Source organism: Lepisosteus platostomus, chromosome 1 (assembly GCF_059453375.1).
Source record: "Lepisosteus platostomus isolate fLepPlt1 chromosome 1, fLepPlt1.hap1, whole genome shotgun sequence".
Classification (NCBI taxonomy): Eukaryota; Metazoa; Chordata; class Actinopteri; order Semionotiformes; family Lepisosteidae; genus Lepisosteus; species Lepisosteus platostomus.
This window is the reverse complement of record NC_142611.1, coordinates 80374728-80618875: the sequence shown is the minus strand read 5'-3', so window position 1 is coordinate 80618875 and position 244148 is coordinate 80374728. Positions and strand designations below refer to the sequence as shown.

Here is a 244148-nt window from a genome sequence, read left to right as displayed (position 1 = left end):
GAAAGCCTTTTGAAAAATTGGGAACCCTCATTTCATTGAATCTATTCTTTTACTTGCATGTTTTTCTAAAGTTGGTACCTGCACTATTACTGAGCCACCGATCTGTCAAAGCGCTTCTGTTGTTTCAGCTCCTGACTGGTGCCTCCTCCTGTCTCTGGGCTGTCAGGTCTTTGCCCTGCGCCGTGGTGCTCAGCTGTATTTCCCCCTTCGCTCTGCCGGAAACGCTGATTCGCACCGACTCGCTCAGTGTGGCTCTCGCCCTCCTGCCCAATCAGGCAGACGCAGCCCCCTGAGCTACAACTCATTAGCTACATTCCAGGATCTGGCTGTGTCCCATCTCATCCGCTCAGCTGGAAAACATTCTAACGGAGGAAAAATTGTCTGCGCTTTCAGAGCAGCACTCCTGTACCCTGACTCGCTGGAGGTGCCAGTTAATAACAGGGCCCAGGGGCACCCTGCCCACCTCGTCTGCCACGGCCCCCTGTTCAGTGCCATGTGCAGAGGATGAAGCAGGCATCCCAGGAGCCTGCCCGCTGCCGGGAGAACTTTTCAAATGCCCCACTTTGATCGGAATAATTGCTCTCTGTGGGGTTCTGAGCGTCACCCCCCCTCCCGCCTTGCCTGTGGGGCGGTGGGGGTCCCTCTTGAGGGGTGTCGCCACAGTTGCTTTGGCATTTTCAAGACCCAGGAAGGTCAGCACTCTGGCCTCCCACCTGGAAGGTTGTGGGCTTGAATCCCAGGTGAGACACTGCTGTCGTGCCCTTGAACGAGGGGCTTCGTCCAAGCTGTTCCAGTGCAGCTGTACAAATGGGTGCAAATGTCCGTCAAACGTCAGACAAATAAACACATTAGTAAGGAAGGTGAAAGGCTCATGGTTTCTGAGGCAACCAGCTTCTGAGGATGAGCAAACACCCCGAGCAGAGCTAGAGAGTGAAGTGATGGGGGGCGACAGAGAGCACACACGAACAGCAGCTCTTCATCGCTGAAGACACAACACGCCCCAAACACACGACTGTCTCCTCCTCCACAAAGGGGACGAAGGGCTCGTCCCTGCAGAAGAGGGGGTTGGAAGGCATGGTGGGACCATGTGTCAAGTCAACTGTTTCTGAGGACACCCTTGTCTGGAGGTCACAAGGCTGGAAAATTAAGAAAGAAGAATTATGGGAAAAAATCTGATCTGACCTACTTCCCATTGCGGAACAAGTAAACAAGCACAGGAACTTGAGAACATAACAGACGCACATGAGGTGAGACTGTTCAGTGCCTCTACATTGGATTGGTCGGTAGTTTACTTGCTAGTTGAATCTAAAATTTTGTCCAGCCATTTCTTAACACTCAAGTTTGGGTCGCAACCACATTGCAGGGAGCCCCATTTCAGACACTCACTACTGTTTGTGTAAAAAAAGTGTCTTAAAAGATTTGTAGTTTCTTATTGTGAGCCATGTCCTTGTTTTACTAGTAAATGAGCAGGGTGAACTTATAGAAATAAAGATGATTTATATTTCTAAAAGGATTAAAGAGAGTTGCTCCTTGCAACCCACTGGACCTCAGCAGGTGTGAGCCTGGTCAGTACCTGGATGGGAGAACTCCTGGGAAAACTAAGGTTGCTGCTGGAAGAGGTGTTAGTGGGGCCAGCAGGGGGTGCTCACCCTGTGGCCCATGTGGGTCCTAATGCTCCAGTATAGTGACGGGGACACTATACTGTAAACAGACGCCGTCCTTCAGATGAGACGTAAAACCGAGGTCCTGACTCTCTGTGGTCATTAAAAATCCCAGGGTGTTTCTTGAAAAGAGTAGGGGGTGTAACCCCGGTGTCCTGGCCAAATTTCCCATTGGTCTTAACCAATAATGGCCTCCTAATAATCCCCGTCTCTGAACTGGCTTCATCACTCTGCTCTCCTCCCTACTGAGAGCTGGTGTGTGGGGAGAGGACTGGAGCATCATCCAGGTGGGGCTGGAGGGGATCCCCATTACCTGTAAAGCACCTTGAATGGAGTGTCCAGAAAAGCGCCATATAAGTGTAAGGATTATTATAATTAAAGCCAATGGTTTCACAACACCTTTTATAAACACAAGGAATGTTATAATCTTTCAGCCCATGTGGCCTCTGATAGCAGTACATTGATCTGAGCACTCCTCCCGCCATTTCAGGACACCACCTTCGACAGCATGGCTTGGTAACATGTTCCACACTCCCACGGCTCTTTATCTAACAAACTTCCTTTCGTACGATATCAATAATAACTCAACGTATTGGATGCGAATTCTTCGTATTTACTACATCCCAGAACACAGCCCAGACTAAAATGGTACGATTCACCCCACACTGAATATATCCACCTACAGAGCAACAGCAAGAAACGTGGACTGTCATTTACAGATGGAGCATTGAAACGATGGATGAATAACTCCCACTCAATGTTCTTCTGTCCTTACGTCAGACCAGGAATCATCATCAGGTCTTAAAAAGCTCTTTTTTTCAGTTCCATCTCTGCGTCAGGATGAGCAATGAAAGCAGAGATGTGTGAGGAGCCCTGCTCTGAGATGAGAATCCTGTACTTTATTACTGTTACAGTGAGCTGTCAAGCTGCCTGAGCACCACCCTGTTGAGGAGCAGCTCTTTCAGAGCAGGATATGTACAGCCTGCAATGATCTAATTGTCAGAGGTGCTGTTAAGGAAGCTCAGTCATGCAACATTAAAGAGCCTGAAATATTCAAGCAAAGGAAGAGAAGAAAATGCATTTACTCCATACACACACGCACACCCAGTGAAGCCTTTGTGAACGAACTCAGTGATTCCACAGAGAGATGCAGCAGCTTCACTAACTTCATATAGGAGGCAGTGTTCGTTTTTTCTTTTAGCATGATCTAATCATGGACTGTCATCTCTCTGGGACTCTGAAGGAATGAATAAAAGATAAATCTCAGACTTCCAGGAGCCTTCCATGAGCTTTTAATACTTCACGTTAGATCGAGATCAGGAGAGGCAATCTAAAACTGGGAATAGATGCAGAACAGGGGAAAGCGAGAGGGAAAGATGGAGAAAGATGGAGAGTGCGACACTAACGAGCCTAACGAGGTGCTGCAAGTGTGGCGTGCAAAGCTCCTTTCCCAACCTGAGCTCGAACAGCTCAGACCCCAGTCCAGACCACACAGCATCCCTCAGACAGCAGAGCACCAGAGCTCAGACCCCAGTCCAGACCAATCAGCGTCCCTCAGACAGCAGAGCACCAGAGCTCAGACCCCAGTCCAGATCACACAGCTGTCCCTCAGACAGCAGAGCACCAGAGCTCAGACCCCAGTCCAGACCAATCAGCGTCCCTCAGACAGCAGAGCACCAGAGCTCAGACCCCAGTCCAGACCACACAGCATCCCTCAGACAGCAGAGCACCAGAGCTCAGACCCCAGTCCAGACCACACAGCATCCCTCAGACAGCAGAGCACCAGAGCTCAGACCCCAGTCCAGACCACACAGCATCCCTCAGACAGCAGAGCACCAGAGCTCAGACCCCAGTCCAGATCACACAGCTGCCCCTCAGACAGCAGAGCACCAGAGCTCAGACCCCAGTCCAGATCACACAGCATCCCTCAGACAGCAGAACACCAGAGCTCAGACCCCAGTCCAGACCAATCAGCGTCCCTCAGACAGCAGAGCACCAGAGCTCAGACCCCAGTCCAGATCACACAGCATCCCTCAGACAGCAGAGCACCAGAGCTCAGACCCCAGTCCAGACCAATCAGCGTCCCTCAGACAGCAGAGCATCAGAGCTCAGACCCCAGTCCAGATCACACAGCTGCCCCTCAGACAGCAGAGCACCAGAGCTCAGACCCCAGTCCAGATCACACAGCTGCCCCTCAGACAGCAGAGCACCAGAGCTCAGACCCCAGTCCAGATCACACAGCGTCCCTCAGACAGCAGAGCACCAGAACTCAGACCCCAGTCCAGACCACACAGCTGCCCCTCAGACAGCAGAGCAGCAGAGCTCAGACCCCAGTCCAGATCACACAGCATCCCTCAGACAGCAGAGCACCAGAGCTCAGACCCCAGTCCAGACCACACAGCGTCCCTTAGACAGCAGAGCACCAGAGCTCAGACCCCAGTCCAGACCAATCAGCGTCCCTCAGACAGCAGAGCACCAGAGCTCAGACCCCAGTCTAGACCACCACAGCATCCCTCAGACAGCAGAGCACCAGAGCTCAGACCCCAGTCCAGACCAATCAGCGTCCCGCAGACAGCAGAGCACCGGAGCAGCTCTCCTGCCATGGGAGAAATGGAGGCTGACAAGTTTTCAAAGGGATTACTTTACTGTAACCAGGTCAAGGCCCAAGTGAGCCCTGTTACACGAGGAAAAGCTACATTATGTTAAAGATAAACTGATTTTACACAATGTCAAGTAGCGCTTTAGTCTTGGTAAGGCTCTGAGAGACCGAACGAAAGAGAAAGAGACCGAACCATTAATAGTGAAAAGAAAAAATACTATGATGGTTTAGAGGAAGGAAAAAGTGGACTCTCTTCATCCGAACCAAGATCTCGCAGTGCTGACAGAACACTCTGACTGGTCAGCTGCAGTTTGAGCCCTGTCATTACTGGCACTTTACAATTAGCAATCAATTAAGACCAAAATGAAGAGTAATTTGGCTACTATCTAGAAGAGCAGAGTTTACTGTCATAGGCACAAGTGCAGTGAAACGCTTATTTGCATGTATGCTCCTATACAATGACATCAAGGAAACATCAAAAACACAGAACAGCGGCAGCAACAACAAGTTAAAGAACACACATCTTAGAGAAAAAAAACCATCAGTGTGAGGGGTGAATACTGTATATATACTTGTATATATACCACAGAATATACAAGCATTTCTCACTCTTCTTTTTATTCGTGCGCAAAATTCTCATCTCAGAAGAAGTGGCAGCATCAGTTTGAAGTTCTATTCCTCACTCTCAGTCCACCTCCTCAAACGCTTGGCAGAGGGGTCTGTGCGAGCCCCCACAGCTGACGCCTGCAGAGCCAAAGCAGAGGAGCAGTTAAAAGACAGGTTAGTCAAGGGGCCACAATGAGGCCTCAGAGCGAGGTCAGTCCGCAGGGCCCTGCAGACTCCCTGCAGCAGGAGGGTGAGGCTGTGTGCGCTGTGTAGGGCTGTGACTGAGACCGCAGGCTCCACATGATTAATCTCATCCTCTGTCCTTTCAAGCCAGTCTTACCAGTCAGGCTGGTGTGCACACAGCAGTCACTACCGTTTCCGTCTGTGTCCTGTGATTGACGTGCAGCCTTAAACAGAGCACACAAGCTGCTTTAGAAAAATGCAGATTTCAGCAGATACACTCCGATTGTAGTGACATTAAGAGGAGGCTACTGTCCCGTATTGCGATTCAGTGCTTGTGACAAATTATGCACACATATTGTACACACATGACTGTCCGTTCAGCAATGCCTGAAGCTCCAGCTCAGCCCTCATCAGATCTGAGAGAACCTGATGCTGTGGGATCCTTCAGGCAATGGCTAGCTCAGTTAGCTTTCAGCAATCACATTGACTTGATGAGCTGACCATCCTCTGCACTGATTATCCCACAGTACAGCACACCTGTGCTCTACTTGCTGGGTGATCAGCCCCTGTGCATCCGAGTTGTAACATAAAAGATATCTACTGAAGCACAGCGGAGCTGTACTGTCTGTCGGTTTTGAGAGCCCAGCTCTCTATCAGTCCAGAGTAGCAACCTGAAACATTCCTGGGCTTTATAGTAGTGTCCCACACTGACAGGCTGAAGGAGCTGAGCCTTTCAGGCTTGAACAGAGAAGACTCCGAGGGAATCTGATCCAAGTACACAGAGTCTTCAAAGACTCTGACAAAGTCGCCCGAGCGACTTCCTCAGAATGAACAGTGAAACAGGAACCAGAGGCCAGAAGTAAAAGCTGTGTGGAAGTGCAACTAAAACAGAGAGCAGGGCTCATTTCTTCCCCCACAGCATTGTGGGAGTATCCAGCAAGCCACCCAGGCCATACAGTCGAAGTTAAAACCCTGTCCTCTATATAGAACCAACTGGGTGAGATCCTCAGATCAATTAGACGCTATTAACCCAACTGCCCAAAGCCTGAACTAGGTCCTGTGTGATAAACCAGTTCTAACTGGATCAGCTAGATATTTGTAAAGATCACCTCAAGTATAATCCACTGCTAAGCATCTTAAAACCAACACATTAAAAGACGGCGCTTCATCCTGAAGGAAACCTGAAAGCAAATTACATGATGCGGGCACCCTGTGGATTCGCAGAGCACAGACTGAGAATCCATTTCCCCTGCCTTCCAGTGCACAACAGCCTTTGGGAGAGGAGTGTCCTGGCAGAGGACATAACCATCAGCCTCATGTTTCTTGTACTGTGACTCAGAGAGACAGAACTAACATTTCTCTGGCTACAAAACCTTCAATGCATAGTTCATGCACGGTTTCCGAACGTTTATCGCGACAGCTGGTCATAGTGTTAATGAAACATAGAAATGTACAAGTAAACGTCGCAACAAACATTAAAAGAGTACAATCGCACGGGAGCACAGACAAAAACAAACTTTGCTACATACTGTACACTGGGCCAGCGAAACATCAACAACTGACATCCTGAAGTCAGATAAACAGCCCGTACCTCGCCCCCGCTAAGGGATTTGCTCCACGCGTACAGAGTGTGAAAGAGGCTCCACTCCGGCTCGCCGTGGAGCCCAAGCACGGCCAGTGAAGCTATCAGTGAGCTGCCGGTAATGCGCAAAACACAGAGAACACAGGCAAACTTCGCAGATGCGGACTCGGACCCAGGACACAGGAGCTGTGCGGCAGCAGCGCCACGTCGTGAGTGCACGCACACCTGCTTCGCTTTCCCTCCTGCTGGGTTTCAGTTCGCGTTCAGTTCGCCTCTTGCTACAGGATTTCTAAACAGAAGCCATTCGAAACACTGGCGCTCTGCAGCTGGAAGTTAGTTTGTCGAGTTAAGAACTGACATGCAGTAACTTTTTCAAGAACATAACTACAGACCCTGCTCAGCATTAAACATCATGTTTCAATTGACAGCAATACTGAAATACGGAAAATAGTTTAACAATTTAGACGCTCCGTTAATTTCAAGCTGCACACACACACAAACACAGTTATTATATTATTTATCATGCACCGGAGCTCTGAAAACCAGGAGGATTAAGAGGGTGTTTCGTCAGGTACTCACTCTCCAAATGACCTGAAACCAGTTCAGTTGCTGCGTGTTATAGTTATCGTTTTTGATTACCACCAATTTAACGTAATCAGAAGTGTGTTCGCGTTACGATAGGAGTTCAGTCCTGAAGTGTTTTGCTTTTACGGTGTATTCTTTGACACAAACGGATAAAAAATATCATTTGTTTTGTTTCTCTAAAAAGTTAAAAAGCTTACCTTCTTTTTTTAAAGGTTTTGAAGGTCATGCGGTCTCCTTCAAACCCGTTTAAAACTCAGAGGTCTTCTCAAGCTGCGGGAGCAAAGCACTTTGGAGAAAGCGGGCTCTGTCCCACTGAGTGTCAGCTCTTCCCCGCCCATCCCGGCCTGAAAGCCGAATAAAAACATCGTGGCTGTCAATCCTCACCCGGGTTGTTGGCGATTACAAGCGTGTATTTAGTTTGCCACTGTCTGACCTTTGCGGGGGATAACGACTTTTGTACGCTTGTTTTCTAGTTTAAAAGCTTCTTCTTTGGCGCGCATTAAGCCCACCTCGCCAGTCGCGATTAAGCTGTCATCAGCAGAGCAGACTCGGAGTGGGCGACCGGCCCCCTGGGGCGTTAATATCCACGAACAGAGCCGCCAGGTTTCTCCCAACAAAGCCCAGTCTGACAGCGACTGACAACAATTTAATGTCGCCTGTAAAACACATCTCTGCCTTTCTGATTAGATGAGCAGACGAGAGTAGGTTTTAACTCTCGTTCATAAAAAGCACGAGGAGGAGTAACCAGGTTTCATAATTAGCCTCTTACAGCACAATTACTTCTTGCATGTCTGTCTCTCAACGACAGAATGTCCCATTTCAAGCATCAGTTGTTTTTTTCTTGTCCCCGTTTTATTTACTCAGTATTAGGGGATGATTTGAATTGGTGAGAAGCACTTCAGATTTGATGATCACTTTAAGATCCACCCATCCATTTTCTAACTGCTTCTTCCAACTCAGGGTCCCAGGTGAGCCGGAGCCTGTCCCTGCTGGTACAGGCGCCAGGCAGGACAGACCCTCGATGGGACGCCAGTCACACACACTCACACTCTCACACCAGGGCCAGTTCTCCCCGAAACCAATTAACCCATCAGTATGAGCTTGGACTGTGGGAGGAAACTGGAGCACATGGCAAAAACCCATGCAGACTCCACACAGACAGTACCCCAGGAACCTGAACCCAGGGCTCCAGTGCTGTGAGGCAGGAATGCTAATCTCTGTCCCACCGTTCCTCCCCACTTCAAGATCTGTTTGCACAATTCAAGGCGCCTCAAGGAGCATGGCAGGCAGGCAGGCAGTAAATGAAGTCATTAGAAAGGCACCTGCAGGAAATACCTATTCATCTGATCAAATAGGGCAGTTATCCAATGAATTCCAGAAAACCTTTTTTAGGAACAGTTAAGAGACACCAGCTTCACTGTCCTGAGCCACATGAACACCAGCCAGCCTTAGGACAGCACTGCTAAAACACCACAAAAAAAGAGTCATCCAAATCACAGCACAAACCAAACAACACTACCTCACCCACAACACACAGGAATTTTACCAGGTAAAAAGACAATACACACTGGTCCAGTATCTGACCATGGAGAGAAACGGACCCTGACAAAACACAGGCACAGTGACCACGGCCTGGCCAAAGAAACTGGACACAGGTAGACAGGACAGGATGTGCTCCCACTGCCAGACAGAAGACATAGAGACAGAGATGCACCTTCTGCTGCACAGGGAGAAATACTCAAGGATTAGAGAAAAAAGTTACCTCAAAGTAACACCATCAAATCCCAGATTTCCCACACCTTCCAGAATGAAAAGAGCTCCCAGTCCTACTGGGGAGGGAAACTCAAGAGCGCTGAAGTCTAGTTGGAGATTTCCTGCCACAGCTCGAGAGTGAATATCCCCAATAGGATTTACAATCAGTGCTTAGATTAATGCAAAGTCTAATGCAAAGATTAGACTTTGTAATTTAAATTTGACAAATTCATTGAGCTTCTCTATAAATCTTAGATTGGATTTAATCAGGACTTCTACTGGCCTCCCTGGAATATTCACTGTCCTTGTTAGAATGCTTCACTTTCTCTTTGGCCATGTGATTCAGCTCATTGCTCTGTGGAAATGTACATTTTTAACCCAGTTGTCGATTCTAAATATTTTGTATTTCGAACACAAAAGTTCAGTTTTTGTCCCTACTGATTATAAAACTGCCTGCCACAGCTCGTATGAGATTTAAGAGAAATCTGTTTCAGGTCAGACTTTTTTCTTGTCACTCACTCAGCTTGGTGGAAGGACCAGATATTGTTAGTGCTAGAACAGTATCTCCCATCTCAGACATAGACCTCTGCAAATCTGTCAGAGCCACTGTTAGATTTGTGGTGGTGTGGCAAACCAGTTTCCTGCTTGGTCTGCTGGTCCATTTGGAAGGGTGGCCTGATACGGTCTTTGAATGAATAATTCTATGTCAGAACGATGGACTTTAATGTACCCTAACAGATAAGTAACCTTGGTCCTCATGGAAATTTGTTATTTTACTGCATGCCTTATGGATAGAAATTCAATATCTGTCTTCTGCACCCGAACGTACTGAACTCTGAACTCAGGTTAAACCTCTGTGATTGCGCACACACACACACAGGCCATTACACTAATTCTGTGTAACGGTCTTAGGATTGCTGGCGCAAACAGGTTGAACACTTATGCATTTAAGAATTTGTAAGGAGAGTAAGGAGTGCCAGCCCAAACAGCTACAAAACAATAACACTCTGCCAGGGAGTGCACACTTTTGCAAGACACTGTCCACTCCTAATGGGGAAGACGGCCCATGTAGTGTATTTCACCAGGACTCCACCTGGTTAATTCTAGGAGTGAGTGGAGGACATAAGCTCTTTCCTCTGGTTGCCAGAATGGTTTATTCACACAGTATCTTGACCTTTAAGCATTTCCAATGGATCCGGTGCTGATCCAGCGCCTGGACAGTCCGTGTTCATAACCTGGGAGACCGCGAGAGGCCACCCCACTCCCGCCGGCTCCGTGCAGCACACCGGGGGGAGGCTCCGAGAGCGGGGGGCTGTGACCTTTAATATTCCTCGCCTGACGATCGTGCTTCTCCGTGGCGGTGAGCTGTTTATCCACCCGGCTTAATGTCACCCCCCCCCCCCCTTCACCGCGCCCACTGCTGATCCGTCCCTGCTGCACCCGGCCACTCCGAGACCTGGGGCTCCTGAGTGCTTCCGCCAAAATGCGGATCCTGGGATTCTCCGTGTGCAGTCTGGCAGCTTCAGGACGGTGACCTTTCAAAAGCCTGTCCCTCGGGGGAACGCCAAAGAGCAGAAAGCACGGAGAGCCCTTGTTGTCTGTTCTGCTGGGATAATGAACACTGATCTTGAATTCCGGACATGGAGCGGAGATTTTTAAGTGTGGGAATGAAACACACATATTTGCTTCTCACCACCTAATTACTTTCTTGTCCCAGGTGAGAAATTTGCCTTGCGGGCAGGTAAAAGACGCAAGACGAAACACAATGCATTTAACACAACATGAGAGAGTGTCTTTAGGGCGGTGTTTTACAACGGCTGACAATATAAAGAAAAACACAACCAAACAACACACGTAAACATGAGCAGGTTATGGCCACGGGTATAAAGGAGAACTTGAAACTGTATTTAAATTGGGACATCTGAATCAGTGTTCAGAGGGAATTATAATTGAACCCATTAGCCATTAACCAATTATAATTGAACTCATACAGTATGTGTAATATGAGAAAGAAAAAATAAAAACAGAAATAAAGTAAAATACACAATCCAATTCATAAATTAAGAAGATTAATAGCTGTCAGAATAAAAGAAAACTTACTTCTATTGCATTTGAAACTAGGCAGTCTAAATCGATGCCCAGATGGAAGGAGTTCAAATTCTAATAGAGCGCTGTTCTCTCTATAAGGAATACCTGCTCTTTCTTCTGCTGGTGAAAGAGTGAATGAACAGCCCATCTCTCTTAACCCCGGGATGCTGGAGGAAGGTGGACTCTGCAGCATGGCGAGCTGTGCCAGCCCACAGCACTGCTGGAAGCCACACAGACAATGTGTGGCCACTCAGTGGTGCCCATACTGCATAGTAGCTGAGCTGCTGTTGGGTTCCATTAACAACGAAGCACTTTGAATGTGTCTGAATCACTCATCACAGATGCATCTAGTTTCTAACCACTTTATCCAGTACAGGGCTGAGGGGGAGCCAGAGCCTATCCCAGCAAGCAACAGGAGAAAGACAGGACACATCCTGGACAGACGGCCAGTCCATCGCTGGACACACACAGACACAGACACACACAGGGCCAGCTTTCCCAGAAGCCTATTAGCCTACCAGCATGTCTCTGGACTGTGTGAGAAACTGGAGCTCCCGGATGAAACCCACACAAACATGGATAGAACATACAAACTCCACACAGACAGCACCCCGGAGATTAATCTCACACTGAACCAAAAAAAAAAACCAGCTTTATGTGTGGAGCTTTCTTCAGGCTTCAGTTTAAGATGCAGCACTGAGTTTTGTTCTTTTGACTTTGTTAGTGTTTAATTAACCTGTGCTTCTTGCTGCAGACAAGAGGAAGCCATTTGTCCACCTGGGTCGTTTGATAGCTGGTAGCTAATTGGCACCAGGAAAGAAAATCAAATGCCTGAGCAAGCAGGTAGACCAATAAAGGCATCAGTGGGCATCAGTGATCACCTGCTCAGGGGATGAAAGCAGCCCATGCCCAGGGTCAGAGCTCCACTGGTCTCACTGGAGTAGTAAAAGAGCAGTGCAATTCTAGCTGAGAGGAAAGACAGCCTTGTTATCAGTATACTAACTGATCCTAGCTCTCTCCTGCAGCCAGGCAAGCTCTCCAAACCCAGATGGCTCATGTATTCACACCCTGCTCAAGGCCAACCCAGCAACAGGAGTCAAAGGTCAACAACTACAGCACTCGCATAGTGAGAAAAAAAAGAATTTCAACAGAAACACAAAACATCAGTCCCAGAGGGCAATACAGTATCCAGAGACCACGGAAAAAGGTCCATTAACCATGAGAGCTGTCATAATAGACACAAATTATTGGCCAGCATTTCTCCATTAATAAGACATAATAGCTGTACCCCTGAGCAAATCACTTCGCTCAGATTGCTTTGTAAAGTGCCCAGCTGTTTAAATGAGTACAAATGTAAGTAAAAATAAGAGTAGCAGTAGCAATAAAAAGGATGAAATGGGAAAAGACTATTATCTCTGCAACTGCACTGCATGTAAGGGACAGTTAGAGAATTTGGACAACATGATTTTCTAATAACAGGAATTAAAGATCTGCATATAGGATCTAAATTCTGCTCACACCTATAGGCAATAGAACCGAACATATGGAGGAAGGCAGAGCTTGCTTTTCAAAGAGAGAAAAAAAGAGTAAGAAAACACAATGGCTTGAGCCGACACGTCGTGGTTTTCAGGCTCACTGAGCGAAAGCGTTCCAGCGTGAGCTGCGGGCCTGCTTTCATCAGAGATGACAAAACATCTCCTGCCACGTTCGTTCCTTCCTCTTTCTTTTCCCAAATCTATCTGCATTCTTCTGTTTCTTCCTTATCTGTTTTCTGTCACTGATCTGTGTACTGCTGTTTTATCTGTTGCCTGGCTGTGGATGATGTACTGGACTGTACGATTGAGAGGGCTCGAGTGCCATTCTGGGAGGGATAGAGCCTGAGACCGGGGGGTTTGCTACTTGTTGCATCATGGTGTGATGTTCTTTATTGAATTCTGTATTGTGGGTATTGTATCATGCAATAAAATACTGTTACAAATGGGGGTTATGAAACTGGTGAAAATCAGGAATTGACCAAGCGCTTTAGTCAATAAGTGAAATAATTATCCATAACCCCCGACTAGAAAGTCATTTCTAACCATATACTGAAGCGGCTGGTCTAACTAGAGGCTGGTGAATTCTTTATTCTCTGGCACAGCTTTGTTGAGAGGAGCAATAATCCAGGCACACTTGGTTTTTTATCACCAATATTTATTACAATAAACTACAATACACACATAGTTACATTATATACAGTATTTAAAGACAAGATGTTTCAGAGTCACCCAGAAAACCCCAGACTGCTACTAAGCACTAAAGTCTTAATATGCCTACAGAGGCCACACAAGAGATGAGCTGCTTTCTAACAATACAATACAACCTGCAGTTAAATCTCTCTCTCTGCACCCCGGATGCCACAAAATACATTGGAGACTATATCCCTATCCATAGAATGCACCCTAATCAGCAAAGATGTTTCTAAGTGAGGTGTCTTTTACTCAGGAAACCCAAGTTCCCTAAAGCACAGAAAAGCATACTCTTTGGAATAAGAATCAAATTCTTCATTCCAGTCACGTTTGATTTGGATGCTCATGAAGTAGGAGCTCTCGCCTGGTGCAAGCTTCAAGTCCCCACTCCTCCGGACTCCTCTATCTTCTCCCTACTCTCCTAGTTCCTTCCTTCTCTTCCTGCTTCTTTTCCTTCCTCCTGCCTCTCCTCCTCTCCTGTGCTCTTAAGGTGAACTTATACTGTGTCTTTCTGCCCTACTCCTTTGCAATCATTAATCCACAACCTGCCTAGGTGTACCAAGATAAACTTTCCTCTTGTTCGTGTTCAAGGGACCCCCCAGACCTCAGCAAACATCCTCTCTTCTTTGAAGTTAGAGGTACGTCTAACTTCAAACTTTCTGAAATTTCTAATTTCAGACTTTATCTTAAATCTAACAGACACTTCTAGGTCGCATAAAGCTGTAACAATATGTTCACAAAAAATTGGTTCCATGTCAGAAAAAAACATTTCAGCATCACAGAAAAGGTAACCACAGTCACGCACCCTTTAGCTTTCTTTGTTAAATTGGGAAAACTTCTTCCATTTGTTCAAAATCCCTTCTAAGCAATTCCACTGTCATCCCATTAGCTTATCCCAACCATTCATAATTCACAGCCGGCATCACATGCTGGAAAACCATGTAGGGGATAATGCCTGCCGAGCAAAAACAGGCCTTCTGAACTGACCTTTCAGAGCTGCGTTCTGGGCTAAGGGCTGTTTTCTGGTAAAAGCTGCCCTGAACACTCAGTTGTGATGCCTGATCAGGATAACAAGATAGGAAAAGACAGTAGACGATATAACATGGATCAGAGAACAAGGACCCGCGACGCTGAGGACCGTTCAAACGGCAGCGGCAGCCTGGACACATTACAGGAGCTGTTCAGCAAAGGGCTGGCAGGAGCTGGCAGCAGAACGGATCCCAGGAGACGAGGCGTGTCTGGAGCGAGCAGCAGAAGGTGTCAAAACCAGATCGAAGCCTAATGACAGCATCAGCAGTCTTCTCACCCTCCAGCCCCATCTCGTCTGTCTCTTCCTGGTCGGTACTGGGATGGGAGAGCTCTCAGGAAAAGCGAGGTGCTGTTGTAAGTGGAGTGGGTGTACCAGTAGGTGGTGCTCTTCTCTCTGTAGCAGAATAATCTGGCCGATTCCCCATCGCGGCGTGGGGACACTGCACTGCAGGGAGTGCTGTTTAGCGGATCAGACATTTGACTGAGGTCCTGACTACTTGCAAGAGCCCTCCTAGGTCCAAGGGCACTGTTTGACAGAGGTGTGCCGGCTACAGTCCAGTCTGGTCTAGTGCTACATGACCCGACAACCCACAGTTCCCCCTAATTTCTCATTCTGTCTCCTGATCTGCTGTGTAGTGGGCTGCTGGCACCTCACAGCTGCATCACCTCACTCACGTCTGACTGCAGTTGGAATCTGGCATCTTGAAGCCGGTGTCCTGACTCCCCTCAAGAAACAGCTCAAGGAGATCCTCAGACCCATTAATTACTAACTACCAAACAGGCTGGAAGGACCAAACCACCTCCACATTTGTACGGCCTATTTGAATGGTCTTATTTATGGGGATTTCCAAAGGTATCAATGAGAGCATTAAAACTTTGCTGATAAAAAATCCAATTAGTGACAAAACTTACTGCCACTGACATGTAGATCAATGTACAGGCAAGAAATGATGTTTATTGTGCTGATTAGTATACTCTAAGCTCTGTTAGGTGTGTTCCAAGCTGCACTGCGAGCATCTGTACAACAACCTCAAGCTGTCTTGTGGTGTACAAACCTTTTGTATAAAGGCCAGAGGAAGCCTTGGGGCATTTCATCTGAAGCCTGCCTGTGCTGGAAACCTTAGTGGAACAGAAAGCCTACACCATGTAGTCCTAAAATATCTGCCTAGCTCAAAGTACCATGAAAACAAACGGTAAACTTTTCAGAAATGGTGTATTTCAGAAAAGGAAACCCACATATAAATCAGAGGTGAAATGCACCTATACAAAGCGAGAGCAGTCAGAACTATTCTCGCGACGGTCTTCTTTAATCGACATCAGTTCTTACAACCGGTTCACTACAGGAGCATTAGAAGCCAACAAGACCACCGCTGTAAAAACCCGTGCGCAGTTCCAGCATGTATACACGGGTCCTTTCGTTCACGTAGTGCTTTACTGCCCTCTTGTGGACAAGATATAAGAAACAACCGCATGAACCAAACCAAAACATTCATCCATCCACTTCCTCACCGTTTCTTCCAACTCTGGGTCGCAGATGAGACACAGCCTGTCCCAGCACGCCGCAGGCGCAGGGCAGGATACACCCTGGACGGGACGCCAGATTGTTTCATCTCCTGTCTTTGAGCGTCTAACACGTCTTAAGTCTGATAATTGCACTAGCACGGTGACAGGTCCGTGGGCGAGAATCGGGATGTAGTAGTTTAACTCTGATCACACACCACACTTACTACCGAGGGCAAGGAGGAACCAAGCACAAGAAGCTCTACTCAGAAACTGAGGCCAGCAGCTAACTGGAAACCTGACCTCTTCCGGAGAGCCTCAGTCTTCTCAGAGGTGGCCGCGGCGAGTTCCGATTCATCTCTCAGTTCAGTTAACCTTGACTCATGACATTGTTACCTGAACAAGGCTCCACACCCGAAACGTTATGTTTCTTTACTTGTCCTTTCAGCGTGGAATAAACCTTTACTCGTTCCTTGACTCATTACGACTGATTAAGACCGGGAATGTCTCAATTGTTTAATTAAGATCTTAGATGCAATTAAAAACTTCAATGCCCAGCTGCTCACATTCTTTTTATAAGCATCAGTCATAGCAATATAAATAGGATGTACAGAGACCCCGACGACAAAAATTGTAGAACTTGGCAAAATCCTGTTTTTGGTGTCCCAGTACTTTCATGAAGCACCAGCTCTATGAGAAACTGACGTAAAACGTGAGTTTTACACAAGGAAAGTACGGTGCTTTCGGGACAGGCCGTTTTATGGGCACCCATGTGGCTTTGTTTCTCGTCCAGGTGTTCTGTCGGAATGACAAACCGAGCGGGGCGGCGAACTAGACAACTCCACGACAATCGCAATCAACACACAATCCCTCTCTCTACTCATCGACACTCTCCTCTTCCCAACAAGCCCGTCCGAATCGAAAATCAGAAGAGAAACCCCGGACGTCTGAAGAGGGTTAAAACATTCCTCCCGGATAGAGATTTAAGGACCAAAACCGGTTAAACGCGTTTGTCAGGGCGTTCGCGACGCGTTGAATGTATTGCGTAATGGGTTGTCTTTTACCCTTTAAAAGCACGACGTGTCCGGGGGGAAACGGCCGTATTCTACACAGACTAAGTAACATGCAGCAGCGCGGACAGAGAGGTTTGGGAGAGAAATCTGCAGAATTTTTGGAGACCTTTAAGATTCCAGTTACGCCCAAAAAAATAGGCAATAGTATTGGATGCTAGGGGAGTTTCTCCTTAGGGTAACAACAGAACATGTACAGTACAGAAATTAGTCAACGAATCAATTAACATCTAGAATCTTATTGGGTGATGTGAAGATTTTAGAAAAATGTTACAATAATTCTATTAGAAACCTACGTTTACCAACATACCTTCCAACTGCAAACACTTATTGGAACTTAAATTTTAATAATATAATATTGTAACGCAACGGGGGCTCAGGCGGGCGCCCTTGCCGCATCTGGTCGGCCCCTGCACCGTCCGGGGCTCGAACCCGGGACTTCCGCGTCTCTCTGCAGCGACCTAGCCCCGTGGGCCAAAGAGAGATCTCTCCACAGCCCAGTAGCTGTGGTCCTGCTATCACAGGGAAGGGCGGTGACGTCACCCGCTCTGGTACGCCGGCTCTTACACACAGTGCTTGTCGGCCGTAAGCGTTACAATATATTATATATTGGCAGAGAATATGGAAAAAACAGAAAATGTTTATTGTCTTACAAATAAAATTAAAGAAGTCTCACATAAAGTTATAAAATGTGTCCTGTTTAACAAACATTATCCAGAATCAAACTCGAATTAGATGACCAATGTGTATTTTGTAACATGAATAAAGAAGACATACTTTATTTGTTCTACCAAAATGTTTTGTAGCGACTCAGAACATTTCCTACTAAGATGTTTAAATATGAAGATTTCTTTTAATTGATATGACACCTTACTTTTACACGCTGGAATATGAACCATAAGCTTATATTTATAATAATCCTATTGCTAATCGGGAGATATCGTATCCATAAAAAATGGTCAAAGTCTTCTTCCAAATATAAATCTGTATTAAAATAAAAATTGGATTTTATTTCAAAAACTATTCAAGAAAGCAGGACTATTCTTATGATGTATGTATACATTATTTTGTTCGACGTTAACTTATTGTTGTATGTGTTCTGTTTATGGTCATAAGTAAAGCATTGAAAAATAAAAAAAAAAGCTCAAAATCAAACCGGAAATTACGTTTTCAACTTGCGACGTCGTTGTATTTCACCGTCATTGCTGTCCGGGGTTCAGGAAGAGTGAGTGTTTCCGACCTGAGGACCAGCTGTTAGGGATACTCGCTCTAGATCATTCAACATGTGTGCCGGTTTTCCGAGGAGAAACCGAACCCGTCCCTCCTGCACCTTTTAAAAAAACGTGGATTTGCACGCGTAGCCATGATTACTGTCATAACAAGCGCCTGACGTGTGTAACACGGTGCTTAACACCGCCTGCGGCAGCTGACAGCTCAGCCGAGCCGAGGAGGAGTGGAGCCGAGCCCTGAGAGAAAGCTGGTTGTTACCAGGGCCGTGTCTCTCGCAAGCCTTACTAAAACTGCGGCTTGCGAAAGCTTTCAACACGCTTGACTCGGATGTGGGAAGCGCTAGAAACGACACAGCCTCCGCTTGACCTGACCACAAAAGCCGTGTTTTGTCCCCTCCCGCCTGGGTTTATTTCGGCAACAGGTGTAAATAGGTATGACGTGATGCAGGGGACTCGGCGAAAGAAGTATGAAAAAAAAAATTGAATGGCTTTTTCTGAACTCGGCCTAAAGAAGGCCTCCTCGCAACTCTGAACTGCCTATCCGTACGGGTGAATCATGCGGAACAGGAAAGGGAATTCTAAATAGCGCGGAAATTTTATTTTTTTAAAATGCCGCGGTTGGAGGAAATTGCAAACGTCGCCTTGAGAGTTCCCAGCATTATGGTCTTAGACCTCTTGTACAAATGTGACGTTGAGAGTTTCACCGAGCAGCTGAAGGCGAGGAACGAAGACATGCTGTTCAAGTACAAATATGTCATCTGGAATGTGTATTATCTGGGTAAGTACAGCGGCTTGCAAGAGGGCTGACGTTAGCAGGCGCACCACGGCCCGGGAGCGTGTTCTACACGGGCTCTGGTTAGCGGCACAGGCACGAATGACGGAGTCACAGAAAAGGCTATTTGCCAGTTGGCCTTCTCTTGCCCCGACGCACCAACCAGCAGACATAATTCTCAAAAACCTTCGCACTAATGTCAGGACCCCATGAGCACCATTTAGTTCTGCTAGGACCAGCAAAGGGCGCTGGTTTAGAGTCTGGTTTGCATGATAGTCCCTCAGAAATATGCGAGATGAAAAACAGTGCAACCTCCCCAACCCCACCATGTCTCTATACACAGGATATCATCACCTCACCCAAGTATTTCTCCTACATTACAATCACTAAGGCCATTGATGTGCATATATACTGACATTTATTGTAAAGGACATTCAAATGACAGATTAATTTCATAATACTGCTTTTTGCAACAGTTTATCACTAATGATAATAAGACGTTTATGTAATCTTGTCTATTTCTCATTCATCCTAGCAGGTGGTGAACAAGATTTTTACTAAGATGCTGCATGTCATGAAATATTTCTGCAGTTAAGGTGTTTCCATAATCCTATCTATAGTTAATTCATTTGGAAGCATGGGCTACCACTTATTACCACACAATCAGGCTAAACCAGAAAGATACAGTATACTGTCAGATTCATAATAACAGTATGTGTTATCCTTGATGCAGTATACAGGAACACTTGAAGTGAAGGGTGCTCTTACCTATGTGATTATATCATGGACAAAATCAGCAATTTTAACCTGCAAATGCAAGATCAGGGGATAACAGAATCATAGCAATGATGATTGCTGTTGTTACTGGATGTGAAGTACTCTTCTTTTTTTTTGTTAAAAAAAAGTAAAGGACTCGCTAGGGGAGATCAGTAACACTTGTTTTAACTACTGTTACTGTTTCGATAGAAAAAAAAGTCCAGTAAGCTAAAGTGAGGCAGTATTGTGGAGAAGTGGTTATTGTTCTGCACTCCCAAGTAAAAAGTTGCAGGTTCAAATCCCAGGTAAGACTTTTCTGTTGTACCCATAAGCAAGCTGCAGTCCCTATATTGGTCCAGTTAATTGCCCTAGTTCTAAGTGTCAGCTGTTACAGCTCGGCGGGTGATTGGTCAGAACCCAAGTGGAAGAGACCAGAGAGGGGGGCTGGGGGGAACCTGAAGGGACCCGACTGGCTGGGGCTCGAGCGCTCTGGGACGGAGGGAAAGGGGAGTGAAAGGGGAGTGGGAACAGAATAATAGATTACTGGCCGGCAGAGGCTTAATAGCCCATAGCTGTCCTGTCGGTAATGAAAGGGAAAAGAGCAAGATGAGACCGTCTGAAGAAAAACAGCAGCTGAATAATTGCAAACATAATTGCTTAGTAGGACGAATCAACAGAAGGGGATCCAGTTAGAACAACAAGCTGTGGAAAACCGTGATCCCTTGTGAGGGACAGTTTTCCAGGGCAACCAGGCCGCCAAGCCATGTTGTTGAAACCGGTACCCTGGCTTCTTTCAGGACCTGCTGGATGAGGTTCTTGGATCAATTAGCTGCCAACTAATTTGATCGCTCACTTAAGACACGACTATTGCTACAGTTTCATGTGTAGGTTCCGTGCCAGTTGCTTTGGATTATCACATCTGTGGTGTGTTGGGTATGGCAGCCCTCTGGAAGTCATGTCCTTGATCTGTTCTTTCCAAGGTCACTTGGTCAGTGTGGTTGTGCTTGTCTTGCCTCTGAGACACATCGTCAAGCTGTACCTCTATATCCTCACTGCCTTGCTTCTCTACGTTGGACATCAAATTTCCAGGTAAACCTTGAAATGCTGTACCAGCTAGCTTTAGTTGGACAGCGTTGTTGTCAATGTCTGTGTGGCTGCAGGCTGGGTTTTCTGATGTTTCTAGCAAGGCAGGCCAACGCAATGACAAAGTGTTTAGCATTGCTTCCTCGCAGCACTGGGGCCCCGGGTTAAATGTTTTACCTGTGCCTCTGTTTGTGTGGAGTATGTGTGTTCTCCTGAGTTTCCTCGTGGTGCTGCTGTTTCCTCCCGCAGTCCAAAAACATACTGATGGATGAATTGGCTACCTGGTGTGAGTCTGTGTGTCTTTGTTTGTCTGTCTGCCCTGTGATGGACTGCTGTCCCGTCTCTGGGACGTGTCCTGGCTTGTGCTCGATGCTTGGTGGGTTAAGCTCCCCTTGACCCTGACTTGGAAAAAGAGCTTAGAAGATGAATGTACCGAGATAAAAAAAATCATTGCATTAAAAAAAAACTACATTGTTTTTCAGTGTCACGTATGCAGCTTCCTTTGTCTCAGTCAGAGTAGGGTTATGCTGAACAAATCTGCACTCCAATGTTATATTACTTGATATATATGACTACTCATCTATATGTTTCCTCACAAATTGATATAAACTGATAAGAGCTAGCACATCTATAGGATGAGTTACTGTGAGAACTGATGACTCCTATAGTGATAGAAGATATTTTCACCACCTAAACATCACAAATTTGTTGTATGTTGAGTAACATTTTAATGTGTTTTAACAAGCATTTAGTTGTTACTGTATCCATTGCGAGGCAGATATTGAAATTAATAGCACTGATAAATGGGTACATAATTGGTTCATGTGTTGAGATGAGCGATCCTGTATTGGCATTCTCCCACAGTATGCAATTTAAAAAGGAAAGAAAAGGAAATGTTTCCAGCATTAAGCATTATGTGTGCATAAGGGAGGGTGACTATATTGTAAGTATTCAAGTTTCCATTCACTGTGGTGTTTCCAACTTAAAATGAGGAAAAAGCATTAAATAACAGCCTGGCCTGTCATTAGTTCCTCTGAGTAATGTGAAACCCCTGGAGGGTATCTCCTGCGCACTGTCACCCGCTGAGGTGAAACTGGCTGGGAGAATATGTTGGGTGTGTTTCCATCTTGTTCAGTGAGCTTCACCGGAAAGTCGCCCGAGTTTGTAAGCGTACGTTCTGTCTTGTCTGCCTGGCAGGGACTACGTGCGTGGAGAGATCCAGCATGGGTATGAAGGAGCTGTCTACCTGGACGCGTTCGCTTTCCATCGTTTCGTCACGGCGCTGACAAGTAAGTAGGTGTCAGAAAGTAAAGGTCAGCCTGTGCCTGACGAAGAAACACTTTTAACTTCTCATTGTCTCTCTTACCTGGTAACCAGGAAAATACATCAGCTTTTCATTTTTTCCCTCTCTCTTGTCTTGTATTGCGTCTTGTCTCCTTCCTCTCTCTTGCTGTGCACTGAGAATTATAGATGGCCCCTACAGTTTCGAGAAGACACTTATTATCTAACATTGTTGGAGGTAAACTGTGGTCTATTATAATAATAATAATTTTTCTGACACTAGTAAAGTACTCAAAGTGCTTTACAGGTAACGGGGACTCTCCTCCACCACCACCAGTGTGCAGCCCCATCTAGATGATGCACCAGTACACTCCCCACACAGCTCTCAGTGGGGAGGAGAGCAGAGTGATGAAGTCAGTTCAGAGATGGGGATTATTAGGAGGCCATGATTGGTAAAGGCCAGGGGGAAATTTGGCCAGGATATCGGGGTAACACCCCTACTTTCTTTGTGAAATGCCCTGGGATTTTATTAACTACAGACAGGACCTTGGCTTTATGTCTCAGCGGAAGTACGGTGCCTTTTTACAGTATTGTGTCCCTGTCGCTATACTGGGGCACTAGAACCCACACAGACCACATATTGAGCGCCCCCAGCTGCAGCCTTAGCTTTCCCAGGTGGTCTCCCATCCAGGTACTGACCAGGCTCACACCTGCTGAGCTTCAGTGGGTGGTGAGTTGTGAGTTGCAGGCCGATGTAGTTTTTGGTGGGCACCGGTCAGTACCTGCCGACTGAAAGCCAGTGAAGTTTGGTAGCTGTTACAGTCCGCTTGTGCATATGGACATCTCTGTGTCTGCAGGTCAGATCATTCTCGGCACGCTCTGTGCCTTCCTGATGAAGACCAGGCAGGTGTGGCTGTTCTCTGCCCACCTGCTGCCCTTGGCAGCTCGCCTGTGCTCTGCACACAATGCCACGCTGATCACGGTCAGTTCCTTCGCCATGGTGCTCACTGGCGTGGAGGTGATAATCATCCTGCTCTCCAACCTCTTTGTGCCTTACCAGCTGGCTCGGTCCGCCTGCCGGGAGATCCTGCAGCTCGAGGTAAAGACGCTCTGCTACCGTGCGTTGCCACTGTGTACTTCGAAATCTCTTAGTTTACACCAGCTGGCAAGGGCACAAACAGGGCAGTTCCGTGTGTGCAGTGCCTGTAGGAAATCTACACACCCTGTCCAGAGTAACACATTGTGCAATAACAGTCTGAAGTCAAGACGCTTTAAATCAGAATTATTTTACCTTTTACGTTTATTTACACATTGTAACGCACAGCCCACAAGTGAAAAACAAATGTTTCAACATGTTGATAAGAAATTACAAATTAAAAATGGGTTTGATAACTGTACACTGAGTATTTGGTGGAAGCACTTTTTTCCTTGAAATACAGATGTAATTCTGTTTGGATAGGTCTGTACCAATGTAGCACACCCTCCTGACAGAACTGTTCAAGCTCAGTCAGATTGCAAGGGGACTGTAGATGGACTGCAGCCTTCAAGTCCTCCCACAGACTGGCATTGGATTGAGGTCGGGGCTCTGAGCACGTTACCCTTCTTGTTCTTCAGCAGCTCCCCTGCTGCTTTCACTGTGTGGTACGGGTCATTATCATTGAAAGATAAACGTCCTTCCCGAATTCAGCTTCCTTGAAGAAGGCAGCACAGTTTCCTCAACACTTTGTCTGTAATATGCTCCATCCAGATTCCCTTCAGTGCTGACCCTTGCCCCAGTCCCTGCTGCAGGGAAAAACCCCCATGACTGACCGCTGCCTCCACCATTCCAGCAGGAAGATCTGAGACCAGCTGGAAACCACCACCCTCCATCTAGCTATCGAACAGCTAGATTACTGTATTAGCTTGCAAACTATCTAGCCGTCTTTTTATTATAACTAAATAGTATTATTCTGAGTGCCATTTGACTACAGTAACTCATTTGAGTATATAGGGTTCATCAAAGGTGTAGTACCCGTGATGTTCCCTGAGGAAGAGCTTTGTGCTTGAAATGTGTTATTTGCTATTTTCTCTCTGCATCAACCTATTTTGTTCTTTTTGCTGTTGAGGCACTGTGTATCGTTTGCACTGGTTGAATCAGTAAATCTTTTTTCACTTTGAAATTGAGATTACATGCTATTTGTATAGATGGTTTATTTTATTCACATACAGAAAACACAATGGTTAATTAATAGAATTGTGAGTCTAAATTTTATGTTCATTGCTTCATTTTGTAAACAACTTAGACTTGATGCAAATACGTGTGAGATTGTTTTACACCAAGGCCTGCCGCTGTGAGATCTGTGGATCTTGTGGAGGGCTTGGGGTGTTGTTGTGACATGGACTCACTGACCAGTCTTTAACAGGAAGGCCCACAGTGACTCTTTACCTTGAGGTGCACTGCCCAACACAGGAGACAGGAACAGCCGATTTTATTCTGAATCATTAGAATCACTGTAGTTGAACATACAGTAGGTGATGTCTTAGTAGCTTATTGTGTGATTTGGAAGGCAGTTGGTTACACAATTGCTCTTACTATGGGGTGTATACAGCTATCCAACCACTTTTTTAGGCTTTCACTTATAATTACTTTTCAGGATGTTCAAGCATTTGTTTTTCACTTGGAGGTTGTATGTTACAGTGTGCAGATGAAGGAAATGTAAATTCTGATTTAATGTGTCTCCATTTCAGGCTATGAGCAACAAAGTGTCTTACCTTTGAAAGGCTGTGTACACCTTCTATATATAACCTTTCCATATTTAAATGTGGTTTGTCTTTGTGAATGCAGCTTTGACAAATCAAAGCTCAAAACAGAGCAAACGCAAACACCTGGATTGGGTATTTTGATCTTGTGAAATATGCAGGTGTGGATGCCAATGGAGGGTTTATGAATCCTGTAGAAAATTGTTTTTTTTTATGGTTTTTGAGGTTTATTAATATTGATCTGGTTAAACCCTGTTGTATACTACTTACTGTGCTTAAATTCATTCCGGCCCTGCGCCAAGGAGTTAGTCTAGTTCACACAGGGAGGTGCGATTGGGGATCTTTGCTCCTGGAGAAGAGGACAAGAGGAGATCAGTTAGACTCCGTTCACCCTTCCCTGTTGCCCAACCCCTATAGTAAAGTGGATTCTCTTGGGCAGTGTGGCCTACAGAGATGTGCACTTTAAGGTTTTCTCTAGGGAAGTTCGGCATGGATTGGAAATACAACAGTGTGACTACATAATAAAATAATAACACTGCTGTTCTTTTTTTAAAATACTAAAGGGAGACCATTGCCTGCAGTATTTACTGACCTCTACAAAAGGAATAAATCATGTTATTTTTTTATAAAGATAAGTCTAGCACAGCGCATAAATGTTTCTTCACATAAAGTTAACATCAAAGAACTTCATACCTAAGGAGCAAAGCATGTAAAATAAGAAAAATAATTTTTTAAAAAAATCTGTCTATAACCAGTTTTCCTACCCTCTCCTCCCCTTATCTGCCTGTTTGCAGTTAGAGCCATACAGACTGCTCGCAGTGGTCATTTCCTTGTGGAATCAGTTTGCTGTCCCAGTTCTCTTCAGTGTCTTCTGGTTCGTCCTGTTCCTGGTGCAGATCTACTCTTACATTACAGCCAGCAATAACGGCATAGCCCTGCAGGGGGTGCTGTTTGTCTTCCTGACCAGGTATATGTTCTTCCAATATATAGTTCAGTTTTCTGAGTGTACTTTATAGAGCTTGGGGCCTCATTTAATCCCAGGTGCACAGGGACAGAGGACAGCAATTGTTATGATTACAACTACTTTATGTAGTATTAAATTGATCATTATTTTGTGAAAAGCTGTGCAGTTTGTTATGAACAAAATGGAGATTGTTTTTAACATCAAAGACCTTTTAGTTATGAATACAAATGTTACCATTAGGAAAGTCTCTGAGAATACTTTTACCCTCTAAAAGGATAGCCGGTAGGACTGATCTGCTTTCCTTAATGTAGAAATGGAAGGTTTCATTGCCACCTTATGGATGGGTGTTTGCCTGTTCTGGCTTCCGGCATATAGGGGCGGCAACAGCCGGCATATAGTGGGACAGGGTATAGTCACCTTATAACGCCCTATAATCAATGTCTTTGAGCACCGACTCCTAGAAGAGAAAACAGCAGTCAAATTCAATTCAAATTCTGGGAATTTCACCTCTGTGCGGCCTTGCAGTGTGTCCGAGTGCTGCTCCAGCCCGTACTCCCTGCTGGGTCTGACCTTCGTGGTGTCCTACCTGGCACTGGGGCTTCTCAACCTCTGCAAGTTCTACCTGGGGGGCTACGCTGCAGTCCAGAATGAGAACGTTATGCACAGGTAAGGCCTGTGCGCCCCCACAGCTGGGTGAGCCAACGTGTGGCTGTGCATCCTTACGCACTGCATTGTTTCTGTCCTTGGCTTCTGCTCCTCGGTCTTCACCTGACCCGTCTGGTAGCTAATTGATCCAAGGATTTCATCCCGCTGCTTCTCGAAACGCACCGCCTCAACCCTTTCTGTAAAAAAGTGTCTTCAGTTCTCAGATTTAAATGCACTCCCGTATAGCTCCCACGTGTGAGCTCTGGTTTGTGTTTCACTGTTCACTCTGAAGAAGCAAATTGTGGTGGCATTGTAAACACCTTTTATGATTTTGGATGTCTGGATCGTGTCTGCTCATAGTCTTCTCCGTTCCAGGCAATAAAGGTTCAGTTCCTTTTGACTGTCTGTGTAGGACCTTGCTTTAAGCCCCCTAGTTGCCTTTGTCTGTTCTGATTCAGAGCAGCAATATCTTTCTTGTGGCATGGTGAACAACACCGTACATGTAAATGTGGTCTTACAATTTTGACTCAACATCCCTTGATTTAAATTCTACACTTTATTTGTGTCCTAACATTTTGTCTTTTTTATTGATTCCCCACTTTGTCTAGAACATTAAAGCAATGTCAACAGAAACACTTAAGTATTTTTCATAAGTAGAAACTCAGTGTTTCAGCGTGGTGAAAGCTTACATGCATTCCCTGACTGTACTGACAGCTGAGTGTCTTTATTAATGATGCCACTAAAATCTAATTAAATGACACCTGAAAACTAAAAGAATAAATTGAGGGGTTTTAGTATTTAATCCACCTAACCTAGCAAAAAGAGATACCTTTTACCTCTTTATGGAGTAATAGTTACAGTATGTATAAAAGCAGGCTTTGATTTGGTTACAGACTGTGCAGTGGTCTGCTTGGTTCAAGTGTTTCAAGTAGGTACAGTGTCAGCATGTGCAGGCTGCAAAGGAACAAGTAAATGTTTATTCCATGCTCACACCTGAAGAAGGCTCCACAGCCGAAACGTTGTTTCTTTTCTATTCAGCATGGAATAAACCTTTACTTGTTCTTTTGGTTCAAGTATTACCTTTCACTAAGGAAAAACTGCAGAAACTGTATAAAAGTGTTTGACAAATTTGTCTGCCTAATCATTCTCTTACCTGCATGCAACAAGCATTTAAAATACATTTGTATTTCTTGGGCATGTGGACAAAGAAGAGTTTAGAATTATGTTTGTGGCTCAACCATACATGTAAAATGCGTTCTGCACACAGCTTGCGTGTGACTTGACCGTGCTGTTGTGTCTGTGTTTGTGGGCGCAGGGGGGTGACGGAGGGCGTGACGTTGCTCCTGCTGGCTCTGCAGACGGGGCTCCTGGACATGCAGGTGCTGCAGCGCACCTTCCTGCTCAGCATCATCCTCTTCATCGTGGTCACTTCCACACTGCAGTCCATGATCGAGATCACCGACCCCATCATCCTGGCACTGGGTGCCTCCCGAAACAGGTCAGAACTATACTTCTGTGCACAGTGTGGTTACAAAGTGGGGATTGTTTATTTTCCAGTACCAGGGACCTGGAATTTAGACTGTCTTAACGGGGTCCTGTACTTATCTTTTGACAGGAGCCTGTGGAAGCACTTCAGGGGGCTCGGTATGTGCCTGTTCCTGCTCGTGTTTCCTGTCTTCATGGCCTGGAAGATATCGCAGTTCTTCCAAATGGATTTCTGGCTCCTGATCCTGGTCTCCAGCTGCATGCTGACTTCACTGCAGGTACGTAAGAAACCAGCAGAATTATATGCACCAGCTGCTGTTGGGAATGCTTTAAATTCAGAAAAACAAAAAAAATCAGTTTTGTGTCTTAAAATTCCTAAAGAAAGTGATTTCTAGGAGAATTGAAAACCTCTGAGGTTTCAATGAACAAAATTAAAATCGCATAAGAATTTCCCTAAAAAAGTGAACGCCGAAATAAAAAAAAAAAAAAAAGCTTGACAGTGAAGAATTAGCTCTTTTACTCAACATATTTTCTTCTTATGCCTTGTGTTGACTTTTGGGAATTCAATTTCACCTTTTCTCTTTATATATGTGCAGTATGTATTTCTTTTGGCATTTTCAAGAAGCTTAGGCTTCATGCTGAATTTTGTTTTCCTGGGGTTGAAGTGCTCTAAAGACGCCCAGGAGCGAGCAGCGGCTCTAACGGCCGCTGGTGTGCGTTGTCGTGGCGCAGGTGACGGGGACCCTGCTGATCTACTCCTTGTTCATGGTGGAGCTGGCGCGGCGGGACCCCATCGAGAGTCTGGACGAGATCATCTACTACGTCAACGCCGTGAGCCGCGTGCTGGAGTTCCTGGTGGCGCTTTGTGTGGTGGGGTACGGCACCTGGGAGTCGCTCTTCGGGGAGTGGAGCTGGATGGGCGCCTCGGTCATCATCATCCACTCCTACTTCAACGTCTGGCTGCGCGCCCAGTCCGGCTGGAGGAGCTTCCTGCTCAGACAGGAAGCTGCCAAGAAGATCAACTCCCTGCCCCGCGCCACAGAGGACCAGCTGAAGCTGCACAATGACGTCTGTGCCATCTGCTTCCAGGTCAGTAGGGTCAGTAGGGGTGTGCAGTTCTGTTGTGGAAGGCTCTGTGGGTCACTACCAGGGTCACTAGTTTCTAAGGACTTTGACCAATTTCATTGTGATCAGTTAAATGGGTAATTACATAAATGGTGTAATTTAGAGTATAGTCTTCAGCCTCCAAGGAGTAGCACTGTTTGAAATGAACAGGTTTTTTTAGACATCAGTGATATACGATTATTGCCAGGGTTGAAAAACTCTGCCTGGAGTATTCCTGTCACAGTGAAATCTGATATTCACTCTGCACTAAGGTCAGTCACATTATAGTAAGATAACCTGATTCAGACTGGTCTTTGCCTGAACTCCAGCAAGTGTTGGTGTTTAATACTGACAAGAAAAATATGACAAATTTAAAAATGCTGACTTGCTTTCCAGCTATAATTTCTTTTTGCACGGTTAATAAAATGATGATTTATAATGTGAACTGGATTTCACTTTTGCCTTCAATGTTAAGGAATTTAATTCAGTGATGAGATTTTGTTTCTTTTGTGTATTTTAGGATTAAATTAAAAAGTTAAAATGATGCTCAGTTTGATGCAAATGATGTTTCATGATGCACTGTAAGTGATTGGGCACATTTCCTGTCCTTTCTGAAATGATGTTTTATCTCTTTGAGATTTGAAATAGTTTTGCACAAACATCGAAGGTGTGTGATTCTATTGAAAATTGCTCATTTTTCTTTATTGTTCTGTACTGTTTTGAATCTAGCAGTGAATGAACATTTGATGCATTACAGCCTTCCCTGTATCAACCAGTATTTTAAACAAACTTGTACTTAATTAACGCCTTCCCAGATCGGAAAAGGAGTTCAGTTATTTAAAATGCACAGAGAAGTCAGGCAGCTCAGGTTGCAAGAAAATGTGCTGTCATTTGCTTTGAGTGTTATTTATAAAAGGTGTACTAATCTTGTCCAGAAACAAGTGTGTGTTTTAACAGGTTCCCTTATGTTTAACGATACCCATTTTCCACAGTCTTCGAACATCTGCCTGGCATTGTCATGGGAGTAACAACGTGGTTATCTGCCCCCTTCGGTTTTAGCTGTGTGGGCTTGTAAACGCTGTTAACGCCATAAACGTTCTCACCTCTGTCTCTGCCCTTTAGGAGATGAGTTCGGCGGTAGTGACGTACTGTGGCCATTTCTTCCACGCCAGCTGCCTGCGCAAGTGGCTGTATGTCCAGGAGACCTGCCCCATGTGCCACCAGCCCGTGAAGCCCAGGGCGTCCCCTCTGAACGAGGACCAGCCCCCTGCAGCCCGAAGCCCCGAGGGCGGCGGGGCCGGGAGGGAGGGGGCGGGAGGCGAGGCTCCAGGCCTCCGGGCCGAGTGGGGGGCAGACCGGGAGCGGGGACAGGAGGCCCCGGCGGACCCCCGGGGGGGAGCCGGGGCGGCGGCCCGGGGCTCTCGCTGCGGCGCGGCTGTGGACTTTGAGGGGCTCGCCAGCCCCGTTTCGCCCAGCATCCCGACGGCGCTCTCGTCTCCGCCTGCTCTCCGCGGGTGCGGTGCCAGATCGCTTTCAGGGACTGCAGGGGAGCACCTGGAAAACAGCAGGGGCCGCGTCGCACCTCAAGAGCAGCCTGCACCCCGCGTGGAGCCAGCAGACGGGGCACCGCCCGGGGAAGACGAGACGGCGGGGTCCCCTCCTCTCTGCGGGGACGTGCGAAGAGGAGCAGCAGGATCATCACTTTGGCCTGGCAGGGATTCAGGGGAAGTAACAGGCAGGCCGAATATTCACTGGAAGATGGACTTTGAGCCTTTGTTGAAGACTCATACACCTGTGCCAGTGAGAGGAGGCAGAGAACCTCATGTAGAATTACTGAACAATGGCAGGAAAATTGGTAAAGTGGAAGTGAGTAGGAAAGGCTTCGTCCAAGGTGAAACTGACCTGACGGGGAGTTCCAGAGCAGGACAGTGGTTGAATTCAAAAGTAGAGACCCAACTCCCAACACAGAGCGAGGGCCTCTTATCGGACCGACCAGGCCTGTTTCTGCAAACACAGAGCGATGGAGATGTGGAACAAGCTGGAGAAAGGGACTGTGATGGTTTGGGTGACAGCTGCAGTGACAGCTAATCTCGGCAGTGTCTGGAGTCTGGCAGCAGCGCAGAGCTTCAGACACACCGGGGCGCAGGAGACCCTGGAGAGGAGAACTGAGCTGGAACAGAGCCGGCTTCACAGCTGTGGGTCCCCACAGCCCCGAAAGAGGAGAACTTGTATGCCTCATGTCAACAAAAAAACTTAAATGTGTTGCCCAAAATAAAACACAGTTAACTTAAAATAACTTAATTTTTTTTTCAGAATTTTAACCAAAATATGTTCTTTGACTTCTGATCCTTCATTAACCCAGTTATCGTCCAACACCTCTTAAAATTAGTCAAATGGAGTGTTAAAGGGCGTTAATTGTGCACTTTGTGCAAGTAGCAGAGATTTGTAACAAAATTTCATTTAAAGAAAACGATTTTATGCTTATTTACCCAAATGGTTGTAATCAGTTCTGCGATTTTGGAAAAAATAAAGTTTCTGCAAAGTTTGTGCAGATTTTTGTGTATGATGGTAACTAGTTGGCATAACTTATTTTTTTTTTAGAAAGCTGTATAGCTTAGCACCATCTGTACGTCAGGAGTATTTGTTTTGAAGTACAGTGCTGTTCTGTTTTTTTTTCATAACCAAACGTTAATTTTTTAAAAGAACCAAAAGAAACAACCTTCTCAAGAGATTCTAAAGCTGAATATTCCCGATCAGTCTTATTAGTTCTGTTCTAAATGCAGACCTGCTATGTGCTTAGGGAAAACGCTTTCAGTTTAATTTTTCACATTTCTTTTTCTCTGACAAAATTTCAACTTGAAATCCATCTGCCTGCTTCTAATTTTCAAACATCGCACTTCACCAGATTTCATGGGGTTCTGAGCTCTACAGTCTGGGACCAGAGGTCTGTGATGTATGTAACAACAAAGATGAGACACAAACATTAATACACAAGGCTGTTATGAAATCCATTGATTTGTGATAACTGTGACTTTAGAGCATTGAACAGTTTCTCTCTTGTAAATATGAAATCAGGGTGGTCTCATGCTGTAGATCATTTTAGCAACTCTAATGCAAATCAGATTCATGTACAGGTTTAATTCAAGATTGTTAGGAATGTCATGAACAGAAAATAATGGTAGTAAATGGTCTCTCATCATATTTGTTGACTGAGTGAGATGCAGTTCTGAGAAAAAGTGTTTTTCCACCCAAAATGTTTCATCACGGAAAAAGGAAAACAAAAGCTTGGGAGCTCTTGCCAAAGAGGAGTGTGTCATCCCGGTTCTGAAATTGCCACTGAACTGCATAGGAGTCTGGTGATGTGAACGTTACTTCTGTTCTGAAAGCAGATAGTGGAGAGGGCTCTCTTCTGTTAGCTCCTAACAGTGTAATAGGACTTGTGAGCTCGGGCCTAGAGGGGCTCTAACAGATTTCAGTATGCTACACTCTTCTTTTGTGTTCTCTTCAAGCGCCTGACAATATTTCCCTGAGGGTGCTGGCTATTTGTCATTTTTATTATAGACTCTTCTTGTGAAATGTGTAGATGCTTTGGGTTTGGCAGCCAGCATCTAATATAGCTGAAAAGTAGAACTGGAGAGGCTTCAGTAATTTCTGTTCTGAGCTTTGGATATTTTTGAGTCGCAGGGAAGGAGGAGGCGTGGCTCTGTGGCTCAGGATCTGCACTTGTGGCTGGAAGGTTGTGGGTTCGTATCCCGCGGAATCCTACTACGCTGGGGTCCTGAGCAAGGCCCTTCACCCCAACTGCTCCAGGGGCGCCATATAAATGGCTGACCCTGCGCTCTGACCCCAAGCTCCTCTCCCTGTCTGTGTGTCTCATGGAGAGCAAGCTGGGGTCTGTGAAGAGACGAATTCCTAATGCAAAAAATTGTACATGGCCGATAAAGTGATCTTATGAAATCAGAAATTAAATGTTTAGACAGTTGTTGAGCATTGATGTCTGTGATGGCACACCTCTTTCGGCTCTGAAACTAGTGTGAATCCCTGATCTAATACCCCTATCTTCTATTCATTGGAAACTGCTGTGAACTGGACCCACAAGCTGTGGAAATGTCTAAAAGGACCTGAGATGAAATATGGAAATATGAGTGTATGTTTTCCATTGCAATGATCAGTTACGCTCATTAGACCAGACTAATTGTTCACCAAGGTATACAAAAAATGTTTTTAAAAATAAATCTCCAGCAGAAACCTCTTCAGCAATTTCATTCTGAGTCAAACCTATTCGCACAAATGAGATGTGTTCAGTAAAACACTTTATACAGAGTGGAGGTAAAAAGTTGTAGCCTGTATTTCACGCCAGCGCTTTTGGGACCAGTTCACTTTGAGGATTAATATGGTTCTATTAATGTGATTTGAAAACTGTTTTGTCACCTCTGAGACCTCAGAGTTGTGATGTACATAACTGTTTAACATCAGAAAGTAACAGGAACAGAACATTTGCTCTCATTCGAGGTATAATCTTTAGTCCATGGTCTCAAGCTCATGACGTAAAGGGCCTGGTGACTTTGTTCCCTCCATGTTACACAGTTGGTCTAATTAATTTGTTGCAGAACATTAATATTTCTAACCAGGCACAGACATGATTTATAGGTAACTGTACCTTTAATTCAGTGAATGTCTTGTACAGCTGTAGAAGACCTTACGAAAAGTCCTGTATATGTCTAATCTAGGAAATACTGCGAGCCCTTAATGATGCTGAAAATGCAGAAGAGAACCATTCACTGAGCTTTAAGTTGTAAGCATAGTGGACTCCTTAAGGCCATACTCCTCAGATACGCCTAGAGAGCATATCAAACATTTCCTCTTTCTGTACTAATCTTACTTGTCTGTTTCACAGGCGGCCTATCACTTTCTGGGTTTCTGTCTTGCAGTTTCCTCCTTGCCGAGCAGCAGGGAGAACTAGCTCGGACATGGCTGCCAGTTGCTTCACTGCCTGCTGCAGAGACCAGCTACCTGGACACGGGGTCCGCCCACACCCGTTCAGGGCGTTTTCCAAGATAGACCCCGCTGGCCTTAATGACATTAGCTCCTGGTTTTGGCCTGGCTAGGGACTGTCTATGGTGTTTCCTGATCATGACCCTCGCCTGCTTGACCTCAGACTTCCCTGCCTGTGTGCGTGGCTCTCCTGCGCCTCCGAGTCCCTACCTTGCCACAGCACCCAAGGGCCTGTGTGCTTGGCTCACTTGGCTCCGCCCTGCTCCCGTAACCGTGCAGCCTGCAGGTTCCCCAGCTCGGCTGCTTCTTGCCCAGCACTTGGGCTCTCTGTACTCCTGCAGATAGCACTGCTAGTCCCAGCTCGGGAGCGTGACATTACTGGAGATCCGCTCCCCCCAGAATGCACCCTTTCCCCTTTGCCCCCCCGCCGTGTAAGGACTGAGACCCCTGCTCCCCCTCTTTCCATCTGGGATTTCTTCAGGAGCTGCACCTCCCTCTTCTCTCCCCCTGTCCTCTCTGCCTCCATGACTAGCAGGCCCCACTGTAATAGTCCAGGCAATAAGCCTTCCCCAGGAGCGGGGACAACCGCCTGCTCAGCTGCTCACTTCCACCGCCTGCCTCAGCATCACCAACAGGCACTGTATAAAGGGCGACAGAGACCAGGTAAAGTCAGGAAGACAGTGTTGTTTGACAATGATGTTTACTAGACAGTGTCCGAGCGGGAGGGGAGGTTGGGACGAGGGTCAACCAGCCGGTTCCAGGCATGTGTCCACATCGTGACGAGTGCGCTGTTTAATGTGAAAGTGAATCCGCACCGTGAGCAGAAGAGACCTAGTGTGTAGCGCATGGCTAAGGCACTGTAAATCGAAGCTGGGTCATGTGAAGTTCTGTCCCCTATGGCTCAGCGAGTCCAAGATCTCACTCGGAGCACAAGACGTCTCTGATTCAAGCCAGGGTTATGTCGCTATCTGAGGCCTGGATTCCCCAGGCAGTGGTGCAGTGCAGAGTGCTGCCTGTGTAATGTGGGCATTAACTGGGCAGGGATCATTTTTAGGCATTAGCATGCTTTTAGTGACATCAGTGAATGATCTGCCACTCCACCAGTTGGAACCTGGGCTTCTGGCTAAGAACTGTGAATCTTCAGCAGCTAGCCGAGTCTTAAATAGCTATCAGTTTTGGATTGCGTAGGTAAATGATTTTAGCACTCAAGCAACACCGGAGGACTAACTGGAGAACAGCTAGTTAACTGCAGTGCTGGATTGAACCGGCTCCAACTGCAGCGAACTGAAGAGCTGGTGGTTCCCCGAAAACGCAAAAGTGTCTTTTCCAGGTATTATCGCAGAAATGAATAGCAATACAACTGATGAGATGAACCTCCTCCGTGTTAAGGAATGAGCCAGGGAGCTGCTCCAAGGGTAAAGATGGGGTGGAGGCAGCAGTGCTAAAAGCAATGTGTGCAGAGCTGTGGGTGAGGGGGTTTGTATACACAAGAAAGCAGACTAAACAGGCGCCGTCCTTCGGATGAGACGTAAAACCGAGGTCCTGACTCTCTGTGGTCATTAAAAATCCCAGGGTGTTTCTCGAAAAGAGTAGGGGTGTAACCCCGGCATCCTGGCCAAATTTCCCCATCGGCTGTTATCAATCATGGCCTCCTAATAATCCCCATCTATGAATTGGCTTCATTACTCTGCTCTCCTCCCCACTGAGAGCTGGTGTGTGGGGAGCGTACTGTCTCACTGTGGCTGCCGTCACATCATCCAGGTGGGGCTGCACACTGGTGGTGGTGGAGGGGATCCCCATTACCTGTAAAGCGCTTTGAGTGGAGTGTCCAGAAAAAGCACTATATAAGTGTAAGCAATTATTATTATTATTATTATTATTATTACAATCTGACCTCCTGAACCCCTGTAGGTGTTTAATAACACCTTTAAGGTCCCCTTCTGGAAAAAGGCATTTGATGTGCTAGTTCTTGGGCCTGCCTTAACCCCAGCCTCGCTTGCTTGATGGGCACTTGTGAATAGTTACTGCTGCTTTTCAAGATCTTCGCAAGGCTGACGACTTTGGCCTCACTCAGCTTCACAACATATTTAGCCACCTTCTCATCGCGGTTCATGACAGTGCCTCTGCATGCTGTGCTCTTTGGCCGCAGCCCCATGTTTCCTTTCCTCTGTTAAGTAATTACGTGGCCCTGATTGCTCAAGAACATCCTTTGTGCTGCCATATCCACAAGATTGAGGGTGGTGATTGAATCGCTGAAGTTGCTCCACAATTTGGAGGTGTTTAAAGAAGAGTGTTTACAGTCTCACAGAGTTAGGTTTTTTCCCCTCCTCTTTCTGTGCCAAGGCAAGGTTGTGTGTGGCTAGACTTGCAGTCTCTTCACACAGCGATTGGGCAGAGGCTAGAAACCTCTGGGGATATTAAGATCACTTTATTAGCCACATACAATTTCTTGCATTAGGAATTTGGCTTTTCACATAGCCCAGCGTACTCTCCATGAGACATACAGAGAGAAAGCTGGGGGTCAGAGCACAGGGTCAGTCTTTTATACAGCGCCCCTGGAGCAGTTGAGGTTAAGGGCCTTGCTCAGGGGCCCAACGGAGTAGGATTCCTCTGCCGGCCGCGGGATTTGAACCGGCAACCTTCCAGCCACAGGTGCAGATCGTGAGCCACAGAGCCACCGCTCCGCTGTTGTGTATCAGGGTGAACACTGAAGGCACTGTGCCTCAGCGGGGGGCTAAACGGACTCCCACAAGGCACAGATTGAAGCCTGTTGAAAGCTGTGGTGATTTAATAAGGTCTGCTGACAGGCCAGTGTCACATTAGTTATTGCTATAGATATGAAAAAATAAGTAAGCAAAGTAACTAGTAAATTGCTTTCAGCTTAACTTTAAGTATAAAATAATGTTGATGTAAGTGAACCTGTTCTGGACATACTGTAGCTCGGTTAAAACAGGTTATAAGCCTACTTGTTTTGAATATCAAGCTTGAGGACTAGCTGGATATTGAGGCTGGCATCGGCCTGCTATCAGGTTTCACAGGTACCCAGGAGAAGATACAGGGTTCTGCAGCTCCATCGAGTTGGGATCACTTAGTTCAGCTGATGCAACTGACAGCAAAAATAAGTGTTACATTTTTTCCAGCATTAATGCTGCTTTTCCTGAGAGACAGAGAGCACAGAGCTGGTCTGAGGTACCTTGAGAAAACTTGGAAGTCCGTGTGTTTTGTGGTGTTGGTCATGAAAAACGCATCTTGAACTTCTATCGGCCTCCAGTGTATTTATCCCATATCCCATATCGGGATCATCTGGAGCAACTGTGACTATTTTAATTGCAATTGAGAATTTAAAAGAGGAGGGCTCTTACAATTGTGACTAACCAGTATATTAATTATTCTTCTCCCGAGGGACTAAGAGATCGTCTACATCATTAAACAAACTTCTATATTGTAAGCACTTAGTGCTCGATATCAAGTCATTTTTAACAAACCGTGATTCTGCTGTTGCCTCAATAATTTGCTTATTGGCCACTAGAGGGAAGCATCGCCCTTTGCATGATAATATTAAGTCAGCTAAGTTTCATTAAGAGAAAAAAAGGCAGGCCGTCAATGAGGAAAGGCTGAAAATAAAATAAAATATCTCAAATGTATTTATAGTCTCCAAATTATTAGTTATTTTCAGCCTATTTTCTTTTATAAACTGCCCTTTGAAATTTTTCGAACTGCTTTATCTAATTCTGATTTCCGTCAGACCTCGACCTGTCTGTGGCTGTGTGCGATCTGAAAGCCGAGCACGTGCGTGTGGCTGCGCTACGATGGACCAGCATCCTCAGTTGTGTAATTTAATTTTTATTTTAATTGATTCAAATGCTAATTGATTCAAAGTTTTGCCACAGTCAGCTTTCTAATTATCTTAGAAATTGACCAGGATCCATATCAGGGGTAGATGAAGGTGGTGGTTATACTAAAGTACTGGGTTGAAGTGGATTTGAGTTGTGCATGCCAGCGGGCTCCACGCAGGTCTGAAGGATGAGCCATCATTATGCTTCACCACCTGCGTTATGCTCCCCCTGGTGTCCACGCTGAGAAACAGATCCATCGATATTGCAGCAGAAATCCCGCAGGTACTGTAGCTGTGCGGTGTTGAAGTTCCTCTTCCCAGATACTTCTGCTCCAGGTGATGTGCTCCTGTCTTGTTTGCACCTGAACCAAATTGATTTTCCAACCCTGGATATGAAGAAATAGGAGAGAAGAATTAATTATTTTTGGTTCCTTGTTTGTTTATTTTAAAAGACTAATGGGATTTGTGGGTAGTTCAGATGATACACCAGAGTGAGTCAAGACGTTGGTTCTGTACATAAACATTTCTTGGCTTGTTTTGTAGCAAGTGGAGAAACTGCAATGACTCTCAAACACATCTGTCCGTTTTCTCACAGCTTTATCCAATACAGGGTTGCAGGGGAGCCAGAGCCTATCCTGGCAAGCAATGGGCACAAGGCAGGGTACACCCTGGACAGGACGCCAGTCTGTTGCAGGGCACACACAGAGCCAGGCACACACTCACACCAGGGCCAATTCTCCCAGAAGACGATAAAGTTAGCAGTATCACTTTGGACTGTGGGAGGAAACCCACACACATGTGAAGAGAGCATATACTGTAAGTTTCATGCAGCCAGCACCCCAAGAATTAAGCCCAGGACCCCAGCGCCACATGGCAGTAATGGCATCCACTGTGCCATTCCTCAAACCCATCAAGCAATAACAAAAATCCCAATACATTAATCTGTTACCTCTACACCTGTGCAATGTACACCAATACTGGTACAATACCTACAGTGTCTTCATCTACTTGAAGATCTGTAGATGGTCACAGGGTGTATCATGACTTCTGCAACATGGAGTGGGCTGCCAGGAGCATGGGCGTTGTCCTGGAAACGCATTGCTCGGCTACCTGAGGGGGCGTGGTCCAAAAAACCCAATGCTCTGCAAGGAGGGGGTGTGGTCCTGGAAATACACTGCTCCGCCCCTGATGGGCATCGCCCTCGAAGTGCAACCTTTCACCCCTGGAAGGGGCGTGGCTCACCCCAGTAATACTGGGGTACCTTGTGTACTAGAGCAATCAGGATGAAGTGCCAAGTTCTGGCACAAACAGCTATGTCTGCTCTCTGTCTGGAAGCCATTGCCTCTTTAATAATGGCTCTAGAGCCCAGGGCACTACTCCGGGGAATTACTGTGTTCATGCGATCACAGTTACAGAGTGGTGAGGAAGGATAGATCAGCACACTTCCGCTGGCCTACATGCTGTATGTACCTGTAAGTCTTGTACCCAGGTCTTCCCTTTGTGTATCTCTCTCACACTCCCCACTGTCTATATACACTGTATATACCCCATTCCCTCAGCCAGGCCATCACCACCAGGTACTCTCTACATATTTCATCCGTCTATCGCTTTCGCTGAGATCTAACCGCAGTCCAGAGAATAGCAACAGCTACATTCCATGGTTTAAAGGAAAACCCATCATTCTCAGGTCAAAATAATATTTTTCTTGAACCAAGCAGAATACGAGGGACTTCAGAAGCAGCAGCGAAAAACGAACCGAAAGATTCTCGCAAGTTGAAACTAGGAGGAAGTGTGTTTAAGTCTAAAAGCAGTCTAAAAGGTGTTGCTTTCCGCAAAGGGACAGGGGTGTTTGGAACAAGATGGTTTTGGAGATGAAACCCTGGCTTTCCCCAGAAGATGACGAGATGAAATTCTCAAGCTATGGAACCAAACAAGTTAGATGGTCTGAACAGTCTCTTCTCATTTTTAACCTTTATTATTTTCATCACTTTTTCAGGAGGGTCTCTAAAGCTAGAATACAAGAAAGGTTCCAAACGAGAGGAAGACAGGACGTCCTGGCAGGCTTGAGTTAGTCGCTAATTCATCTCAGTATCTCATCCAGATGATACTACAAATAAACCAAGGTATCAGCTTTCACAACATGGCTACGTACAGTAGCTTGTCCCACACTCCTATAACCCTCTGTGTAAAGAAATCCCTCATGTTCATGATTTTAAATATACCTCCATGTAGTTCCCACCTGTACTTTCTAGATTGTGGTTCACTGTTCAACACGACATCTCAGCCAGGATATAGATCAAAATATTTCTGAGTTGCCTTTCTGAACAATTATTCAGAAATTATTATTATATAATTATATATTCTAATTATATAATGATAGAATAATGATTATTCTGATTACCTGTGACTGTCAGCTCCCCAAAGGGTTCCTTGAAGCTGGATGCTTTGCAGTTTTCTCAATCATATATTTTAAACCTATTAAATTTGTTATTGCTAACATGACAATTTTGCAAGTGGGTATTATTAAGAAACGTATAAAAAGTTGATCAGGCATATAGTCGAGGGTGTGTCCTGCATTGTGTCTATTGCTTGCTGGGATAGGCTCTGGCTGGAGAAAGAGGTTAGAAAATGGATGGATAGGTAAAAAGTTGAATATTGCTCCTTAATGTGTAAAAAAAGACTCAAGAAGGTACAAATGCTATTCAGAATGGTGGATGGACTTCTAAGTGTGGGTTACATTCATTCTACACACATGTAAGAGACATTTTTAGAGTGACTTTAGCAGACTTTCCCTTTTTGAGCAAGTGAATTTCAAAGTCTCTTGACTAGATTTGAAAGAAAGGACTACGGTCCAAGACAAAAAGGGTAAAATATTATTTTTAACTACAGACTACATGGAAATTAATACTGCACAGAAAATGTTGAAGTAATATCATTTAGCAGCTCGTTGCCTACAGAAGGGAACATTACTCCTTCTCACTGTGGAGCGATGTAGAGTGATGCTGGTCTTGTCTTACCTGAGGCACAGGTGGGCTTATAAACCCAGCCCACCAGTCCCACCCTGACAGCACCAGGGCCACGATGTGCAGTACTGGGCATGTGTGCTTTTCATCTCGGTCAGTGATGTCCACACAGTGGTGTAGGTGCTGGCCGCTCAGAGTATGGGACTGGAGCATGAGAGAAAATCACTGGACATAGACAAAACAATCTAACACTCTCATGAATACAGTTCAATACATAGGAAAAACAATCCGCAACCGACAGAGAAGAAAATAAATAAGGCATAGAAAAGCCATACAAATATATTGTAAGAAAACAAGAATGGTGTAGGAATACGTATATACAGTATATATGTTGGGTAAGAAAAAAAAAGGGAAAATATGAGAGATAAAATAATTTTGGCTTTATAAGTAAATTATGATTATTAGTAATAAATTAAACCTGTTAATCAATTTAAAGCACACTTTGATATGTTCAGAAGATGACAGATGTAATGTACCTGTGACTTGTTGGCACCATCACTTCTTATTCTTTAAGAACAAATCAGCTGTCCTTAATGTTGGTCTTTTTTAACGTTCCAGGCTGTAACTTTGTGCGTGCAGATAATTTTCATGTATCCATGTACGCACATCCTGTTAAATCTAAATTACTTGAACTTACCAATAACACATTTAAATTACTCATATATATGGTGTAGGCATTCCAAGGAAAATATAAAATAAAGTACATGATCACATTACATAAAAAAGTGATCGAATGTCCTATTAGTTACTCTGATACATGGGCGACTTTCAGCTTTTCTTTAAGACGTTTGATGATGAGATTGCATGTCCTCAGTGGTTTCAGGTATTTTATAAACTATCTTCTCTATTTATGCAAGTCACAATTGTGTTGTGTGACAAAGAGTTTACAGAAGATAACTAAATCTGTATGTCGAATGGCACACTGTTGTTGAAGTGACTTATTCCATGTGCTACATGATGCGTTTGTGCTGTAGTAGAAAGAACCTGCAGTCTAGGAGCCTAGTCTGTTGCAGTACACCAGAGTAAAAATCACAGAGACGCTGCAGTGAAGAAATAAAGTTCACTGCCCGAATTCTCCAAAAAGCATAAATATCAGGTGGATTAGACCCTCAAGCCACAGAATGCTGATGAAAGCAGAATAATCAGGCTCATGTTTTATTCTGTTTGATGCTTCTGCGCCTGTTTGGAGCTCATATGTACTCTGGAAACAGGTATTCTCTGTGAAAAGCAAAGTTTAGGTCTCCATGAGACTTGGCTTGTCGAAACAGTGAGTGATGTTGAAGGCCCTAGTTTGACTTTTCTGGATTGTCCAGAGTAATGAGCACGGATACAGAGGAATCCTAACCCTAATTATGGTGTCTTTCTGGAGCTGCTTGTAGATGTGGCTAGCGTGCAGATTCGCCTGAGGTCTCACAGCCCATTCAATAATAAATCCTCTTGGATAAAAGTTTAAAATATCAGCTTTACACTGAACAACTTAAGAGTGCTGCTGTCGGAGCTCAGTAAACAAGCAAACTTTCATTTTCCAAGAGCCGATACCTGACAAGAACTTGAAGCAGTTGTCCACAGCTAAAGCAAACTTTTATCAGAAGACGAGCCTAAAATATCCACAGCCAGATACTAGAGTTTGTGTCAGAGCTGGGCTTGCTTGATCATGTAATGGAAAACAGGTGGTACAGTATAGTGAAAAAGGCAGTAGCTACAAATTTACAGTCACATGCCGAAAGTGACTAACACAAGACTCAAACTGTGAGCTGACATTCCAATAGATAACTGAATTTCTCTGCCTATCATCCAGATACATGGATATGGTAATTGGGCGACTTTGTTTATCTGTTAACATGTTTCAAAGTTTAAGTTGCAAAACATAACATTTTCTCTCTTTTGTCCTTGGTTGTCATCACTAAGCTTGTGAAAGTTGAAGTACTCATTTGTTTGCTAGTGTTTATGACTGGGAATCCGTTGTGTGCTCCAGGCAAGAAGCTCGCACAGCAGCAGCAGCAAACGTCTGAAAGGATAATATGCAAGGCTGTACTATAAATCAGCGGGTAGCTTTGAATATCTTGGATTATTGAGTCCTGATTATTGGTTTCACTTTCCTTTCCAGAAGGTGTACCCCAAGATTCCATATTGGGGCCCAAACCCTTCCCCATCCACACTATCAATGTAGCCAAGACAGCTCTTTCATTCATATCTATTGCAGATGGCACAACTTTATAATCTCTAGAATATACAAAATCTAATGACTGTGCTTTTAAAAAGTTAATTAATAGCTCGTATTGATAAGCTTGGGTTTTTATGTCAAAAAGATCATGCTTCATGCAATGTATAAAATATATTGTGGGCCAGCAATCTGTACTTCTATGTTAGATTACAGAGATTTATGGAATCTGTACCTTGGAAGCATAAGGCGCAAGATGTGACCCAACTTGGCCAGTCCATCACAGGACATACACACACCCTGGACAGGACGCCAGTCCATCACAGGACATACACACACCCTGGACAGGACACCAGCCCATCACAGGACACACACACCCTGGACAGGACGCCAGCCCATCGCAGGACACACACACACCCTGTACAGGACGCCAGCCCATCGCAGGACACACACACACACCCTGGACAGAATGCCAGTCCATCACAGGACACTCACACACCCTGGACAGGATGTCAGTCCATCACAGGACACACACACACCCTGGACAGGACGCCAGCCCATCGCAGGACACACACACACCCTGGACAAGACGCCAGTCCATCGCAGGACACTCACACACCCTGGACAGGATGCCAGTCCATCACAGGACACACACACACCCTGGACAGGACGCCAGCTAATCACAGGACATTCACACACCCTGGAAAAATATTGCTAATGCATTTATATGGGATAACAAATACTATATCTAAACTGCTATGTACTATATCTAACCTATCATCTAAACTGCTTTGGAAGATAATTTTGTTTTAGCTTTTTTGGAGATAAATCATTACATTTTCTTTAGTGAATTATTTTAGTGAATCAATATTTCAGATTGCTGCTTTGCGCTTTTTTAAGCCTTCCGCAAACAGACGTTGTAATATTCCTTAAGAACACCAGATGGCGACAGAGCCTTAATTACACTGTCTACTTTTTAACTTCTCATGCACACGTACTGTAGTAACATAATTCAGAGCACTTGTTTACTTTCTGTTCTGTTGTTAACGCTATATCTTATGCTGTGGAGTTTAAAAATAACACAGAAAAAGTATATATCATTAATATTATTTATATTTTGTCCTTTAATATTTTTAGGTCGTGTAGCTTCATAAAAACATATCAATGATTACCTAAATCTGAAAGAAATGAATAACTAACATTTCTTAAAAGTAAGAATTTTTCAAATGAAATGAGGCCATTGAGGTCATTTGACTTTTGTCAGATAATTGATTTGAGACTGTTACTTAACCACTTCTGGAAACAAAAAACAGGGTATCACCTTCAACAAAACAGTGGGGGTCTTGTTCCACACTCCCACAACGTTTTGTGTAAAGAAGGGGCTCCTGTTCTCAGTTTTCATTTCACTTCCATGCAGTTTCCTCTTGAAACCTCTGCTTCGCGGGTCACTGTTAATTCTGCTGGAATCCACCGGGCTGACTTTGTCAGTGTCTTTGAGGATTTTGAATGCTTAACTCAGGTTCCTCGGCAAGCTTCAACGTTCAGGTCTAAAGAGATTCAGTTCACTCGGCCTGCAGGTGAAGAAGATCGTTGTGCGCTGCAGAATGGATCTAGTCTCTCCTCCGTGGACTGACTGCAGAGCAGCGATGTCTTTCCTATAGTGCAATGACACCCTATTCTGGGTACCACTGATATCTTCCTCGCTAGTCTCACCAGTGCATTGTAAAATTTGAACATGCCTGGATTTAAACACTACACTTTTAACTGCACACACTGACAGTTTGCTTCCACAGTTCCTGAAAGAGGAAACAATGAGTGACAACTCAGTCATCAGGCTGAATTTTTGCGTTGACTGGTTCCAGTAGCACAGCACAGCTGTGTTCGACAGCTCCAGCCTGGCTCTGTGTCCCTCGTGTTGGATCCTAAAGGAACCTCTGCTCGGGATAAAGTCCTGGGGTACCGGTCCTGCTGCCCTGCATCCTCCCCAGTCTCGGCCGGTCCAGTGGGGGTCACTGCAGGTGACAGGCTCTTGCACAACCAGCCCCTGCATCGACCTCGGACCCCCAGGCCAGCCCGAGCCGAGTCCAGCAGGGCCAGCAGGCGGTACCCCACGAGCAGCTCCGCGTCCGCACGGCTGGGCAGGGCTGAGGAGGGGCAGGTCTGGAGGTGGACAAGAGCCTGCCGGGGACACAGAGCAAGGGCAGGGGCTGCCCCATCCCGCGAGACGCTGGCGACATGGGCGATGGCCCTAGGGCCTCGGGGGCCCAGAACCAGCCCACCTCCAGCACAGGGCAGACAGGATACTGGGCCAGAGGGGGGCAGTGTGCGGAATCAGCCACATCCCTTCTCCCTGTGCCTGCCCGGGCTGTAGCTGTGCTTGGTCACAGTCATAGGAGCTCTCGGGAGGGCTGGAGTGGAGACCCGGCTCTGGGGAGTCCCCGTGTCCTGCTGTGGACAGAGCCGCAGCCGGCTGCCGGCCAGGCGTGTCGCGGCCGCCTCCCACGGGGCCCGTGCGGCTCGCGCGCACCCGGCCGCGCGTGGGGGCTAAGCCCCGAGCACAAACAGCACCGTTCGGGAAATAACGCGTCGCTTCCGCTGTGCTTCCACGCACGCCGCGCACGGACAGGACGAGTGCGGCTGGAGCTGCCTTTCCGCGGCGCCCAGTGCTGAGACCTGTGTGCAGACTGACTGCCGAAGGGGCATTGTGCAGCCATCCTCTAGGACTGACAAATGTATATTTAAACAATCACATATTCATATATTTCATTTACCATATGTTGACCTTTTTTGGTAACCTTCCGCAAACAGTAAAGATTTATTTTTAAAATATTTTCAAGTGCCGTCGTTATTTAGCTTCTGTGTGCACAAACGACATCGAGGAGCTGCTACGAAAACTGTACTTTGGGAGTTTAAGGCACTTCGTTTCGTTCATTCGCACATGCGAATGATATGAAAATAAAATCTTAGTTTTTAAAGTAAAAACAGAAAGCAAGCAAAATATGACGTGTTTTTGAAAGGACATAAATACGCGATTTATTGTCAGTAGAAGAAAAGGCCCATTAAATCATAAAGTTTCTAAAGAAGAGGAAAGATTCGCACGTTTAAATTGTTTATTATAATCGAATAAGGGCAAAACTCGCAGCGCACTCAGCGAAACACTCAGGTGTCCGTTTTATAGCACGGTAAAGTAATTATTACTGTGAAAAAATAATTGATTGGGTTAACTTTGCAATTTACAGAATTTACAGAACACGACGTTTCTGTTTCCATCAAGGAGTGAAATAATACGCGGGCCATCGTGGGGAGTTAAAAATAAAAGCAGGTGGAAAACAACTCCATTGCTTTCTGAACCCGAGGCTCGGTGTACATGGAACACGAAGCCTACAGCATATATAAAGATGATCCAGATTGTTTTTGAATTATATCAACGCAATTAGTAGCATCGTATTTAGTAAGATGCGCGAAAACGGATCAGATTAAAAATGTCAATTACAGATTCATATATATATATACAAACTGCTGTTGAGCAATTTTCAGGTTAGAGTATAAAAACACATTAGCATTTTTAATTAAGTTAACTTACAAACTACCACCTAAAGAAAAGCTCATTGCTCTTAAGTAGAGAATTCACACAGTTTTGTCACCGACAATGCATATCATAAACACAGATTAAAATGATAAATAAAAAAGAATTGTTTATCCTTCTTTTAAGTAGACTTTAATTCTCGATTTAAAAAACGCAGTTTCAAAGGAAACGGCTACTGAAATCTGAAAGTTAGAACAGATTTGTGTTTTTCTGTGTTTAATCTACGTTATTTATATATATGCGTTTTAAATCGTTTCTCAGTAAAGGCTTTTCTGTATTCCCAAAGGAGCGTTTTTGGAGATTGAAGCAGTCATCTAATCCTGCTTTTATTTTACATAAATGTTTAATTCGTATGCACTCTAGTTTATCTAAATAATGATATAACTCTTAATTAATGAAAGGTCTGAATTGAAACTTATTTCGGATATTAATTTTTAATTAAAAATGCACAACGAAGTTTTTAAACTTCAAGTAGTTGACATTATATGTCAGACAACGATCCCTCAATTTGTTAGTAATAATAAAAGTAATTTACAATCAGATGTCCTGTACTTGATGTTAAAATTGCAATCTTGCGTCTTTGCAACCTGACTAAAGTGTTACAGATCCAGCTGTTTGATCTTGTTAATCTTATTTAACATATTTTTTTCAGTTTACGTGTTTCGTTTGACAGTCCTCAAGAATGGCTGTTAGTTGTTAATAAATAACTTTATTTTAAATTCTGTAAACTCTATAACTTTATAAAAGCCAGTTTAAAATGCGGAATAATGCTCTGTGTATATATTCGAATTTCCACAAAAAATCCCCTCTTGAATGAGCAAATTACAAAATCAAAACGTGTATTTTCAATCCCTTTATAAAAATTAAGTGGTTCTAGATGTTTGCGATAATGATTTATGCAGCAAAGTATTAAGCAATGTTTAATCATCTTTTTAAATAAAATAGTGTTTCTAAATGTTTTCAATAAATTGGTAGATAGCGAGATAAAAATAATTTTAAACCATAACTGGACTGGTTGACATACAGCGCTGCAACACTGCATTAAATTCAAAGACACAAACGCGTATCTAGTTATCGCTCTCTGCATAGGTTTGTCAATGACTTGAGCAGAACTATGGATCTATGTTAATAGACAATATCCCAGCCAGCTGCTGTCCCGCCTTACACGCAGCCTGTGTTCATGGCGTGAGGGAAGTATACTACAGCATTTTACTAGCGCTTTACTATACTCTTAAACTAGCGCACACACTACAGCGTGTGCGCTAGTATAATAGTTGGAGGTATATAGCGTCTTTACTTTGTCAAGACCACACCTTAACGCTGACGCAGATAGTATTGCAAATCATTTAATTCCGTGTCTTGCAAAAACTATCCGCAGCGTTTTTTTGACACATTCCCGGAGAACGAGCTGCTGCTTTCCCGAAGCACAGACAATGTCAGATATTTGCTAAGAAGACAGGGGCGAGATGAATTGGGGGGTGCCCTGCGCTGTGACGCGCCGCCACTGTGTCCCCGGCCCCGACACGCGCGCTCTCTCACCGAGGGGGTCCCTCAGACAGCTGCGGCGCGTGTTTCGGGGAGCCCGTGCCGTGGGACGAAGCGCTGCCCGTGTCCGCGAACACGCCAGCGCGCTCGCTTCCCCTGCCAGCGCTTCGCTCCCCAGTCCCGGCCTGCGAATTTAGTGCGGCGAATTTAAAAAATGACGCAGGCCGTGACTCTCTCCAATGGCCGGCGAGCGGCGCGGCTCGCATTCAAACGAGTTTCCCTTTTTTGGGCGAATCCCCGCCCTTGCCTCGTCCACGCGGTTCCCCCTGAGAGCCCCGAGCCTCCGAGCCCGAGAGAAGGTGCGCTCCGTCGGGACAGAGGAGGCATAAAGAGACGGGGAGGGAGGGAATGAGATTTCTCGCTACCCAATCGCCCTTTTCCCGTGGGAGAACAAGCCTTCCCTGCTCCATCCCTGCCTCTTGTTCGGTAATCATTTCATTTTACTCCTTTTTGAAGCAGACGCCTGTTTTATCCCACTTTTCATTTCGCAATTCCGTGCGCGTGTGTTCGTCTTCGTCTCCTTCTGAGCAAGTTCAATTTCTCGCTTCTTTTTTCTTGCGCCTGAAAGGTCTTCAAGATCCCGGCTGATCCCTCTCCTCTGAGATGCTCTGAGGCTGTTGCACTTACTTTCTCTCCCCCCTCCTATAACTTGAGACCGGTTGTTCTTGAGCGCGCTGATCTTGGGCTTGGGATCTTAAAAAAAGGGAACACCCGCAGGGATACAGAGCTCGTCTTTGGATAAGGACCGCTGTTTCCTTTTTCCTCTTGCTCTTTTGGGGAAGAGTCCTTGTGTCCTCTCCTCTGTTGTTGGTGTTAATCCGGTGGCCTTGCTCTGCGCGGACGGAGGATTATTTAGTTTGAGCCGGTGTTAAGGAAAGGACCCCGCCAGGTTTTTTTGATGTTCTCCATTCAGGACAGTCTCCCCAGGGGAGCCTTAACCATGAAGGAGGAACCCCTAACCAGCGGGATGACACCGGTCCGGTCCTGGATGCAGAGCGCGGGGATCCTAGACGCCAATACGGCAGCGCAAAGGTAAATCCTAACCGCACAGAAACTCCGATCTATAACTTGCTTTCCACAAAGCGGAAAGCTAGAATGTATTAAACTAAAACAGAGAAAGAGCAGTCTGTCACCGCTACTTCTACCACTACTGCAAATAATAAATCCGATCAGCAGTCTCCTTCTCCGGCGCTGTCTGCACAGTCATCCGTGTGTCAGAAACATCCAGCTCCTACACGATTTCGTGGCCGAAACGGATATTTTCCATTACGCTCCAGTGCTGTGCTCTGTTGCGATTTTTTAAATCTTGTGTAACTCAAATACTGTCCTGTGCCATTTCATGCAGATGGGTTTTAGTTGACCGTTTACTGAGATTTACAGCTTTCAGATGCTGAAAGAGCCCGAATACTTTCACTTCCGAGTTGAATTGCTCTCCCTAGGACTCCCCAAGTTGTGTCTGTGAGTAGTGAGGATATTAATCGTGCGGGCAAGCCCTGAAAACACCCGGGGGCTCGCGGAGGTGCCCGGGCCACTCGGCACATTTCTTTCATTTTTGACAGATGTCAAAAGGATCGTTTAACCCACTTTCCGTGGGAGCTCTTTGAATGGGCAGGAGCTGATGTGTTCGGAGATCGTGTTGCAGTTTGTCTGGCGGCCGAGCGGAGTGCCGTGTCTGTGCTCGCAACGTGGTGCGGATTTACTATACAAATATTGACACAGATTTCGCGAGACGTCGCATCCTTGACATCCGCCGGTGCAGCCAGCGTTAGCTGTACACGCGTGTAGAAAGCACGCCGTGCTTATCACTGGCCGTCACATTAGCTGGCGATACACTTGACAGTCGCGACTGTGTCTCATTCCAACACAATTGGGGAGACACATCAAAAAAGTAAAGGCGAGGATAAACATTCAAAAAAGACAAAAATCAACTGCAACTGCGAGGCTACCGCGTTGTGATCTCTAGATGTGTTTTCACCGCGTGAGCCGTACCCCCTTCAGCCGATTTCGAACTTGTCGATAAGTTATTTTAATAAATCTTTTATTGATCACTTGTATTGTCCGGCTTTCAAACAGGTGAATATGTTTTGCATCACCGCTGCATGTTTTCAATTTAACCGAAGTACCTATTGATCAAACCGCACGTCTTTGATCGTTTAACTATTTTGCAAGGACAATTTTTTTAAAATTTGGTGCTCACTTGTTTTTTATTTGAGTGAAAAATAAATATTCGGATATGTCGTCATCGTTATTTGTAACCCCGGTTATACTGTATTAATCGTCATATTGGAATCATCACGGAACATCTCATAAGAAACAAAACTCGAAGAAGTCTTTGCAGTATTTACTTAAATTACTAAAATTTTACTTAAAGATACTGAAATTCTTAACTTACTCCAGTTACAACAATAACTTTTCGTTAATGATACGCGTGCACGGTGTCCGTTTATTTCTGAAATCGGTATAATAATAATAATAATAATAATACAAAAATAATAATATAATAATATTTTATGTTCGTTTACTTATGACTTAACACAACACATTATCAGACGCACAAAAAGAAAAACTAATGAAATGTATTGAAATAATTAAATTAAAAAATATTATAATGAAGTAAACGTGAGCTCGAAGTTCTAATTTAACAATAAAAATGTAATTTGATGTTTAAACGGTCGCCATCGGTGTGTTTGCACCAGGCTGAGGAAGAGATGTACTTCCGTATTCTGTAATCTGCACTAAAAATATGTTATTTTTTATTATTTCAATATTCATATTTTATAATTCTGGAAGAATTATTTTCTGTATAAAAATAACTTTAATTGATTTTATTTAATTTAATTTTATTGTGGATTTTGTTTAAAAAAATGCCTTTTCTATGAATTTGTGTGAATTTTGATCAAATGAATTTTGATTTATCAGCAAAACGGCCCTTGTCTTTTTGGACAAAATGCCTATAAGATACATCTTGTTTTTGCTGGGAAGAACACATATTGGCAGAGCCATATATAAGCCCCTACATTTTATAGTCTTTGTGCAACTGAAGTGACACTTTGCAAATATTTTAAGAATTTAATAAAATCTATAAAAAGTAGGGGTCAGGTCATTGAAGACTTTAAAGTGTGTTTTTTAGTGGATAAGCTGTGATTGGGGACATGCAGTATCGTGTCGGTCTTTTGGTAGGGCTCCGAGGAAAACAGTCAGCAATGTTGGTGTGAAAGCTGCAGTGTTCTGTGCAGCTCACTGACAGGGCTAGGGTGCAAGTGTTTGTCAGTAAAGTGGATCTTTACCCTAATTTCAGCTCTGTTATGGTTTACAAATGACCCAAGACATTTGTTTTTTAAATAAACGTACTTCTTTCTCTGAGCCTGCACAGCTCAGCAGTGCAGTGTGAGGTTCTGTGGACTGTGTTCTCTGGAAAAGGAGCAGTGCACGCTGTTAACATTTACACAAGAGCAGGGAGATCTCTCTGGCCCGCATTCTTGCTTTGTAAACCATCAGCTGTGTCTCCTGTTTTCTGCAGAGGATTTATTGAAAGACGGGCCGGTTGTTGTTCCCATAAATCCAGTGTTCACTGGAGGCACAGCACGACCTTTAGATCTCCCTGTTCTGTAAAATAAAAAACTTTAAGTCCAAAATAAATCTTCTCCCACAGATAATGAAAATGGTTTTGGTGTTTACCGCAATCAGTTGAAAATTGTGCAGGCACAAAATGTATTACAGCAATAAGTATTAGCATGTTAGCTGTGGAAATATGCACTTGACACATACAATAGCTCTTGTGATGAACTTGGGTGTATCATCAGTGATTCTGGGGTCTTTCAACATCAGACACCTTCGCCCAGACAGCCTGACCAAGGCTGAACACCTGGCCTGTGTCTGTGTAGCACTACCCTGAGTCCATTGAACCCATTGGTTTCTAACCTGTGGTATCAGGAGTATCTTGAGCCTTGCGTGATGTTTCCGTAGTTTCGTTTTTCATCTTTGTAAGACACAGTTACCTTCTTGGTGTCTGGACTACACAATGACAGCCAGAAAACTGAAAATGAAATATCCCTTCACCTAGTGTGTTGCTTGTAATAAAAAAGGGGGGCAGAAGAACATTTACTGCTCAGAATTGTATTTCTTACAAAGGAGCTTGAGCTAAAGTAGCCTATTTAAATAGTTCACATGCCATAAAGGGATTTGCTTAGTCCGTGCAATTGAACCCATTGAATGAGCCTACCTGTTTGCCTGTCTGTGTAATCTGACAGTTCTCATGCTGACAGATCTTTCAATATGTTATGTTTTTGCTAGCCTCACTGTGTTACTGACATGCAGTGGTAATAGTCTTCCTACATTCTACTGTAATATTATCACAACTGCTAAAGCGGTATTGATCACTGGATATTCAGCTGATTGTGTCGAGCCCTTGTAGCAGAAGTCTGCTGGCCTTGTTGTCATATTTAAGCCTAGTTTTACACTAAAGGATGGAAAATGAAACAAGCTGTACAGTAAGACCTGTAGCAGGTGATGAGCCAAACATGGATTTTTGTAATAAGATTTAAATTGATTTTTATTTTGTTTAAAAAAGATCTTAGTAAAAAAAAAGATCTTAGTTACCTTATCATGTGTATGTATAATTTAACACTCGGATGCATACAAAAATACTGACACAGCTTGCACAATAGCAAAAGCAAAGAATAATAGATGCAACCTTTTTGAAGTTTTGATTAACAAAATCTATCTCACCTCAAATTTTCAGGAAATACTTTGTAAAGGAATGTGCTTAAAAGTCCATTTTATATTTGAAAAGAATTGTGATAATTTAGTTTTTGTTTATGGTTTTTAAGAATTGTACACTATTTCCCCTTACAGTAGCAATAAAGAAAGTTCCTAAGAGCAGTAGAATTTATATGAATATGATTAGACATTTTTATTCATTCTTTACATATACTGATAGTAATGATTTCTTAGAGAATACATTTTTGTGCTATAAATATGTATCTAGTAAGTGACAGTTATCTCAGTGTGAATTTTTTATAGAAGAGAGACAGATGTCTGCACAACCTTTTGTAATTTATAAGGAAACGCTTTATTTATATCATATTCGTACAAGGTATCTAGTGAAACACTGTAATAAAGCAACAATCTACACCTCTAAAAATTAAAAAAAATGCAGGGTTTGTGTTATTAAAGTAAAATCATTCATCTTGACTAATCGAATTTGGAATCGTTATTTAAACTAAGCAGTGTCCTACTACTTAAATTGATTACCATTGACGTTCCGTAAAAACACACGAAAGTCCATCTGCAGATTGTCTCTTGCATGTTCTGGAATTGCTTATAATATAGTGTGCATATTATGCTCATCGGCTTCACTTCTGAATTTGTTTGGGATGCTGAGGATCATAACACTGATAGAATTGGCCTGTGTGAGGAGAGAAATGAGCTGAAACTCTTCTACGCCAGCGTGAACAGTTTCCTCCCCGAGGTCAGACACAGTGCAAACAGCAGTGTTAGAAGAAGCAACTTAGAGAAACTTTTGCCTCATTTTATCTGGAGGATTGGATTTGGATATCAACACCAAAGTGTAACATGTTGACATGCAAGACTTGCCTCCTCTTCAAGAACAAAAACATGAATGAGTGTAAACTGATATTGAGCTCTGCAATTAACATGCACCACGGTCGACAAAACGAGTGGTGATGGTTTGAATTTTTTAACCTGATTTGGAGCAGGCTTTGTTGTCTAATTTCCGACTGTAGGTTCTGCATTTGCATTATCTGTGCTTCTTCAGTTAAATGCAAGTTAAACGAATCCAGAAATCTCAAATCTAGAAGGGTGTGCACAGTGCCTTCTGTCAAAGTCAAAAGCAGCAATGGTCAGGAATGTTTTAATGCCAGTTTAATGCCTGATGTCTGTAGTCTGCATGTAGTCTGAAACAGCATTTTATTATCGGATGCAATGATTCCAGGCCTGTTCAAAGTGTTATGAGATACTGCAGAATGGAACGTTCCGTTATCATATACCTCTGTTGTATAAACATACATGAGTATAGTGCATATATGTACCGGAATCTATCCATTTCCAATCCACTTGATCTCACGAGGGTCACTGCTCAGTGTAAACATTTGTCATACAATGTTTCATGCATTGCATTGCGTTTTTCCTGTATGGGTGTAAGCATTCGTGTAGTGCTTGTATAAATACTGTAGGTGATTGTGTCTCACAAACAATTCCCCCGTTTATGCCAAAGTCAAGGTATTTAGTTCGACAATAACTAGATATATCATGCGCTGTGTTTTGTATTCATTTCAGATAATTTTAATACCAAGCCTGAATGCATTGTATTTACCCCTCAAATACACTCCACCTGAATGTGCTGGGTCATTATCGGGAGGTAGCCAGTATTCCTCAAATGCTTTTCTTTGTAAGAGTAAAGTCAAAGAAAACAGGGCTGCCACACTTTTCTCATTCTGGCTATTTAAACAAACTCAGGAGGGCTGTTCTTGTTTCCTAACATTTAATGGAGAACAGAACGATATGAGTAAGTGAGTAATTTTACTACATATTTCCCTAGCAGAAGGTTAATTGCTGCGATATACACTGATTCAGTTAGGTGCTGTGAAAGGGAAAGTACATATTGAAACAAGTGTTTTATTAAAGCAGGAAAAAATGTGCAAACAATTAGTCAGTGACTGCACAAGAGCTATATCATTTATAACCCCATTAGAAGAATACAGGTGACCAGCTAATGACTTCAGCTGCAGGCTACTAATTATATCTATAAATGTTTGCATGCTTGTAGCGCATGGTGGCTGTATGATTTGCAGTGTCATAAAACGCAGGTGTGGCCACACTAACCGGCCCAGCGAACAAGCAAAGGAAATCTTTGGCTTGACTTTGCCGAAGAGTGTACCCGAATAAAACAGCCCAGACACTCAGGGAAAACTGCAGGCGTGTTTAGACTCTGAACTCATTGGCTTTATTTTTTGTTCTAATTTTCTAGTTAGGGCAGCTAACACTTACTTATTCCTTAGATAAAAAACAATAAAGGCTAGCTAATGTGAAGTTTGTTTTGTCAGTATCAATACATTTTCCCAGGAATAAATACAATATTTTTTTATTTTAGAGAATGTCTCTACATACTGCTAGTACTACTACTAATAATCATTCTGGTGCTATGTTATTACGATCAGCACGTAGAATGTCTTTACTAGCCCTTGACTGCAGTTTCTACCAGTTCCTGGATTTTTAATTTCTGTGTCTTAATGGTTAGTAACATTTATCTGTAATTTGCTCAGCAAGCTACATAAAATAATATCAAGTTGCTAAAAATGTTTTTCTTATCTAGCTGCAATTACTAACAAATTAGATATTAGCTGGAAGCCTTTAGCTACAGTAAGTAATAATGTTTATGATTAAAGAAGCAGTGCATTGCAATTCTAATGTGCTATAGAGCTTGAAAGTGCTAGAGCTGTTTGTAGGGCACTTACGCATTGAATACAGTCCGCTTGAAAGAGTTGGTATTTTTTTCTGTGTTTAATAAAGGTTTAGAAAATTAAATCAAGGAATCACAGAATGCTGTAAACAATGAAAATTATATTTGAGTCTGTACTCAATTACAGAACAATACATGTGGCTGACTAAAATAAGCAAAAATAAGTACTTCAAAAATTAAAAATTGTTTCCAGTGAAGTTGCATGTGTTGAAATCATTTCTGAAAGCTAGCAGAATAAAACTCGAATACTATTCTTACCTTACGCGTGCTACATTTTAATGCCATACAGTGAGAAGAAGGCTTCCAAAAGGCTTTTACAATGTGCCTATTGATTGTCGTGGATTTTCTCAAGTGGCTTGGCTTGAACAGAGTTAAAATGTACATTCTGCGGACTGAACATATTCAGCGCCTTGTCGGTGTTTCTGTAAACAGAAGGAGGCAAAGGATCATCAGGCTTATCAAGGTTAGTGCAGCAACTGGCTGGAATGTTACAGAAGCACAACTAAGTATCTTGTATTAATGTCACCAGTGTGAAGCATGAGTCTAAAGATTTGCTTTTCGCTTGTTAATGAAATGCGGGAGAAAGTTCAGGATGTCAGGTCCTCCTGCTAATCTAAGTCTGGTCGTCAAAGTACTGGACTTGCTGAGAGACCTGCCTTTTCCCCATCCCTCTGCTTACCAATAAGTATTGATTGTTCAAAAACCAATTGCTTAATGTCTCTCTCCCCTGCCTCATTAGACTGCTAAAATAAGCCACAAACAGCTGTAGTATTTTCTCCCCGAAATGACAACCTGTCCAGGTTCAGTGTCCTGTTTTTAAATCTTGAGTGATTTATGCAGAGTTCTTCCACTGAGAAAAGACCTGACACTTTGAACTCTGCGCGAGGTAAAATATGGAAATGCAGCCGTCATTAGCTCAGATTCCCTGCGGCTTACTTAAGGAGCGTGTTTTGTCAATCCACATCGAGAGGAGAAAATTCGCTAAAACTCTGTCAGGCAAGTCTACCTGTTGTGCTGTTGCACCCGTGGAATCGAGCTCGTCCATATGGGACCCTGCTACTACTGTACATAGCGGCGCGAGGCGAGGGGCAGGGGGGCACACCAATGCTTACCAAAAAAAACCCAACATCCTGTGATGTATTAAACTGAGATTTATAGGAAATTCATTTTGACCTTAACTAGATTCTGCCTTAAGTGCTCCAATTTCATGTCAATTTCTTGAAATAATTGGGAAGTAACGCCAATAGGAATTAAAGAAAACATTTAGTTTTAAAAGGTGTAAAAGGATTTAGATCAATGATTTAATTAAGTCAAAACCAGCATTACAGGATAACTTTATTTTCAGTTATTTCACTTCTTGCGAATGTTACCTGAGCACATGCACAGTGCATGGTATTGGAATAGTAGTGACATGGTACTACTGTATATACAGAACCTTATACAGTATATATAGACGGACACTAAATCTGATTTGTTTGGGGAGACATACCAAATCTGATCAGTGTTAATATTTTGCACGTCTCCCCTGTGTCTTAGAAAAGGATGCACTGTGTGTCTGCTTTGTACTGGCAAGGTCAGTGATCCCAGTGACTGGTCACTGCGCAGAAGAGCTCAGATTGCCTGTCCAGAGAGCCCAGAGGGCACTATTTCATCACACAGGAACTGCTGTCCTTACATGGGACCAAAACGCCCCGGTGGGCTGGACCCCCTCATAAAGAATCATGACGGTGTGCAGGAAGTTTAGTTCCTTCGCAGATCCAGATTTGAAATGACATCACGACGGGGAGACTGATGGAGTTTGCTGCGGCTTGCAGCTATTTCAATGTGCAGTCCTGTCCTGTCCAGTCTGCAGTGTCCAGTGCCACCACTGTGTGGAGACCCCCACCCAACTCTCAGAGGGGTGAATGCGTGAGTGACCCTGAATCCGCTCTGTGGAGAAAACACCCAAAGGCTCGGGGGACACCAGTCCCAGTGAAGTGTTGGGGCGCACTTCCTGCAGTCCTCTTCTTTTGCATTAGGGGTCAATCACTTCAGGAAAAAAAAGCAGCAAAAAACTGTTGGAGCCCAATTCTGTGAGATAATTCTGCCTTTAATCCAAGTTTCTTAGTCATGCAGGTTTGTTGAAGTTTAGCCTTAAGAACCCATGGAAATATTAATGAATAGTATTATTTTTATTTGTTATTAATTCATCTGTTTGGCACCGTGATATGAGCAAGCGTCTGTATTTTAATTCTAAACAGGAGGCACAGATGATTAAGCCCTGATAAAGGCAGATGTCAAAACATGTGCCAACTTCGTGTGCACTACCTCACCGGCTCCCTGATTTGCATTTAGCTCTGGAAGACATCGTTCAAAAAGAAAGCAGTGTTACGCAAAAGTCTCATTGATGTCAGTGTTATAATGCTATATTGCACACGTGCAATTGCTTCAATATGTTGAATTTGCCACGTAAATATAAGACTATTTTTTTGTCTGCTTTATCGTAACCTATTCTGATTAAAAAGCCAATATTGGCAATGCACCCAAATAAAATTTAACGGGCAGAGAGCGCCGTATTCAATTAGTTTGCATGCGTTAAATTAAATCAAGCTTTTCATAGGCTCTCGATGCAGTGGGTAGCTGTCTTGGAGGATGTTTCAAAAACTACACTGCGCTGTGAGCTGGAGAGCTGCTCTAGCCGAATAAAATTATGGCACTAAAGTCTCTTTAAAAAGAGAATCTGATGAACGTTTAAAGCCATCTTTTTATATTTTATTATTTATCACTGGCTTTTATAGTCTTAAGTGTCTAAAATGCAGGCGTCAGTGAGAAAAGGAGAAATGCTTAATTGTAAATTGTGTCTGTTTGACTGAAAGAGGACCACATCCTCTCTAATGATATTACCCCATGCTGAGTGTCTGAAAGGTCTTTTCAGTGTCAGGATTTCGACAGAGGCTTTTCTTTTTCGGTGCTTCTCTCAAAGGGGAGAGCATGACATCCTTGTTCATTTTTTAAAGCCAGGTGTAGATTCTATACTGTATTTCCCAGATTTTAAGTCATTAGCTAGTGTTACAATTCTAATAAGGGGTAGATGAATGTGTGGAGGGAAGGTGATTTTTACAGTAGATGTGAAAAAATATGCAGCTGTAATTGCATCTCTATGAATAAATTACAGACTCTACTGAACATATATAATATGTACATATTATACTCTCAAAGACAGTTCCTCTGTGATTGCTGTATTCAATGTAGAATACATCATTTAGAACATAGAAACATGAGAAAGGTTACAAATGAGAAGAGGCCATGTGGCCATTCTTTTTTGTTTAATTGCTAGTAGTTTAATGGTTTAAAAATGTGATTGTTCTCATTTCACTTCATATATGACAATTACAATTTCTGTATATGCAGGTATTATGTAGCGTATTATGAGCAAGGACTGACTATGCGTACAACAACACATACACATGCTTGAGTTTCCTAATGTATCCACCGTGACACAGTGCAGGTTCCTCTGTGTTATCTTAAGGAATGCAACCTGAAGCCACTGGCTGAAAGCTCAGCAGTAGCTAGCGGGAGAATTGTGGGAGGATTGATCGTTGCTGATTTGATTAACATCGTGGCAACGGGCCAGAACTGGATTATTTTTAAGTGTCAGATCTGTACAAACAAGGTGGCTGTGTTTGGTTCGTTAACTGCAATAGCCCATTCATTCTTTAAATAAGCACCAGAGCTCGTTAAAGACTTCCTCGTCATACCTCATCACTCTTGTTATTAATATGCTAACGCTCTGTGTTTTATATCTCCGCTCCTGACATTGGGATCAAGGGCTTGGCTCTAAGTGAGCTGGCATTTCTGAGCCACTGCATGAGCCCGTCATTTTCCTCCCACAATACAGGTGACCCACTTAGACATTAATATTCCCGTATGACTTATTCATTGTGAGAGAAGTGAATTGCTGTCTTGCAAGAAGTTTACACCTGGAAGGCAGGTTCTCAATCTAGTGATTGAATGTTGAAGAGTCCTAGACTATCCCAGGACGACTTCACACAGTCCAGTATCATTTTAGAAACCCCGGCCAGCGGTGACTGATGACCAGTCCAATGAGTCGTTCATTACAGCAGCGCCTGAAGTGCAAATCGACATGGACCTATAGAATAATGTGAAGAGGGCTGTTTCGTTATCTGTAAGACAGAGACACAGTTATCCGGGTCGCTTCTTGGACCGATGCAGACAGTGTTGCTGCAGTAGCTCTGTGAGCTTGCGCGCGATTCTGATCAGTATAAACTGCGGTCCGTTGTAGTTTCTGGTCCCACGGGCGGCCGAGCGACAGTAGAGATGAGAGCGTGGACACCGCGGGGCGGAGACCACACACGACAGCCAGCCCTGTGGAGACACAGAGCGGGAGACGTTGAGAGCAACACTGCAGGAAGGGACCAAGGGTGATTTAACAGAGCAGTGTTTAACATATGGCAGAGACACTTCACCTTCATGCATTCTTTGGGGAAAATAAAAAAAGTCAATTGAGGTGTTTATTTAACTTATTTTTATTCCAAGAGGTAGGTCAACTGAGAACAAATTAGTTTTACAGTGTCTGCCTCAAGACCCTTTGATACAGCAGATTTCACGCTGAGGGAAGTTCCTGGCTCTTGGGCAGGACAGCACTTCCTGTCCCAGACTGGACCCCCAGTCCTGCTGATGCAGCCCAGAGCTCGGTCCGCCCCTGTATTCCGTCAGGAGACCTTGCCGTAGCTGCAGGGCGGCACTGAGAGCTACTTACTCCTGGGTCCCAGATTTGGGGATAATTAGGAAGTTTGTTTTAAATCGTGTCTGTCTTTACTGCCACATCTTCCGCTCTCTGTCTTTGGGTTCGGTGTAAGACAGAGCACTGCAGTGCGCGTCGTCAATGAGCAGGCCTCATACGGAAGAGGATGTGTACTGGGTAGGACACGCGTCATGGCCGCATCAGAATAAGAGAGCTGTACAGTATGTACAATCTACTGTATGGGTTATCCACATACATACTCGGAACGTTTGTTTTACCAGCTAGTTTCTTTTATTTATTTTTTTGTACATTAGCTGAGATTTTTCCCTTTTAAAATTGCTTCACAGACTCTCGGCTTAATCTCCATTTCCCCAACGTTTTAAGGCCCTCAAGCTGGAATAGTTCTAGCCTGAGGTCAGTTTTTTCATTTATCATAATTACTATTTGCTACAGTGAATGAAAACGAACGAGCCATAAACTGGATACAGGGAGCCTGGCCTTCTGTGAAAACTACGCGTCTAGGCAACTGCAGCCTTGCTGCATTTATCATTATTATTTTGTGCAATTTCTACTCCTAATGAGAAAAGTCCCTAGTTATTAACTACCACACTTTCTAGCATTCTCGTCTTTTTAATAAAGCCCGTCATTGCCAATTTCATCTTTATTTAAAACAGAACTTCTCTGTTGTGCTGGAAGCGGGTGGGTGAAAATCCGTGTGTGGCGCCTTCTTTCTCGCAAGCCGCGACTCAGCCATTTGGCGAGAAAACCTGTCGAAGCAGAGAGCGGATCACACCTGTGTAGCTGGGATGCGTAGAGGTGGCTGTTTGATTTCCTTCTCCACCGTGCGAGTTTCAAATTGATGGACGGATTTAATTTCGACGCACAACGGAGACGCGTGGATGCATGTTAACAAACTTTTCGGCGTAACGTACAGAGAATTCCGTCCTTCGAGTCCGATGTTAGCCCGTTGAAAAAGATAAATAAGCCCGTGTCAGTGTAATAGCTGCGATTTCTGCACTTACGGTCAATTCTTATTTTTTCATCTGTTCGACTAGCTCCTTTGTGTTCGTACCTGATTTTTTGTTTTATTTATTTAATATGTTTCCCCTTATTGTATCTGCGACTTTGTTCCTTATAGATACATTCACTGTAAATGTTAGATCTTGTAAGTCACCCTGGAAAAGGCTATCTGCAGTACAATAACATCAGCACAAACATCACTGTATTAATTTGTTTCGTCACCGATTGATCGCATTCCAAACTTTCTATTTTTCTTTATATTCACGAAAAGGTTAGAGGGATATATTTCTGAGCGTGCTGCGCGTCGCATTTTTTCCCTTGTCGGGGCGTTTCTAATTCATAAGACCTTTCAGTTTTATTGAGTCAAATGATTATTTTATACTTTCAGCAGAAAATGTCTGTATCGAGTTAGTTTAATTTAAAAAATAATAATAATAATAATAATAATAATAATAATAATAATAACAAAACTTGGCGGACAGTCACAACTGAAATCACAGTTCGTCCCGCACCTGCCTGTGTTGGTACTGTAGCATGTGGGACAGTTTCGCGTTGCTCTGCTGGCAGTCGTGCGCGGCAGAAAGGATTAATTCTGAAGAGCCTGTAGCCAGCCTAGTCGAGTGCTGTTCGCACTGCGTTAGAAACAGCCGCCTATTACCACAGTTTAGGATGCAGTTGACAAATTAATCCCGAGGATATAACACGATTTTCCAAAAAGATAAAGTGTACAATAACTCACTGTTGCACGTTCATTGCTATGAACTATAGAAAGTGATTATTGTACTAAACTATCATTTAAGCCCTTAACATTTCCTAAACTACCTGAACACATCTGGACTCTTGATAGATTTTTAGCTTTCTACTGTAGGTATACAGTAGCTATGTATGCTGATAGGAACACTCGTGTAAAAACTGAATTTCTCCATCTCCAAAGAATGTATTTTTTTTTTCATCAGTGCAATTAAACTCTGCCAGTGTGTTGCGACAGAATATCGTCTTGAATCCAGTTCGCCTTGTGAGCAGCAGGAGTGCCTTTAGATAAGCTGTTGTTTCAGGAGATCGCTTTTAACAATCTGGTTGTTTCTGCCAATTAGCGATTGAGTACTGCTACAGAGGCTTGACGAGGGCAGCAGCAGCCGTAATCATGTGAATTGCGAAAACATGAATAACAAAGACACAAATCTGTCTTTTTTCTGAGGGAACAATTCTGCTTTTTGCTATGAAATTAAAGCATAAGCACAGGCAGCAAAGTTAAAATCAAAATAGTACATTTCAGTTCCTTCAAGGAGAGGAAGCATTTCTTTTTGAACACAAGAGTTAACCACAAATAGAAAGGAGAGAATTTGTTTGATTTTGTATGTGCACATACTGTAGACATATGAAGTCATGGATGTAGAAGTAAATTTTCTGTTTTATAAGGTACCCATGAGAAGGGTATCTGTCAAGCCAATTTAAAATGTATGTATTGAATATTTAGGAAAAGGACTACCGGAGCAGCAATATTCCAGACAAAGACAGAAATGCTAGTAACACAATCCCACATCAGTGCGATCAGAGTTCCTCAGTAAAAAAAATCAGTGACATTATCTTTCAACATGATAGTCTGTAATTACTCTTCTTATGATCCAAAATTATAATAAATAGCTAGAGGTTCCTATCACATGTTTTTGCAACTGTTTTATTTGTCTGTCAGTGTTTCAGTCAGGTTTTGCTTATCCATTGTAGCCACAGATTAATTGTTTCCTATAGTAGCAGGGTTTCTAAAATGGGAGACAGCTGTCCATTTTAAATTGCTTCCCTTATTGTTTAAATAGCTAAACATCGGTTTCTTCGTTCATTACTAGATATCGTCACCCAGATATATCAAGGAAAATCTTTTGCTTCTTTTGTAAAGCACAGTGAGGGGCAAACAGAGACTGAAGACCTTCATGACTGTGACTTTCAAGTATTTTTTAGGATTCTATAGCAATCACATTTCTGATTCAGCTGTCGATATACAGTAGCTGCTTCGCAAAAATTCTTTCTCACTCCTAAAAGAGAGGATGCAAAAATATGGAAGCTTTAGGATGGGTAGAATGATTTCGTCCGTCCAAATTTTTGAAGTAAAAAATCCAAAGAGCCTTAATGGTTAAGCCAGGCTTCCTACAATAAAGGAAGAAACGGAATTGGTTGCATCCCACAGTCTCTGTCCCAGGCAGGCGGCAGGAGGCTAGTGGGTGACACGGCCTCTCCGCCGGTGTCGGGCTGGAGCCTCCCGTTGGCGCTCCGGGAGAGCTGGGTGCAGGTGTCCTGCAGGCCCAGGGGAGGCGAGCGCGGCGAAGGGCCGTGGGCTGGCAGGCTGTGGAGCTGCTCGCCGGTTGCCAGCAGCACCTGACAGCAGCAGCAGCAGACGGTGTATTTTGGGGGCTTTCCAATCCAAATGCCTACATTGTTGCAGTGGAAACAAGAAGCCAAACAAAAGTGAATCCGAGCAACACACACAGAAACAAGGGCCGTGGATGTGATGGGGGGGGGGAATCGGCACCCTGCCGGCAAGGATGAGGCTGATTGAATCCCCTTCATTTTCATCAGGAATGAGCCAGGGAGCTGCTACAGGGGTGGAGATGGGGTGGTGGGAGGGGTGAGAGAGAAGCACGATAATGGAAGCCTAGAAGATGAGATATATATACATGGGAGCAGACGTGGGCAAGATTAGGACTTGATCTTCCTCCTGAACTTCTGTACCACTCCGTTTCTCGTACAAAGGTAACATTTCATTTCTTTGCTTGGTCTCCTCTCTCGGCTCTAGTGGCGTGGGGCTGGCACGGGCTCATTACGAGAAGCAGCCTCCCTCCAACCTGCGCAAGTCCAACTTCTTCCACTTCGTCCTGGCGCTGTACGACCGGCAGGGCCAGCCCGTGGAGATCGAGAGGACCTCCTACGTGGACTTTGTAGAGAAAGACAAAGTAAGTGAGCTCCCATGCTGCTACAGAGCTCTGTTCAGGCTGAGGTTTTGACTCTCATCCCTGCTCCAGGGTTGTGTATCATCTGGGCTTCTCAGATCTCGTTACGGCAATGAGAAAGCTTGTTCATGAATAGAGTCTTGAAGGACTGTCGCTGCACAAACTCCACCTCAATATGTTTGCTGTGCAAGGCACGGCCTTTTGTTTGAAGAAAATGAGGTTGTTCAACATAAATATATTGGGAGTAATGTATATCACCTCTTCAAAAGAACTGGATTCAAAGAGAAAGGAGATGGGGAAAGTTTCAGAATGACCTACCTTTCTCCTCATCTTTTCTTTCATTGGGATTCCTCACTATCGGACTTTCCTTTCCATTCCAGTGCAGTCTTTTCTAAAATCAGCCCCTTAATAGTGCAATTGGATGCAGCCAATAAAATATTTAAGGAGGAGAGTATGCCAAAATCCTACCGTGTAATGGATAGGTATCACTTCTTCAAGAGATCATGGATCCAATACAGTGGACTGTGTCCCCATTTGTCCTGAAAGAAAGAAAATGTCAAACATTCTCATATGTGCAATTTCTGTTTACATATGCCATGAAAATTAAGCATTTATACTCCTGTTGGTGAGGTTTCTTCATTTTGTCTCTTTCACAAATGATAATGCAAGCATGCCTTAATGCTAGCAGACTGGTTGTGTCAGAAGCCCTTTCCTTCTCAAAGAAATAAATTAAGTGCTAAAATGGTGCGAAAAGTCTTTTAACAGTGAAAAAGGGTGGATGTGCACAACTTGTCTATAGAGTAAAAATGGCAAATCCATTAATGTCAACAGAAATTATACAGTGAAATTCTTTAATCTATACATCTCTATTATACATATATAAATATATAATAAGAAAGCGCTTGCATGAATATAAGAGCTTTGGTTTCTCTTGCTGGAGAGCCAGGAACTGCATTAAAGATAATGCAGACTCAGTGATCGTATTGTAGCTTCTTCTAGCGAGGACATGAAGAGTAGAGTAGAAAATGGGAAAATTAACTTATTTTTGAAAAAGGTCTAGAAGAGTGGAACTGAGAGAGTGAATTGTCATGACTTCTGAAGCCACTGTATGCAGTGTCAGTGCAATGGCTAAACTACATGTTTTTTGTAGTATGACATATGTGAGGTTTTGTGGATTTTTTGTTGGGTTGTGTAAAACTGTGACATTATTTGCTGATATTGCCCAGATGTGTGTGATTCTCTTTGGCTATAAGATACTGCGCTGTGTGCAGGGCGTCTTCGTCTATGGGGCTGATTTTCTGTGTAAATATTATAGAAGGTGCTGGAAGAAACCCTTTTTTCTGAAACAGAAGCTTCGATTTCCAAAGTGCATGACATGAGTGACCTCACCGGTGCTCTGTGACAAGGAGTGCACAGCAGAGAGGCTGTTCCTAGGACAGACCCTCAGGGGGCGATATGCGCCCCCGAGGCAGCAGCTCTCAGAAAGCACAAAGAGTCTAGTACACCACGATACAAGCTGCAGAGCAATCTGAGGCATTCATCTCTACAAGGCAGGATGAGGATATTGTTTCCAGAGGTCTGTTAAATTGTTTTTCCAGCCGGCATGATGATGTGCATTGCCAGAGTTTGGAAAGAGGTTTTTCATTTTATGGTGAAAGGTGTGGGTCGGAGCTCTACAGTGTTTAGCCATATTCTTTAACAGACCTGCTCATACACGTACAATGACCCATTTCTTCAGCACTTAAAATAATAGTAGTAAAGTTTTTTATGAATCTGTCTGAGTTTGAATTACAAACAACTTTAACAAAATAAAACGCCAGGGCTCTCCCTGAACACTAGTCTACATTGAACAACGTGTGTGAAAATATTAAGATGTCCAGTGTGCTCATTAAAGAAGTTTTTGTACCAGTTTAAACTGGTATGTTGACCCTGTCTGCAAAGCCCGGTAAGCAGATTCAAAAGAAGTACATTTATCAAATGTACAAAGGCTCTTGTAGTTGTTTTGAAAATGTTAAAAATCAGAGACTTCATAATCTATATGAATTAAATAATCAGTGATAATCATTTAAAGTACAATGACACATTATTTTAAATAACTTCCACTGATTACAGAAGAGAAATTTACAGGATGTAGGTATTTACTTTTGTGAATCTTAAAAGTCCCTTTGAAGGTTTTAACAAAATGAGCCAATTGGTGTATTTCAGTGGTTATTTATTAACCCTGAGTTTTTCTTGGGTCATATTTTGTATCTTAACAGGTCTCAGTAATGAGGGTTCTAATTTAAACCAGCATATTAATGGTACTTTCCATACAAATGTGCTTTTCTTTCTCTGTCTGTTGGATAATACTGTTGTCTTTCTGTATTGTCCAGCCAAGAGTCCAGATCCCTGCAGAATATCGAGGGAGGTGGAGACTGAACAGATTGTGGAAAAAAATAATAATCTTGAGCTTTTTTCTGAAGTAATAGTGCTGCAACCATGCAGAAAGGCACAGTAACAGGACTGAGATATAATTGCTGTCAAATGCTGCCCTAATGCCTGTTAAAGACGTGAAGCTCCTTCATTTTTTGCCTCTTTCTGGATGTTATGGGTAATGCAGTATAGTGTTTATTAGCCAAAACATATACATTCTTTCAGCTTGAGGAGTCTGTTGTAAGAGCATTATAACCAGCATCATTTGAGTCTCAGATGAGCAGGATACCGTCTCTCTATCCTGCAGTACTTCAGTAAATGTGGTCAGCATGTCTGTATTTGACCCAGAAAGACATATAATGTACAACTCTGGGCTAAAAACATCATACACTCGGCAGCCTTATTTACTGTAGTGGACAGACAGGGTAGATTCTGGTTGGACCTTTCTGGATCTGAGGATGACAGCAGTAACACGTTCTGCACAACAAAACGAGCCAAATAAATTATTCACATGGAATTCCTTGTGCATCCTCCTGAGTTCAACAGTATGCGCACAGACCTGTTTATTTCCCAGCTCGCTGGATTGGCATCAGTGTGGCGTCAATGCTGGGAATAGGTGAGGGAGACCGGCCCCCCCCTCGCTCCAGGCCCGGGCCCTGGCCAGCGCACAGTGGCCGAGCGGGGCGGGGGGGAGCCCCCTGGTGGCCAGGCCGCCACACACCCCTCCACTCATTCCAAACTCATCGGTCTCTTTGCCTGGGCTCTCCCCTGGCAGCAGAGAACATTGAATACAAAAGGTTCAGGTTCTGTTGTCGGCGCATCCGTCTTTGTCGGAGTGCGCGTTGTGCGAGTTGCGGTGTGGATGTTGTGCGTTTGTGTGTCTGTGGCGCTCCCTGCTGTCAACAATGTGTGGCGGTGTGACAGAACAGCTGCTCTGCGGAGTTCTAGTCAGACAGTTTTGCATAGTACGTCGCAGAGGAGCTGTTGTGGGATTTTGTGTGCAGTGTTTCAATTTACTGAGCCGGACATGGCTCAGTAGTGTAACACACATACACACTTTCAGAGTTCATGGAAAGACATTTACTAAAAAGAAAATGGGCTTGCTTGGATTGAACTCTACCACCTCGTGTTATCGTACCAAAATCCAAATGAAACGATGCTTTCGCTGTCTGGTGGTGTGCTGGTTGTTTGTGTGGTGGAGATTGTGAGCCAGTCCTGTATGGTCTGTATTGCTTTCGAAAGCCTAGTGTACAACAATTCCCTTTGTACAGTACAAACAACTCACTGTTGGATAATATTTGTTTTAGAGTTAATTTGAGAAACAGGGTTTAGTTAATTGCGTGGAAATCCAACCATATATGAGCTAATGTGCTTCGTCACCATCTGTATGTATATATGGATTCCATATCATTTTGGATAGAACTGGAAAACCTATAACAGTTCTATAGGGTTTATCTCCAGCAGGCTGAAGGCAGTGCCCGCAGGCATATAACAATTTTTAAGGGTGATGTTCACTAGCATCACCTATAACTGTTTACCTGTCCGTGCCTCCTCAGTGGAGGATTAGTGCATTATGTTTGGAGTGCTTATTCCACCCAGGAAACACTCAGTTCTGCTTCATTATTGTTTATCACCTTGCTAAATGAACATATCTCTATTCGGCCAGCTCACCTACAGCTTTTGAATTTTGTCCTGTTTAAGTCTGCTCCAGACTCAGACTGGGCTTTCCTTGTTTTTGTTGCTGGGTTAGCATGCTGTTTTGAAGCGTTTCTTGATGCGATCTTGTCACTTGCTTTCCTCACTAGCTTTTCTCAGTTTTACTTTTTTTTTTGCTTCCTTTTAATTTTCTAACACTAGTTGGTGGATGTAATGGTGATCGCTGCGCCACGTTTAACTCGGATTACTGCTGACAGTTTTGGCCTCCCATTTCCTTTAAGAGCCGTGAATAAATCTCAGACACTGTACTCTGTAAGGCCTTAACACTGATTCTTCACATATTAACGTTGACTTATTCATAGCTGCCTTCTAATGCAAAGTGATTCTGAGCACTGTCTTATTATTAGTTTGGATATTCCCAGGGCACTGGATGTAGTCTTAAGACTTGGAATGCAACATCTGCCAGGATTGTGGCTGGATATTTGAATGTCCGTGATAGGAAGGATTTAGGGATCAGCTCGGATAAAGAGATGGTTTTTTCCAGTCAGAGTGGTGTGATCTCATTAGGCCCTAGTTAATGATGACTTCATCTGAGGTGAGCTCTCGTGGCAGGGGAACACACACGGGGAGGGCCCTGATTGATTTCTGTCTCTCTCTTCCAGGAGTACAATGGGGAGAAGACCAATAACGGGATTCACTACAGGCTACAGCTTCTATACAGCAATGGTAAGACAGAATGAACCTGCGAGTCTTATGCACGATCCAGAGAAGATTGTTTAGCCTGTCTGTCAGCTGGTACCTTAGCAAAAGTGAAGAGAAGAATAGGAAGTAAGGACAATTATATAGATGTAAATAAGAAATGAATACTTTTCATATCTGCACCCTGAAGTTAATGTACCTAATCCTGCACTTGATGATTTTCTAGAAGAAACAGTTTTTTGGGGGGGTGCTATTACAGCACATCACATGCATGTCAAATACACTCATTGTGCATGAATCCACAGACCCCTCTGTGGTGAGGCCTGGGTCGTGCTGTCAGTCAGCGCTGTGCATGATAAGGGCCAGGCCTCCCAGAATACGGACCCTTCTTAAGTATATGGTGTGTGTGCCTTTTTTCCGAGACACGAGTTGATTCATTTCAAACCAAGGCAGAGTATATGAAAAATCAATTCTCATTTCCGTGAATAAGATCTTACATTTTTTTTAAGAAATGTACTTTTCCAAAAGAAGTTGATCAAATGACTTATTCAAGGCGGTATGTTTTTTATGTTATGGTTTAATTGGCTGTAACATATCCCAGTAGTTTGCTTTAGCAGAATTGTAAATTAATTTTAAAAGGTAGCAGAACCTTACCCTCAATAAAATCCAGTTCTTTTCCTTGCAACATTCCTGCAGCGAAGAGACCAGAGTGCACTGGGATCACAGCTCGTGTCAGAGTCTTCTGCACACTTTCGAAGTTCCTCGATAGCTTTCTGAGAGATGTTTTTTTCTCAGCCTTTAAATTGCCTTTGTATACCAATAACGCCACACTATACAGCTCATGGAATAAGGTTCTGGTTTACTTCATTCATCAGGACATTTGATTCCTTCTTAAAGGAAAAGGCACACGGGACTTGAAAGTAGGGAAAACGCCACAGTAAAAGCTTAGAATAAAAAAATATTGACGTGCATAAGTGCTTTGAAGTACAAAAAATATTTTTGTTTGTTTTGATTGCCAGCCTAGTTTGTATTATGAGTGTCAAGAAATTCTAAAGCCACTGTGCACCAGGTAAATTAAGAGTACATTTCCAAAAAAGAAAACCCTAGACTATTTTAATTTTGAAAAGTGTACATAGTAGAAATTGTGTATTTCATCCTAAAGACCAATCATGTGTATTGAACTGGTACAACAGTTCAGGGACTTATCAACTTTGTGTCTTCACAAGGATTGATCCACGACCAAGGGGTGCTTATTTCATTCTGGCAGGTCTTTTTTTCTCTTTTGGACTGAATTTAAATTGTTCACTATTATCCAACCAGGGGAAATAGATATTCACTTTTACAGCCTTGTGTTTTACAGTACATCCCATTCCCTGTTTGGTAAGGGAAAAAATACCAGCTGGATCTTGAGAGTGTTTTGTGCACCTTAATGTGTTTTGTGTAAAGACACTGTCAGAGTCCTCCACTCTGTTCTTTATAGGATTCTGTTATCAGCTGCCTCCGCCCTTCGTATTGATTTGTCTTGTTTTTCTTCCAGGCATCAGGACAGAACAGGACTTGTACGTACGGTTGATAGACTCAATGACAAAACAGGTAAGACTGTCGTCTGAGGGTGCCCCAGAGAGAGACAGCTACCGGGGTCATGTCAGGCCTGCAGTGACACTGATGGTGCTGTACGCTCCTGACTCTGGCTTCTTGTGAGAGAATGCAAGTCTAGAACAAGGCCTCCCAAGCCCAGTCCTGCAGGGTATTATCCGAGTGCAGCTCTGAACCAAGCGATGGAGCTCATTATTGGCTTAATTGACAAAGCTGGATAGATTTTTCCAGCTCTTCAGGAGCTCCTGATTAAAAGGCCCCTCTAAAAAATTGCCCCTCTAGGACTAGAGCTGGGACCTTTGAAAGATAAGGAGTAATGACTCTGGATACAATCAGGCAGTCATTACATCTGACCTCAGCAGCTCTGAAATCTCAGGCCGTGCCTGTATCGTCCATGGTGTTCAATTCTTCTCCACTTAGCGCAGGTGTCACAGCGCCTTAAATTATCCAATGAAATCTTGCTCTGTTGTGCTGATACCTCGAACCAGTGCCTTGGCACATTCAGAGAAGAGTCTGTTTTGCTTGTGACACTAGACAGATTCACTAGAGGCCAGTGCAGAGTAGAGCCGAGGTGTAATTCAATACCGCACCTATAACATCACAACACGGGTTCGACTGAAGGGAGGCGTGTCGGCGTGCGATCGAGCAGAGGTTAATTCATGCTGAGAAGTAGAAAGAAAAAGCTCGTTCCCACACAGCAGAAGTGATCATTACCATAATGATGTTACTAGAACTGTTCTTCTAACAATACCGCAAACAAACCAGCCAAAAAGCAACAATGCCGAATGTTTTATCCTATTCAGTACTGTATTTATTTTTTTTAAACGAAATTCAGAAACATATTTTTTTGTTTTCTCAGAGAAGCGCAGTGCTAACACTTTTTGACAGCTGTGGTCAAGGACGAATGAGCACAGGAGTGTTACTATTGTGGTGCTTAAGCAGACCCTAGTCTTCCTCGCAGACAAAACCGAGCTTCATGCACAGCGACAGAGTCATCGTTCTTTTTTAACTGACATAAAAAACTTCAAGCTTCCTGGAGCTGGTAGCCTAACCTCTACCGATTGTTGCAAATGCAGAAAAATTCCCAATTCCCATACAAATTCCCAAACCTGGTGCCGCTGTTCCCTGCTCCCCCTGCCTGCAGCGATCCTGGGGTCCTTGTCGCTCTGTCCCCAGTGGGGCTGGAGGGGTGCGCCCCCTCTGGCCATGTTCCTGAGCGCTGCCCCAGCTCTGAATCTGTCTCCATAAGGCACGCTTGGGAGGGGAACCAAAAGGTCATATTTCTTTATAAGAGCTTATGTCAGGGGCTTTGTGAAACCCTAATAGTTTTCAATTTACTCCTAACTGCTCCCATTCATTCTTTTATTGTTTTCCATCTGTTCCAATCCCCAAACCGAAGCTGTTGACGGACGAATGGAGAGATACCAGTATATTGTATTATAAAGCACTCAGCCCTCCCAGCCCAACGTAATCGATAGGCACCCGTCTGCTGTGCCTGGGAGGGGATCAATCACTGGCCCGCTGTGTCCCCGACTACCTGACAGGGCGCTGATCGTGTCGGCAGCGCCCCGCGGGTATTTAGAGCCAGAGGGGTTAATAGGTTGGCAAGTCGCATTGCTGAGATCGCAGCCTCCCGCTTGTGGGTTTGTGGGAACCTGCTGTGCCGTGCAGCGGGTGGGGCGCACATCCTGCCGTAGAAAATTGCCCCCCCCCACCCTCTTGAGTAAAACATGTGTTGTGCTCGAGTGACAGAGGAGCAACCTTGCTCAAGTGGGCTGATGCACGGTACCTCTGTAAGTAAGATGGGCGCCGTCGAATCCCAGTTTTCATAGCTGTCACCTTGGTTAGCTAGAGCTCGTTAACACTTCCGCTGCCGAGCGCTATGCATTTCGCACTTGCAGTAGAAAATGAAACAGCGAATGGGCAGTAGAATCACAGGTGCGGATAAACTGTTGTGTTAAGAAGTGCTTTTTTTATTTTGTTTCCATATCTACGTTCCCAGAACATTTGAAGATCAGAGTGATTCAGCATGAAAGGGCTGTTTGGTAGTTAGTAGTGAACTGATCTGATGGTCTCATCCAGCCGTGACAAAAGTCAGGGTATCGCCTTCAGCTACCTGGCTGGACACCTTGTTCCAAACTCCTACAACCTTTTGTGTAGAGAAGTGCCTACTGTTTTCATTTTAAGTGCACTTTCCCTTCTGTTCCCTGCTATGTGTTTCACTGTTTATTCTGAAGAAGCCCACTGGGTTGATTTGATCAGTGCTTTTGATAGTTAGGAATACAAGAATTGGGTACCCTCGTGGTCTTCTCCATTTAAGACTAAAGACATTCAATTATTTTTATATCTCAGAGCATAACATTTCTGCTTACTTCATTTCTAGCCCCAAATGTATCTGGTCACTCTTTTCTGACCTAATTCAAGAGTAGCATTTTTTTGTATCATAGCAACTGGAATTGTACATACAGTAATAGTGAGGTCTTCCTAGTGCTTCGTACAATTTTAACACACCATGCTTAGATTAAAAAACTCCACACTTTTAACTATATATCCCTTATTGCTTACCCACATTGCTTAGAAGATGTAATTGGTGTGTCAACATGAACACCCGAGTCTTTGTCATAAGAAAGCTTGATGTTTCTGTTTTGTATTGTGGTTTGTGCCTTTTCTACCTGAATGTAACACACTGTGCTTGTCTACAGCAAATATCATCTAATAGGTGTTGGCCCAGTCTTGCCTTTTGACTGAATCCTTTTGAATTTTCTTTTCTTCTTCAACAGTGTTGGCTAATTTTCCTATTTTGGTATAATCTTAAGCGTGGCTAGTTTACTGTACCTATTATACCTGTCTATGAAGAGCATTGGCCCTCATGCAGACCAGTGGGGTATGCTACTAATTACATCACCCTCATTTAAACATTCACTACTTATTTACTGCCCTCTCTTCCTTTCCATTAACCAGATCTCAATCCAGATACATGCATTATCTTGATTGCAAGCCTTTTACAATTTGAAAATTAATCTTTTATGAGAACTTCAGTACAAACCCTCTCAAATTCAAACTTCACCATATCATATCATAGGCTCTTGCATTAATTGCTGCACCTATTTGTTCAGGATTTCTTCTTTGTGCAAGACCTGTTTATTCTAAATGCATGCTGACTGTCCCCTAGGAATCTACAGTATTGCCATACAGATGATATACTGTATCCTGTAGTTTAGTTCTGATTGTCATTTTTTACATAACCTTACCAGACATTAACCATAATTAGTAGAAATAATTCTTTTGTAATCCTTTTAATAGATGGGAGATATGTTAGCAACTTTCCAGTGAATGGACACTACCCTTGTCTTGAGGGACTGTTGGGAGAGTTGTGTTCACAGCCTCTGAATAGCTTCTTTTGTTTCCTGAGGTACAATTGACAGAATACTATCAGCCCTTTGAGATTTCCAGATCTTAAGTCAAATCTAGCGCCACTTGTGCTTCTACCATTTCTGTGCTAATACTATTTAATACAGAGCTTCGTTTTTCTCTAACCTGAGGCCTGGTGCCATTGTCTTGTGTGTCATTTGAATTGCTTTTGAGGGCATTGTGGCTGAGAAAATGATGGGTCTCATCCGGGAAGAGTTTTGAATGGTTTGGGTGCAAATCAGGTAATAGTGAGAATTGAACCTCTTCTCCTGTTACTGACAGCATCGCGACATGCTCACTAAACTGAATTCACTCAAGAGCTGATTGACATATACTCCGCAGTGCAAGGGTCTTAGACATTTTGCACTGTTCTGTGCTTTTCACTCAGTGTTTCTTTCTTTATGCAAAATAATTCTATAGTGATCCTCAAATGTCCTTAAAAAAAGTCTTATTTCATTTTATTGTAGGTTCTGATAGATCTGTATTTTGTAGTACAGCATGCACCATTTCAGTCTTTTTCTTCCTATAGAGTTCCTGTAAAGAGGAATAATGTTAATTAAAAGGAACTCGTGACACTGAGTCAATTCAATTTAACGGGCATCTGTGATGGATCTGCCAGTATGAGGCTTTACACTGGCTGCTCATGTACGGTAGACCTGTGAGCTGTTGAGATCAGGTTTTTGAAGATTCTGATCAATGGGATTTAAAGATGCCTAAAATGCACAGTCTGGTTTCTTCTTATCCACACTAAGCTATTAATGACACTCAAAGTTGTTACAACCAAAAAATTGTTGTGGAGGCTTTGAGTAAAATGCTGATCTACGAATTCCTGAATGCGTTTAATACTCTTGCACAGCAGTGTAGATAAATAAACTATTTTTATAGTCATGCATACTACCCAAATATGTTAAGCTTTTTTCGATAAGCTTTTTGTCATATTATCATATTAAAATAATTATTATTTAAAATAACACCAAGAAGCAAAATGGGCCAAATGGAATCTGAAATAAGAACAGCCAGATCTTTAAATAAAGAGCAAGTTTTGTGCCTTTTGAACGACATTGTAACAGGTAGAAGCCAAAGCAGCTCTTCGTATTGATCAGAATTCCATTGGAATGGATTCATTCACATTTGTAGAAAACTAAAAAAGAAACCAATTGAATGCAGCAGGTCTTGTCTTGTGCAGTTTGAAGCTGAAGAAGCAGGAGAGTGACACTGGCCAGCTGCAACACAGCAGCTCTTTTTTCACTTTGTGGGGTTTATGGGTTAGATGATTAAAATCACAGGTGACTGATGCCTTTGCAGCTCTTGTCCTGTTATGATTCCCTTCCCCTCATCAGCCAGGTATCAAACACTCGTGGTCACCATGCCCAGTGCCAGCAGGGCCCTGCAAGTTGCACATCTGTACCCATGTCCTCCTGTCAGCAATCAGCAGGGCAGCCTGCTGTTCCACAGAGTCTCAGCCCGAGAGATTCATCAATATTCTTAATGAAACTGCAGCTACCTGCTGGAAATAATGACCCCAATAACACCAAGGGGTAACATTGTCATCATCTGCGGTGCCAGTGCACGGCACTTCCCAGAATACTGCCCCCTACCGCAGGACCTGCAGGTCTGAGTCGCAGTTTTGTGTTTGGCCAAATACTTGAATCAGGTCCCATCACTGTATCTTCTGATCAAGACCACAGCTTGTCAGGTTTTTTAGCTTGTCCAGTGTAGGACATTCCTTTCTATTGTATTTCTCTGAACGGCTTCCATAGGTTTTTTTGTTACGGAGATAAAGCACCTTCATTTTTCGGGGAGTAACGTGATGCTTGTTGCTGTTTCAGGGGGCTGAGTGACGTCAAACCCCAAAAACGAAGGTGCTACAGTATATCACAGAAACGAAAGCAACACGAAGTCTGCTCTCAACAGCACAATCCAGCACAGGCAGAGCACTAACGAATGCAGAGGGGTTCACTGTTGGTGCTGCTTGCCAACTTCTCAGAGCTGCTATAATGTGCTCTCTGACAAATGTTTTATTAACACAACATAAAGGATTATGAATGTGGTTGTAGCATCATATGTAACCTCTCTGATAGCGTTATGAAAGCTGCATAAGGAAGCACTCAAAGACAGCAATAACTGTAAAGGTGATTGATGCGTGCAGATACTAGCTTCGCTGAAAACTCTGAACCCTTGCAGCAATCTCAATGCAAAACAAAAAAGACAGTTTGTGATTAATTCAACAGACAATTTTACACGTGTCACTATTATGGTCACATACAGTAAATACAATTTCCTGATCCATGATGCCGCAGTGAAAACCTGCAGTATGTACAGTATTGTGTGGTTATTGGACATGCGGTTTGAATGCAGGTGGGGAGACTCCCATTGTTGTGGGTGGAAAGCAGTGCATGTGTAGCAATGACCAATCACAGGCCTGTATTGACAGCGGCTCTGGTTATTCAATGAGCTGTGTATCTGAAAGAAGCTGCACACCCCCGTATGAATCTCCTGATGAAACCGAGAGGCATAATTGTCAGCCACTGAGCTCGTTTGGCAGCGTGCCTGAGTAGAGTAGTAGCAGTTGCTTGAATGTATGCTGATTATCCTGCTTGGAGAGAAGCTAAGGAAATCAAAACCTCTCGGCAGGGATTGTGGGTGATGGGAGAACAGTCTTTCCTTCTCCAGTTCTCAGGTGATGTCTTCACCTGCAGGAGGGGAGTACAGTGTGATTTCTCTTGTCACTGTGGCTGTGAATGGCTGACCAGATAAGAAATAATTGTAACGATTGTGTGGTGTTTTGGGGTGGCATGGCGGCACAGTGGATATCTTAGCTGCCTTGCAGTGCTGGGGCCCTGGATTCAGTCCCAGACTGGGGGTGCTGTCTGCTTGGAGTTTGTTTGTTCTCCCCGTTTTCACTGGGTTCTCTGGTTTCCTCCCATAGTTCAGTGCAGGTTAATTGGCTTCTGGGAAACGTGGCCCTGGCGTGAGTGTGTGTCTGTGTCTGCCTGCCCTGATGGACTGGAGTGCTGTCCAGGGTGTACCCCGTCTTGTTTTTTTATTTCATAGTAAAACACAAGATATTTTGATATTGCACAAGGCACAGAAAATGTAACTTAATTTGATAATTTTTAAAGCACCCGTCAAATTGAAGTGTCACAAAGTGCTTTCCACGTGATATGATATAGATAAAATACATTGAAAGCATAAACATTTGCCACGATTAATGTGTCATTTGAAATTTTAAGTGCTATTTTGAAATGGTGAATTTTAAATTTTCAATGAAGTGAAAATTGTATCTATTAATCTTTTCTTACTCTCAATATGCTAAAGCCAGCATTCAGAATCAGTTGACTAATTAGGACGGTACTAACTATTATCACTGCATCTGTGACAATAGCTGTAAGACACTGCGTATCTAAATGAATTAGTCTTAGTTCCTTGTGAAAATGGAGATTTTTTAATATGCCATGCTCCAACTGATCCTTTTTTATTAATGCTGTGATTATTTGGCATCCTAGCTTTCTCAGCAAGAGGTGCTTCTGAAATTAAACATTTCAGCTGAACATAGTAGAGTGCAGGGAGGTATTTCGTGTTGAACAGATATGCCCACACCTGTGCTTCCTCTATAGCTGTGTCTCAGATTGCTTCCTTAATATCAGGTCTCTGCTTTTGGCATATTAGAGAGCAACACAAGTGCTCGGTATTTAACCTATGAGGTGTTGTTTTACTCTGAATAGTTAAAGCAATTAGCTCTCTGTGAATCTGAGTGAACTTTGCTGTGTCTTATGTGACTGGAACAATACTCAGTGTTATGCCTCAGTATCCCCCAACCACATACAACGTTTACAGAATGAAGGAGCTTTGAAAGTGTCAGGTGTCAGCTACAGCACCGATCCATAGCCTTGTCAGAAGCTACCATTATACATCGAATCCCAGGCGAAATTGGAAGTTGTTAATAAAGAAGAAAGGGCTTAGTCATTCAGAGATCAATAACGCAAAAGTGGTCGTTATCCTCAAAGAATCTCACTCTGGGGAGCAAGCCGGCACTGTATGGCCAAGCGACCACCTGCGTGTTGTATGCCGGGTTGACCCCCCCTGCTTTCATGGGGAGGCAAAAGGAGAAAAAATATGGTATTTCTCCAGTTAATATGCAGTACTCATCCTTCATCAGAACCGAGAATGACACAGTTTATTGATGAATGTCTGGTGGTAGCCTCTTTCATCTCTTGATTGATGAGAGGTTGGAGTGTTTGAAGTCACAGATGAGCAAAAGCCTTTCTTTTCCAGGAAAGGGTCTTAAACGCATCCTTTGTTTAACCTCAAACTGTGTGCATCGCACTGCACAACTGGAATCTAAAGAATATATGACTGCTAGTTTGAGCTCTGCAATACCTTTAATTATAGAATTGAAAAGGTGAAACAAAAATTCATGGTAGTTCTGTCCTTCAGCCTTCTCTTTCTCTCTGATGTAAAATGGTTTTTCACTCCTTCTCCATTTACTTTCCTTGTTCATCTGTCAAAGCCGTATATTAGGTGTTTCAGAGGGTGTTATAACAAAGTATACTGTATGTTCAGAGAAGATCAGGGGCATTTAACCTTAAGGACTGCAGGCCCAAAAACTCACAACAGGTCAGTTCTGGTGGCAGCAGGAAAGCTTGTAGCTCAGTACTAGAAGTATAGGGAATAAAATCCAGCAAATCAAGGGTAACATATTAGCATGGGACTATGATATTATGGGAATAGTGTCTGAAAATGGCCAGGGGATGAATCCAAAGTTAAGGGTTCCATGTGTCTTTGGAAAGATGGACAGGACGTAGAAGTGTTGGGTGAGATTTGTCTGTATATATACAGGTCCTTACAGAACTATTCACACCCTTCCCATGATGTCCCATTTGGTGAAATTATAAAATGCCGCAGACATGTTTTTAAACGTAATATTTTCTTTATAACCTGAACCATTAATCTGAAAGCTTCCTAGGGTAAGATATGGTAAGTTACTAGGGAAGCACATTGCTGACATTAAGAAAAAAAAATCATGTGTGTCTTGTAATTACGTGAAAATTATGCCATTATTTTGAGATCATAAATGGTCTCATTATTACAAGATAGTACATTATCACATAGTATATGTGATAATCACATGATAGCACAATTGTCATACAATACCTACTGTGCATTATCATTAGAGGACTTTCAAGTAATGGATTCAGTTGCGCAGTTCGGTCTTTATTGTTTAAGGCTTATAATGATTCTATTCACATAACCTAAAAATTGTAACACTTCTTTATGACTAAACCCTCTGGAAAGTAATTGTGTGCACATTCTTCAGCACTAGATCCTGTCACGAACACTGAATCCACAGTCCCAGCTGAGCTTTTGGTAGTTTTAAGGCCCTGTCTTTGTACAGTGTAATAGGCTGTTCATGAAATCAAATAATCACTTGGACCTTGCAATACCGAGATAATGTACTATCTCGTAATAAGTCAATCATTTTTACATAATTACAATTTAATGTTCTTGTAATGACGAGATACACATTTTCTTGATGGCACTAATGTGCTTCTGTAAGATACAGTAAAACGTCAGCGAAAACGAAAGAGAAAAAACTGATATCTGTTGATTGCCCGTGAGTCCAAAATTTGGTGGAAGCACCTCGATTACTGCTGCAAGTCTTGCTGCGTAAATCTCTACCAGTTTAGCACGCTGGCTTGTTGTGCTGTTTGCCCTTTGTTCTTGGCTGATTTGCTCAAGATCTATCTTGGGGATCATCTGTGGATTATTCCTCTACCCTTCTCGTGATTGGTGCCTTACAAAGAATTTCGTCTCTAATTTGCGTTGAAAACTTCTTAGTCTTCATGGTTCTGTCTTTGCCGGAAATTCACTACCTGACCAAGGAACCTCACAGAGACAGGTGTTAGTTCTCTGAAATCCCAAGAAGCACTGTTAGTGCACAAAGAGACCACTCAACTATTTTTGTGGCTCATTAAGGTAATGTTGTATACCTAAATTAAGTTGGATTAGCCACAGCAAAGGGTTTGAATACTTGCGCAATCTTGGCTTTTCAGTTTTTATTTTTTATTTTTCACAACTGGAAACTAAAAGGAAATTTATTTAGGATGGAAGGGAAGAATCTCTTCATTCCATAGAAATTTCCATAGAAATTCAGCCTAGGTGTCAAGCTCCAAACCCTGGACTTTTGTTTTGAGAAAGTGACATTTTTTAGTTTAGCAGATAAATTACCAAAAGAGTGTCAGATGGCCCCTCCTTTGCAACCTTTTTAACTTGCTCATATTTCTTTGCTGTGACAAACCTCTGTGACACTGGTGTGTAATGTCAGCGCTGTTCATTTTTTCAATGAAGAAAGTTCTGATTTCCCTCCACCTCCTTCTCATTTCAGCCAATCATATACGAGGGCCAGGACAAGAACCCAGAGATGTGCCGTGTTCTCCTCACCCACGAGATTATGTGCAGGTAAGATCCCTCCCCGCCTGCAGTCATCTCTCTGCAAGGCTCTGCATCTCCATGTTTGATGCAAATGAAAATGAACACTTTAGACTTGGGTGGTATTTACGGTAATTAACCCTGTGGTGTTCCGTTCTACAAGAGCGATTTCTGAATTATGCAGTGCAGCTGGATTCAGGCAAGACCTGTCTAGAAAGGACAAAAACAAGGAATCTTTCCTCGTTAGGAATGAATTTCAGTGGGAAGACCAGTGAATGAAACTTCCTAGCCAGCTCCTTTTTAGTCTTAGGGGAAGACGAGGCTAGAAGCGCAATCGAACCACTCACTGTGTTTGGATACAAGAAGAGCTACAGTGGAGGAGAGCAGATGTGTCTCCGCTTTGGATGTGTGCTAGACATGTCTTTGCGAGGAGAAGAAATGCTGAGAGATTTACAATGTTTCCATGCAAAGGTTTTTGTTATGTGAGTAAATATTACAAATCCACGCGTGGATGTATTCCATCTGGAGTTTAATCTGAGGTGCAATGCAGTACGTATTTCTTGAGAGAATTCTTTCTGGCACTCACAATACACATCTTGGTTGGATTATTATGAAGAGGTCAGGCAACATATAGTCGCTCTGGAATGTATCTGCAATGAACAACTAGTGGTTAATTCAACACTGACCTTGGTTATTAAAATCTAGGCAAAACAAGTGAGCATTTGTTTTATAAGAACATAGGAATGGTTTAAACAAGAGGATTCTGTTCATCCCCTCCGTTCGTTTGGTAGTTGGAAATAAGTTGATCCCATGATCTAGTCCTACCGGTTCTTGAAAGAAGCCACTTGCAGTTTCAGCAACACGGCTGTGCAGTTGGTTCCAGACCCCTATGATCTTTCATCACTTTGTCAGAAATCTTTTTCCCTATGTCAGGTCTCCACCCCTGTAGCTGCCTTTGCAAAGCCCTGTTCAGTGATGGGACGTGTGCTATCTGTGTAAAGCGGAGAGGCATTGTTAGTGCACCTGCAGCTCTGTGGAAATCTCGCTGGGTTTGGGAATTAGCAGGTCAGGATGCACCTTAGACATCTCATTGATTCTTCTTAGAAATAGATGCATAAACAGCTATACATATTTTTAACATATGCAGCACAATGTTACATTTTCAGCCTCCTATCAGTCATACAGGAGTCACAAGTGAGGTTTCTTCGGGTTCCTCTGAGCACCAGGAGGCCCCAGAGTGACAGTGTGGCCTCTGTGCTGTCCTCACAGGGACCAGAGGGGACAGGCGGCTTGCCTTTTCTGCTGCTGTTAAGTAGCACAAACGTCCACCTAGATCCCCTTTGACTCTTCCCCTGCTCTCGCTGCCCATTTCCGTGGCCTTGGAGGCAGCTCTAACAGAAGAGAGCCTGGTCAGCCCAATCCTTCATTACAACGTGACACAACCTGCGTTAAGAGACGTTCCTCTCTCCTCTGCCTTATGTCGGAAAGGACTCTGTGTGTTTTCTAGCCTGCTGGGCTGGCTAGTTAGAAGGCTCAGAGCAGGGGAAGTTTTCATGAGGTCCTCTGCATTACTGAGTATAGTGCAGGTTTTCCAGAACATATGCAAAGTTAGCTTTTTTTTATTTGAGTATGAATGTTCAAGCTGAATAAAGCTGATTTTTTATCGTGATATTTATTATAGCCATCATTCGATGACTGAGAACAATTATTACCTGTTAGATGCTAATTTATGACTGGTTTCCATTTGCAAAAGGGATTGATCTTAACCATTTACTTTTACAATGACCATTTGAGCACATTCTCCTTGTTATCACCCCCACATAGTGCCTGCCTCAGGTCTGTCTTCTGTCCTAAAAGTGCTCTCTTATATTACTGCAAAGGTGGGGTAGAATCAGGGCAAAACCTCTTTCTCGTGATATTTGACATCACCATCACTGCTTGCCTGACTGCAACTTGAGAGCTGTTTCCCTTGGTTTGAAATCAAACCCTCATTATCTCTGTCAAAACTGTAAAGCAGTTTATACAGTTCTCAGGCTTGAAGAAATTAACAGGAACAATTTTGTACAATATGCAGCTCTCTCTGGGCAGCAGTTGGAAATAAGGCTCTCTTTTTCTATAAGTGAGATACAAATCTTTTAAGTGATTTTAGTGTATGATGTATTTTGGCAAGACCTTCTGGCATCAAACACATGCACATTCATACCATACATCCTCGGTTTTGAAGTGTTGTTCCAAGAAATCAATTATGTTTCGCCGTTTTTTAACAGTTTTGTGCTACAGCAGCCGGTTGGCATTATCCACCAGAAAGAGAATGGAAGGAGCTCCTGTGGGCGAGTGTTTGCCTCCGTGTGTTTCGAGGAGACAGCCTGCCAATCTGGACGAGGGGGAGTGTGACAGGGTGCCTTCTCCTGCTGTTCAGAACCGAGCAGATTGCTGCATATCATTAGTTCTGGCTGCGGACACCAGTTCGTGTTTGGTAATTACTGCACGTGTCCTGCGAAAACAAGCCATGAACTGGGACCGATTTTATTTCTCCTGTTGTCAAGGAGGAAACTGAGGGAGGACGCTAAATAAAATTCCTTGATGATGTTAGCTTCACACGCTTCAACTTGGGCAGTGCACGCCATTGTTTCATAACCTATTTACACAGGACAAATATTTTTGTCACTGCAGACATTTCTAGTTTCAAATGCAAGCCAGCTATTCGGTATCATGAAGTGTGGATGGGGACCAGTGTTGGGGAGAATTACTATTAAAATGTAATCTATTACATTTACAATGATTTTTTCAATCAATAGGATGTTGGTGGAAACTGCTTTTAAGAGGTAGTAGTAGAGTATTGCTTTACATAGTAACTGGCAACAGACTACATACAGCACCTTTTGGAAAGTTCTAGGGCAATCAATGAAGTTTAAATTGGGATTTTAATTGTGCATGACTGCTAAGTGAATATTTTATTTTTCAATAAACTCAGTTCCATTGTTTTGGGTAAATATAATAAACCAGTAATGTTGAAACTCTATTTTGAAGGAGCAAAAGTATTGGGACAACCTGTCTGTCAGGTGTCTCCTGTTGGTCAGTGTAACGATACGTAGTTCTGGACCCTATGCAGACGGTATAATCCGGGAGGGAGTGGAGTAGGACAACGGGGAGGAGACGATGAGGATCAGGGCAGGTTGACGAATAGGGGGGCGTGACGACAGTGAACTCGTGAATAGGGGGGCGTGGCCATGGCAAACAAGTCCAGGGGGAAATCCGAGGCGAAAGTCCAAGGTCCAAATCCGGTTGATCCATCGGTAATGAAGAAAAGACAAAGTTAAAAACTGGAACAGGATCCTGTACAGGGACAGGGAAATAAAAACAGGATCACAAATCCAGGCGCTCTGAGCCGCGGGCGTAGGGCGACTTGATGGTAGGCGGGCCTCCGGGCGTCCGTCTTCCAATGCAGAGCCTGGAGTAATGAGAGCACCAGGATTAAAAGGAGGGGCAGGAGTGAGGGCAGGTGCACGGAATCAGCAAGATGTTAAAGAGCCGGAGCGCCCTTAAGAGGAGGGATTACGATCGTGACAGTCAGGAGCTTGATGTTGGGTCATTAGGCTCACAAAAGAGTTGCAAACAGCCCATAAATGAGATTCAGTGTTTCAAAATGAAAATCAAAGATCAAGTAAAACCCTCAAACAAGTTTCAGTGAAATCACCAAGAACCTATAGAGAGCACAGGTGAGGGTATCTCATACCATGGGTCACAGTCACACATTCCATCACAAAGACATCAACCTCTTCAGCACCAAGAGCAGGATTCTGGATTCGAATGTGCATGGCAGTACAAGATGGCTTGAGAGAGTTGAGACCAAGAAACACTTTTACCAATGTGAGAAGATTAAGGTGTGGAGAAGGAAAGGAAGTGAAGGAAAAGTGCAGAAAACAAAGCATCTGGCAGGATCCCACAAAGAGTGTTCAGCTCCATGGCTCATAGATTTCATGCAGATATTCCTCAGGGGAACATGAAATCATGCAAGCATGGCTTTTACACGTCAAATGAATGTGTCCCAGTAGTTATGATCATACGGAAATCTTTGGGTTGATCACAAAGTATTTTTTTTCCAATATGATAAAACATATGCACGGACTTACCCCCAAAATAAAGCATATATTGTGTTATCATTCATACTGATTTCATTAACACTAATAGGCATTGTAAAATGAAAAATAATTTATCACTTTGCTTTCCCAGTAGATTGAGGACATTGTAAACTATTGTAACCAATGACTTTTACTTTTTTTTTCACAAACATCTTGTGAATTTTACAAAATCCCTTTACATAAGTAACGGTCCAGTAAATTACAGTAGCTAAAGTAACTTTCCTCAGTGCTGTTGTTGACACAAGTTGGCAATGCACAGCAAAAATCATTTCATTGAGGAAACTCCCTGGTGTTACACTGATAGGATTCCCCATCACATTTCCTCTCATTAACCTTTTCAGGAGCCATTATTTTATTTGCAGGCAAGAGTCTAGACAGAATCGATAGCTGAGCATCACACACATCCCATTCAGTAGGACATGCATCAAGCTAAAAATTAAATAACAGTTTTCTGCCAGTGCTCATAAGATTCTTTTAAAACAGGCACAGACTGCTGTTACCTCATCCTTTGCTGATAATGTAATGCTTAAGTGGTTGTCCTTTTCAAAAGTAAAAATAAAATACTGATTAATATGACTCAAAGGCTGCATTAAAATGTTAAACATTCTTAAAATAGATAGTTTCATTATTCTCACACTGTATGAAAAAAGTATTCCCCCAATGAAAGATTTATTTTCTTCCACTTGCAAAGGATCTTTGAGACAAACCTGCAGTGAGTATTGACTGAGCTCAATATGGTTTCTCTCAGCTTTCCTAAAGCACCAACAGTCACACGTTTCCTTTGTGTGGTTCAGTGGTTGAGGTTGTGGACTTGTAACTGAAAGGATTGTGGGTTTATTTCTGCTGAAAAACACGTGAAAAACAGTCAGAAATTGCTGTTGTGCCCTTGAACAAGGCGCTTCACCTGGACATTTCCAGTAAAATAACCAGCTGTAGTCATGGGTGAAAATAAAAGCTGCTTTGGACGAAAGTGCCAGCCGTATACATCAGTAATTAGTAGTCTGTTTGGCTGAGTCACACCCGCATGTGTTGTGGAGTGTTGGACTGCTGTATTAAAAGCTCGGCCGGCTCTCCTCCTTCAGAAGCAGCAGTGCTTGTGAGTTTGTGCCATAGCAAATGCTTGTTGTTGTTGGAGCCCGACTTCAAACTCCGTTTCAGGACTGTTTTCCCACTCATTAACTCAGCAGGGTGTTAACTTGGGAGCGCTCAGGGGATTGTCATTAAGGCGGCATTAGAACACTCTGCCAAGGTTTGTTTTCATGTCTGAGGGGCCTGGTCCCCAAGGCCGCGGAGAGCTCCTTGGGTCCTGTTTGTTTATAACACCTCTCTCGCAGTTTGAGGAGACTGTCACCACAGCAGCACCATTGGGCTTCCAATGCTAATTGGTCTCCTGGAACCTTTGCTCACAGTCCGCGCTGCTGGGGGAATAAATTAGTGTGACGTGAGCTCAGGCAACAGTCACAAAAATACTTCGTGTACCATCTTTCTGCTTGGAAACTAAACAGTCTTAAATGATCTGTAAGATTTGTTAATTTCGCCTGTCAAGTTCTTATTTTAGAACAGTAGCCCAGATAATATCTAAATACAGAGGAGTGGGTTGTTTGTTTGTTTTTATCTCTAATTAACCCTCATCTTCACAAGGGTCAATGCAGCTGAATTTGTAAGAGGAAGGGTCCATAAAAGTAGTGCTTAAGGACTACAGCATTCCCCATTCACAACTGCAGCTTGTATTACTTTGTTTGGCATGCCAATATGATTTTAAAACTAGAGGCTTCTAAGAAGACCCTTCATATTTAATGTGTGCCATAATGTTACAGCACAAGACAGATCAAAATATAATATTGTACTGAATATTTCAATATCAACCTTTATTAGTGTAGAAGCCTTCTAAGTGTAGTGTGTATTAGTGTCTGCATGTATTGTGACATGCAGTCACAATAAAATTAAACATATATCAAGTTTTACATACTTTAGCCAGCATCTTCATACTTTAAATAATGAATATCAATGTACTTTTACAATTGTTTGAGAGTTCTTACTTTGTTGTTACCTAATGCCAAAATTCACACAGTTTGTTCAGTGTTATTTTTCACTTTCCATAAAATAGGAGTAATAAAAAAATAAAAATATTCGTTATTAATGACTTTTGTAAAGACAACAACAATAATAATAATAAGACGAAGAATTCCTCACACTTATATAGTGCTTTTCTGGGCACTCCCCTCCACCACCACCAGTGTGCAGCCCCACCTGTCTGCTCCCCACACACCAGCTCTCAGTAGGGAGGAGAGCAGAGTGATGGAGCCAGTCCAGAGAGGGGGGTTATCAGGAGGCCATGACTGGTGAAGACAGGGGTAAATTTGGCGGCTTTTTTAGTACAGTTGGTGGGTGTATAAAGTTGCCCCTGTGAGAATGAGAGTTAAAAAATACAATAAAATCCAACTTGTGTTTTTGTACAATATCAGAACAGACCTGCGTTCTAGGATACATTTGATTTTTAGCTCATTTATTTGGGATTAGAGTCATCTTTCTAATATATGCAGGGAGAAAGACCCTAATTTTGGAACTGGACATCCCAGTGATTTTCCTCTTCCCTGCTGGAGAAATTGGAACAGGTCTTTGCACAGAGCCTCAGGGAACTGCACAGACCGATTCAGTGTTTTATTGTGACCGGACTAAGGTTTTGCTGCTGGAGGTGAGCATTTTGCTGATGCCTTTACAGTACGAAATGAAACAAGGTCATTTTTTTATTTTTCCAAAAGACCTTTATGAACGTAACAGTAGAAATAGTAGTTACGCATTTTGTTTGTAGGAGTTTTTCGCTCGAAAGAAAACAAACACCAGGGGTGTAACCTACTGCACTGAATTTCCTTGACATCAGAAAAGCTGGTGCCAGGCTGGATGTGGCCACTGCGTGCCATCGGATCAGGACGCTCAGGACAAGAAGACTGGAAGAGGACTTGGAGACAGGGAGCCTGTGGTTGGTGCCCAGCCTGCTGCTGCCTCATTGCGTGACCTTGGCCGAATCACAGCAGCGGCTCAGGCCAGCTGTATGGCTGGATGGGTGTACGTGGGGGAGGCAAGATGGCCTCAGTCCAGCTGGGCTGTGCAGGCAGATTCGCTCCAGCTCCAAACTGGGTTTGGAACCCGATGTTAGCTCTGTTTGGAAAACCACTTTTTTTTTTACCACGGGGAATATTGTCTTCCTAAGAGCTCTGCTGTCTGACTCTAAAATGCTGGTTCATTGGTCTGCAAGCCTGTGAGCTGGCCTCCCTGATTTTCAATCGCATGGGACTTGTGCTGATGCTAGGTCACACCGAGGCGCCACAGTCCTCCAGTTCTGAAGAAACTCGACTGGTTTTCCATGCATTCAGGTCTGGCTGAAAGGCCCTTCCAATCGTCTGGCCTTATTCTGTCAAATAACGATTGAATTTGTGGGTTTTTAGATCAAGCTTTAGATCACAGAATGCAGCTTGTTTTGTCCCTTCCTTTCTGTGCACTCTTTGACGTAAGGGGCTACAGTCCGTGGGGTTACGGCTCTTTAGCTGTGTAGTCTGTGGAATAGCGTTCTAAATCTCCTCAGAAGTCCAGGTGCAGTTCTGAATGCCCTGGCTCCCCCAGAGCTGCAGTGCCTAATGCGTACCTACTGTGCATGGTGAAGGACTTGGGAAGAGAGTCGTGTAAGATCAAAAGAGGTTTGAATGGCCAGCTGCACCCTGCTCTGGCTGCAAAGGAGCAAGTAGAGGTTAGTTGCACGCTGGGGACACGCTTCCACACACACCTCAGGAGCAGAAGCCTCCATTGCTAAAAGGTGGATTTTCTTCGATTTCTCTACAGTTCTACAGCTGAAAACCGGTTCTCCTCTCAATAAAACATTCTTGACACTTATGAACAACTATTTCAAGAAAGGGTTGTAACATAATGTTTCCCTGTAAAGTGCCCCAACTTCTCACAAAGTAGATGTGTGCCTGTTGTTCTTGACTCAAACAGGCAAGAGGCTTGTTTCAATGGTCTATCTGGTGGAATGGGAAATATCACATAGTACCATTTATACTTCCAGGTGCACATCTCTCTGTTCATGTTGGCTTGAAGTAAAGTTTTGCACTGCAGAGTCTTTTGAACTTTCTGATCTTGAAAGGATGTGTTTTATTTTCCAAAATGCACACTGCCAATGTTCTGTATAACTATGATTTGAACAGGAACTCAGTATCTCAATGAGTCAATGTCGAATTACGAATTCAGAAATGGTTGCAAACAAAGCAAATTACAGTGGGTACTCATGTCAACAACGAGGGTTAAATACCACCATAGAAAAACACTTCCAAAACACAAACCGTTCTGACTCGCTTCTCTTCTGAGATGTGTAGACTGCAAAGAAATGAGTAAAAGCAGAGCCAAAGAAGTTGTCAGTTCATACTCCCGGGCTGGTTGGCTAAACTGCAGATCTGTTCTTTCTGCTTCTTTCAGTCGGTGTTGCGACAAAAAGAGCTGTGGGAACCGCAATGAGACTCCGTCAGACCCCGTCATCATCGACAGGTAGGACCCTGGCTCTTCTCCCTCCCTGCTCAGCTCAGCACCTGGACAGGACCAGCCTTACTGTGTGAAAACCTAAGCTTTGCTAAAGGCAGTCAGCAGGCTATTAAGCAATCTGGACTTTTTGCTTAGGTGCTGGTGCAAAATTTTTTTTGTTTGTTGTTTGTTTGTTTACCCTCTTGCTTTTTAAAGCCAATTTTGTCTGTGGCTGATAACTTCCACCAGCTCTATGCAAAAAATCCATCCTGGTGCACTCGAGTAGCACGTTAGCCACTGTTTGCTAATGACAGACATTGCGATGTGCCTGTGTGAAGGCAGATGCATTCTGTCTCCTGTTTCTCTCCAAGTTCGCTTTTCTCTCAGTAGTGTTTTCTGAGCAGCGTCTCTGTTTCCTAAGTGTGTGATTGAACTTGCCTCTAGAGTTAACAGCCAACAAGCCTCAGAGAAATAACAGTCCGTGGAGTCTGAGAGCTGGAACAGAAGGGCATTCAGCTGACAACTTGAGAGCCGATGTCTTGATACGTCATTGTGCTTTAGTGCTTAGATATTAAATTTCTATTTTAGTAGGTCCTTTTGTGGGAAATGCCACAAGCTCGCAAATGTGTTTTATTTTACTTTATACAGTTTTGCTATTCCCACACCCTCGCTTTCACTATAAAAGGAAAAATTCCATATTTACTTACACAGAAGTGCTGCGTAAATACTCTTGGTCCTCGTGTGTTAAGATTTGTCAAGAGTTTTAAAGATCCTCTGTAGCCTACTTGTCATTAATGTGGAAATGTAAGCTGTGCCGTGATTTATAATGAGGCATCTTTTACTACAGTGATAAAATAATGTTTCAAATGAGAAAGAAGAAAATTCTTATTCATCAGCATTTTCCTTGTGCTCCTCCTCCTCTTCCTCCTAATTATCCTCATCCTCCTTTATAGAGGTGGCCTTTTGCCTTTGCCAAGTCCACTCTGCCTATGGGTTTGTAACCAGCTACATACTTCTTAGATTTCTCTTTCTGCATTGTTCATTTCCTTTTTGTCATGTTAACCCTGTGTTAATAGCAAAGGACTGCTTTAGTTCTGAGTGAATACGTGTTTGCAGGAGTACCTCTGAGTCTGCTGGAAGAAGGTCTCATTCTGTCCTGTTCCGTGTTGGTACCAGTTTTCTTATGCCCTGATCAAGCCATCAACCAATAAGCCAACCAACAAACCCACTGACCAATCAATCAATCAGTTTAGTCAAAGTTTCATTATTTTTAAATTAAAAATAATGTAATATTTTTTATTAAAATAATGTTTAAATTAAAACCTGGTATTTCTGAAGTTTCCTGAGTTTCATTTTGTAAAACGGGAATGTCCTATAACTGCCATAAATGTATTGTTGTATCTTGAGTCTTTATAATTAGAATTAGAGTACTTTGTTTTACAGTAACCATATTTCAGTGTAACTTGTAAAACCTCCAATTTACATCACAAAGCAGACAAAATCTCCAGGTCTGCGCAGCGCCATGTTCTGTGATTCAGAATGAGGCAGCAAAACCTTGTGACGTGTTGCAGCCATATTACACTGTAAACAAGCAGGCTTGCGAATACATCTCTTTTAATCCCATAGACATATTGCTCTCGACTTCAAGACGGTTTTGTCGACAAATATTACTTACTTGTTAACCCTGCATGCAGATGACGTTGGAACATTTTGGTGGTGCAATGTCTCCCGCACAACCTGAATTTATACACTTGTACGTCACATTGTTTTATTCATCACAGTGACTAGTGAGAAGGAAGGGCCGCATCACATCGCACTTTGTGGGAACTCGAATGTGAGTTTGGGACAACATGGCGACTTACAGTACTTTCACAAAGTTCACAATTTTGTGCTTAATTGGGCATTTATTAAATGTTTCTATAACATCAATGAATTTATTTTGTTACCAAGATTTAATAACAGGTCTGAGAAATTGGGACTGCAGCTCCCCTTTAAAACTAACTCAACAGCGTTACGTGCTACAGTACATGTCTTATTTTGTCACTGGACTCATTAACCTTTAGAATTCCAGTTTGTAATTATTACTTTAAAAAGCTAGGCACTGTGTTTTCAAGTAACATGAAAAGTTTGCTTTATTTGCAACTAAAAGTTATGTAATGCTAAGTTTTATGAGTTCACACACACAAAAGAGATGGTAGAAGAATTTAGATTTTACCACCCACTTCAAATGTGGTCAATATTTCCTTTGGACGAATGCCAGGTACTGTAGCTCTGTTTTAAGAAAATAGAGGCCTTTGGCTTCAGATAGGAGAGATTAATGTAACAGTGTACATTCATAATTTCCTCTGGAACTTCAGAATAGTTTAATTCCCAGTTTACACCAAGTTAATATCGTGCATCTGAGCCAGTATCAGCAGACACTAGAAGTGGCCAAGCTTGTGAAGTGCTATAGATCTATGAAACCAGGGATGATTTTATAAGCAACTGAGGGTTGCAATGGGTTTTGCTTTAAATGATTTGATCTTGTGAGGATGACATTGCCTTTCTGGGTACATATATTTCACGCTTCTAGCAAAAGGCTCTGTTTGCAGACTGCCTTTCTTTGACCATCGGACAACAGCCTTCACAGAGAACTCTTTGATCAGAGCCTCCTAAATGTACTTCCTCAAACAGTCACATACTTTAAGTTCATTGTGCCTCAGCCTCAGTTTTTCTTACTGCCATATTAAATTTTAATTGTGGCTGTGAAAATGTGCTTTAAATGTGCTCATAGCTGTGCATCCTTTTAAAACGCTGGGTCCTCTTTTCTGAATGCATGGCCTCAGAGCTCATTGTGTACTTGCAGTATTCTGCGGGTCTTTCACTTCATTTCATTTGTTATTATTCCTTTCAGCTTTCATAAGGTAGATGAAGTCCATATTAATCCAGTAGTAATTCCGTATTTCATAAAACGACTTAGCCAAATGCCAAATGCTTGTGAAGCTCTGTCAAACGGCTTGAATCCTGCAGCAAAGTCAACAGAGGGTGTGCTGTGTACGTCCTTCTAAAGGCAGACTGATGCCCCGAGACTTTGATTGGCGGAGAGAGCAGTTGGCGTTGCCCTTCTTGTTGTTTGCTGGGGTGGCTTACTGTGATCAGGTTACAGGCAGCCATGTCTCTACAGGGCAGCAGAGCTTCCTGTGAGAGTCTTGGCTCAGGCAGTAGCGCTAATGACTCAGGCTCCTCTTCGAAACAAATGCTGCTGGATCAGCTTCGGGTTTTTGTGTGTGTCGTGTGTGTTTTCGTTTCCAAAGGACAGAGTCTCCTAAGGAGCAGGGTCATTACCAGATCCATGTTGGCTCGTTAGCTATGGGCTGGAGAAGGTCCAGGGTCTCTGAAAGAGGAGCTGTAGTACTGACCCCTCGCCCCACATGGGACGCCCCCCCCCAGGCCTGCGACACCTCGCGCTGCCATGGCGAGAGCCTGATTGCTGTGGGGACAACAAACCGGAGAGAAAAGGTCACCTTTGCTCTGTGAACAATAGCATCTCGCCAAACACATGGCCATGCACCTGTTTTTATAGCACAAAATAACCCGTGTGTGACTGACGGAGCTCACTCTTGTCACTGATTCCAGCCAAATATCCTTCACTTTCTGATCTCTGGCCGCTTTGACTTCATGTTCCAGGGTTATAAATATTAAGCGCTGCTTGGTATGCTTTTCATTTCTGACGTTTTGGTGATGCTTAACAGGTGCATAGTAGTAGGATTTTATAAATATTAGCAGGCACTTTAGCAAATAGCTTTAGCTAAACTTACATAGACAAAAATGCTTTTTTCTTTTGGCTGTGGTCTTATTGTTGCAGATCAAACTTTTTACGTTTTTTTAACAAGAGAAGGTTGCAGTAAAAGAATTAATACTGTGAAAGGACTCTGTCTGCACTTATGGTACTGTATATCTTAGATACAATGCATAACATGATGAACTTTTCTTAAAACACCATGTGAGCTACACTGGAAGATGTGCACTGTTTCCATGCGTTTCTGCGCTGTTTCAAATAACACGTTTCCACCAAGCTGTGGAGCAGATGGTCCACACCCTTGTCTCAAGCCAGCTGTTGTGTGCTGTTCAGGAGAGGGTATTGTTTCAACCAAAAGGTCCAAATACAATCCTGACTTTGTTTTTCTAATGCACGGTGGAGTGTGGCCCCTAAACCCTCTACTTCGGGGGTGTAAGGTGCGATTCTCTGTAGCACCTAGTGCATCACTCCCAAGTGGGGATCAGCGGGGAGAAATTTATTCTTTAATGTCGACACAGCAGACGGGTCTTGAAAGTCTGTCTCCTGGGTGTGTCTATGACTGTTGCCCTTCAGTAACCTGCAGGGCTTGAAGAAGCTGAGCCGGTCAAGACAGTGAAGACCCGTGGAAGTCCCTTCTTGAGAGGGGCGGCTGAGTGTGTCCCCAGCCCTCTGCTTCAGCCGGAGGGGAGGGATGAGCCCGTGCCCCCCTCTCCAACTCGTAGCCGACCCATTAGCAGCCTCTCCACAATAAACACAGCACCAGCACTTTCCTCGCATTGATGTGGATCTAAATAACAAGCGCGGCGCGTCTACGGGTTTGCCCACTGGGGAAAACAAAAAAGAAAAATGTTGTCGGCATAATTGGCTCTGATTGTGGGGAAGACATCCCAACCTGGCCACTCATTAGTTGAAAATAATTCTAATATGTTTACGGGTGACAACAGAGGAGCTGATTTAAGGCCAACCAATCCATACAACTGCATTTTAGTTTCCTATTAAGAAATGTAAAATTTATGAGTGCACAACCCCCGGCTCCTTAAACCAACAAATAAATCACAGCAACGAGAGAGGCTTCAGCGGCCCAATGCAAATTATGACCGTCACTTGTCTCCGTAAAGCGGCTAATGACCGAAATTCATCGCCTCCTTCCCCGGCATTGTTTCAAATTAAGCGGCGCTTTGTAAATCACCATGCCGTTATCCGATGCCTGCGCCGTGTCCTTTCCCTGCATCATAAATTTCCCTCGTTCACTGCCACGTCTTTCTGCTTCCCTGTTCTTTATTTTAATCTTTTCCCCCTTTTCTTATCCTGCTCCTGGTCATCATGAATGAGGGTGTCAAACTTTCCCGGCTGTCTGTCTGTCTCTGTCTAGCGATCTGCCTGTCTCTTTATCTATTGATCTCTCTTTCTGTCTGTCAGTTTACTGATGTGTCAGTCTCTCAGTCTTTCTGTCTGTCTGTATCTGTGTAGCGATCTGTCTGTTAGTCTGTCATTATCTGTTGATCTACAGTATCTGCCTTTGTCTATACTGTATATCGATGTGTCTGTCTGTTAGTCTATCTGTCTTTATCAATTGATCAGCCAGTCTCTGTCTATATATCAATCTGTCTGTTTATCTATCGACCTATATCTGTCAGTCTGTCTGTGAATTTCTCTGTCGATCTATCTGTCTCTATATATAGATCTCTATATAGATCTATCCACCTGTTTTCTATCCATAGCTTTCTCTTTCCTATCTGTTCTGCTTTCTGTTGCTGTTACAGTCCTGCATGGGGTCACTGAAGGTAGCTTTCTGAGTGCTGAGCTAAGAATAAGTTTGGTGTAATGTGCAGCATTAAGTACTTGAGCACTTCAAAGGGTGGTAAAAAAAGCAAAGATGAAGATAGCATTGATCATACAACCGGGTATGAGTCTAAAATAAAATATTTTTAGTCTTGGTGCCGTAAATTGCGTGAGTCTGAGCTATAAAGCTCAGAAAGAAACGTTCTTGTTGTAAATAAAAAAAAAAGACTCACGATTTCCAGTAAGTCAACATAAGAGTCTTGGTTTTGAACCTCAGTGTGTGTGGAGACTAGATGTTCTCTGTGTCTTTGTGTGGGTTTCTCAGTGTACCCTGAGCTCTGCCCACTTTTCAAGGCTGTGCTCTGCAGGTTAATTCCTGCTGCTAATTTGCCCCCTGTCTGCATGTGTGCATGCGTGCATGTGTATGTGTCCTGCAGTGCACTGCTGCATGTGTACTGTATGTGTCCTGCAGTGCACTGCTGCATGTGTACTGTATGTGTCCTGCAGTGCACTGCTGCATGTGTACTGTATGTGTCCTGCAGTGCACTGCTGCATGTGTACTGTATGTGTCCTGCAGTGCACTGCTGCATGTGTACTGTATGTGTCCTGCAGTGCACTGCTGTCTTATTTAGGGTGCCATGCAGCCCTGTGCCTGCTAGGTCACTGCAACCTTCAAAGTGGTTATTGAAAGCAGATAGATGTGATCCAGGAGTATGGCTGTTCTTTATACAATAATAATCAATGTGTACTATTAGTCCATGTTACGACCCCAAGTGTCTAGGGGAAAAGGGGTGTAACATTTAGGATAATTCTTTTGGAAGCAGATGGGTTTTGGTGAGGGACTAGGAAACGTGATAAGGGTAAGGAACTAGAGTGGTGCCAAAGGAAAGAAAATAACAAACAAAATGGAGCTGGCTAGGACAGTGAGGGAAAGCTAATCTGACTACAAAAGAAAACCCGAAACACACGGTCTTCGGCGTCTTCAACACCCTAGCTAACCTGCACTGACTACCCAAAACCATACAAGACAAACGGCACTCACCCGTACTAAACTAGTGTACCAATACAAAATCAACTAAGTGTGTAAGTGTACCCAACAACCTAAACTAACCTTATATACAAAAGTTCACACAAAAACACAAGTGAACCAGGAAGACAAATAAGGGAAAACAAGAGTAATAAATAGGAGCAGGGTACAAAAAGAACACAAAAGTTGAACATGTAATACTGGGGCAAGGTAATGACAAAACAAGGATGAACACACAAACAAACGAAAGTACAAAGAAACTAACGTAAATTCAACAAAACAACAAAGCCGAAGCTATACGAAAATACACAAACACAAAGCAAAACAAACCAACAAACGAAGCCGAAGCAATAACAAGAAGCGAAGCGAAGCGAAGCGATAACCAAAACCGAACGGGACCGAAGTCAAACGAAAGGCCTCTCCTTACTGAAAACCTCCAGGTTATATACTGAATAAGATGTGTTCTGATTGGCTGAGAGCTAATTGATGATGACGTCATACTGAAAGTGTGGTGTAATGGTGGGCCAATGGGGAAGGGAGAACAATCAAGGGTCAACAGTGTGGACATAACAGAAAAAACACACACAGAACACACACTGGGACGTAACAGTCCACATTAGCACACGTATAAGCTCACGGCGCTGCCTGCCTGTTGCAGATGCTCATAGCTGTACAAAATCTGAGTTTGCTCAACAAGCACTTCTGCAGTCCGCTGCTCTCTCACCTGGTGCAAGCCATGGCTTGCCATCACCTTCCAAGAAGCAGTGACCTGTGATGCTTTCAGCTTGCCAGGCTTGGCAAGAGCTGCACACCTGTCTCTGCAATGGCATGCACATGTCCCAGTCACGCACATCCCTTTACTGTTCCACAATTATTCCATTTTCCATTCGATCCCTCAAAATACCGGCGCTTAAGGAAGTGTCATTTACTTTGAGCAATTAAATAATACATAACGAGAATCAATGTAACGTTTGAGTGGATCCCAAGTACAGCCAGTGCAGATATTTCACGTTTCTGTCAGTGTTTCACACTGCTGAGGTCTGTACCTGTTCTCCTCACTATCACGGGTCAGCACTGTGCTCTGTGTGTGTCTGCTTCACGGACAGTAGGATCCTGGGACAAGGGCAGCTAAGTCTGTTTTCCTCTGGTGTCAACTTGCATGGAAAAACTAAGGGAGAGAGAAGAAGGATAGTGGAAAGTCAGCTCCAGGCAGCTACAGTATGTCCCACCTACGTCACTTACTGATTTGTTCGTTCCAGATTTCCTCATTTAGGGCGAAGTACTGCAGAGGCAAGCGAAAACGACATTAGGCTCCATGAAATATTAGTAGCCGACGTTTAAAACAGGTGTTATTACAAGCTAATATTGCAATTAGATCGCCCAGCCGGCTCCCTGGTGGGACCATAAATTCAGCCAGGCTGTCAAGGCTAACAGGAGCCCTTGCCTAATTGCCGAGCACAGGCCCTCACGTTAATGTGGTCAGGACAGGATTGTTTCAAGTCCATTTCAGCCGGAGTCATTACAGTGAGCAGGGCTGGGGGGGCTCGTTCTCTTCTTCCCCTTGTTTCCAGACCATCATGTCTAATGGCGCTGGTCCCTGAAGCTACGTTGGCTCATTCAGGGCAGCCTTTCGGCCATTCATCACGGAGAGTGTACCACAGAGGGCCATCACTTTGCACACAGTCCACTCGACGAGCAAGGTGTTCTTCAACGTACTGTCAAGGGGTCGTTTGACTTCTTTTATAAGCCTGCGTCCATAGGTCTATTCTCCGAACAGATCCTCAAAGAGCCTCGTTTAAAAAAGCAAACAAATTTGTGCCCTAAACCTCAAATGTTCTTGGCTTATGTTTGCTTTAAAGTCTAGCCTCACAATTACAGGTATGAAATCTATTTCTCTACAGCCCCTTTTCTCCCTCCTGTTTTCTGTCTTAAAATACTGTTTTATAATAACAGTTTTAATAATGTTTTCTCTTTAAATGTTTTTTCTTGTTCTCATTCCTGGAAAGTTCTGTCCCAGCTCTTTGGAAAAAATCATTTTTTGCACATTTCTGGAGAATTACATCATTACACTCAAAGGGATACAACCACCTGCCTTGTGATAGGCCACTGAGGTCCACGTTGTACAATGAACACCAGTCTCTGTAGATCAGTGATATTGTGCAAGTGTTTAACAGTGAGCTAATTTCTCTGAGTGACAAGATGTTTTCTTAATGAGGTCTAGAAAGGTGATTATAAGAACATACGAAGGCTTACAAACATTCAGCCCATCTAGCCTGTTGGGTAGCTAGTAGCTAATTAATCCAAGAGTCTCATCCAGCTGTTTCTTGAAAGAAACCAGGGTATCGGGTATTGGCTTCACCAAAATGGCTTGGTAGCTTGTTCCAGACTCCCACAACCTTGTGGATAAACAAGTGGCTCCTATTCTTATTTTTAAATGTGCTTCTATGCAGTTTTCCACTTGTGTCCTATGGTTTAAGGAAGTTCACTGAGTGGAATGTGTCAAAATATTTGAAGACTTTGAATGTTTGTTTCAGGTCACCCTAAAAGTGTTCTGTGTTCAAGACTAAAGAGATTCAGTTCCTTTAGGCTGTCAGTGTAGGACATGTCCTCAAGATCAGAATGTAGATCAGAATCTTTTCTGGACTGATTCCATTTTTTATAATGTGGTAACCAAAACTGTACACATCGTTCTAAAATGTAAATTGTATTTTTATTTTTACACTTTATCTGAAATCAGTAGACCTTTTCATCCATCCTGTTGTGCTATGATTTTGGATGGAGAGTGAAATCCAATTAAAAACATGGAATGGACTTGGGACGATTTTGCTCATTGTTTACAATGTGGACCTTAGAGCTCCAACACCTGCAGATGACATTTAATGTGGACGTTAAATGCTTGATGCAGGGCTCTGCATGAGAATATTAAAAACATAAAACTGGAAATACACAATGGGAAACACTGAGCTTGAAGAGACTACTAATGAAAAAGACTTAGGTAGGGGGACGCACTAAAGTATATACATACTATATATGTCAGAATTAATCAATTAACTATTAATTAACAACTATCTACCAAACTGACTAGATGTGCAAAACGGCCTCCTCTCGTTTGTAAGTGTTCTTGTGTTCTTATGAGTAGGTGGTTCATATTGTTGTAATTATTAGAATAAGAGCAACATTATATCTTATTTTTATTCTAACCTCTTTTTGTCTTGCATTCTAGTTTTTAACATTGTTCCTGCCTCTTCTGCTCCATCTCTTTCTGTCTCTCACTATTGTTTTTCTTTATGGTCACGGGTTTTTCTTCCTGGAGAACCAGTTTATTTTTGTGGATAGTTCTTCCGAATGGCTTATTTTAGAGTGCCCATCTGACAAGAGTGTCTATAAGGTGACGTTAGAGTGTGTTCACAAATGGAACAATCGTGCTGCCTTTTATGTAGATCTATACTACTATATTGAAGGTTTCCTTTTAGTTTCTTGCATTGTGTTCTTCATTTTTATCGCTTGCTGACATTTGATACATGGGGCTTACAGTGACCCAGCACTTACCTGCTTTTATAGCTGGCAGTGGTAGGCATTTATGGGCAAATACAGTATGGGAAATCTGAGATACCCAGAAAGCAAGAAATTAACTAATGTCAGGGAATATAGTGTGTAGTTAGACCATCTTTTAGTTTTTTTTTTTTCTCTTGGAGGTCCAACTTTACAGTTCCCTTAAAATAAAAGAGTAAACACTCACAATGAGATGGTTATAGATCACAGTTCTGTGCATGATGATTGCTTTGCTGTATTAGGGATTGTTTTCCTTCCCTTGCCCCAGCCTTTACAGCCTGTTCTATGTGCCTACAGCAGCAAATGGCATCGACCACCCTCAGCCTGCTCTGCCTCCGAGAGCAACACATTGAAGTGTTGGCTTCCGGGGCCCAGAGCTGGCGTGGGGGCTGGTGGGCTCTGTGGAGGAGCAGACAGCGGTAGGGGACTTTGGGTGCGAGCGGAGAGGAGGAGGGGCTCTTCTGGAAGTCTCTCTGGGCTCTTCCCAGCATCCCCGCAATCACGGCGTATTGATCATCAGCCCAGCAGATCGGAGCCTGCTAGATTAAGAGTATAGATTTGCAATAAAAAGGGGACATTACTTGGCTGGCGGAATAAAATTGAAAAAAATGATGAGGTCCCGCAAGTGGAATTAGTCAAGTAGGAGGGGAAAGGTTGCTCTGGAGTCAGAGGTCAAGGGTATTCTGCTACCAGGGAAACTGGAATTCAAGGATGGATTTTTTGTCTTTGAATTTATAACCAGAAAGCTTTTGAGCTTCTGTCTGGTGCTAGTGAGCAGAATTCATCAGTGGCAAGTTCTTTCTTGATGTTGTTTTTTGAATCTGGTTCAATGATAATGGTAGGGCAATTCTTTCTGACTTTCAGGAGAAAAAAACACTAAAGTTTCTTGGGAGTCATTCAGTTTTATTTTAAAACGTGCTGCACGGGCATTGTACTCTTGTACTCTTGGCAGCAGTGCCAAAAATAGAGGTGGAGATTGAGAAATGGGGACAGTGACAGCACCTGGAGCCAACTCTGCCACCTCAGTATCGCTTCAGATCTCATTTCTCCACTGTGCTGAAACCATTTAACACACCGAAGTAAGAGTATTTTTTTCTCATTCTCATTTTTTTCTCCACAAACTCTAACAGAATAACAACAACTCAGTCTGGAATAAACAGTGAAATGCTTGTTTATTGCCTGTACCAGAGTGCTACTCACCAGAATGGAATGAATTTAAATGCTCAAGAACTGCAATTACCTAAATTAAAGTATCTGGAATAAATTTAAATGTCCAAGTAATTACCTAAATTCAAGTATCAACTCGTGCCTTTAAATCTATATTTTTTGTCTAGTTACTGTCCTACCACCTACATCTGCAGTGGAGAGTGGCTGTATGGTCTCAGAAAGGCACAGTACAGCAATAAAGCTCTCAATATCTCCTCAGGTAGGGCAGAGATTAAGGTTATTATCAAAGCAGCTGTCATAAACTGTTATAGCAAGTAGAACAGGAGTTGCGTAAAAATCCTTGCAACCTTATTTCTTGCATGAAAGTATCCAGGCAGATGTTAATAGTCAGAAGTGGTGCTGTATATACTGTCATATAGTGTTTTTATCTTTTGGGGGCTGCTTTTCCTCCAGCTTCTTGTAAAGACAGAAAACGCTCAGCTGGTGATTGAAAGACGTATGCACATTTAGCTGTTACATCAGCAGAAAGCAACGACAGCACAATTTTGTAAAAGAATAGCTCCTAGTTAATTGCGAAACAGATGAGATGTGGTTTGCTGAACTGCTTTCCATTATGGAGGAGGAAAGAAGGGAGATTCCATATCATGTGTGCCATGAAACCCTACCTCTTCAGCATTGTCTCTTTTAAAATATTATTATTAAGATCCTCTGCTCTGTATCCTTCAAGCGGCACAGGTCCTAATTACCGACAAGAGCAGCAGAGCATGATGGGACGGCCCATGCTCTCTGAGCTCTCCCTGGTCCTCACGTTCAGCAGTGTTTCATGTGGTTACAGCTGGAATGACCTTCAAGGCCCTCTCACATCACACTGGGGGCCTGGGGGACTTCGCGACAGGCAGGGCTGTGTGTCCTGTGGTTTCTCCCCTCCACTGTTGTCAAGAATATCCCCTTGGAGCTGCCAAAAAGAAAGGGAAATTCTCTCCGTCGTATATCAATCCCCCTCACAAACCGCATGCCACCCTCACTGCGATGTATCAGATGGCTACCATGGTGCTCTCAGGCGAATGTCCCAGCACCTTGTGTCCCGAGGTCGGTGTGCTCACAGCTGGGTTTCAGCTCGTTCTCTCAGCACCCCCTTTTGACCTCTACACTATATGTTCACCCCAACCCCAGCCCAGTTTCACATGTGGGGGATTGATATTCGATGGAGTGAACTGGCCTTTCTTTTTGGAAGCTGGAACGGGATGTTCTTGAGGACAGTGGAGAGGTGAAGTCACAGGACACACAGCCCTGCCTGCCTGTTTAATAGGTGAGGTCCAACACGAGTATTTCACTCAGGAGCTCCCTGAGGAAGACATCGACAACAGGCCTCAGGCAACCGAAGGACAATGTTCTATCTTGGACAGTATTGGTATAGGAGAGGAAGATGTGTTTCTGGTACTAGGATAGATAGATAGAGAAGTTTATTTGCCATATGTACATGTGCAATGGAATTCCTGCAGTCAAGATGAATAAAAACCCAGGGCCTAGTGGTATCTGTTGGACTCAAGGCAGTGAGACTTGCTTCCAACAGTCCCCTCAGACTGGGGTCATACTCTGGGACTGAAGAATATCTAATGTAGTGCCCATCCGTAAATAGGGTGAGAAATGCAAAAGACCAGTCTACATCATCCGTATCACCTACAAGACTGTACTAGTAGCACCTCCACTCATATTGAAATGCCGATGTTACAAACAGTACCAACCTAGAAATGACTGCAATGCCTTTTCAAACCGGGGGTTTCTCTCTTTGCTGAGAAGTGGGGTGCCGGTGTCTCCGGCTGACCCCGAGAGTCTCAGGATTCTCTCTGGACGGGACCAGCTGAGGCTGCTGCGCGAAGTGAGTGTGGAGGATGCTCCAGGCGGCGGGAGAGCCGCAGCACCCAGAGGTGTGTTACAGCTCCACGGAGAGTTACCACAGCACTCCTCATAGCCTCGTGTGAGAAGCAAGAAACCGAGGGCTGCTGTTGTTTTACAGAGATTAGCTGTCAGTAGCTTGACTAAAATTGAATAGATCACAGGAAAGAAAACTTTTAAGCCACTGGTTTTGGTCTACCTGTTACCTTCAAATTGGAGTACACATTGCTGAGGGTGATGCGGAGGTGCAGCGGATGTTTTGTCTGCCTCCTGGGTTTGTGGCTCGATTCGAACCTTCTGTGTGGTGCTCGTGTGTACTTCCTCCAGGCCTGTGGGTTCCTCTGGGTGCTCTGGAGGCCCCCTGGGGTCCAGTGATTTGCTGGCTGGGTCGGTTTCTGTCTCTAAGTTGTGAAGAGAACTATTGCAGCTGCTCCTCAGGCTCCTTTCGGTCACCAACTTTCTTCAGCACTAACAAGAGTTGCAGCTTGGGGAGGTGGGAGTTATCCTGACCCAAAGGCTTCAGACATTTTCCCCTTTTAAGATGAGCGGTACCCGTTTTAAAAGAAATGCTTAGATCAATAACATGTTAACATATTAATAGCATCCCCGCCAGTAGAGGTTACGTCTTAGTTTTGCAAAAGCTGTATTTTGCGAGTGTATTTCGCAGGCATACGCCAGACATTAAAATTGTACACCACCAAAATATCCTCCAAAATATGTATCATATTTGTTTCTTAAAATGTTGTGCAAATCTGGTTGTCGGCTGTCATTAAAATCAGAATTTTTTATTTTATTCTTATTGTGTGGAAAAAGAAGAAACATCGATCCTGTGGGTTGTGGAGCCGTAGTGGAGATTGTGCTGTTTCCTCTGGCGTTCAAGGCTCTGGCGAGGGAGGGACAGACGTGGCGCGCTGCTGTGCTTGTAAACCGCGTGCTGGTCTCACAGCAGGCAATGGCATTGACTGGACTCGAGGGGTTTCCAAGGCAGTCTGAACACCCTTTCCTTCCTCTTCCTGTGATCTCACGAGAAGACCGAGCTGTCTTTGAGGGCTGTCCGGTGGCCGTCGGGAGCGAGAGAGATCAGATTGACACGAAGCAGTGTCATCTGCGCTGGCTGTGTGCATTTTCCTCTAGAAGTCACAGTCATGCGGGTCCTGATATGTGATTCTGCGTTGCTGATTACAGCACCGTCCTCTCCCCTTAATCATCATAGTGCCTGAATTAAAATTCAAAGATAATTTTCCTGTTCTAATCAAGTGTGAATGTGGTGAAGCTAATTAACGAGAGAGATAAGACGCCTGATCCTTTCTGATAGACACATAAGGTGAAAAGTAGATTTCCCAACGATAAGATGTATTCATATATTAGCATCATTTGGGAGAGAAATCACCGACATTTTTAATGTCATTTGTTATTTGGTTCTAATTTTTTCTCTCCTGTAAGCAGAAGTAAAAGCAGTATAAAGTAAGTAAATTAGAAATCGCATAAATTAACCCCTTTATTTAACTTTAGCCTGTGGTCTTTTTAAAGGATGATCATTGCTATTGAGAAATAGTCACTTCTTTATGTTTCCTGTTCTCACTTTTGTCCTGAAGTGCATCAGTTGTTTCTTCGACCTTGACATGAATCTGAGATTTTAAGCCCAGTCCTGCGACCTCAATGAAGCTAATGGGTGTCACTTCTTGAATCAGCAATTATTTTCCTCCTGGAGTCCTTGTTTTCCCCCAGGTCTGCCCTTTTTGCAGTACAGAGACAATGAGTGGAGTGGACATTGCAGTTCCAAACTGCTCACTTTTCAGAGCCGTTTGCCATTTTATACCCTATAGCCACATGACAGGTGACGTGCATCAGCAAGAGCAGTGATGCAGGATACCCATACTGACTCAAGACTCATTGAACCCCAGTGCCACTCAGCTAATTCATAGACCAGACTCAAACTGGCTGTAAATTGACTGCAGGGATGAACGTACTGTGTGAGTCACTGGGGTTATCTTTACCTGGGCTTATGACTTGCTGTGTTCAGGATTCCCTTTACTGCTTTACTGCTCAATGCTTTGGTAATTTATAAAAATATAATTGTAAAAGTTCCAGGACAGAACAACTAGGTGATTTCTGCAAGCCACTGTAGTACGGAGTGACATTCAACAGCTTGGAGCTGTGTAGAACAGTGTCAGCATGCAAGCTGAAAGGGAACAAGTGGAGGTTAGTTTCACGCTGAATTCAAAAGCAAAAAGAACGACTACAGTATAGAACTTTGTGAGGCAGCTGAAAAGCAGTTACAAGTGTTTGTCAGTCTCGGGCCCCAAGACTGTTCATTTCCATACCGAACAGGAATTCTAGCAGATATTTCCAGGATGGCGTGGCCCAGGTGGAAGGACAGCATGTTGGGAAAGAGCGGTGTCCAGTCGGCTGTCACAGGGGTGTGGCAACCTCACCCCTGGCTCTGCCCCTTTCCCCCGGCTTCCAGTCTCCCGCTGTGCTCCGCGGACGGGAGCTGCCTGGGCTCGACAGCGTCCTTGCAGAGCACGGGCGAGCTGGAGCTGAGGAGATAAGAGGAGGGGATGGGGAGAGCAGATTAAGAGGGTATTGATTTTTATATAAAGATCCAGCAATACGATATGAGGGATGTCATAGGAGAGCGGACAGCGAGGAGGGACAGCGGCTCAATTACATCATCTAAATCAATTAGGGAAATTTACACTTATCACTGCCTGGACAAGACAAACTGATTATTTGATTCGAGCTTTTGACACATATTCAGCAGAGGTGCAATAAAAGAAAAGGCTAAGGCATTCTTTCCATTTGTTTTTCCTCTCCTGTCATTTCAAAGCACAATCCCGAATCTATTTCAGCCCCTGTCACTTGTGAAGGATAACCCTTTAGCTGCTGCCAGTATGTGAGTGGTAGATAACGTCATCTGGAGCGGTGCTATGAAACAAGGCTTTGGCAGAACTGTTTGCTGTTTGTAACTATTATCTTAGTCTTTTCTTAAAGGGCCAGTGTTACATGGTTGCACTAGTTCCTAGCCCGAGCAAAGCCAATCAAGGGTGGCAGTCAAATTTCTAATAGAAACACACGGTCTATATACCCTGAAAACCTCTCTTTCAATCTCTGCTAGTGTTTTAAAATAAAAATAAGTTTAATCTTTAGAAAACAGCAGAACTCGTGTTCAGGATGTATTCAGATCTTCGATCGACTCCCAAAGAGAGTCAAATCCGTTTATACAAGGAAAGAAGAGGGGAGCTGATAAATTAGACACAGGGGAGGAGACCGGACAGCTCTCGGTCTCCATGTCCACTTCCTGGCTCAGAAAAAGCTCATTTTCTACAGGGCCGAAGAGGCATGCTGCTCTGTTCAGCGGTGTGTTTGTCTCTGGCGCTGTGTGTTTGGGAATGTCGGCATGTCACTGAGGCATCGGAATCATCTATATTTGATGCTCTCCTGTAGCCAGAGCAGGAGCAGAGCCACAGCTTCTCTCTCTCTCCCCAGCTCCTACACATTCACTCACTCAGAGCTGGATTCCTCCTCCCTCCACACACACATACAAATCAATACCAATTTATAATTCAGGATCGCTGGAGTTTGGGTTTTAGGGCAGGCAGCCTTCCAGCCTTCATAAATATTACAGTGTTATTGACTGGATCCGAATGAATTGGAGATTTTTTTTCTTTTTCTTGTTTCTGGGTGCTGAGCAGTAAAGTAGCCCTTTATTTATTCCCTTTGAGTTTGAGATGAGAAGTCTAACTGGATACAAATTTGATCCCTGGAATGAAATAAACTAGATAATGGCTGATAGGGTAGGGGCTCCAACAAGTCTATATACACCCAGCACTGTGTAGAGAAGTATTGGTTAAGTGTATCAATCTGTCTGCATTGCCGTCTCTGTGTCTGCTTCTGTAATCAGTCACTTCCACTTCAAATGCAAAATACTTTCATTTAGAACGCCAAATAACTGGAAGTCCCAAATAATTCAAATGTAAGAAAGAGTGATGATGCCAGTGAAATACAACTGATATATAAAATAGGTGGCTTTATTCTAGCAATTAAATCCATCTAGAGACCTAAAGAAAATCATGCAAAATACAAACAAGTATTTCAAGATGATCAGTGTGTCTGTATGTGTCAATGTTTGGTTTTTCAAGCACATATGTCCATTTTAGTATTATTTTTCGGCTAACTCAGCCACTCAGTGCTCTTAAAAATGGCAGCTTGTCTCTTAGGCTGTTACTGTTGTAAGAGAATTAAATATTTAGTGTGAGAGTAGGGTGTTTCTTCTTTAAGTGGCGACATGATGGGTGATATTTCTCTCTAGTGTCTTTCTGGCTGATGTGTCAGGTGGCTGTTGACCATGAAAGATGTTTCCTAAATTGCTTTGTACTTGTTTTTTTTCTCTCCTCACTCTCCTCGACTCCACGTTTCAAGCCCTCTTTCCTGCCTCGTGTCTCTGCGCCGGCCTCCTTTCTCCTGCTGGTGTTTGGGCACCACAGGAGGAGAGACAGGGGGCAGAGGGACTGAAGGAGAGAGATGGGGAAGAAATGGGGAAAGAGGGAGGGGGTGAAGGAGGGGGCACTGAGGTCACTCAGCAATGCCGTCACACACACATATGCCCTCCCCTGACCTTCCACCCCCAGCATCCCCTGGGAGCCCACCCGCTGAAAGAAAATCAATCATGTCATAAACCAGCCTGTCAAAAAATTGTTCAGTACCTCGTAATGCTGAGGCAGGGACTAAGGTATCTCTTAAAGGCAAACGAGTGCCTTTGGTCCTGCCAGCAGTGTGTTATTGGATGGAGCTGATGGAGATGACTGGGCACGTTTATCTCTATAGTTCTATAATGGTGTAAATATGGAACGAGCCACCCAGTCATGGTGTTGGAACTGACACTGGCTTCTTTAGAGAAGTGACTGGATGAGATACTTGGATCAATTAGCTCCTAACTTCCAAATGGACTAGAAGGGCTGAATGGCCTCCTCTCGTTCCTAAGCTTTCTTATGTTTCTCATGTTTTATTTGTAACGGGAGCTAGAAACCTCCCACCTGGCCAATATATACTAGCGTGTGCACAGCAAGCACACACGAGTCATGTTCAGCCCCGGAGTTCACCAAACTGGAGGGCCTGGGCATTAAACATGACAGTTACCAGCGAAACTGGTGAACTCCCCGTACTTTTCCGTTCCTTAAAGGGCCTGTAGGAATGTAAAATTTTAAGAAGGTTTGCAAACAAGAGGACTTTCTGCCCAGCCAGCCCATTTAGTAGATAATTGATCTGAAGATCTCGTCCGGTCCGTTCGTGAGTCAAACCAAGGGATCCAGTGCCTCCTCGTTATGGCTCCACCTGAGTCCTCTGGCGCCTGCCTCTCGCTCTTGTAGGCGTCCTCCGGGCTGTGTTTTCGAGGATCCTGAATACTTATAAATCAGAACTTGATACAAGTATTTGAAAATAAATTCCATAAAATAAACCTGGAATTTACAGTTCTGAGCCGTTCCCTTGTTTGGTTTCACGTTCTTCACTGCTTCCATACAGTTTAGGCCTGGGGGTCTTCAGGTCAGCTTTGCCTGTCTGAATTTGGGCACTTGTGGGGGGTCACCATGTCCTGATGGGGGGGGGGAATCTCTGGTGTGATGCTTCCTGGAGATGTGTACAGTTTAGCTCAACCGAAAACAGAGGGGCTATTCGGAATGAATCTCATCTACAGCGCATGCTGGAGGACTTTCCACGCCATTTAACGCTCTCTGGTCTGTCCTGTCGTTGGTGTCCTCTGCGTTTCAAGTGAAGCTGACAATACCATCTGCGACTGCCAGACTGGGGCAGTAAAGCATCTCAACCCAAGGCTTGGGGGCACGTTGACATGCCCACATGTGGACGGGCCCACACCCTGCCCTGATGGCCGATGGCCTCTCTCGTCGAGCACTCCGAGCAGTGCGGCAAGCAGGAGTGTGCGCTGGGCCGATCGGGAGACTGACTGGGGAGCTCCCGGGTGATGGATTGCTCCTGGCAGCCGGCACCGGTTTCCTCCGCAGACGCAGTCTTGATCCCTCCGTGAGGGTGCTTGCTGTTTAGCTAATTGGGATGCTGCTCCGAGATTGGAAAGCCTGCTTCGCCTCTCTTTACACTCTTCAACTGGCAGACGAGCCTGAGCCGTCACAGGCGTCGCTCTGTGGTGACACAAATTTGATTCGACCGTGTTTCTATTTTCTTTTTCTTCCATTATTCAACCACCAGATTTAAAGTGAGAAGTTGGTGGGGAGGAAGGCTGGGGGGGGGTCTTCAGATTTATTAATACGCAGTGTCAGTCTGTGCCAGTTTCCTTGTATTGGATTTATCCATTTTTTTTCTTTCCCAGAAGGGAAGAAAAATATAAACATGCATCCCGTGTAAAACCTTGAGAGAAAGAGTTGATTAAAATTAAGCATTCTGACATACTAATTGGCACTAATTGGCACTTAGGATGAGATTTAAATCTGTACATGCACTATAAAGGAGAAAATGTGCATTTATCCCCTCTCACAAATGGAAGAGTTACTGGGATTTCTCAACATGTCGACATTCAGACGAAGAAGTGCGGACTTTAAACAAATCTCCTTCAATGAAGTCAGAGAAAAAGAAAAAAGAAAGAGGTTGAAAAATGCCCCTACTTAGTTAGTGGAGACTCCTGAACACACCCTGCTGCACTGTTTCTGCACAGAGCCAGGATTATTGGCATTTTTATCCAATTTGAGGTGTCTGTTGCCTCAGGGCCATGTGGAGGGGTTCCTTTTCAGATTGCATGTCAGATAATCGGAGTTAAGAAAAATTCCACTGCTTCAGATCTAATGAGGGAAAAACAAGGCTTCTTTTATCTTTTTCTCACCAAAAATATAACTGAATACTTTGTCAAGTATGTGTTGTGCTTTTAGAAAAACAGTGGACTTTATTTTCTTTCCTGTAAAAAGAAAACTCACTCTCATGTAATGATTTCCTTTGGCCAGTCACCTCTTTTGAAACAAATCCTTTTTATGCTTTTTTTGGATAGAGAATGATCTTGACTGAAACCCTCAATGACACAAATAATCCTTGGCAAGAGTGAGATTTCACTGTTGGGTCACAGTCCCTTGCTTGATCTCTGTATTAAACACACCTGCCTAGCAGATAGGTGTATCAGGAGATGCACACAGAGAGAAGTAGAAATTGAGTCAATACTTAAATTAGCTTTGAAGTTTCATTTACTGTGTAAGGCAGGATAACACTGACATACACACAAATAATGTTTTAAAGTAATTGAAATTGAAATTATTTGTATTTGTTGTAGATCAATTAAAATTTAATACAGTACATAACATTCATTTCCGAACCTTTTTAGCTAAGTGGCACACAGCAATACATTTGACAGACAGTTCTCATGGTGTGTCTCTGCATGTCATCTTGTAACAACATTTTCTGTTTTTATTTATGGATTTTAACGTGAGAAGCACAGTAATTAATGCATTTCCAACTTAATGTGTGGGATAATTTCATAAAACCTTTGTAACCCAAAGCCTCTTTTTTATAAAAACGAATACAGTACATCATTTCTGGTGTCTAGTTATGTTTGGTGCAGATGCAAAGAACAATTTTTTATGCAGTTTAACTGTTTCTTCCTTAATGTTAACAAGGGAAGATAAGGAAAATATTTAGGATGTTTTTTTACACACTGGTTTAGAACCTTTCTATGTATGGCATTAGGAGTGTACTATGAAACTAAAGTTGTGGAAAAAAAAAGAATTAGACATGTGGGACTTTTTTGTGTGCACAGCTTGGTGACCAACAGTTATAGGAAAGTTTGATTCCATCTGCTTTGATTTCTCTGTGAATTCTAAAATTGTTCGCTTTTGGTGTCTGAGGGATGAATTGATTCAGTTTCTCCTGAATAACGGATTTCATATGATGGTGCTGGGACACTGCGCTAAACTTTATGCAGAAAGCTTTTGTCATTAAGGGCTCTTTTCATCAGAGTTCCTGGCTTCTATAGTGCAGAGAAATAGCATATTTACCTCTGAATTTGATCCATATTCAAATGTATTTTTTAATTAAAACTTAATTAGGTTTCAATAAAAATCTCATCAGCTTAATAGTTAGATAAATGTGCAACATAAATAAATATTTGTATTATTTCATTAACAAAATGTTCCTACAGTTCACATCCTTGTGTGAATAAGTCTGTGGCTCTTAGATTCAGTCATGGTGGCACCTCCTGGAGCTGCAATGACTTCAGATACTGTAGATGTTTCCTGTAAGTGTTGATCAGAGTTACGAAGTGTTTTCCAGGACCCTATGCAGACAATAGAATCCGTAAGGGAGTGTTAGGGGAGGAGACGGCGAGGAACTGGGCAGGTTGACGAACAGGGGGGCGTGACGACGGTGCTTGGGGGGCGTGGTCCAGGCGAACAAGTCCGAGGGAGTCCAGGGGGAGAACCGGGGCGAAGTCCAATAGTCCAAAAACCGGGAAATCCAGACGAGACGACGACATGACAAAGTTAAAAAACGAAACGGGATCCGGTGCAGGGAGAGGGAATAAAAATGGAGATAATGGGACCGGGCTCTCTGAGCCCTGGACTCAGCTGGTCAGGACGCTGATAGGAGGCCTGTGTCCTCGAGCCGCAGGCGTAGTGCGACTTGGTGGTAGGCGGGCCTCCAGGCGTCCATCTTCCAGTGCAGAGCCCGGAATAGAGTACGCTTCTGGCTTATAAGGAGGGGCTGGATTGGAGGCAGGTGCACATGATCAACTACAATGTGAGAAAGCCGGAGCCCCCTTAAGAGGAGGGATTACAATCGTGACAGTCAGCCTGTCGAATTCTGGCCCATTCTTCCTTACAGAACTCCTTCTTTGTTAAGTGTCTTGGGGCAACCTTGTTGTGAAAGGTGCTACATAAAATAAATTGAATTGAATTGAATTGAACTCCTTCAAGTTGCTGACATTTGAGGGTTTCCTTGCATGTGCAACTCGCTTCAGGTCCTGCTATAACATTTCAGTGGGGTGTATGTCTGGTTTTTGACTTGGCCAATCCAATATATGAAGTTCCTGCTTGTACCCATCCTTTTCCTAACTATCTAATTCATGCCCATGGGACAACCCCTCACACACCAGTAGCCATCAACGTGAGTGGTTCCTGGAGTATATTGTTCCAGAAATTAAAAAAGAAATATTGTGAAGAACAAAATATAACGTTAAAAATCCTTACTCTCGAAGACAATGCTGTTACACTTGATTTTTGATTCTGAATCGTCGTGCCCCGATATCAGAGCTGAGTCCCACAATACGTCGCTGATCCGGCCAATGGATCACGATGTGATCGCTCACTTGAGCACGCACAGTGCGGAGGAAAAAGAAAACTGCCCCGAAGCAGCGTGTACTGCACCTTTGATGGTTTTGATAAAATCACAATTTGAAGAGTATGTTGGGAACATATCTCAAGCCAATTACTTTATTCCTTACGGATATCAGTTCTCCATTTCACTAGTTGCATTATTTAGGAACGTAACCTGGACTGTGGACTTTATTAGTTTCACTTCAAGTCAAACACAGATTTGTCTATTCACATAATGCTTATGGAATAATCCTCCTGGTGCAAGGCACATGGGCTAAGTTTACACTCTAGAGCTCCAAACCCTTCAAGCCCTTTCTGGTCCCTGACCCTGATGTGTCTTGGGGACCACCTGTATGTGCGTAGAAGTAGAGAGGAATGCAAATAAAGATGAGAATTCATTATCTTCTCTTACCAAAGCACTGTTGTAGAGATTGAGTTGTGAACTTTATAAGAACAGAAGAAAGGTTACAAGCAAGAGGAGACCATTAGGAGCTTCTAGCCCATTTGGTAGATACCAGCTAGTTTGAATATTTCATCCAGATGTTTCTTGAAAGAAGCATTTATTTATTTGAATGACTGAAGACTGCATTGATGGAATAGCTGTGGCAGTAAGAATGTGAAAATCTATTTGTATTCTCTCACAATAAAGACTGTGAAGCAGATTTGGTTTTCTTTCTGTGGAAGACTGCCCATGGAATGCAGTAGCGATTGGAAGGGCATTTTTCCTGTAGCTGGAAATCAAGAAAAGAAAAGAAGTCCTGTATAGCTAGTCATTTCCTAATGGCAATAAAACCCCCTTAACTGGCACTGCCATCTGGCAGGATCCTTGTGGGTATGTTAACGTGCCCAAAGCTTTGGGTTGAGATGCTTTACTGCCCAAGTCTGGCATTAGCAGATGGTATTGTCAGCTTCACTTGAAACGCGAAGGACACAAACTAAAAAACAGACCAAAGAGCATTAAATGGTGTGGAAAGTCCTCCTGCATGCGCTGTAGATGAGATTTACCGCTGAGAGCCCCCGTTTACAGTTGAGCAAGGGTGCTTCAGCCTGCTCCGACGCTGGCCACCAGGGCTGGGACAGTTTGTTGGGAAAGTTAGCAGTGATGCCCTAAGCTACGTGGTGCCATTAAGCAAAACGTTTAGGAATTGCAAACTCTGCAGCTGGAGGAACTGCAGGATGTGAAACATTTCCTCCCATGGTGGTTTTCCAAAGAGAATATGCTGTATGGCATTAGATGGCCGACATTGTCTTCCTCCTCTTGCAGCACAGTCTACCTCTCGCAGTTGCCTATTATAGGAATGCACCCCTGCAGTCGAACACCATTTTATACACATTTTAGGCAGTTTTCACAGAAATATACAATTTTCCATGTGTGTCATCCTTGCATCAGGGCATGAAGTCATTAGTTAATAATAAGGGATATTTTATCAAGTTGTGGCACAGTAACCTTTCCCTCTTGTCAGCACAATCCCTCACAGAAAAGCTGCTAACATACTTAAGCAAGACAATTTGCACGTATTAGGATCATACAGGTCTTTCCAAGCAAAGTGCCAACAAATTAGCCTTTTCAAACTAATAACAAGCTACTAACAAGGCAGGCAGTGGAACTGGGACCTGCCGACAAGAGTAAATCTGTGTTCCATTCCACTAAATCAGGAGTGACCAATCCTACTTGCTTTTTCTAAATGACTTCCTTTTGATCACTTCAGCAGGGGGATTGTAGTGGCCACTCGAACTGAAAATCCCAGCAGCTTGTCCCTTCCAAAGTTATGGATGTCCATTACCAATCTAATTGAACTAATTAATTTATAAATTTTCAGAATATCTTCAAAGTCTCCATGAACTGAAGAGTTAAGGGTAACCTGTAAGACCTGTTGGACTGTGACTATGTGCTGTGGCTCCTACTCGATATTGTACCTGTAACTCTTATTGTAAATAATCCCTGCCCACTGGAGCAAAGAGCTCAGAAAAATACAGTTCAGTCTGGGGTATTAGAGCAGCAGTCTGTCAGGAAAATCTATATAGACCACCCTTCTGGGCTGAACAGCATCTGAACCACCATAAACAGACCACAAGGAGGCAGAGCAGAATTTACGGAAGGTTATGTGTTTTCATTACTTACACATATAGGATGTTATGTATAATATAAATAGCAAACTATACATAACATAACAACAATACTTTTCTTTGTAAATCTTTGGTTTATAGTTTAATAAATGTCCTTGTGTTACAACATGTCCTACTACTAATCTACTGTGGATCTAATCTCTACACACATCTTGCTACAGCAAAGCACAATAAACCAAGAACATACTGCACTAAAATGCCATACTTGCATCTCTTTTTTCACCTAACTGTGGTTGCTTTTTTCTATTATTTAAAAAAAATTACATTGTAAAACAATAAAGTGCTAGATAATATGAAGGAAGAAAGGTAAACCTAAATGATGATAGAAACTGGTTATCAGCTTTTCAAACATAGCTGTTATTCTTGCCTGCCGATGAACTTGCATCAGAGAGAGCAGATGCCAAATGAAAGGCTTTCTAGGATAGAAGTTATTGTCTATTTGGCAAACAAATGAAACAAAATCCATGATGAAACCTTAGAATTCAAGTGATGAGAGCAATCCCCTTTTCGTCCTAAAAGACAAAACCTACAGTAGATGGACACAGAGCAGTTTGAGGATATGTCTTCACACTACCCCAAACAACTGGTCAAACTCAAGCAAAATCAAGCGAAATCAAATTTGAACGGGTTCTGGTGAGTGAAGGACAGTAGCTGTTTCCAAAGTTTCCTACAATGCAGCTGTGTTTCAAGACAGCTTTTTTATTTGCGTTTCGAGTTCACTCGAAGCTGGATGACCTCCAATGAGGTAGCTTTAGTGCTGCGTTTTAGGGGGAAGAGTATTTAAAAAAGTGGCAGCCCTTAAAGTCAAGAGCAGCTTGAGGATTGGCAAGCAAAGAACGGTTTAGTTTGATAAAGGAGTTTAATAAGCGCACTATTGTAGTTGAAAGCTGGAAAATAAATGACTGATGAAAGAGAGAGAAAAGATACTAGGGAGAGAAGCTTTTTATGATGTAGTGTAGCCCCCCTTGTTTCATCCTCTCCTCCGCAAACACGCTTATTCTCCCTCGGCACTGTAGAGCCTCAAGCTAAAGATGAGATTGAAAATTAATTTTGGGGGTTTCATTAAATTCGCTTTTTGGCCCATTTCCCTGAATACTCCCTCAGCACCCTGGCTTGGCATCATTTGCTCGATCGCCTACCTCGGTTCCTGATGGGATCAACTGGGAATATTGGATATTGGATGGAGAAGAGAACAGAAAGCATAAAAAAGCAGGTAGCAAAACTAGACAAAGTGAGGAGAAGAAAGCGACACCAGAGAGCACCGTGCCCAGGTTTGTGGCGGTGCAGCGAACCTCTACAAGAGACAGCAGCCGCTGTAGAAAGAGCGACAGCAGCATAGTTACGAAGCACCAGCTCCAGCGTTGATCTGGATCTTGCAATTCTCTTGGTTGAAAGGAAGAATCTGAAGTGAGACATTGCTTCTGCATTATGTGCGACACAATACACAGCATTCGAGCGGAACTGTGCAATAGTCTCTGAATGGGAAATGTTTAAAACCTACTTCTCAATGAGTCAGATTGTGTCCAGGGCATTTTACCACGCCAGAATACAATTCCTTGAAAACTAGATTTTGAACAGGATGGCTGAAAACAGAGGTGATGAAATGCTCTGGAGGGGGTATATCAGAGCAGCACAAGCCATCTTGATCAGTCGATCTTTGTGGGGTGCAGACTCGCTTCCCCATTTCCAGACAAATTTCAGTCAGTTTGACTTTTTTGTAGTGAGTCACTCTGGACACGTTCGACAGATTGCTTTATAAATACAAACTGTAATAAGCCGTGTAATACACATGAATATAACAGAGTTTGGAAGTGAGTGTAGATCATTCTGCTTATCCAACTTTTTTGTTTTTTAGTAGCTAAGAGATTAAACTCTTTGTGTATAGATGTACGTCCTGTTCCTGGCTTCGAATGCCCTGCCCTGTAGTTTCCCTGTTTTCCCTGGTTCATGTTTCACTGCTGCTCCTAAAGAACTCAACAGGGTCAACACCACTCCTGCTCTGTGCTTCAGATAGCAGGATCTATGTCTATTTTCCATAAAATTGATACTGATGTATTTTTTGTATTGTGCCAAACCAATGCCTCAAATCATACTGTACCTGTATAGCAAGGTGCACTGGCTGATAGAAGCCACTGTTCTGTGCAAAACATACGCATCTTTGCCTTCATCTGCAGCCACAGAGCATCTGCACACAAAGGTGATAGCAGAACCACACTGGCAGCTCCACTGCACCTGACATCTCAATGGCAGCTGTAACAAAGCCTTAAGGCATTCTTTTCTTGAAACGACAGGATGTCAAAGCATAATTGTGAGAGGCTGGACAGGGAGGACAGTAAGATGACTTAGGTGTTATTGGAGTCATAACTTCTCCGAGTCTTCCAAATCTCCTTCTTTTTAGCATTTGCTTATAGGAATAATGTGTGTTGAAATGGACAGCTCATTTTTTGTATACAACAGATTTGTATGTAATCTATAATGTCTACGATGTGCATTTACAAGACTTTCACACTGCTATACAGTGTGATCTTCTCTTCTGTATTTAAGAATTGTAATGAGGCATCTTGAAGCTGGTTAGCGAAAAATGGGCAAAACGGCCAAAAAGTCCATTTGCAATTATTGCGTGGTGTATTTTGAGAGAGCTGCTAAGATTTATCACAACGTATCATCTAATTAGTTAATCAATCAATAAATAAGTGCTATAGGTTGGTGAGTTTTTACTGGTCATTTTCTGAATCTGGTTTTGCTCTGATGTTCCCCAACACACAATACTGTTCTTCCACTTGGTTGCACCATTTTCTTGTCTCTTTCTTTCGTTCTGGCTGTTGTTTTTCTGATGCTTTCTTTTTTTTCCATTTTTAATAATTTCCTGGATTTCACTTAGACAGAGTCCCAGGTAAATTGAGTTTTCAAGGTGAACATCACATTACAGGAGAAGGTTGACAAATTAATTTGGTGGGCGCCTTGTTGCAATGTGGGTAGCGATAGGGACCAGGCTGTCAATTTGAGAAATGAGGTCTGGCTCTGGGAGCCAGATGGGAGAGAAATTGAACAGCACATTAGCTAATTACTTATGCAAATCACCCTGGTCCCGCACCTTAACTTAAGAGCTGGGGATAATTCTTGGAGTATAGAAGAGTTTTGGATACAAATAAACCCCCTTTCCCCACCCCCACTTTGGACAGAAACAAAGACAAAAAGAACCCTGAATATCTAGAGGAAGGCAAGAGTAGCTCTCAAACAATAAACTAAAGTGCAGCATTATTCGTAAATTCACATTGGTATTTTCATCAGTAGTTAAAGTAATAGTCATGGTTGTACTGTTGTGTTTTCCTTGATCTTCTTCTCTTTTAGAGGTAATATACGAACAGAAGGGAGGTTCCAAACGAGAGGAGGCCATTCGGCCCATCTGGCCAGTGTGCCACAGTTCATTGGTTCCAGGCGTTTCCTGAGTGAATCACGCCTTTTCGTTCAGACCTGGAGCTTTAGTGGTTTTCGTTTCCATCAGTGAATTTCTGAATTTCAGCAATGGCTTCTTTCAAAACCGAAGCGCTTCTCTTGAAATGCAATGGACGGCCTTAAGTGAATCGGATTCCTTCTGTGAGCTTTGATTCTTCATTTCATGGCTCTTGTCAGTCCTGCTGGCCGTGGCCGTGTTCAGACTGACAACCTTGACTCGATCTCTGGCCTGGTCAGATTGGCATCTCTTCTGGTGGGCTAAGATCTCACTCCACGACCCAGAGATTCCATCCTTACTTTTGGAAGCAAGGTCATAAAGATTCCCCCTGAGGTTTAAATAGAGGTGTACACGGCAATATTTGCACTGGAGAAAATGTGTTGGTTGAGTTACCTATACTTCAGATTTACTTCTGTAATGACAGTTTTCTCTTCTGATTTTTAAAGGCTGTTTGAGGCCTTATTCCTGCAGTGTACCCAACAATAGACTACTCTAGACAAGCATCTCTAGGTGTCTTGCAGTAGTCGTGTTGTCTTTTACATCTTTTGAACCATGGAATACATTAAGCAGATTTTTTAGAATGACTAAATCCAGGAAGGTGGGGCTCAGTGTCAGCTGAGCTCTGTAATACTGGGCCAGAATAGGCCATTTCACAACAGCAGACACATTCCCCAGCCCACAGACGAGTCGTTGTGAGTGGATCCTTTCATGCCCAATGAAACTGGCTGTTCCTTGGAGTGAAACAGGCCACCCTGAGAAAAAAACCTAGAAAAGACGTGGCCAATAAGATGGTCTCACACAGCATCTAAACCCATTAGGAAAATACCTTCCAATCACTCTCTCTGATCTTTTATTTCTGCATTTCAGGCCTTTTCAAGCACTGCCATATTTTCTGTTCAGGGTAAAGGATAATGTCTCAGTAAATTAGAGCACTGAAGTCGTTGTTCTGCTGGAGATGAAAGTGAAGGTTTTTGTCTTGCTCTAATCAGTGCTTTGGGAATGCATAATGCACTTCTCCTCATGATTAAGGCCTGTGGCACAATGCTGGTATGCTGCTTACACTATGCATAAGAAATATATAACAATTACAGGAAGAGAATTTATTAGAATTGAGACCTAGTGTCCCGTAATTTTGCAGTGAGATTGAAAAAGGTAAATAAACATCAGTGTTGGAAACAGAGACATCCTTGTGCTCATCCCAGTTTCCCAGGCTTCATGAGCAGGTGGGGTTTTAACAGTTTCTCGTATAATTGGGAGGGATTCTGCCAGGAGCTGGAGCAAACTAGGCCTGCACTTGTATCGAAAGGGTTGCACAGTCTTCTGAAAGACCAGCACGGTGCATGTCACACCAAGGCTTCCAATCAACAACGCTCTGTCTCTAGATAGTGGAAAGAGCTTTTGCCCACGGAAGTTGTCTTGTTTTCACTGGCTCTTCGTGAACCACCATCAGAAAGCCTGCAGTCTGAGAGGACGAACTTTCTCTGGGGAAAGTATACAAGCTACAGCTGATGTCCCGTGCTGTCCTGAGCACAGAGGACTTCTGCATGTGGTGTTCAAAATAAACTGAAGCATATTTTAGGATGAAGCCTCACTGGACTGTGGGATTCTGCACTTTTTACCCTTTGCTTTGTGGTTCTTGTTAAATTGCAAGCTTTGAAGTGGTGGCTCACTAGCAATAACTTTAGTTGGAAATATAAAGTCACGCAAGGCCTTCCTCTCCCTGCAGCACTTGAGCCTGGGGAGACCGGCGCTCTTTATGTGTGCACTGGCTCAAGTGACGAGACCGTTCCATTTCTGGCAGATGTGTGGGCGCCTCGGTGGGGTCCCCTGGGGTGGGAGAATTTCTCTAAGGAGGCCCTTCACTGCTCTGCCTTGCCCACCTCTTTTAAAAGCCTCTTTTCGTTGGTCAGTTCTTTGGAAAACGTGTCTGCAGCTATTATTTTCAATGGACGACTTCAAATGGACCAAGGTGTCTCTTGTAGAGTGGCACTGCAATGTTTCTGCAAGAAGCGTTTGCCAGGAGGGAGACTGTTACACTCACATGTATTCATTTGGCAGACTCTTTTATCCAAAGCAACTTGTAGGATAACAGAGTAGTGGCGTAAAACAGCAGTAAAGCCTTAGAAAAGTGTGTGCAGTGTTAATGAAGTGCTGGGACGCTGCTCTGTGCTGAGGAGTGCTGCTGACAGACAGGAGGTAATAACAAGGGCATAATCAGTAGGTGAGGGATAGTCATGGGCCTCTGACTACTCTGACTGTAGCAGGTTCTACCACTGGGGGTGGCAGCACAGAGGACAGCTGGGCCTGAGACAGGCAGCCCCTCAGTGATGGCAGTGCCCCAGCAGGAACAGAGAGCCTGACTCTTGCCTGGGGGCATGCCGGAGCAGTCCACAGTGAAGCCCAGAAGAGTGCATCCTGGGACGTACTGTATATTATAGCCCTGCATTTGTCAGTCGTCACTTTCAATATTTTTCACACCGCTCCTCTCGATCCCCCACTCTTTCTGTCCCTTATATTCCAGCCGTCTTCCTCACACCTGAAGAAGACCCAACAGGCCAAAACATTGCACTTCTTCTTCCCAGCACAGAAGTAGCCTTTGCTTGTTCCTACATGTTTAAATTGGTGTGTCTGATATTTTCATCAGAAGCCACTCACATTTTCAGCTGCCTTTTTTACTGGAGCAACTAGGGTGAAGTACTTTGCTCAAGGGTCAAAGGCTCAGGGGGCCCAACACCGGAGTTGCACTATGGAACAATAATCAAAGGTGCTTTGGGCTGTCAGTTGCCTGGGTCTTTCCTGTGCTCAATATGTGAGATAGCAAACAACACCAACCTGCCTGAACAAAACAATGAAGCTTGGAGGTGGTACAGTTCCGGAGGCGAATATCCTCCTGGAAAAACACCAGTTAGTCATGGGGTGCACACGCATGGAGGGCAATATATCTGGCCTTCAGGCTGTGGGGTGAAGCTGGGACAAACGTAGAAAACCCACACTGACACTGGAGGATTGTGCAAACTCCCACACAGAAGGTGATAAGGGTCAGAATCAAACCTAGGACCCAAAAGGTGCAAGGCAGCAGCACTAATCAACATCCAACCACGCTTCCTGTAAGTATTATTAATTAAATAACTCATGAATTACTTAATTTAATGGCTATGAATCCTTTGAGTAAAGTTCCTAGTGGTTAGCGTTGCCGGACTGAAGTGATCAGCTGCGCGGGCTGGTGCTTGATCTGGGTGGATAATGGAAATGGGTTAGTAAAAGTGCACCCTGGGATTGTCAGAGTAGCCAGCCAGTACGCATATCCAAGAGCTAGCTTTGTCCTTTAGTCTGACAGCCGGAAGGAAGGACCTAACTATTCTCAGCAGATAGAAAGGCTTGTTAAGTCCCTGAGTAAGACTTTGTGATTTTACCTGTTTCTGTACTGAGCCTTGTAGATACTACAGAAAGTTAACATGGGTAGGTATGTAAAGTGTTAAGTACCCTTGCCCACCATCTTGGCTCAAGCCAGACCCGATGGGTTGGCCTTGAGCCAGGATGGTTACCAAGTAATTGAAAAAGACCTGCAGCATCAGACCCTCTGAGCTGAATGAGTGAGTGAGTGAGTGAGTGAGTGTTAGCACTTGGAGTAGATGGGATACCACAGGAGGGGAAGGAGAGGTTAGGATAGGCTCATCATGGAATTAGCCATGTCTTGGAAGCCAAACAAGAGAATTATAAGAGAGGATTCTGAAGGGAGACTACCGCAGGAAAGGAACATGAAACCAGCAGCTGCTGTATCAGGGATACTAGTGCTTGTTACAGAGAATTTCAGCTAGAAAAGGGGTTCTTTACTGAGCCAGGTAAGTCTGACTATCAGGTCTGTGAGGCCCAGTGAGCTATGAGGTAGGTTGTGGAGATCTGAAGAATGCTGTAAAATTCACCAGTGATCTGGACTTATGGGTTGTATGGTAGCTTAATTGCCCAGTGGCAAAGACTGGTGTACTGTCTAGCAATACTGACATCATGCTCCTCTGTGTTCTCGTGGGCTCTGAGGAAAGGCACCTCTCCTGCGAGAACAGGCGCAGAGAAGAGTACTGCCCCTCACTCTTGCTAATACTCTACTGGGGTCCCTGGATTGGCCAGGACAGTGATTTCAGAGTGAGGAGTGAGGAGGAAGCCCTGAGCAGCCTCTTCCTCAAAGCAGCTCTAGTGCAATGCAGTCTGGCCCCAGGGGCTCAGAGTCCACAGCTACCCTGCGTGACGGCACACACACAAGGACAAACGACGACTTACACGACAGTTAACTCCAGCTCTTCTGACTGTCCTCAGAGCTGCTCAGAGACGATTTTATTTATGACCATTTCCTAGGAAATGCAAGACTTTCTGCAGTAGCACTCAACTCACCATAGAAGGAGAAAGGCAGAAAGAGAATCAGAATATTAATTTATACAATTTAGGAATATCTAGGTAACAATACATTAATAAATAGTCTTTATATTTCATTGCTTAATGCCTAGAAATATTCTGGCTTAAACAACACAATTTGGTTATCTAAATGAATGACAGTACATGTGACTGTAACTCATTGTCTAGCTCAAAACAGATATTAACCACTGCTAGAGCCGTGTAGAAATCATGGGCATCAGGACCCTTACAGCTTGGAATGCTTGATGAAATTAAAAAGGGTATGAGATAAGGGCCATACCCTGCCATTATGTATAAACTTTATAGTGTACTGTACAGTAGATACTGTCCTGGATATACTACTGTGTACAGGACTGGAGTCATGCTCGTCAGTGTTCGGACACAAACGATAATGAGGAAATCCTTCTTGTATCATTTAATTGTTTTTTAGGGTCTAAGCTTTGGAGCCCTTGCACAGATCTGCTCATGCTTATTGGCCTCTTTCCTTTTGCAAAGCTGCAGCCTTGCAAATAGTCATAAGTGAATTGAAAACTCAAGGGTTTTTTGCAATGCTTGTGGCATTTGGGATTCAACCACAGCTGTACGAAATGAGGCCCTTAGTTCTTGTTTTTGGCTGAACAGAACGAAATCCTGTTCTCCATACCTTCTACACATCACTTGGCTCTGTTAATGCCCAAAATATTCAGATTTGTAGATATATTTGTACACAAAGAAGTCCGGTTCTGCTTAGTATTCAGTGTCTTATAATGGGCACAGGGGCTTAAAGTGTAAGAAAAAGTCGATGCTTATAGTCCAGGTAAAGAGTCATTGAGATGTATTCTTTCTGCAGCTTTGAGACATGTTCTTTACCATCTCTGTGCTGTAGCTGTCAATGAATATATTTAGAAATACTCCTCGACAACCTCCTGAAAATTTCTTCTCTCTCTTTCACGGCTCATTCGGAAGTTGAAAATATGTTGGGAGGCATAAAGCAGATGCAGGGAGCTTTGCGTTCTCTGTTTTGTTTAAAAAGACATATGTTGAAAGTCAACTCTTCCATAAAGAATTTAAAAGTGTGAGGTTAAATTAGCAAGAAGAGGAGGGGGTGGAGGATCAGAAAGGTGGTGCTGCTGGTATGTTTCTGAACCTAATTTGCTGATTTTTTAGTGCCTTCTGGGGTGTCAAGATTTAGCTTTTTAGCTATTTGTCTAAATAATTGGTACCAAAGACATGAGTGTTGTCGAGTATAACTGCTGTGGCAGTGGCATCTGTCTCTCAGCTAAACAAAAATCCAGATCAAACTGGGGCTTCTTAAACATCACGACGTTGAAGCGCCATTCAAGCATTTCTTAATGCCGCGGAGGTATTTCAGTGTCAGGGGTCTGGTTTACCAGGGAAATAAAATCAACTTCCAAACATTTTGCAGAGGGTGATGTAAAATAAGTGAAGGTGTACAAGTGATTTGCACATTACAGATTTTTCTCTGGAAGAGAAGAAGCAGAAAAAAACTGTGAAGTTTCGTGCAAGTTGACTGTAATTCCAAGTGAACTGCTATAATAATCCCTCAGAAAACAGATGTGCTTCTTATAAAATGTGGATATTGTCGGTTCTGAAATCTGACATATTTACAACAATCAATTAAAAAAAAAAAGAAAATTAACTGCCAAAAAATAAATATATCCAGGCATTCTTTCATCCTTTCAGTTTCTTTAATCAGCATTTCCACAGTAATTTGAAACTAGTGTGTTTAAATTCAAATTAATGAAATTCGAGAGAGAGGTATTTTTGATATTTTAGCTATTTGAAGATATTTCCTGTCTGTTTGTCTGTGTGTCTCATGGAGAGCAAGCTGGGGTATGCGAAAAGACACATTCCTAATACAAGAAATTGGATATGGCCAATAAAGTGAACTTATATCTCTTATCTTACTGTATATTTGTCTTACTCTGGAGACATCATGACTTGGCCTAGAGTCCAAACACATGGACTGTATATGAAGCTTATTCAGTCTTTTACTTGTGTGTTTGTACCTTCCATACCTACAAGAAATTACAAGGATTTCTTGACAGCTTACACTTAAAGGTACTGGCACATTTAAAAATGAAACAAAAACATTGCAACAAATACTTCTTATAAAATAACTAGTTTTGTTGTGAGGGGATACTGAAATGTGAGTAAATCTACTGTATTGCAATCAAAATCAAAATAAATAATTGCCTTGCTTGGGCAACACTGTGCTGTAAACAACTGAAAACGAAGAGCCTGGCAAGAAGGAAATAAAGTTTTTCAAGTTTTTTTGTGCTGCTGGGGAAAGCTTGTTTTTTGTGGCTTGTGTCTGATGGATGCAAAGACAGGAAAATTAACTCTTCAGGCTGAGCTTTTTCTTTCTCTTTGATCAACAGGGTACTTCCATTGCTCAGATTTTGGAGCATTGGGGCATTACTACACAACTACCATAGATACACTGGAACACATGGCTATACAGACAGACAGATAGCCATCTGGAGCAATGCCCTTGCTTAATACATAATGCCTTGCTTAAATACATAAAAAAACATGTATTTCTTTTTATTTGTTTTGACATTTTAGAAATGCAGCTATTGACCTATGTGAGTAAGAGTATAAAGCTATAGAGAATCCCTTCCTTTCCAAGACAAATGCAGATTCACTGGACAGCGACTGCCAATGAATTGTACCAGGACTGCTTTTCTAATACCTGACAGAATCCATCTGAAACCTCCTAAATCCGGCAATTGCTAGTAGAAATAACGATAATCAAAGACTTACTAAAAAATAATCAACGCATGAGTTACACAGCTCAAGTAAGAGGACTATGTATATCTCCTGTTAGATCTCAGGATTGCAGTGTGCTCTCCAACAGCGGGAATGAATCTTGAGACATCACTTACCCTCCACTCTGCTGCGTGCTTCAGTATTAGGTTATGATTTTCTAATTACTTCTCCAAAGCTGTACCAGCTTGTGCTGTGTAAAGGTAGGGTGCGCTCAGGCTGAGCATTGTTCACTGGTGGCTTCTAGGAGCAGAGAAGGAGCCTGTCACATGCTGGCACAGATGGAGCCGTGAGCCACCTCCGCTACAGGAGGTTGCCACAACGACAGAAGTTAAATGAGCTTTGTGTTTTCGTCTGCGAGGCCCACGTCTGCTGCAATGTCTTTTTGTTAGGCAACGGAGTTTAAGTAGCTCGCTCACACGCTCTTCCGCTGTGCTCACAGCCACAGTGCCAGCAGCGGCGCAGGACAATAGTAGGTGTTTCTCACGAAACCCGTGCTGTTTCTGTCCTGACAGGAGCAGGGGACTTGAGTTATATGGGTTGTTTCGGGAAAGCATGATTAACCGATCTGGGTCTGCAAACCTTGAATTAGAAGATGAACTGACAAACAGACTCATTAGTGGGGTTGCTTCATAATAGCTCTTTTTATTCAGAACCAATTCTCTGCATTAGGTCCCAAATCCCGATGCCTGGTGGATTTTAGGAGGGCTAAAATTCTGGATACAAGAATTCTGGAAAGTGCCTGGGGATTCTTTTTGAATGACTCATTGAATGCATTATTATTTTAATTCTTCAGGCTAATCCTATGCAATCCCTGAAGGAAAAAGGGATCACCCTGACAAAAAAAAACATGATTACAGTATGTAAAAACATGATTATACATGATTAAAAAAACATGATTATAGTATGTGAAATGTGTAAATGTGGTGCATGCACCAGAAGAATACAGCACAATGAAACTGGATGTTTAATAGCCAGTTTCTCGGACAGTAGTGTGGAGCAGTGATCACAGTTCTGGAATTGTACAGAGGAGGTTATGGGTTCAAATACTATGTGCACTGGTGCTGTTGTGACCTTGAGCAAGGTTCCCTTCTTGGATTTCTTCAGTAAAATGGCCTGCCTTATTGATAGGTGCAGATGTTGGCTGTTTGGAATAAAAGCATCAGCCAAATAATAATTAACAGTGAAGTTTTTTAACAAAGGTTCCTGTAGCTGTAGCCCATTCTTTGTTTCAGTCTGCAACCAATTCTGAAAAAAAATTGATTTGGTAACATGCAGCAGAGGACTGAACATCTGTATTAGTCTTTAAAGCTACAACAGGGGACTTTTATTTGGTTGTGTTCTGTTTTCTTCTGTTTCCTAGATGTGCTGTATCAATGGAAAAGCCTAATAGAATAGAAAACACACACAGCACCGCGTTAGTGAAGGAGACTTTCTAATAGGAATTGATTTTCTTTTTTAGATGGACAGATTGAAACCAGGCAAATTTTGCGCACGAGCGCCGTGACTTTAGGGGATGTCTTGAGAGCTCGGAACGGGGATAATACAAGCACGCGAGGCGCGGAACGCACTGGGATATTGAGAGGGAAGAATGACAGGCTTAATGAATAATTTCCTCCAGGCTGGGATGTCAGAGCTGGCTCCTTCTCAGAACGGCGGCTGGAGCCTCGCGCTCCCTGCCAGCTGTTGCCCTCCAGCCTTCTGCCTTGTTCGCGCCCCACACTCTGTTTCCCTCACATCCCCGATATTTACTATAAACACCCGTTAGCGCTGGCGGAGGGGGCGATGACATCCCCCTGGCAGAGCGCGCGCCACTGACACCCTGACTGGCGCTGCCAGGCCTGGAGCTCTGAGGGCGCTCTCCTGCCAGCCTCAGCAGCGTGACAGACAGGCCGGGAAATGTCAGGCCCCCTCGTCTCCGGCTCTCACGCCAGCCCCAGCACGGGCCGCAGATGGAGCGTGGGGAAGAGGGGATCGTGGAGAGGATCAGGGGTGGGTCCACGTGCCTGTTTTATGACCCTGCAGCATCTATGCCGTGTGCTTCCTGCCATCGTGGGTCGTTTCTGGGGGGGCCTGATGTGCTAAGCGGCGATTGTAGAAAACAGAAACAAACTCGGCCTCTCCCAGAGCCCTCTCAGTGCTAAATGAAAGAGGTCAGCGACGCTTTGGCTGGAATCCATAATTAAATCCGTCACAAAGTGTTGCACAATCCAGACTCGCATCTCTTGTACACATCTGGCAGTAAGCTTGGAGAATTACAGTACATCTTACATTTCTAAAGCCCGGAATAAATGTTTACTCATTCTCTGCACTTTGTGTACTCGGTCCTTTTTTATTCTGAAAAGTGAAAACATTGAAGTTTTCTTTGAGATTTCTTCCTCACAGATCGGGAGGAGCTGCTAGTGGACACGCTTTATTATTCAGAGATATTTTCAATGATTGCACGGCTGTGGATCACAGAGAAAAAGAAACCAACAAATAACTGTATAAAGAACTGCTGCAAATTAAATGCTTTTTGGCATGAAACTCAAAATCCAGGCACATAAACCAATATAATGTGCAATAATACACCCAATAATCTAATGCTGATTATAATCCAATAAGGAGCTCGTTACAAAGGTCTGTGGCAGGACATGTGTAGTCCATAGAACTTGTGTCATACCAAAACTTAAAAACTGCTAATGGTGAAATAGATCAGCAGATATACAAAACATTAGTGGGCGAGAAACTAAAAACTTCGTTTCGGTTCTAGATCTGTGTGTAGTTTCAAGATTCATTAGAAACCACTTCTTTACACAAAGGGAGGTGTGAATCTAGAATAAGACACCCGGCTTGCTGTCATGGCAGCTCTGGCTTCCCTCAAGAAGCAGCTGGATGAGATCTTTGCATCAGTTAACTACTAACTAGCAAAACCATTGGAGTCAGTAACATCACGGCTGGGAAAGTTAAGAGCTTATGGGAAAAACAGGGCTTGGAAAACTGAAGTCGCTAAACTCCCTCAAACATTTCTTCTCCAGAAGCAAAATAATAACCCTCACATTTAGATAGCTCTTTTCTGGACACTCCACTCAAAGCTCTTTACAGGTAATGGGGATCCCCTCCACCACCACCAGTGTGCAGCCCCACCTGGACGATGCTCCAGTACTCTCCCCACACACCAGCTCTCAGTGGGGAGGAGAGCAGAGTGGTGAAGCCAGTTCAGAGATGGGGATTGTTAGGAGGCCATGATTGGTAAGGGCCAGGGGGAAATTTGGCCGGGACGCTGGGGTTACACCCCCTATATAAAGTAAAGCAATAACATCTCAGTAAAGCAAAACACAATATACTTGAGAATAACTTTGTATAGGTAGTTTTAACATCAGTGTCTGACGTACTTCTTACATTTATTACTGTGATGACGCCCATCTAGATGATGTTCATGACAGCCATAACTGCTCTGGACTTTTCACACTTTTTCACTCGCCATTTTAATTCATTAATGTATCATTCTACTAACGACTGTTTCTTTTATTTAGGAAATCGCTGTTGCTAACACTTTTTTTTTTTGCACAATCAAATATCAATAACCGTCAAAGCGCAGTGCGGTGATCTCCACTCGTGCGCAGAGAACACGTGAAGAATGCCCGCGCGTTCTCTCCTCTCGTGAAAATAACTCTCGCGCCCGCATGCGCTGCAGCTCGCGGATGCTTTTCGACCTCGCGCGTACTCAGAATCTGGCGGTCAGAAAAATTTGCGTGGATTCTCAAATATGCATACTGTTAATTTACGTGCAGCGTACATTTTAATATATGTTTTTTTATGTTAACACTTTAGAATAATGGTGGAACAATTAACAGTGAATTCTCAACTGAATATCACAGGAATAACACCTGAATATCTCAGGCACTTGTGATTTCTGCCAACATTCTGGTAACAAACAATCCTGATCAGAATAGGATTATTAACAGACCCAAATGCCTAGTGAATACAGACTGAATTGCCCATTATTTTAAAATGTTACAATTTTTATATATAAACAGTTCCTAATTATACCACAGTGTGCAGTGTGTGTGTATATATATAGCATATATGTACACAGATACTGCATATTTTGGTATAATTAGGCCCCTTAATGCAGTCTTGAATTATACATGCCTGCCAGTGTTATTTTAAAGCAGGAGAAAAAATACTGCAAAACCTCTTACTTGCTCTACTTGTTTGTTAGACATTTAGCTGCACAGAGAAAAGTCACAAAATTTGATAACAAGGTTTATTTCAATTTCAGTAACAAAGGGATCTTCTCCATAGCTGCGAAGCAGTGAAGTGAGTGAGATCTCAGCACATTAGGTGAAATAATGAACTTAATTAAAATAGTTGCATCTGATAGATAGCCTGTCATCAACTTTCATTTTAAAACTAATTCTTTTTTTCAGTGAAGTAATTATTAGTCTTTTTGTCCATTAGTCTTTCTGTATTTGCGTTGTATGGTCTTAGCTTTCAACAACACTATTAGCTCAGAAACCCAGCATACTGTATCTGCTTTGTAAAAGACTGGAGTGCAGTTTGTAGTTTGTAGAAGAAACAGGTGTGAACCTCGCTTGGATGTGAACAGAGGTATTTGTGATCATGACTGTTGCAGTAGAAGTGAGGGGCTATAATGTGTCTTCCTTTCAGAACCACAAAGTAATTTTTTTGAGAAAAATTATCACCATTAAAACTAATTTTGGAACAAAAATCTTATTGTTCTGTGATTGCCTTTAAAAACAATTTTAACTATGGCGCATTGAATGGCTAGGCTAAGATAAACTTACACCAGAAGTAAATTATTTTATGACAAAAAATTTCATAAATTGCATTCAACCTCAAAAGACTGAATGAAAAAACCCTAATGAGCTATCAAAAGTTTCTTTCTACTTCAAAAATAATTTCACCCATTTTTTTTCTTATTTAAAAAATATCAAAGTTCTCCCTTTTATTTGGATCCCACTGGAAGTACATTTAATTGAACAGTTTTATCATATTTACAACTCGATCAGCAGTACGAAAACTATAGTATGATATAATATACTGCAGGCGTGTGACTTACTGTTTATATGAATCATTAAATAAAAGTTGTATTTATAATATAAAAAAAGGATTTAATCTGTGGAGAAGGCATTGTGTAAAGTCACCGGAGTGCACTAATCCTGAAGTCATGTTCCGAATTTCTTTGGGACACACAGGCATGAACAGGCACTCCCACAGTTAAACTGCGCACGCCTGGCCAGGCACAGGCTCTTATGAAAGCTAAATAATTAATTTCATGGGTTTATATTCACAGCGGTCTTATTTTAAAAAAAACAATGCCATTTGCCGTTGAAGAAGTTCCTCGATGGAGAATGGCATCGGAAGACTTATTTTTAGTGACCTCAGCTCATTACTTATCATCATTCTGTTTTGATCGACCGGTGAAATGTTCTCTTTTCTGGGGGGCGGTGGATCCCTTTGACTTTGTGTGAGAAATGGAGGATGTGAGAGTGCAGCCAATGTTTAAACCTTTCTTTTTAGAGTGTGGTATTTAAGATTTGGAGCACGTCTAATGTTTAAAAAGCTTAGTGTTTGTCTTCCTCTTTTTCCCAAATAATTACTAATTTGGGCCTGGGAATAGTAGGTGTTGCTACACGCAGTAGACACCGCCACTGCAGCAATGCAACATTTCTGTAAAATTAGTTTCAGTATTCCTGTGGGGTTGCTGTATTTCGTGAAAGTGCAGTGAATCCACAGAGCAAGACTTTCTCAGCACACAGAGATCCGGTGTCCAGTGCTGGTCTTGACATTGCCATGCAAGTTGAAGTTTTCATTGTGACCTTAATCAGGGGCTCCCCTGAGTGGGTCTTCACTGCCTTCTCTGGACGCAGGTTTGGTGAAGCCGACCATGTAGAAAAGTGGGTGTCTGAACTGCATAGCATACGCATACTGTGTATGAGGGCGTGCCGGTCACCACATCTCAGATTTTGAACTAAAGATAGTTATGTGAAAGAACGTGTCAAAGGAAGGATGCTGATCTAAATGTTTTGTTCAGGAATCAGGTCGTCACCTCCTGCGTGTAACTCTGACTCACCATGAGAGGAGAAGCGCAGCTTTGGAAAGCTGTTCCATTCCCAAACCAGAGGTTGCAGAATAATAAACTCTATAAGCGCCTCCTAAACACAGTCCTTCTGTATCTCTGGCCTTGGCTGACAACATTATTGCTTGTGTGAGACGCTCCACAACAGCGTGGCTCCTCTTGCCTGGTGTCACCTGAAGACTCGGCGCTGTGCTGCTCGCTCAGAGGTGCGGTTGTTGGACGTGGAAGCTGGGAGTCTTGAGGTCCCCTTGCCTGCTGCCCTCGACGGGAGGACAGACAGGCTGCTTGGTGCCTGGTGTGGGCAAGGCTCATGGCTGTGATGGAGATCCAGGAAACGGACCAGGGAAGAAATCTTGTAACTGTATGAGCCCCACGCTGGGACATTTGGCTGTGATTCCACGTATGGACCAATGCGCCACGTCCATTGTCATGGTCTTGTCTGCTTGGCCTCAGCCCAACCAACCCAGTATCTTGTTCATTGTGCTTGGGGATGTTAAATAGTAAAATGAGCCATGCTAAGGGAGTGTTGTGAACGGTGAAGCCGTGGGCTGTTCTCATGGTGTTGCTCTTCCACAGCCTGCCTGTAGGGTAAATACTGGGCAGAGATCACAACTGCACCGAAGAGTTAGCGCTCCACTGGTATGATTGTGGCATGCTTTGGGTCTGTCAGAGATGACTAGAAAGTGCTTTCTTTTTTATTGTAGTTTCATTCTAATAAACGATAAAGACTGTCCAAACAAATCAAGACAAGATTGCCAGCAGCCATATCACTCTGCAGCTCACAGCTGGCAGCCCACTGAAGCTCAGCCTGGTCAGTACCTGGAGGGGAGACTCCTGGGAAAAATTAAGGTTGCTGCTGGAAGAGGTGTTAGTGGGGCCAGCAGGGGGCGCTCACCCTGTGGTCCGTGTGGGTCCTAATGCTCCAGTATAGTGACAGGGACACTATACTGTAAATAGGCGCCGTCCTTAAGATGAGACATAAAACCTGACTCTCTGTGGTCATTAAAAATCCCAGGGCGTTTCTCGGAAAGAATAGGGGTGTAACCCCGGTGTCCTGGCCAACTTTCCCATTGGCCCTTACCAATCATGGCCTCCTAATAATCCCCATCTATGACTATGACATCTATGACTGTTCTCCTCCCCACTGATAGCTGGTGTGTGGGGAGTGTTCTGGCGCACTATGGCTGCTGTCACATCATCCAGGTGGGGCTGCACACTGGTGGTGGTGGAGGGGGTCCCCAATACCTGTAAAGCGCTTTGAGTGGAGTGTCCAGAAAAGCGCTAAATAAGAGCAAGGGATTATTATTATTATTATTATTAATATAAGATGCAGCAAAACCTGGAATGTCTGCAAAGACAGTCTTAAAGTGCTCAGTGGATGATGCTGCCCAGAGATTTTATGACTTGAAACGCTCTGCTGTCAGTTCTTGATTTTAGCACTGTGGGGTGACTGCTGTCTGAATTTCCCAGTCTGCAGTTCTAAAGTTGCAGCTTCATCGAATGTCCGTAAATTCCCACACCAGGTGCTCAGTAACAGAGTGGCCACTAGCTGATCCCACTGTCGCCGAAGTGTTCAGATGTGCGCAAGAGTGAGGGAGAGTAAAAGCCATGAATTGTCATGAATTGCAACGAACTGCCAAAAGGTTCATTCTGAATGAAATTTCTACAGACCTGGCATATCAATACCTGCAAGCAAGGACAGCTTTAGATTGAAGTGATTGTCGTTAGCTGCGATCAGCAGTTACAGTAAAGGCAGTGTACAGAGCTGAGAACCCGCGGTTTATCACTGGAATGCTGGAAATGGGAAATAAGGTTGATACTGTAAATTCAGATTAACTTCAGAGCTGCGCTTCTGCCTGAGGTGAGAGAAATTCTGTCTTAATTTAGCAGAGAAGAATAAATAAATCAGCAGAACCCCTGCCTTTCCGTTGGCATCCCCAGTTTGTTTTTTGAATGATGGCATTGCAGGTGGTAATCAAACACGAGTCCAAAAAAGAGAAGGCCTCCAAAAAAAAAAAAACCAAAAACAAAAACAAAGATTGACATCGACCATACCGCACTTGACAAGCTGCCTCGTCGCGTTTGTTCAGCAAAATTAAACACTTCGGACTTTTTTCACCTGCTCAGGCGGCAGCCGCGCATATGGCCCGAGAGTTAAAAATAAAGACAATGCGCATACATTACCATACATAATGCACCACGACCCCCATTTAATATGCAAATTCCTTGAAATATTACTGAACACCTTCTGTTCAGAGCGAATACATTTGAATTTGCAATTAGAATTATCCTGTATAATTAATGAAAAGCGTCAATTTTTGGCTGCTTAGTAATTTGATTAACATGTTGATGGGGCACTTAGCGGGCGCTCGGCGCGGCCGCGCTGGGGAGCGAGGTGCGGGGCTGCGCGGTCCCCCGCCCGGCTCCCAGCTGACCGCCCGGGCCGGCTCACGCACGCCGGAGGACCGGGACCCCAATTAGCCAGGCCGTGCGTGACCCAGCCGTGTGTCAGAGACGGCGCAGAACAAATTGCCTCAATCGCGGAGTGGCTTTCCCTACAAATCATCCCCGCGTGTTTACACTGGTGTCTGTCGCCGCCGCGCTCCTTCTCCATTTTAACATGTGTGCGTCTCGCGCGCCGCCGGGGGCGGGCGAGGGGGGGACTCGAGGAGGCGCGGGTGACGTCACCCTGAGCTCCCGGACCGCGTCGCCGTTCCGCTTGCACCGGGAGCGTTTTCGTTTTTAAATATGTCGCCTGCCCGCCCCCCTCACCCTTCAAAACTCGTCACCTTCCCGGCCGTTCACGGTGTGTGTTGCTCGTTGACGTGCAGTACGAGGACGGCAGGAAAGATGATTCGGGCGAGGGACGGGCAGGAGGCTTTAGTCCTCGAATGAGTCCACTCCAGCATTTGTCTGCCCTGATCAATTTATAATCCCCGCACTGTCAAGCGGCAGGGAAAATTCACGCGTGAGTGAAATCCGATAAGGAGCGGTACTGCCCTTTATTGAGAAATGTCTTTAACCCCTGAAGAGTGCATCCTTACACCCAAGTGTTTCACCGAGACAACGATTGGGAACACACTGATTAATAAAGATCTTTTTTTTTTTGCCACCGAGTTAACAAAATTATGGCTCGGTTTTCCGCCTTTATCTTTTTACTTTTTAAATCAGAAAGATGTTTTTCGGGGGGGTGGGAGCGAGGTTTTATTATGACACTTTACAAATTCAGGTGTTTGTTCACATGAAAAATAAACCTGAATGAATTCATTATAATGAATTATTTTCTGAGAAACGTTCCAGTACTTGTGATTTATCTGTTTATACTTGTTGCAAAACAGCAAGCGCTTCTTCATTGAACTAGTTTTTTTTCTGTTGAATTCTTTGAATTTATTTTAATTCTGCAGCATCCGATTTTCCTTGACAGTTAAGTGCTGGAGGGAGCCAGTGGATAGAATATTTTATATCACAATTAAGATTTTTTAATATTAGTTTTCTCATTACAGATTTGGCAACCGACAAATGAAACATAAAGTACTGCCATAGTGCTTTTTATTTTTATTTTTTTCTTCTTTTCCTAATCCCAGGAGGACAGTGTTAATCCAGAACTGAGCATCAGGATTTTCATAAAACCAAGAGAATTGTATGTCTTTGCTGTAATTATGTTCCTTTCGAACCTGGTATTTGTTCTGCCTTTGCATTGTTTTATAGATTGATCTGCCACTCGGCCTTCACTATGTTCTTTACAATCTCCTCTTCTGTGGCAGTTCCACACAGGCAAGAAGTGCCTGCGACCATCGTTCCTCATCCTAGTTCATTAACTTCTGGGCCCAACTGTTTTTTTTTTTACAGAAACCTGAAATCTTTTGAACCCAGATAATGTGCCTCGTTCAAAATAAACTTTCAAGACAGGGTTTCAGCTTTCCTAGCTCAAACTGAAGCCTTCTGTGGCTTTTCTGATTTTGAACTGCTCAGCCTCACTGTGTGACCTCATGACGGTGTGTTATCTGATTGCAAAGGAAGGGATTATTGAATTAGTGATAGAGAGTTCCAGTTTCTCTGCAGAATGAAGCCTTTGCCTTTGTGTGGTCGTTGGGTTCACTGTGAGGCAGCGAAGCAGTACAGTACCTTTACCAAACTGTGTGTCTTGGGAACAAGATGTTGTCCAAAGAGACCACAACCAAGCTGTGACAGTGGTGGCAAGAGATTGTTATCTGCTACTTGCTAAAGCCCAAAGCGCTTATCTTTATTATTTCTGGCATTGGTAACTCAGAAGACAAATGTAAAATGATCATGGAACCGAATTACTCAGTAAGCGTAAGACGTTTGCAGTTTTGCCTTGAGCGCAGGCAGCTCAGTTTGGTAATCTGCAATGGTGTTGTCCTTCTTTAAAATGTGATTCGGTCCTGGCGCAGAACGGCCGCCAAGTGTCCCGTATCCGAATCCCGTGTCCGGTGCGGGGACGGCATCTTGGGGGTGGATGACATGAAGGTCAAGCCCCATTTGTGAAGCGCTTTTGGGTTCCCTCAGCGTGAAAGGCGCTATATGAGTGCAAGGAATGAAAGCCTCCACAACGGCGCTTGGCGAGAGGAGAACCTCCCCAAAATCAAGTTTCTCCAGGACGGGGCAGGGCCTGGTGCGCAGGGAGAGGACGGAAGGAGCCAGCTGGGCGGCCGGGGAGCTGCAGTCAGGCTTCTGCTGGAGCGGAGTTTGGCAGGGGCGCTGGCGGAGCGCGCCTGCCGGGAGCAGGGAGGGGCCTCGCACCTGCGCGGCTCTCCGAGGACCGCTCTCTCGTGGCAGCGCGCCACGGCACAGGATCAGCTGCTATTGTAACAGGCTGGTATCAATTACAGCTCACCTCGCACCCACTTATGAATATTTATAATATTCATAATAAAGTACCTCTTGAAAATGGGCTTTAGTGGAGTATATTACCTTGTAGCCATCCATCTATCAGCTTTTCTGTCCTACTTATCTATCCGTCCATCGGTTTATATCATAACTGGTACAGTATCTTTCACAACTGATATCCAGTATAGAGGTATATTACAACTGGTGTATATGTATGCAGTAGACGTGTGTCACTGCTGGAATACAGGAAATAACTAGTAGACATACTGTAAATACAGTAGGCATTTATTATAACTGTAAAGGAACAAGTTAAGGGTTATTCTTTGCTGCAAAGAGAAGAAAAGAAAAACAACGGCTTTGGAGCCTTCTTCGGGTGTCGCTTATTACAGCTGGACTACTGTATGTCACAATTTGTATATGCTGTATAGGCATGATAACACAACTGTATATATAGACATAGAACACAACTAACATCTCAACATCATCTTGGAAATATAGGCGTATATCAGAACTGGCAAACAGAGATATGTCATAACAGGTGTATACTGCCCGATGGGTATACTGTAGGAATTTGCCAGTTGTAATATTGTTGTAGAATTTTAGCATATTTGCACGTCGTGAATTTAGATTCGTGCTGTCCTGTATCTGCGTAGTGGAAAGCTGCTGGGTTTGGGATTTTGCAGTTTGGTTGGTGGGTTGGAGTTTGGATTTAATTATTTTATTAATTTAGTTCATTCTGGACAGCCGTAAACTAATACTTGCGTAATTCTATTGTTTTACCTTTTACCAGTTTTCAGGAGGTATGACTCTTATTCTTCTCCTAATTTGTTTTTAAGCCCTTTTTAAAGTAACATGGACCCCAGACGTTGTTGCACATGCACACATAATATATATATAGCGAGATTGCAATGAGATACTTTATTCCAAAACTATGAACTATCGTGATCCAGTGACCTGCAGGATTTTAAATTAATCAAATATTTATACATTTGCATTGTCAGTTTTTATATTGTATAATGACTCCATAAATAGAAATAAACGTAATGTAATAAATAAAAATCAATATGGATCTGTGGTAATTACAGGATGAACTACATCACAGATAATAATAATAATAATAATAATAATAATAATAATAATAAGTATTATTATTGTTGTTATATTGGATTATTATATTATATTGGACGTTATTATTATTATTATTATTATTATTATTATTATTATTATTATTATTATTATTATTATATTGCACAAACACTGCTTTTATAAAATGTATTATCTCTGTTATAGGATGGGGTCATTAACATATGTTGTATAAATAAAACAGAAAAGTTAAAAATGATAAATTTCCTCAATCTTTTTTCATCTGAAGGTTTATCTTTGGCACATTCCGTTGCATACCCTTTTCAGTTGTAGCCACAAAGACACCATGAAGTATAATTGTCAGAACTACCTCAGAAATTTCGTTCTTTTTTTTCTTTTTACATTTTTATAGAATGCAAAAGTGAGTCTAGAGAGAAAAAAAACTAAATACATTTTTAACCCATTAATCAATATATTCTAATTTGATGTTTTGTCTCTTGTTACAAAAGGTCGATATTTTCTCATAAAGGAAGAACAGTCATGTCTGTAGTGATGGCAGTCACATTACTGTCAGTAAGAACCTGTGAGATAAGTACACAACATTATGGTACCGTTCTTTTGAATTAAACTGTGTCGGGATATGCTAAAGAGCCCATCTGTAATTGTTTTAATGACACAAGGGCACATTTTAGGATTTTGTTTCAGCCTCCCGTGAAGCCCATTGTCATGAGAACATTAGACAGAGCAAACCGTGCCTTTTCCGCTGCTCATTAATTGAACTTTTGTTTGCCTGAGTATTTGCATTACTTCCCCCACTACTAGAAGTTATTGGCAGCAATGTAACCATGAACAATCCAGTTAAACCTGGGATAATTAAGTTGAATCTGCTGAGGCTGATACTATTGTCATGCCAGATATGGTAATTGTAAAACAATTGAAATAATTCAATTAAGCCCTCCTTGTCACACAGTTATCGAAGTGTTGTGAGAACATGGCATAAATTCAAAGCTTAGGAAGTCTGATCGGCGCTTTAGTGGGAGTCTATAACCCTGCTGTGATTGCTGCGTATTGTCAGCAGGTTTTGGTTCAATAGCCTTAAAGGTTTCGCTGTGAAAACTTTCATTGGATGCTTCCATTCTGGGAATGCACTGTCTCAGCTTGCCTTTTCCTTATTTCTCCAGACTGACTTCCAGTTTCCAAGGGGCTTATGCGTCTTCGCAATAATCTTTTTTTTTTTCCACTCGCTCAAAATAAACCGCAACTTTTCTGCCAGTCCGTTAGAGTAGCCGGAGATCTCATTCCCAGGAAGAGGCTACTGAAACGGTCTTGTACGTGTTTTTGGAAATACAATATTCCTTTTTCTTTGTGTTGTTTTCAATCGGTTAAAAACGGCTCAAACTTTGACGACGGGAGAACAAACACAGCTGTGAGAGGGAACTGGGCTTCCGCCTACCGACGCAGAACCAGGACGGATATCCACCTGGGCAGAAACACACAGCGGTTGGGGTGTACTTAGGGAGCTCGTTTCAAACCGGTCTATTATAAACACTGCTATTCATCACTTTATTGGCTATATTTTTCAACTGATGATGTAACCGCAACCTTGGGCTAACAAAAGGCCTATATATAATACAATTTAGCCAGGCTATTACATCAATTTATGACATGAACACATTTTAAAATTGCTCTCCTGTGGGAGGCAAGTACAAACCAGGGGGAATGATTTGAAAAACACGAAAGGGGCGGAAAAAAATCCAGCGAGTGTGTGGAAAGACTTGAGCTGAGACGCGAAGTAACCCCTAGATTTCTGCCGCAAAGAGATCCCCGATTTCAGAGGCCACTTTGGGGTGCGTTGAGCGTCTCCTTGCTGGAGACCGTTCTACACACATTGGGGAAGGAGCCCCAGTGTGAAGCCCGAGTTATTCATGACGTGGGATCATTTAGAGAGTGTATCCTTCGAGCCAGGGGGAATTTGAAAAGAGGGAAAAGGAGGGTGGTGACAACTCAACACAATAATATCAACAGTGATTTTTTTTTCACCGCCTCAGGGAGCAGTGCAGATTTTAACTTTCTGCCCTCTGACTTGATAACAACTCATTAGAGAAATACTTCGTGCAACGGCAAAAAAAAAATCCTAACTCTCATTAAAAAGTGAAGACAGAATACAGCCGCGTGTCAGGAAATTTCCAAATGCTCTCCCCCACCCCCAAAAAAAGTCAAACATCATTTTAACTCATATACTTTTATTCAAATAAACTTGTCTAAGAATAGCCTGACTGGAGCTCTCAGGTGCAGCAAGTTTGCTCTGTCTGGTTTGTTGATGCATCTCCTCCCTGTGCTGTTACTGGGCTTCATAGCCTGCGCAGTGGGAGGTATGATCCAAGGCCTAACCAAGTGATAGAGCATCTGTCTCTCCTGCCCTAATGGAGGCCGCTGCTCTTCAAGTCCTGGATGATGGAAACGTCTGAGTGGCCTTTGAAATTTTGGACTCAATGGAACATCTGCAGCTGGCCTAGAATTAAGAAACACAGGGGCTCAGAGTTTATCATGAAGTGGGGCAAAGATACCCACTAAATATACACATATGAAGATGTTTTGGACACATTGTGTTATCCAGTCACGTACACTGTCAACCTCTAAAATCACCACAGACACCAGGCTGTTTTTTAGATGGAAATGTTTCAAAATTCTATTTCGTTTGTGAGGCAACACCAGTGAGTTCTGTCAGAGATCCAATTTGTGTATTAGACAATATGAAGAAATCTGTTTGGCAGGATGTCGTAGGTGGTTGAAATAGAATCCAGAAAGTGGTATTAGAGACAACACTGTCCAAAAATGTCCCAAGAAACATAGGGCCATATGTTAAATTTTCACCTTGTCCTTTATTGTCCTTCAGATCTTCATTAAACTTAAAATGGGGAGAGGCCAAACAACAACAGCAAACAGCAACAACTTTTCAGAGTTAAGCATAATTATAGGACATACGTTTCTGAATCATTTACTTACACATTGTAAAACATTAAGGCTGGCACACATAAGATGGTAATTAGATCTAGCATTTTTTAAAATGGCTCTAAACCTGTGTTTATTTACACATTACGTTTGATACGCCACAACATTTATTTCTTATTTCATATTTATTTTGGTGTAGTGGTTTCAGCTCAAAATACAAACAAGCACAATTACATCCAGGAGATGAGTGCATGTGCTGGGTATCTCACAGCATCAGGGAGATTCCAGAGCTCCTGTGCACTCCTCCTCTCTTCCACTTCATATCTTATTTATTTCAGACTCACAAACAGACTGGATAACCGGTATTTGAAAAGGTTAAAGTAGCATGCACAATATTAAAATGAAATAGCAGTGCAGCACCCCAAGGCATTATTCAAATCATGGAAAGTTATTTTTAATTTTAGTTCAATAAAGCAAAACGCTTACCCATCTCTGCTCAGATACTTAATTAAATACTTCACACATTATATTAGTTTTCTGACGCTATCACGTTTTGGAATTCTAATAGCCATAAAGAGAAACATTTGTCTGACAGATAAAGTGAGGTATAAATCATAATTCCCCTGCAGTACAATTTAAAAATAATAAAATACTCCAGCTCTCTTCGATGAGAGTAATGATATTATTTTGTTTTAAAGAAGCAGTGCCCCCGATAACTGTCTGACCAATCACCCCGATTTCATTAACATGGCTTTAGGGTTTGGGGCAGAAAAGTGCTTAGTTTTGTTTTTGCTGCAGCTGATTTTCCAGGCACCTTGTTTTATTTTACACCTGTTAACCTGCCTTCACGGGCTGCTGTTGGTGGAGGGATTGTTGAGGAATAATCATTGGATTTACTGCAACCTCATTTGGAGGGCAAGCCGGGAAGCACAGTACAGACCCAGTAACTGCGCAGGGATGTTCACAGGGTCTGGCCAGAGAGAGGAAATGGTACTGCGACTTGCCTCAGGCAAATGATTCAGACAGTAGAAACGGGGTCTATCTAATCAGAATTCGCGTTTTCCTTCACCTGCATGGCCCTTACAGTGATGCTCTTTCTTCTACACGCCTGTTAACATTGTGTCCGGCCTCTTGGGCTCTGTCAGGCTCTCCCTGCTGCTCAGCTGACGCCTGGTGTCCTGCTGTGTGCTGTGTCTCTGTGGGCGGTGCTGATTCAAAGCCCCCGCGAACGGGTGTGGAGCCCCTCCTGCGCAGCTCGTGTCGGAGTGACGCTCTGGCGCGCAGTCTCGCACCCGCGCTGTGCGGCAGCCTCCCGCAGCCAGAGCAGAAACTTCGGTTGTTTCTCTGGCACTTTTAAAATCGAAATTGGACCTTGTTTGTCTGAGCCGCTGGGGCCCCCCAGATATTGACAATGCACATTTCTTGGACACACCCACCAACCTGATTGCAAAGGAACGTTTAAATGTCATTTATTTCCATTCCTCCCTTCTATAATATGTGCATTTCAGTTGAGAAAACTGCGGAGTGCAGTGGGATTAGCTCCATGTTGCTGTGTTGTCAGTGACATACCTGTTGACAGTCTGTTACTGCTCTGTACCTACTGTTTGGGCTCCTGCTTAGAAATTGGGTTTGGGGCTATAAGTCAATGTGGACAATGATAAAAGTTTGCAAAAATGTCTAAAACTAAAAAAACAAAAGGAAACAACCTTAATTAATAATAATTAATGGAACAAATAAATGTCAAGCAATCAGCATATTTAGCCAGAAGCTCAAACACTTGCTTCCTATACACCCTCTCTAGCCCTGTTAGTTCAATAGACATGAGATTCCAAGTTTCAGACAATTTTGACTTTTTATTTTGAACAATTGGCCAATTACTCCGGCCCTGGCACTTCACACATTTCGAGAGTGGAGGTTTGAATGAGCCTGAGAGCGTAAATGGGGTTAAGTGCTTTTGACTGCGTATTGACTGTAAAGCACACCATTGCTAGATGTATGGTGAGTGTATACGTCAGCAGCTTCACTCTCTTCTCAATCTAACTGTACCGATATCAGGTGACATCCATCCAATTCTCGTTAACCTTTGCTGTGCCTCGCCATTCATTTTTAATAGAAAAGAGAGCATTGGACTTTATGTAGAACTTGAGTCTTTGTTTAAAGAATACAATATATTTTTTAAAAGAGAAGCCTGTCGTTGGAACATTGGTGTGATCAGGTAGGAGAGGAGGCCATTCAGTAGTAAAGTGATCTGAGGATCCCGTCTGGATGTTTCTCAGAAGAAGCCAGGGATCAACAGTACTAGTGCTCCTGGGTCTGGGATTCTGGGTCTTGGTTAGGATGCATTATTTGCAAGTATAGTATGTTATATTCCTTCCCTTGCCTGTTCATACACTAACTTTTCACAGCTCTTATCCCCGATTTCTCTCCCTGTTTAATTATATTCATCACCTCCGTTCCTCTCCATTATTTGTGCAGGCAGATTTTGTTGATAAAGTCAACGTACAGAGCTTTAAAACGACCGTGCAAAGTTGATCAGATCAATCGCAGTTAAGCACAAACAAATGTGTTTTTGACATCTTGGTCCTCAGTAAGTTTGCTTCGCCGTATTTGTTAGCTGTTGTTATTAGGACGGTGCGCTATGACAATAACATCTAGCACCGACGCGCCTGAACCAATGGACAGGCGTTTTATGCTTAGAACACAGCAGGAATCCAAGTGAAAAATGGTCCCGTTTCCTCTTGTTTGTAAGCCCTGTCAAGAAGCAACACCTCTGGCCTGCTGGTTAACAAATTGAATGTTTAATCTGGTGACATTCCTATCTGGGCCAAGGGCTAATGCATGTGTCTAAGAATAACCATTTGCTAGGTGTGATAGATGGTAAGCTATTATAGGCGTATTTAAATCTGAGAGGACAATACCTCAGTCTTAGGAGCAGATGACAGCTTTATTTCAATATGGACCTCAATGGAGCTGTCACTTTGTATCGGAGCGGTTTAGTTCTCCTGACAAGGTATTAGCCCTCTTCCTGTCAGGCCTTCCAGGCTGAATTGAAAGATGGCTGAGAGACATCTTAAACTCCTCCAGCTGCTGGTGTAATTTCTTCAGATCCTAATCTGAAGTCGTGTCACCTCAGTTCTCCGAACGTACACCCAGGAAGAGCTGGCTTAGTGCAGGCAGGGAGGGTTCAGTAAGAAGGCAGGTGATTTGATAGTGTAGTAATAAACCCAGAAATTCTGCCTAAGTAGGTTGCCCAAGCTCAGGCTTAGGTGCGCAGGTTTTTTTATGCCTGAGATGTGGTTTTATGTCTGTTCCGTGTGTGATCATTTGAGACTGTTATGAATATTTTTCCAAAATATTTACTTTTATACTCCAATTTATACTGTGCAATACACAATATTGAAAATGTACAGGACTGACTATTCCTGGTGCCGCTTTTGAACGTGGGTCCTCTGCACAGCACAAAGCTCACTTTGTAATTTGCCTGGTAGCTCCTGCCACTTCTTCATTTTCTCAACAAATGCTGCTGCACTTATTGATGTCTCATGAAATATGAAAAGAGAGAGATTACAAAATTACCAGAACAACTGACTTTTAAAAACAATGTATTTATTTTTCTATGTACAGTAGAATTGAAGAAGAAACACTAATTAAGCCGGATGAACACTGTTAAAACACAGATGCCTTTGATGATATGAAAAACCACATGGGCGCGTTGTGGTTAGAGTAGTGTAATATGGTGAATGAAATGTTTTGGGAGTTTTAATTTGTGATGAGAACAGCCATTTCTGGAGAGCACTCTCAAAAGGCACACAAGGTCTTCACACACTGGGTCCATCTCCCGCAGTGTCTCAGGTTATAACAGTGTTACAGCGAGATTATAGAGTCCAGCTATGGTCACCCTGTGTAATTATCACGAAGCGGAGCGGTGGCTCTGTGGCTCAGGATCTGCGCCTGTGACTGGAAGGTTGCCGGTTCAAATCCCGCGGCTGGCAGAGGGCCCCTGAGCAAGGCCCTTCACCCCAACTGCGCCGTACAATGGCTGACCCTGTGCTCTGACCCCAAAAACTTCTCTCCCTGTCTGTGTGTCTGTGTCTCCTTGGAGAAAAGCTGGGGTATGGGAAAAGAAGAATTCCTAATGCAAGAAATTGTATAGGGCTAATAAAGAAACATTATTATTATGAATGGGTGTTAATGAGCGACCATTACTAATCGTATTGGAACAATAGAAAATATTTCTACTCGTGGTCCAGTGGCTTTTCCTGATAATGTAATTCCCACCTTTCACTTACTCCTCAGGTGTCATGTTTAACGCTTATTAAGGACATCACATACAGCAGATTTCTGTTTAAAATACAAATGCCCTCAGGCCAGAGTCAGGTTTCTACAATGGGAAAGAATTATAAGATTTTAGAACTATCATAGCAAACTAAAATGCAGGGTGACTATATGCAAAACTGTGAAAATGCCGTGTCAACATTTCCTATGTGATGTGCTCCAGGTCTGTTGAGCTCACAGTCAGTAACAAATGTTCTAGTGAAATAACTCCCTTGGGATACAATTCTTCAATACAAAGGGATGTGTTTAGTTTAACAAACAACCTGTATGACACAAAAAATACCACGCTTTAAGGTAATTTAAATAAACGTCACTTGTAGTCAGAGTAAAAATCCTTAACAGAAAATATGACGGCTGTATTCATGTCATCAGTCATACAAAACTGTAGTAAACTTAAGATGCGGCACGTCACTCTGCAGACTGCTGGATTCATGTTTTAGCCTCTTTGGGAAATGATTTGTATGTCTGACATAGTCTCATACTGCCATACCAAGGCAGTATTCTGAAATGTTTTGTACTTATAATTTAAATAATGTTAAACACCAGATTAATCCACAAGCAAATCCCGCTCTTTAATGGCAGCGATGCAGGATTCTCCACGAAGATGGGGACCCGATACAAGTATTCAAGATGCTCAAGGGCATTGTCGAAGTCCGCCCAGCGGATTCCTTCCGAATGAACAGGGAAACCCAGACCAGAGGCCACAAGCGGGAAGTGGGTGGAGGGGCTTTTAAAACCAAGACCTAGATTGACGTCTTCACCAAGGGGGTTGTGGGAATACAGAGCAAGCTACCCTGTTGCGTTGTTGAATCCAGTGCTCTGGCTTCTTTCAGGAAACAGCTGGAAGAGATCCTCGGATCAATTAGGTCTACCAAACGCGTGCTAAGATCCTGGATCATAGGCTGCTAAGCTCAGAGCAAGGCTCACACTGAAGGTCTGGCAGGAAGATTCACTGCTGCAGCACCTTATTCCTTCAGAGCAGTGCTGTTGCTGCCGCCCTCTTCATGTACCAGGTCTGTGGACACAGCAGGGTTAAGCGAGGCTGTGAAAGATTTAGCCGTAACGACATTGCAATTGTTTCTGTAATGACAGCATACAGTACTGCAAGGGGTGAGCCCTGTATTTCCTCCTCAAACAGCGAAATGATATCAAACAGACCTGTACACAGCCTCGTCCACTGTACTCATTTTTCTTCTGCTGTTTGCACAGCGATTTATCTCCATTTCCATGACACTCTGACCAACATTTTAAAAGCTTCCTTACTGAGATAAATCGGTCAGAGCAGAGATGCCATTCTCTGGAATAGAGTGGGAAAATGGGATTGAAGCGCAGAAAGTGTGCGTTGCGGCAGCACATCATTAAAACTAATTTAGGTTAAGGATCTTTAGATCGCCCTTCGTTTAAAATCACATTTCTTCACGCTGGCCACCTTTCGTGCTCTCTAAGCAAACCAATATAAATGCTGCGTTTGTCAGAAATGTTCTACTGCAATGGATCTTAATTTCTCAATGCAGTATCACAGTCTTTCACCCAGTAATAACTCACAGAGTGGCTAATGTACAGTAGAGTACCTTTCTCACACTCCTGTTCAGCAACAGAGTACGGGGTTTATTTGGGAAAAATATCCTGGAATTTGTATAATTTATTTGGAATAAATCATTTTCGTCAAAATTTATTTAAATGATTTCATTCACTTTAATTTGATCAATTTAATTAAGGGATCATTGGTAAATAAGTCTAAAACCACCACTGGAATGAAATTAATAAGAGAACAGCAGTTCCAGATGAAGTGACAGCATTTTACTAAGGTATATTTCTGATTGACAGTACTGTGCAGAGTTTCACTATAAGCAATAGCATTGCCTCCTTATTGTTCTTAGCTGCAGTTGTTATTCCAGCCTTTAATTCACAAACAGTCATGTGTACAGGAAACAAGTAATTTCAATTTAATTTCTGACCAATTCCTTGCCGATTAGGTCACCTTGAATGACATTTTCGTTCCGCCTTGTTAGTACATTATGTCATGGAATCATCTAAATGTAAAAACCAAATACTCCTTCACTATGGCAACAGCTAGAAAATACAGCTGAGGAAGTAAAGGGAACTTGATCTCAGAAGAGAAGTTTTCTTCATTTCCAGTTATTTAAAAATAAAGTTGTTTTGGGGATTCTGTTTTTCAGAGTTTTCCCCAATCTTTTTCACTCTACTTTTAAATTCCAACGTCTCAATTGCAATACAGCGATGTGTTTATTCTTTCAAGAGCTTTGCAATGAAACACTCCAAACCTGTCTGTTCTTAATCTGAAACTCATGTGCGGAACGTCACCACAGCTCTGTCTCATCATGAACGGGCTATTAGAATATCTGGTGTGTTTTCTAATACAGTTCTGGAGGACTACTCATCTGCTGCTTGCATTACAGCCCAGCTCTCAGTTACACAATTAAACTCTTGATTGGCTTAATAACAGGGCCTGCTTGAACTGTGTGCAGCTCTTAAACATGTTGGAGTTCACTTTTTAAGTATTGCATTTCAGGAGAGAAATTTAATTCCTAACCTTTAAGTATAAAAAATGTAAAACATTCCAATCAAGCAATTTGTTAGTTCAATGATGGCCTCAATTAGGTAATTACACTCAGCTGGAGGATCGGTAGCCCCTGCCTGAAGTACTGAATAGGCTTCAATGTGTACAGAACTCACCTACAGCTTGACTGTACTCCAGCTCATAATATGAGATATCGAGACTTCTGACTCATCCAAAGACCAGGCTCCTCACAAAGGGTGAACTTGCTCACACCCACTATAGACTCTACAGTTGTCTACATCTTCATTACTTGCACAAAGATCCATCATTTTATTACAGGTTTTAACATGCAATTTCATCATACGCAGTAAAGGCAGTAAGTCTATTTGATGGACCTTTGTCTTTCACTTTCATTTTGCTCCTGCTATGCATTGTATTGTGAGCACAAGTGTACAGCATTTATTGATAGGAGCTCAAAAGTAAAATTGTAATATATTCACAGAAAGATGTCTAAAGGAAAGGGATCTGACAATGGCAATATCTTGAACTGGCTGATAATTAGATTTTCAGGAATAAACTATATGAATGCAGGACAGGGGCAGTTGTGAACCTGTATGGTTCAACAGGGAAAGACACAGGTTTGGTCATTGCAGATCTTGTAGCTGAAATAGCTCTAGGTGATGAGTCTTCAACAAAACAGCTATGACTAGTAAAACCATAGTCACTTCATGACAAGAAAGGTTCTACTGCTCAGACTCCTGAGGTCAGACACCAGATAGTGTATCTGCTTGAGCTTAATGGGGTATCCTGTGCTGACTCTCCTTATTCTAGAACAGAGAAGGCTCTGAATGGTCCATGATTCAGGTAGTCAAAATCCTTACAGTCCTCTCCTTCAGAATCACAACAGTATGACACAACCCAGTGGGCTCAAGTGGACAATACCTGGAACTGCATTTCAAAGTAAGAAGAGGAGGATCTCTTTACCTCAAGAGTTGTGGGAGGATGGAAAAAAACTGCCCAACAATGTCGAAGCCAATGCCCTGCTGAATGAAATCCTGGGATCAATTAACTACTAACTTCCAAATGGGACAGATGTGCTGAATTGCTTCGTCTCAATTGTAACGATCTTTTAACAGCTTACAGTATATATTTATGATGTGTGTTCCACCTCTGTAGAGTCTCCTGATGTGTTTGTATCAGCAAACTGGTGAATGGCTGGCAGGAAGAGGAGATCATGCTGCTCTCCTGATGGCAAGGCGATGTTTTCATAATCCACAATTCTAATAAAATGCTTGGCATTATAAAGCAACACTTTATTGGGTAGATCTTTCTCATAGCACCCAGGTATCCATCTATAGCATACCATTCAGTTTTTCATATGGAAGTAGAGGCATTAAAATGCAATAAATGAGTATTGAAACCCTGTTTTTAAAGCCTCTCAGTTTATGTATATATTGTATTTGATTTTCAGAACAATATAAGCTATTGACGTTGTCTTGGAAGTTTTTTCCACCTACTCCTCGTGTCTTATTCCAGGCTGTAATTCTTCCTGCACTGACATACTGTAGACACGGGACTCCTTCATGGGAAATTGCTGAGATATAAAAACATCTGCTTACAGCTTTCTGTGTGTGTTCGCTCAACATTTCAAAGGACACAAACGAATCGCGCAAGAGAGTCTCTGCTTTCTCAATGCAGTCTGCGTTGTGGTGAAGTTTGGGGACCGAGGACGTGATGTCGAGAGGTACTGCAGGCAAGCAGAGCTCGAATGCTGGAGAGGGAGAAGGGTTAGAAGGAGAGTGGGAGAGACAGACCGAGAGAAACAATGAGAAAGGGAGGAGGGGAGGATAAGAGAGAAAAAGACAAAGATCCGTTCCAGGGACTGTTTTAGTGCCTCATAAAATATTTAGTTTGATTGTACATGGTCCTGTAATTGCCATCTCTCTGCCTGAATTATTGATGGTCTGTAGCAGAACTGAGCAGCAAAAGTCTCTGAACACTGGGGAGAGGGAGCTGAGCACTCTGGGCCCGTCTTCGCCGAGGGGACACACAGCTGGAGCCTCCTGGGCTCACCCTGGTCAGGGAGACACTCCTCAGCTTTGGAGAAGTGTGGGACAAGAGACAGTCCCTGAGAGCAGGACCATGGACACTGACCTCCTGCTCTTCTGTGGCCCCACTTAGTGTTGTCTCAGACTTTCAGGAGGTTCCCCCTTAATTGTGAAGTTTCCTTACTCTGGAAAGACTTCATGCGTTATTGTTGAAAAAAATGACAAAAATCTTTCAGTAAAGAACAAGACTCTTGATTTTAGGTAAGGTTGATTTTTTAAAACTCTACTTTTCAAAACAGATAGACTCGATTAGAAGACCTTTATTATCCCAAACTTAGGGAATTCAGATGGCAATATTGCTTCACAGCCTTCACCAATAAAAGAAAAGATGCGCACATGCAAGTGCGCACATACATGTGTCCGGATATCAGATTTGTCTTGAGACCCAAGATGATGCTGTTTTTCTTCATATGATATAACTAATGTTACAGGGGAATTTCAGGGATTAGAACTGGCGATTGAGTCTGGACTAGGTATAACTGAACAGCCGATTCTGTTTTTCAGATATTGTTCATAAATGTGTCATAAGAACAAAAGAACAGATATAGGTGAGATTCCACCCATCTAGCCTGTTAGGTTTCTAGTAGCTTACTGATCCAAAGATCTCATCCAAGTGCTTCTTGGAAGAAACCAGAGTATCATATTGAAAAAAGTGAATGGGTAGCTTGTTCCAGACAAGACTCCCACAACCCTCTGCAACAGGGTTTGATCATGATGCGCTAGTGCAGAGCTACCCGCAAAACAAAGGAGTCTGGACTGTGTTCTTGATTTACACTTTCAGAAACGCAGGCTTTGAAGGAAGGAGACAGAGCTTAAGAGAGATGGGACAGGTTCAATATGGAATATAACCTCTGTTTTTCACCCCTTGCACACAACTGTAGCATGAGAAGAGTTTTTAAATGGGAGGTGTCTATTCAGCAGATGTAGCATGTTGGATTGCTAATAGCTAATTGATCTGAGGATTTCATCCAGCCAGCCAGGATATCGGCTCTGACAACATGACTGGGTAAATTGTCTCACTCTGTCCTTTTCCTTTGAGCACTTTATGGCATGTTACTGAGCCAAGTGTACATGTCATTTAGTAGCAACAACAAACAAATGAATGCATAATAATTAATTATATTAACATATACGAGTAATAATAACGTTAGTAGGTTTCCTATTGGCGTCCCTTAAGACCCATGCCTTCACTGCTGTTTCAGCAGTAACATTATGTTTTCCACTGGTATCCCCTTCCCTGCGGTTTTGCGACTGCCAAGAGGAACCGGCCCTCACGTTGTCCTGCTGCTCATGAACAACGTTTCCTCATCCCGTCTCCCTCTGCTCGGTCCAGGGCACTGAGGGAGAGCAAGACACACTGCACACGTTTCCCGCACGCGGCAGAAGAAACATGAACACGCGCCAGGCTTAAAAACACTCCTGCTGAAATATTGATAGGTCTTCGCCCAATATAATAGGTGAGAGACGTCCGAAGAGTCAGTACATGGGGCTTCTTCACAGGGAGAGCTCCTGCTGCTCTGCTGTGTGTGCAAGCATGCTGCCCGTGAGCAAACACGCGCTGTCTGCTGCAGGTCAAGAAGAACAGTTTTATAGTCAGACACTGTGGTCGTGTCGCACATGTTCTGTTTAAAGGCAACATGTATGTTTTTCTACAGTATCATGTTTGTAATATGCAGGGTAGATAACAGGGGAAATATAATTCATATTTTAAAAAGGGACGTAATTATAACCTTCAAGGTAATGTTACTCAACCCCGAGTGTTGGACTGTATTGGGCATTTTATTATCTAGGTCAGCTAGTTAAACGTTCCTTACTGTTCACTCCCTGTTAATGCACGGATCCACGCCGACAGCACACGTCACTCGGGAACATGGATCCTGGAGGAAGGACTGATTGATTCTGCAGAGTGGTTGAGATGTTGTGATATGAGGAATGCCCTCAAAGTGCTGGTTCAGGCAGATGGATTTACAAAGAAACTGAGACAAACAGGTCAACATGTCTTTGGACTGTGGGAGGGAACTGGAGCACCTAGAGGAAGCACACTCAAACATGGGAGAACATGCAAACTCCACACAGACAGCACCTCAGGAATTGAACCTAGGGCCCCAGTGCTGCAGGACAGAAACGCTAACCATGTTGCACTGCTTTTTCATGTTTCTTTGATTTTGAATTGACTAATTATTTATGAGATATTAGTTCAAGTGTTGGGATATTACACAGATATGTTTTGAGTACCTGAGAGGTGAAGGTGACATTCCTCCACCTACAATTCCCCCAGCTCTCACAACCTCCAGGTCATTTCAGTGGCTTCACTGCGCAACATAGTTCTGCCTTCTGTGAAAGAGATAAAAAGAAAGAAAAAGAAAACAACTCTCGGACAAATCGGTGTACGTGTGTGGAGGGAAGCTTGTTAAGAAATCTGAAGGCAAGTGGGAAATGCTTTTTGTCCAGCACAGCAGGAAAAAGGTGTGAAAAACACTGATGTAAATAAACATTTATGTTTTCTGTCGGGTTTTCTCCAGTGGATCAGGATTAGATTAGATTAGAAAAATGGTACAACGTGGCAGAACTGACTTTGAGCCCTAAAATTTAATTTTGAGGCTTTCCCACAACTGTGTAAAAAGTGGATGTAAACTTCCTGTCTGTTCCTCACTGGAGATATTTAACATTCTGTTAATTTGAAGCATTATATTTACGGGAAACGTGGTGTTCACAACCGCAGATATTTAGCACAAATATTCATGTTGGGTTACTAAACCATGGTGACACAAGAGATCCGTTTGACGGGGATTTTATACTGTGTGGTGAAGAAACAGCGGCTTTATAATGGTACTATAACAAATGCAATCCGAACACATTAAGGATTTCATTACCAGGTCGCGCTGAATCACAATGCAATGATAACACTGAAGACTGAAGGACAACTTCTGTTTAGGAATCGTAAAGCAATCGAATGTTTTGGAAACGCATTCGATGTGAAACGAACAGCCTGCAAAATGCAAAACATATAAAAAAAAGTAACGACGAATGACTCGAAACCTCAAAAACGAAATAACGGTAAAACTCCGGAATGGGGCGGTGAGCTGGGGACTAACGATTTGGGTCCGTCCGGGCGGCGAGAGAGGGGCGTGACTCCGCAGCACCGAGCTCTGTCTGTGATGAGTCAGGGCTCCTGGCCCAACCGCTGGGAGCGAGCAGGCGCTCCGGTCCCTAATCTGCTACAGGTAATAAAGTGCTTCCTCAGTAATGCACAGCCCATAAGTGTCAGGACGCTCCGTTAATTTATAGTGGCGGTCCTTCCGGACGAGGGTTGTAAATCGTGATACACTGTCTGCCGCACATTAGACGATGACAGGGCCACACATCCAGCCTGTAATTGATGACAGGGCAGTGTAATGAGGTGATGGCTTACAACACGCACGCTGGCTTCCTCATTATCTGCAGCTACTTGCTTTAAGAGGAAAAAAAAACAGAAAAAAAGACTAATAATTGAGCTTTGGCTCAAGTCGGTTATTAATTATTTATAATGTTTTAATAAGTTTTTGATCGGGAGGGATGGTAGAAGCACAGAACTCACACACTCACTCTCGCTGCCTTTTCTCCCCTGTCCTGTCAAGGAGCTCCCTGATACAGCAGGAGCAAGTGTTTCTTCTGTTCGTTCAGAGGGGCTCGAACCCACCACCCAAAGGTTTAACACCTCTGCCCCTTCCAGTTTATACGGTAGTTGTGAAGATAAAATTAAATAAAGAAAACAAAAAAAAGAGGAGCAATCAGGTCAATTCTTAGAATGTCAAACTCTTTCATTAATTTTCTAACCACTTCTTCCAATTCAGGGTAATGATAATAATGATAATGTTTCTTTATTAGCCCTATACAATTTCTTGCATTAGGAATTCGTCTTTTTTTGCATACCCCAGCTTTTCTCCATGAGACACACAGACAGGGAGAGAAGCTTGGGGTCAGAGCACAGGGTCTGCCATTGTACGGCGCCCCTGGAGCAGTTAGGGTTAAGGGCCTTGCTCAGGGGCCCAACAGAGTAGGACTCCTCTGCCGGCTGTGGGATTTGAACCAGCAACCTTCCAGTCACAACACACAGATCCTGAGCCACAGAGCCACCGCTCCGCCCGGGTCACAGGGGAGCCAGAGTCTATCCAGCAAGCAATGGGCACTAGGCAGGGTACACCCTGGACAGGACACCAGTCCATCACAGGCCACACACACTCACATACCCTGGACAGGACACCAGTCCATCTCAGGGCACACACACACACATACCCTGGACAGGACACCAGTCCATCTCAGGGCACACACACACACATACCCTGGACAGGACACCAGTCCATCTCAGGGCACACACACACACATACCCTGGACAGGACACCAGTCCATCACAGGGCACACACAGACACACACACTCACATACCCTGGACAGGACACCAGTCCATCACAGGACACACACAGACACACACACTCACATACCCTGGACAGGACACCAGTCCATCACAGGACACACACAGACACACACACTCACATACCCTGGACAGGACACCTCTTTGGACTTTGGGAGAAAACCCACACAAACAAGGAGAGAACACATTGTACAAACTCCATGGAGACAGCATCCTAGGTATGGAATTGAACCCAGGGCCCCAGCACTACAAGGGAGCAATGCTGACCAGTGCGCCATCATGCCACTCAGGAATGCCAAAGCTTTCAAACCCATGGGTCCAACTGAAAAATAAACCAGTCAAAACAGATAAAAGAGACAGGTGGCTATTTCTACCTTTCACTGTACAAACATAAAACATAACTGGCTTTTTCTGAGTGAATGGGATCAGTTCAAAGCTTCTTGCTGTAGACAACGTGCAGGAAGTAATTGCAAATTTGCAAAATTACAGGCTGTTTTTAAACATGTAGTTCTAAAAGTGGATGGATCCATTTTCAATAAACTATTAGTCCAATGCAGAGCCCTGGTGAGCTGGAGTCCATCCCAGTAGACATGGGTCTCCAGGCAGGACACACCTTGGATGTCCCTCCAGCTCATAAGGGGATATCCACTCATGCTTATGGGGGACCATTTTTAGAGATGCCAATTAAACTGGACAGCATGTCTAGGCAAATGGTCAAAAACCAATATGAACACGAGGAGAGTAAGCATCTTCCACATACTGTATAAGAATACCCAAGAGCTGTGAGACTGCTGCGTTAAGCTCCTCGGCACTCTGCTGCCCTAATTCTGGAATTGCTCTTTGATTATTATAGGAATATTAAAAAAACAGAGCAGGGAATTTTTCACCAGGGGTATGAAGGTTTAGTGGTCATTCAATGACCATGCAGACTGTGCCTTAGATCAGACATTTTTACTGGCTGTGGGATCTTGTCACAACCTGTAATAGTTGGGCTTACAAGAGGAGTGGAGTCATTCCCAATTAGAATGATTCACAATGAAAGGCAGTTTGTTTCAATTACACATTCCAGCACATACTGGAGGAATACAATTGGAAATTTTGAAAGAAATTAATTATGTCTAACTCAGAATAATTCTAATTTTAACTGAGCAATTCCTTGGTTATGCATTGCATATCAGCCACTTATTGTGTGCCATCCGGGTTGTAGTCTAAGAAGAAAAAAATAAACATCTATTGTTGACAATTTTACTAGTGCATCAGTAAGAATTCTTTCACTGTTGGTGCCCTTTTCATGCACTGCACATTTTGCTGAGAATAGTACTGCATTTTCTCACAAGCACCATTCTGCTTGGAGATTAGGATGCACTGCTATTGTGCCACCTATCTAGTGAAAGCACAATGAAACTATCACATCCTCCTTTGAGGCAGGTGCTGTTTTCCTGATGTGATGATTCTGTTTTTCATACAGCTCTGAATCGCTGCATGGAAATGATACGTTTCCAAATATTCATAAGTAATGCACATGTTCCTCAAAGCTAATACTCCTTGTTGTTTTTAACATTGTATAACATTGTTGTTTCTAATGAAAGTCACATTACAACCAAGTCTACGCCTAGAGCCCTAGAATTGAATTATTCAACCAATAGGTCTAAAAAGAAAATTAAAATGAAAAATGTATGCATCTACGTGATTCTTTGCTTAGAAAACCAAAAATAAAGAATTAATGGATCAATTGATCGTTCCCAAGATAAAAAAAAACATACTCACATTTATTATCTAGTGTGTAAGATACTCCTGGTGTGGTAACTGTATCACACCTCATTCTGTGTTGATTCAGGCTTTCTGTGAAAACACTGTTGCACATCATTACAAACCCAGTTAATGATAATTGCATTAGAATTGATTTAGTTAATGTATGTGCTTGACTAATGATGTAGTTCCAAATATAGAAGAATCTTTTTGAATCATCTCTTTTCCTGAATATTGTCTTTGTAATTTAAGATCAGCTGTAATGGAACTTTTAGGATATTATTGCATTGAGCTCTCAGAGGAACATGTGTCCTAATGGGTATTCTTTGCTGACTTCATTTTTTAAATCTTTATTAACCATAATGGCCTGAACAAATCTGATGTCAAATGTCAATTGCTTATTTTTGGTGTCTCGGAATTTCATTTATACAGTAAACGTGCCCATTAATTATTTATTGCTATTGTGAAATCAGCCTCCAGATTTTAATAGTTTGCAAACAGGAGGAGTTCCTTCTAGGGTGTCGCTTGTCTGTAGCTTGTTCATCCAAGGTTGTCAGCTTCAAATACAATGGTTGGGTAGCTTGTTCCTGACTCCCACAGCACTTTATTAAGAAGTACTATACCTCCTGTTTGCAGTTTTAAATACACTTCCCCTTAGTTTCCAGTTTCAGTGCTGATTCCACTGGGCTGACTGTGTCAGTGTCTTTGCGATTTCTAAGAACATACAGAAACAGAAACAAGCTGGCAGACAAGATGAGCCATTCAGCCCATCTGGCCTGTTTCGTACTGAAGTTTATTGACCCCATGATCTCACCCAGCTGTTTACTGAAAGAAACCAGGGCATCTGCTTCAACAGCATGGCTGTGTAGCTTGTTCCACACTCCCACAACCCTTTGGGTAAAGAAGCGGCTCCCGTCCTGTTTTAAACGTGCTTCCACATAGTTTCCACTTGTGTCCTCTGCTTTGTGTTTCACTGTTTGTTGTGAGGAAGCGCACTGGGTCGACTTTATCAATACCTGTGAATTCTTGAATCAGGTCCCCTTGCAATATGAGACTCAATAGACTTGATTCCCTGTGCGTGTACCCGGTCGCTCTGCTCTGAACTGAATCTGGCTGTGCTAGTCCACACTGGCTGCAGTGCTTAGTATTGTGTTTCAAGGTGACCATAAAACCTTTAACTCCTGAATTAGATGGAGGTCCTTTCAGCTGAGTCTTGTGGTCTGCTGGAGGGATGTCCCCCTTTTTCAGTGGCTCAGCCAAGTTCAATTTAATTCTTAATAAACACAGCATTACTCTAATATCAGTCCGTGGGTCCAGTTACCAGCCCATGTCTCCTGCTGTGTTTTAATTCAATCCCTATTGATCCATATCTCTCCTCCCAAGGACTCCAATATCATGTGAATGGAATTCAGGGATGGGTTCCCTATATTATTGTATTCTATAGCCGTAAAGCACATTAGCTGCCTGTGGTGCAGACCAGATCAAGTATCAATCAATACGGGCTAAATAGAGAAGCTGATTCTTTCTACACACTGATTATGAAATGTTCATATTTTTAAAGCTGTAGGGCACTCTGGATTTCTTCTTGCTTCATTACTGGAATTATACCAAAGGGTAAAAATATTTTTTGATCATACAATAGCAAATGTTGAAAAACTAAAATCCAATAATTTTGTATTTTAAAGATATTGTTACTGTTCAATTAGAGCCAAATCGATACGCTCGGAGAATAGGCCCATTAATTCTTCCCTGATATGTGATGACTGACTGAGTCTCCCTTAAAAAAAAGGTTTATTTCAGAAATAACACCCGCAATCGCTGAGGTTATTCTCTGGTTAATGTGACAAGCCTGTCTGCAGCCTTTATAGCTGCTAACTTGGAGGATTACCATTGTGATAATGTGCCGATTATTTTAAAATGTTCAATCAAAATAAGGAGCCCGAGTACTGCTGATGAGCGCTCTGAAAAGGCAGGTCTGTGTGAAATGAACACTGGAATCTATTCTGTTGCATTCCAACTGTCAAACTGTGTTCCTCCTCACAGACGAAAATTACTTCATGACGCATTGAAAGGACTATAGCACATTTTATACTCATTCTGAGATTAATTAGCAAATTTTACAGGAAGTATTTAAACTAGAAAAAAAAAGGAAAAAATATTCGAGCAAAATTTAAAGTGAGTGATATTTTAAGATTTTGTGAACGTTTGTGCCACCAAACAACTGCCTCCTAAGGCAACAGCTGCAGTGATGAAGAGTGGTGTTCAGGACTCTGTGAGCTGTGGGTTCAGGTCAGATTGGGTCACTGCTGCTGTAACACTGAGCAACCCTCGTGATTCTGTTTCCTTCAGTAGGTTACTAACGAGAGGCAGATCTGGCTCATTTGGTACAGAAAGTAGTAGCTCATCCGTCCCAGGATCTCATACAGCAGTTTCTTGATAGACGCCACGGTATTGGCTTCAACATCATTGCAGGGTAGCCCGTTCCACACTTTCACAACCCTTTGTGTAAAGATGTGCCTGCTATTCATTGTTTTAAATGCACTTCCACTTGCATGTACTGGTTCGTGTTTAATTGTTTATTCTGAAGAGTTCCTCTGGGTTGATTTTGTCGTTGCTTTTGATTTTGAATACTTGAGATCCAGTCGTACTCTTCTCTGTTCGAGCCTAAAATGCCTGTCAGTGTAGGACATTCCCTCAAGCCCCGATGTATCTGGTTGCTCTTCTGGACTGATTCCAGAGCAGCAGTTTCTTTTCTATAACATGGTGACCACAGTTGTACACAATATTCTAAATGAGGCCTCACTAGCATGTTATCCAATTTTAACATCCTGTTGTATAAATGGGATACTCTGGATAAAAATGACACCCAGATGAATTAAAAATGTAAAATGAGACATTGTAATTCCACGCCTAATGCTGACAGTAGTGTAGATTTGCTAAATGTTTGAAATTAGTGTACAGTATAATGTCATAGTCAGAAAGGGTTGCATCTGAAATGGCAGTCTGTATTGCAACGCAGCCCTACCAGACAAACCTCATGCTCCCCACTGAGGAATGAGGCCAGTAGCATTTTGGAACCAGGATGCAGACCTTTTGATTTTGTCTCACAATTTCTCATCCTGGCATAACACGCAAAATCACCCGTTGTCTTGGGGGTTCAAGGTGCAAAAATACTTCTGACACCTTGTATCAGAAACTACATCCGGATTTTATAGTCATTCATGTTGGCTTTGTAGCAGGATGAAAAGTATCTGAATGTTTGTGCTCCCAGCACTTATGATCTCTCTGGCATTTAAAGCTGATAATTTAACAATCAGCCTCTCTTAAAAACAGGCTTCACGTACAGTATATTCTTTAATGACTCTTGAATTTTTTGTCCTGTACATAAGCCGTACATTGTCTTGAAAAAGACTGTTTTAAGTCTACAAAATGGCAAATGCTCATTAGCTGAAGGTGCTCTCCTACTAGGGCAGGCAGCACTGAGGTGTTGTTTGCAAGCAAGCAGCTGGGGTTACTGAGGGGTTAATTTCCCCTGTAGGTCCACTCTCATGTGTGCTGTCCATACATAATCCAGGAATAGACACTGCAGCCTGGGCCCATCGTTGCAACAACACATTGTCAGAGCTGGTGACATTTCCAAATAATTGGCCATTAGCCATCCCAGAGTGCACTGCGCGGCTGACCTCGGTTAGCTTGTGAATATTTTACCAGCTGGACATTACGGTATTGTTGTGCCTTTAAAATAAAACGCCCAACTGAGAGGGACATTCTGAGGGAGGCTCTGTAGTGATTAAAGGGGGATCTGGCAAGCCACCAGGCTGGATGATATTACAGAGATTATGTCAGTTTACTGCCTGGCACAGTGGTTAGCATTGCAGCCTCGCAGAGCTGGGACCCTAGTTTCAATTCCAGACCTGGGCTGCTGTCTGTGTGGAGTTTCTATGTTCTTGTGTTGGTGTGGATTTCCCCCAGGTGCTCCGGTTACTCCTCGCATAGTCTGAAGACATTCTGGTGGGTTAACTGGCGTGTGGGAAAACTGTCCCTGGTGTGCGTGTGTCTGTGTGTGCCCCGTGCTGGACTGCTGTCCCATCTGGGGAGTATCCGGTCTTGTGCCTGCTGCTTGCTGGGATAGGCTCTGGCTCCCCTGCGCCCCGGAATTGCATATATCGGTTAGGAAATGGATGGATGTTAGTTAACCTGGACTTTCACATAGCCTTTCTAACATACGCCTGTGGCATCTTCCATCCTCATAAAATCCTGTGGGAGAAATGTGGGTGAATTTTGTTTATTTGTATTCATTTTTCCTTGACTGTCTCCATCCTGATGGAAAGCGCTAGTAGCTGTGTCACGAGCAGACAGAATTCCTGACTTGTTGAGTGGAACTGCTTCCTGCCTTTTCCGAAGGGACCAGTTTCACCAGACCAGTGTGTGGGGGGGCGTTTCAGACTGACTCATGAGAGAGGGTGGTTTGCCCAATGAAAGATGTGTAAGTTTACAACAGCCAGTTCTCTGGTTATATACCCACCTGATTTGGAACGGCGAATTGTGTTTCCTACGAGTTGGCTTGGAGTGAACTCCCACGAAGACGAAGACTAGGCAGTCTGCCCTGACCCACCCACTTTTAGGAATTTCTCCATTTTAACCACAGCACCCTTTGAGCACTTAATGTAACGTGTCCATTCAAAACTGCGAACGAGAGGCACTTCTTTACACAAAGGGCTGTGGGAGCGTGGAACAGACCATGGAAGCAGCATATCTGCTTCAACAACATGGCTGGACATCTTGTTCCAGACTCCCACAACTCTTTGTGTTAAGAAGTGCCTTTGTGTTTCACTGAATGCTTCCTCATCGTGTCAGGACTAGCAAGCTTCAGCTCCTTCAATCTGTTCGAGTAGTAGTTTCTGTATCTGTTAGTGAAAAACTAAGAAAGAACAATTAAATTATCCAGAAATCCATTTAGGAATATTGTGAAACATTTGTACTTTGGTTGAATGTCCAGATAATTAATTGATTCATTAATTAAATACTAAATATTGAATAGATCTGTGTTCCGCATCAGTAACATTTTGATAATACAACAGCTCTTTTTCATGGTTTTTCCCACAGACATATATTTTCTGGAGTCAAATTGGTTGTGTGATGAATGAATGTAAAGTCAAGTTGTCTGCTGCAAATATTTAAATAAAAGTAAGAGATGCACGCAGAGATAAGTTAGAAATGAATGCCATTCTGTTTACATATTTTGCCATTTTTAAATCTTATTGAATTTTAACGTCAGTGCAGCCTTAAACAATGTTAAACCGCAAAATCTAAACAACTTGGATCCTTGTTTACTGAAAACAATCTGAATCTGTCAAATACGTACAGAGATCATCCATGATCTATTTCAGAGCCTCACTCTCTGTCTGGTACTGCCCGTTGCTCAGTTCCACTGTAAGGAGGCCAATATCTGCAAGGCTAAACAATTCACCTAAGTGTTCGATTTCACACATTTCTGACCTTTTCAAAAGTCACATAGTGTACCTGGTGTGCCTTTTGCACGAGGCTCTGCAAAAAGACAGTTTTTGCTAGAAACAAAATGTGACTTTTTGTCATTTAATAAAAGTGATTTTTAAAAATTATTTTAATTAATAATTCTAAAATATTATTAGGAATATATATATATATTTATTTATCATTATTCTATGACCTGGATTAATGGTATAAAATCTATTTAACAATTGTATATGTGGAAACCAGGGTGGAGTGGTGGCACAGTCGTTAGCAGGGCTGCCTTGCAGCGCTGGAGTCCTGGGTTCAATTCCGGACCTGGAGTGCAGTCTGTGTGGAGTTTGTATGTTCTCCCTGTGTTCCCCCCTTCCTCCAGGAGCTCCGGTTTTGACACTCAGTCCAAAGACAAGTATGTGTGTGTTAAATTTGTCATAAACCATTGGTGCTCCTTTGGCACGCACCACAATTCGGGAAGGTTGTGTCTGTCTGCCCTGTGATGGACTGGCGTCCTGTCCAGGGTGTGTCCTGCCGTGTGGCCAGTCCTTCCTGGGAGGATAGGCCCTGGGCCACTGACCCTGTACTGGGTGAGCCGTTGCCGAAAGTCACGTGTGTGTCAAATGTCAAACCTCACTCTGGTTAACTGGGACCGAGTGCCATCTGCTGTATTCTGTATCTAACATGATAACATCAACCCCAGAGCATAAGACAGGGGCTCTCAAACCTTGTTCTGGGGTCTCCTCTCCCCACACCTGCTGGTTTCTGTTCCACACGAGCACTCAGAATATAACTGTTAAATTCCATAGCATAAAGGAGGTTTACCACTGCATTTCACCAACCTCTGCGTGGAAATAAATAAAAAAACAACGCCAAGCAGCCTGTTAGTCCAGTTAAGGATTCATTTAAGTCAAGAGCTCAGCTCCAGTGCAAACCAACAGGCGATTCCATGACCAGGATTGGGAATTCCTGGTACAGACCATAAGAATCACAAGGATTTGTTTTCCTTTTGTTTGTAACATCTTGTTAACATTTACCACATTAATAACAGACATACCAGGGAATAAAGGTTCCTGAGGTCTGTTCTTTGTTAGGTATCTGGTCCTGAAATTTGCTGCTGCGACCGTCATTATTACAGCTACCACTAATATTAATGTCTTGTTTTATTTTTCTCTCAGATTCTTCCTGAAGTTCTTCCTCAAGTGCAATCAGAACTGTTTGAAAAATGCAGGGAACCCACGAGACATGCGGCGCTTCCAGGTAGGCAACCTCAGCAGGGTCCTGCCGGACGGACCACCCCCGAGCAGGAACAAACAGGAGCGGAGTTTGTACATTAAGATGAAGAAAGCAACCCGTACCTTTTAAAAGGGTCTTGTCTGAAGACCTTCATAGCTGGACACCTAGATAGAGCTCAGGGCCAAGACCATCCACAGACGGCCCTCTGCTGTGCTTGGAGTAGAGGAGCCTGGACGCAGGAGTGCAGTCGCCCGATGCTCCCGATCAGAGCGGCGGCACTCTTTGCTCTCAGGGAATGGGCACCTTGGTCGCCTTGCCTGCTGTCTACCTGCGTGGCTGCTGACAAACATACTGTATAACTTTCATGAACAGACTAGAAATAGAAACAGCAGCAGGTTTGTACTAAATACATCAAGCCTACTTAGATCCACAATCTGGGGAGTGCATGTTTTTTTCTAGCCGTGCGTCATATTTCACTGTGAACACGAGGTGACCAGTTTCCACACTTGTTCCCAGTTCTTCGGGCAGAATCCATAACTGGTCAAACCCTCGTCTTTCCAGGCACATAGAGACTGCTCGTTGCAGTCCAGGTTAAACAGTGAAAATGGAAAGGATTGCTGTGTTTTGGAGATGGCTGGTGTTCTTGTTGCCCGGGCCTCTGTGTGTGGGTGGGTGGTAGGGTTCGGGACCTGACGGTGACGCTGGACTTGAGGGCACTGGCTCAGGCTAGCACCACGGCACGCACCCTGCACTGACTCTCTTGTGGTGGTAGGAGTCCTTCGGGAAGACCCTTCTCAGTGCGAGTCTGTGCCTGGGCTACTCAAATCCTTAATCTTCCCTGCAATTTACCCTGTGTCTGAAGGCACTGCCAGCCTGGAACATGCCGGGAACCCCCTGCAGCTTCCAGTTTCTCCACATGAGTCCCTGGCAGTAGCAGCAGCAGCTGTAGTGAAAGCGGGAATCGCTGTGTTGCCGTTCGGGAGGTTCAGCGTTGCCCCTTGTTCTCCCCCTCCAGGTCGTGGTGTCGACAACGGTGAATGTGGATGGCCATGTGCTCGCCGTCTCCGACAACATGTTTGTTCACAATAACTCCAAACACGGGCGGAGGGCGAGACGCCTGGACCCTTCTGAAGGTAGGAAGGACTGCCTGTTGTGCCCACGTGTGCCCTGTGGGTGCTCACCTGGCAGGTCCCTGCGATAACACCCTTACCTGTATAGTCAAGCCCTCGAGCTTCTTTACCCTGGAGTAGCAGTGTGTTGAATTCCTTAACTCACTGAAGACATCCGGTCCTGCAAAGTTTTCAAACAGGAAAGCCCGGCTATAAAATCTATGAATGTGTCTTGGCGGCAGTGTGCGTTGTCACTCAGCCCCTCCTCCATTCTGCCTCTCCTGCATGTTTGGTTGCTAACTGATCCGAGGAAGCTATCCAGATGTTTTCCGAAGGCTCCTGGGGAAGAACATGGCTTGAGGGGTCGTTTCAGACACCCACCACCCTTTGAGTAGAAAGAGCCGCTTGTTCTCAGACCACATCAGCGCTGACTTGATCTACGTCAGGGTGTGCTGGGTCCCCTAGTGGAGCTTTAGGGTCCTGGTAGACTGTTTGCCACACTCACAACGATGAGTGCTACAGGGTGTGAAACAATATATCACTTGTGAAACAGCATCTTTGCTTTCTCTGCCCATCCCTGTGATAGTTTAAAATACTTCTCCCTTGGCCGTGAACATTTGATCCTAATACAAGGTGTTCTGCGTTGTGTCCAGTGTTGTTGAAAAACAGAAAATTAAGGAAGGCAGAGTCTGACACTGACCAAATCAGGAGCCGTAGATGTGTCAGGGTAATGTTCCCATGGCAGCAGGGATGAAAAAGCCCTCCGAGTGTCTATCAGCGGCAGGAAATCTGTCGAGAGTGGAGGCGATCTTGTCTTCCGCCTCTGGACCCCAGAGAACAGGACTGAAGTCAAATCCATTGAGTGGATCTTGTAGACTTTCATCTCTCCTGGCAGACTGCATTGCTTTGTTAGGAGATAAAGGCAAAACCATCTGCTCGTGGCTCGGACTTCTTTGTTGTCTCGATTAATACACTATTTTTTTAAAGATCATTTTTTTATTTTTATCCAGATTTCAATTTTGCAAATATGTCCAGATCCCCAGGAGGAGTATTAATCTACGCATCTGTGGATTACAGTGAAAAATCTAGTTTTCTGCCTCTCATAAACAATGGGAAAAATGAACGATAACACCAGATGTAAAAAAAACGCAATAAAATCGTATGTACTATAGATGCTCGTGTAGAGACAATTGGCTCAGATTTATCTAGATTGTCCTTTGTGTTATGACCCATGTAAGTACTGGAATCAAAGCCAAATATTACATATCATAAAGCTTATTAATTTATCACAGTGTTTCATGTCATTCAGTGGTACACTTTATCATTGCAGCTCCTTTAAGTAAACTACTGTAAACTCGCAAAATACAAACCTGCAGACCAGCACAATATAGACAGTTTATAACAGAACAATTAGTTCAGATCCCTCCCCAGACATAACAATTCTGTAGTCCTCTCTAAAACTCAAAATTTACCATTATTATTTTGCCTGTTACAGCTATGGTTTTCTATTTTCATCCTCATAAATTTAACACTGACTACTGATTTCAGCACTAGTACTAGAAAATATGAAATTTCGTTTTACATGACGGCACACATATGCCTTATCCGATCTTGATGTCCCTCCTTGTTTCTTAATCCCACTGTGATAATGAGATATTTGCGAGGATAGCTAACGAACAGAACGATCGATTGTCAGGTTCTTTCCCAGCCCAGTGAAGTGATCTTGTCACTGGGTCCCTTCAGCGTTATCTGTTTGGGAGGTCAAGGGTTATTTTTCCAGACAAGACTGAATCAATCTAGATGTAAATGTGTATGAGGGAGTCTGGGCCAGCCTGCCTGTCTGTCTCTGTGCTCCTGCAGAATGCCTAGTCAGTGGCCAGGGTATTTTCTGGCAGAGAGTGATTTTTTAAAATGGAATACAGCATTGTGCTGAGTGAGGCTCTTCAAAACCAGAAATACTGATATTTAAAATATTGGAAAAGAATTATGGACTATGGAGCAATATTGACTTCCAACAATATGGGGGAACAAACCTATTTTGTTTTATTGAATTCAGGGTCAACAAACAGTAATATAGATGTGCCATCTCTATCGTACTCTGCCTACAAGAAGTAAAACTGCATTGAAAATAAACTGCTTGGGTAGCACAACACTGTCACGGTAATTTAACTCTTAAAAACACAAACGACAACTAGTGCTACAGCTCTTATTAATATGATGAGTAATAATTTATTGTCTGATTTCTCACACATTGGTTTTGCATTTGATCAGCTACTGTATGTGTTTAACACACACAGAGACTTACAAAGAACATTACATTTAAAATAAATATGATATTACTTAGAAGACATCAACCCATACATAGTCCTTACACCTAACACTCCGACAGGAATCCTCATCTTATTGGAGCCTATACAGTAGATTAACTCTCCCCACAATCCCCTGTAATTACTTATTACTAATACTAATTGCACTTGCCCATAAACCACTACTCCTTTAGTGTGGGCGCCGTTATGAAGTAGTATGAGTGTGGAATAAAGGAAGTCCTCATTCTGGCATTTTGTTTTGTTCGTCTGTAAAATGAGGTATTAGATGTATGCAAGATCGAAACATCTAGTGCTGACGTAACTGAATGAAACGGATCTGGATACCTTTATTCCCATCATGCATTTTTATCATGTCGCTGTTCCCACGACTGAAGCACAGACTGCATGCCCCAAAGAGAACCCTCTCCCCCTGCTTGTCGTATGTCCCAGTCCCAGTCCCAGTCCCAGTCCCTGCACTCCCTGGTGACCCATCTCCCTCTCTTACCTTTCCGAAGCAGCTACGCCCTGCATCAAGGCCATCAGCCCCAGCGAGGGCTGGACCACGGGGGGCGCCACTGTCATCGTCATCGGGGACAACTTCTTCGACGGGCTGCAGGTGGTCTTCGGCACCATGCTGGTGTGGAGCGAGGTGGGTGTGCAGTGCCCCGGGCAAAACAGCCTGAAGGCCTTCTGTCTCTGGGCTGCGATGGAAACGGCACTTGGGTGAGAGCGCAGTCCCGCGGTAATGAGGTGATGGACTGGGAGATCCTGGGGACCAGTGGAACGTGCTGGGATGGAAATAAAGATCCCGGTCCCCACCGCCTCACTGGAAGTTTCCACAGTGACACTCTCCACACTGTGCTCACTCACTCTGGGGTTCCCAGCACCCCCTGCAGCTGGGGGCTGACGACATGTTAAAGCTGGGGTGTCACACCTCTGGAGGGCCTAGTGTCTTCTGGGTAGTCAACTAAATAATTAAGGATTTTGTAGAACTGATTACTGAACAAATGGACATCAGTAAAAGTTACCTCTCAAACACCTTCAGGACTGGGTAGCAGTGTTAACAATTGTGCTGTTCATGAAATATTTAGACCAGCTCTGTAACTGAGAGCTCAGGTGGAGCCAGAAGAACACAAAACGCAGAAGACACCAGGACATGAGTCTGACACCCCTCTTTTAAAGGAAGTGTAACGCTTACGGCCGACAGGCACTGTGTAAGAGCCGGCGTACCAGAGCGGTGACGTCACCGCCCTTCCCTGTGATAGCAGGACCACAGCTACTGGGCTGTGGAGAGATCTCTCTTTAGCTCACGGGGCTGGGTCGCTGCAGAGAGACGCGGGAGTCCCGGGTTCGAGCCTCAGTCAGGATGGGGCCGACCTAATGCGGCAAGGGCGCCCGCCTGAGCCCCCGTTGCGTTACAGAAGCATCACGGGCTGCACCTACCTAGGTGGTGCTGTTCCTTCTGCTCTGTCTCTGCCGTCTCGTGAGCTGGGGAGCAAAGCTGGAATTTGTGCTGGTTCACCTCACTGCGCGCCACCCATGACCCATGACCCATGTCTGGGCAGATCAGCAGATCAGCAGACAGCAGATTCTGATCAGTGTTATAAATCTCACCTCCAGACCAGCTTGCATGAGATCCCCATCCCTCAGTCTTTAAATCACCCCAGGAGAGAAACTGGACAATGAATTGTGCAAATCTCCACAGTCACTGAGAGGGCTTGTGTACTTACCATTGACTCCACTGTTGGGCTGTGCCTTGCCACTCACACTGTCCACTCACAGGGACAGAGCATCTCTACTGTGAATGTAAAAATCGCAGTCTCTTGGTCTGTGACCCTTGCTTTGCATTCTTCAGTTTGTCTTAGATTACCACTTGTTTGAGCCCATCTAGGTAGTTAGTAGTTAGTTGATCCAAGGCTCTCATCCAGCTGTTTCTTGAAAGAAGCTGTCATACTGGCTTCAACACCATGGAGGTGCCATGCTCCTGCAGCCTGTTCCACACCCTAGCCCCTTGGGTGAAGGAGTGTCACCTGTTCTCAGATTTAAATGCTCCTCCACTCTAGTTTCTACTGGTTTGTGTTTCACTGTTATGAAATGAAAGGAAAGGATCATTGATCCGAGCGGACAGGTGAAGGGATAGGCAGGAGAGGGAACAACGGCGCCCGAAGGAAGAGAATGAAAACACCGATTGATTGATTGATTGATTGATTGATTGATTGATTGATTGATTGATTGATTGATTGATTCCTGACGTGTTCCGGGTGTTTTTTTGTTTGTTTTGCAGCTCATCACACCCCACGCGATCCGAGTTCAGACTCCGCCGCGACACATCCCTGGCGTGGTGGAGGTGACGCTCTCGTACAAGTCCAAGCAGTTCTGCAAGGGAGCACCTGGGCGCTTCGTGTACACAGGTAACACAGCCGGGCTCCGGGGCGGTCCTGTCGACAAGCAGCCTTCTGATCCGTCGCTGCTGAAAGCGCAGCTCCAGGACGCTCGCTGCTTATTGATTTCCGCGTCTGGTAGAACCCCGCCATTTTCCACGTTGCGGTGGTTTGTAGCTGATCGGTTCACTGGTTGGATTGCAAGAGGAAACTAACTTCAGAAATGAATTTTTAAAAGCATGGAGGAACCGGCATTGGTAGACTAGTAAAAAAATAAATAAGGGCCAATAAATGCTGGACCACACAAATCCATACAAAGGTCTGAATTTCAAATGAACATTTAATTCACAATTCTACCGTCAGCGCTAATCGAACCCAGTTTTTTAGTTTTGTAGGTGCGTGTGGATTTTTTTTTAAATCCTTTGGAATTATTATGGTCCTTACGGAGTGTGTTTCCCAAACCTCTGTACAGTTTTTAAAAATGTAACTCAGTAATATGAGGAAACCTCATGAAAAGGGTCTGGTACAGTAATTGGACAAACGGAGGTGTGTAAAGGAACACCGGAATGAGGTGTAGCACTGCGCTGATTCAGAGCGATTCACCATATGGTTGCAATGAATAATTAATTTAATTTAACTGTATCAGGCTGAGACTTCAAAGATATTTTTATGCATCCACGGCGATTGTGCAAGCAGCTCTTAAAACCCCCACAACTTATTCTTACAATCCTTGTCAGGCCAAATTTGCTCAAGATGGGTTACAAATTGATACCGTACGTATTCACAGATTCTTTAATTTTTTAAAAACCTTTTCAAACGGGAACTGGCGTTTCCCTCGAAAGCTTCTGTTCCATTGCAGTTGATGTTTCTATGCTCAAACACCAAAAACGCAACCTGAAACAACTGTAAACAGTAATCTCACAATTTAACTTCTAAATACTGTAAGTGGTAATTCGTTTCAGAGCTGCAGCGCACATACACAGTATAAATACACAGTATATATTTAGTTTCCTATGCAGTTTTTGCTATCGTTTAGCTTCTTTCACCTATGAAAGTTATCAGTTTGAGAATTCAGGTTTTGTTTAATGATATTCAATTTTTTTTTTAAAAAGGCTATATCGTTTGTTTTGCAACACATCACAAGAATACCTCACAGCAGGTGAATACTTTTGTAAGACACTTTAATAATCATAATAATAATCATAATAATAATCATAATAATAATTCCTTACACTTATGTAGCACGTTTCTGGACACTCCACTCAAAGCAGGTAATGGGGACTCCCCTCCACCACCACCAGTGTGCAGCCCCACCTGGATGATGCTCCAGTACACTCCCCACACACCAGCTCTCAGTGGGGAGGAGAGCAGAGTGATGAGGCCAATTCACTTTATCTGCCTTCTTAAAAAAGACCTTCTGGATGGAGATCCAGGTTGAATCCATCAGGCAAATTCGTATTGTGGAAATACTGTACTAGCAATGGTGAGTCCAAATCAGTGATTCAGAAAAAAACACCTACTGTACCTGTCACCTACCAGGCTACAGGCTACAGGCTACAGGCTACATACTGTGTAAAGCACAGGTTACTTACTTTTTTACAGTATATACTGTAGTTAAACAGCTCCTTGAATCTGCTGATAGCAGTTTATGTCAAGTGAGTGTTTCAGGCCTGTGGCAGATGTTTGAGGGTGAACAGGTCTGCGATTTTCTCTCTCTGCAAGCGTTTCCTTCCAAGCAGGCAGATCCTCTGAAACTCGACCCCCGTGTGCAAACAGAACATGGCGCAGGCTTGGATCAGCACCTGCAGCAGCTGGGCCTGAGTCTGGAGCTGGTAGCAGCTGACCTCAGCTCTCAGGGCTCAGACTGCAGAACAGTGCCCGTTTGTCAGTCGGCAAGAACCGATGACCTTTGCCCTGGGGCACCTTTATTAAACACGCACACACTAAAATACCGCTTTTATTAATCGGAGCGATGGAAAAACGCTCAGACTGAAACGTGCAGGCCAGTGGTTGAGTTGATCCATTTTGTACAAACAGTTAAACGTAGTGCTGTGCACGTCGGCCTGGAGCCTTGGATTTAGAACTTGCTATCAGTAGATAATCAGAGTCTTGCCAACCTCTTCCTACACACCACTGTGCAGGCCGTAGTATCGTCTTGGTAAATCAGTCTTTTCTTTGCCTGACTTTATTACTGAATAATATAGAGACCTTTGAAACCGCAGAAAGGTCAGGGGGAGGAGTGTTTAGCATGATAACAAAATGTCACTGTGTTCAACATAAAAGAAAAGATTTTGTTAAGGCTTTCTGTTAAACTGAAGGTTTATCTCGCCATTTTTCTCTTAAAAAGCGTGGCTTTATTCAGACACATGTATATTCAGCACATCCATTATTTTCATCCCTGTAGGTCTGATTCTCTGGCTGCTATTGTGGAATGCGAACAGGCTCCTGTACATTTTTACATGTTCATGTTTTTGTTCTGTTTTAAAAATCAGATATTTGCACGAATATCTTTTAAGCCTTGAACATACACCCAACCCTGTGCTTCAGTGCAGGGGAAGACAAACATCTTAAACAGTCAAGAGTAGAGCTGTTGTATGAGTGGCTGTAGTCAACAGAAATCGGTATGACACTTGTTGTATAATCAGTCATTTAACTTGCAAGTTATGGATATGCTCTGAGGTTTAAAGAACATTAAATAATTTGGGCCCTTTTGTCTAAATCTAAACAAACAAAATAATGAAATAGCTTTTTAAAGAAAAATAATGAAATAGCTTTTTGACAGTTAGCTCAGCACAAATTATTATCATTATTGCTATTGTTAGCTTGTTCATTGCTAACCAGTGGCTCTGTTTCTGTTCAGCTGTCCTCCTTTGTTTCAGGACTGTCCTGTGTGACCCCTAAAATGTGAGCAAGCATGGACATTAATTTCTCCCAAGACCATTTCCCCTTTCCCAGAATCAAGGCCACAGCACACATGAAGACAATGCAGCAGGTATTCATGCTGCAGTTCTTCACTGTACTTACTGCAGCGTGCAGCACGGCCCAGTGAAGCTACACACAGGGCTTTTTCATGACTAAATATCCAGGCTTTGTATTATTCATCAGGAAAAAAAAGCATCGGATACAATCATGCTGTTTACATGAGGGACATTATAGGAGGCAATAGCATTACGCATTTAACTATCGTCGGTTCTCAGGACACCGTGTCGCAATCCAGGGTAGAGGAGATTAAAGCATTCAAATGAAACTCTTTAAATTTTTAACGCGCACCATTCTCCAGTGATAAGATCAAAAGAGGTGTAACAAGACACTGGAAAGCAGCTTGCCTACTCTGTGTCTATTACGGACATTTTTGAACATAAGAATAGAGAGAAAGGTTACGAATGACAGGCCATTCTGCCCATCTAGCCTGTTTGGTCATTAGAAGCTAATTGATCCAAGGATCTCATCCAGCTGTTCCTTGAAGGAAGGCAGGGTAAATTACAGGAAGCCACGCCTGTTGCACACTCCCACAGCTCTTTGTGTAAAGATGTGCATTTCTCTGGCAGCAGCGGCCTTCGCGGTACCAGCCCAGGGAAGGTGACAGCGAGTGTGTGAAAGCCTGTCTAGTGTGGGGCGCAGCCTGGCTCTGTCCCTGCCCTGCTCCGTCTGGCTCCTTCTCTTGCCCAGGTTGTTCCTCCTGCTGCTGCTGCTGCTGCTGTTGAAATTTATGGACAAATTAATGAGAGGAGCCGGGAGGTATTGACTTTCCTGGGAAAACACAGCTCTTCGAAAATCAGTGGCAGAGTGCTGCAATAATTCAGCCGCCATTGATCCCTCAGCCTTGTTGCCACATTGATCTTCGTTTTACAAGCCTCAAGTCTGTCTGATAGCATCAGGGACTGCAGACTGCTCTGCTCTTCACCACCACCATCATCATCATTATTGCCTATAGTAAGGAATGCTTTAGTTGGTTTGTATCATTACTTTAATATTGTACGGGTATGACTGGTGCTTCTCCACAGAGCTGTGGGTAGGCTGGAGCAGGCGCTTGCTGTGGGTCTGCTGTGATTGGATGTGCTGCAGCTCACCCTGCTCTTCTGATCCTTGGGCAGCGCGTGGTCTTTCACACGGAGTGCAGACACTGGCTGAGGCGGAAATTGAGCTTTGGGCAGTCTGACTTTGGCAATGCAACGAAGAGTCGAAATGACTGAAAAGTGTGATTGGCGGACAAATCCGGAGCATGCAATCTGATTACCTTCCTTGCAACGCCTTTGTATTTTAGGGGAAGTGCCTGTTCAGTGCCAGCACCGCCCCAGGGCACAGTCCAAATACTGTAAGAGCATGATGAAAGATTAGGATGGGAAAAGGCCATATTTATTAGTAGTCACTGAATCAAGGATCTCATCCAGCCATTCCTGAAGGAAGCCAGTGTATCAGTATGCAGTACAGTGGTACAGTATTCCACGCTCCAAGCCTTCGGTGGATCTAGATTCACCATACTGTGTGTTCTGTGTGGGTGCCTTATCATTGCTGTTTATCAATGGGCACGACATGGTCAAATCTCAAATCCATGGGTGCTACCCGGCTTGAATGACTTGAGTTTGTTGCATCATTGGCTTTTGGAATTTGTTAGCGGTGATTCAGATGTTCGGGGGGAAAAGAACAGAATTCCAGTGAAGTGTCATGGTGGCAAATAACATGATTGCTAGGGAAGTTATTAGGGAGGAAAACAATGAGGGAGTAGCCGGCCTTGCAGAGTGCAGGCCAGCGTGAGTACGCCATGATTCTGTCAGACACTGAATTTATTACTCAGTCCTGGAATTAAAGACCATAACCTTAGGATTGCTCGTGTGTAGTAGATTGAATACTGAATCTTCAGATGAAGGAGCCAGTGGTGTCTTTTCTGCTTTAAGAGCGACATGTCCGATGGGACTGTAGGCTCCAGATGTCTTGGAAACGGCTTGAAGTGACTGTGGTTGCAGATGTGCTGAACTTTAAAGACAGAATTACATGGGAGAGAGGGTGGAGTAAAGACCTGGAGAGGAGCTTAATATTTTGTTGATGCAACACAGAGCAGCTGTTTTCACCAAACAGGGGATGGGAATGAGCAGGAATGTTCTCGTAATCTGCACTTCACTAACAAGTATCTGATTCTGTAATTTAGCTAGTTAACACAAAACAGTCGGAGGACTGTGGCGAATCAGGCCCCTTAAAAGCTTAATAATAATTTCCAAAAAGATCAGCTGCAGCATAGAAAATAATGGCAGCAGTTACTGTAGGCGTGATAAGGCTCGGACTGTGTCTTGTGAAAATGTGAAATGAAAGCATGGTAAAGCTAGGCTCACTGTAAATACATTGACACTTCGTGCTCCACACCACTCGGGGTGGAAGTGGGGAAGGCTGTGTTCTTGCTTGAGAATGGCAGCCTCTTCTATCGCAGCACATAAGGCAAACCGGCAGACCTCACGCTGTCGACGCCAGTGGTGCAGCTCCTTCAGTATACTCTCTAGTTTGATGAGGTTCTTTGGAAATATAATTGGCAATTTATTTATGAAGACTGACAGGATGACCTGTTTGTGACCTTTTGCATGCTCCTGTATTACCTGAATTAAGGATGTTTGACTTGTGTTAAAGGTGGCACAGTGGCGTGGCTGACTCACAGCTCCTGGGCCCACGGGTTTCACTGTGGGCAGTGGTGCCTTCTGTGTGGAGTCTGCATGTTTCCCGGGTCCATGTCCATCTTTTACTTTTCTCCTCATTCCCAAACACATTGCTGTCTAGGTTCATTCGTGCTCTTGCGTGCCCCCCATGATGGACTGGCATCTTGTCCGAGCTGTAGTCCGTCCCAGGCTAGGCTCTGAGAACAGGTGGCTTTCTGATAACTTTGAAACTGGAAGCTCACAGTTTTTTCCTGAAATGCATTCCCATGACGAAAATCTGGGAAAAATCAAGGCTCTTTTCCTGTCCCTCAATAAATAGATCCTGCTGTCTGTGTGGGTCCTAATGCCCCAGTATAGTGACGGGGATACTATACCGTAAGAAGGCATCGTCCTTCTGATGAGACATAAAACTGAGGTCCCGACTCTCTGTAGGCATTAAACATCCCAGGGTGTTTCTCGAAAAGAGTTGGGGTGTTACCCTGGTGTCCTGGCCAAATTTCCCCCTGGCCTTTACCCATCTCTGAACTGGCTTCATCATTCTGCTCTCCTCCCCACTGAGAGCTGGTGTGTGGTGAGTGTACTGGTGCACTATGGCATCATCCAGGTGGGGCTGCACACTGGTGGTGGTGGAGGGGATCCCCATGACCCGTAAAGCACTTTGAGTAGAGTGTCCAGAATAGCACTATATAAGTGTAAGGAATTATTATTATTGTTAGTATTTTTAATAAATAGCCATGTACCTCCATATATACACCCTACATGTTGATCTGGATCACAGGGTTTTGAATCTCTACATTTCTCTTCACATACTGTATGTATATAAAATGTAGATCAGTTTGGTGTTTTACTTTATGTAAATGGAGAAAGTTACATAAATTATGTAGAGTATCTTGTAGTACTGTACATCGTCTATCTTGAGGACATGCAAAAACATATTTTAATGATCTCATTGAATGTCACTGTAGCAGCTGTATCCTAAAGTAAATCGTTCCGATTGAAATGGATTAGTTTTTGGTGGGAGCAGTCACTGCAGACCCACACAGACAGAGGGGTACACAGCCGTGCTTTCACACCTGTTTAGAGTCAGATCGAATTGTGGGCAAGCCTTGCTTTAGGCCATTGATTTTGATTTTGTCCCATATACTTCCCAAAATGTACCTAAATGACATGTAAGGAAGCCCTCAGTGAAATGTACGTTCTCGTAGTTCCAGTGCCCCGTGACCTGGTAATCTGCATACGCGTGGTTCAAGACCCTGATAATGGTGCCAGGGTGAGGCAGGTACTTCAGCCAGCGATGTGAAATAATAACCGTCGATATTGTGCCTTGGTTGCCTTCCCTTTCTCAGCAGAGGCTTGGGATAATGGAATCCCTTGATTAGAGCCCTCCTCAGCTGCACTGGGATGTGTAATGCAGCCATTCATGTTATTTATTTCCCCGTTAATTGTATCTGTTGCGTCTTGATTAAGCTGAGTGACAAATCTAGGACATGCGCTTCAAGTGATGACCCCACCGTGGGAGTATTGCGTGCTGTGGCCCCAAGCGTCTTCGCCGAGCCCCTTACCTCCCGACAGATGCCTCTATTAAAGCAGGCAGTGCCACTTTCTGCGTGCAGCAAGTTGCAAGAAACAGCTTCATCAAAGCACTCATCTCTTCAGCAAAGCCTGACAACTTTCCTGTCGAAGAGAAGGGTACTACGTCTGCCAGGAGGAGTGCAGCGTTTAAGAACAGCCTTATTAGAGTCCGGTGCTTTAGCGCAGCACGATTTATATAAATACTGCGGAGTAGTTGATAGTAGGTGTTCCTCAGAATGCGTCATTTATATCAGCTTGGGGAATTTACAAAATATTTTTATAAATTAATGTTATCATTAAGTATCGCTTTGTTTTTATTTTGCATTAAGTTCCAAAATATCTTTTAAAGAAGTGAAAGGGACTGTTCAGTGGCAGAGTTCAGAAGTGTAATGCATATTTTATCTCGGTATATTAGAAAGAGGCCCGTCTCATATAAGGGTTATACTGAAAGAGAACATCTGTTACTGCATAGTGAGATTGGTTGCTGAAGCTCATATCAGGCTTAATATTTGATCATATTTTTGGATTTTAAATTATTTATTTTTCATAAAATGATTTTCATTTTAATAGTGGGGATCCCAGTTTTCTTTATGAAGGTCTCCGACTCGCATGTTGCTGACTGTAAACAGTACTAGATCCTCTATGCCGAGCATTCAGTGCAGTCAATAACTGTTCTAGAAGAACAGCTTGCACAGTGCATCAGTAAGGAGATTGTGTCCCTCGGCATAATGAATTTAAAAACGAATCAGCAAAGAAACTCAAACACTTAAATCTCCTCATTAATACCAATGATAAAAATGATAGTCTTTGAGATATTTGGTGGATAGCAGTGCTTTCTCTCTGCGTCAGTGCAGAAGGGGTAAAAGCAGGTCATTGCGGCTCACGTAGTCGGTATTCCTAATGTCATAACACGGCGCTGCAAGACAGCGTGCTGATGACATGGGGCTGCATCCGAGCGAGGCGGCGATTCTTTATCTGCCCTTCTGGGTCCCACTTTAAAAGAGACGGCGCACTTTGTCTCGGTCAGCTCTAGCCGTCAGTCACAGTTTAAAGTTCATGAAATTTCTATGAGCATTGATTTTCGGAGTGAGGTGGGTGGCAGGGCCGGGTGATCGATGGGGCTCCTGGCTTTGAAATTTTTAATTTTCTGCGTGTGCGCGCGTGCGGACGGGCGGGCGGGCGGGCGCGTGCATGCGCGCGCCAGGGGTGGATCGATGCGGCGCGCTCGTCTCTCCTGCGCGGGGGCTCGTGCGGACACACAGGCGTCTGTCAACTAGGGGACGTCAGCGCGCGCCGGCCGCAAAGGAGCGCGCACAGTAAGGTGCTGTTCCACGCGGAAAAAAAAAGAGATCGGAGAAACCCCTACAGAGCCTTCTTCAGGTGTGACCTCACACCCAAGAAACATCGTGATTCTTTTTTTAAAACTGTTTTTAATTTGTCGCGGACGGAGTACTGTACCTGTCACCAACTGAAGCAGTCAAATATATTCTTTATTTCAAATATGCAAGACTCGGAATTTCAGGGGAAAAAAATACTCAAGATGAAGATGGCTAGGTGTTTGAGAATTAGAATCAGAACATGAAAACGATGAGGGGATAAAGCACCTCCTGCAGGGGCGGGGGTAATCGCCCGTGTGCGCTGTGTGAAATCTTCTGTGGGGATTTCCGATGGCACCTGAAACGCAGGGCTTGAGGGCGTGGCTCGGGGTGGCTGGAGCTGGGCAGCAGGGTGTCTGCTGTGGGTGGGTAGAGGACACTGGGATTCCCAGGTGGTGGGTGGTGAACATCCACTTCTTTATAAAGTGAGATATGGTGAGATTATGGTTCCCTAAGACTCCTTACCAGCTGCCTGAAGTGACAGGTGTGTTAACATAAATACACAGTACCTTCCTGGAATTACTGAAGCCTGGTGTCCAGGCTATGGTTAGGAGCATCTATTTTCTAATCACTTTATGCAATACAGGGCATCCCAGCAAGACAGGATACACCCTGGACAGTACGCCAGTGCGTTGCCGGGCCCACACAGACATGCACACTCTCACACCCCTCAGGAAGCCAGTTAACCTGCCAGGGTTTCTTTGAACACAGTGTCAGAGCACTTGGGGGAAACCCAGGCAAATGTGTGGAGAACATACAAACTCCACACAGATAGTGCCCCAGGTCCCTGGTGTTGTGGGGCAGAGATGCTAACTGCTGTGCCACTGGGCCAGCCTGCAGTTAATGTTAATGTTTCTTTATTAGCCCTATACAATTTCTTGCATTAGCAATTTGTCTTTTCACACACCCCAGCTTTTCTCCAAGGAGACACAGACACACAGACAGGGAGAGAAGCTTGGGGTCAGAGCGCAGGGTCAGCCATTGTACGGCGCCCCTGGAGCAGTTGGGGTGAAGGACCTTGCTCAGGGGCCCAGAGGAGTAGGATTCCTCTGCCGGCCGCAGAATACGAACCAGCAACCTTCCAGCCACAGGTGCAGATCCTGAGCCACAGAGCCACCGCTCCGCCCCAGTTAATTCATAGGGGGACAAAAATGATGCAGAGAAGCCATCTGAAGGTGGTCACAAAGGCTGGGCTACTTCTCCTTTCTAGGAGCCCTTGATACCCCAGTCTGCAGAGCACAGTGTCGGCATGCTCCCCTGCTGCAGGGAGAGAGGGGGCCGGAGCCCTGATCGCACCCCTGTGACGGAGCCCTGGTGTTCTGAGGGGGGTGTGCTGCCGTGCGCTTGCTTGTTCATACTGTACGTTCGGTGTGCTGGATCCCGTCGGCTTGACTGTGTGTTTCCAAGCTCCCGCTGGGTGCTGGAGTCGGAGCAGCACCCGGGGGGGTCCTCGTCTCGTCTCCTTGCGCGAGAGAAGCGCGATCTTCTTTGGAGGCGCTGTAGTACGGCTCATCCAACACCCCAGACACTCGGCCCCGGGAGCGTTCTCCCTCTGCGGGGCAAGGAAACAGTTGAAGAAGGCAGCTAACATCATGTTTCAAAAATGAACTGATGCGGTGCAACTGCAGGACCCTCCACCAGCCTTTAAGAACGAGAGGTCTGCAGAGCGGACCACTTGTGAGTGTTGGAATGGGTTTATGATTTAGTTGTTTTAATGCTTTAGAGACGGCTTTTCTATCTTTCATCACGCGGCCTTTCTGCTCCAGGTGACCTGCGAGTCTGATCTAGCAGACGCAGAGCTCCCTCTTTGCTGCCGAGTTTTTCCCCAGCTCTCTGTGGTTATGTTTGGTGTGTCAATAGAAATCGCATTTGCCAGCATCCTGGCCGCCCGTCTTGCTTTCCCAGGCTCATGGTATTCCATTTGTAACCGTAGACTCGAGTAGACTATGTAATCACCTCGGTAGCAGAGCACGAAAAAAAAAAAGACTCACACGCTCCCTCTCACACACACTTTCAAGTGAACTACATTATCTTTCCCCGTCTAATCACACGTTCAGCAGAATGCGAAGATGGCCGAAAATCAATACAAATTACGATGGAGAAAGTGGCGCTGATGGCTGGAATTGGAGCATATGTTTACACTAAATCAGGCAATCTATCTTCATATCAGCCGTGTAATGCATCGGAGTTCAGGGTTCAGTTGCGCGTTCCCATTCTCCAATTACCTGGGCTCTTTAGAAAGAGGGACTGTATTGATTGGGTACATGATTGGGATCCTGGCAGCCAATCAGGAGCAGAAGTCAGAGTTCGCCCGCGTTTTAATAAGGAAAAGTAATGGGTTTAATTTAAGGTGCTGCAGTCGAGGGGGGAGGCTCGACGCACACCCCGTTGCGAGCTTTATTAAAATGAAGCGCCGGCTCCCCCAAGATCCGCGCTCTTGTCTTTTTCCTCCGCCGCCTGAAAATTACTCGGCTCGGAAGTTCCTCGGCTCCTCTCAGCAATCAGAGCCCCCGCCTGGAGAAGCGGCAGGGAGTGAGCGGCAGCGCCTCCCTTTCCCGGCGAGCCCGGCTCTTGATGAGCTCCCTCCTCGCTCTCCTGTGTGGAATAACATCATGCGCTGGGGTGGGAGTGCAAAACAGAGCGAAAACAGAATTGCCCCATACACACACACACAAAAAAAAATCAGCCTAGGTCTAAATGCAGGCACCGTTGGGCACATGGTGATGACACGCTTTGCATGTGGAGCCCTGTATTTGATTCACTCCCCCTTCAGAAACCGCTCCTGCTCTCCCCGCAGAGCGCGGTTTGATATGAGAATTGAAAGTTTCACTGCACGTTTTCCCCGTCTTGACCAGACACGGCGTGTTTCATCGGCAGAGGCCAAACAACTGACGCAGACCCGGCCTTTTCTAATTCGGGATCGTCTCGTCTTTTCTTCTGTGTTTTTCGTTAATAGCTACACACCCGCACGCCTCTCCTCCAAAGCCGTATCGTCAGTGGGGGGAAAAATAAGAGGGAGAAAACCCCCCCGGCATTTATAGTGATATATAATGAACAGAAAGGTAAAAGAAACGCAACGAGAGCCCAGCCGAGCCGCTGAGCAGAGCCCGCTGTCCGAGCTGCTTGAGCATGTTCATTGACACCTGAGCCGCGTCTCCGACAGGCCGCCGACGGGCCGCGGCAAGGCGCCCACAGAGCAGCCGGGCTCGAAGCCCTTTTCTTCTCCTCTGTACAAACGAGCTTAAACAAATTTGATTTAGCGGCTCGCAGGCCCATTTCGGGAAAGAAAACAAATATTGTTATAGCAGTAATAACATCTATTTGCCGTCGCGACACGCAAGCGCCTGCTTTCAAAAGGCAGATTCGCCGGTGCGTCCTTATTCTTATTCATGAAACCGCCAGTTATGCATATTAGCGTAAACTAGCTATTCTACTCCCGGTATTTGGAGTGTCAATCATCCTTATAAAATACAAGAGCCGCGTGTGACAAAAGCAGAGTGGGCAAGCAGGCTGACAAATTGTCCCCAAAGTCAAATTTGACAGCCTTTTATGATTAATGGGCTTGATTATGGAGAAATTTCTTTAACTCGTTTCTGGTTTTTTTGCATAAAGGAATGGAAATTGTAGGCGGGCTATTCTGCAGTACATTCAGGAGAATGGAAATAAAGGAGGTGGTAAGAAAATGGAATCAAATTAGTCTGAAACAATTTCTGAAAGCGATACTGTTGGGCAGCCTTAAAATAGCTCACTAGAGGTCTAGCCGCGCACTTAATGAGAGAGCGGCAGCGCAGCGAGTCACGGACAGGCCCGAGCCCGGCTTCAGCCTTAACCCCGCCACACCTGCAGGGGTCCGGGAAATGGGCACGAGCTCCTCCCGGGAAGATGAGGCGGACGACACTCCTCTCCGCTGCCGACGCCCCCCAGGGCTGCTTCAGACTGAAATGCAGAACTTGAAACTGCAGATGCTTAAACCCCCTCGCCTGCCTCTCCATAGGAAGGGACTGAATCAATGGGAGAAAAGACTGATGGCAGGCCGAGATGTTGAATTTGCCTATTTAAAAACACGAGTCTTTCAGATCTGATTTCTGCAGCCCCCTTTCTATAGAAAAGCACCGGCACTGTACTGTACATTTGTGGTGAGAAGCAGTGCATTATACAGCGCTACTTGATGGACTTCCCTGTGACAATTAGGCCCTCTCTTGTGTGACAGGATTGTTTATAAGCACCTCAGCATCATGCAGCTCCTAGTTAAACACTCAATCCTGTTTTTCTTTAAAAAGGGTGAATATTTGCAGTATCGCTCTGTATATAATTTCCATCATACTGTATACTCTATACCGAATCTACATTTTTGGTGCAGTATCTGATAGGACTTAATCTGGTATCACTTGTGGTCTCTTAGAAAAAAAAATGTATTTCAAGCGAGCTAGAGTGATTGTACATGCTGATTTAGCATCTGGAATGATATCTAAATAGCTAAGCACTGAAGAATTCGCTACCTTGGGCATTTTAATGTTGTTTGCAGTGCAACTACTAGAGAGACTCCTGTGTTTGCAGATAAATGTGGCCAAAAGTGACTGGCTGGAAGACGAAAAGTTTCCTAGTGAGGATATTACATTTCCAACCACGACAGTCTGAATGGGAACTGTGGCGGAGGACTGTGGAGCTGTCAGACGGCCCTTTTCGGGTCGTGGTGGTCCTGCTTGATCGCACTGTGCTGTGGGAGCAGACACATTCGGGCTGAGACGAGTGCTGCCATGGTAATCGTGTTCTTATTGGGAAGAATCGAGCCTTTGGACTAAAGTGCAATTAAGAACGTAAGGAAGGTCACAAACGTAAGCGGGCCGTTGGGTTTCCCTATTGACCTTGTCTGGCTGCGGCCAGTTAAGTGACCTGAGGATCTCATCGAGTCATTTCCTGAAGGAAGCCTTAGTGTGAGCTTCACGGTCTTGTTCCATGCTCCCAAAGCCCTCTGCGTAAAGAGGGGCCTCCTGGTCTCTGTTCCCAGCTGTCTTCTAGTCTGTGTTTCTAGATCAGACAGATCAGACAGAGATTGCTCCACCAGCTGAAGAGCGGACTTGAGGGAGGCCAGGTGGTACAAGCCTAGAGAGAAACTGAGCCAGGACAGCGGGGTTAATACCCACATGTTTATGAGCAGTCATGTAATATTTAGTAACCAAGCAGTCAGGATGCCAGTTTAACATCTCATCTGAGGGGCAGAAGCTCCTACAGCGAGGTGTCTTCAGTCACCATCCTGGGGCACTGGTTGAGAAATTTGGGTTGGTTCCTTCTTACATTGTTGTGCTGTATTTTTGGATCGCTGCCAATTTAAAAACAGGTTTTACACACTTCTTCTTCATGACCCCCTACTTTCTTCCTGTAAAGTAAAGCAGCAATATTAATTTGCCATAAATCTGTGTTCAAATATTGATCCGTGATGGAGTCCACATGTTTGTAGGGAAGAAACAGCACCTCTTTTTTCCTGGTATATCTTCAGCGCCTCCGTCTTCACTTCCTCTAGCTTTCTTTTCCTGATATCTTCCTCCTGTTGTGGCGTCTCCATTCCATTGGAGGGTCTCAGGTGATCACTTGTGGTTGAAAACTGGACCCCAGAGTCTAATACATATCCTTCATGCAGCGGATCCAACTTCTGAACTTCATTTGTAGTTCATTTCCTCAAGTTAATAGTGCTGAGGGAAAACAGCTTTATTTCTTTTTACTTTTCCAGCCCTGAATGAGCCCACCATAGACTACGGTTTCCAGAGGTTACAGAAAGTCATCCCCAGGCATCCCGGAGATCCTGAGAGGCTACCCAAGGTAAGTGTTTGAAGGTCCCAGGGGACAGAGATGTGTCGTACAGTTTTTTGTGAAGTCACAGAAGCAGGACCAAAGCAGTGTTTTAAAACAAAAGACGATAGAAAATATCCCAGACCACTCTACCGCTAAAGCTAAACAGCTTCTGGGAATCCTGATATAAACCCCAGAGGGCTGTATGAAATACCTGCTACAGGCATTGAAGAGAACACTGTTTTGAAAATCATTGCTGAAATTTTGTTTTTAAATTTCACATTGGAGTAAAAGAATCTACCTTGTTTCCCTTTTCTGTATCTAACACAATGCACGACCATAAAACTTCCTAGAATGTAATTATCTGTCACACATTATAGTATTAGAAAACACTCAAATATCCTAATTTTTCTTTTTTCAGTTAGGAGTTGCCTTTAGCTCTCTGTCACAGATTTGTGCACTTCTTGAGGTTCGTTCTTTAGGTGAGAATCAGAGATCCTTCCCAGGCGTGGTTCCGTCAGGTCACACGTGAAGATATGAGACGTGACCAAACAGGTCTTGCATCGGGACTCGCTACCTGTATTTGCATTGATCTTGGGAATCTGATACGGTTCACAAAAACATCTCATTTGCTTTATTAACACTTTGCCAAAGGACCTGTTTTCCAATGCGTCATAATATAAAGGGTTGTGAAGAGGTCCCAGCAGTTTAAAGTTGTTTTCATCTTCTTTGATTCATCTTCTTTTTTATTCTTCTGACAGAGAATTAGATTGCTCTTGTTCTGATTTTATTAGACACCAATAAAGACAACAATAGAAAAGCACAGAAACGCTACACATCAGAAATACAGGCATAAAGGCACACATGTGCTTCCTGGCCAACACATTCTCCCACGACTTGTCCATGGAGCCCTGCTGCCTAGTTAGTATGAAAAGATTATTTTCCCCCAAAACCCACACTGGCTAAGTGAGTGTAATTCCTTTGGGCAGAGAACTGCTGTAGAGGGGATACTATCAGATGGGGACTGACAGTTTAAAACAGCTGCCAAATTGAACCCATTTATCAAATTCTGACATCTAAGATCCATCCTCCAAAAAACAGTTTATTTGTAAATTGATACTAATAGTGAACATACATTGTCTGGTTGCTTTGATGTTCCGTCTTGTGGTGGACGATCACATTTTGATGTGCTTTTATATGTCTGTGCATATTCAAAAGAGAACTCAAAAGGCATTTTTTTTACATTATTAAAATGACATGCTTGCACATCAGAAAAGAAGAGTCTGTCTTGATACATGTATGCTTTTGTGCTAGGGAATTTCATTTTGTTCTCGACATACAGTCCCATCCAAGTGAAGAAACAGCTGTTCGTACTTTGTAGTCATACTGTTGTGACCCAATTTCTTGATCAAAGAGAAATCAGTGCATACATATAGAATGGAAAGGAAAGGAAGATTATGTATTGCACAAGGTAAACTTACATACTGTACATCTATGATCTTAAATAATTATCAACTTTAGGACAGTTCAGTCCTTCAGCTATCTAGAAAGAATTGTAACATTTTTCAAAGTAAATGTAAAGGTTGCATTATTTTCTCATCAGCTAAAAGGTTGTTTTCCCTTTAACTGATGCGGAGACCTTGAATTTATACGATAGCTATGCTGATAATTATTGGCTCCTACTCCTTTCGATTTCAGGAAATTTGTAAACTTGAGGAAGTGCTTTTTTCCAGTTAGTCTTTAGATTATATTCAGGCAAGTGAAACGTCGGTACATCCCTTGATATTATAGTCCAGTAGCTCTTTTAATATTGCTTTCTAAAAAACAAATATTTTTTTCTATTCCAAAACTCTTTATTTCTAGAATAATGTGTGTTGTATCTGGAAAAACTCATACATGCTGCCACATGATGTACACATCCACAGTGCATTCACTCACATCTCTGTGTGATACACCCGCATAGCCTACCTTGGAGGAAGCTGACCTTCGAGATGGAGATGACATCCATCCTGAGCCCGATCACTCCACAGACTCACACACCACCAGCAGACAGTGTCTAGATAGATGCCAGTTTGCCCTGAGTTGACAGGGGTGGTGTTACCCTGCCAGCTGTTCTGCAGAGAACTGGGGTAAATCCCAGTGAAACAGAGTGAACATGGGCCTGCTTTATCTGAAGGGTTCGAACCCGTGTCTTTTACAGCTGCGAGACAGGAAGACAGAATTCCTTGTACCAATTCAGCATTCTATACCATTTCATTGCCTAGATGCGCTACTTTTTTAGCAAACCTGCTTTAGGTTCATCTGCAGTTTTAATTGAGCAGAGTCTTTGGTTAAATTGCGAAGTCACGGGAGGACATCAGGATGTGTTTACAATCACAAAGGCAAACGGGCGTCTCATTGAATTACCTCAGTCACAGAAGTACAAAACTCCAATTCATTTTTATTTTACAAGTCTGTTAAATCACTAGTTCGTATGAATTTCTAATCCCAAATGACATACTGGTAAATATTAATGGAATACTTCCTCTCCTGATTCATGTTACCACAAAGCAAGTGCATCCAGCACTGCCACTGAGTAGTCTGTTGCGTGAGGTCACAATGCCGTTTTCAACCCATGATCCCTTGCAGTAAGATGAAGAGGAGTAGAAAGAGCAGTGAAAGACCTTGCTAACACAGAAACCGGAAGGTGTGTAGCAGGCTACACTTAACAGTTTATGCTTTTTATTATTTACTTTTTAGTGATATGCTTAGTGGTTTTCCAGAAAGAAATGATTTAGAAAAAGTCCATGATAGTGGACAAAGAAATGGAAACACTGTCTCGGGTGTCAATCCACAAAAACCAGTAGTCCATTCCCTGCGCTCTTTCAGGCACTCAAGTGGTTTGTGCACCACTAACCGACTGTGGTATCTCGCTCTGTGAAGTGTTCGGCAGACCGTTGCTAATGAAAATGGCATCTTGCTCTCCTGGTTGAAATTCGCAGTTGGTTGATCTGCAGTTGCTCACCTGCCATTGCTTGCACGTGGAGCTGAGGCAGGGATATCGTGATCCCGGAGGGTGCACTCCTGCCCACTGTTGTCCTTTTACTGATGATTCCCACACTGACAGCATCTTAGACACTGTTGCTTGTGAAACAGTCAAGTCAGCTAGTGGAGCTGTCTTGGTCACTAAAGCTTCTGACAAACTCGCCCCAATGCTCATCCCTCTTTCACTGTCACTGAGGTCTCCTCTTGCAGTTATGTGGCCATAATTGTAGATAACCAGACCTGCCCAACATTTTCCACATGACCCTAAGCATGCTGGGATGTTATTTGCTTACATGAACCCCACCAGTGTGAAAGTCCTCGTTTACATGGTGCGTCGTGTCCCTCATTTACTCAGGTGTTTCCATTTTTTGTGTACTATATGGATTTTCTAATATCGCACTGTATAAACCCGTCTGTCTGTTATTGATTTTTTTAAATGGGTAGATATCCTGCCACCCAAACGTTTTCATGTAAAAGCTGCATTGTGCCTCTGTACAATAAGCCTTGAATTGAGGACTTTTTTAGAAGAAATGTTCTGTGCTACAGGTAGCTGTCATATTTGTTTATTCAGCAATAAGAGTAATGGTTAAGGCTTTGAGCTCATAAGGGGGAGGTCGTGGGTTCAGATCTTAGGTGGAACACTGTGGTTACGACAGAACAGACACAGTGAAGCCAAGCACATCACTAATTAAATTTTCAGCGGCATAAATGTGTACATGTGAAAGTCTGGCTTTCATTCTAGACTTGTGCCAGAGCTACAGCACAGACTTTCACATGCATCAGTATTTATTGATGTTTTTCCTTTATTTATCTAATTGTCTCATTCTGCAGAAGTGGAAAACAAGATAAATGTGTTTCCGTTCCCATTCCAGAAAGCGATGAGATTGTTGGAGTTAGAAAGAGAAAGACGTGCTGTTCTGCTGCAGTTCCTGAAACATAGGGGCTTCTGTGGGAAAGAATGCAAATCCAACACTTAATTGTTTAATAATGTAGCCGAAGAATCAACATCAGAAACGACTCCAAATACTTCATGCCCCCCATGCGCTGTTATCTGGGAATAAAGTTGGAATAATCAGCCCTGTGATTAAGACTCCTTAGCAATGGTGAAATTCTCATTCATTTTATTTTGGAGTAGCAGCAGTTGCTTATGTTGTCACAGACAGATTTGTGGTGGTGCGCTTCTCCAGATGAGAGCAAACCTTGTTAGTGCGAGTTTATGCCAGCGGACCCCGAGACCCACGCGATGAACATTCATTAAACACGACTGGTCTTCAGACAGAAGGCTGTGACAGTGGAGATCGTTCAGGCCGTGGAAACGTAACCTGGGATTTACACAGCCCTTTCTCTCCTCCGTGCCTGGGAGAAGGATTTCGTGTTTTGGAGGCTGATTGTGTTCAGGGGGCCCAGGCGCAGAGCGATTTATCATTGTTAAGGGACCTGTCGGAGGGTTCGTTTGTGGAGGTCAGCTGATCCTGTCCCTCCAGCGCTGGAGTCCAGTAAGTGAGGCACTGAAAAACGAGGGCAGAGCAGAAAGCCAAGCTGGCGACTGACTGTGTGGGCAGCCCTCGCTGCCTGGCGCTGGCCGTCAGCTCTGGCCCGTTACTGAGGTCTGGACCCCTCCTCTCAGCCATCGGAAAAGGAAGAAAAACTGTTCGATTCCATTATGTGCACTAAACGAAATGAATTCTTTCCACGTGCTTCCCATAGGTCCTTTGCAACATAACGTTACCCATGATTTTGATCTCTAAGACATCCTCTAGATTGGACCGTTTTTGAGATCAGAAATGCAGTGAGTTTGAAGGTCTCTGCTGCGGTCAGAATCAGTCACCGCGCACGTGCAGTATTTATACACAGAAAAAGAAAAGTGTTTTGCTCTTCTGCGTTGCTGCGGAGAGTGACTCCATACATGAAAGCTGTGACGGGCTTATTTATGGGTAGGCTTAATAAAGGAAAACCCCCCAAAAAGGCAAAGAGGGAGCTTGGGGTATGTGTGTAGAGGTGGAACTCATTAATCATGATCAATGTATGTAGGGTGAGTTGGAAGGTAATCCATTTTCAATAATAGGTGCAGTACAGGGTTGCGGTGTTGTAGAGCCATAATTGATCATGTACATTGTATTATAATAATTAAAAAAGCTTTCTAAAAATATATAGAGTACAATCACCATAGCAATTATACTATTTCCATGTTGATAAGGATGGCATATTTGTACATTTCTTCAAAGAAGGACTTTTGAAAGTTCCTTTGCTAGACACAAGGTTCTGTCAGGCAGTGTGTGTGCTTCACCTCTGCTGCTGTTAAGAATTTGACTTCCAGCTCAGTGGTTTTTCTCCCAGCTAACTATTGTGGGATAGTTAATGTCAGTAGAGCATAGTGGTCAGAGCTCCTGTCCCAGTCCGGGCTCCGCAGCTGGTAGTGAGCAGATTTCCTTAGAAAGCTCTTGTAAAAAATCCCCAGTTCTAGTAATGGGTACAAATGTGTCAGCCTAGTAATAATGTATCTTAATGTTTTTATGCAGTTGTCTTTTTTTAGAACATTCCTTTGTAATACCTTTGAGTAAAAAAAAAAACATGAGTTAAAAAGGTTAGTATTTCCATCTTGTCATGAGTGTTTATTTAGTGAATATAATAGTGGCTGTTATAATTACAGTAAGTCACATAACACAGTTCTGAAGGAAATGTTTTCTCTGCCGCCCTACTTAAACAGGTATGCAGGGATCTTGTGCACGACTGTAAAGATAATAATAATAATCAATCCGATGTTAAGAGTCCTGGCTGCACAGTATTGATTTTCAGTCTGGGGCCGCAATGGAGTAGTTAATAATGACTTCTGCGAAATGCTTACAAAAAAGCATAGGTGATGGGTTCATTTGGATCACAAGAACACACTATAAACTCTTGATAGGAAAAGCTCCAAATCCGCTCAACAATACATCAAAATGTATGTTATCTTCTGTTCTAAAGAGTCAAATATTGTAATATTTCACATTTTTGTGTAGTTACCGTAACTTGTAGTATATAACAAAAGTTTAAAGTATTTATTTCATGTAGTTAAAGGACAACAGACTGAAAGAATGATTATTTGAAATTAAATGAAATTAATTAAATGTGGTTTATTACAGTTTCACGTGGTAATCACATTGCTGAAACAGGATTTCCTACATGGTTACAAATAGACAGTTTACTGTACTTAAACATTAAAATTGACAGTGATGATAATATGCAAGATAAATCAAAATAATGCTCAGTCATTATTTTGCATTGTGTTTGGTCTCCTGCTGCATGGTTCATTTATAACAACATAACAGCCCAGTCACTGTATTGTAATTACTGTGTAATTATGATTGTATTTAAGACTGAAATACTTTGCAAGTCATGCTTCAGGAAGTATGTTATTTATGGCTCTGTTTACAAAATCATATAATTTAAATATGGAACAAAAAACGACTACCAAATATTTTTCAAATACATTACACCATCCTGGAGCCATCATTTATCATCAAGTCATTGTTTATTTTATCATTCTAAATACGACTGGAAATGTTTCTTGAAGTGCCACGATTCTCCTGGCCATAAGTACTGTACTTCACACTTGCAAGGATAATGTCACAGACGTACAGGAGTGTTATGCAAGTGTTAAAGGAAATCTTTTAAAAAAAAACCTACTGAAAACCCGTTACAACATCAGCAGAATAAAGATGTTGATGTCTGTGCAACGTAAAACGTCAGCACCACCAATTTTTACTCTTAAAGTATCTGTCACAAGCACAGGCCCTTGAAGTAATAGAGAGCACGATGTGCCTAATGGTATTCCAAGTTGTTGATCTTTACTGTTGCTGCAGTATCGTTGTTTGTACTGTAAGTTAATAAGTTAGCCTGGCTTCTGATGGAGGGAGACTGTCTTCTTTTTGATCACTGCTTTAAATTGGTCGGTGGAGCAACATGTGAATTGTGGCAGTTCTGGCTCCAAAAAATTCTTTTAACCCAAAATACGCATGCCTGCTTATTCAAATACATCGACTGTTTTGAAATCCGTTTGTTTAATTTGTTTTAAAGAATCTTTGAAATATTTCATCCGGAGTTGTTCATTTCCTGTGTTTCTGCCGTTGCTCTGTCTGTGTGCTCTGAACAGCAGGTGGTCTTTGAAAGAACTGATGAATGTCAGATTGTCGCTTCTTTTTAATTATCCACCGAATTTCACTGTATATCTGCAAGTCAGTAAAAGAGCAGGATTTGAAACAAGAGTGATCTCATTCAACACTTTCACATTTTATTTTTGCTTCTGCATGGACATTGTTGTTTAACTCCTTCCAGTAATGTGTTGGTGATTGTAGCTGATCAGTACCTGAGATTCATAGTGGGAGTCCTTGAGCCTCTCACACCAGATTTGCAGGGCTATATACTGTAACACAAAGAGCTCTTCATGATCAAGGTCCTTAAAAATCTTCAGGAGCTTCTCATCCCTTATGTTCCAGTATGCTCGCTGCGATCTGCAACCTCTGGCTCTCTAGTTTGCCCAATAAAATGCCGACCTGAAGTCTTGTGCTGTTATACACCCTGTTCATGGAACAGCATTGTGTTAGACGTCAGACTGAAACTCTCAGCTCTTTAAAGATATTGAATTTATTTTCTTATGTGGGGATTGTATAGCTTTAACTCTGTGCAGCACTGTGGTTTGTTCTGGTACGAAGAAAGATACAGGTATACAGGAATTCTGACTTCATAATGAGGACGGGAGGATGGGAGGAAGGGAGGAAGGGAGGAGGGGAGGAGGGGAGGACTGGCGGAGGGGAGGACAGGAGGAGAGGACTGAAAGGTTGGAGGACCGCAGGACCGCAGGGCTGGAAGGCTGTCCCAACTGATATCTGCTGGAAGCTTGCTGAAGGGTGGAAGTGCTGCAGGCTCGGTGCTGTGAGGAAGAGGAAGAGGGAGGAGTGAGAGGGGCAGGAGGGGATATAGAGAAGCTGCACCTATTGTGTGAAATTGCTTTATCTCTCACTGTAGTGGACCCTCAGCTGTGTGTTAACCCTGGTGTTCTCATAATTGACCCCTTTAAGCTGAAAGTATTGACATTTGAATCCATCTCTGTAAGTCTGCATTATACTAAAATATAGTAGTACAGTAGAACATTTTTTTACAAATGCTCTGTTATTATTTATTTTACAGTTTGTCTTCCAGGTAAAGTCATAATGGGCACATTGATGTTTCAGATAACTGCCTGCAAATCTTCAATATGTGATGTTCTTGTTCAATTGATTTATTGTCATACAGAATATTGCTCTGTGGTTTGTGTGCTCTCTCCGGAGATCCCTATGAAATAATCCAAGTGGCCATAGTAACAAGTATCTTTTTTCCATAAACAGGCTTCTTTTTGTAATTATGTATTGAGAAAGGGCTCATTACCTTTTAACATACCATGAGAGAAGCCCCAGTCTTTAACTTGAAAATTGCTCTCTTGCAATTTGTACTCCAATATTTGAAAGGGAACGTAATGTTATTTTTCCAAGAGCACATAGCAAAGTGTTTCTCAATACGTTGGCGTTTGTTTATTTTAATCACACTCTAGAGGTTACATGGACAGGAACTGACAGGAGCAATATTTCAGGCACTTTAACTGCAGAATGTTAAATGTTGAATAGGATTGAGGTTTATAGTTCATATGTTTTGAATTCAGAGGCATGTCATCAAGACCAGGGTGGCACAGTGGTGTCGTGGATACCATTGCTGCCACACAGCGCTGGGGCCCTGGGTTCAGTTCTGGTGCTGTCTGTGTGGAGTTTGTATGTTCTCCCTGTGTTGACGGGTGCTTTGGTTTCCTCTCATAGTCCACAAACATACTGGTAGGTTAACTGGCTTCTGGGAAGTGAGTGTGTCTGTGTGCCCTGTAGTGGGCTGGCGTCCTGCCCAGGGTGTACAGTACCTTGCCTTGCACCTGTTGCTTGCTGGGATAGGCTCTAGCTCCCCCACGACGCTGAATTGGATGAAAGGTTAGAAGATGGATGTATGGATGCAAGACCATCCCCATTCAGAAAAGTTCTTGGAATCAGTGCAGCTCAGTGCACTAAGCTCGTTACGGAAGTGCCGCCACCGCCTTTCAGACATCCACCGAAATCCCAGGATCTGGTCTAGGGTGTAGTGCTGTGTGATTCTGAGCCCCTGATTGACCACGATCAAGTCCCAGCAGGGGCAGAGCAGAGCTGCACCCCTCACAAATCATCCAGGCTAGGATCTTTCATGTTTCTTTAACATAATAAAATTGCAGAATCACTGTAATGTTTGATGAAGGACTCCTTTAGATGTTATGACATTTGCTGCCATTTCAACATAAAGCAGACTATTAAGCAAATTGAACAGTGCACACATTGCTCAGCTTCTTGTAGCTCAGCCACCTTAATTAACAGTCAGCTCCAGCACAAGCAATGCCGCTCACTTGCTCAGATATAAGTAATCAGACCTGCTCTTATAAATAGATTAAACTGCAATACTTGAACTTATTGTTAAAATAACGTACTTGTAATACTTGACCTTACTATTAAATGAGGAAATGAATGGGCAAACACTGACTTTCAGCTGTGAGTGAGGGTGGTGTTGTTGTTACATACTGGTTTCGATGTGGTTGAGCCTTGTGTTTATCTATTTCTTCTTCTCAGTTAAGCCACTGTTCCCTGTGAAATTGTTCAGTGGTGCCTGCCAGTTCCTGGCTTAAAAAGGTGTTATTTTTTTTTTGTTTCCGAAATAATCAATTTAATAAAACTACCAGAGCTGGCAAACAAGCAAACAAATAGGCTCAGCTTAATCCCTGCTTAGCCCTGCTGTTCTAATATAGTCTACTGTAAGACAGAGCGTTGCAGGTTAATTCCACTGTCTTCCCCCCTGCAGAGGGCTCTGATAAGAGATTATAATGATAACTGGGAGTCACTATATTACAGTATTGATTGCATTTGCTTTCAGTGATGTTAAAGCATAACGCTCTGATTGCTCGCACTTAACCTGACAGGAATCCAATAGTCTGTCCCTTGGTGTGCTGGGCCCGAGGATGGAACATCAGCCCTGGTCCCTCTTCCGAAGGAGCTGCATCCCTGCAAACAGCCACCCAGACACCAGGCTTAGGAATGTTTAATCATCCAGGTTTCTGGATTGATCTTTCCAGAGCTGCTGTTTTATAGGATGCTTTTAATTGCTCACATGCATGCTTTTAAAAAAACATCTCTAAGTAGCAATCTGACCATCTCTTTATTATCAGTACTCTTTGTAAAAATTGTGGTTTAGGAGGAGATCAGATTTATCATCCAGAGGTAGCAAACAGCCCAGGCTGGGTCATCTCCAGTGCCACCTTGATGTGGGTTATGAAGAGGAATTGTGTATGATATGATTATTGTAGAAACTGAAACGCATTAAACTGTGTCAGATGCTATTGGTTGCATTGCTCGTGTAATGCCTCCTCTCGTGTGGGCTAAAAAGCAAGGGCACGTAGTGGGGCGACGGGGAAGAGGGGCGCGCTGCTGTTCAAGCCGAGAGAGGAGGGCCCAGCCACACTCCTTTGTTCCTTGGGTTCAGCTGAGGCTTCTCACAGCTGAAGAACGCAGGCTGATTTGGCAATGAAAGCAGGCATCATTACTTTAAAGACACTCAGCATCATTGAGCCTGCCGCGTCTGTCATTGTCTAATGAAAATAGAATAAGAGGCGGCCGTTGCCGTAATATAAACACGCCATCAGCAGCGCGGGCGCAGGGGCTGCCAGAGGGCCTGAGGCAGGGTGTCGCGGCAGCGAGACATTAAGTAACTTCTGTTTTCTAATGGAGATTAATGAAGTCTGCGCTAGCCAGGGGGAGAGGGCTGAGCTGCCTACGCAGGCGCTGGCGTGGAGGGAGGGCACAGGCAGCGCCCGTCCCTGACAGACCGCCGGCTCAGTGCGGAGGGCAGGCCCCTGCCCGGCGCGGCACAGCGGCCCGCTGCTGGAGACGGAGAGAGACATGGAGCAGCGAGAGTTTAGCACAGTGCGCAGGAAGGCAGCACCAAGACACTGAGGCGCAGCGCTTCACACACCAAGAGGAGCGGACACAAGGGCGGAGACGTAGGGTTTAGGTTATAATCTTAACCGTAGATCAAACAGGGATTCATGTAGAGCATATAAGTAAAGATGTACAGTAAATCGCTGTAACAGGTTATGATGACTTTTCACATACACAATGATCTTGCTAAAGTGATAAATTATTGTAAGAATTCTAGTTGTGAAAAATATGGCTGACTAAGTTTTACTTTTCTATATTTTTACCGTTGAGAACAAATACTTGCTTTAATAACGAGCTGGAGAGTACCCTTTTATACGGCGGGGCACTTGCGAGAGCACTCTGAATGACATCCCCTGCTCAGGGGTACAAGGGAAGAGCCCCCTCCAGGATCGGAACCCTCCTCTTTCCCGTCCAGAGCCCTGATCACCATCCCGTGCTTAAGCCACAGTGGATAGATATGGAAGAAATAAAACTGAATTCAACAAAGCATTTATACATCACATACTGAAGTCACAGGCTAATGTTTGCCATATATTGTTGGGCAGAAGGATTATGGCAAAAACTACTCGTTTCCCTCCACACTTTGTCTGTGCTTATGTGAGGCATTGGACTCTTAAGATTCACACTAACAGTGACTGATCCTGAAAAGGAAAAAGATTCAAAATCCAAAGAGCTGTGAAAAATATGGACTTTTATCATTTTTACCTTATGATACATACCTTATAATTTATGTCTTTGGAATATTGTTTTCCAAGTTCGGTCCTGACTGGGTATAGGTTTACAGTATTCTGGGCATGTTCATGGACAATAACTTTGGTCCATCTGTGTGGTTTTGTGTTTAGAGCAGTGGTGTGGCATGATTCCTGTCAAAACTAGACTTCACCAATATCTCTACTGTGCTCTGGCACGGCACAGCAAGATCCTTTGTAACCTTTTCTCGGTGCATACAGGAAAAAAATTAAGACTCTTAAAATCACTTATCATATTATTAGACTTCTCACCTGCTGTAAGTGAAAGTTAAGAGAGAACACTTCGGTAAAAGATGTGTCTTTAAAACTGACAGTTTTAAAGGGGCATTTCCAGTTGTTTAGAAGATCCCTTTATGGGCTCTGGTCTCTTGGTTCAACAGCCACTAATTAAACACAATGTGGCCCATTAATATGCTTGTGCATTTTGACTGACTTTTTATTTATGGATGGTATTTTGATTTGGATGCGTTCTAAATTTGAAAGGGACCATTCAGCTTTTGACATCTAATGAATGAACACCACAAACGAATGCATGACTCCGAAACAAAACAAAAAAAGAAAGGTAAATACCAATCTAGGAAGAGGGAGAGAATGCAAGAAAGGGACGCTATTTGTCAGGCTTGAGGAGGTAATTCTTAGCACCCGGTCAATTCAGCAAATGGGAAAATTAGAAGTAATCAGAGGGTCCTTGTACTGCGATGGGAGTCATGCTCAGGGAAGCCTGTAATTTTTACAATGCGATAATGATAGGGTAGCTCTCCCCCAGCTGCTCGCTGCCTCTTCTGAAGCAGCAAGACCGCCCCCCCTCTGTTCCTCCCTGTCTCTCTCTCTTTACGCCTCCATGTCTCCACAGTCACAGGCAGCACAGGCACACTGTAATACACCAGAGAATTCCAGCAGGGGCTCCCATAACATCAGTTCTTCTCACTATACCGCAAAGAAAAAAACAACACATTTAAAAACAAACAATTTAACGCGAACTCACCTTCTAAATCCTTCAAAGGTGGAGAATTGTGCAGCCCTGATTGCTTAGTAAAGGGTGTTTTTTTTATCTCCCTTTCCTCAAGGTTGGGTGATGCCTACATGTTAAGGTGGCTCCAGAGCTTTGTTTGTTGTCTAGTTAAAAAGGACCAGTTAACTGCTCAGCTGAGAGGAATAAATTCGGTTAAAAAATGCAATAAACAGAGCAATACGTCTAGGATGGACAATCCCATAATGAGCTGATTCTATATCATAATGAGATGATATGGATGGACAGAAATCACTGGCACAGGCCATGTGTGTCCCTCATATGAAATTGCCCCCCGAATTAGTCAAGAATCTGACTCTGCTTGTCATTAATTACTCTCCAGTTATTTTGAATTAAGGGAAAAGCTTTCAATAAATTAGGATTTCAGTTATTGAATCCCCAGTCTCTTTTTGGTTTGGAAGGTTACTTTGCATTCTGAACAGTAAAACTATTTTTCATGTTAATGGTGAAAAAATTCAAGCCACAAACATTGAAGCTTTGAAGCATTGAAGCACAAGCTCATGGTATAGGGCGCTCGTGTTGCGTCTTTAAATTAAGTTGGTGTATGTTCAGCTTCCCACAATGTCTTTCTCTGAGGAAAAATGAATATCCATTAAAATTCTGTGATTCTGTCAGAGTTGTCGTAGTTAGGACAACGAAGTAATCTTTTTCTTGTCCATCTCTCTTAAGTACTGTTTGAACAAAGACACACAGTCAAATCATATTATAAAGTGCAAAGCTCTTGAAGTCTGACTGCAAAGCAGTTCTGCACTTCAAGTAATGCAACTGGAATGGCATGGTTTTCAAAACTGTGTGGAACATTTCTTCCTGTCTGTTGCAATTGTAGTCTTCCCGCTGTCCCTTACTTGGTTATGTGATGATGCACAAAATGAACAAGGACAATGGACCCAAAGATATAAAGGATTTATCTAGAAATAGCATTTGGTACAGTAACTGATCCAAGAATTATTGTTAGTGTTCAGTATGGAACATGATGAACTAGCAGAAAGTCAATATTACACAAGCAGTAGTAAGTATAACCTCTCTATGCATTAACACAATGAGGCTGACTCACAGACCTGATCAGCCTCTGGACAGATTGCTGTGGGATGTGGATTAGTTCCTTTTTCTTTGTTACTCCCTTTTCCCTCTGGTGCAGTGTATAACAGAGGGACAGGAAACAAGGCAAAGGCTTGCCAGCTTCCCAGCAAACAGAACTCAATGACGAGCCAGGAAGTCTTTGCTTTCTGTTTTGTATTTAAGCCACCCCACCACCTGTCTTCCTTCAGGTGGAACCATGGCAAATCATTCCTCATTGCTCTCTGGCAAATGTGTTTCAGACAAGAACCACTATCTGGGCTGTCTTCTGGGCTCTTACAGTAAATATTTAAAAAGAAATAAAGACGTTTATTGGGGGGGGTAACCCTGAGCACTGGTTTAATTCTGTTTAAAATTCTCACACAATCCAGTGTTTTTCTCAAGGACTTCTGCGTGTACATTCGACTGACTCGTGCACATGTGTTTTCCAGGAGGTGCTACTGAAGAGGGCGGCAGACCTGGTTGAAGCACTCTATGGAATGCCTCACAATAATCAGGCAAGTGAATAACAATAGCTTTTCAATGGCTTTTGATCAGATAAGGTCAAAAGCTTTTGATCAGAAATGCATGTCATTAGGAATGTGTTCTGTTTCTCTGCGAATTCCCTTTTGAGTGGAAACAAACATTTGGATAGTGAAATGCTGTAATTGCAATGTACAACATTTTTTAAAGGTCAGATATGCTTCAAGACAGTATGTATTCAACTGTGGGCACAGCACTACCTACTTGAAATTTGCTTTCACTCTAACAAGTGAGATAAAGATAATATACCGCAGTTTAGGTGCAACAAAGAATTTGGTTTTATTTGGTTTGATTTAAAGAGTTGTGGGTTTATTTGTTTTCTGAAAATCCTCTTGGCTGAAAGCAAGCAGCCTGTTAATGGAGGAGGGATCCCTGAGGGAAGGCCAGCTATGAAGTCAAGGTAGCAGGCCTGGAAGGGGACTTCCAAACTAGGGAGGGGAGAGAGGTGGGTGACCGCACAGCTGCTTGTGCGGAAACACCCACTCCTGCCATTGTTTCATCTCTACAAGATCGAGCCCTGTCAGTGGGGTGTGCTGTGAGCTGCCTGCTTGTGCTGCTGTGTCCCAACGCCTTGCTGTCTGCCCCTGCAGGAGATCATTCTGAAGAGAGCCGCAGACCTGACAGAGGCCCTGTACAGTGTCCCCCGCAACCACAACCAGCTGCCCTCGCTCACGGGCTCAGCCGCCCACTCAGGAATGATGGGAGTCAACTCCTTCAGCAGCCAGCTTGCCGTCAACATCTCTGAGACGTCCCAGAGCACAGAGCAGGGTGAGGGGTCAAAGGGCACACTGCCCTCCCTGCCAGTTTACCTGGCTTCGCCTCCTTTCTTTTAAGGGGGTTTGGGATGGGTTGCAGTTAACTAAAGCACATGAACGTCCCTATAGGTATTAAATTGGTATTTGGACTAAATGTTACAGGCTAATATTCTCTATGCTGTATATACTAGGGCTGAAGAGATTAAAACTAAATGTAGATCATTGACAAAAATAATTACAAATCTTAAAATATTAAATCTGAAACATGTGTCCAAAGAACAGGAGTGTGCCACATGTTGTACATGCGGTTCTGATACAGTAATTCTGACTCAATTGAAAATAAATCCTCTGACCATTTTTTCGTGCTGTCAGCCTAGGACTGACACTCCTTTTGTGGTTTGAAGCCACAACTGTTTTTAATACAGAAATAAATACTGCAAGGACCATCGTTATTGATTGGAAATGTGAAATATCTGTGGGACTTTACACCTCTTTCACAGAGCTAACCAGCACTTTAGTTTAAAAAATAAAATTCAACATGGCACAATGGGCCTATTTTATTGTACAAACTACACATGGTCACCTTCTAAAATTCCCAAATGTCTCATAGTAGAATAAACTGTAGTTAATGAACAGAAGTGTATTATCTACCATGTTTTCTTTAGGTAGCTATAAATATGAATCCCAAAATGTAAAAGTGTAAGTAAAGGTATCCTTGTTGGTTGGTAGAGCTCCTGGTTTTCTGTGACCCAGCCAGAAAGCTATGGGCCAGCACCTAATACAGAGGCGGTTTCTTCCTGATGTTGCTGAACATCCTCTTGTGTCTCCTTCAGCCTGTGTGTGTGTCCAAGTGTGTGTATGAGGGCCGGTTTCTCTGTGCTGCTGTCTGCTGTGTGTTTGTGCAGCAGCTGAAACCTCACTCCGAGAAATAGGCCAATTTGCTGCTGGCTCCCTAACATAGGTAGACAATTCAGGCTTAAATAAAGAAACGTGTCTAGCTGGGGGTCTGCTCTCATAGCTTGGCCACTTAAACCCGTCTTCCTTAATATGTCCAAGCCCTGCAGTAGTGTCGGATGAAGCACCCAAGCACGCAGGATGTAGGAGGCTCCTGCAAAGCCAAGCCCTGGGTAAAGAGAGGGGGAGATGAAAATCTACCCATTCTATATTTTTGCTTTAACTTTCCACTCAGACTGCTGGCAGCCCTGATTGGAACCGCTTGTTATCAAACCTGGTCCAATTACAGAGGAGCAGCGAGCGGGCTGGGATGAGAGGGGATGCAATCACATGGGTGTGCCCCAGCAACCTTGATAAGCAATCAGAGAGGCTGTGCGGACTCAGATCCAGCCGCCTCTGAGCCACTAAACCAAGGTGGGCTGCAGCTGCCGACAGCGCAGTCAGAGTCTGGTCAGGGTCTCCCTGCCTGTGTGTAATCGGCCTCCCCCTGCCTGACCTTCCCTGCCCTCTGCCTTCAGGCCTTTCGAACTTAGAGCCGTTCCTGAGTGTGGGGCTTCTCCTTGGCATGACAAAGAGCCCGGCGTCTGGCCATAGTAGACATTTTGACCCTGAATTTCATTCATGAGAAAGGCTCGTTTCAAGGGCTTTTCTCCTTGGCTTGCTTTTCTCTTTTTGCATTCAAGAACAAAGACCAAGGCGAATTGTCATGTATGTCTCCAGATACTGCTCAAACCATTAATGGCTACCACTGTCCATTTAATTCTTTGTTTTACCTGTGTACAGTTTGGCATATATGACTTTACATACAGTACTGTTCACTGTATACATGCACACAGTTAGGAAGTTGTTAGCTTACAGAAGAAAACTCTTACTGCTGACTGTCTCATACCATCCATCACACAGTTTCTAGTACAGTTCCTATATGTATATGTAATATGGTAACAGGTAACAACAATACTTTTGGGATTTGCATTATTGTACCTCCATGGCATCTGGAAATTAGTATTGGTGAAAACTTCCATTTTATTTAATGACAGAAGCCAAAGCATGCAAATGTGGTGCTACTAAATGAAAACAGAAGATAAAAAAGGAATCTGCACATTTCCAAGACATTTTCACACTCATTTTGCAGTTGCAATTACTGAGTTCAAAACTGAAAGATAAAAACGCCCTTGTGAACATGTGAACGATATTTTCTGTTACAGTCATAAAATTAACCTTTTTAGTTTAGCCTGATTGACAACGTACAGTAATTTAGAATGCAAAATAAGGTGAAATATAAGGTGAAAGTGTCGCAAAAAATGTTGCGACACTTTCATAACAATTCAAAAGTAAAGTATAAATCGGCATCTGGTTAAAAACCTACAGAAAGTATTATTTAATTTTGGCTTGATCTGTTAAAAAAATACAACAGGCTTAATAGTTTTTTGACATGATAATAAAATTAAACAGTTTAATCAATTTAATTTAATCTTGACTCAATATGGAGCCTTTCAGCGTAAATAGAAAGAGAGGACCAAGGTGGTGATTTCATGAGCAGTCGCTTCAGGTTTGGAAGAGAGGTTCTGGGAATTTCAGGATGAAAGGGATAAATGGAATGCAAGGCAGGAATTAGAAACACAGTATCAGAAACAGAGTCAGCATGTCCAGACTCATTAGGCTCACTTCCACGCAGTCTTTCACATAGTATTGAAAATCTTACCTATCCAATCAATACTTTGTGAGGGAGGCGTTTAAAACCGTATTGATTATCACATATTTATAATGTAAAGTGACATGGAAAGTAAAGTCCAAGGTGGATGGATAACGTTAAAAATTGTGTTTTAACCTAATATATTATAAAACGGGTCCAGACGTGATCTATGAGATAGTATCATGTATAGCATGGTAATCACGTAATTATATTGTAACGCAACGGGGGCTCAGGCGGGCGCCCTTGCCGCATTAGGTCGGCCCCCCACCGTCGGGGGCTCAAACCCGGGACCCCTGCATCACTCAGCAGGGACCCAGCCCGGTGAGCTGAAGAGAGATCTCTCTACAGCCCAGTAGCTGTGGTCCTGCTATCACAGGGAAGGGCGGTGACGTCACCTGCTCTGGTACGCCGGCTCTTACACAGTACCTGTCGGCCGTAAGCGTTACAATATAATATGCATCATATATAGTATGTGGCACAGTTTCTTTTAAGCAAATACATGAAAGTCTAACTTATTGTTTATTGTATGATTGATGAATGTATTTATTTTTTATGTATTTGCAATGCCTGTTAGTGAAGTGCTTCAGCACTCACTGGAGATTGTCTCTTGTTGAGACAGATTGTTCTCTCGCAAGGCTCGATGTCACAGTTTCATTCCAATTAAAGGTTACACATTGTTTCACGTACTGTGGAGGAGCAAATGGCTCGTACAGCTGATGCTTGCATGGCTTCTCTGTATTGTCTTTCTGCTGGAATCACACAACAGAGATAACACAGTGCTCGCTCGTGTCAGGGCTCTGATCATGCATGTAGGTTTTGGCACAGCTGTCAGGGACAGAACTTTAAACTGCCATTCATCAGCTGAGAGCTCCGTAAAAAAACAGCTGTCAACAGAGAGGCAGTTGCTAAAATATTCAAACAAATACTTTAAAAAGATGTAGAAGTGCCAGTCAAGACACCAGCCTACTGTCGCTCTATATAAACATCAGACATGAAGGGGCTGCTGCTAATACTGTAAGTTCAGAAGCAAGAAAATTCAGTGGTATCAATAAATCACATGTACATACTGTACACCGCACATGCAGAGTGTGAGGCGTGCTTGTTTGTAGTTGCTTCTTTCAGCCTTGCCTTTGAATAGACCACAGATGAAACTGGTTGTTGTTTACCTTCCTGCTGGGCATCACAGCATCCTACAAAACAGCAGTTTGGCTGACATGCATATGCTAAACTTAAGCATAGAAGAAATTGATCAGAGGATCTCACCTGACAGTTTCTCAAACAAACGTCATGCTATCAGCTTCAGCAATATGGCTGGTTTGCTTGTTCCACACTCCCACAACCCTTTGGGTAAAGAAGTGCCTCCTGTTCTCAGTTTTATATTACTTTATTATTGCACACAACACTTAATGTATACTGAATCCAGAAATGTGTTGGATGTCTCTGGATCATCCCGAGTTTCACAGAAACACAGTGCCCTTGTGCAGCATCAGTAATGGAAGTTCCACTCCAGCTCTTAATCTGGGTCTGCTTGCACAGTCACGTAGCTGTGTGATGGAGGACCGGGCGCAAGTCCAGCCTGCAGTCTCCACTTGCCTGGTTTCAGATTTACTGATGGCGTTTAACCAGTCTCTTTTACCCAAAGTAACATTGTTAAATAGTTTTTTTAAGAGCCTTATTCTTGTTTATGTGTGATATGTATTCTCTTACATAGCATAACTAAGACTGAATGATAAGACAATTATAATCTTATCCTATACTGCAAGTCTTCACTATTGCCTCATGCTCGATTTCTGCTTGTTTTTCTATATTATTAGATAAGAAAGTGCATTTCTTCAAGAAAAATTGCATTCTCTTTATTTTAAATCTTTTAATGTTACTAATTAGAACAGGTATATACAGTCAGATCACTTGTGCGTCTCATGCCTGTGAGCTTCTCTGTTATCTGATCTTCAGAATGAGACGTACTGTACTGTTACTTTCCAAGTCCTCTCGTCCTACTGAAATATGACTGCTTACTCTGTTCTGTTCCCTGTGCTGGAGCACTCTGGGAACAGGGAGCAGCCTGCAGTGACCTTACCACAGTTTGCACTTTTCCCCTCCTTACGTACAAACTTTCAAGTGTTCTGCTCTTCTAGTGTTGCAGTACTGCAGGCATGTATATCCTCACATGCTCTGCCAGATTACACAGAGTCCAAACAGGGGAAACGCAAGTGGTCAAACGCTGCAAAACAGAACTCTCATTGAGTGTACTTCCTAGTTAAAAATCCTCTTCCCAGCTGGAAAGTTATTGATGGACCTGTGCCCTGGGCTCAGCAAAAGTGCAGTAAATATGAAACACATGTATGAAAGGGAAAGCAAAGAACAACAAAAAGTACTTTCAGAAACTGGAGACCCGGTTCACAAAGGTCTAAGTAAGGGATGGGCAGTTCTAGTCCTTAAGGGACCACAGGGTCCTGTGGTTTTTATGCAGTCTCTGATCTCAATTTCCGAACTGAACTAATTTTCTGGTTAAGAAGTCAGATCATTTGGGGGTTTTAGCAGTTGCTGATGAAAAAGTACCTGTAAAACCTCCAGGAAACTGGCCCTTTATGGACTGCAGCTGTTCAGTCCTGCTCTGAGTCATGCCATAACTGAGGAATCTTTTGTTGCTCTTTAATTTTCAAACTCTCGCGTGTTTCGTCAACACGTCCTGTGCCCCGTCGGAAACGCGCGCTCTCTTTTGCCTCGGTGTGCCGCCGCTCTCACAAGGCCCGTGTGTCTGTCCGGTACGCAGGTTATTCCCGAAACTCCAACAGCGTGTCTCCCCGTGGGTACGTGCCCAGCTCCACACCCCAGCAGTCCAACTACAACACCATCACCTCCACCATGAACGGCTATGGCACTGCGGGCATGACCAACCTCGGGGTGCCCGGCTCGCCCAGCTTCCTCAACGGGTCCACTACCAACTCTCCTTACGCAAGTAAGTGCCCCCGCCGTGCCCGCGGGGGCTGGCACAGCGTACAGGCCACCAGACCTGGGCCAAGCAGAGCCCGCTCCGATACGTCACATCGACGGATCGGCTGTTAAAGACACTGAAGTATCTCGTTGGTTTTCACAAAATCGGGATTGTCTGAAAATATTTTAAAGCAGTGAAACACTTCAAGTCAGATTTTTTAGATGTGTTTTACTAAACAGGACAACATTAGTCCATCACAGGACGCACACACACACACACACACCCTGGACAGGTCACCAGTCCATCACAGGACACACACACAAACCCTGGACAGGATGCCAGTCCATTACAGGACACACACACACTCTGGACAGGATGCCAGTCCATCACAGGACACACACACACCCTGGACAGGTCATCAGTCCATCACAGGACACACACACACCCTGGACACAACACCAGCCAATAGCAGCGTGCACACATAAAAGCACATGGGGAGAATTTAGAGACAGCGATTAATCCACTCAGCATGATCCCACCAGGAGAAAATGCACACAGGAGCAGAACATGTGAGCTCTATGTTCAAAATGGTTTTACATAGTACATGTTATTTATAAATGCTAGCATAGGAGTAAAACAATCAAAAGATATTTTGGCAATTTAAGAATAGGTACTGTAAAGATAAAGCTCAATTATTGCTATTATAATACATTATAAACATCCATTATTGTAACTTAATAAATCATTAAACGTTTGTTACTTTCTAAAACAATAAGGGTAATTCCACCTACTTTTGATTCAGGATTATACACTTTTTTATATATGAAATATGTGAAAATATTTGAGTGCATATTCAGATTATTTTTGTAATACTTATAATACACTTATGATAATAATACCACCCTGTAATAGAACCCTGTGATGATGATGATTATATTGATCATTATTATACATATTTTCAAATAGTATTTACACTTACCAAGGGATACTTGCAAATATTTACATTGTGATTGTCTTAAAATATATCTTCATAAGTGATTATCCCAGGTCTAGTGGCCACTTGTTCCAGAATGTTCCAGACTGAGATCATGGTTCTAAAGAAAAATGTTGTATCAGCCAGCACTAACTGACCGTGACTGTGGCCCTTAGTTATTGAGGGTTTATTTTGAGGGTTAAATAGGCAAGTGCTGCTGTCCATTTTATTTAGTTCATTCCAGCTAAGGATATAAACTGTCTATACTGTATGTATCCTTTGTGGGAGAGCAGGTCATTGCATTGAATATATGATAATTCTTTTTCTCTTTTCAAAACGTCATGCTGCACAAAAAGGTGTTCCACCTTGTCCTGTATACTGTCTACGGTATATAGATTGATGTGCATAGAGAAAATGCATTTATCAATGAAAATACAGTATTTTTGTTTGTCTGTTGTGGTGCTTCTTTATCATGAAATATGATTGTGCTGACTTTAAATCTGTTCTAATCCTTCATCCCATTTTCTTACATGGCTTTAAATTACTTAATAGAACCATCGTGTACAGTATGTCTAAAGCAGTGATCTAACAAAAAAAAAACACATACAATTTAAAAAAAGGTGCATTCTGGCAATAGTTTGTCCAAACATTAGCTAATAGAGCTAATAGAGCTTTTGATAGCTCTGTATGCATCCAAAGCTGCTTTTTAATTTTTCTTTCTATTTTAGCTTCAGGGTTAGCTTTTTGTAATGATCAAGAAATCTCCACCTTTCACAGAATCACAGTAACCTTTTGAAAGCAGCTGTTTTCATAAGGGTGACATAAAAGAGTGCATCTTTAGAAAAAGGTTAAAAAAACAACAACTTTTGAAACCCTTATTAGCATTACGTCGAATAAAAATCTCAATCCTGAGGTTGTTCCCATTTCAGGAACCTTATTCAGTTCTCACAGTTGTACTAATTTGATGTAGAACTGTTAATTAGTTAATTAGTTAACAAAACTAATTTAGTTAATTGAAGTGAAAGCACTATTAAAATTGAGAACAGCAGGAACTTTGTTTTTACACAAAGGGTTGTGGGAGTCTGGAACAAGCTGCCAAGCCATGTTCTTGAAGCAATACCATGGCTTCTCTCAAGAAATGGCTGGATGAGACCCTCAGGTCAAATTCACTACCAGCGGTCAAACCACCTAGATGGACTGAATGCACTCCTCTCATTTGTAACCTTTCTGATGTTCTTACAGAGAAAAGTGAAACCAAATGATCAATACAGGAATGTGGGTAAAAAGATATAAATTCTCCCCAAGTGTCCTGTAAAACCTGGAGCAATCACCTTTATTTAACTTAAGTTTATTGTAGCTTAAATCTAACCATATATTGCTATTAAGAAAGGAAGGCAAATTTTATCTGCATTAAAAAACAAATCTTCAAGTGGTATGGATAACTCTTAATTTTGTATTTCTAAAGAGTTGCAAACATTTTCATCTCCTCAGTCAGTTGTATTAAGATTCCCAGTGCATGTTTCATGAACAGAACACTTTGCTCGTTATGAAGTGAAATGTGTTATTTTCTGAATTTGGTGTCTTGCTCTGAGACAGTGCTGAGTAATGCGGCTTGTGTTTGAGTGAAGTTATGGATCAACTTATCAAAGATTGGCACCTCAAGGTCTCCCATAAAGCTGTCCAGCGGATCAGTGTACTCTGACTCTATCTGAATAGCCTTCTGCATCCCACCCACGTCTGTCTGTCTGTCTGTCTGTCTGTCTGTCTGTCTGTCTGTCTGTCTGTCTGTCTGTCTGTCTGTCTGTCTGTCTGTCTGTCTGTCTGTCTGTCTGTCTGTCTGTCTGTCTGTCTAGCCCTCTGTTCAGAGCTTCTTCCGTCGCTCTCCCCTCCAGTGTTAACTCCTCTTCCTCCACCACCCAAGCTGCCATTTTCTCATTCTCTCCTGTCAATGTGATCTCTGCAGTCAAACAGAAGAGCGCCTTCGCCCCCGTCGTGCGGCCACAGACCTCCCCGCCCCCCACCTGCACCAGCACCAATGGGAGCAGCCTACAGGGTGAGCACCCCACCCCTTACCTGCCTCTGGGCTCCGCCCACCCCTACTGGGTGTTAGTAGACGAAGGCAGCTAAGATCCCCTACGAGGTATTTCATAGACTGTAAGAGCAAGTGGTTATCCCTCTGTTTCCACCCGCGGTTTCTGAAGCAGTAGGACAGGCCATGAAACTGCCTGACAAGCGCCAGCTCTCAGGCAGTTCCATCATCTCTCCCACTGCGCACCTCTCCAAAGGAGGGCAAATGTCCCAAAAAACATGAGGCACCTTTTTGGCCTTTGCGTTCGGCTGGAGTGAGGTCAGAAGGGTTAGCAAATGTCAAAGTTGATCCATAACTTCCGGTCCAATGGTGCATACGACTGCCCACCACTGTTAATGTTGAAGACCGATGCAGAAGAGTCTGGAACAAGCTGCCCAGCCATGTTCATGAAGCCGATACCTTGGCTTCTCTCGTTCCAGTTATAGTTCCAGTGTAGTTCCAGTACAGTTCAGTTGTCGTTCCAGTATCTAGCTTGGATTGGGTGTCAAGTCTCGCTCACCAGAAAGCTGCCTTGTGTTAGTCATGGTAGTCATGACATGAACTTGTGGAACAGGGTCACAGAGATTCTGGAATAACGTCTCAGTGTCCTGTGCACAGTAGTTGTTAATGAATACCTATGGCCAACAGCTCCATGGTATTATCTGCTTATGCTAAACACTCTGGGTGCTTTGAAAGTCATTTGTGCATTGGGGTTTTCTGAAAGTAATCCCAGTGTCTTACTCCTTATTACATGAGGTGTACAGCACGTGAACCCCTGCAGAGCCTAACTAAAGATACCGCTGTAAATACTCCTTTACCAGAAAAGCAGTGGTTTGTTACACTCTCATTTGGATGAAAGATCTGTTAACACTGGGTTTAAAAGGGCATAATCAGAAAGTAGCAATTGTTTAAAGCTCTTTTATTCCTTAAATCATGCCCTCATATGGATCAGCATAAACATAGAATTTATCCTAAGTTATGTATTATCTCTCTAGAATTTTAGGTTTCTGTGATTGTGAAAATGTTTGTATATAGCTCTGATTTCATTCTTCTGATGATTGTGCACAGGACAGCAAATGAGATAATTTACTAAAATAATTTACACTGCAATGACGTATGTTTAGTGTCTTTAATGCAACTGTTGTGTTTCTACATTACTAGATATAAAGAAAATTGGATATAAAATAAGAAATGTATAGTTCCTCATTGCCAATATCAAACATTAGGTTACAGATTTGATGATGATCATTATTTTCTTGTGAATATGCTTGTTAAGTTATGTAAATGCGAATAAAAAGTACTTTAGTCAGAACTGCTGTATATATATATAGACACCAAATAGCTGCAAACCCTGGTCCATGAGACCTGCAGGTTGTATGAATCCCCCTTAAAGCACTTGTTTGTAAAGGCCTGGAACAAAGTGTGATTTGACCATCAAAACAAATAATGTGTTTGATAAAGTACACATTTAATCAAAATCCAGCAGCCTGTAGATCTCAAGGACCACAGCTGGCCATTCCTGACAGGACTGAACCATGGCATTTAGAAATAGTTCGAAGATCATGTCTTCTGAGTCTTTTCCAAACTGCTGCTTCAGGGGTGAGCCGTCCTGCTGGATGAGCCCTAACCTGTCAGGAGCACGGCTGGCCATGGCGCTTATATATGTGTGCTTGTGACCAAGAACAGCCTGTTCTCATTACCCATTAATAATTGTAATAACCTTGTTAAAAAGCACTATAATGTGAACATTAAAACACAATGACATCAGTCTAGAAACCCTGGAAGGAGACATGTTTGTCTCTCCCGTCAGAGAGCTTTGACCAGTCCATATTCATCAGCCTTTCAGTTTTACTTGAGCAGGCAGTAACAAACGTGTCAAGTTATTGATATAGATAAGAACTCAGAATGTACTGTATTCCTGTCAGACATAAGAATGAGGAGTAGATTTATAAGTAACTCAGATCTATAGGAGAGGTGAATACACAGGCAGTACGCACAGGGACTGCTGTGGCAGTAAGACATTTTTCTAAATATTGATCTCAATATTGATGTACTGTATATTCTGACACTGTAAATGTTCCCCTTTGCAATATTTAAGAGCTGTTTAACAGGTCCTTGGATTACTGTTACTTTGGTAAGAACAGAGGAAATGTTGCAAATGAGAGGAAGTCATTCTGCCCCTTTTTGACTGGTCAACCCTGTTACAACAATGAGGGTTTTGTTCAAAATGTGTAATCTAAACCATGAAGCATTCAGGGTCTAGAAGTCCATATACTGTACATACCAGCAATATTGTTATTATAGGCAATTTAACATAACATTTAGGTTTTATTGTCTTTTTCTTGCCTAAGCCTTGAAGTGCATTAACGTCTTGAAGCGTCGATTGCTATATAACAGCTTTGCCTCTCTCTTTAAGCGATGGCGGGTCTCATAGTCCCACCCATGTGAGCAGCTAAACTGTCCAGCAGCTGCGTCCTGGAGGCGAACTTCCACTGTCCTGCAGCATCTCTCGGACAGCGGCGTCTCAGTGGCTGACGAACTCAATGCAGGAAAGTTCCCAAACAAAACTGAAAAGCAAACACCCCTTCATTTTATATATGTACCTACGTTTTAACGTAAATGTTGTCTGGGTTAATCTCTTGTTTTTACAACTGCTTCCTTGCAAAAGAACCTTGATAACCTGAGTCCATTAGCTTAGGAGTTTTGAGACCAGCAGGTGAAAATTGTCTCAGTTGCTGTAATACCACTTAAAGATTGACAGAAGCTAGTCTGATACATCTTAGGAAGGAATGGCCTGACCTGACCAGCAATACAGGGGGTACATTCTTATATGCAGAAGGATGTGCACAACATATACAGGACTAGGAGCATTGCTTTAACACCTGTTCTTTAACTCATTCATACTTGACCTTTGCAGAACACCAGCTTCTCGAAGAGACAGCATCTGAGTCCAGGACGTATAGCCCTAGTGTACTGTATGTGTCCGTGTGTAAGCACTGCGGATAACAGCTGTGCTTCAATAGAAAGCAAAGACTTTTCCAGTTCTCCTTAGGCTACTGAAACCGTTTCGGCTTAAATCATCTCAGATGATCAAGGTTCTTCTGCACGTTGGAAAATGTTATATCTTCTGTCAGATGTCATTTTGACCATTTCTCATTTTTGAGATGTTCCATTCAGAAGGGTTAAACCTGTATTTAAAAAGCTGTAATGTTCTGTACTATCCAGACATGGGCTATTTGCTGGAAAAAGTTGTGTCTGTCAATTGGCTAATCAAGTTCTCTCAAACCCTTAGACATTCCAGTTGTGTTCTCAGACTCACAGAATGTACAGTCGTATTTTAATATTTTTTTAAAATGTGTGATTGGCAGAGAGTGAGCTATGATTTTAAAATCATTTTTTGGACTCTTATTATCTTTGTTATATATATTCCGTAACAACATTTCTGCTTTTGTATTTGACAATTTCTCACCATGTCCTCTTTCATCCCTGGTGAATTGACTACTTGCAATAGTTGTAGGATGCTGGACTAGCTACAGACAAGCAAGAACTGACATTATGATTCCACTTTCTACAAGTCTGTGGATGTTTTAAAAAGTTTCAACTTATATCCCTATTTGTCAACAGTTTGGCTACTTAAATGGAAAGAGCCCAAAGCTTTTGACAGTAGTTAAGGAAGTTAAATTTATTTTGTTTTTGTTTTTTTTGGAAAATAATGAACAGTTTCCATAAATATATTTTCAGGTTTGTTCGTCTGTAGATTTAAGCCAGGAATGCTCACTGCAATTTTAGTCACATTTAGGTACTGATTTTATTGTTCAACTTCTTATTGTGCTTTTTTGTATGTATTTATAAAGTATGTTTTGACATTTCTTTGGTGACTTAGGCCTGAATACTAGTATAAAAATATGTAAACACATTTGATGTCTTAATGCCTTTTAGATATTGTACAAAAAAGATGAAAAACTACAACACTTTTGTAAAAAAGAGTCTTAGATGTTCCTTATCACCCTGGTTTTTTAAAGCAGGAAGAATGCTCCACCAGTTTTGTACAAAAATGCTTTCCAATACTATATTTAACTTTTTTTGTATACAGCAGTTGTGTTTCCTTTACTTTTTATTGTCCACGTGTATCATTGTGAAGGGTGTATAATCGCTATTTCTTAATGCACTATTTTAGTTGGAGCGCCTATGAAAGCAATGCATCTTAGCAAAAAAATAAAAAATAAAAAAAACTTTAGTACAGGTATGCACCGAGATGTTTTACATCATTCATTTGAAAGTACTTGTACACAGAATTTTTTTCTTGTCAACTGTAAGGGAGACTCAACTTTTAGAGCGAATTTGGCTTGCATCTGAGCGTTTTAATTGTAAGACTATAACACTGTCTCCGAAGCATTTAACTCCTGACCTCTCTACCGTGGGCTGTGTTGAAGGGTGTGTTTTCCTTAGGTTCTAAGGCCTTCAAATTGTGGTTCAGAAAGCATCTTTATAGCCAAAGCTCTGTAATGAGATTCCCAGTTGCACCAGAATGCATATCACTTACATTTGCATGAAATCATAAAGGTAGCCCTTTTGCTCAGCTCCAGTGTTTTCATTCTTTGCGATTTGTGAACATACCAACATGATGATTTCAATGTTGCAGTCAGTCACAGAGATGTAGACCAGTGGCACCTCATGTGATAGCCCTGTGGTGTTCATCAGCTTGACTTCATAGTGCAGATGGAGATACAGTATGGGATTAAGGACCAATTAGCTGATACTGCATTGGAGAGTGTCCAGACCTGAATGTCTGTGACAAGCTGAGGAGAGGTGAATAACTAGAAGGAGATTTGCTTTGCGCATGATGGAAAAAGAGACGCCATGGTCATCCGATAGAAAAGGCACCTGTAAGGTTCTTACTGGACATGAACGAGCATCTCGCAAGGTTAACAGGTGTGGTTAGCCATGGCAGTAAGGAAGGAGAGGAGGTGATGTGGGGCGCATGAGTCAGAATACTCTGAAGAGTGGAATTAAAAGGCTGCTTATGTCTTTCTCAGACAGTAGTTTTATTTTTCAATTCCACCTGCCTGCTCTTGTACAAAATCAAGGCAGTCAGAATACAGAAACCTGGGAAAAGAGACGAAGCCTTGAGGCTGTTTGGTGCTTGTCTTTTTATTCTTTTATTTGCATCTTGACAGGCTTCAAGGTTATCAGTGAAGCAGAGGCTACAGAGTACCCTGGCATGCTGTTCTGTACATACAGTAGAAGACAGCAAGGGAAAGCCCTTGTCAGTGAAGCAGAAAGTGAAATCAAAGCATCTGGTGCCACAACGCACACTTACCAAGAATATTCCGTTTGTTTCTTCACTTCTGCCCCTTTCCTCATTGAGCAGAAGGAGATGAAATTAAAAGCAGTAAGAAACAGATGAAAAGTTGAGTTTCCCTTCATGGGAGAGGAAGTTTTCTTTGATGTTGTTGTTGTAGCTATTGTTGTTGCACACAAATCTGTATCATTTACTTATGCAATTTGTATTACTGTAATGCAAACAACTGTCACTCCACACTATTTCAGTGGAATACTTGTAAAATAAAAAAGAAATATAAGAACTGATGCCTTACGATAATGCCATGTTCCCCACACCTTGTGTTATTATTGAGGTTTTTAACTCTAAAAATATACTGTGAATGTCTACATTTCCTTTTGGGAGATTTCTGTCAAACAGAATACAAATAATTGAATAGGGAAAGGTGGATGCTAGGCCTGACTTCAGCAAGGACCAGTAAGCAAAGCAAGCGGGTTGGTAGATATCAGCAAAGGAAAGGTTTGGACTGGACTCCTCGAATAACCGCACACTGCGTGCCAGAGGTTCTGGAGTCCTCTTCACCTGCTTGCTAGCCAGCCATGTGAAGAGAATCTTTCCATTTCACCACCAAATAACTCCAGGCACTTTAATAAAGAACGGGTCAGGAAAGGCTAGCTTGGGTGTTTCAGAAGAAGAAATGCTTTACTTAGTGAATGAACATGTCATATTTCTCGTTTATGAATGGTGGTTCTGTTCTGAGAGTGCCCCAGCATTGTGTTCTTCCTTGTATAATCTTCCATGAGCAAGGCTTAAACTTGACTTCTACTGTTTCTGCAAGAGCCTTTTCACCTGTTAGCACCAGAGAAAGCAAAACAGTACAGACTTCAATCTGCGCATCCTTCTCCACTGACATGTATGCCATGCATACACAAAACCTCCCAGAGCAAGAGGCCAGCATTCCCCCTCTCCTGTTTTGCTAGTTACACTGTTTTTTTAAATGCAAACTGCTCTCCCACAAACTTGGTTCAAAATGCACCGCAGCAGTGCTCTTAAATCTTAAATCTTTCTTTATTTGCTTTCCAGGCATTGTACTAAATGAGAAATCATAAGCATTTTAACTCACAAAGATTCAGTTATCTCAAATGTTGCCAGTACCAGGGGCCTGTGAGTGAGTAACAGATTCTTTTTACACAAGGAAGGTAAAACCAAGTGAAACTATCCGAGCACAAGATATGTACTGTATGTGCTGTCCGTATGTATTAACCCATGTTTGACTACATGGTTTTATGAAGTATGTGAATAGCTGGAGTTGAAAAACCAGGCTATGTATATACTTCAGCATGTATGTACATGAATAAAGTTAATTTCTGTAAGAAACATGAATTTTAAGGCAGTTATCATGAAGCGTATGAAGGGCTTTTTGCATGCATAGTGTTGAAATGTAGGTGTGTTTCAGTGTACAGGCAGAAGAACATTTCTGAGTATGTTTCAGCTTTTACTGCTTTTGCTATTAATAACTCAGCATAGACTCAAGTCTAGGAAGGCCCGTGTGTGAAACTACAGTAAACTGAAGGAATAAACGCTGGTGTGTGACCAAGAATATTAGTACAGAAAACTGCTACATATCAGAGCTATGTACCATCTTTAGATTTTAATAGAACCTTAATGGAATATTCTGTTAAGGTGAGGACTAGTCTGACTGGTGATTATAAAATTCTAATTAAGATGTACGTGAGTAAATTTGTTACTGATCATAAACCTAGGCAGGATGAATCCAGACTTGTAGGAATGGCTTCCTCGGAGTTCTGACAGAAATTTCTTATCTGATGGCTACAGTACTGTATGTATTCACAGAGATTTAGATATTACAGAGTGGTCTCCACATGTGTGAGGGTTATGGGCAAAGAACCGTTGCGAACAGCCAAATTCACAAATAACCAAGTCCTCCCTTATACCATTGCATAATGTACTACAGTGTATTGTGTATATGATTAAAAGATAGAAGCAACCCTTCCCTATATGATAATTAGGGAACTAATTCATTCGATCTAAATTTAATAAAAACATTGATCAACTAAAACAGACAACAGTAATCACAAACTTTTAGTAACCAGCTAAAATAAATGACATGAATCCCTCCTCCCCCTCAAGCAGATGCCTGCACTTTCACTCTTTGCCTAACAGCTGTCATTAAAAGGGCGTCTCCAGCCTGTCAGTCCCTGATACAGAACCAGGAGGGTTCATCACAGTGTAAAAGCAAGAGCAGGCTGAGCTGCGGGTGTTGTGTAGGGGCTGGGAGAGGCCATCACCATCCTGGTCTGTTGCACGAAAGTCAAACTGACAACCTTCATATCGGTTTGTTCCCTCTCTGCTCTTGTTCCATTCAAATCTCTGTCTGAATCGCCAATAAGTTGACAGGTGTTGAGACCCTACCGTACTTCATATTTTTTACTTTTTTACGTTTTTTTTTAAAACGTTTTTACTTTTAAAATATGTTCCCATGGTTACAAGTTTTACCTCTCCCCCCCAGATTTTTTACACTGTTTTTCTTTCATTAGTTAGCTGAATGAAAATATAAGACTGAGACTTTGTTCACTATGTGAGAAGCAGGATGCATCCAACATGAGAGAGGGGTTCAGGTGACAGAGGGCTGTATTTGATGTTACCCGTCTTCCAAGCATCTGAATAGAACGCCACCAAGTCAGTCATGTCTACCTTGAGCATAGGGGGCAAGAAACGGTAATTGGGCTCTGTCTTTCATTACGTTGCTTACATTTTTTAATTAAAAAAAGATTTGTAATTGCTGAGCGTTTTTTCCAGTTTAGAATGGGATTCAAAATCATGTTTCAAGATGAGAACAGCTGACAATTCTGTAGGTTTGCGATGAACTGCTATGATGGACCTGAGACAGCTGTCAGGATAACCTGGTGCATCGTGGGAGTACAGACTCTCACTGAAGATTAGATAAATTAAGGTCATTGTAAATACATTACAGCCTGGTAAAAGAATCATAACTCTATATCCAAATGTCTCTATATACAGGACTTAGTTTTCCAGCAGCCAGCTCAGTTGTGCCATGTTTTGAAACAGTAGCATGGTATTTTCAATGGGTGTGGTACTGTTGTACATCTCTATTCAGGTTTCCAAGATCTTCTGTGATGAGGATATTAGTGTTGCAAAAAGTCAGAGCCTGGCTTTTCCATTCCATCTTTTCCATTGATTGGTTACATATGCTGATTGGTTGCAGAGGATTTTGTTTCTCATATGAAGTTGTAAAAAGCTGGTCTCTGCTTCTGGTGTCCCCAGCAGAGGATTTGAACTACAGAATGTATTTTTTTTTATTTCTTTTGCAATGTTTGAATTGAGATGAAAAGGAAATGTGAAGGAGCGCTGCATCTTTATAAAATATAAAAAAATATATCATCAAAGTATATCAAAGCACAATGTTTAATTCTCTTCTTTGGAAAAAAAGAACTGTACCTTTTTGTTCTCAGAGTCTATGACCGTGCTGTAAATAGGATGCATGTTTTTCTGTGATCCAGTGAGTTTTGTACAGAAACCAACTAATAAAGATAACATTTGGCTTGAATTCCCCCGCTCACATAACCTCTGTGTTTTTTTGTATGACATGTTTGTAGTGTTAATTTATTTTCTGTTCAAAGCATCTCTTAGACCTCCACGTACTTTTAGGACCTGCCTTGGTCTAAAATTTTATCATCTAGGAAAGAAATAATTTCAGAGCTAGATAAGTGGAATGGCCTGTTCTTGTTTGGAGCAATTCCTAAAAAAAACAAAGACTCATGCTAACTTTTAAAATATCTCGACATATGTATGGAACTACACGGGTGATCACTGGTCCGGTCTGTTCCGGATCTCCCACATGATCATCTTGTTCCCATTGGGTCAGTCATCAGTTCTGCAGCGACGCCTGATCAAGATTCTGAAAGAGACCAACTTTGCTTATCTGATCAGTAACCGAGATACACTTTTGCTTTTCTTTTAAACTCTCCAGCTTCTCCACATTCCTCTTCCCTTCCACAGATGTCATTCTACAGTAATGGAGCAGGTCATTTTTAATAGTAGCCATATGGGCACAGGAAGGAGTTGAATTACAATGCATTTCAGAGTTATTAAAGGTAATAAATGGCATTTTTCTTTTTTTTCTTTTTTTAGTGTTCCAACCTTAACCCCTAATAGAAAGGCTATTCATTTTTAGAAAAAAAGGGCAATGATTAATACTTATTTCATGTGAAGAATATACTCAGTCTAACATTACACAGAAACAGAGTAAATTGCATACTAGTGTTTTTTTTACCAATGCACTGCACATCCACAAAACACCTAAAACCTTCAAGAGTTAAATCAAAATAATGACCTAAATACTGTAAATTCATCACAGCTATGCTATGTCAATTTTTCTACATAGCAAAAACACAAATAAAACCTACTAAGAACTTTAACAGATACCTTCATAGTACCTTGAACACACTCCACATCCCTCTACCACAGTCCCTAAAAGAAACATTTCACCTTCTCTTCTTAAGGGAAACCTGTAAGTTTATCAGCATCCCACTTCGTTTTGCTCACATTGTCTATATTGAAAGAACTTATTGCAACTGTTTTTCCTGCATGCAACAGCAGCAGGTTCTTTTGTTCAAACACAAGGTATGCTGGCGATCAACTAATTATCTCCATAGGGTAAAGCAGGGACAGGCATTCCTTTAAACTGGGTAGATCTCAAAGGAATAGTTTTGATCCAGTAAATTTATATCCATTTTAAAATGTTAACAACAAATTGTTTGTTCTAAAAATATATGCAAAGCAGTTAAGATTCACTTCAATCAGTTGTCTGTTGTTTATTGATAATTGTCTTTAAATGATTGTAAATTGAGTAATTAATACAGGTATGGTACAGTACATACACATTTGTGCCTGTATATGTTGTGCTAGGGTGTACTGCAGTACAGTATTTTATGTTTGATTTTTCAAATATTTTCCAGCCAAAGGCATTTATTCCTAACTTTTCCGGGTGGCACAAACTCTTTGATCCTTTAATTTACAATTGATACGAATCTTCAAAATCTTGGCCACAATAGCTCATTGTGGGGTAGACCTGTGCAGCCACATGACGATCTGGATCTGTAGGAGCTGTTCCCTCACGTTCATCTTTATTCACATCTGACAACAGCCAGATCAAACCAGAGAGCTGCCAAGTGTTCCTTATCACTAGCATGGATTTTTTAATGGTTTAATTTAGCAGGTCAGCCAATTGGGAACAAGCTGTCTAATACTAAGGACAGCTGGAGACCCGCTCGTGCATGAGGGCAGCGATCTGAGAGGGGACGGCAGTGGTGTCCCATCTGGGGTTTGACCCCCCAATCCTGTGGTCTAGCGCCCTGACTGGCGATCCCCATGGCCGTCTTGTTTCTTTCTGCGCACCCCGAAAACTCAGACTCTACTTTTTGAATGACAAATTAGAGGATATCATGTTTGTTAGTTTAACATGGCTGAAATTTCAGGAGACGTGTCATAGAACTGATGTTAAAATCGCAGACGAATGTCTAAAACTTTAGCACAATGCTGTAGAAATGCACATAACAAGCATATTCAGGACATATTCCTATAGCTTTTTATTAGTGTGATGTAACAAGTCCAAGCGTTCATCTTAAGGCTCAGAATCATAACCTTTATTCCTTTTAAATGCTTGGAAATGCAAGTTCACTATCACTCAACCACTACTTCTACAGGATAATTTGTACAGTTTTATTATTCCACATACAGTACGTATGGTCTTTTTTTGGAAAATGGCTTTTTGGATAACAGAGGCTCAGCTGTGATTCATTGGTCAACAGACTTCACAGAAAGCCGCAGATGACAAACGTTTTGAGTTGAGTAGGGGTGACATACAGATGGTTTAAAAAAACAAATGACCTTGTAGTCATATTGCTGTCCTTGGTAATATTTTGTAGAGCTCTTGGAAGTTCTCTGTTGTGTAATCAGTCCCAGAAACAATGACAGTGCCCCTCAATACAGAGATGTTTGAATGAGGAAGCAGGGAGGACTTATTCTCCTTAGAAGCTGAGACTGTGGCACTGGACCACTGGACAGACACTTAAGAACATTGGGAACGTCACAAGCAAGAAGTGTTTATTTGGCCCATCTAGTCCATTTGGTAGACAGCGAGTGAAACCCGTATCAAAACATGAGGAGAAGGCAATGCTGCTTTGAAACTCTGCAACAAAAAGTTTTCCAGTGAAAGGTTTTGCCCTTTTGAGTGCAGGCAGGTAAATTAAATGCAATTTAAACGAGACAGGAAGCAGTGTGCGTTGGCGTGATGTCATCGAAAAATTATGAAAAGAGGAGAAAAAAGTGGTTTAGCAAGCATCACTAATAGCAGGAGACCCCCATGGGAGCATGTTCACAGTTTTCTCATTAACAAATACAGCTTCCTGACACCACTCTAATACACTGGAGTGCAAATCTTATCTCGGTGACAACTTCAAACGTGTGTTTCCAGCAGGAGCTGCCGCGCTGAAGTGTTTGAAGGCTCGCTCTCAGAGGAGTCCGCCTTTTCCTCGCTCGCTTTGATGCCATTAAATCTGCTCAAGCCCTGATCAAGGCGCTGGTACAGACCAGGATGTCTGTTTCATGTCTCTTATACACGTGGGAAGGATCAGAAACAGAACTATCAGACCCACTGAGCGCCCAAATTAACACAAAAGGAGGTGAGGACCACAGATTGCACTTGAGTCTCTGGAGCTCCAGAGCAGACCCTCATAGCTCAGGCCAGTGTCCCATATAACGCAGTGGAAAAGTTTACTCTCTTGTACGCTGCCCATCTTAAGCATAGTCCATGCGCATCACGTCACACTGCACTAGTGTACCCTGTACGTTGTAGCCAACCCTTGGAATTCTGGGAGGCATAACATCCTTTGCAGTTACTAATCTTCAGACATCATTTTCCCACAGCAGATATTGTGAGAAACAGTAACAGTTCTTCCTGAGTATTACTTGCAGTTAATTCACAATGAATTAACTAATTAAAACTAATAAACTAAAATCTCATGCATGAGCCTTTCTGCAATTAAAACATTTCGATTTCGCTGCAGCGTTCTCAGACAATTATAAGCCCTTAACCTCTTCAGACAGATGGGTTGCATCTGTCTGAGTTATAGCACGCACCACCACTGATTAAATACCTTCACAAACAATTTATAACAAGAGGCAAAAAGCAAATACATGTTTGTGAATCTTGGCTTGCACAGATATTTCAAAGTGTGCCAAAGGTGTGCGGCCTACAGGAATCCACCCACCCATCCATTTTCTAACCAATTTATCCAATTCAGCACGGTAGGGGAGCTGGAGCCTATCCCAACAAGCACCAGACACAAGGTAGGATACTTCCTGGACAGGACGGGCACACACGCATACCAGGGCCAGTTTTCACCGAAACCAATTAACCTCCCAGTAAGTCTTTGGATTATGGGAGGAACCTGGAGCACCTGGAGGAAGCCCACATGAATTGAGAACATACAAACTCCACGCAGCCAGCACCCCAGGAATTAAACCCAGAGCCCCAGCGCCGTGAGGAAGCAATGCAGACCACCTACAGCACCGTGCCGCCCACTGACGGGTTTCTTCCCACAGCCATGCAGACACGTGACACTCTGCATTCCTGAATGTGTGTTTAAATGCACTTTCACATTCCTCCACACCCCCAGTTTCACAGTGTGGGTTTGGGAAATATTAAAAATTGCTTTTGCTTAACAAAGAATATGTTTTTTGCCTTCAAGGTAATTAGAACGACAATGCCGATGTTAGGAGAAAACATTGTACGAGTGAGAGAAAAGGTTGTTTTATGCAAAAGCATTGCAATGATAGTGGTGACACAGCTCTTCCTGGACGGTTTGGGAATAATGAGCTGTAGAAAAACAGCTCCGATTACAAGTTACTGTTTCACTATATATTCCACCTGCAGCTCAGTAAGACATTAGGCACTGCTCTGTGACTTCCAGGCTTGCCTACAGTTATCAGCATTGCTAACTCATTACTTGTTGGCTTTTTTGGTTGGGGTTACACAGTATAAAATGACTACTTTTCATATCATTATAGATCTCAGCACCTGCAAAATAACGCTGAATTTTGAAAAAAGATCAAGGAGTAACAACTTGTAACAAAAGATATAACTCATGTGTTTCTGGAGGTGCTCTAGTACGCAACGAATGTCCAACACAGACAAGCTGAAGAAACTGGGCCTATTTAGTGTTGAACAGAGATGACTATGAGGGGACCTGATCAAAGTATTCAAAATCTTAAAAGCATTCACAAAGTCAACCTACTAAATCAACAGTCCTGTTTAATTTCGGAGATCTGAGAACACTGCTCTATAAAGAGATAGTGCCTTTGGCTGCTTGAAAATAAGAAGTTGAAAATTCAATTAAATGCTTGTGAATTTCATACATTTTCAAACACTTGAAATGCCATAAAGGTTGCGATACAGTGCTTCCCAGCACGGGTCCTGGAAGAGAACTGTCTCTACTGGTTTGAATTCCAGTTGAACTCTGCATATTCAATACTCATTGATCTGCTTGCTTGTTTAAACTTTTAAATGCAAATTCAGATTCAACTAGCTTTATTGGCATGACAGACGAATTACAGTTTTGCCAAAGCAGATACAATAAACACGTCATTTGCAGTACAAACACATCAATGAACAGTCACATGCATCACATAAAACATAAAAAAATTTTGTGAGACAGGCTCACTGTTCCTCAGGCTGTGACAGCAGATCACACACTGTATTATTATTATTATAGAGAGACAGGCTCACTGTCTGTTCCCCAGGCTGGGACAAGAGATCACACACTGGGCTGCAGCTCTATTGAGTTTCCTCTCCTCCCCCAGTAGGACTGGAAGCTATTCTGATTCTGGGATCTGTGGGTATTCTGGGATTAGTTCTGTTATTTTGGGGAAGAATGATTCTCTAATCCCAGAGTATTTCTCACAGTGCAGCAAAAAGTGCTTCTCTGTACCTGCTTCTCCCCGCTGGCAGTGGGACCATAGCCTGTTCTCTCTGGGCAGCCAGGTTTGTCTGTGTCGCCCAGTTCTGTGGCCAGGTTGTGGTCACTGAGCCTGTCCTCTCTTGGCAGCCAGGTCTGCCTGTGTCGCCCAGTTTCTATTGTCAGGCTGTGGTTGCTAAGCCTATACTTCGTTAGGGTATGTTTCTTTTTCCTGCCTCTTACCCTGGTCAGTGACCCTGAGACTCACATAGTGTTTATTGTGATTTTAAGGCCCTTTAGCATTAATGTTTGTGTTGTGTTTGTATCTGTGTGTCCCACTCAGTATTGCTTGGTTTGTTGTGATTTGGTTGGCTTTGTTCCGTGTTGTTGTAGCGGTGCTGTCCTCAGCTTCAGGACCAGCTGGCTGAGGGGGCTCTTCTTTGGGCTCGGCAGGGTCTTATGATGGTAGGAATTTTGGTCACTGTTTTATAAGTGCAACCAATATTTTTAATACTCTCTTTGGCATACTGATTAGCAATGGGAATTGACTGAATTTGGTCCCGAACTCACGAAACAGTTGATCTGTTGAACTAACAGTTTTAGTTGATCAACTGCTGATGTACATACACAGGTGGGAGTGACCCTGTAATCAGACACACCCACAGTTGGAGTGACCCTGTATCAGACACACCCACAGTGGGGGGTGACCCTGTATCAGACACACCCACAGTGGGGGGTGACCCTGTATCAGACATGTTCACAATTAGCATTGTTTCTTTCTGCAGAGGTCCAGTTGGTTACATTCAGAACTGCCCTGACCTAAATGAGAGCAGTTCTGAAACTTAGAAATCGGTAAAGTGTTGAGAACAATTACTGTACAAATCCCATTTAGATCTGGAAGCAAACTGACAATTAAGCTCCAGATAAAAAACGGACATCCATCAGCCTGTGATTAAGAACTCGGCTGGAGTGAAACCCAGAAGAGACAGGAGTCCTCCTGGAGCAGAGTGGGGAACGCCTGTTTTACTGGATAGATATGAGTTTTCTTCCTGCTGCTCCATGCCATGTGTGGCCCTCAGTTCTGCTTAGACAACTGAGCTCAGTGATTCAGAGATGGTAGCACTGAATTTCGTCAAATTACTCAAGACCAATATATTATTTTTATTGACCATGATGATTATTATTATTATTATTATTATTATTATTATTGTCGGTTTTAGACAGTCAGGACCTGAGTTTTTTTCTTAGTGTAGCAAAGTCAGAGGAATCTGTTGAGCAGATCTCATTTCCAGCCTATCTGAATCATGAAGACCCTGTAGATTTGCAGCATCCTCCTTGCTCATCCTGGAGAAATGCATGGAATTAATCAGGTGGAATGACATGCATAACCAATAATCAAGAGCAGAATGTTTTTTGCTATTTGGCTATGCTTTTATGTCACCTATCATATCTGCAGGTACTCAACAACTAGAAACGAATACTATTTCACTAAAAGCTACTGCAAGCCCCACATAAACACTGCACATACTGTATGCTAGCATGATTCATTCCACAAAACAAGGGTCCTCATTCATGCTTCTGAGCAACCTCAGTCCAACAGTATTGATACATCACTAGTTAAACATCGTCATACATTTCTAAGGACTTGGGATAATTTTCATCGTGCTCAATGAACTGAGTAAGTTGGTAATTAATTATTTTAGAGGTAATTTAGAACCAGAATGTGATTGGGAACACCTGTAAGTCCAGCATTCAAGTACCGGAACTCTCTTAATTTAAATGAATTGCCTTGTTGATTTTAATGTACAGATGTTCCCAATCTTTAGAAACAGGTGGCGTGTAACACTAACGGAACTGGGACTGGGCGGCATGGGTGTGCAGCGCTTAGCATTGCTAAGTGCTGGGGCCCCGGGTTCAGTTCTAGATCTGTGGTGCTGTCTCGGTGGAGTTTGTCTGCTCTCCCCGTGTTTTTTGTGGGTTTCCTCCGGCGGCTCTGCTTTCTTCTCACCGTCCAAAAACAAACGGCGAAGTTAATGGGCCCTGGTGTGTGTGTGTGTGTCTGTGTGTGCCCTCTGATAGACTGGCGTCCTGCCCAGTGTGGACCTGTGTTGTGCTGTACTGAGACAGGCTCCAGCTTCCTCGTGACCCTGAATTGGAAGGAATGGACGGATGATCTGATAGGGACTGCCCAGGGTTCGAGACCAAAGACAACGCATTAGCACCGATTCCAGAGTCCGTCTTAAGAAATCTGGTGATTTCTTATGGAATTTGCTGCAGGCCTGGGTCAGGACTCTAGTAAATGTAATTTTTTTTTTTACTTGTCAAGGACAAATTAATTGGAAAGAAAAGTTGAGTTAGACCCAGAACTTTGTAAATTCATAACTGAGTCATTGCTTAAAAAGGCCATTAGCAAGACAGTCACATTTCAGCAAGTATTCAATTACCGTATACACAGAGGTGGTTTGCCTCTTAAAAACAGACATATTTCCCCAATGCCCCCAAAGAGCACATTAAAAAGCCAAGCTGCTGATACCAGAGGACCTTGCTGTAATCTTGCGATATCTGACAAACCCAGCAGTGCTTCTTGGTAATTTAACTGTAGAAATATAGACATAAGACAGACAACCTAACTTAAATGAGGTAAAAAGAGATGTTTCTGTTGACTTTAACATGTTTAAAATGTTTTTAAATGTATCATATGGTTAAAAGAATGTAGTGAGCACATTAGGACTGAGGAAAGGCAGTGCTCTTTCATACAAAGGGCTGCTGGAGTCTGGAGAAAAACTGCCCAACCGTGTTGTTGAAGACACTATCCTGGGATCTATTCAAGAATGGGTTGGATGAGATCATAAGACCTATAAAATACTACATGGAGTTATTTAAAACAGAAGTTTGGAAGAAGTTCAGATTCTAATGTCGCCCACTCACTGAGTATAAATATCTTGTCTTCTGAGCACCTGTGAGAGGGCAGTAACTTCTGGCACAATGGAGATCTTTCTGTGTGTTTTTAGTGCTGTCTCACAGTTCCGTTAGCTCATTACCCCTTCCCCTTCCACCTAATCTTCACTCTTGCTGCGGCTCCCTGGCTCATTCCTTGTGACAGTGGGAAGGGTCATGTCAGTTTTGTCCCTACGGCTAGGCTGTTGTTCCCTTTAGCCAGGTGAGTTACATCAAATAATCTTCCAATATTTCTGTCTCTATGTCACATTAATTGGTACAGTACATTGACAGAACTGATGAACACCAGATAAGCTAAATGGACTAATTGGAGACCATTCCTCAGTGAACCTTATGTCATTTGCCAAACCGCTTTATTCCATACAGTGTCGTGGGATTAAACCTCATGTAAACCTTTTTTGTAATAAGTTCTTAAAATACAGCTGTAAGCTTCACATCAATGTGAAGATCAATGCCTAAAGGGTTAAATAATATGCATTTCATATAGTGAAAGTAATACTTTAATAGGAAGCAACTAAAGAATCCCAAATATAATTTGATGTCTTGAGAGATCAGGCTAAAATGCAATGGCATCACTTTTTCTAGATGTAAATTGAATCTAGATGTATATTTTTTTTTCTTGCTGGTTTTCCCAAATCTGAATTTTTATCTCACCGTTAGACAAAACACTCATATTCCGCCTGTTTTTTTTTATTAAAAAAATATTATCAAAAATGGAAACTTCACACAACTGTGAACCAAACATCCAAGAATACGAAACAGATGTTCCGTGGCACCCTTATTTTTCCTCAAAACCTGTAGAAATTTACATAAAGTCTAGTTTCTTTCAGAAGTGTTTTTTAGTTTTACTCAAACCTTTTGCTACCTGCAAGTTAGAATAAAGAATTTGAAACATTTAAACAATTCTAGATGTCAGTAAAAATATTTAAAAAATACTAAAACAAAAGTTAACCGTATCTGACATACAGTATAATAGACTAGAAGATCAATCTTGAATTCAAAGGGAGATGTGATGAGTTAAGAGTATTGCAAGTACTGTATGTGCTGTGTATTAACCAGCAATGTCAATCGAGAACACGTTCTCATTTACAATAACAACATGGATGTCACGATGCGTGCAGCAGTTGAGGACCCTGTGCAGACGGTATGATCCGGAAGTGACTGGGATAAGATTTCTAGGGAAACACAGCAGGAGCAGGATGGGAAGAAAAAGCAAATCTTAAAAGATTTCTGTTTCTATATTGTCAGACTGCAGCTCTGCCTGCTGTGTGAATGTCTAGGATTTGTAATCACACTGTGAATGCCATACGAACACTGTAACGGAACTGGATGGCTCTGCTGTCAGGTCTCTGATAAGGACAGGATACAATGGAAACAGCTAGAGGGGTCCAAACCTACTTCCATAGAGTTTTGAGTTTTGATCCATTTAGGCTTATAGTGATCCTAAATCTCCTGTTTTCAAACATTACTAACACTTCTATTGGCCTATTAATAAAGTAAATTGTTCATGTAAAGGACATCTATTCCTTTGTGGCTTAATGGTATTCAGTTTTTTATTCCAAATGATCTCTAAATTTCGCAATGGAACAATCACCCTGAACATGGACAGACCCGTAGTCTAAGTGCTGGGTAACATATATCATTTCATTGCAGATAATAATATCCCAAACCAGCAAGTGAATATAGAATAATCCAGGGATCACCCGCATTCTCTCTCCACCATGTCACAGCTGCACGATTGGCTGTGTTAGCAGAAGACCCAGTTTCTGCCAACACACCCAGCACAGTTTCAGGTCCTGTCAGGACACTGCAGCGCCAGGCCACCCTGCATCCAAGGCACAGACACAGACACCCACAGGGGCAGAAACGAGGCAGGGGGACACAAGAACACAGGGGGTCAATTCAGCCAAGAGCTGCTATGAGATCTGAGAGTCTTATCCAGCCATTTCTTGGAAGATGCCAGGGAACCAACTTTGACAACCTACTGTAGTTGAGTCACTGTGTAAAGAAGTGCCTCCTGTTCTCAGATCAAAATGTGCCTTCCATAGCTCTGACTTGTGTCCTGTCTGAGTCTGAAGCCCACTGGGTCGACTTTGTCAAAATGAGAATTCTGAGGACTTGAATCTGGCCCTTCATTCTCTTCTACTTTCAAGACTGAGAAGAGTTCAGTTCTTTTAGCCTTTCGGTGCAGGACATACCCCTGAGCCCTGGAATGCATCTGGTCAATCTTTCCTCAGAACGGAAGAACTGAGGCCAGGAGACATTTCATTACATGAAGCTGCGGGAGTCTGGACCAAGACAGATAGCTGGGATCCTCAGACCCGTTGGCCGCTAGCAACCGAACAAACTGGACGGGCAGAACGGCCTCCTCCTGTTTGGACCTGCTCTTGTATCCCTAGTTTTCAGTGCTGGTGAGTCTGGCAGGGAAGCTGAAGGGCTGCCCTCCCTGTAAGTCACAGATGCTGTGGAAGCTTTCACTGAGGCAGTGTCTCAAAAGCTGTATGGAAAGGAGAAAAATGTTTTCCTGTGTGATGAAACTTTCCGAGTTCTCCTCTAGCAGCCATCATGTCACACTGCTCTTGTCTCGCCTCCAGCTTGCTAATGAGAAACAGACTTTCAGATTTCAGATTTCAGATTTCGGGTTGGAGGGGAGGGATTATGGAATGCTGTACAGTGTAATTGCACTTTCTTTGTGTGTTTCATTTTTGTAGAAAGGGAGATTTATGTTCACTGTTCATTAAAAAATACAGCGATGTTGTGCTGTGGGAAGCAGACGTTTTTTTTAAACCACCAACCAACGAAAATGCCTCCGTTGTACAGTAGACACGCATACGATGAATCAATTAATTGATCAATTAATGACAAATAAAATGGTTAAACGTGTTTTCGAATGACTTTAACTCATGTCTAAAAGAACTGCTCAAACATATGTTAATCAATGTTGACTGAACATGAATCTTTAAGGGTGTGACATACTAAATAGATAGAGCAGTGAGAATCTCTCTCAAAATGACTTCCTCAATAGGTGGGTGACCTGCTGCCTGTAGGAATGAAAACATTTCACCGACCTGTCGGACCTCAGGCTGAGTCATGGTGTACTGCCTCTTTGACAGATACTTCTTCCAGATCGAAATTACAATTACAGTACAGATGAAATTCTAAAGAGACATATTTCTGTATGTACTCAAATGAGTGTTCAAGCATGTCATTCGTTTATGTTTGTCTTCAAACCCTGCTTGAAGAATTGTTTTTTATTAAACAGGCTACATCTGTCTTTTCATCAGCAGGTAAGGGAAGTCTGTCAAACCTTTGGCATAGAGCTTAGAAGCTGTCTTCCACCACCACTGTTTAACACAACCAAAAACATGTACGGCACTTAACTTTCTGTGCTTGGCAGAACCTTACATTTTCACTGTATTGTTCAGGTCATCGATGCAGCCTCTAGGCTGACCTCTCTTTCTGTCTAAGAAGCAGCTGTGTGAGTGTGCAGGAGTGGACAGGAGTGGACAGGGCTCTGGGCTGGTAACTAGCCAGCTGTGGGTCCAATCCTGGGTTGGCCACTGCTATTATACCCTTTAGCAAGGTGGTACAAATCCATATCTGTATTGAAAAGCATTATCCAAATAAACTAGCAAAAATAAACTGAAACATTTTCAATATATTAGACGTGCATTAACAGGTAGCGGGTGTGCAGAGACGGGTGCTGCTACTGCTCTGCTTTCTGCCCTGACACCTGCTCAAATTGCACCTGTCATCACATCTCTGACAAGCGTTGCGAGATCTTCACCATCTCTTTCACTGTTCCTGTTACCATTCCAAACTGTGCCACTTCCACTGTCACATCAAGGAGTGAGCTTATCCGCTCTGTGTTAAATGTAGCATAGCAAACGCACCACATATTCCACAGACGTTCAGAATACTTCTGGCACTGATGCAGTCTGATTATTCTGATTGCATCAGCGTCAGGGGTCTTGTTTTAATTAAAAAGCGATGGTTCAGGATGATGAGATAAGGTCAACAGTTCTTGGTGGTCAAAAGCAATCTAGCATGACTGTGCTCAAAACACCATACAGGAGACCTTTTTCATCTGAACTTCTATGATCACAGGTCTAATAGCCATTAACATTTTGTTAGGGTGACATCTGAATGTTACCATACATGTGCCATACATGCTTGGTACTTTGAAAGGAAAAGAAAACAATAACAATTTCTATTCAATGTCTAAAAAAATAACATTCTATCCACCTACGATGTCTATCCATCCTGTCCCTGCCTCACTGCACTGAGTTTCAGTTTTTGTGATGATACTTTCACACCCATTACTGAATCTCTGTTTCTGCACATTGCAGCATTTTAAAGAAGAGGACGAATGTCAATATCCCATTCTTTTTACAATGCATACTAAAAGCCATCAGTCTTTTCTAAAACCAAAGACTTAATGCACTCAACCGGTTCCTTGATGAGCAGACAGTAAGAGAGACAGGCACCTCTTTGAGATTTGCTGAACTTGTCTTCACTTTCAATTTTTTTCTTTGTTTTAAAGGATATTTTTACACTCAATTTTGAAGTGTCAGCATGAAAACTAAAAGAGGACCATTATATACCAGCCTTTTTGTAGGATCAGTTGCAAACATTTTCAAAGAAATATGATAGCAACACACACCAGCCACACAATATCTTAGGAACACTGATGACATCTTTAGTGTTTTTACGAACTCATGAAGATTTGAAATTGTTCATTCAATTGGTAGAATAATTCCATTCAGTTGTGGCCTATAAATGAAATATTTAAAAAACAAGTCACTGTCCTTCTTAGACATTTTCTTCACAGCGTAAAAGTCCAGTCTTAATACCACCATTCACTCTCATTCATATCCCCTGTGCAGCTCCTAACATTCAAAGGCTTGTGGAGCCTCTTATTCTCTGAGACCCTGAAGGACTCGCTGTAATGACCAGCATTTTCTGAACACAAGGGAGGGAGCGTGTGGTTTCGTTGAAGATCGTAGTTTTCTACAGGAAAGTATTTTTACATCTAAATCCTGCATACCTACAGTATGAAAGACAGAGTATGCTTTCAACAGCTGTAAGAAGCTCTAAGGCGGCGAATCCTCAGTTACCACACCTTCAACAGAAAAACACAGACAATAGCATAGAGAAACTGTATTATTCTACAGCATGACCCATCTATAACCTCTATATGAAAAATACCACTACTAATTCCATATACTGTAGAAGGAAGCCAAATGTACATGATCAACAGCGATCACTTCCTTTTGGGAATTGTTTTATAGGCACTTTTCCATGCAACAGACCAAGATGTCCTAAAAGCACCTTTCATTAACCACTTATTTACATTTCTAAACATTGTAGCCAAATACACATCAGATAAACCAAAGCGCAATTAATCGCTTTGTGGAACATACAGTACATGAAGAATTCAAATCATTACCACACTATTCTCAGCCAGACGCCTGAAAGGCAGTAATCACACTGCTCAAGACAAACCCATCTGTGGAATCACAACAGTGCTGTGGAGCTCATCCCTACCGCAAACAGAGAACCAGAACTGATCTTCACATTGGGGAACTTTGGAACATAGTATTCTGAGATCATCACACAACATCATGCACAGAGGTTTTCAGCAACAACAAGTTTACTGCACTGTGGTTACACTGCTTTCTAAACAGCTGAGGAAGGTTTTTGTTTGAAGCTCCCTCAAAGCACATGATTTTGTTTTTATTTAATCATTTCAACCTTGCATACAGCTCAAAAACATCCTTCTCTTTCTCGGTCATGTTGTGCACCCTCGGTCAACCTCAAAAAACAATTGTCCACCTGCCTGTTTCAGAATAACTCCAGTTTAATACAAATTTGTGGAGTATATTCAGGTAAACCTTAGGAACATTTTAACTTAATTCCAAAAATATTAACATGGAATTTTACTGGATGGAAGGATACACAGAGTTAAGAAGTGAACTTAAATTGAAAAATGTATGCACCTTTAGTTCCTTGGAGAACAGCAATAGTCTTCCTGACTACAAGTAAGGAAAGGTCTTTGGAATTATCGAATTAGAGCAACATTAAAATCGATTGCTGAAAACAGAAAAACATCAGTATTTGACAGAGCAATGTGTTTCACAGACACAGGGATTTATTTTACCTAAATCTAAAAAAACAAACAAAAATAAAACTATTTTAATGAAATGAATTAGGGCTCTGTGAAACAGATAATTGCCATTAGAAAGCAAGTCTGCGGTACTGAGATTGGAGCTTCACTGGTCAAACCCCTGACTGTACTGTACGAGAAAATACCCTCATAAAGTCATTCCAGGGGTCCCCTACTGCACATCACCTTCGGAAAGCGATCTCCTAAATTTATAACACAGCTATGAGCCCTTTCTTCCTCTTCTTCCCTGGAAATCAAACCACTCCCTGAGGATTTAGTGGGATCTTGCTGGTCATAAAATAAACGTGTTTTGGTTTTGTTCTGTTTTTTGGGCTCTGCAGTGTTTCAGAGACAAGCCCTACACAGAATACCTCCCTGAAAACAGTACTTTACACCTGTTTCCTTCTTCATCTGTCTTCATTTTCTGGGGGAGGCAGGATGTTTAGTTTGGCTGCAACCAGCTTCTATGACTTAATCCCTGGGTGCTATTGTTAAATTTTCAAGAAAATAATGAAAACCGAAAAGCATCGGGGAACTGGTGTTGTGTTTCAGCCGTGCTTTAACAATGTAATATTTCCAGCGGTTGTGGCCAAATAATTCACTTATGTTTCACTTGTAATATTATGCCAAACATGAGATCTTTACTTAGTCAAATCTGGTAAGTATCAAACCCACTCTATCAATGGGAAAATGATTTTAATAACCATTCCCACCAGAGGCAGAGAAACACCTATCGCATGGAAAACATTAAAATGGACTGGAAGTGCAGAGAAAGTGCTCTTCCCAGTAACTTATATCCCCTGGGTTATGACTTGGAATAAAACTCAGATTCATTATAAGAATTATGCAGATGACATCAAATTTAAATACAGAATCAGTACACAGGCCTGGGCAGCGCAGCTGGAAAAGGGCAGGGCATGTTCAATAATTGAAACGCTATTGCATTGTGTTTCCGGGAAAGTACCTTTTGTCCTAAAGCATCGTCTGCTCAGACCTCTGTTAGCTGTGCTATAGCTCTGCTGAAGACATGTCCGGAACTGGGGGATGTCAGCATCCCATTGGAAGGGAATACAATAAGACTGGCACAAAGAGAGACAGTGACAGAAGAAACGATAAAATCATGATCATTTCTGCAGTTAATGGCATTCTGGTACACCAAAAAGATCTCTCTGGTGCAATCAACCGCCTGCCCAAGCATTATTAGCTCCTTCGAATGCTCAGATCATCCACCCAACATGGCGAATATAGTCATATCGCACACGTCTTTACTCTTTCACATGTGTTGTGGTCCAGTTCTAACAATGCAACTAAGCAACATGTCACCATATAGCAACAGAACTGTGACCATTTAAGGCTGTAATCTTCTTTGCTGTAGCTGTAGCTTTAGCATATCTTTGATTGATGTGTTTTTGCTTTTATCACTGAACTAACCTGAATGCGTAACTCCACCAGCTCATAGCATAAAAATCTGCAACTGTCATTTGAACTAGATAAGTCACTTGCGCCTTCTGGATGACATTTAGATAGCGTTCAACTGGTCATCTGTCCATCCCGCAAACATGGTTTATGTCCGATATACAGAATGTCCTCACATTTCATGAATGAATATTCTGATTCATATATATTTATATGTTGGCTCCTCATTCACATTCTTATCCTGGTAAGACAATGCCCATATTTATTCCCATCCTACAGAGGTGTTTGTGGGTGAGGTCTAATATGTGTATATATTTTTTTCATATTATGAATTTTATATTGGGAGCTTTCAAACACCTAAGCATATTATTAAGCTCAACATAATTGTTTTGGAGACAGAATGGGTTGCTGCAGGTGAGGATGACACAATTGTTCTTAAATATACATTAAAATGAAATGTCCTGAATTAGAACAGTAGAGAAGAGTATTGTAAGAGCCCTTAGCTGGTGATTAACCATTAAAATACTATTGCATCACCTTGTAAGTATTTTGAGGTAAGTGTGCAGATATTTGTGTGTACTGCTGCAAATTCCCCAGGCTGCTTATGAGACACATGGGTTATACATGTTTAATTATTTTGTAATGAAGTCAGAGGCACCACCCACAGACTTCAATCAATCAAGCCATCATTTTACTTTGTTATAGCACCTTTCTATACAGACCATTCTCAACTTACTTTTTGTGAAGTACTGTATACAATGACAAACACAATCTACCATTAAACCAGATATAACTAAAAATTATAAGGGAGAAATAGCTGAAGAAATAAAAGCCATCGAAAACACGTTTTAAGAGGATTTAAAAAAAACATCAACAGAAGCTACATTTTTAATATGATCAGTGACAAAAGGTCACCACTTAAAAGTCTTGGCCGTCTAACTTACAATAAGAAGTCCCTGAGACATCGAGTGTGAGGACAGTAACTCTGGAAGGTTCACAGGAGACAGTCCATGCAGCGCCTGGTAGGTCAAGAAGAGAATTTTAAAGTCTGTGCTGTAAGAGACTGCTGGCCAGTGCAGGTTTTTCAGCGCAGGAAAAAAATGTTCAGAGTTTTTAGAATCGGTCAGCTGGACATACTGTAGCTTCTGCAGTAATTTCTTAAACGACCCAGCTAACAGGGCGTTGCAGTCGTCCAGCCTTGAGGAGATCACAACATGAACCAATTATTAAGGGCTAAGTATCAGGCTGTTTGCTTTTTGACGCCCAAGTGCAGAGACATCAGAGTGTCAGAACAGAAGGTAACAGTGACAGTGTTCGCAAAGTGCGCTTAGGAAAGTGAAATTCTATTTTAATGCACGAGGTAAATACATAAAACATTAATGGTCATTAGCTTCGGAGCCGCAGTAGCTCAGACGACAAGGGTGCCCATCTCCTGATGGGAGGGTCCCAGGTTCAATCCCAGGTAGGGGTGAGCGATGTAGCTCTAATTCCTTCCAGTCGGCTCCCAGGTCCACTCAGCCTGCTTTCCACATGAGCACCGGGGGTTAATCCTTCTGGGGGTAATAGGTCAGCCGGAGTGTGGTGCTGACCACATCACCCCCACCTCCAGTGTTGGATGGTCAAGAAAAATGGTGGCCCTTGCCCCCCAGTCCCCACGGGCCTTGATGGCCTGTAAAGAGACTTACATACCTACCATTAGATTTAAAAGTCGTGAAATTTGAATACAGCAATGTGGAGGGGAGCACTTGGTAAAGACATGTTGTGACACACGGATGAAATTATAATTGTGAGGACCGCGAAGTGAGTGCGTGCGAACTGGCATTCCTGTGCAAAAGCTCAATAGAGCGACGCTTTCAGGATGCAGCACCTGCCTGTGCGCTCTATCAGCTGATATGGTGAAGGGCTACACCTCTGTATAGAAGCCCATAATGACAGATGTATTGTATGTACAGTACAAAAGCCAAATGCATCTCACAGGTGGTTGTCAACCTGTTTGATCTTTCGCAGTTTCCTTAAGGCAGAAAAATAAATGATTTTCAAGAAGGGGACTGAGTTTGCTTTTCAGACTGTGCTGAAAAAAAACAGTTATGTGCGGGTGTAAACAACTTACAGCTCCATTACAATCAAGCTTACAATTGACTGATTTCTCAGAAAAGCTCCACAACAGAAATGCAAGAAAGAATAATAGTTGTAGACATTAAAAAGCTCTTGATGAAGATGAAGTGAAGATACAGTACCTAGCAAAATAAAGAAAATAATGCTCTATATAAATCTGAATTAACCAAATTCTAATGCAGCACACTTCTCTTTTATTGCTTAGATCCAAGTTCTCTGAACTTGTTAGGCATCTTCTGTTTAATTATTAAGAAGAGACAGTCTAGATACAGATAAAAAATGTACAGTATGTGATGGCAATACATTTTCTTCATACGGGGAAACAAACATACAGAGAATGTTTCTTTACTTTTTGTTTTTGTTTGCTTCGTTGAAAAACTAAAATCCAAGCATAAATATTTAGCATGCTATCGGGAGTTCTTGATTTTGCACTTGAAACTTGTCCAGGTAACCTTTTTAGTTAAAGTAAACTTTCAAAGCTTTCGAGTGAAAATGGTCTGTGAGAAGTGGTGAGAAAGGCTGTGTAGGAGTGGCTGGATTGGGATCACTTGTACAGCACAGCCGACTTTAGAGAAATCATCTGTCTCCTGTTTGCTGTCTCAGGAGAACGGATGCTAATTGCCTCTTTAATATGAACCATAGCTATAATGTGTTGTGGAGTGGGTTTGCTTTTCCTAAAGACTTTTCCAGTTAAATAAGGAATATCATAACTTTACCATTATCCCCCACAGTTAAATATTGCCCCTCTTGCCCTAATGTCAGATTGTGGAAAGAAAATTCCATAGACCTGGAGGAGCAGCATGACGGGCATCTTGTTGGCATCTCGTTGGCATGTCGTTGGCATGTCTCGGACGCGCTTTGACTTAAAAACCTTTCATGACATAACAGCACACTCCCGGAGTGATTTGCCTTCTATGAAGCAAAAGTACAATTAAAACATCACTCCATGTTTTAATTAAGGTTTAGTGTATAAACGGAGCCTGGTATACATATTCCCTACAGAGTGGCACAGTTAATCCCAAACCCTGCCTCAGGCTCACCAGAGATAGGGACCCCGGGAACTTCCTTAGGGATGGATGGCTCCAGGGCCCCATTCTTCCCGGGATCTGATTTACGTCATTAAGTAATGAATTGGATACAAATTCAGATTAGCTGCTTCTTAAGGTCTAAGGCAGAAAATAGCACATCATTGGTCCAGCAGCCCAGGGCCTAAAATGTGATTGCTGCCATGTTTGAATGTACTGTAGTTTTATACAGTAGCTGTAGGAAGGACTCACAAACAGCAGCCGATCAGTGAAATCTAGACCACTGGTTCACTTTAAATGGGCTCTTTAGAGAAAAGCTCTGTACCCCGACTATAAATTGCTCACAACAATTATGGGTCTGGAGCAGCCTACCTGTAGCTGTTATTATTGCTGCATTTCAAAATAAAAAAAAAATCTGCAACATCCTATCACAAGCTAAAATGAATACAGTATATTGCTTTTTTCCTGCCAATTCTTCTGCTTAATGGTGGTGAAAATCAAAGTGTCAGATTTTGAGAACAAAATTTGTTTCTTGATGAAACAGGGTTACTAATCTGAACTGAATTTAAATTAGAAAGTGTAAACTGATCTATTGTACTGACCATATTTTTTTTCCTTCGCAAAACATACTGCATTTGTTACAGTACCTTCTTTTAATGTTTCTTCTCAGAGATAAGGAATTACAGGATAACTTTATGTTAAAATATAGGACATCAGGTTCATCCAGGAAAACAGAGCTTTTGTTTTCCTTCAGCAGAATAGAAGACAAATGTACCGCTCTTCTTCGCCTAGAATTTATAATTAAAACAAGGTAGGCTTTTCTTAATTAAATTACCATTAGAAAAACAAAAGATGATCTCATTCAAAGTTTGTTCTGGGACAAAAGCAACAAAACTGAACTGATTGCATAGGCAAACTAACATTTTGTGGTTTCAATGAGAGAAACCTGCTGTTGACGTATGGAGAATGTTTATTTACCATCACTATAAATTTAAGATTATTGTAACTCTTCACAGAATAGCACACATTTGTTTCAGAGAAAATAGTGTTTTGTTTGTTATTGAACTAGATACACTGATCTGAGATTAAAAAATGACTTGGATGTGGCTTTGAAAAAATCCATGCAAGTTGAAAAAATATATTTTCTGGTGTTTGTGCATGATTTTTCCCTGTTTTAAATAAATGAAATAGTTTATAAATACATACAGAGCCATCCAGAACTACACACAGACCCATTTATGGATTAAATGGTGTCTTGCATAAAATATTCTAAAAATGTTACTGTATAATCTTAATAGCATGGAACAAAGCATAATAATAGTTCTCAAAAGTAATATTATTTCCGTATTCCAGAGACAAATTCCTTTTGTTAGGTAACAATTCCTCTTATTTCAAAGAAGAGCAGAACTGTACCAATAGTTAAAACACTTTTATTACAGAGACCTCTGAAGACAGACTCAGCCCTCTCAATGGAAAGTCACTGCCCCATCAGAACAGACAACGAAAATCTCCTAAAATCTACCTAAACTTCTAGTATTTTTGTCATGTCCCAGATTTGGCCAGCCAATCACCATGTTATTGGCTCAGAATATTACCAAAGCAGGCTCTTCTTGGAAGATAAAACAGTAACACCGAAAGCTGTTGCTATAGAGAATGCTACTGTACATCACATGTCTAAGTTCAAGTACTGGAGAAAACTCATTGTCTTTAATTTGTTTTATTATCAGAAAGAAACAGCAAAAAGGGCAAAAGTTTTCAGAAACCTCCTAAGAAAGTTTTATAGCCCAATAGGGGTTAGTTATTTAGATTCTGAAGCAGCAGTGCCCAGTCAGCATTGTAAAATAACTGAGGTTGACTGCATGGAAACTTCAGCAAGCTGTTGCTTTTACAGTCTATCCATAGTATAAATATTTACTATGGGTCTGCCAAAGATCCACCCCAACGTGCAGATAACACAGCCCCCTCAGGGATCATGAAGATACAAGTGTTCACCCCCTGATTTTTATCCTGGTGAGAAATTATATTAAAACTAAGAAGGCTGTAATGGTTTTAGAAAAAAATGCACTATATAATTAGGCCACACAGGAACATCCTTAAAAATATGAATGTAATAAATTAACCATTAGGTGTGTAGTTCATGCACAATAAAAAACCAACAGAGAAATAAAGGAATAGACAGAACCCCATCAATGTGGATCACATGGGGCAATCACCCTTAGCCCTCTGCGAATCTATGTGAATTTCCTTACTTTCATATTTCTGCCTTAATTGTTAAATACTTTGCTGCTGTTTTCAGGACAAGGAAAGAAACCCCAGACAAACAGCAAAAGGGTCCCAAACTATCTGGACTACTGGCTAAAATTTGGCCCGTCCAGGGAGCTGGATCTGTCACTATTGATGTCTGTTGCAACTGACACAAAGATTGACACCATTCAGTCACCACTCACACAACTGACTCCATGCAGTTATCACTGTCACAGCCATTGAGGTTACTGAGTCATCATTGACACAGCCATTGAGGTTACTGAGTCATCATTGACACAGCCATTGAGGTCACTGAGTCATCATTGACACAGTCATTGACTTTATTCAGTGATTATTTATGCAGCCACTGATGTTACTCAGACACGGTTGTTGCAGATTGACTCCATCCACTCATGCAACGATTGACAGTATTCAGTCACCAGTGATTCAATGATTGACGCCATTCAATCGCCATTAATGCAAAGATTGATGGTATTCAATCTCCACTGACAAAAGAGTGAGTTGAAGCCTCCACCTTGCTACCTTTGTCAACTCATTCTCACAACCAAGCTGGAGAATCGTCTCCGAGTGTTAGAATACTGGACCAGGCTCCTGGGTCTACAGCTGGACTCCCGGTTGCCAAAAGCCTCACAATTGATCGACTCAGGTGACATGATTCCCATCCCTGCATCCAGCCTTGTTCTTCTTTCAACTGACGGAGGCATGCAGGGGGTTACTGTACTGTACGGCAGGTTTAGGGCCAAAAACGTTGCCGTATAGCGAAACAACACATACAGGGGAATTTTCCCCCATGAAAACAGCGGCAATGTGCAGGGTTAGGTACTGTTAGAGTGTAAACTTTGCCCATGCGACTTAAAGTAGGAGGCTTCTCCATAAGAGCTAACCGAATAGAGTTGGGTTAGAGACCATTAGTTAGTGTTTCACTTGTAGTGAACCACATAGTGCAGAGCGTCCCATTTTGGACCTGAATAATGCAACATTCTGTAAAGCAAAATGACTTAGAAATGGGAATTAATGCCCATAAGTAATAACATAATCAGCCTGAGACATGTTCCTGAATTCTAGTTCAGTAATGGGTGTCTACAATTAATGTGTTTGTAACCCAAAACACAAAACAAATAGAGATACCATCACCAATGCTTTTTAAACTGCAGTTTCATGGATACCAATAAAGTCATTTGTTTCTTCAGGACAGATTTGTTTCCACTCTCTATTCTTGCATTTAGAGTTAGCGATCACACCTTGACCCATTGTTTGGCTCAGTGAAGGATTGCACAGCGGTGAGAACTCAACGTTAATGGTGAGGGAAAATGATTTATAATCTAAGTATTATGTAACAGTACTGTCTACAAAACAAAATGTTTAAAGTTAGATTTTGCTCTTCACCATTTTTTATTCATTTGTGGAACAAAATAATCCACAAACCACCTACCTTGAAAAAGTACGTACTGTAAGTGTGGGGCTTTTGTACATTAAGCTCCTCAATTCATCAACGAGTCGCTGTGAAACAAGTTTGGTGGAGTGCCCACAGAGACCATTGTAGTCTACTGCCTTTATGCTGTATCTGATGCAATCAGAGGGGCCTCTTGACTGACAGCAGAGCTGCAACTAGCAGGGCTATTCCACGCTTTGCGTAGGAGTTACCATCTGGACGTGTGTGCTCCCACAGCTGGCCACCTCTGTGGCGCTTGAATCTTGGCCGCGCTCACGCCACAGAAACTGCTGCACACCAGCACTGGCACTTTGGCCCATCTGTTGGTGGCTGGGCTTCTAACCGAGAGGGAACATTACGGCTGCTCCCCCTGTAACCCTGGATCCCTGAAAGAGCAAAGCAGCCACCAACGCCCAGCGTCTGCTCGGGAGCTCCCACACAGGTGGCTCAACAGAAGAAAGTAGAGCACGAGCTGAGGTGGCCGCTGTGTGTGCAGCATCTTCATGGAGATGGAGCTGTGTCCGTCGCACTCTTAACTGGCCTAGCATGTGGGCGGAAAAACCCCATCTCTTCACGGCTATTCCTTTCTTTCCCGGAATCAGGATTACAGGAGTAACTTAAGTCTCTGCAATATTTACACTGAAAGAGGGTTGAGATGAAAGGGGCTGAAACTCTACATCTCCGGTTCTTAGATCTCCAACAATCAAACATGATCAAAGAAGCTGTACATTCCCCAATACAAGGGAACTTGTAGAAGAATAGAAATCCTGGAGATTACTCTAATTATTCTAATAATAATTACTAGAATACTCTAATGATAATAGAACAATGCGCTATACCGTATAGCTGTATGAAATAATAATTTATTACACCTATACATTATAGCGCTTTTCTGGACAGTCCACTATAAGCACCTGACAGGTAATGGGGATCCCCTCCACCAACATACAGCCCCATTTGGATGATGCCACGGCAGCCATAGTGCGCCAGTACACTCACCACACACCAGCTCGCAGTGGGGAGTAGAACAGAGTGATGAAGCCAGTTCATAGATGGGGATTATTAGTTGGCCATAATGGGTATAGGCCAATGGGAAATTTGGCCAGGACAATAGGGTAATACCCCTACTCTCTTCAGGAAATTCCCCATACTTTTCGACTTTCGTGAACTTACTAACACCTCTTTCTACACCAAAGCTTTCCCAGGAGGTCTCCCATCCAGGTACTGACCAGGCTCACTCCTGCTGAGCTTCAGTGGGCTGGCCAGTTGTGAGTTGCAGGGTGATACAGAAATTTTCTATGCTTTCACAGCTGGTTTAAAGATGTTTGAAGACACAACCAGCAGTAAGTGAATAAAATGGTGACTAAATAAACTATGATAATTTGGATGACGGCTGTTGCATGTGAAAGAGGATGCTTGCAAGTAATCTTAGGAGTGAAACTGGGGGTTGATCATCACAGCAGCTTATAGCAAGAAAACACAAACCTCAATGCATTTAATTCATCTGAGTTAAAGTATTTTTTGTCTGAGGAGCTGAATGTTAAGTATTTACATGAAACTGGTTAACAAGTTTATAACTAATACATATCTGCTCCTTTGCATCTTCTATAGCACTGAAAACCCTTATCTCCTGTCATTGTTTTTTTCTTACTGTAATCAGGTACTTTGAACTTTACGTACTTCATATGCACATTGTGTATTAATTAATTAATATTGTGTATTTTGAAACTGTGTGCTTGTAATTCTGTCGATTGATTCCCCATAGCCAAGAAAAGCTTACAGTTTCTTTACCGTTTCAAATGATCAGTTGTGCCAGTAAGTTCATACAAACCATAAATATACTAGATGTGTCCGTTTCTAACGCCATTACATTACAACATGTCTATCAGAACTGTCCACTAGACAGCCACAGCTAACATCCTTGTCAATGCTAATGACTTTCCCACACAGTGAACTGCATGCAATGCTGATTGCCCACCCTACAAGTCTTGAAGCAAGTCAGGCACAGACCAGCTGAAGTCCAATCAAGACTGCAGTGCTGCTCCGTTAATTGCAGATCTGAACTAAAAAGCTGATATCCATGGAATTATTCAAGTTCTCCTAGAGGAGCCCTACAGTTTGATTATTTTATCACCACTGACTTAACTAATATAACTGGCTGTACAGAACAAGTAAAAACACCAAAGTTAACAGCGAGCAGAAAGAACTAAAAGAAAAAAAATCTTGATTAAAGCAATAACTCTTTCAACTACTAATTACAAGTGGTTGTAAAATAAGACAAGCAGGTCAATGTAATGAGCTCACCAGAGACTCATTGTTTAATTCCATTAAAAAGATTTAATTTTTTTGTTATTGCCTCCAAAAGTAGAATGTCATTAAGAGCATACAGGATTCTCATTTAAAATACAGCAAAATAAAGCCTTGCTTTAAAGATTTTGCATGATCAAATTGTATTGTAATGATTTCTAAATTATTTTATTAAACCACATGTACAGTGTTAATGACAAAAATAAACCAATTTAGAGAATTTGTTTAACAAATCCATTCAATGTAACACAGGTTTTGCAAAAAAAACCCACGAATAGATCTGGGCTCCTTAGCATTGTATATCCTAAATTAAATATTGTTTCTAAAAATATTCAGTAGTTCTAAAATACTTATTAATATATTCACATTATACGGTGCAAATAAGACATTAACAAAGCTATACAGAAGGAACTGAGAGCTCACGCTAAAAACTACAGTATGTCTTGCAAAGAAAACTCCATACGACCACGATTCTACTGTTTAAGATAAACAATACAGAGCAGGAAAAATACATTTTATTTTTATGCATAAGCTTATATGGATTTGTGATAACGATTGAATGCTTTTGGCACCATTTTGATTAACAGACCATTTGTGACACTGTGATACACTCACATGCATTTGACTGTTTCATTAGCACGCAATCGGCAGTTGCTTGGCTCAGGCAACGAAGAAATGTCACCTACTGAGTGCCCACCCAGGTGACAAACACAGCAGCGAGAGGCACCGATACAGGAGCAGAAGAAGGAAGACAAGTGAGAGGAGCCATGTGCCAGCCAGCCCGTTTGGCAGTTAGTAGTTAATTGATCCAAGGATCTCATCCAGCTGTTTCTTAAACGAAGCCAAAGAATTGTAAAGTAACTTATGTTCTTAATTAATATCAGCTAGGTGTTCACTATCTTCACCATCAGTCTGGCTGTGTAAACTACAATAACGGGGGACACCTTTTCAGAAAGCAAGCACAGGACTAGGACTTATAATACAGTCAACTTACAGTATATAAAAATATTTCTGCCATATTTATATGTAGTACTGTATATAGCATAGGAGTGATGCGTGATTGTAATAGATCCTTATTATTTTCTATTTTATTCCCATGTAATGAAAAAGAAATCAGTTTCAGACTGCACTGCCTACAAGATCCATGTCCTCGCCCAGGAGCACCTCGAGCAGTGGCAGTGTTAGAACTGATTTGTGCAAAAGCTGATGTTTTGCTTCATTAATTGATTAAATTCCGGGCCCCCATCCCTCAGTGAGAGCAGAGCAGAGCGAGGGAGGGAGCGCAGAGCTGTTTTCCATTAACGCCGGGAAAATTCCACACACACAGCAGCTGCACAGAACCTCGTCTCACCACGAGGTCAGGGAAGGGCTCCCTCAAAAAAAACACATCGTGGGGCGCTGGTTCTCTTTCATAACCAAAAACACAACAAAGCACTTAAATCAACTCACAGCTGCGTTTAACAAGCATTGTAAGTGGGGTTCAACAAATTAGTTTAAAAAAGCCAACAAAAAAGTTGTTCCAGTTCATACAGTATAACCATATATATAAATACACAGCAGACTGAGTGACCGATTTATTCAAAATCCACTTATCCTTTTAATAGTGCTATTTTAGCATGAAAAATTTATTTAATTCACATTTAAATGCAGCCTTTTTTATTTCCATACTGTGATTGTAACATTTTCAATTGGTAATATGATTTATAGGGAATGATTATGATTGAAAGATTCTAACAGTTACCCCTCACACATCTGTTACGGATATATGGATTTGTAAAAGAATGCAATTGCACAACATTACACTGTGTTCTCCTTATTGTAACATACATCATACTTGAAACAGACTTCCTGTAGCAAGCTCTCAGGTGTGCTGAGGATTCAGAAGGAATGGTGGTTAAACAGTACAGATCAGAGGCTCTTTCCTGCATAGAGCCAAGTATAAAACAGCCATGTTCGCTTAAAAAAGCTCACATGCCAAAAAGCAAGTCTATTTTTTCATTGCAATTGTCCACATTTCAGTTTGTAGAAAAAGTTACTTCTTGCAGGATTAGTGAAGGTTATTTTATTATGCTGCAAAAGCTTTGGGGTGTTAAAAGTAAAGAGTGTGGTGAGTTTGATAGGTTTGGGAAGCAATGCACTAACGCTCCATAGCGAAACCCTTTAGTCTTGAACAGAGAGCACCATGAGGGGATCTGATTCACATGTTCAAAATCCCCAAAACGAACTGACAAGAGTCATCTGGATGAGACCCTGGGATGAATTGGCTTCTAACTACCAATCAGACTAGACGGACAAGATAGCCCTGCCCTCACTCCTAACTTGAGGGGCAGATTGTTGCAGGTCTTAACGGCCAGAGCAGTCAAAGGACGGTGATAGATTGTCGGTGACAGAGAAGATGCAGGGTATTATAATCTGGGATAGCTGAGATCAGGTGGCATGGATGTCTGCATGGCTAGACGCTGTTGTGAAGGTCCTGTAAGCCACAGCCCCTGACCTCTTATGGAAGGCACGAGCCAGACGGGTTGCCTGTTTTCTCCACACTTGCCAGCCTTTGTCAAGGCAGAAAGCGACCCCTCCTACTCTCTCATGAATTGCCCCTGTGGGACATTTTAAATAATAAACCAGCCCGTACGTTGATCCTTTAAATCTTAATCTTGCAGAGCCCACTGGTGAGAAGTTAATATCACATAGTTACAGATGAACTCGCAGGTGAACTCGCAGACAATTCTGTCTTGGGTGATGCAGATGATACCTGCAGCTGATCCATGGTTTGGATTGATACCATCAAACAATGGGAATAAAGGTGAACATTTCTGTTACCTTTCTCAATGAAGGGTGTTCTTGTGAACTTTTAGGAATCATAATTATTATTATAATAATAAATTGCTTACCTTCAGTGCTTTTCTGGGCACTGCACTCACAGTTCTTTACAGGTAATGGGGATCCCCTCCACCACCGCCGGTGTGCAGCCCCACCTGGATGATGCGCCAGTCCAGAGCACCAGAATGCTCCCCACACACCAGCTCTCAGTGGGGAGGAGAACAGAGGGATGAAGCCGGTTCAGAGATGGGGATTATTAGGAGGCCATGACTGGTAAAGGACAAGGGGAAATTTGGCCAGGATGCCAGAGTGACACCCCTACTCTTTTTGAAAATTGCTCTGGAATTTTTAATGCGAGTCAGGACCTCAGTTTCACGTCTCATCTGAAGGACGGCGCCTTTTTACAGTATAGGTGTGAGGTGTGGTGTGTCCCCTCCAGCTCCTCCTGGGGGTCTCTCAGGTGCTCCCAGGCCAGCGGAGAGGTGTGTCCCCTCCAGCTCCTCCTGGGGGTCTCTCAGGTGCTCCCAGGCTGGAGGAGACGTGTGTCCCCTCCAGCTCCTCCTGGGGGTCTCTCAGGTGCTCCCAGGCTGGAGGACAGGTGTGTCCCCTCCAGCTCCTCCTGGGGGTCTCTCAGGTGCTCCCAGGCTGGAGGACAGGTGTGTCCCCTCCAGCTCCTCCTGGGGGTGGCCCAGGTGCTCCCAGGCTGGAGGACAGGTGTGTCCCCTCCAGCTCCTCCTGGGGGTCTCTCAGGTGCTCCCAGGCCAGCGGAGAGGTGTGTCCCCTCCAGCTCCTCCTGGGGGTGGCCCAGGTGCTCCCAGGCTGGAGGACAGGTGTGTCCCCTCCAGCTCCTCCTGGGGGTCTCTCAGGTGCTCCCAGGCTGGAGGACAGGTGTGTCCCCTCCGGCTCCTCCTGGGGGTGGCCCAGGTGCTCCCAGGCTGGAGGACAGGTGTGTCCCCTCCAGCTCCTCCTGGGGGTCTCTCAGGTGCTCCCAGGCTGGAGGACAGGTGTGTCCCCTCCGGCTCCTCCTGGGGGTGTCCCAGGTGCTCCCAGGCCAGCGGAGAGGTGTGTCCCCTCCAGCTCCTCCTGGGGGTCTCTCAGGTGCTCCCAGGCTGGAGGACAGGTGTGTCCCCTCCAGCTCCTCCTGGGGGTGGCCCAGGTGCTCCCAGGCTGGAGGACAGGTGTGTCCCCTCCAGCTCCTCCTGGGGGTGGCCCAGGTGCTCCCAGGCCAGCGGAGAGGTGTGTCCCCTCCAGCTCCTCCTGGGGGTGGCCCAGGTGCTCCCAGGCTGGAGGACAGGTGTGTCCCCTCCAGCTCCTCCTGGGGGTGGCCCAGGTGCTAACAGCACCACGTTACTGCAGCCGCGGCACCGATGCGCTGGTCACTCCCACAATCCCCGCTGCCCTCACCCCTGAACAGCATCCCGAGGTCCTTAAACCCCTCCACTGGGGCAGCTGTTCCAGCCCTGACTGCTGAGCAAGCCAGTCTTTTCCAGGCAATGGTTTCTTTTTACTTTAACAGGAAAAGTGTTAGTTTTATATCCTTTTTTTTTACATTCAAAACCTTTTTATTCCAGAGGCCATTTTTGGCAACATTTTCCTTGTTTCCCTTGTCTGAAACAATCACACAATTCATTCACGAATACTTCTGAAAAGGGATCAATGGTGCTGGCAGAGTTAAAAGCATAACTTGTTCTGAGGGAGATCCCAGACGGTTTAAATACAGAAAAAGAGAAGTAATTGGAACTAGTCAGCTTTGCAGCAAACAGGTTGCGGGATTCAAATTTGCTGTTTGAATGGCAGAAAATCTGAGATTTTCAATTACCATTTCCTTTTTTTGCATTTAAATGGGATGTGATCTCAGTGGAAATAGTTATGGTTTTAATGAACAGTCTCTGTTCATTAAAGCTCCCATTCTCTTTTTTCATGGGGATCTCTGACAAGTCTAGTGCCACAAACCCTGTCTATTCAATTACTCGAGTCTGTGCTGGGCTCCGGCTTCAGCTCTGAACTAGCTGTTAAATCCTGCTTTCATTAATCAACTTCCAAACTTTATGAGTTCAGAAACTTTAAAGGAATGTTCCAAATGGATAAAATACTGGACTTGTTTTAGGTTTTGTTTCATTCTTATTTCTTTGTACACAGAAAAGGTGCTACCTAAAACAAAAAAAGCTGACCTGTCCTCACATT

The 244148-nt window shown here is 43.0% G+C and overlaps 2 protein-coding genes and 1 long non-coding RNA gene across 11 annotated transcripts; all 3 read left to right on the top strand.

Annotated features, from left to right (window-relative positions):
• The first annotated feature begins 15776 nt into the window (after positions 1–15776).
• Positions 15777–17570, top strand: LOC148679017 (uncharacterized). Its single transcript, XR_015939997.1, has 2 exons — positions 15777–15980; positions 16604–17570. It is a non-coding gene; the product is annotated as an uncharacterized LOC148679017 (long non-coding RNA).
• Positions 17571–18059: 489 nt separating this feature from the next.
• Positions 18060–31483, top strand: LOC148679016 (RING finger protein 145). 5 transcript variants are annotated; one of them, XM_088638537.1, is made up of 10 exons: positions 18060–18887; positions 20618–20726; positions 21918–22009; positions 22859–23100; positions 25535–25707; positions 26230–26370; positions 27665–27847; positions 27965–28112; positions 28567–28923; positions 30061–31483. In XM_088638537.1, the coding sequence occupies exons 1-10, from the start codon at positions 18719–18721 to the stop codon at positions 31024–31026; spliced, it is 2580 nt and encodes an 859-aa protein (XP_088494663.1). In that variant the 5' UTR covers positions 18060–18718; the 3' UTR covers positions 31027–31483. The 5 variants fall into 5 exon arrangements, with proteins under 5 accessions (XP_088494663.1, XP_088494692.1, XP_088494682.1 ...); XM_088638566.1 differs by lacking the exon at positions 20618–20726 and adding an exon at positions 22191–22239 and having other exon boundaries at positions 18746–18887; XM_088638556.1 differs by lacking the exon at positions 20618–20726 and adding an exon at positions 22183–22239 and having other exon boundaries at positions 18746–18887.
• Positions 31484–48339: 16856 nt separating this feature from the next.
• On the top strand, positions 48340–214050 carry LOC148679015 (transcription factor COE3). Of its 5 annotated transcripts, none has more exons than XM_088638499.1 (17): positions 48340–48509; positions 48997–49115; positions 64116–64272; positions 69000–69063; positions 70574–70629; positions 80429–80502; positions 89082–89150; positions 161158–161239; positions 162231–162348; positions 165149–165279; positions 166915–167041; positions 181330–181418; positions 195712–195777; positions 196393–196570; positions 201978–202163; positions 205076–205252; positions 207597–214050. In XM_088638499.1, exons 1-16 carry the CDS (start codon positions 48432–48434, stop codon positions 205237–205239), a joined length of 1758 nt encoding a protein of 585 aa, XP_088494625.1. In that variant the 5' UTR covers positions 48340–48431; the 3' UTR covers positions 205240–205252; positions 207597–214050. The 5 variants fall into 5 exon arrangements, with proteins under 5 accessions (XP_088494625.1, XP_088494618.1, XP_088494651.1 ...); XM_088638492.1 differs by having other exon boundaries at positions 165146–165279; XM_088638507.1 differs by having other exon boundaries at positions 48341–48509; positions 165146–165279; positions 205076–205165.
• Positions 214051–244148: the final 30098 nt, after the last annotated feature.

Excerpts from the sequence above, each read along its gene's own strand:
- LOC148679015 (XM_088638492.1), top strand. The coding sequence starts at position 48,432 with ATGAGATTTCTCGCTACCCAATCGCCCTTTTCCCGTGGGAGAACAAGC. Across the intron at positions 69,064-70,573 it reads ACAGCTTCTATACAGCAATG|GCATCAGGACAGAACAGGAC; the intron begins GTAAGACAGAAT and ends TTTTTCTTCCAG. Across the intron at positions 161,240-162,230 it reads GAGACATGCGGCGCTTCCAG|GTCGTGGTGTCGACAACGGT; the intron begins GTAGGCAACCTC and ends CTCCCCCTCCAG.
- LOC148679016 (XM_088638537.1), top strand. The coding sequence starts at position 18,719 with ATGCCGCGGTTGGAGGAAATTGCAAACGTCGCCTTGAGAGTTCCCAGC. Across the intron at positions 25,708-26,229 it reads CTGTTTGTCTTCCTGACCAG|TGTGTCCGAGTGCTGCTCCA; the intron begins GTATATGTTCTT and ends GCGGCCTTGCAG. Across the intron at positions 28,924-30,060 it reads TCTGTGCCATCTGCTTCCAG|GAGATGAGTTCGGCGGTAGT; the intron begins GTCAGTAGGGTC and ends TCTGCCCTTTAG.